Source organism: Castor canadensis, chromosome 17 (assembly GCF_047511655.1).
Source record: "Castor canadensis chromosome 17, mCasCan1.hap1v2, whole genome shotgun sequence".
NCBI lineage: Eukaryota > Metazoa > Chordata > Mammalia > Rodentia > Castoridae > Castor > Castor canadensis.
In genome coordinates this window covers 46417822-46655587 of record NC_133402.1, presented here as the reverse complement: position 1 = coordinate 46655587, position 237766 = coordinate 46417822, and the positions used below count along the sequence as shown (strand labels likewise).

Genomic DNA, 237766 nt, shown 5'->3' with positions numbered 1-237766 from the left:
CCCCTGCCCACTGATCTTTGCCCCCATTCGCATGACCCCAGCTCTATCCCATGGTAAGGAACTTCTAATTTGCCAGCATGGTGAAGTGGTGGAGAAAGACCATAGGGTCTAAAACAATGATTAATCAATAGGTGGCTGGCTGGCAGGGCAGCAAAGAGCCTGGCCCCAGGCACAGGGCCATGTTCTGGCCATTCCTGCACACCAGATTGAAGTCAGACTGGGTGGTCCAGCCACAGACCCCTCACCCGATGTGTGGGAATGACCAAAGGCTCCATCCCTCAAGTGCCCTGTGCCTCAAAGAACATCATCCAGCACCCACCGTACCCTCTTCCTCCTTCTACCTCCCCGCAATTTTCTTGTGATTGCCTCTTTAATCAGTCACATTTTCCATAGCTCATCCTCCCTCAAGGGCAAGGGGCTGTGTCTCATTCATCTTCATCACCCCCCACCTTCCACACCCCATAGCATGGAGCAACGTGCTAGACACAAGAGGACTCAAAATGTACTGAGTCAGTGAAGACGCTGGACAGTCTCAATGCCTTGGGACAGCTAAAAGTCATCTGCAGTCCCATTAGCCACCAACTCTGCCAGGGACAGAAGCTTCTGAAGCCCTCTAGGGCAGAAAAGGGCAAAAGGCAGCCTACAGGAGGGGATAGGAGGACAGCAGATGTGTCTGGTCACTTGGTCCTCTTATGTTGAAGATGCCTTCAAATCAGTCCTCTAACCATTTGTTAATGGAGTGAAGTAATGGAAAGTTCGTTGACCTAAATGTCGAAAGCAACATGTCAGGATTTCTTTGCTAATGTAACAGTGCCTCCAGAGGCTTGGTGGCCACAGGGTAGAGGCTGGAATGAGAACCAGCCGAGACCCACACACGTATGCATGCTGCATCTGGGGCTGGCATCTGGGAACCGCCAAGTCAGAACCTTCCATTCCGCCTCACCCCACCTGCTAAAACCACTGAGGAACAAGCTGGCCAGTCTCTGCTGGAGGGTTTCCAAACCCACATCCAAGAAGCTTGAATCCCAGTGATCCTAGCTCAGTTCAGGGTCTGAGATGCCTCAGCATACAAAGGTGCCCCGCCTGTCCCAGCCACAGCCACCCAGATGGTGCTAGAGACTCCCTGGGTGACTCAGAAGGCTCTCGCTGCAAGGTGAGCCCTTTCAGTTTGGAAATGCATGGGAAAAATCTCTCACCACCCACATACACTCATCTGAAAAGCAAATAGATGAAACTTGTCACCTGATGAGAAAACGGACTTTTTTTTTTTTTTTTTGAGGTAGCAGTTGAAGCTAAAGCCATCAAAACCCAAGGGGATATCATAGTTATTATGAAAGATGTGCAAAGTGGGTTAGGGTTGAAAGAAAGGGCAGCCTTTGACTTTCCCTTCACCCGCCAGCTTCTGACGAAGGATGGTAAAGCCAGCAGAAGTGTGATCACCACCCCTGGCCTTTGATGTGGCCCCTCTGCATCCCCATACCACAGACTCTGTGGGAGAGCAGACAGTGTGGTGTCCTCACAACCTTCTGGCACGTCTGCACTGTGGTTATCTCAGAGCAAGCGTGATGCCTGGAGTAAACGAAGTCTTCTTAGCTAAAAAGTGTATAAACCAGACAGGCCTTGCAAAGACACATGTGTCCTCACTAAGAAGGCCCCATTTCTAGACTACTTTGGCTTCAGTCTGCAGGTCCACAGAATCAGAGATGATTTTGTGAGGGTCTCTCCAGCTCTCTGTCCCCAGATGGACTCTAGCTGAGTCACAAAGAGAGAAGGAAACCATTTCCTGGAGGCCCATCTCTAGGTCAGTGGAGCAGGTGCTGTCTTCTTCCTGACCTGAAGAAAGGATAGCTGGCGAGAAATGTGGGGGGCATAAACCAAACAGAGAGGAAAAAAGGGATGAGAACAGAGGAATTTACAGGAGGGGCCTTCCCCGGCTGCACTCCAGGCTAGGTTAGTAGACTCCATCTTTGTCATGGAGGAAAGGAATAGTGGGGAAATAGTGTCAATGTGGCTGAAGCCAACCACCACATATGGGCAGGCAACATTTTACTGTTAGCAAGATCTGGATCATGGCCTCATCAGATACCAAGACAGTGACTGCAGACAGTCCAGTGTGTTTCACTGCCTCTGAAGCCTGCTTCAAGGCCTCATCTGACCCAAAGGGCAGCAATTTCAGTCCCTCAGGAGCCTGTGCACAGAGATGGGGTCCAAGTGTGGGCCCTGACATCATCACAAAGGCATCTATCTACACCAGCAAAAAAAAAAAAAAAAGAGGATCACACACTGTATCCTGGAAGTAACACTGGAAGAGGCACAGGGAAGCCAGAATCAATCCTGAATGTGGCTTCCAGCCTCCGTGATTATCAGAAGTTCCGTGATCAAACCATGGGAAAGGCCCACCATTTCCCAGGGCTCCAGTGTAGTCCAGATTCCACTGTTTGTTATATTAAGTGTCACTGCATATAAATAAAGCAATCAGCACAAGGGTCTGACACAAGGGTTCTCTTGCTTTGGTTACCTAGTGGCCTATAAAGTGCAGCTTTGCAGGCACCACCCATGCCAACCCTGGTTCTCCAGATCTGGTCACTTACGAGTCTTCAAGCAGATTTGGTTAGAATGTGAAGAAAGGGGTACAATGAACTAACTGGTCTGTCTCCTAATTGAACTCTACCAGTGATCTCCAAGATTAGAACCAGACTTTTTCCTTGATCCTTTGGCCCATCACTTGGATGCAGTGATGGAAACTTTATTCTTGGAAGGGTGATGTTCTTAAATGAATTCTCTAGTATGAAACTATTTTACAGATGAAATAATTTTTTACAACCACAATTCTATGGCCTATCTTTTGATGCAAGGGTCTGTTGCTCGCCAGCAGATCATGTGTAAATGGAGAAACACCTCTTTCCCCAAATCCAAAGTTGTCCCATCCACATCCAGATTTTAACAATTCAGAGAGAGACATCTGAGTTTGGTGCCAGTGGCGATGGTCCAGGGAGGTCAGGTTAAGCAGGAGTTCCTAAACTGTCCACACACTAATTTTAGAAGGTCTATGAGCTTGGTGGGAGAAAAATGGCATCTTTTCCCTAACCTCTAGCTAAAACTTAGGTCTTCCTTGAGTTATGAATATGTATAACACACTACACTGCTGTGTAGACCTGTGACTTTGTCACCAGTGGACAGAGTAATATGAATCCAGATATTTTCATATTACATAGCAGTTGTTAAAAGTCTCAAATATTATTTATGCTCATCCCCACTCCAAAACAAAACTTATTACATTTGCTGATTTTATGTAAATCGTTAATAAAAAGGCACATGTATTATGTGATTGTAAACTTGATTGGATTGAGAAACACGTAGCAAAGCACAGCTCTGGGTTGTGTCTGTGAGGATATTTCCAGAGATAATTAACCAAGAGGGGGAGACGCGGCCTGAATGTGGGCAGCACCATCCCATATTCTGAGGACCCAGATAAAAATGGGGCATATTCATTCTCTCTCTCTCTCTCTCTCTCTCTCTCTCTCTCTCTCTCTCTCTCTCTCCCTCTCCTTCCTGATTCAAGGTGCTCTGTTCCACCACTCCCTGATACCATGAACAAAATAATTCCTCCCTTAAAGTTGCTTTACTCAGATATTTGTTACAGTGACAAAAATCTGACTAACACATATTACTGTTTCATGCATTTGTTTTACTGTTTGCAAATTTGCATTTCAACATAATTTGTTTCCTCTGTAATCCTATATATTTTATTATATGATTTTTAAAACATTCTGAGATCAGATTGTCAAAAGGTGCATGGAGAAGGAATGTGAGAGGAGGGAGGGAGAAAGGAAGATAAGTTTAAGAACCATTGAGTTCTGACAGTTCTTCATAAAAATGAAGAGAAGGATCAGCCCATTGCAGCACTGGTTTGTGAATGATACCAGTAGTAGTCTATATAATTCAACAGACTCTTGCCGTAGGTTTGCTAGCTTTTAGAGAGGAAGGAACCAAGACTCAGGTTGTTGGTAAATGTGAGTCATTTACAGAACATGTGTTGCTCTTGCTACACCATGCTGAGACAGCCAGGAGGAGGGGTTTTCTCTGAACCAGTCTCATTTCACTTAAACCTTGAGTATTTGATGATTTTTTAAAAAACCTCTTCCATCAACCAAGGTTTGCTATGGCAGTCCTTGACCCTCAGACTCTTATTGTATATGATTTTATTGTCAGAATAATGCTGCATAAGAAATCTCAAAAACCTGTGGCTTAACATGCTAAGCATCTATTTAGTTCATGACTGCAGGTTGAGTGTGCCCACCCCTTCTGGTTCACTCATGCTGGGCTCATGGCCCTGCACTTTGTCAGCTGTGAGTCCTCTAGGCTATACTCTTTCCCATGTGTCTGAGACTTGGCTGACCTTGGCTTTGCTCACTCCTCCATCAGTAAGCAGTTGGTCTCATGGTCTAGGATAGCCTCAGCCAGACACCTTGTCGCTCTGTTCTTCATAGTCTCCCATTTCCCAACAGGAGAGCCAGGCTTGTTCACATGGCCACTGGGCAGGTTTCCAAGAGAGTCAGTCCAATTGCACAAGTTTCTTGAGACTTGGTCACAGAACCAGCACATAACTGACCACAGCAAGTCACAGGTCAGCCAGATTTAAGGTTGGGGAAAAGATTCCTCTTGATGACCTCTCAGAGGTCACTGTACAAAAGGTACAGAGCCTTTTGTACTGGAGAATTGGATTTTGCAGTTATTCTACCAAAGAGTCAAATAATCATCTCTTCTTAAACATGCTTCCATGAGAGTTTTCATCCTTCAGGAAAACACGTGCATCTTCGTTTAGGTACACTCAGATGTGTGCACAAAGATACACACAGTCTTCACGACCACACTGAGAGGAAATAAAAACAGGAAAGAATTTGGTAAAGGGGATGACTGAAGAGGTATATGACTGCCCATTAGAAGACTACACAATGGAACAATACACATGCACTTGTGATGCTTCTAGACAGGGCACCAGAGCGACGTGGCTGACTCTGGAGTCCGTCAGGACGTTGGCAATGGCAACATGGCAGGGTACTTTTACTTTTTATTTCCTTCAGTGCCATTTGAATTGTTTTTTTTAGATGCTAGCTTAACTTTCAAAACTTGAAAACTGACTTCTAAAATGAAATTCACAATAATTTATGGCTATGTCAATTTTCCAATAAATAACCAAATGGCCAACTGCCATATACTCCAGCCATACCTAACACAGCTTATTTTATTTTTAATTGGCACGTAATAATTGTACATATTTACAGGATATAGTGTGGTGTTCCTATATACAAACACAACATGTAATGATAAAATAATCAGCATGTCCATCTCCTCAAGCATTTATCCTTTCTTTTTTTCTTACTATTTTGAAATGCACAATATATTGTTGTTATCTATAGTCACCCTGTTATGCAGTGGAACACTAGGATTTCCTCCCCCATCTAACCGTAACTTTGTACCTGTGGCTAACTTCCCTCCCTCCCCTCCCCTGATTCCCTTCCGGCCTCTGGGAACCATGCTACTCTCCACCTCTGTAAGATTGACTTTTTTAGATTCCACACATAAGTGACACGAGGCAGTATTTATCTTTCTTTGCTGGGCTTATTTCACTTAACATAGTGTCCTCCAAGCTCATCCAAATGATAGGATTTCATTCTGTTCATGGCTGAATAGTATTCCATTGTGTAACTATGCCACATTTTCTTTATCCATTGATGCACGCTTAGATTAATTCCGTGTCTTGACTACTGTGAATAATGCTGCCATAAACATGGAAGTGCAGATGCCTCTTCCACCTACTGATTTCAATTCCTTTGGATATACACCCAGTTGGAACTAATAAATGAATTTAGTGACTGTTCCAGGATACAAAATCAGCATACAAAATCAATAGTGTTTCTGTAGACTACTGAACTATCTAAAAAAGGTAATCAGGAAAACAGTCTCATTTATTTGTAATAGTTACCCAAGAAAAAGAAGCTAGGCATAAATTTAACTGAACACATGAAAGATCTCACAATGAAAACTATAAAACGTTGATGAAAGAAACTGAAGAGGGCACAAATGAATGAAAAGGCATCACACACTCACAGAGCAGAAGAATTGCTACTGTTGAAATGTCTGTATACCTACAAATAACCTACAGCTTCAGTGCAATCCCTCTCCAAATACCAATGACGTTCTTCATAGAAATAGAGAAAAAATCCCAAAATTTATATGAAACTATAAGACTCCAAATATCCACAGCAATTGGGAGAGAACAAACAACGCTAGAGACACCACTCTTCCTGACTTCAGAATACACTACAAGCAGAGTGAGTGGTGTGTGCTTGTATGTAGTCTCAGCTACTTGGGAGACTGAAGTAGGAGGATCACTTGAGCCCAGGAGTTTGGGGTCAGTCTGGGCAACAAAATGAGACCCCATGTCACACACACACACACACACACACACACACACACACCAACAACCCTGTGAAGCAACAGTAACTAAAACAGCACGGTCCTGGCATTAAAAACACAACAGAACAGAACAGAGAATCCAGAAGTAAATTAATGCATTTATAGCCAACTGATTTTCAACAAAGACACCAAGCATACACTTTGGGAAAAGGCAGTCTCTTCAATGAATGGTACTAGGAAAGCTGGATATCCAGGCATATGGTGAAATTTATCTATCACCATATGCAAAAATTAACTCCAAATGGAGTAAAGACTCAAGTGTATAACACAGTTGTTAGTATCCTTGTTAATGTCTTCCTACGTTCACCAAGGGGTCACCTACTTAGCAACATGAAGCCACTGAGGAAGGACCTGAGAGGAAGCCACAATCTGGCCTCTGCTCCCTACCTATGGAGTGGCCACATAGGGTCACTCTTCTCCGAACTCAGAGCCTGTGTGACAAGCCCATTGGAACTAAGTGTTTGAACGCCACGTGAGGAAAAAGTGTAACTGAGCATCCAGAAGACCCAGTTCTGGAATCAGAAAGATATGAATTTGACTCCTGGTGCCACTACCTACTTACTGTGGCTTGGGGCAAGTGACTTGGCTACTCTGCCTCAAATGTGTGACAGTCATTATTATTAAGGTGTCTACACCTTGTCCAATTTCCTCTCCTCTCTCCTTGGCTCTTTTGCTTCTCCTTGGGTTGTCGTCAGATAGGCAGTTGGGGACCCAAGTGATTGGGGTCAGTGAAAGACAAGTTAGCTTACAAAGTAACAGCCTGTGGTGGTTTAAAAACATAGTCACAACGTTTTTGATCCTCTTTCCAAAAGAGGTGCCTTCCTTTGACCTGGGCTGACTTGTAAGTGGTCTGACCACTGAAAAAGAGCAGAAGTGATACTCAGTGGCTTCTGGAACCATTTCAGAAAAAAAAAAACATGCAGCAACCCCCTGGTTCTCTTGGGGCCCTTACTCCAGGGACTCAGCTGCCATGTGAGAAATGTGAATCTTCTAAGGACACCATGCTGAAGAGACCAAGTGCCAGGCCCTGCCTGGCAGCTAGCTTCAATGGCCAGCCATGGGCCTGACCCTTCCAGTCAAGCCTTCAGGAGACCTAGGCCCCAGCCAACATCTGACTGCAGCCCCATGAGAGAACCCAAGCTAGATGTGACCAGCTAAGTCCTTTCCAAATTCCCAACCCATAAAGGTATGGGCAGAATAAATCAATTATTACTTTATGCCACTAAGCTTTATGGCATCATTAATTGGGACACCGTTGAATTGAGTGTAAGCCAGTTCATAGAGTCAGGATTTTCTCCATTTAATTATGAATGAAAGAAAGTCAAAAGGAACATTATTTTGAAAAGCTTGCATTTTGTTTCATTTTATTGTTTACTCCTTTGTACTTCATCATAGCAAACTTAACACAAATTTCGTCTACACCTTCTTTCCATACCTTCACTTCCCAACTGGTTTGTACCTTAACCAGCTACAGCCTGCCTTGAATTTCAGAATTTTCTAGCAAGGTCATCACCAGCTTCCACCGTCTCCTGATCTCAGCACCTCCCATGAGCGTGACCACCCTCTCTGCATGGAGTTGCTCACTCACATTTGCAACCTGGCCAGGACCTGCCTAAGAGGCCTAGCATGCCAGGATGTCCCTTTGGAGCTGACCAGGTGCAGGTGGACAGCAGTGGATAGTGTCTTCTTGCCCCTCTGCACACCATGGATCTAACCTAGAGCTACAAGCTGCATCCTAAATGGGGACAAGGAAAGTTATAAGTGGCCATGACTCATATTTGTGAGAGAGGAGCTAGGGAAGGTGAAGGTGGGGGACAGGGTGGGAAAACAAGGAAAGCCAGCATCAGGAATCCCACAGTGCAGAAGGGTGCCTCGACCTGTGTGCAGTATCCTTGGGCCTGCATGCACACACACACACACACACACACACACACCCTCCAGCCTTGACTGCCACATGTCATAGTTTAGAGCTGTGTGAAGTGGTACATGGAGAAGGCTGGTCAAGCCCTTGCCTGCCTGTCTGTCTGTTCAGCCTCTGGTCCTCAGCACAAAGTCAGGATTGGCAAATGTTGGCAAACCCTTCAAAGAGGGCTTGGTTTGTCCTTTTGGGAAGGGATGGTGTTGGGACTGAAGACAACTGTCTATAGTGAAGTCAGACTCTTAACTGTGGATAACGTGGCAAATTTAAAGGTGGGCGGTTCATGATGCTGTTCCAGTCCTCCTCCCGAGGAGTCCCGTCTAGGTAGCTGGGAACGACCTATGAAATAAGTTTGGCCAGAGGAGAGAGAAAACTGTTCAGCCAAGATGGTTTGAAGGTGTGTGGAGAGTTTATGTTCCTACCCAGTCTCTTCCTCTTCATCTCATTGTTTGTCTATTGGATCCTTAATTGCAGACACTTAAAATATTGAGATGGGGTAAAGCAAGTGGCAAGTAATTACTATTTTAAATGTATATTAAAAAGCACTTTTCCAACATGTAGAATGTTTTCAAATGTGATAAATTTGCCAAATAGTTCAAAGAAAGACACAAATCAAAAGTGAAGTATATTACATATTTTTTCAGTCTAATCTCTAAAGTTGCAAGCATTTGAATGGTTGGTGTTATAGAGTGAGAAAAGGAGAAGCCTGGAGGCAGACAGCCTCCATTAGACCCAGAAGGAAGAGGGCCGTCGAGCCAATCCAATTTTCAGGGGGATCAGCAACAAGTGCCACTCCATTGAGAAAGCCCATAACAGAGCAAGTGCTGGTTCCTCGCAGCCTACTCAGGCTGTGAGGACTACTTCCGTGACACCAGTGAACAAACTGGATACTTGCCCGGGTCAAACCTGTGGCCAGCAGGCCAGGAAACGAGTTGGCAGCCCACAGGTTCCCGGTGATTGGCTGGTGTGGTCAGGTGTCCAGGGGCTCACTGATCAGTCCTCCAGATCATTTCAAAACAGGAATAAGGACCCCCCCCCAGTGACCCAGAAAAGACCAGACAGTGTCTGAGAACATTTGGAAGTACTCTAGGTCAAGAATCTGTAAGACTTGACTTGGGTAGAGCCCCAAACCAGATCTTTTATGGACTGTGGCCATTACCAATGCCTCTGTGTCCCCTTTGGGAAGGGACAGCATCAGAGCTGAGGCCAGGGCAACTCACAGAGTCCTGAGAGAATTCTGTGCCAAAGTCAGGTGGTCCTCACCACTTGTTCATTAATCCTCCTCTGAAAAGTTGTAATTATTGCAGCCAAGAGCCAGTGTTCTTCTGGGAGAGTCAATTTTGAAAACTCTGGTTTGGCAAATTCTTTTCATCCCTTCCTAAGTTTTTGTTTCCTTTTTCTCATTTCCTTTTGATTCCTTGGTTTCTCTGGTCCCATCGGTGGAGAACTGTATCTATATATTGTATGTTGTTTCCAGAAGGACCATCTACCTCAGAGAGCAGGTCCCTCAGAGAGAGAGAGCTCCAGAAGTTGTCTCTAGCAACATAGATGACAACTTCAAGCTCCCTTCTCTCCTTGTGAAAGAAACCCACTGGGCCTGGCTGATGCAGCCCAAGTTCTTCAGGGTTTTCACAAGATCCCGGCGGAATCTCTCACCCACAAAAACGTAGAGAACCGGGTTCAGGCAACTGTGGAAAAAGGCAATGGTCTGAGTAACCTGGAAGCAGATATCAATGTTGGTGGATATGGCACAGTTGGAAATGAACATGGTATAAGCATCTATGGTCTGCACTAACAGAATGCAGTTGTAGGGAAACTGAGACAAGACAAAGACAGTGAGGACAGTGATGGTCACCTTCAGGGCCTTGTGCTTGGAAGACCTCTTGGCCTGATTTAGGGTATGAATGATGATGGTGTAACAGCTAGCCATGACTACAAAGGGAAGGAAGAACCCCAGGATGACCTTCAGAGTCAAGACAGCTGACTTGAGTTTGGTACTTTCATCGCTAGGGTAAACCATGGTACAGACAGTGATGCTAGCTTGCTCCTTGACTTGGCTGTACAGGAGTTCTGGGATGCAGAGCACAGCCGCCATCACCCAGATGGCAACACAAACCATCTTGCTGTAGAGAAGTCTCTTCCACCGCCAGGTCTGCGCTTTCATGGCCTGCGCAATGGCAATGTACCTATCCACGCTGATGCACATGATCAATAACACACAGCTGTAGAAATTCATCTTGTACATGCCGTTGACTACTTTGCACATGAAGGTCTGGAAAGTCCATTGGTCAGCAGCGGCAATGGCCCAGAAGGGAAGAGTGACGAGAAACAGAAGGTCAGCAATCGCCAAATTCAAAAGGAACATGTCAGTCATGGTCTTCACTCTTGTGCAGTACCAGTAGACAAGGACGACCAGACTGTTGCCCAGCGTTCCTACAATGAACACGAGCCAATACAGGGGGGGCAGGAAATGGCTTGCAAACTTCCTGACATTATTTTTCTTACAGAAGACGTCAGTGAAGTTGAAGTTCACATAGTCATCCATGGAGGATGTGGAGTCGTAGCTGTAGTCATCAGACATATCAGGAACAAGGTTCTGCAAGGGGACACAAGATGATTTTAGGTTAAAGGCAATCTTTTGAAGGTCCTGTGTGATGGCAAAGACATGGACCACTTGGTCTTTCCTACCCCAAAAATCTGTGGGAAAGCAAAGAGTGTGGATGTGTAGAGTGGGGATTGCTACAGTGTGATATGGCTTGACCATGTCCCCCAAAGATACAAATGCTGGAATATCGGTCTGCAGGGTGGAGGCGTGGAGGTGGTAGGACCTTTATGAGTTGGGATCTAGTGGAAGCACATTATCCTCGAAAGGCATTAATGTACTGCTCTTGATCCCACTTAGTTCCTGTGACAGTGGGTTATTATAAACAGTAAGCCTGGCCGCTGAATCCCTCTTGCTTCCTGTCTTGCCTGTGACTGCTCATCCCCTCGTCCACATGCTCCCACCATGGTACCATCTGCCATGTTGTGATGTAGCCAGATGGGGTCACCTGATCTTAGACTTTCAACCTCTAATCCATGAGCTAAATAAACTTCTTCTCCTTATACATAATCTAGCATGAGGCATTTTGTTATAGCATTAGAAAATGAACCAATACAACAGATGTTTATTTATTTATTCAGCAGATGTTTATTGGGCATGTCCTGTAGGTTGGTTACTATCCTAAGTGCTAAAGATACCATGGTAGATAAGTCAGACGTGGTTCTCATTCTCATGGGATTTACCTTATTCAGGAAGGATACAGACAAGCAAGTGAACAGATGCTCTGATGGGGTTTGAAAAGTCTGCTTCAGGACCACTGATGGGCACTTTTATCAAACTGTGTGAATGATTGACATCGTGTAATGGTTTCTTCTCCCGACTATTCTACACCTCTCCAACAAGGTCAACAGGGGCTCTTAAACTCATATGGTCTCAATTTGCTTGAGACTTGGAGCCCTCAGTCAACATTCCCTGCCTTAGTTTCCTCATCGGTAAACTGGGCTCTGCCCTTCCTATGGAGCTGAAGGCAAGGGGACACACGGGTAGCAACTGCCACAGGATGTTCCCAGAAGGAGGGACCCAGGATGTCATGGCTACTTGCCACCCAGAATGAGAGCCAAAGCCACAGAGGTCCCTTTGAAGCTACAGGTTCCCTTGACACTAGACTCCTCTGACCATGTTAGGTCAAGGTTGGAGGGTATTTTTCTTCTTATCTGGGACTACCTTGTAGAGTTAGGCTATTTTCCTAGATTCTAAACCAAGTGACTGACAGTCTCAGAAGTAGCCCTTCTCTGCTGCCTCAACAACGCTCTGTTCTCAACTTTGGGGCCCAAGAGGTGAATTCTCATGTCAGAGAAAATCAGGGGTTCAATTCTTATCGGCTAAATAGACTCACTTCCTTACATCACTAGGACCAAACTAATGACCTTTTCTGTTGTTATGGATGGATGTGCAGCTACATAACTATACATATGTAATGCGAAAGAATCCTAGCATATCACAAAGCATGAAGTTAACAAACTGTTTCAACCACCATCTGTCGCCATGGACCCTACAATGTCCTTGAAAGGACAATGTGTGAGCCCTGCTAAAAAGACTCGACTTTAATTATCTACATAGGAAATTCAGATTTTCCCTTTGAGAAAAGCAAAATTAAAGCCCTAGATATTTTTATAAGGCACATATAATTTGATTTCTAATTAATTAGTTCTACACTTAATTCCATTTGGCTGTAAAAGAAAGAATGTTTTCTAGATAATGATTTGACTTAATATATTTTGTTCGACTCTTTTCCTTTTTCTTTTTTTTTTTTTTTGAAGTACTGGGGTTTTTTTGACTCAAGGCCTACACCTTGAACCACTCCAGCCCTTTTGTGTGTGTGTTGGGCATTTGTTGAGATAGGGTCTTGCAAACTAGTTGCCCAGGCTGGCTTTGAACTGTGGTTGTCCTGATCTCTGCCTCCTGAGTAGCTAGGATTACAGGCATGAGCCACTGGTGCCCGGCTCAACTCTTATTCTTTTATATACTTTGTTATGCTTTTGAAAGGAATGCACTAATGTACCCACCCCTCTGTGGAGCTTTGAAAAACAGGTTCTCCCTTACCCTCTTTTGTCTTAGTCTCAGACACATGGAACTAAGCCCATTCTAGTTAAAAGTCATTAAAAACCTAACTACTAATAAAACCTAAAATCAAAATTTCCTCTGTCTTCACAACATCCACCCCAAAGCCAACTCTATTTTGGGCAACCCACCCAATGAGGGCATTGGGAAATTCATCCCTCAAAGTAGATTCCTCCTCATTTCCCCCAAGCAGGAAATACCAGAGGATGAGAATGTGTTTTGGGTGCATGGGTTTTTTGGAGTGCATGGCTGTACTCACCATGAGTTCTGTGGGTGTCATGGTGGGTCAGGTGCTAGCCTGCTTCTAGAAAGAGAAAGCAAACATCAAAGAGAGGACTGACTTGCAAATGTACAATAGTAACCAAACACCAAGAGATGAATATTAAACATCAAACCTGTTTCTGCTTATGAAAAAAAAAATGCAAACAAGAGTTCATGTTAGGTGTGGTGGTTCATTCCTATAATCCCAGCCCTTGGGAGGCCGAGGCAGGAGACTCTCCAGTTCAAGAGCAGCCTTGGCTGCTTAGCGAGACCCTGTCTCAAAAAAGATAGAATTCATGTTATGCTGATGTCAGTCAGGTAATCCAGATTTCAGAACCACCTTGATTATTAACACAGAAAAGAAAGAAACTTCTCTTTTGAAGTTATCGTTTACTTCGACTCTGATAGTCATCCGATTCTAGTATGTTTCCTTTTTACTTAGGCAATAATTAGTGTGTCTTGCACCCATGGATGAGGAACCACAAAGGATGTCTTAAATTTTTTCCAGCTTGTCATTTTTACATTAGCTCATTTTCTTCTGATCTAGCTTCTCTGTTAAGCCCTGCTTCTCAATGGCTCTCAATGGCTCTCCCTCCTCCCCGCACTCACCTAATTCTGTCAGCTAAGGGATTCGCTAAAGGTCCATGGTTGCTCTAAGGCTGGTCTTCCCTGGGGAAGGGTGTCTGGGTACCCAGGTAGTGAGGAGACCGAACCTTAAATAACCAGAGAAACAACAGCTGGACTTCCTTCAAGCAAGGTCTGCACCTAAGTGGATACTGCCTTTCCCACCCTGAGCAAGTACACTTCAAAGAAACTTTTGAGTGCTACACCCAAGGTTCTAGAAAAAAACACATCCAATTCAATCTGCTGGCTTCTCTTCTCTAAACTTGTGACCCACGCTGCTAGTGTAAGTAGTGTGTTTCAATACACAAAAAGTATGGTACAACTGAGAGAGAGAGGGAGGGAGGGAGGGGGGAGGAAGAAGGAAGGAAGGAAGGAAGGAGGGAAGGAAGGAAGAAAGGAAGCTTGGAGCAGGACTGAACCTGAAATAAATCTGGGCAGCCTCAGCCTCTGCTCATGGCCTCATACCAGCGACCTGGACATAAGCTGAATTTTACCATGGCCCCCTGGGTGCCAGGAATATTCTGGCATTTAGCTTTAAAAAATACTATGTTTTGTTTTGTGGCTTTTTTAATTTAAAAGCAACATGCTATAATATGCAAAAGTTGAAAAGAGAAGAAAAATCAAAATTACCTGTAATCTCACCACTTCCAAATAAATGCACTTAATTTTTGTCATTTCCACCTCTCTGCCACCCCCACCCCAGCCTGTTTCTATGCATGTATACACTTCATAGTTTGCTCTTTTTTTTCACCTATCAGATCATAAGTGTTTCCTCCATCGTTAAGTACCTTCCACACCTGAACACTGGCCACATAGCATTCCGACAGGGGCTGACCCATAATTCACTTAAACATTCCCCTCTGTGACACATTCAGCTCACTTCCAACCTCCTTTCAGAATTGTTTGGAAATAGTTCCAGGAGAATGGGAAGTGGATTTTCTTCATAAAAACTGTACCTTCCTTTTCCTCCTCAGCTCAAGAACTACTCACTCTCCCCCAAGTAGTGTTCCTGTATTATTATTATTCTGGGGTCCTTGGTTCTTTGGAGTGAGAGGTTTCTGCTCAGTATCACTCCAGATACCCTCAAGAAATCCCATCAGCTGGGTGCCAATGTCTCACACCTGTAATCCTAGCTACTCAGAGGCAGAGATCAGGAGGATCAAGGTTCAAAACCAGCCCTGGGTAAATAGTTCATGAGACCCTATCTTGAAAATACCCATCACAAAAAAGAACTGGTAGAGTGGCTCAAAAGTAGAGCACTGGCCTAGAAAGCACATGGCCCTAAGTTCAAACCCCAGTACCACAAAAAAAAAAAAAAGTTCCATCAGTCTTTGTTTTGAGATAGGAAATTCAACAAGCAAGAAGAAAAGCAGTCACTTAGAAGCTGAGCATTACTTTTTTTCTCCCAGATGAAAAACGCCCAGTTGAGTCTGGAAGGCCACAACCCAACAAATTCAATTTCACGACAACTTGGGGAGTGGGGAGACTAAGTAAGAAAACACTTTCTAGAGCACATGGTTTATGTCACTTCCTTTTTCCTTGCACAAAGAGCATGTGTATTGATCGGATGACATCTGAGAAAAATTCTCAAAGAAAGAAACCACTAAGTGAAGAACAGCTTTGCTCATGGTTCCTTAGGGCAAGTTTTAAGTTGAAATTAGCAACATATATTAATGGTGTTGGCGCAGGTGTGGACAAAAGGCCCCCGAACTGCTGTGGAAAGGGTAAACTACTTTGAAGGGTTAAACCATACATGTCAAAATTTACAAAGCAGGATGTCTCTGACTCGACAGATAATGGGCTGAGAATTTTCCCTGGTCTCACAAAATAACATAAAGATATAGGTACACTGTTGTAGGTTGGAGCATCTTCTTACAGATGAAAACCCTGGAATTAACCTAAATATCCTATAGTTAGTAATAGGATGATACGTCCAGGCCATAAACCACTCGTTGCCAATAAAAACAAAAAGAACCACCTGAAGCTGATAGAAAAGAGACCACCAAAACTATTAGAAAAAAAGGCAAGATGTAGAAGATGGTGTTGAATGATCTTTTAAAATTATTTCTTTTTTCCTTTTTGGCAATATTTGGGTTTGAATTCAGCACCTCGAGCTTGCTAGGCGGGCGATCTACTACTTGAGCTGCACCCCTGATCTTTTTTTTTTTTTTCAGAAAAATACATAAAAGATAAGACACTTCCCTGCTGATCAGCACAAAGGCTTTTCTGGAAAGAACCTGAACCATGATGACTAGCAAAAACCGAGACTTTCGTTTTTTCCTGTAGATTTGACAGACCATTTAAATATTTTACCAAGGATGTGAATTTTAAGAGCAGTTGTAAAAATAACTTGTCAGCTTTTGCTCTTCCGTTCAGCACACCTGTTTACAAAATCGCAAAAGAAGGAACTTGGAGCCTGCCTGAGCTACCATGGAAAGGAACTTGCCCTGAAAGTGCCAAGCTACTTTTTTCAACTCTGAAATCCTAACTTCTGTTTTTAAATAAAGCTTTATTTATCTTCCCTCCATTATAAATATGCTTCTGGCTCATAGAAAATTTGGAGCGAGCCAAAGAATAAAACCAAAACATCCTCCTCCCTAAACCGCCTTCTAAAGACACACGGACAGCCGTGGCAAACTACCAAATCTATTTCTGTTTAATTTTGCCAGAAAACCTTTCAAATGTTTTATTCCACTAGCTGCAAAGTCTCAGAGCTTGCTTCCTGCTCCTAAGAAGGAGGAAAAACCTACACATGACCTCTCACAGTGCACATTGAGAGCGAGGAGCATCTCGACAGTCTCCATCCGTGGTATCAATTATAAATGCCACAGAAGCTGCAGGAATGAAGAGGAAAGGGTCACAAATTCAGCGCTGGTGAACATTCAGGAAGGCTTCACTGAGAAGGTAACATTTTTTACTGACCCTTAAAGGCTGAGAGCATGAGTACGTGCAATGAGGGAAGGGACATTGCTTCAGGCAGGAAAACAGATCATCAAAGGCATGGAAGCCAAAAGTGTGGAGGAGGTGAAGGGATCTGGAAGGGAGAGGAAGGCGAGAGAATGAGAACGCTTGTTAATCTGCAAAAGGAGAAAGTGCCTGTTAGGAGAGCCAGCTGGGGAGCATTTTAGCCAGCCATTAATTTTGTGTTCTCTGCTGTCCTGATGTACCTGACGTGAACATCTCACAGAGTTGCTCTGCACGGCCCCTGCCCAGGTCCAAAGCTACTGATACAGTAGGCCTGCAGATCCATGCTAACAGCAGTCGGGAATGCAGGCCCCTGCTTTGAACTTTGGCTGAATCATCATCTCTTGTAGCTTTTTAGTTCTTCCTTTTTGTCCCCCTACATGGGTGCAGGAGCTCTCATCACCCAACCAGCAGGTGCTACCCTGGGGCCAGGGGCTCCCAGCACTGCCCGGTGAGAAGGGTACCGGCCAGGGGCTTCAGACCAAGTAGACAGATATTGAAAGAAAAGGACTCTGAAACTCCAGGTGCTGAAATGGCAAATGATCTTGGGTTGGTTCAGCAAAGGGAGTGAGAGAACAGAATCCCTGGGACAGGGGCCCTGTGCATTTCCAGTTTGGCCTGAGCAGCAGCTGTCTGGCCCACTGGCTGGCTGTGGAGAAGGTCAATTGTAAAAACCGAAGAGGGCAGGCAGGTGTGTGGTAAAGGACAAACTCATCCATGGTGAGTCATTCTAATAACTTCTTGCTTTTTCTGATCTTAAGGGAACATTTTCACAGAAAAAAAAGATCCCAAAAATGCCAACATATATCGTGAAGTACCCCTCCAGTACTTTTTTCCTGGTTTAGCAATTGTTGACTTTCTGACACACATCCTATCAGACCTTTTCTCGTAACACAACCTCATGCACACACAGCGCAAAGGTGATCAGACTAAGCATCCAAGTTTCTGTCTGGTTTTCCAAGTAACCTTCCTGGACTACTCTCTGTGCCAGTTCAACCCAGAGCTGTGCCACTGGACTGGATGGATATTGACCACTGGGTTGGATCTGCCATAGTCCGTTCAACCTTGTGGTGCCAAGTTTGTTTCCAATTTTTCACTGCTACCAGGAATCCTTTCCATAGGGCAATCTGAGACCCAAGGACCTCACATAGGCTTCATTTTCCCGCCCCTGGCCACCCTCTTGTCACCTGTCCCCAGCACCTGCTTCTTCCCTTGAGACACAAATCACCAACTGCCTGAGTCAAGAGGGAGTGTCAATACTCACCTGACAAGAAGTCTGGGCCAGGCTACACGGATTCACCTTTACCTCCCTGGAAGTTTCTAGAAAAGTGCATGGCGCTCATGACCACTGAACAAATGAGTGCAAGCCTGGGCTCTAGAAGCCATCCTGGCAGTGCAGGCACAGGTGACAGGGACAAAGGAGGAGGAAGAAGGGTGCTACTCACCACGAGGGGAAGTGCAGAGGCTCCAGGGGAAGACAATGCTACCAGCTCTGGCTGTCTGGGGAAAGGGCTGGGCTGCTGTCTGCCTGGGATGGGGGCAGGCCTTCTGTGGGTTCTGAGCAGGCAACTATCCGGTGAGAACATCAGAAAGGAAGCCAAGCCCCTCACTGCCTGTGTTGTCACTGGTAGGTAGCTCAGGATGGCGGGGAGTCACCTGCTTTAGCTTCCAGCAATCAGCAGAGTCAACCTTCTACAGCCAGAAATGCAGAGCTGAGCCGCTGGGTGAAGGGTAAACCATCTTTAGTCTGAGACTCTGAGAGCAGACCGTACGGGAGAGGGAACACAGGGTCCCAGAGAGACAGCAGGCTTGCCAGAGGTGCACATTTATAAGATTTCTTTGTGTATTGTCACCTGAACAAGCCCATGTGAGATGCCACCACAGCAAGGTCCATCAAAATGCACCCTTTCTGGCCTTGACAGAGAACTGTGCTATCTAATTCCATGACTAGTGACCACGCCCACCCACTGAAATTGAAATTAATTACAATGGCGACTAGTTCCTCAGTGACACTAGCCACATGTGGCCGATGGCTGCCACAATGGACAGTGCAGGTGATCGCTGAGCACTCTGCCGGGTGGCACTGCTTTAAAATGCTGTGTGATAATGGCTTGGAACACAAGCGTCTTGAACCGGGGGTAAATGCAAGAAGGTGTCGCACAGCATAACATGAACACAGATGATGCCTTTATTAATCGCGGGTGGCTTGATGTCATTTTGAAAAAGGCTAAGCATAAATATATTATATTTCTGCTGAAGCTTGCAGGGTAAGCGGGGCTTTCAACCCTGATGTGACTGGAAATTCTCATCATTACGATTGTCGTTCTGGGGAAAATCACAGCTACATTCTAGTGGAGACTAATTTGCTCTCTCTGTCATCCTGATTGGATGCTCTCCAACACACAGTGGTCCTCCCAGACCCATAGCCCATTAATCACCACCCATGTGTATAGAACTGTGATGGATTTATTTATGAACGAAAAAGGACTGAGAAGTAGTCCAAAGGAAGGGCAGAGAGCTGAGCAGTAAGAATGAAAGAAGTGATTGATTCATCAGCTAGCGGGAGGGATGGTATGAGTGAGATGTGAAATTCCCTTCTCTTGCCTCACATTCGTGGGGCATAAATAGTGTCTAAAATGGTCCAAAACTAAGAATCAGCCAAGTGCTCTTCTAGCACTACTGACAGAGAAGAAAGGGGCGAAAACTGTCCCTGATCTGACTTTCTGGCTGCTTTGGGCAGGAGTCATTGCAGTGAATTTGCTTCTCCCCGTGTCTGGTCACATGCTTGGATGGCCTCCAAGAAGAGCACTATTGCACGGGCCTTGGGCATTCTACCTTTTCTGTCCTTCACCAGGTAAGAGCTTCTTCCTGAGCCATTGCTTGCCCGCCAGACAGGTGGGAGAGGCTCGTGCGAGGAAGGAAGAGGAAAATTAAAGACACCATGTAGCTAGACTCCCTCCTCCGCGTGGCCCCCGTGCTCCAGGAGAGGTGGGATGGCTTCTGTGGCATTGAAGTCTGGAAGAGATACTACTGTCACTGTCAAGGCTCTCTCCCAGGATGCAGAGAGGAGGTGTAACACCAGGGAGGCAGGAAGGTGCAAGGACACCCTAGAGAGAATTCTGCTTTCCCAAGGGAGCTCAGGGCAGATGTGATACCTTTGGTTGTCACCACATCAGGGTCATTCCTTGGAGGGAAAGCCCTCTCCCTTTGCTGTCTTTACTGGGTTTCTCTCTTGTCAGCTAGAATTCAGAACTGGGTGACTTTAAGAGGTTGTTGAGGTGGATTCTGGAGGGCAGGACAGTGTGAGCTTCCCCTCTGGGTCCTGGGCCAGTTACTGTGACTGCCATTTGAGGGCATCTAAGGAAGAATTGTGGGGTAGAAGCTGTACCCCACAATCTGTGTTGTCTGTGAGAGAGAAAAGACCCGAGTGCACTTTCTTTTGGAGGCCAGTGGATTACCAAGTCTGAGTCCCCTCTTGTTCATTCCCGTAAACCAAGTGTCTAACACAGTCTCTGGCAGAGGAGAAATTAATTTTGTTGTTTTTCTATTTTTTACTTAACTGAACTGCATTTGAGGGCTGGCAGAGTGACTCAAGTGGCAGAGTGCCTGCCTAGCAAGTGTGAGGCTCTGAGTTCTGCCACCAAAAAAACAATACAAAAACCTGCATTTGTAATCTGATTGTCCTTCCTGCATGTTCTGTACATATTGGAAAGTGATCTTCCTTCCTTCCTTTCTTTGGTGGTACTGGGTGTTGAACTCAGAGCTCCACACTTGCTAGGTGCTCTACCATTTGAGCCACTCCACCAGCCCTTTTTGCATTGGTTTTTGTTTTAGATAGGGTCTCATTTTGTGCCCAGGCCAGGCAGGACCACAGTCCTCCTGTTTGTGCTTCCCCATATAGCTGGGGATGACAGGCACTCACCACCACACCCAGCCATTGGTTGAGATGCAGTCTCTCAAATTTTCTACCCCATCTGGTCTCAAACCACCGTCCTCCCAGTCTCCACCTCCTGAATTCCTAGGACTACAGGCTTAAGCACTGTACCCAACCGGAAAGTCATATTTCAAAAGTACATTGGAGGTCTTTGAAGGATGACGCCATCCTTCCACTTTTCATTGACTCAGGCCTTTGCCTGACTTGGAAAGCCAAAACATCTTGAAGCAGTTGGGGTACTTTGGTCAATGGAAGGTCTGGTCAATGGAAACTCAAAGTTCTAAGGAGTGGAATCTGCAAGGACTCTTCTTTTCCCACTAATCCATGAGGACAGGGACCAAGTGACCTTGGCCATGGTGGTAGCCCAGTAGCACATTCTGGAGTCTATTAAACATCTCTTGGATAAATTTGTGAAAAAAATGAACCTGATATGAGCCCTGGGAATCTAGATTAGAATTTCTACAATGGTGGAAATGTGTACCTGTACTGTCTATTGTATGGCCATGTATAGCTAAGCCACATTTAATTCAGTTAGTGTGACTGAAAAACCATCTTTTAAAAAATGCAATTGGTTTAAACTTAAAAACCATCTTTTAAAAAATTGCAATTGGTTTAAACTTAAATTTAATGACCAGTATGGCTGGTCTAAGCAGACCCTATTCAGCCACTAATGTCTCCACCCGAGGGACAACTTTGATGGCGCCTTAATGACACAAGCCTGGGGCCAACAAACTGCTCTCTTGTGGGTAGAGGGGCTGAAGGTAGCTCCTCCCTCCCCAGGAAGAGTCAAGCCACGGCCAGCTCTAGCTACACTGGTTTTTCTAGAATACATGTAGATTCTTCAAATTTCTCATGTTTGTGGTTAGCAGTGAAAATCATAAAAGGGCAAGAAAGAGGAGAAAATAGTCCTTTTGCTAAGCCCAGAATATTGAGGGCTGGTTGAATACTGAAGGCTGGGTTGAATACTGAAGGTTGGGATGCCAGTTAGGAGACAATCGATAGTCAGAGAGGAGAGGCTGTGTCCACACATGCAGCAACAGTAGGGACGGAAGTGACCAGAGACATGTGGCCAAGTGATCCCAGGAGGTGGCAAGTAATGGATGCTGCCGGAGGGGACACAAGGTCATTTGGAGGCTCTGGAAAGATGTGGGTACCTTTAATACAGAGAGCACATGAGAGGAAAATAAACAGACAGCCCTGGGCTTAGCATTGGGTGTGGGTGAGGTGTCAAAGTCAAGGTATCTTACTTTGAGAGAGAGAGGTTAAGAGTTCAATGGTGTAGCTGCCACCCTGCTGCAAAACCAAGCTGTTGATGAAGGAAATAAGTGTCACTCTCACCTCGTGAAGGTTTGTGCTTGTAACACATGACTTGTGAGACCACTTGCAGGTGGGGTGACTGTATTTGCTTCCTCTGTTAAGAATAAGCAAGGCCACTTCTGTTCTTACACACTTTATCCCCCTGGGAGATCTCACTTGTATCCATCATCCAATAGCCCTGTTCTAAGAGGCAGGATGTAGCAGGCAATAAGAGATAATACTGAATAGTGGACAGTTAGTTCTCTGAAGAGAATTAAACCAAAGATGGACAGGTGTGTGTGTGTGAGTGTATGTGTGCGTGTGTGTGTGTGTGTGTGTGGTGGTGGTGGTGTGTGGGGGGTTCCTTCACACTGGGTGGTCAGGAAAGGGCTCACTAAGTTGGTGACATTGAAGTCCTGGATTACAAGAAGTTCCCACAAATGTGGACTAGCCATTCTTAGCACAGGGAAGAGTTTGACATGTCCTGGATGAGGAACACCAATGTGGGGGTGCATCATGGATGACGTGTCTAAAAAGTCATTTCCAAATGGAAGATCATCTAGATTTTTCTCCTATCTTATCTTCTAGGAGTGTTATAGTTTACACTTAGATTTGTGATCTATTTTGAGTTAATTTTTGCAATAAGTGTAAGGTCTGTGTCTAGATTCATTTTTGCATAGGGATAGCCAGTTGTTCCCACATCATTTGGGTTTTTTGGAGGGGACTTGAACTCAGGGCCTCACGCTTGCTAAGCAGGTGCTCTCCCACTTGAGCCACTCTACAGCCCTTCAGTACCATTTATTGAAAAGAATACTCAGATCCACTGTATTGCAGCTCCTCTTTTTGTCAAAGTTTATTCACTGTATGTGTTTGGTCTATGTCTGGAATCTTTATTGTATTCTGTTGACTTATCTTTCTATTATTTCACCAATATTATAATGTCTTAATTACTAACAGGCTTTTTTTTTTTTAACTTGGGGGCTTTCTGTGACTCTGAGAATCATATCATTAAGTCTTTAACCCTTTTTCTGTCTTATAGGAAATGCTCATTTAAAATGGACCCCGCCCTATATCCTCACCCCACCTTCTTTTTCCATGGTGCTGACCCTTGAGTTTGAGGTACACTGATACATAATCATTTTCTCAAAAGCTGAAGTTCAATGGCTTGTGTTTTTAAAAAGTCAGAAAATTTCCACAGCATCAGAATAGCTGTGTCAAAATGTCCTCAGTTTCAAAATGGCCACATCAAAGCAACCACATCAAAAGGCCAGGTCCCTACAAGGGAGGACGAGCAGAGCTTCTTGTTTAGGGAGGCGGGTCAGCTGACCAGAGCCCTTGAGGCAATGCTTCCTCCTTGTCACACAGCTGCTTGGGCCCACAGTGCTAAGAGAGCTTCTTGCTGGCCCCACGATAGAAGGGGTCGTTAAGACCCCCTTCTGTTTTTGTGACATACTGCACAGCATGGTGGCCATAGTTAATGATAATGTTTCTTATATTTCAAAATTGCTAGAAGAGTAGATTTGAAATGTTCTCACAGTAAAAACTGAGAAGTAGGTGAGGTCATGGATATATAAGAGTTAATATGTAGAATTGATCTTTGTATGTGTCCAATGTACACACATTTTAAAGTATCACATTGTACTTTATACATGCATACAATTATTATTTGTTGGTTTAAAATAACAAATAAAAGAAATTATGCTTTAAAAAAGAAAGACTGCATCATGGGCTTCAGCACATTCATGGGGTTCCACCTTAGAAATAGCCCGGTTTTCAAGCCAGGCATAGTGGCTCATGCCTATAATCCCAACTACTTGGAAGGCAAAGATCAGAATGGTCACAGTTTGAGGACAGCCCAGCCAAAAAACATTAGTAAGATCCCATCTCAAAGAACAAGTCAGGCATGGTGGTGCACACTGAGATTTAGCCCAGGTCTCTTTCTGTTTTGTGGTCCCACCATCTCCCCAAGTTCTTGAGCTTCTCCCCGCCCCACCCTTAGGAATGGCCAAGTAAAACAGAGCCAGGACACTGAGCTTTGCTGTCAACATTGCCCCTTCCTCTGTGACCCTGGGGGTGACTTTCTTTATCTGTAAAATGTGTATAGCACTGCCCGTTCCAAGTTGCTGTGAGGGACAAGAATAAAGTGCTAACACAGCAAAGGCCCAGGCTGTGTCTATCACGTGACGCATGCTCACAGGAGGGCCTTCCAGCAGAAGCATGTCATCACCGTGTTAGGGTGTGGGGCCCCCTCAGTTGTATGCTTACAGAGTGGCCCTGGTCTCAGAGCCTCAGTTTCTTCTTTTGTAAAATAGGGGGCACTAGTGTCCGTCCCCGGGGGTTGCTGTCAAGGTTGCTGCCTGAGAATCTGACACTCACGAGATGCTAGAGCAACAGTACTGGTCCTTTTATCTTCAAAGATTTTGTTTCTAAACACTACAGAGAAATCCAGTAAATGACCAATGCAGGAATGTCATTCAAATTCAACCAAATTAAAGGCTCCTTTTTCCTCACTGTGGTGCAATAGTTTGGATCTGAACTGCTCCTCAAAGGCCGTGTCTTGAAGCCTGGGTCCTCAGTCTGTGCCATCAGAAGGTAATGAATTGGAACTCAGCCTCTTCCTCTCTCTCTCTCTCTCTCTCTCTCTCTCAGCTTCCTGTCCACCATGAGGTATGTGTTAGTTAACTTTCCATAACTGTGACCAAAAATACCTGAGGGAAAAACTTAAAGAGGGATTATTTATTTTGTATTCAAAGGTTTCAGTCCACAGTCCTTGGTTCCATTAATTCTGGGTCCATGGTGAGGCAAAACATGGAGGTGGCAGGAACATGTGGCAGAGGCTTCTCACCTTGTGGCAGGAAGCAGAGCAGGACATGGTAGTCAGGACAAGATACAGCCTCCAAGGCCATCCTCTCGGTGACATACTTCTGCCCCCTAAAGTTTCCAGAACCTTCCAAAATAGTATTACCAACTGGGGATTAAGCCTTCAACACATGAGTCTTTTCAGGAGATGCTTGATATCCACATCATAACGATGGAGAGACCTCCTCGGCCACGAGCTGTCGCCATGATGTACTGCGCTGCCACAGGCCCAAAGCAACAGGGCCAAGCAACCGTGGGCTGAAACCTGGGAAGCTGTGAGCCACAACAAGCCTCTCCTCGTGGAAGTTGATCGTCCCAGGCATTTGTCATAGTGACAGAAAGCTGACTGGCACACCTGGGTGTCCCTTTCAACAAGCCTTATCTGAAGTACCTGAGCCTCCAAGGGCTTTTCCATCCCTCAGCATGAAGTGCTCAAGCTTCCCTTCTCCCAGGAAAGGAAATAAGCAAATGTCCTGAGCCCCTGGCACGTTCCTCAGCTTACTTCAACCCCAGGGCAAGTCTCTAAGATGAGGAAGGCAAGGCTCTGTGTGGCTCACTGGATTTCCTAAGCTCACACAGGAGTGGGAACCGGGGTTCAAATCTAACTATGACTAATTTCAAAAACCTAATCTTTTTCCTTCCCCTTCCTGCCTGTAGTTCATATCCTCCAAGGAAACAAATTTAAAAATTTATATTAAGGCCTTTCTTCACTCAAGTAACTAAAAAGTAGAAGAATAAAAATGCTTTTTTCTCTGAGTTGAGCTAAAAACAGCAACAATGGTACAATATTTCACAATTTGGAGAATAATTTTCACACGTGCTTAATCTTCACAACAACCAAAGGAGATCGATGTTATTTTTGTATTCTGTGTTTTAAAGACAGTGAAATTGAAGCTCAGTGATTTAGAATTTGTCCAAGTTCACAAGGCCAGCAAGTGGTGAACTCAGATTCAGATCCGATCCAAATTTCTGCTCCTTTCCTACTCCTCAGTTGTTAGAGCACCACCCCCATACACAGCAACACATTTGCAAGTGGTACCTTCATTCAGTCATTCAAATTGATTTGGTACCTACTATGGAGCGACACTATTCTAAATTGTGAGAACACAGTTATGAAGAAAACAGACAAGGGCATACACTAATAAAGGTCACAATGAAAGAGGAAGAGACAGAGAGGGAGGGGGAAATAGAGAGAGAGGGAGACAGAGAGAGAATAAACCAGATAGTGCTGGATGAGGCACTAAAGGAAGAAAGTAGGGTATGTCAGTAAACTTTACTTCATAACAAACTACACACAATATAATGACTTAAAACAACATTCATTTCTCTCATAATTCTATAAATTGTGATTTAAGCTGGACTCAACTGATAGTTCTTCTAGTCTAGCTTAGCAGACCAAGTGTATGGTCAGCTAAAAAGTTGACTAAGGGCCAGCTATCCAGATGGCCTTAGCTCTGGTCCCCATGTCTCCCACTCTCCAGTTGGCTAGCCTGGGTTTGTACCCATGGTGATGATTTGGTTCTGGAGAGTGTAGAAATTCACACAGAATCTCAAACTCTGGGTTCAAAACTGGCATGTCATCTCTTCTGTCACTTATTAGAGGTCAAAGCAAGTCACAAGGTCAGTCCAAATTCAAGGAGCAGGACTCTCCCTGTCAGTGGGAAGACAAATAGCAAAGTCCGTCTCCAGGGTATGGGTAGAAGGAGACCATTAACTGGAAACATTGATGAATTAATGCACCACACAGTGTGATGTGACAGAGGGAGGCTGGGTGGTAGAAGGAGAGGGGACAGAGCTGCTTCAGATGGGAGACAGGAAAAGCCTCTCAGAGGAGGTGATATGGGTGCTCAGAGCTGAAATATGAGAAGGAAGAGCGACTCCAAGACACAGGAAAGAGCATCTCCTAGGAGAAGCTATTATAAAAGATACACTTTCCATAGCAAATGTCCACATCCTACACACAGACCTGCAGGATAGGCGTATGTTAAGAAAAGGGCTTCGTAGCAGGCACACAGGAGAGCAACCACACATAATGTGCACAGCTTACACTCAGCATCCAACCCCAAAGAGTTATTGAAGACAGGAAGCTTTTTCCAGTGGCTCTCCTTTCCATGAAATAGATTTGGACTGTTCTAGAAGCATGCCTCCTAAAAGAGGAGGAAGTAAAGGAGCAAAGAGAATATAAATGAAAGATGAAGATAGAAGACAGTAATAACACAAAAGTAGGAGGAGATGGAGAGATAAGCACAGAAAATTCTGGAACATGGTTAACCCTTGAGATACTTGTAGAATCAGTGAAAGGTCAAGGTCACTCACTGCCTGTATGTGCCATGTGCACTTGTGTGTGCTGTACACACATCTGCAATGAAGGAACAAGGGAGATAGGGGAAGTAGAGGGAGACATCTCTACCAATGGGGTAAGGAAGCTAAAGAGCTTCAGAAGGTTGTGGTATGACCCGAGCCTTGAGTGATGCTTCAACAGGCTGCACCTAAGTCTGTGAGGAGATCATGAGCGCAGAGATGATATCTTATGAGGCATGAACAGTTTGAGGAGTGCCCAGGGGCAGGAGGTGGTTTGTTTGTTTCTGTTTGTTTGTTTGAATTTGGGGAAAAAGTGAAAGGAGTTGAGAGGGGAAGGTCTTCCAGATAAAATAAGAATTCTGTTAATGATCAGTTTTGGGGGGAAAGGGGAAAACAGTATTTTTTTATGAACAAGACATTATATGAAGAAAAGAAAGACAATTAGAAACTCCAAGAAAAACAAACGGCTGTAGAAGAAATGAATTGTAATAATTGTCCACTACTTGGTTCTTCTGTGAACAATTTTACAGTCACTATCACACTGTTTATTAATATTGACAAAATACTAAATAAAGCTATATTGTAAAGATGGGAAGGCAAGTGAGGCTGGTGTAGGAAAGAAATTCTCATCTACTCTTTGCAGGAAGGAAATAAATAATGTCTAAAATTGAGCCAAGCATGGTGGCACAATGCATGTAGTCTCAGCTACTGGAGAACCTGAGGCCAGGAGTTCAAGACCATCTTGGGCAACACAGCAAGACTCCACCCACCTCAAACAAAATGTAAAATTGGTTACCAAAATACACAACTGAAAGATTTAAAACCTTCCAATACCAAAGCATGACCCATAGGCCGACACAGTATCACTTGAGAGCTTGTGAGAAATGCAGACTTTTAGTTCCTGCCTCAGACCCACTGAGTCAACTTTGCATTTAATAAACCCTCAGGAGACCAGGTACTCAGTAAACTCTGACAAAACTAGAAAGCTGCCTTGGGGACCAGGATCAGGGCTGGGTGTGGCAACCGAGAAACAAGGAAGAGTTTCTTGTCTTCAGGCCTCAGCCTACCATTTGACCATTGTCAGCCATGTGTGAGCATGGCTTCTTCTTCTGCAAGTTTCTAATGGCTTAAAATAAACGCATGAGTGGATGGTGGTCCCTTTTTCACGAATTAATATGAATTCTCCATCTCACCCTGCCCCTGGCCCCCAGCATACATCAGACGATCTTTCTCCAGCATCACCACCCTGCCTCAGCCTCACTTGCCTTTCCAAGCTTTCTAGCAGACATTGTTCTTCATCCCCTCCAGGTGCACACCTGGACTCTCTGAATCCCCACTCCCAGCAGCCTCGGAGGAGAGAGCACCACCATAAACAAACGAAGTTCCCATCACCTGTTTTCTCCCCAAATTAAAAGTTATGTAGCCCAGTGTTTCTCAGAGCCTCTTTCCCAGACCAGAAGCAGCAGAGCTGTGTGGTGCTCAGATCTATGAAATCAGAGACCAGGGTCAGACCCATCTTCCATTCCATTGCTGGGTTAGCGTGTTGAAATCTTGCCTGGACTCACAAAATAGCTTCTCCTTGGCGGTAGTCTCAGCTCACAAGTCACTCTCACACAAGATGGAAACATAACCTATCCCAAGGCTGTTTTCTGAAACTGACTGGAGCCTCTCCCTAGACAATATCTGGGTTTCTGTTTTGGTTTTCTTGTGGTGATGGGGATGAAACCCAGGGCCTGTGCACGCTGGGCTAGCAGAGTACCACTGGGCTTCACCCCAGCCCCTGCCAATGTTTTTAAATGATATTTTTAAAGGAGTTTAAAGAGATTGTGTCGCATACGTCCAGCTCTTACCAGCTTTATCCCACTATTGGACTCAGAACCATCTCCAGAGAGCAGCTGGGTCTCCTACCCCCTTCCTCCTTGCCCCTCTATACTCCACAAGTACCCCATTCTCTCAAGCCCCCCAGCTTTCAGCTTTGCCCTGGGAGATGCACTGCCGAGATAAGTTGTTCTGTGGTTGGGGGGTGACTCAGAGCCTGGGCCCTCCACTCCCCCTGTCAGTACCAGTGTGCGATGAGCCCCTCAGATAACCCTGGGCAAGGGCCACAGGCTTACATGACTTCCTTAGATGAGTGAGGTTAAGCGCTAGCCCAAATCCCAAACTCCTGCCATGAGAAAGATTTCTACAGGAGAGAGGCGGCCCTGGGTTCATAAACCAAGTCTTTTACAGAGGCTGGAAGCCAGATTTCAGCTGTTGGTTGAAAATGGCTCTTCTTGTTATGAAGCTGTGGTAGGGCCTACCCTACTTGTCTTTTGTCTTTCATCTTTGCCGCTGCTGTCTTTGGGGTCTTCACTCCATTGGCTGAAGGTGTGTGGGTGTTAAAATCATGCTATGGAAAAAAACACACAGCACACCACAGCTCTTTTCTTCTCGTTCCTATACAAGCAGGTGCTTTGTGACTTTCTGAAATAAACATTTCTGGTACTGTATGCTATTGTTTTTTGTTTTGTTTTGTTTTTGTTTTTTACAGTTTCTCTTAGAAAAGAAACTCAAACCAAAAAGAAAAAGAATACTCCAATTTTTGGGGGGGGGGTGACACTAGGATTTGAACTCAGGGCCTCACACTTGCTAAGTAGGCACTCTTACTGCTTGAGCCACTCCACCAGTCCAAGAATACTCAAATTTTATAATGTACTGAGGTACGAAGAGGCAGATCCTGGAGAAGGAAGAAAGACATCTGCAAAGCAGCGTCAGGGAAACACACTCAACAAGGATAATCCCTCCCCTTCACGTAGTGAAGGTTACAAGTTTGGTATCTAGCACTGGGGTGGAGAATCAGATACTCTTGTCCGTTCCTGAGTGCATGAAAATTGGGGCTACCACATTGGAAAGGGACGATGGTAAAATCACCTGCAAACCCGGTTCATAGCATTTTATTCCGGCAGCCCCTCTGGGCAAACAAGTTTGGATGTATCCAAGGAGACATCGCACTCAGACCATAGCAGCCTTGCTCATGTTGGTGAAGATAGAAAAGCACTTCCACGTCCATCAAGAATACAAGGATTACTAAAGAAGGGCATGTACATTCTGTGGAATATTATGCAGCAGTTAAAATGAGTGAAGTGGATCTACCTGGGAAGTAAGAAGGAAAGATGATCTCCAGGGTATGTTTCTGAACGAACAGAGCAACCCGTGTATGAAATGTTCAATAAAATGACATTTCTGATAGCAACAAAACACCAAAAGGATATTATCAATTTGTCTAGAAACACATACTTGTATATAATTGTACACAAAAGCCTTTGGAAGTTTCCAGACCCAAATGGCTACCGTGCTCACCTCCAGGAAGAAGTGCAGGATGACCAAGTAATCTGAATACTTCCCTATAAGAGCATTATTTGAGCGTAAACTGAGCCAGGCACAGTGACTCGCACCTGTAAGTCTAGCTACTTGGAGGAAGAGATCAGGAGGATCGCAGTTCATTGCCAGCCTGGGCAAAAAAGTTCTCAAGACCCCATCTCAACCAATGAAAGGTTGGGTGTGGTGGCGTGTGCCTGTTATCTCTGCTACATCTCTGCTACGTGGGAAAGCCTAAATAGTAGAATTATGGTCCAGACTGGCCTGGGCATAAATGCAAGGCCCTATCCCCAAAATAACTAAAGCAAAAAAGCCTGGCCATAGCTAGAGTGGTAGAGCACCTGCCTTGCAAGTGTTCAGTTTCTAGTACTGCCCCCCAAAAGAGACACGCGTAAATGACATAACTAGTTGTGCCCATATCCAGACAAGGGTGTCAACATAATAGCACTCAACATTTTAGGATTTTTTTGTTTGTTTGTTTGTTCATTTGTTTGCAGTATTAGGGTTTGAACTCAGGGCCTACACCTTGAGCTACTCCACCAGCCCTTTTTTAGTGATAGATTTTTTTTGAGATTGGGTCTCATGAACGATTTGCCTGGGCTGGCTTTGAACTGTGATCCTCCTGATCTCTGCCTCCCGAGTAGCTAGGATTACAGACGTGAGCCGCTGGCGCCCAGCTTAACATTTTAGGATTCTCCTAAGTGTTTCTAGCTGTTGAGTAATCTCACAAAATCTGCACCTCGTCTGGAATGTTAAGTAGCCTTTGTACAAATGTGTATTACTTCTCTTTAGAAATTTCTTATAACGCCATCTCACTTGGCAAACTCCTTTCTCATCCTGGTGGTAAAGAACAAAGAAAGGCTGTCTGTGTTCAGTCACTCACACACGCACACACACACGCACACACACGCGCACACACACGCGCGCGCGCGCACACACACACACACACGCACGCTCCGTAACTATCCTGGGGTTAGCAGTTTCCACCCCGTGCCTCACGACACGACCTTCCAGGATGTCTAAACCACATCCAAGCAGGTCTTTCTGATTTGCTGATAACTTCGCTTCCAAGCTTCTGTGCCATCTGACTGTCACCTCATAATTTCAGGGCTGCTGAAACCAAGAGACACCTGACTTGGTGGTGGTACATGGGCCTGTGGGTGTAGCCCGACAGCCAGGCACCTGGTTTCCTGACCCCAAACCACACAGCTTCCCGTGTGGCCTTGTGAGCATCCTTGTGACACGCTGCTCTTTCCCCACTGGCAGCCCGAGCTTCAGAGTAGGCACTGGGGATGCGGTAGGCCACCGGGAAGGCTGCTGGTGTGCCTGAAGCCATCTTAAGGAGCATCTTTATTATAAGTTTCTAACTTACACCCCTCATTTAATAATGAGTCTGTCTGGTATAGTGGAAAGACATGGTGATTTGGAGGAAAATGCAAACAAAGATAGCATCATGAGGATTGGAGTATTTTTGTCATAATCTCTCTCTCTCTCTCTCTCTCTCTCTCTCTCTCTCTCTCTCTGTCTCTGTCTCTCTCTTCCAGCAGACCCATGGAGAAGCCAAGTTACAATCTGGAAGGAAATGGTTTCAGCCAGATGTTCTCGGGTGATGTAAATGTCAGCTTGGGTTCTCCCAGACTTTGGGTGACCTCCTCTCTCTGGAACACACACACCTGATCTCCTTTGTATTTCAGTAAGATGTAGGTGTCTTGTTAAAATACAGTTCTGAGTTGGCCCACTGATCAGCATCCAAACGGTGCCCAGGATGCTGAGCCAGGACCACAGTGAGTGGCAAGGCATCTGGGGACAGTCTTATTTCTATGTTTGGAAGATGAGGGGACAAAGCCACCCTCGTGGCAGTCTTCTGAACAGAGGTCTGTGAGGCCTCACGAGACAACGACCAGGGACTGTGCAAACTGCGATGTGCAGGGAAGACGCGGGCTCTTGGTGCTAGTCTATGTCACGCACACAAATTAGTTGTTAGTTCGTATAAATTATGTTCTGTGGAATCGGGGGAACAGGCTTTATCCCTCTCACCACTCACTAACTGGGGTGCGGGTGAGTCGCTCAGTTTCGTTAAACCTCAGTCCCCTCAGCTGTAACACAGTGGGCTGCCATCAGGTAAGCTGTATTCAGAAATACTCTGACCTGACTGTATCGTTGCACGTTCCTCTTTCTGCTCGTGAATTTTAACGAACAACCGTTGCATGTGTGTTGTGTGCACATGTGTGTGGTTGTGCTGTGGGGGGGGGGGGTTGTGTGTGTGCGGGTGCAGGTTGTGTGTGCTGTGTGTGAGGGGTGGGTGTGTTATGTGTGCATGGGTGTGCACGTGTGTGTGTGTGCACGTGTGTGTGTGTGTAGCTCATGAAATGTTTCTGCTGAGACCCTGGAGCCAGAACGTGGCTAAAAATTCACACTGAAACTGTTTAACCAACAGCTCTGTTAAGAGCCGTCTGGTTCTCTCGGCCTGTCAGCCCTTCTTAGGGAGCCAGAGTGATTTATGGTTTGCCACCACAACTCTGCAAAGCTAGTGGTTTCAACCAAGTGTCACTTGTGTGGCCCTGAAGTTGAGCAGAAAGCTGGGGAAAATCCACTTGAAAGAAAACTTTTTGAAAGAAAGTGCCATCAGGGCCAGGGCATCGGGACTGGCGTTTATCTTTGCCTGAGATGAGTTTTCTAAAGCACTGCTAGAAAGTGACAAACACAAACTTCAGACCGTATTTCCTTCCCACCCACCCCAGAGATTCCTCAAGCAAGGTCCCAAGGAAAAACTTGGGTGGAACGCATTAGAGGGGCCTTGCACGATTCTGGCACAGGAACGGCCTGTACGTGCCCCTCATTCCAAGTTCACTCTGCCTGTTTTCCACCGTCTCCTTTCATCCCAACAGCCACCTTGAGAGGCAACACTGTTATTGCTACCAATTTACAGAAGAAGAAACTGAGATACAGAGAAATTAATTGGCAAATGAACTTAAAGATGAAAATATTAACGATCTTATTTTTGTCCTACTTAATTGGAGGCATTAATTGTTTTGGCCCCACAAGTCTTCTGTGTATATGCAAAGATTTATACACAAAGCTGGGTGTCACAGCACTATTGAGAATATAGGAAAATCTGTAAACAGCCCAAGTCTAAAATCAATCACGATACATCCAGACAGTAAGGTGGCATGAAGTCTTCAACATGTTCGTGTTCAAAGAATTTTCAGTGACAAGCTATGAGATGAGCTTATTTATCTAAACTTAGCTATCCCCCATTTATTTAAATTCTGATTTGTCAGTATGGTGCGAGAAGCACAGCTGACAGATTCACCCTGGTAGACATTACAATCGGGTGAAATTGAAATTTTCTTGGAAGAATAAGCTCCAAAATGTTAACAGTTATCTTTCCAAGGGAGTAATGGTTTTATTTTGATTTTTATTCATTCTCACATTATTTTAACATTTTCTAGGGTTGGGATGTAGCTCAGTGGTACAGCACTTGCCTAGCATGCGTGAGGCCCTGGGTTCAATCCCAGCACCAAAAAAGAAAAGACAAAAAAAAAATTTTCTATATGAAACATTCATTACTTTGTAAAGAAGATTCACGGTATAGTTAGCACCCAATAAACTAAACTATTTAAAATGTACAGTTTGATACATTTTGCTATAAAAGGCACCAAAGAAACTGTCACCCACAAGGTAGTGATGAGTGTTTTCGTCAGCCCCGGGTCCTTAAGCCCTCTCATTACCCCTCCTCCCATGTCCCATTCAACCACCAATCTGCTTCCTGTCACTATAGATAGGTTTGCATTTCTAGAATTTTCTATAAGTTGAAATATTTACTGTGTGCTCTTTTTTGGTCTGGTTCCTTTCATGCAGAATCATTATGTTTATAATTATTCAAGCCATTGTGTATCAATACTTGTTTCTTATAGCTGAATAGTATTCAGTTATAAGATTTCATATCACACTTTCTCATTCATTCCCTGTTTGGTAGGCATTTGGTTGCTTCTGGTTTTTGTTTATTGCAGAGAATGCGACCTTAACGCTCAGGTTCAGGCCTTAGTATGACATAGATTTCCATCTGCCTTGGAGGAACACCTAGCTTGGAATACTGGGTCATATAGTAACCCTGTTTTAACGTTTAGAGGAATTGCTGGGCTGCTTTCAAATGACGGTACTATTTTTATATTTCTATCAGGAGTGAAATATAAAAATAGTTCCTTCTTTTAAAAAGAAAATTGAAAAAACTCAGAATTGTATAGGGTCAGAAAAATATAAGTTCCCTTTTATTCCATCCCCTTTCTAGTTCCTCATATTTATTATTAGAACTTAGGTTCGTGTTCTTTTCTTTGCATGCATGTGTGTGTGTTTGCATGTGCAAATGTGCACATGTGTAAGTTAGGGTTCTATGAATTTTGTTGCTCTAATTCTTGCTTCTCTCACTGAACAATGAGGCGTGGAGTTTTTCCCTGGTAGGCGCATATAGCTCTACCTCAACTTTTGACTTCTTGCTGACTATCTTACTTCAATCATCAGAGAGGAAAAGCATTTTTTAAGGAGGGTGGAATTTTATCTGCTCACTCTGTGAAAGAGAGCTAACGTGGTAGCTGGTGAAAGCATCCCTTTCACCCCTGGGGAAGGCTTGTGTCCCTCTTGGTTGGTCCAGGTCTCTTGAGCGCCACAGTCTTCCCTAGCCTCCAGGACAGGGAGGGAGAATGGTCCATGAAAGTTGAGCAAGTGACCATTGTGCTGCCTGCACCATGTTTGGTTTGCGCCTGTCTCGGGTTCACCTGAGCAGAACTGGCCTCCCAAGCCTATGGTTTGATCTTGCCCTGGGTGATGAGGTAGCTTGCTGAAATTTAGTCATCCTGAAAAGGGCAAAAGGGCTTCAACTCTTCAACTTTCAGCTTTGGTGATGAGTAAAGTTAAGAGTTTCTTATCATCAGGTCAGAAATTTTACCACATCTGCCGATGTGGTGAGAGAATCTACCATGTTCTGTAAAACAGACAAGAAAGTCATCCGAGCTCGGTCAGCTCAACAGCCCTGTACCCTCCCCCCATCTGCTCTTTTATCTGTCTTACTTATTCTTAATAAACAGTGTTCCTAGGACCGCATCAAATGGCAGCTCTGCGACCCTCAGCCATCACTTGGGGGCTGAGTTATTTACACGTACATAAAAGTGGGGTTGTATGGTCACATACATGTATGTCCTGCACTGAGTATTGCATCATAAACATGTTTTCGTGTTATTAAATATTAACACAAATGAGAAACCCAAATTTTTATTATCATTTTATTGTTGTACTGGGGGTACGTTGTGACATTTACAAAAGTTCTTACAATATATCATAGTTGAATTCACCGCTCCATCATTCTCCTTTATCCCCCCTCCTACCATTCCTGGAATAGTTTCAACAGGTCTCATTTCTCCATTTACATACATGAGTAAACCCAAATTTTATTTGTTAATGACTTCATAATATTTCAGACACAGGCACATCATAATTTATCTAACTGTTCCCTCATGGTTGGTAGATTTTTACTAGTAGATAAAGATTTTTCAGTAGCACTAAGCAAAGTTCTTTTAAAAATTCATTATAAGTGGAAACTAGGTTCTAATGGCAATATGGAACTGAGGTCATGATCACATCCTAGTATTTTTACTTATGAGACGGTCTGCCCCACATTTTTGAACTCAATACTCTGTGTTATTATTCTCTTCTCTTCACTCTCAGACTTTGATCATTGAAAATGTACAAAATTTGTTCTCAGTATTTAATAGCAGTTTATAAATACACATTCCAGCTATGCTGTGACATGTGTGCTTAGTTAAACATCTACTTATGTACAGTCTATCCTCAGGGGGAGCCGGACACCATAGTCCATTTAACACATCATGTCCAGCTGTGTCACGTGTGAGAAATAAGTTAGCGACATTGTGACATTACCCCCCAAGTACTTCAAAATGCATTTCTTGAAAAACTTCATTATTTAGCAAAAAATAACACTATCATACCTAAAATTAATAATCATGTTTAAGCATCCTCTAATAGCCAGAATGTTCTTCAGATTCACCAGACGTTCCCCCAAAGGTCCCTTCTAGCTTCTTTTTCCAAACCAAGAGTCAACCCCTGACCATGCACTGGCTGCCATGTTCCCTCTTTTTTATTTGTTTTTCTTTTTGCCAGTCCTGGGGTCTGATGCCTCATACTTGCTAGGCAGGTCCTCTATCACTTGAGTCACTTCCTCCAGCTCTTTTTGCTTTAGTTATTTTTCATATAGGGTCTTGTGCTTTTTGCCCAGGTGGATCTCAGAACTCAATCTTCCCATGGATGCCTCCCAAGTAGCTGAGATTATAAGCATGAGCCACTGTACCCAGCCTACCCTGTCTGTCTTTTAATATAGCCTCTAGTGTGTCTTTTCACAGATATCTTCCTATTGCAGCCACTGGGCCAGGAGCCATAGAGGCCGGCCTTGCTTGCTGGTTGTGTCGTTTGGCTGTTTTCTCTATCCCCTGTGGTTCCTGGGTGTAACTCCCACAGGTTGCTCAGCCCCCAGTTAAGCATCTCAATGATACTTGACCTCAGAACAGCTGACCCCAGGAGACATGTCTCTGGCTGTGCCCCACCATTCCCCATTCTAGTGGACCAACTACTAGATTAGAGTGTGGCAGTCATCTCCATCTGTGTTCCTCCGGGTGACCATGACCCTGTCATTGTAACATAACTTTGGCACCATTTGAGTACCCTGATCCCATCAAACATGTGCCTGATGTCTCTAACACAAGTTTGTGCCTGAATCTACCTTCTCAGAGGAGCTTCAAGGTCGTGACTTTCTAACTCTTATCTTTAACTGGCATACTGTAAAATAGAGCTTTATCTTGTCCACTGGAGCTTTTTGGTTGAAATCTAGTTCCTACTTGAAAGGTATTAAACATACTTTCACTTAAATTACATAGTGTCAAAGGACTGATACTAGTTGCCTTGCCTCAAATGAGTTTCTTCTGGTTTTCTCCTTCTCTGAGTATCATTGGAAGTGTGAATTTTCATACATTCAGTGGGTGTTTTATTGAATTATTCTTGGATCCCATAGTAATGCTGTTCTCACCAGAAGCCAGTGCAAACCCAAATTAAGTTTAATTGAAAACAAAGTTTCAAAACAAGAATGGTTCCAAATATAACATTCAGGCATTCCAGAAAGAGGAAGCACTACTTTCTAAGAGAACAAAGACAAGATAATCTAGTGAGCTGTCATTATTTTTCACATCTGTTCTCTCTCTCTGTGTCTTTAAGATAGGAAGAAATTCCACAGACACATCTGAAGGCGGGCTACAAGCCCCCATGGCCCTAGCTATCCTCCCCGACTGTTGGTTGTATACTAATGTAGTATGGAGAGACACACCCAAGGTCAAAGTTACATTAAGATGTTTCTAAGCCACAAAAACCATTAATTTTTTTTTTTGGTAACTTTCAGCAAGACCCATTCTTGCTTTTTCTTTTTCTTTTTTTTTTTTCTTTCCTATCTCAAAGATAGTAGAAATCAGAGGAGCAGAGGCCATTTCAAATGGCCCCCCAGTAAAACAATGTTTTCCCACCACGGTTTGTGGGAGAAACACTGTTGTTAAAATAACGGAATCCTGTCCCGTCCACGCCCTGTGGGTTATGTTTTGACTTTGTTCTGTGTCACTCCTGCTTTCTTTCCTGGAGAGCAGATCCATTAGAAAGGAGGTCACCACATCCCAGAGCCTCACCTTGCCGTGGGGGCTGAAGCATTCATTCTTCCAGGCTGGTCCACATGCTTCTGGTTCTTATAGGGGGAGGATGTAGAGGCTAAAAACAATTTGTAAGTTTCTTCAAAGGAGCACAAAAGTGTATAGAACCACTTACCTCGCGAGATCACAGGTGATGTCCATCTCGTCATGTGACACCAGAACCTCAGACGGTGCCTGTACACATTTGATGAACAAGGAAATGACCTTGACCACCAAAAGTCCATAGGTAGCCATATGTAATTTTTATTTTCTTAGACAGGAAAATGAACTCCACAACAGTGATAATGACTGATAGTAACTACTGGATAGGGAAGAAAGTACTTTGGACAGTGGGTTGGTACCTTAGGCTTTTTTTGGGCCTTGGTTTTAATAGAACAGGTTTGTGATAAGTGATATATTTCCTTCACAGCTTTCAGCTTCTATAAGCAGGTTTCTTTTTTTAGGTAAGGGGTGAGTACATTCTTTCAGTTGGTTACACTGAGAGATGAAATTCATGAAGGCTAAGAAAGTTGTAGACCTCAAATCAGTTGCAGCTTTTAACCTCTAATAAAAGCCCAAATACCTGCAAATAAGCAAATGTGAAAATGCACACACCTTTGCAAACATATTGCACTCCTACATAGACTCAGGCAAAGTCAACCTACTCACTGGACCTTTTTTTAAAAAAAATCTGTCTCTCGCCTCTCCTCTGCACACATTAAAGCCTTTGAAGTAATGATTTTTATTGTAGTTTGGCAACTAGAAAACCTTTTAGGAATAAGGCAGATATATTTGGCTGACTTCTGCTTCAGAAAACACAAACATGCAGCAAACCAAACAGCACTTCGGGGCTTCCTGAGCTTTTGTATCTGAACCATTGCTCTTGATTTTACTCACAACCTGTTCTATCTTTTAACATTAAATATAAATCCTTTCTTGAACTTTTGCCCTCTGAAATTTTGAACTCTGGTGGGGTTTTTCCCTTTCATTTTGCTCCTTTGCATTCTTTCGAAATAACTAAAGTAGCCACAAGCACTCTCTGTACCGATATGATGCAAGCTTGGAATAAGGGCCACTCTCCAGCCATGTTTGGTTATCAGGAAGCCATCCTTGCCTTCTGCTCCTGAGCACATCGTACAAGGCCAGGGTACTGGACCCTATGCTGAACAGGGGCGCGTTCCCCCATATCTTCTCTCTAAAAATAACCCCCAATAAACGATCCAGAAGAAATATGCCCAAAGGACAGTCAGGCAGAAGCACGTTGTCAATGGACTGCACCGGAAGTCGGTTGAGAGTTAGCTGAAAGTCTCCTAGCAGAAGGCATAGGGTCCCATGCAGTAAATAGTTCAACCACGTGGTATTTTCTGCATAGACCCAGTGAGCTAAGCCCCCTGCATGTGTGAGTCCTGTGCAAGCCCAGGTGACGTGGCCTCTCCCTCACTCCAAAGCTCTGGAGTGAGACAAAGCTTTTTCTCTCTTTAAAAGAGCAGTGGCTAGGGGACAGGGGTGGCTCAGGGTAGAGCATGTCTTTGGCACACACATGGCTCCGAGTTCAATCCCCAGCACTTCCTACAAAAAACAAAATGAAGTGACACAATGTGATCATTACTGTAACTATCAGAGCAATATTTTATGATTAATATATTAAAGAATGCCATTCCACTTCAAATTTCCAAAATTCTTATTTTCAAGAATGAAATGAATCTTATTTCAGCTCTTTAAGTATTCCACGTGATTCTCCTTTTGTTACCTTTTGTCACTGATGTTATCAAGTGAACAAAACAAAGCTCCATGTAAAAAAGTTTTATTTGGAGAATAACAATTGGATTAAAAGAGGGACACACATGTACAGGCTGGGTGACCTCTGGTATATCTGAGAAACAAAGGTGAGTTTGGGGAAAGAAAAATCTTCTTAAGGTGTTTGAAACACTCATTGGCACTGGTGTTAGGCATCCAGCTCTGGCTGGCGAGTGGCTGCAGTCACAAGGCAAATCCAGTCTCAGCATTATAGCTGTGTGTTCCATGGGCTGGCTTGCATGCCTGTGTCAGGAAAGCATTCTAGCAAAGCTCTTAGCTGTCCTGTGCTGCTTGCCGTCCTGTGAGTCCTCTGTTATCAGGCAAATAATGCTGACAGCCCTCCTTTCACAGCCTTCCCTGACTCCATTTGTCAGGATTTAACACTGGGGGCTCCATTTTGAATTGACAACTTTCAACTTTCATAATTTTACTTATGAAAGATAAAAGCACCAGTATAAACAGGAGGCCTGGGGAGAAACAGACCTCCCTTTCAGGAAATATGGATGGAGTAGAAAAATTTGACCAGATTTTTCGGTGTAACATGAAAAAAAAAATCTGTGCATAACAAATTTTTAAAAACCAGGAAGAGACTAGTTCCCATTTCTGCCTCACAAGTTGTGTCATCAACAAGTTCTGTCCAAGAGAAGCAAGAGTCTGCATCTTGTTTTTTAAATTCAACTATGTTTAGTGCCATTTTTACTTTCCCCTATAAAATACTTTTTACAAAGAGCAATAACCTCACCTGTGTCTTTCCTTCTTGGAGGGCTTGGACATAGTGCGTTCACAGTCGGTGGTTTAATCACAAGGTTGGCGAATTAAATCAACCTCCTCTGCAAACCACAATTTACCACTAGAAGTGAACAAACACCGATTTCTGTGGTAAACATAATAAACAGAGCAACCTCAAGGTTCAAGTCAACAATTCTTAGAATTATTTTTTTAATGATGACATTACAGGAAAATTCTGCTCTCTTTTTGTAAAGCTAGACTTAACATTGTGGTGATGAGGTACAACGGGAGGCCATAGTTAAGAAAGGTTGCTATTTCTTTTGGATCTAACCAAAGTCAGTTCCAAAACCATTGTGTCTACAGCTTCTCATTCTCTCAAGATTTCCATTTTTTAAAAACTGAGGGCACTCATTTTTAGATTTTGTTTTAATAGTCTATGTAGCATATGGATGCAGTTTATAAAATAAGGCATCTGATTCTAACTTTAACAAAGGATAAAAAAGATATTAGGGTATTGATAAATTATGTACATAGTACTAGGTAAAAATGTAAGCAAGTGTGCCATTTAGTTCCATACTTGTAATTTTGAATGCTTCTCTGTGACCATGTCCACCCCAGCAGTCCTATACCTTGAAGTCCCCCAAGTCTTCCCTTGATCCTGGTGATCATGTTGAATGACTTCCCATTTTGGATAAAGTACTTGCAAAGTATAAATCTTACAGAATTTTCCAAAATAAATAAGAGCAACAAGTCATTTTGTTGTGAAATACAGCTGTTTTTTTCTGACAGTATGCTAAGGAACAAATATGGGGCAGTTATTTTTACCCTACTATTCGTATACTTGTTTACTGTTCTTGGAAATGGATTCCAACTAGCAGATATTTTGTTTCTGAAACCTGAATGTGTAAAGGAATGAGATCTCTGAGAAGGCTTTTCTATGGTACATTCAGAAATGTACCATAGAAAATTGAAAAATTAGCAGACATTAAAACTAGCACTTGTTTTTATAAAATTATCATTAGGATTAAACAGTTTGAAAAATCACAAAACACTTTTTTTTCCTTTATACATCATAAATGAAAAGAGAAGGATGAATTTGATCATTTACCCTGAATTTTACATTATATGCAAGTATAGAAATATCACAATGAAATCTCTTTGTACAATTAATTAACACTAGTAGAAATTTTAAATAATGTAATAAAAAAATGAAAAGTGAAAACAAACAGCTAATGTAAACTATGGTCTTTGGGTGATAATGATGTGTTAATCTAAATTCCTCATTTGTGCTGAATACACCACTTTGGTGGGGGTTGCTGATAGTGGGTGAGACTGTGCATGTGTCTGAGCAGTTATGAGCCTGAAAGTCCTCTAAAAAATGAAATACATTTTTTGCAAATGGTCTTTCAAGCTGGGTGCAGTGCCAGGTGCCTGTAGTCCCAGCCACTCAGGAGACTGAGGTAGGAAGATTCCCTTGAGCCCAGGAATCTGAGACCAGCCTGGAGAACATAGTGAGATTTTGTCACACAAAAAAAGAAAAGGGTCTTTCAGCTTATTTACTCAATAACATCTACTGCAGCCTTTTTGTTTTTAGTTTTTATTTCAAATAATTAAAAATGAGTTTTAGTCTATCTCCCGATATTGTCAGTGTGACTGATTTCTGGCTGGTGGACTAGTCCACAAAGTCATCTGTGAAAGAACTATTCCTTGATTTTTCCAAGATGCAATTTAATTTTTATTTGTGAGCTTTCATCTCATGGGTTAGGTGGGGGAATGACCATCAGTTGTACACCACCTGTGCACCTTTTTCCATGAAGCTAGTCTAAGTTCTAGTAAGGAACTTACATAGTACTGGTAGTACTATAGTGTCTAGTTCAAAGGAATGAGACCAGGAAAGTAGCTTTTAAAATGAAGAAGGGCAGTGATGAATTTGAGTTATTTCAAGAGATATAATGCCAGGATGTGCTGGAAGCAGCAGGAGAGGAACTCATAGATGACTCCACTCATCTCAGTAGTGGATGGCAATACCATGGTCAGTGGTGGAATAAGACTAAAGCCCTGGTGAGTCAGGAGTTTTCTTTGGTGGTGTTGAATCTAGGTAGGTTTTGAGACAGACAGGTGGGGAAACCTGCCAGGTCCTGCAAATACAAATGGAGTGTGCATGTGAGAAGCAGGGGCTGGAGGTGAAGGTTTGATGGTTGTCCTCAGATGCTACAGAAAACACCCTGGGAATATGCAAAATCCCACTGATCCTTAGGAAGAACTCTTGTCTGCGGTAGACTGTGATTTCTAGTTCTCATCGTGTTCCTTCTATCTCTGCTAGGACCCAACTCCACCAATTATCCTTTAAGATTTTTTGGTTCCTATATCTTCATTCTCTTCCTCTAGTTTGATCTTTCTTTAATGTCATGCTCAAGTCTCCTCTCATTATGAAAGAAACAAAACAATGACAAACACATACATGGTAAGGCAAAGCATTTGAGAGGAATCCTCCAGAGGACACTGGCTTTTAGGGGTGAGCAACAGAGGACAGCAAAAAATAACAGAAAGGAGAAAACAGAGTAGCAAAAGCAGGAATGTGTAAAAAAAAAAAAGAGGTGAACCATAGTGTGAAATGCTACAAAACCAACTAAGACAAGGGATTAGATTTAGCAACAGGGAGATGGATGGTGTGATGGATGCTGGGAAGTCTGTGTCAGCAGGATGGAGAAGATGGCCAGAATGCAGAGTGAAGGACAGGTGTAGACTGCAAACAGCAGAGGTTACTCCCTCATGGAGTTTGGCAAAGAGGAACAAGTCAGAGAAGCTGATTGTAGGAATGACTGGGACAAAGGAATGGTTGATTGGAGTTTTATGTTTGTCATTGTTTTGTTTCTTTCATAATGAGAGGAGACTTGAGCATGACATTAAAGAAAGATCAAACTAGAGGAAGAGAATGAAGATATGGGAGCCAAAAAATCTTAAAGGATAATTGATGGAGTTGGGTCCTAGCAGAGATAGAAGGAACACGATGAGTACTAGAAATCACAGTCCACCGCAGACAAGAGTTCTTCCTAAGGATCAGTGGGGCAAGAAGAGAAGGAGGTGGAGGGTATTTCAGAGGACAAGCTAAGATCTTAGACTCTCTTTGGAGCCTTGTGATATTTACTCTGTATTTAGTAATTTTGCCTTCTATATTTAGGAAAAGAGTGAATAACAAGCCATGTTGATAATCATTATCCTCAAAGTCACACAGAAACTTACATTACCTTTCCCCAAAACATAGTTTCATGGTGCAGCAAAGAAAAGGAATTCTTATAACGTTCCTGCATCATGTATCTTTCTGTCCCTGTGGGAAAATGGAGGTTTCCTGTCTAATTTTGCCATTAATTATCTGATGGGATCTGCCCAGTGAACCTAATTCAAATCAGACAAAGCAATATGACAGGACCTCACCAAAGTCAAGCCTTTCTGCTCAAACAGAAGTCATGAAAGGGACTATGAAGCAGTTAATCAGCCACGAGTCAAGCCCCTCAGTCAGGCCACCCACCCCATCCTCCAATGTGGAAGGCTGGGCCTGCTCAGCCATCTGGAGAAAGAAGGGAGGAAAAACCTTAAAAAAAAAAAAAAACCCAGTGAGCTGCTACCAACGTGAAAAATCTCTAAATATTGGTAATAGCATTTGGAGTGAAGAGGAAAGGACATGTTCTTTGAATGGCCCCCATGTAGGTTTCTTGGTGGCCTAAATTTCTTCTTAATTTCTGATGTTAGGAAACAGAAATGAGCCTGGGTCTTAAGAAAAAACCACTTTGATTGCCATGAACACAAGAAACAATAGCGAGAATAAGAAAGAGTGTGTTATAATAGCTTTAACTTTATTTTCTCTTTATGCCATTAAATTGTAAAAGTAATGGCTACTTAATAAAGAAATTCAAGTGACAGACATGCATAAAGATCTATTGCCCCTCTATTACCCCTTTCCATATTTTAATGTAAAGAATTTATTATTCTACCTTTCTGAATTTATATGTACATTTATAAAAGTGAGATCTCACTATGATTACAAGCTTCTAAATATTTTTTCATTTCATAATATATAATGGATACATTTCTAGGTCACTGCACATGAATTCTTACTCATTCTTTTGAGCAGCTGCAGAAAATGACACTTATGTCACATAATAACTTATTTTGTCATTTGTAAGAGGAACATTTAGTTGACCACATCAAGAAATCTTCAGTAAACATCTGTGCATGCATCTTTGCACTCTTGTTTTTCTTGAATTCTTAGAAGTGAAGGCAAATTGATGGTCAAAGGGTGTGTACATTTTCAGTTTTGATAGCAATTTCTATATTGCCCTCCAAAAAAGCAATACTATCTCATCTTCCTACCACGGTTTTCAAAAGTGCCTTTTCCCTCATGTTCTGGCCAATATTAAGTGCTAATGACCCTTAAATACTTCTTCATTTATAAAGGAATTTGCTTTAAGCAGATGGTCAGAGACACAATGGAGCTTACCCTTCTAGAACAGTAATAGGAGAATTGCATTGGGGTTGAAGTGAAGGGAGGAGGTAGAGGCTTGAGGACTAGGAAATCTTTCAGAGATGGGTGAAGTGGAACAGGGCTGACCCCCGATGTCTAAATAACTGCAATGCCCACAGGAAACTGGAAAACAAAAGTCACAAAAGGTTTTATAAAGCCACTACAGCAAGGTGAATTTTCTGTGCTGGGAACAACAACAACAACAACAAAAAACGGATAACTGGAAGAATTTAAGGTTGGAATCAATTGAGATGGAAACATAACAGGACCATCTGGTGAGAAATAGAAACTTCCAATGATCAAATGATTGCATGAAGTTCCTGACTTGAGGCCAAGAGAAGTGAGTCAAGGAGATGTGGACCAAAAGAAAATACAACATTCAGAAACCACAGCTAAGCCACAATCAAGTCAAAAGCGAGGCTTAAAGAGAATAAGCCATGTCCAGAGAGTTGGGAATGACCAAAGAAGAGCATTTCTGAATCCAAGACTTCAGCAAGGCCAGGGAGCAGCTCCTGGCTATGATGGGGTGTGGGGAGCAGAGTGGGTCTTGAGGTGTAGTGGAGCTAAAAGTTGGTGGAGAACAGCAAGTAGAATCATAACGAAGAGTCTGTATGATCTTCCCCCAGGCATAGCAAGACAGGGTGGCACCAGGCCCACTGAGGAAGTCCACAAGGCCTGGATGAGTGTAGCTGGATGATTGAATGACTTGGATATTAAATACTGAAGGAGAACAGACAACATAGAGTAAGAAACAAGCTTCACTGGAGGGTTTGAGAGAAGGTTAGTTCAGGGTCAGTAAAGGACTGCAAAGGAGGCACAGAACACCATCTCTCATGGATATGTGTGTGAGAGGAGGTGGAGGAGAGAAAGCAGCTTCTTCTCTGGGTGGGGATGTTTAAGGACAAAGATGAGGATCTCAGGATATCAAGTATAGAATGCAAATTCCACCAGGCACAGAGGAAGCTAGAGAGGAAAGTGTTCATTATGATTTCTATCAAGCAGTTTTTAGACACTGAGTGATCAAATGTGGATCAAAAGGTTTGGAAATCAGGGTATCAGAGAATGGCCAGAAGGCTAGAACTTCCAGTTTACTGCTGTGCTGCTGAGACGTGTGGGGTTAGATGAGTCAGTCTGTCCATGATGCAGGACTGGGGAGACTGTGCATACTCGCTCATGTCCAGCTGTTCAATCAACCATCTACAGAACCTTGCAAAAGCTGGCTCCAGTTGGGGAAGTGGCTCAAGTGGTGAGGCCCCGAGTTTAAACCTCAATAGTGCAACAACAACAACAACAAAAAAGCTGGCTTCACTCACCAAGCTTCTGTGTTCTCACTCCAAAAGTAAGATTGATCATAGTAGGTCTCATTAGGTTTATGAGGTTAAACATGGCATGTTAAAATAAAGTATGAGTTACTAGAACATAGCAAGCATGCAGTAATAATGACAGTTATAGCTATCCACATTGTACATTTTAAATCATTTTGAAGAAGAAAGTCTTCCCATTACTGTAAATTCTAAGTAAAAAAAAAATATAACAGGCACATGGACCATCTCTCAATACACACATAGAACTTCTTACGTGGAAACAAGCAGAAATTCTAGCTTTTGGAGGGGGTATTAAACATTTTATTTAAAGATTTTCAACATAAAAAGTACATATATACTTATTACATTATAGTGACCAAGGCAGTATTCTATATGACAAAAATCAAAACAAAAAATTTATAAAATAAGTGTACCAGCACTGAATAGGCTATAATACTTAATATCCAATCCAGGCTGCAGATGCATAAAATGACCTGATCACATGCTTATGTAAAATAAACTATGTCTTAGATTAGAAATAAAATACCAACTATTCCGACTGTCCACTACCTTATTCCCCTGATAAGTATTTTGAGAGAACTTCTATATCATATTAAAAAAAAAAAAGAACTGGCATGGCACTTAAAGATTGCAAGCAATAGAACAGAATTGAGAACATATTTGTTGTTCAATTCTGTATAAAATACACACAGTAAATCCTATGAGTTTGAAAAAGGATTTAAAAACAAAAGACTAGCATTAATAATGGTTAAAATTCCATCACAGAAAATGTTCATGATTTATACATTATCGGTGGAAAACTAATAGGTTTTGGTGGGGGGTGGGCAGGGAAGATAACTAACTCAAAGTCATTTATTTAAAATTCGTTTAAAGATGTGGGTAAGATTATAACTTGCTGCCTAAACCTTCTTAACACACATATTGAAACTTTTTACATGGATACAAGCAGAAATCCTAGTTTTTTTTTAAAAAGAAAAAACTAGTTCTATAGTTTCAATGGTTTCTCAAATCAAATATAGAAATTTATACTTCCAGTCTCTGAAAATACAAAATTGATTCTATCTTACACATGCAGATATTAATGTTATCTTCTGAATTACATCCAGGTCTCATCATTTTTAAGTTAGACCAAATTGTATCAGATAAGAGCAATGGGGGAACCACTTAACTTCAATTTTATATGCTGAAAATATTGATTGTCTGCATGATAGTTGTTCAAAGTTTTCCTACACTGTCATGTTTGCAGACGATATAATAAAGATATCCCTATCGCATTTTTGCATCATCTGTATTTGACCATGGAAATCAGATAAATTTCCTCCACTCCTAGAAAGATATCTGCCTCTCAGCTTCACGCCAGTGCCTTCGATGGGTGTCTTAGTCTTCATGGTAGCAGTAAACTAGATACATACTCTTTATATCACCTTGGCTTTTAGTGTATTGGGTTTATTTTTTCTCCTCTTGGGGTAATTTGTTTTTTCACTCATGATTTATTCACCAATATTTTTAGCAAAGCAATAACAATTTGGCAACATTAATCATTAAAGGTAGCGCTAACCTAATACTTAAGTTCTTGTTAGGAACAGACATGGAAGACTGATTCAAGTGTCAACGCCGTGTTTTGCCATGCTCTCTCTGCCCTTTCTTCCTTGTTTTCCCAGGCTAACTTTTGGTACTCCCTCAAGATCCAATTCAGGAATCTTCCTCAGAGCTTCTCCTGAAGCTCTACATTGAGCTAAGTTCCACTTGTCTGGTTTTCCAAAGAAGACCTCATTATGTTGACATGACCTTCTAATAGGTCTGTCTCTCCTGCTAGGCAGTCAGGAACTCTGGGAGCAGGGACCTTGTTTCAACTATCTTTGTTCTCCCAACATCCAACACATGCTTTAACACAAGGCCTCTCAGTGTTTGAGATTTCAAATATGTCTTGGGCTCAAAACATGAAAAGAAAACCCCAAAAAATATAAATTAGCAATTGGATTATGGGACAACCAATTTGTACTTACATAAAAACATAAAGGTTAAAGAACTAAGTAATTTCTCTGAAACACTCATAATTATAAGTCATATAAATCATCTCAAAATTGCATTTAACATGGGACATGGGGCTAACTGAATGTATTTAATAGCACAGGATACACTTTCTAAGAGAGGGCATGCCCGAGAACAAAAACAACTCCCAAACATAGTGTCTGGACCCAGCAGGAACTCACAAAATTTTGTTGAGATGTTCCTGCTTATTTTCAATTCTGCAAGCATGGCCCAGAGCTGATTCTGACCCAGCCCTTGCTGGGAGGCTCAGGGTAGTCATATAATAGAGACGCCTCCCTTGGAGATGCCCCAACATGGGGAAAACAAACACATGCCACCTGGCTAAGAACATTCCTCTTGCCTTCACTCCATTTTCAGGTGCTCTTTACCTGAATAGCAGGGCTATTCAGATCTTCTAAATGAACTGCACAGTTCCATTTTGTAGACAAACCCCTTTTGCACATTTAAGTCTTTTGCTTATTTTCTAAAACAGGATGCAATTGGTGAGCTCGTTTTACATGGCCAGTAACCCAGGCAAGCATTTAGGGTAGATCACAGACCTAAGAAGGCGACGTTCCTGCATGAGACACTGTTACAGGTGCTCCATCGCACGTACTGATGCATCTTTTTTTATCATTCGTCTGGCACTTCTACTGCAGCTCCTGATGAAAATTCAGGACACCCCTCTCTCCCACAACCATCACACTCTCTCACAACTTTTCTGCATGCCTTTTGAGACTTTGCCTGAATTCTACTGCTTTTCTGAATCTCTCCTCTCCATGCTCGATAGAGGTGACCATTCACTTCCTCCTCTGAACTCCCTTGTCACCTAGTATCTACTTTGACATTGTTTTGCAAGCTCAAATTTCCCCTTGACTTGATTATAATGCCACTTTTGAAAGGGACCAGGACTGATCCATCTTACTAATGTTCCCTTCCCCACATGTATCTAGCTTTTCAGGAACAGTTGCTGAATACAAGGACTGAGCTTGTGGGTGTAACCTGCGTAGAAGGGGGTGTTGAACAGGACCTGTTGACTGTCATCATCTTTGCAATTAATTTATCTAGGTACTCCTCACAACCAGTCCTTTAGTTTTTGAAGTTGGCTTTACTTTTTTATAGTGTTGTGTTTATTTTATTTGGGATGCTGTTCATGTATGGAGATTTATCAGTGAAACTAATCTATGATTTTGGCTACGTAATTGGCACCACCCTCACAATCTTAAAGGGAGTTGTATTTTATGGCCAACCACTTCCTTGCTTGACCTCCTTTAATGCATGTGATAGTGATTCCAGCAGCTAATTGGTCAGCACCCTACCGTATTCTGTCACTCGCAAGTTTTAAAATCAACTGAAAATAGTCTACTGCCAACTGGAGAACTACTCAAATGCCATAAATCCTATGGAGCCTTTTGATCCTGGACCTTTCCCCCTTTTTAAAGTCTTGGTTTCTTCAACTGCACAAGCTGGGGGAGGTTAGAGGGGTTTCTGGTAGAATTACAAGCAAGAATCCATTCTCCAAAGATTCTGCCTTCTTCAAGATAACTCACCACAGGTTCTCTCCTCACCACATTCCACCTGCTGCTAGCTCAGTGTTTCTCAAACTTTCTTCCTTCCTGCATAAGGTTCAAGAGTTTGGCTTTTTACTCTGTATCTCCTGTATTTTTTTACTTAGTCATTTCCTTTATTACTTCTTTTTACTTAAGTAAAGCCCAACCTTAACCTCCCTAACTGCCCCAAAGATCTATAGAGTAGAGACAGCTGGGGCTTCCAGAGTTCCTCCACTTCTTCCCTCAGATTCACTGTCATGACCACAGAACCCTGCGCACACAGGGTTTAGTAAGTAGGGGCAGAACGAGAGAATCTGTCAACATGCCTAAGACCACCATGACCACCTTCCCATTCGTTCTTTGGTCAAGTCTAGGTGGCAAATACCCTGAAACTGGTGCTTTTAGTATTGTGTCTGGTAACATATGAATTTGTGAGTCTTACTTAATAATCAAAGAGAACTGATCTTCATTTTATTTATGTGAAACTATGCTAAAAGGTATATACTGACCCATGTGCCTTACTTCTAATCTCTCCAAATTTACACACAAACACACTCTAAAAATTGTCACGGCACTTAAAAAAAATGGAGTGAGTCTAGGAAGTTCATTATTAAAGTAGGGTGGAGCTGTTCTCCCTCACAGCTCGCACTGTCTGCTTTGCTGAGCACCCAAGCTAGTGAGCAATGCAAAGTACAAGGTCAGCCTTTTCATGAGCCAAATTCACCAATTGAAGACTGGAAATACATGTTCATCTCTGCTGACACTATTTACACAGCTTTTGTAACAACATTCAACCCTGCTGGGTAGATTGGCTAACAGTGATATTATAACCTCCTTAGTACAGATTTTTAGATTAAAATAGAACTTTAAATTAAAATAACTAGCTGATGCTGTTTTGCAGAACCACTTTAAAAAATCCCCAAGCCACAAACATCTTCACAAATGAAACATTTGCATTATATGTTCACTCCTTTGGTTCCCCGCACAAATAATGCTTAGCCTACACAGAACTTTGCCTGTGGGAAAACACATTTAAGTTTCCTCAGCAATGCACAGTGTTGAACAACTTTACTTACATGTCATGAAAGTTTTCATGAAATTCCTTCTTTGCTATTATATTATTTTTTCAGTGGCGGGGATCAAATGCAGGGCCTTTTTGCACTTACTAGGCGAGCACTCTACCTCTGACCTGCAACCCCAGCACAGAGTCCTTCTGTATCTTGCGTCCAAAACACCTAGTGAAATGGCCTCAGTGTGTGACCACAATGAATGTCTGCTGACGTAAGAAATAATCAAATAATGCAAGGATTCACTATTGCGGTGGAAGTTGTCTGCTAGATCACTAAATAATGGTAACCACTGTTATTAAATTCGACAAAAAGTTACTTAACAGAAATGTGCAAATTCATCTGAGCTTGAGGGGTGTCATGGCGGGGGGGCTGAGAGACACTGCCTCTATGGATCTTGCAGGAAGACAGAGATTCTGCCCAGGTGCGGTTGATGGGCTTAAGACAGGGTGCCTGGTCAAAGGTGAAGCTGGGCATAGCCAAGCCAAGGTGTCCAGACCATCCTCCGAGACCCAGGGGTGTTTGGTGACACACGGGAGAATCCCGGCCAGTGTCCTTGTCCCTGAGGCATGGTCTCCTTCTGTGGGAGCTGCTGCCCATCATCTCTGGATGATCAGGGTGAAGGATCCCTAACAATGCCATGAGACAGTGCTAAGCCCCGTTCAAACTCGGAAACTCTCCCTCTACTTTTCAACACCTGTGGGATGCTTATAACCTCTGCCAAACAGAGGGTAGAGCCTTCACCCCAGAGGGGTAATGGTTAAGTGTCAACGAGAAAGCCCTGTCACCTGCACTTGGGTGGTCAATCAATGACTGAGTGGTCAAGAAACCCTTCGCTGATAGTCATGTGATTTAGCGTCTAGATCTGCTCTGCTGCTTCTAATCCTAGGCAAGATGTTTGGCTTCTCTGAACTGCATTTCCTCATCTGAAAACAGTTTCCTTCTACCTTTTACTTTATCGCAATTGAAAACTGTCCGTTTTAATTATTTCTACTGTATTAACCACTGAAGTAGTCAACATGCTTTCATTGTTGTACTTCCTTTTCTAAAGATATGCCTTTATAAGTCAACTTTATTCGAAACAATTTATCAGCTCCCACTTTGTTCTAGCAACAAGTTTCCAGATTATTTATAAAAGGTATTAAGATTGGTTCCTGGGACAACCAGGAACCAATTGTACACAATTTGGTGTCATTTAGGTAGAGGAAAATGACTGGCAAGCAAAGAAAAGAAAAATGAAATTCTTGAAATCTTTTACACCTTCTATGTTAGAATAGTTCACACCTACTTTCTGGTTTTGTTCTAGTAAACATACCTGGACTGGCTTCATCACAGATGCAAGCTTAGCCCTCTGAGACATGTGAAGTGACTCTCAATCCTGCTTCCATAACTAGGTAGAACCAGGTCCCTTAAATTCCTTTCCAGATCTAAAAAGCACCCAACTATGATCCACTTTAAAATGTACTTCGTAGGGGCCCAAATCAACACAAACCCAAGTGCATTTTTGAGATTAACTTTTCTGGTCATGATTCAGAACTGATCTCTCCTGTCTCCAAGATTCTCAAAGGCTGGTAGTACACCACTCTGTGCTGCTTATTTCAGCCTACGAAATGGGGCTTACCTCTTGGTTACCCATTGCCTCCTCTGCCTCTGGTTCATGCTTATTTTCTGAGCCTGCTTAGCCCACTCAATGATCTAAGTTCACTCACTGGGGTTCCTGGAATTTGCAATCACCTAGCTCTTTCTACACCTTTGTTTTCATTGTGACATTTCCATGTATGCTTACAATGTAATGTGGTTAGGTTCGTTCCCACCATCATTCTCCCTCATTCTTTCCCCCACTCCCAATTAAAGCGATTTCAATGCTCTATTTTCATACAAGTATGTAAAGAATATCAAACATCCTATTTTACCCTATCCTTCACCTGCCCCCTCTCCCAGTACTACTCACTCCCTAACAGGACCTACTTTACAGCCTTCATTTTCTTAAAGTGTACATTCATTGTTCAAAGGGAATTTGCCATGATATTTCACCCTTGGATATATTATTCTTTAATCAGATTAACTCCCTCTATTACTCCCCATTCCCCTTTCCCCCAGTCCCTATTATTCAAGAGTTTTCAGTGCATTTTGTTATGTCTTCTTCCTACACAGATGCAATGTATTTCGGTACTATTCACTATTATTCTATTAATCTCTTTTCCTCCCCCCGCCCCAGTCCTCTCAAATGGGACAGTGTTTCTCAAGGAATGGTGTGTGATCACTCCTGGAACGGTGGTGAAATCTGCGGATTCTAAGGGCTCAGCTACATCTCCGGAATAAGAATTCCCAAGGGGTAACGCTAGGCAGTTACCTGTCAACAAGCTTCTCTGGTTGATTCTAGGCATGAATTATTTTGACATTCTCTTTGAGCAAACTGCGTTTTTCAGGGTTTTTTTGTTTTCGTTTTTGTTTTAAGAACGAGTTACTAAATTAGAGACTTTTACTAGTAGTACGAGAATATAGTAACATCCACAGAGGAGGGGCAAGGGGTTGTTGGAAGATATCTGGAACTGGCTTCAGCTTGTCTCACACACCTTGATGCTCAAGTAGGAATTCCCGCAGAGAAAAGTAAGTCTGCGCCGCCCTCCCCTGTGCCCCAAGAGAGGGTAGAAGACTCTGGAATTCGAACTCAAGACCAGGACAGAAGGTGGCGCCAAGGCCGCAAGTGCTGTACAAACCTCCCCAAGTAAGCCAGAACACCAAGCCCCTAAAGCATGCAAAGGTGGCCCCGCCCCTCCCGTTACCATTGGCCACGGCGGAAGGTTCGCAAAGTCAGCGTGGCACGAAAGGCGGGACTTCCTTTGTGGAAGCCAATGCGCATGCGGAGGTCAGCCCGTCACATGGCATTTGTTGTCGCGAGATCTTGAGGACCAATGAAAGTGCGTAACTGCAGGCCCACGTGGCTACGTTGCCATTAGCAACCGGAGGCTTCTAAACAACCTATTTTCCCTCCCATCTTCGGTGGCCCAACCACCCGCGGTGAGCCTAACGGTTGGCAAATCTCTGCCTGCTGTCTCTCGCTCGGTTAGCCTACTGACTCCCGTCCGTCACCATGGTGAGTAGCCGGCCTTCTGGTGCCAGGGAGTGGGCAGCGGCCGGACCTAGAGATGCTGAGCGGGAGAGTCTGGATCATGGCGTGACCTGAGCGGGTCTGAGTGCCCCTCCTGGGCCTCTCTAAGGAAGGCAGCCTGCGCTAGGCTTGGAGGCTCTCTGCAAACCTCGGCTCGAGCCCCTCTCTGGTAATCCTTGGCGAAGCTGTCGCGTAGCAGCCTCACCCCCGCCTTGCGGGGACCGGGCCAAGTCACAGCTCGCAGGAGGCGCAAGGGAGGCTCTCACCACACACAGACCTCTCCCTCCATCGTTCCCTCCCTTCCGTCCTTTCTTCCTCCTCCCCCCTCCCTCCTTCCTTCCCTTCTTCCTCAGTCCCCTCCCTCCCCCTCTTTCCCCTCCCCCTCTCCTTTATCAGCAAAACAATGAAGGGTTAATTGAACTGAGGAAAGAGAATAATTCCAGCTTTTTTGTTTAATAGTTGGTTGAATCCAACATTCGGATGCAGAATCTTTTCGTCTTTAAGAATCCAGGAATCTCATTTGTGACATTTGTTTTGTTCTAAAAAAGAACATTGAGCTGGGAGTGTAGTTCAATGGTAGAACTCTAGCTTAACATGAGCAAGATCCTAGGTTCAGTCCCTGTCGCCAAAAAATGAAAACCACTAATTCTTCCAGCAGAGATATCCTGACAATCTAAATAGCAATCATACATAGAAGAGTACATGGTATTGAAGTTGAAGTGAAATAAAACCAGATTTGAGAGTACTGCTTAAATGGGCTACTGAAATATCTGAACAATAATTCCTAACTTCCCCCCACTCTATTCCAAGCACTCTACTGGATGTGAGCCAAACAAGCCCTTACCATTCTTTAGCACAGAACCTGTCCCACTTCTCTTGATTTCTCAAAAATATAATGAAAATGAGTTGAGAAAATGGTGATGTTGATGTCACCAAAAAATTGATACTTGTTCCCTATTCTGCCTTGTGTTTGTTCTATCAGTTCGATTAAAAACTGAGGCTCTGGAATCAGGCCTAGGTCCTTCATTAGTAATCTGCAGGGTTGTTAAAATGATAAGTGAGATAATGCATATAAAATAAGTAACACAGAACCTGCTAAAATATTAATCAACATTTTACCTGCTCGCATAATCTTGAGGACCAATGAAAGTGTGTAACTGCAGGCCCACATGCCAACTTCTCTTAAATATCTGTTAAGCTCTCATCTTGTTTAAAATAATGGTTAGCTAGTGGCTACTTCCAAAGCAAATATACTTTTTAAAACTGTATTTGATGGAATAAGGTTAAGTTGCTCTGAGACCCCAAAAAATAGTTGGTTAAAGAATACAGAAGTTTCTTTCTCACTTAACTATCTCATTACTTATTTCAGTTAGATGAGTGAGTCATTGCTGCTCCATGAGGTAAGGACATGGGTCCTTTTCGACTTGGTGTCACAGCCCCTGGGCACTAGTATGATCTGCCTGGCTCACCACCTGTGCCACGCTTCAAAGAAACAGGGTGCTGCAAAGATGTACCCCATATTTTAAGCTCCAAGGTTTGGAAATAGCGCACACCTCTTCCCTTCCTGAGAAGTAGTCACTTGGCTGCATCTGACTGCAAGGGGGAAGCATCACCTAACAGGGCAATCCTGTAGTCAGGAAGAAGGGAAGAACAAAATCGAATGGGCATCTGACCGGCTCTACTACAGACACCCTGTATATTCTCATTGGGTTCGTTTGTCAAATCTTCAGGATTAACAGATTGCTGCCCTCTTTTTCAGGCAGAGTTGGGCCTAAATGAGCACCATCAAAATGAGGTTATTAATTACATGCGTTTTGCTCGATCAAAGAGAGGCTTGAGACTCAAAACCGTAGACTCCTGCTTCCAAGACCTCAAGGAGAGCAGGTATGAGGGGACTCCTTGGAAATCAAATAAGAAGGTGTATGCTTTACAGTAGCCATGAGAAGCTGCACTAAGCCTCGAGGATATATAAGATCAAGAAATTGGATTGTGGTGGCAGCAATGAACCTATAATCAGATATACACATCATCATAATTTTACAAGGGTGAAGTTTCAGATAGGTAGTCAGGAAGTTGTGAAGGGCTTGTGGATTAATGATTCCATAACTCTTAATTTCTTGAGTTATACATTAAAATTTAAGTACCATAAGGTGGCAATTTAACAAGAAAACACCTGTGCCATTCATTATTGAAGAATCAGGAGAGGGAAAAACAGTAAGGAAATCATGAAAACTCATGGACTATAGTACCAAAATTGTTAGTTGATTTGGGGCCAAAGATGATGATAAGTTTCATTGGACCCATAATGCAAGGTAGTTAAATGTCAAGTTCAGACATAAGTGAACAAGACCTCCAGGTGATCTACAACTGTCACAAAGCCATGAACTTTCTCAGTAGTAGAGCTCATCAGCCTTAGGCTAGTGTCTGTTCAATTCTTTAATCTGGTAATCTAGCTTCCAAACCCCCAGCAGATGAAAACAACAAATGGCAAGAATATGGAGTGTTCTATTAAAGAACATAGATAAATAAAATTTTCATTTTTAAGAGCACCTAAATTCTGCTTAGATGAAATGCTGAAGAATTAGAAACCAGGTATAATACAACTTTGCTAATACTTAACAACTGGCCCTTGCTTGATTTTGTCTGTTGGAAGAGAGGAAGAAGGCAATGCTAAAGCGGGGACAGCTGCTGCTGTCTCACTGAAAGTGTGAGGGAAAGGAACTTTGAGGAGGGATTGCATTGCTCCGAGAGCAGGAGGTACATGCAGAAACCTTGTCAAGGACCCAGCTGTTGCGCACATGGCTGAGATTTTGGAAAATGGTTGTGCGGCTTAGTCACCCCTGGTGGAGGTGGCACATCTCCTCCACCCTCTTGAGCCTCATTTTTCTACCCGTAGTTAGGATATTGAAGAACTTGGCTCTCAAGGTCCCTTCCAACGCAAACGTCTCTGAGGGAGGGTGTATATATTTTTAAGACAGGGTCTCAGTGTGTAGCCCAGGCTGGTCTCCAACTCTCAGTCCTCCTGCCTCAGCCTCCCAAATGCTGAGATTATAGGCCGGTGCCACCACAGCCAGGTAGGTGGGAGTAGTTTTTAATGCTGTTGCCAATCACTGTACATTTTTGTGGTGTGGTAGTAGACTTTTTTTCTCAAGAATGCTAAGAAGAGCGATAGATGATTACCACTTATTTCTCTCACGCATTTACTATGTATGAATAGTTCATGCAATTACTGAAGTGTTAGAAAAATAATAGAAAAAAGGGAGAAACTATATATTCCAGGTAACTTTGTAAAGTTACTAGACATGGTAAGACTAATTTTTAGTGAAGGTAAAAATAATTAATACTGAAAAATTAGGCCAGGCACAGCGGCCCAAGACTTATCCTAGCTACTTGGGAGATAGAGGTCAGGAGGATCACAGTTCTAGGCCAGACTAGGAAAAAAATGTTTACAAGACCCCCATCTCAACCAATAAAAGCTGGGTATGATGGCACATGCCTGTCATTCCATCTATGGCAGAAAGCATAAAAGCAAGACCCTATCTCTAAAAATAACTAAAACAAAAAAGGGCTGGAGGTATGGTTTAAGTGGTAGAGCACCTGCCTAGCAAGAATGAGGCTCAGTGTGTTCAAACCCCAATACTACAAAGGAAAAAAAACTAAAGAAAAGGTGATGGGTTGGGGGAATGTTTCTCAGTATGTACTTACATTAAAAGATAAGCACATGTGAAGAATTAGCCACAATTTAATTTTTAATAAATATAAAATTGATTGAGTTTAAATTCCAACCTGTTCTATTAATTAAAAGAAGATAATTCCCAGAGATATTTTCACCTTTATTCTTTAGCTGACATGAATGCAGGATTCTTAATTCTGCTGTATTTTGTAAACCGCTTTTGTTGCTTATCTAGACGTTTTATCACGATGGTTTTCCAGGCTGGTAGAGGAGACCTTCACCATGGATGAAGTTGCAGAGGTCCTAAATGGGCTGCAGGCCGTGGTTCACAGTGAGGTGGAGTCTGAGCTCATCAACACAGCCTATACCAATGTGTTACTTCTGCGGCAGCTGTTCACACAAGCTGAGAAGTGGTACCTTAAGCTACAGACAGACATCTCTGAACTAGAAAACAGGTCAGACACACAGTAGAGGCCCAAGCATCACCTTAAGTTAGTGAATGACTTTGCTACCACTTTTGGGGGGACTAGGGGTGAGAAAACTTGGGCAGGATAGCACAAGGCATATAGTCACTGGGTGATCCCTTGGGTAGCACCAATGTCCTTTTAAAAATTCTGTTTTGACCCTCCCTAGATATCAGAAGGGCCTCTAAGATTATATGAAATTGCTTTTCAAGCTGCCATTAATTTTTCCTATTAGAAAATTAGCTAGATCAACTAAGAAATAGATTATGAAATAGTTGAAAAACTAATTCAAATATAATTGCCATCAGTCTAGACAAGCAGCATTGCAAGTTTATTTCTGAAATGCAATTGCATTTAAAATCACGCAGTTACCATTAAGATGAGAAATATAAACTATTAGAAAGTATGTGAGCTTAACAGTATTGAAGAGCACATTCCTTTCAAAAGCTAGGGTAAAGGCAGGGACACTGAACCTCATTCTAAGGAAAGACAATCCAGAAACAAGGAAGAACTGGTGACCCCGCCCTGCAAAGTGCTCTCACAGCAGAGTACATCATGTCAGGCCCAGGTGGGATGTTGAACAATGCCAAGGATGGCCTACAGGCAAGGAAGGAAAATCATTTACCTTCTGCAGCTATCAGGAGGTGACTGGGGAGGAAACTGGTTGTTAATTTATGAAGACACTTAGAGAGTGGCATGCAAGCGTGTGTCTAGGAAGCTCTCCTTTATCTTTGCAGGAATATGTGATGCTTGTTTTCAGGAGATTCTGTGGGAATTTTCATTTTCTGAGGCTGCACAAAAAATCAGAATTGTTCTTAGCTAACAATGTATAACATGTAATAGAGAAATCTCGGCACCTCACAACTATAGACACCAAACAAAAAAAAGAAATATAGACACCAAGAAATACAAATCTCACTGTGTTAATATTGCAGCTTATCTCTGGCAATAGTTAACTGTGTGTCTAGCAGACATCCAGTGCTGGGTGCTGTGAGTGATCCACATTTGAGTTCACATCCAGTGAGTCTATTAGATTCTCATCCATTTGTAATTAAATACCGTTTTGGACGATGTGAAGATTTGTCCAATCTCTAGCATGTGATAGGTTGGTGCAAGTGCTTGTGTCCTTCTTTTGTGTGATATAAATATATCATAAATAAATATTCTTTTGTATTTGCTTTTATTCTCAAGAGAATTATTAGAACAAGTTGCAGAATTTGAAAAAGCAGAATTTACATCTTCAAATAAAAAGGTAATTTTTGGTCCTTCTAAGTTCACGTTTCTAAATAGCCAGTATTTAAAATCCTCAAGGCACTCAGAGCATGTGGAGGTTTAAGTGAGAACTTTCTAAGAAAAGTATTCAAGTTAGAATAGAATTAGTTTAGACTAGAATTCAAAAATTTCCTGGCAGATTTTCAGGCAAAAGAAGAAGAGTTTTAAAAGTAACTGTGAAAAACTATTTTTTGGCTTTTATAATCTACACACACACACACACACACACACACACACACACACACACACACACACACACTATCCCTGCATTCCACTCTGAATCCCAGCCAAGTAAACTCTTCACTCAGCTGATGCTCTAGGGTGAGCCAGACCTGAGTTATACCTTGGCTCAGTCCCTCCCTAGCTCTGTAACCTTGAGCAGGTTACCTGAGGTGGCTGAGCATCGTCTGTCACGCGAAGACAATACTAGTAGTTACTTACCTTTCTAAATTTCCTCATTCTGTGCAATGATCTCTTGTCACTCCGTTGTATGGATAACCATAAATATCCCGTTTTCATATGGCTAAATATTGCTGAGCTAAATCCACACAGACACTGAGAAAACATTTCCCAGTGATTCCTTTGTAACATATTCCTGGCTAAGAAATTTCTAAGTCTGAGGGCAGGGGTTCTTGTTTTTAATGCATATGGTGAAACTGCCAGGCCATTTATCAAGCTGCTGTGTATCTGTAGTGTAGTTTCAGTGTTACAGGCTTCACAGTCTGAGGTTCATGCAGAAATGTTTCAGCTCCCACAGATGGAAATCTCAGCTCCTAGACGCCAGGAGCTTTACCAGGTCTGGCTTTGAACTCCTTCCCTCTCTCTTTCTCTGTTTTGCTTTCCTCCTTTCCCTTCTGTTTATACTTTTGTAAAGGGTATAGGGAGGATGGATTTCATTTTTATCTCTTACCATATGTTGGGCACTGTGGACTGGGCACATCCTAGGCACGGACATATCAGAATGAAACCAGAAAAATCCCTAAGCCACAGAGCTGACGTCCTGGTTAATCTGATGACATACAGTCTTCTCTGCTTAGAGTGCAAGTGCTTGCTGATTGTACATGCTTTATTACCTGGTGACTTCAGTGTGGTTTCTTTATTTTGTTTCAGCCCATCATAGATATCACAAAGCCAAAACTTGTTCCACTTAATGAAGGTGGAACAACAGAACTCCTAAACAAGGTAATGTCATCATCATTTTGAGAAACAGAAAACCTCTAATTCTGTCCTCCCACTGCCTGAACAATTCTAGGGTAGAGAAACAGGTGAAAAGGCTGATTCAGGCTTTGGTCTACAGAGTGTTACTTAACAGAGCCCAGTGGGCAGGAAGAGGGCATCCTTGCTTTCTGCAGAGAGTGACACAGCTCCTTGATCACACCTCTTCGTGAGCAAGTGAAGGGTATGGGATTTTGGATGGTGTTTATTGATTGGTGTTTGAAGTCTGTAATATATGATAATATTGTAGGGTTTTTTAAAGAAAATTTTATAAAATGCTCAGTATACAGATACATATTTTTCATGATTCCTGCATTGTCAACATAGTGTAATTCCTGGTCCCTCACTTTCAAAAATGTTACAGTTTCATTGGAAAGGTAGAGCTAATATTCCAGAAGCCAAGATAAGAGAATCCTCCCGCACATGCTGTGATGTCACAGAGTAGCAGAGGATATGCAGTCTGTGGTGATGAGAGTGAGCAAGAACAGGCACTTGGGTACGGTGACCTCTGAACTTGGCTTTGAAGATGAAGACAGATGAAATTGTCAGAGGGAAGAAAAGAGGGCCTGTGGGCAGGGGACCAGAATAATCACTGGTCAGAGGCAGACAGAAGGCTGGCATGACTTGGAACAGTGCAGTGCCCTCTGACTGGCCACGCGGTGAGAAATACGACAGGTGGCTCTTGTGTCTGAGCTGCATAAGAGCAAAGGCATTTGGCCTTTGGTGGGTCAGAACATTCGGGGGCTTGAGCACATTGTGCTAAAGTGATAGTGACAGTGTTTTCAAGTATGTGGCAGCAATGTGCAATATAGGCCCAGGACAGACTCGAGCTGCAGGATTGGCTAAGGGAGAGATGACAGGAGAGGGCATTCTAAAAAACGGCTGAGAGCAGAGGACTGGAGGAGGAGAGGTTGTGTCTGAGAGACAAGGAGCTGGCAGTCTGAGAGCCAAAGCTAACAACAGGTATTAAAACTGGGATGGAGTGGGGAAAGAGAGAAATTAGGATATTACCACTAACCAAGGCATATGGATTTTTGAGCTGTTAATTTAATTTCAATTAACTTTTTAAGTGAACAAGCAATAATTTCAAGTATTAAACATATTTTGATTAAAACAATAAAACTTGAATTTATTCACAAAGGAAATTTTAAGACTTCAAGAAGAGAATGAGAAATTGAAGTCAAGGCTGAAGACCATTGAAATGCAGGTGACTGAGACATCCTTTAACAAAATTACTGAGTCACTTAGATATTAAGTTCTGAGTGTGTTATATTTCAACTTGATTCTAGGCTACAAATGCTTTGGATGAAAAGTCAAAACTAGAAAGAGCACTTCAAGATTTACAACTCAATCAAGGAAATCAACAGGTGAAACAGTTTATCTATTCTTTTCACATTTTCTAAATAGAATAAAGTTATAACTTACTATTAACTCTCAATCACTGTTCATTTTTACCCCATACCCTGCCACTCCCCAAGATGAATACTACTGTTGTCCTGCATTGGACGCCCTGGCCCAGGAGAGGCCAGGTAAGGATCAGTGCCCTGCCCTTGTCTGTCCCCAGGGCAGGCACACAGCACATACGCCTAACATGTGCCTTAGAGTTTACTGGCATGCAAGATAATCTTACATTTGAAGTTTTTCTCCTTTTACTTTCACACCCAATTGCAATGGGAACAAAGGAAGTGAAGAAAGGAAAGGGTTTTAGTTAACTGAATCTGTATTTGGGTTTTGTTATATTGAACATGGCTTAAGTTTGCCATGGTTGCGTGTGACAAAACAGAATGAAAATGAACTCTAAGGTATGGTTCACAGCCTGTCCAACATAGTGACTGAGTGTTGCTCCACCTGCTGGACTGTGAAGGACACGGTCTGTCTGCTGTGGCCTTTCCATGTATGTGGATGCTGTAATACGATTTGGTGTGAGCGGGGCCGCTCGGGTGAATTTTCAGTGCAGCATTGGCTTTTCTAGGGATACAGTTGTTGTAAATGTCTGCTTAACAGTACCCAACTTTTTTTTTTTTTTTGTGGCTGTACTGGGGATTAAACCCAGGTTCCTGATACACGCTCTACCACTTGAGCGACACCCACAACCCTAGGTTTTTGTGAAATTTTTTCCTATGAAAAATGTCAGACACATACATAAGTACAGAGATTGTGTGATGGACCCCCTGGCCAGCCCTCAGCTTCACCTATCAGCACACTGGGCCTGGGTTTTATTTCTACCTCTACTTTCTTCTTCCTCCCTTTTTAAAGCAAGTCTCAGACATTGTACTGTTTCATCTCTGGATATTGTTTTAAATAGGAGGACAGTTTTAAAGAGTTGTTTTTTCTATGTGTCTTTTAAGTAAATGTATATGACTTTCCACCATTTTATTGCCAAGAACCACATTTATAAAACAGCTGAATCTCCCAGGAGAGCTTTGTAATTTCTCAAAAATTAAAACAGTTGCAAATATTTTTGAATGATGAATTTGTTTAAAAGCCATTTGGGTCTTCACATCAAGATTTTTGAGACAAAAGCAGAATGAGCACAGGGCTTTCCTAGTTGCAATGAAATAAAATCTTTTTTAAAGACTAGATTTCAAAAATGAAGAAGGATTTTTTTGTTTTGTTGAAAAGACTGCTTCATCTATGTATTTAGCAAGTATAGACTTTTGTTCCATATCAGTACAAATCTTTTTTCTGTCATGAATTTTATCCAGTCAAAAATCCAGATAGAAGATCCATCCTGCAGTTCTAAAATTATGCAAAAGTGTACATTACTCACTACTATAAGAAACTGATTTTGTAAATAATGACTAAAACACATACTCCTAAAGTTTCCATATAACTCTTATTACTGTTATTGGTTTTTTTCTACCTATACCATTTTGAGGAATTCAAAATATTTACCAGGATTTCTTTTAGTTTGGTTTTTCAAAATGGTATCTATTTGCCATCACAACTCAGACACACATGATGTTGTCAAATTAAGATGTCACCTCTTCCCCATTCCTCTTGGACTGGAATGCCAGCAGTTCATAATCATATTTCATATGTTTAGAACTCAGTGACTACCGAGTGTTTGCTGTCTGTGAGACATCACGCCCTGGGGCCTGGGATGGCCTAGGCCTGCGGCAGCCCTGAAAGGACTGGCGCTTCCCCAGGTGAAGGAGGCTGCACACACACACAGCACACAACATTTTTCCTTTTGCCTTCTGGGATGTTGGGTCAGCATTCTAAAACAGTTTTCATTTAAGATGTCAACATGAAATTATGTTCCTGTATTTCTTTTTCATAGGACTTTATAAAGGCACAAGACTTGAGTGACTTAGAAAACACAGTTGCAGCTTTAAAGAGTGAGTTTCAGAAGACAATTAATGACAAGACAGAAAACCAGAAGTCCCTGGAAGAGAACCTAGTGACAGCCAAGCACGACCTCCTCAGGGTTCAGGAGCAGCTGAGCATGGCTGAGAAGGTCAGAAGACTGTGTTGAAGGGACTGGTCTGTTCACATCCGATTAGTAGAGAGGAGCAAGTGTGCCTGAGATAAACACTGGACAGCTGCAAATGCAGATTACTTTTTCAAGGTGTTAGTCAGTATATGTTCTAACGAGCTATCACTCTGGGCCTTGCATTCTTCCATCTTTGGTGAAACGAGGGGCTGCTCCATGCAGCAGCCTCCACCCTGCACCCCAGCACTGCTCTTCTGCTTCTTCCTCCTCCAGCCAGCAGGGGATGGGTGCCTTTTCTTTTTTAAAGATTTCTGGACCTTTTTCATAATTTATGTGACATCTATAGAGCTAAATTCTTCACTTTAGGAATTAGCCTCATAAGAATATCGGAGCAAAAGTCTAATCCAATTAGACTTTTAAGGAAATTAGAAGACAAGCAAAATATCCATAAACTTAGAGCAAAAAAAAAACCCATATTTTTATCACATTTGTTACTCTTTCCTTTACTGTTTCTTCATAATGGGATAACATTTTTCACTCTGCAGGAATTAGAGAAGAAATTTCAACAAACGGCAGCTTATCGGAACATGAAAGAGATTCTCACCAAGAAGAATGACCAAATCAAAGACCTGAGGAAAAGACTGGCCAAGTAAGCCGGCTGAGCCCGCCTCCGGCTTTTTCTCCCTGCTGGGTTGTTTGCTCACTGTTAAATCTACACTTGTGTCCAGAGGGGTCAGGCCCATGGGGAGTTGCTCAGTCCATGTGAGGGAAGCAGAGGGGCCTCAGGCTGGCCTTGCCCACTGTTCCCTCAGGACACAGCTAGACTATCCCACTCACCTCGTGACACTTAGCTTCTCTTAACAGTGGATTCACTTAGCAGGATGTGGCACAGAAACAGTGGCTACAAGGCAGCACTAGGTATTTCTCCTCCATGGTCTCCTCCTTGTCCAATGTCATCTGCCAGTGGGGCCATTTTGTTGTCAACAGTTTTGGCTAGAGACTCAGTTGGCATTTTGCCTTTAATGGAGTTCCCAGGGAAGAAAGCTAGAAAGTGAATTTAAGATCAAATTTGCCCCAAGTTCACCCTTAACTCAGCCATATTAGCTGTTCATATCGATCTGAGGATCGAGATCATTATTCTAAGCTATCATGAGTCTAAATGCCAGCTTTGGAGACCTGGAGTCTGAAGGTAAGTTCAGGTATCTGTTGTGGAAATCCCCAAGCCAGCGTTACAGCACCTTGAACACAGTGGTTCAGTAACACGGCGTTATTGGGTTAGTCACTGCAGATGATCCGTGTAAACTCATTGGGTATGACAGCAACGGCAACAAGGATAGAAAGTGTGGTGACATTATGCTCTTAATTTACACCTCTAGATATGAATCTGAAGATTGAGAACAGAAGATTTCCTCTAGATGCTGCCACATGAACAAACAGCTGCCTCTTGCCCCAGCATGCATTTTGAAGTTCTTTGTTAGTCCCTCCCCTTATTTTTCTAATATTTAGACTTCCTTCAGATACTTAGAACTAGACTTCCTATTTTCAGTTGTCTAATTGAGAAGAAAAAAATGTAATGATTCCTTTTGATTGTCCTGAACTCCTCTGCACAGTGCTCCTGTCCTTAGCGTGAATGCAGTGAGAATTGTTCACAGTGAGGAAGAAGAGTGGGAAGAAGAGTCTCATCCTTTGGCGTTAGTATGAAGAGTACAGCTTTTTAATAAATGCTAAGGAAGCTAGCAGTAGCTATTCTTGTGCATTCCCCAAAGGTAAAAATAAATAATATGAGTCATTAAAAATAGCTATTACAAATAAACCTTATTTCTACTTTTAAAAATGAAATCCTTTTGTTTGTTGGTGGGACTGTGGTTTGAACCAGGGCTTCGCACTTGCAAAGCAGGTGCTATACCACTTGAGCCACACCTCCAGTCCATTTTGCGCTGCTTATTTTTGAGATGGGGTCTTGTGAATTATTTGCCTGATCTGGCTTTGAAACGTGATCCTCCCTATCTCAGCCTCCCAAGTAGCTAGGATGACAGGCATGAGCCACCAGTACCCAGCTAAAAAATGAAATCTTAATTCATTTACTTTATTGGATCATCAAAAGAATACTTGAATTCATGGAAAATGTGAGTACTGTCTATTGTAGGCAGACAATGACACCAATATCTACCAATGACAAAGAAAGTTAACAGCAGTGAACACGAGGTTCAGTTACTTCTTTGCTCTCTCTGTTGTAAGTTCAGTTTATCAGAGGAGGTACAGACACTGGCAGTCTGATTACCATGTGAGTCTCTGTCACTGATGGAGAGGTCAGATCTGTCCTGCTCAGAGTAACCTTCACACTTGTTTCCAGAATGTTCTTTTAAGTTACATGCTAAATAAGAACTCTTGAAAAACTTATACTCAACATAAAGTCAGTGACCAGACCTCAGGTTGGACTTTAGGTTAAAGTTTATGTTCACGATGATAGCTGTTTCATTTAGCCATTTTCCATTGGTCCTGCTTTTTCTCAGGGGATTTTGGATAAGTCATTAAAAACTGGACACCATTCATGTCGTTTTGTAATGCAATGCACGTTTTGTTTCTGAGGATAAATACTGAATAGTCAAATCTCTTACATTTTATAAAGTGTTATTTCCTCTGTTTTACACCTGTAGCATGCCCTTTAACTATTACACATTAAAAAACCGTTAGACCAAGAAAAATAAAACTTTGAAAACTTCTAACTTTTAAACTAGCAGTGGGCCTACTTTTAAATCAACTAGCAGCTCATGAAATGTCTTTTAATAAGCACTTGGGAAGCAGTCATGACCACCAGGAGCCACTGCGGGTCTGTCTGGCTAGCAAGAAACCATAGCAGGCTAAACTCAGGCACTTTTACAAAACATGAGAATTTCAGCAAAGAGCTTGACAGAACAGCCCGTGTAAAAAGGTCCTAGTTGGATTCTCCAAAATGTAGACTCTTGGATAAGGATTTTAGTGCAGGTAAGTCATCTGGGGATTGATTCCTGTGAGACGCAGGAATCAAGACAGATTGAGTTAACCTCTGTGAGCAACTGAGACACAGTCTTGCCGAGGACCCTCTGAGAAATGGTATCTCTGAATTCTTCCACTGAGGGGCTTGAGCTCATTACCCACCATTTTCCATCCCTCTGGGGTAAAAGGTCAAACCTGAGGTGTTAATTGCTTGCCATATCCAGTCTGCCCTGCACAGGGACCAAGTCTCCTCACAACCACAGCGTGCACTCAGGCAAAGACCGGAAGCCGAGCCTCCCTGTGAGAACTGTGTCTATCTTAGGCAAACCCAAGAGTTTGCTCAACAGGAATGACCACTGGGTTTCTTTTAGAAATACTCTGGAGTTAGATGGCAGTGATGGTTGTACAACTATGAATATCATAAAAACCACTGAATTGTATACTTTCAAGGGTGAATTTTATATGTAAAAAATATCCCAACTAAATAAAGGAAAACCATGGGGGCAAATGGAGGAGGGGATATGTTGAAGCAATTGCCAGCATCACCCCCTGTTCCACTTGCATCAGCTTATGTCCTGTGTGAAGTCCACTAGCTTAAGGATAGTGGCTGATCACAATCTTTTTTAAAACAATAATAAAAGGAAAACGTCAACACAAAGATTACTGAGACAAGCTATTTCCTCATCATTGCAAACTGGTTCTGAAGCCATAGTTAGCATTTGTCGTCCCCCTCTTCTACTCACTCTAGATGTCCCCTCACCCTCACCCAGCACTTGTGCTGGTCAGCATTGCTTGCCTAGCAGGATGGTCCAGACCTTCCTCTCTCAGGGATCTGGGGCCCTGTCATGCTGTAGTTGTGAAACGTCCTATTTATTGTCCTCAGATATCACCAAGCACCTCTTTGGATCTTCCTTGCCCTTAAACATACTTCCAGTCCTAGCTCAGGCTGTTAACCCTCTGCCACTGTGCTGACTCCCTGACCAGTTGGTGTGCTGAGTCAAGGAGCCCAAAATGAGCTGGCCGCAGCCATGGCTTTGGGTTAAGTGGAATCTCCCAGGGTCTGTTGATGGGACTTGGGACCACCCTTATTGGTCTGGAAGTAATGAGGGGAAGTGGGGAAAATGTTGGGGAGCACCAAAATTACCTTACTAATCTTCTTCCAAGACAGGCCTTTGAATGGTATCCATGTGAAAGAAGGCTGCTGTCTTCTCACAAGGGGCCTGAGCTACTTCTGGGAGACCCAGTGGCTCAGGAATGCAGGGCGTCAAGGTCATTAGGGGTATCTACCCAAATGTGCCCATCTTAGAATTTCCTTCCCTTAAAGGAGATTTTCCAGGCATGTGCATTTGGTCCCCTTTGTAATTAAACCACCCTCATAATCAAACCTTGGTCCCAATCCTGTGTTTATTTTGGCTTCTACACATAGGAGGGCTCTCTAATGCTACCTCAAGGCCTTCAAGTTGTCAGAGCATCTCCCAAGGGATAATTGCCAATCAGAGCCTGTCTTTCTCTTCCTTCATCCCAATCCATGCCTTGTGAAAATTTGATGCAGCAGTATGACCACATTTACTACCACCATGCTTACTATCAGGGAAGTGGTATCCTGTGGCGTCCAGATAGCATGCAAGGGCAGTTCTTCATGAGGGGCTCTTTCTAGGGCCACTTCTTGACCAGCTGTGTTTGTGGGGTTTCCCTAAATCCTCAGGATTTGCTTTCTTGGGAGGTGACCTCAGGAAGGATGGTTAGGACATGGCCAGGGAGACAGGAGGAAGGTTACCACTGGGGACCACCATGTTCAATACCACTGAGAGTGAGGAAGCTAAGAGCAGACCCTTCCAAGCCTCATTTATCAGAATGAGGGATGCCTCTCAGATGCTAAGCCCCAGCACTAGTTGAGAGTCCAGGTGAAGAGTTAGAGAACCTTCTGCAGGTCACCCCTCAGGCTAGGATAAGAGAGTGTGGGTGGTCCCACAAGGAATAGAGGAGACAGAATAGCAAGTGCAATGTATAGTTACACATTTTCAATACCCACTCATCAAAGGGCCAATTCAAATGAAATCTCAAACCCTGCTCAGCATTGTCAGCCCCATATGCTTACATGGCCTAGACACAGATGCCTTTAAATAGTAACAGCTCTGAAATAGCAACCCTGGACTGAGTACCTGGACCAGAACCTGCCTTTGTGAGTCAAGTATCAGGTCCTTTGCACATACTCTAAACATTTATGAAATTGACCTTCTACTTCCTGCCCCAAATACTGCTTAAGCCATAAAAACCCTTGGGTAGGTTGTAAAATAATCAGATGTTACCTATAAACTATTTCCTAATGCTGAATTTCTCCATATGAATGACCAAAACTTATTTAAAATCAGCCATTAAAACAATCCCTGAAACAGAATGTCATTTTATTTTCTCTGGAACAATGAGTAATAATTTTATCTTTTTCTGATGGCTCAGTCTCCTTATGACAAGGTGTCAATGATTACTCTACATTGCAATGTTCTCAGGAGGTGCTGAGTGGGGAGAGTCGTTTGCCCCTTTAATATATGTTGGCAAGGACACAAACAGTTTGTTTGAACCGGTGTACTTGGTTTTCATGGGTTACCCATGTCCTATCCTTGGCTGGCAACTATGCCATCCCTGTTGGCATTTCTAATGTAGAAAACAAATAGACAAGCTTATTCCAGTTATCTGTAGCCTAAGGATGAGGACTTAAGGGACTCTTCTATGAGCAGGGTACACAGGCTTTGTGGCATCTTGGCTATCCCAGGACTTCCTGGATTGCTTTAGGAGAAAATGTTAATCTCCCAGGTTATCTGCTTTGTTTCAGATACTTGAGGGTCCCGGTAAATGATTCTGGATAAATGAGATCCAGATCTTTTATTTCTTTCTCTTGCCATATTGCACTGGCTAGGATTTCTAGTTCAGTGTTACATCCTTATCTCATTCCCAATCTCAGGGGGAATACTTTGAATATTTCACCAATAAAGATGATGCACTTTGCTATTTTGTATCACATTAAGGAAGTTCTTTTTTATTCCTTCTTTGCTAAAAGCTTTTATAAAAATTTTGAGTGGGTGTTGAATTTTGCCAAATGCCTTTTCTACATCTATTGAGATGTTGGTTGTGATTTTTTATTGTTGTTGTTAAGGTGAGATATGGTAACTACTTTTTTTTCATAATTTTTGATATTACACTAGTCTCTGAGTCCTGAGTGTGCTTCTCTTGGTCACTGTGATGGATGCTGTAGAGAATGGTTACACCCTGGCACGCAGTCCCATTCAGGCAGAGTTGACCAAAACTAATCTACCTGTTGGCGTGATGTCTTCTGGTTCTCCTGAAACATGAGAGGATGGAAGGCTTCTGATGAGGGTCCAAGGACCTCAGGATGGACCTGCAGAATACAAACCTGCTTGGTTGTGGTCCAGACGTGGCTCTTCAGCAGCAGGGTTATTCCACAGCTCATGGTACCATCATCCTGCCTGTTTCGATTAGCTGATGTCCCTTTTGGTGTGTGGGACAAGGACCTGGAGAGCTGGCATCTTTCACTTACTCTCTTTCTTCTTTGTGTAAATAATAAATTACCTGAATCTAAAAACAGCTCATCCTATCTTTACCATTGGACTCAGTCTGACCTTGGCCTCGCCCTGGTCGCTGCTGTGTACCTGGCAATATCCATCCAGATATAAAGGACTGTGACCCCAGCTTCTGGCATTCAGGCCTCTGATTAGAAAATACCTCACCCAAGTTCATTCTCTGTTCAAGGCTGCTGCACCCAACAGCAGTCGACCAGAAGTATAAACGGGTGTGGCTCTCTTGTGCCAAGCGTGTGTCATCTTCGGAACTCCCAAAGGGGCCAAGAGCCACTCTGTTGGGCCTGACAACCCTGCTACCTTTAAAACTCCTGTTGTCCCAAGGCTGCCATCCAACTGATGTTGACTCAAAATCTCTGCCTCCAAGTTGACCTCCCAAGGGTCCTGAGCTGAGACGGTTATGATGGGATCTCCTTTTCTATCTTGTCAGTTCCTGTCCATTGATACATGACTGAAGGTTTTTGCATCAATATCCACAATAGAGACTGGTCTGGAATTTTTCCTTTCTTGTAAAACCATCTTTATTTGAAAACTACCCACAGTGTTTCTGAACACATAAATGATTAACTTTTTAAAAAATGTTTGGTCCCTGATCATATTCAAAGAAAACTTTGAATACTTAATCCAGTGTTTGCCTTATAAGTAAAAGCAATCTTAAAGGAAAAGGCAGGGAGGAGCAAGAGTGAGGTGGCGGCAACAATGAACAACTAACAGCATCTCTCAGGACCACTGCCTGTCAGCCCCTGGAAGGTCTTGTGTGGCCGGATTTGTGCTCTGGGGGCTGAGGCAGCACAGGAGATGATACCATGTGATCTACAGTGTGGACTCGGTTATCAGTGTCTCCTGTGGGTGTGTCCTTGGTAAAGTTCCCTGTGACCAACAATTGCCTGTTTTCTGTCATGTGGGTTTGTGTCTTCTGTTTCCTTGTACTGGATATTCTTGCCACATATTTCTGCATTTAAAAGAACATCTCAGACTGGCTTCAGGGTCCACGGTGGGTATTTATTTTAGGTAATTATCACATTATTCTAAATAAATCCATTACCTTATTTTATCACCACCTTGAGGTGTAATTAAACACAATAGCATGCACTCATTTTAAGGGTACAGTTTGATGAGTATTGGCAAATGCACATGGAACTACCACCACGGCTAAGATACAAGACATTTTCATCACCTGAGAAAGTTCCTTCATGGTCCTCTGCCATCAGTTTCCCTGGTCCCTGAGCCACCATGGATCTCTCTCTCTCTCTCTCTCTCTCTCTCCCACACACACACACACCCACACACACACCCTTTACCTCTCTTTCTTTCATGCTAAGGGTTGACCTAAGGACTTCTCACGTGATCTACCACTTAGGCCACTCTTCCAGTCATTTTCATGTTGGTTATTTTTTAGAAGTGAAAAAAAACAGTTTTATTATTGTGTAAGTGTTATGATTGCTATTTTTTTTAAATCATTTACTGTGTACACTGAACTAGACCATGGAATTTTGGGTAAGATGCAGTTGATTTAATAATTGGTGTATTGAAAGTTCACCACATGAATATTTATTACAAACGGGTTAGTTCACGGGACCTTCAGGAGGTGGGGCCTAGTGGGAGGAAGTTAGGCCCAGGGGACTGTTGCCTTCAAGTAAATATTGGGACTCCAATCTCTCCTCTCTTTTTGCCTCCTAGCTACCATGAGGTGAGCAGCTTCCTCTGCCCAGTGCTCTCACTGTGGTGTTCTGCCTCACCACACCCCAAAAGCAACAGAGCCAGTGACCATGGACTGGAACCTCTGAAACTGTGACCAAAACAAATATTCCCTCCTTTAATTTGTTTATCCGAAATATTTTGTCACAGCAATGGAAATCTGATTATGTGTTGGTTATTTTTAGATAGGGTCTCACCTTATGCTCATTAGGCCTACCTGGACCACAGTCCTATTTATGCTTCCCTGGGTAGCTGAGATGACAGGCATGCCACCGTACCCAGCCATTGGTCAAGATGGGGTCTCACAAACTGTTAGCACAGGCTGGCCTCCCAATCTCTGCCTCCCTAGTAGCTAGGATTACAGGCTTGAGCCACCTCCTCCAGCCTTGCTTTCTCTCTTAGTAGCTTAGATTTGTCTTTTCTAGAATTCAAATGACAGACTCAGTCATATAGGAAATCTTTAAGTCTGGCTGCTTCTCTTGGTCAACAAAGTGTAGCTAAGATTCATCCATATTAGTGTGTCATTCATTCTTTCTTTCTTTTTTTAGTGCTGGAGGTAGAACCCAGGGCCTTGAGCATACAAGATGAGTACTCTGCCACTGAGTCACATCCCAGCCCCAGGAGCTCATTCCTTTTCTGTTAGGAGTCCTGCATATGAACACATCACAATTTGCTTATTAAAACAAATCTTAGAATACTTTAGCCAATATTTACTAAACTCCATGAATAAAATGATTATTGTTTTAGGCTGATGTGCATATTATATGTCAGACACTGGGATTTGAAATTCGTCGTGAACAAAATGACAATTTGTGCCTCTGGAGCTTCCAGTAAGACAATATAGAAAACAATAAACAGTAATATGTTATACAGCATATGCATTCATTTCCTAGGACTCCTGTGGCTTAAAACAACACAGTTTATTCTCTCACAGCTACAGAGGCCCAAAGTCGTAAGTCAAGGTGTGGTAGAGTTGATCCCCCAGAGGCACTGAGAGGAGCCACACCACGTCTGACTTGTAGCTTCTTGTAATTGCTGGCGAGCCTTCCATTCCCTGGCTTCTGAATACATTGCCTCAGTCTCGGCCTCTGTCTTCACGTCTGTGAGTCTTCTCTTCCTTTTTGTTATTTTTTTATTTTTTGGTGGTACTGGGGTTTGAACTCAGGTTCTTGCTAAGTAGGTGCTCTACCACTTAGAGCCATGGACCCAGACCTTTTTGCTTTAGTTATTTTTCAAATAGGGTCTGAGTTTCTCCCCAGGCCAGCCTCAGACGACAATCCTCTTTTTATGCCTCTTATTCAGCTGCGATGACAGGCACACACTACTTCATCCAGGCATTTGTTTTGATGGCTGGATGAACTTTTTGCCCCAACTGACTTTGAACCACCACCTTCCCAATCTCTGTCTCCCAGTTGCTTCTTCTCTTCTCTGCTCTGGACACGTGTTAATTGGATTGAGTTCCAGCTCAATGCGGGATGATCTCAAGACCTGGAGGGGGTGCTGTTTTCTTGCTCCCTCCCTTGTTAGAGATTTTTCTCTCTTGCTCCTGATTATTACTGGACCTAACTGGGCTTAACTGGGGGCGACTGGAGATTCAGGAAAGACACAGGATAGACAGACTGAAAGTGGGGTCAGGTGTGTTGGGTGCTCAGGTGGAAACACCAACCCTAATTGTTTTTTCTCTATCTTTATCTTTAAGGCCTTACTCCTGGCAGTTCTTTAAAACCTTGCTTCTAAAGTCTTCTTTTAAAACCTTGCTTAAAAGCTCTTTCCTGAGACTGGCACTGTCCCATGTTTTCTCTTAGCTTACCTTTAGCCTATCGCTCTTAAAGTCTTTTGCCCCAGGCTTGCTGCTTTTCTTTAGCATTCTCTCTTTAGCTTTCTTAAAGCCTTGGTGCTCAGACTTGCAAAGTCTCCGTCCTCTATCTTGCACTGGCCCATGTTCTCTGGCTTTTCTTTAGCTTCTAAGGCCTATGTTAAAGTTCTTGGTGCAGACTTTCTATCAACCCCTCTTTAAGCCATACTTTTCCTTTCAGCAATTTCCCTTCAGTAATTCTTTTCCCTTCCAAAGGCTTCCCACACCAAAAAGCCCAAAGCAAAAGAACCAAGCCAAAGCCCAAAGTAAAAGCCAAAGGCAAAAAGCAAAAGCCCCCAACCCTCCTTCAGCAGGCCTTTTATAAACAGCGGCAAACAGGGTGGAACAGACGCAACTGTTCTGCTTTTTCTGTTTGTGGCCGGGGCTGTGCCTATCTCGGCCTACAGATGAAAGCAATTAAGCCACATCTCACCTTGCTTATGTCTAGTTCTCATAGGCTTATCATAATCTGCTCTCCACAAAGACCCTTAGCTTAATTACATCTGGAAAACCCTTTTGCAGAATGAGGTTACAATCACAGGTTCTGGGTGGACAAGGTTTGAGGGGGTGGTGACCACTGAGACACCTCCAGCATGTCAGGGAAGGTGCTGTGCTGACAACCCCACAGAATGAAGAGCAGAATAAAGAGACAGGGCTTCTGGAGGGATGCTGGATGCAACGTCAGTAGTGTGGTCAGGACGAACCTCACTGGGGGACGTTGAACAGAGGCAGTGAGGGGTCAAGCCAGGAAACAAGCACTCCCCAAACCACAGGCACAGCAAGGGAGGGGCCCTGCATGGGAGCCAGCCTGGCATGTTGAAAAGCAGTAAGGGGTCACATGCTAGAGCCTATGTGGGGCTACTGTGAGAATGTGGGATTTTCCACTGAAGGAAATGAGCCACTGTAGGGTTTTGAGCCTCAGAATGATAAAAACCTGGCTTCATTCAAAAACACCATTCTGGCTGAGTGCCAGTGGCTCACACCTGTAATCCTAGCTACTCAAAAGGCTGAAACTGGGTAGCTCATAGTTCAAAGCCAGCCTGGGCAAATAGTTCACGAGGCCCTTTCTCCAAAATGGATTGGAGGGGTGGCTGAAGTGGTAGAGCACCTGCTTTGCAAGCACAAAGCCCTGAATCCAAACCCCAGTCCCACCAAAAAAAAAAAAGAGAGAGAGAGAGAGAGAGTCCATTGTGTAACCATCTTTGGAGAAAATTGGGAGTAGAGTGATTTAAGAGTCATCTAGGCGAGAAGGGGTGGTGCCTTAGATCAGGTAGGAGTGGGGTGGTGTTAATGGTGTTTGAAGGTTCTCTTTTAAATTTTTTTCCAGTGTAAGCAAAGCTTAAATCCATCAAAATGCACAAAACATAAGCATATAGCTCAAAGAATTTTCCCAAAGCACACACTGTTTAGCTGCCAAATGATAAAAGTCACCCAATCTCTTCACCCACAGGAGCTTCAGGGCCTCCAGGCCTCCCGCCTAGTGTCCAGCAACTTCTGGAAGCATCCGCTCTCCCAACTCCTGGCACCTTCAGTTCATCTGGCCTGCTCTTTAATCACACACATGGCCTCATGCAGCTTGCACTCCGCTGTGTCCTGCTCCTTCCGACTCTGTGCTTATAAGAGTTACCCAGGCTATTTCAGGAAGGGGTTGTTCACTCATTCTCATTGCTGTATAGTATTCCCTTGTAGAAATAGTCACTCATTAATCCTCTATTAAACTGTTGCTGGACATTTGTGGTCTAGTATGAAGAGGGGCTGAGGGTGGTGGACATGCGTGTCTAAGGCTCTGAAGCGTGGTCTCCAGTAGACGCATCTTTGGGGATTATCAGTGGAGAGAAATTTCCAGCCATGACAGAGACAGATCCACCAAGGAATGAGGAAGGGGAGAGGCCCTGTGGTGCTCCAGCACCCTGAGATCCGGTAACAGAGGAAAAAATCAGCAGAGGCTGAAAAGCAGCAGCCAATGTGACAGAAGGAAAACCAAGAGTGACGTTGGCTCTGAAAAGAGCATCAGGAAGGCAGAGTGGCAGCCTGGGACAGACCAAGTATGTGGGGGGGGGGTCACCTTGACCTTGACCTTGATGGTTTTCCTTAAACTGGGGAGAGTCGGCCTGTGTAGATGACTAAAGGAAGTAATGAGAGGAGAGAAACTCAGACTCTGTAAGAAACATAGCCATCTCCTGAGAAGTTTTGCTGCAAAACAACAAAAGGGATAGGGGACCAAGAAGGCAGAAGCTGAGGGAAATGTGAGATGAAGAGAAGGGATTTTTTTCATACAGTGGAAGAAGAAGCAGTATGGTCTTTGTCCCCCCCAGGACGCCTGCTGCACCCCCAGGTTCCTGCACAGGACCTGAACCAGCAATTGGCCATTCAACAATGCTCTCTTATGTAAATAAATGAATCCAGTTTAATAAATAAGAAACTCATAATGTCCCAAACAGTAATGTGCCAGAGCTATCACAAGGAACGACGGAGGGTATAAACACTGGGGTGACAATTGACATCTTAGACAGGGCTGTCACTCAGGTGTTGAGGAGGAGGAGACTTCTGAGCATCTGAAACTTCTGGTGGAAGGGAGAGAGGCCATTATGGGGATCTGGGGGACAAGGATTGCAGGCAGAGGACACAGCTATGAAGGGTGATATGCTGAAAAAGCAGCAGAGAGCAGACTGTGCCAGATGGTGTGAGCAGGGAGAGCGGTGGGAGAGGAAGTCACAAAGACACCGAGAGCCAGGTCTTATGTAGCTGTGGGTCACAGGACTTTGTCTTTTTGGGCTAAGATGCAGAAGTCACTCAAGGGCTTTGAGCAGAGGAGTGACCTGATTTGGCTTAGATTTGATAAAACCCCACATCAACAATGAAGGATGACATGCCAAAGGCTTACCCTTTCATCTTCAGAACACAGCAAGGTCTCTTGCAGTCCCCAAAGTGCCAGAGGTGCAAACCCAGGCAGGAGACCAGAAAACAAAACTGCCCATATTCACAGACTGCATAAATAGAAAACAGCAATCCATAGGTAAATCACACAAATGAAACGAGAATTAAATTAAACACAGCTGGGGGTAGCACTCCATATGGTGAGCATTTTAATCCTCAGGGAAGATAGAAAAAATTCAACAATTTAAATTTGACTGTCCCTATTAGCTTCAGATTCTATAAAGTAAAAACTGACACAAATCAAAGGAAGTAAACAGCGTGGCAGGGGGTGGCTCAGTGGTAGAGCACTTGCCTGGTGTGCCCAAGGTCATGGGTTCAATCCCCACTACGGCACCACACACACACACACACACACACACACACACACACACACGTTTCCAATTTTGTAAAAGGAAACAGAGTCATACTGGAAGGTACTGACACACTTCTCTCGGTGGATAGACCAAGAGTGTCGGAGTGGCTCAATTGGTAGAGCTCCTGCCTCGAAAGTGTGAGGCCCTGAGTTCAAACCCTAGTACAACCACCAAAAAAAAAAAAAAAATCATTAAGGATATAAAAGATAGAAACAGTACAGTAGCAAAAGCAAATTCGACCTGATAAGTGACACACTGCCCATCCCCCCAACTGCAGCATCCTCTTTCTTTCTAAGCACAGGGTGTCTGTGAAAATCAATCCCATGGTACACACAGTCTCACCAATGTCCAAAAAGACTTGCCACAATCTGTTATATCTATCATAAAACTCCCCATCCGAAGCAATGAGAACGCACAAGTGACAGCTCCATAGGACCTGGATGTGTTCCACAAACAGGAGGTTAAACAAAAGAAGTAAAACACGCAAAAGACAGACATGGTTTCATTTATATAAAAACCAAAGCCAGGCAAAACCAAGGCTATGCCTTCTCTCAGGGTGTGTGGACAGGTGGTAGAATCAGAAAGAATAGCTAACAAATTATAAACATCTAAAAATTATAGCAGTTAAGACTAGATGACCTCTGGGGAGGGACAGGAGAGCTGGAGGACAGGAACTGTGAGTTTGTCACCTGCAGGGTTTGTGTGTGAGCACTTGCTTCGTTACGCACTGACCCACAGGTATGTGACGTGTTATAACACAAAAAGTACTTTGTAAATGAAAATAAATCATGGCAGAAAATGATAAACACTTACTCTGGGGTAGGTTATATATTAAGAAATGAAAACCAAGGCAAGAGAGAAGTTGTAGAAATATAAAATCTCCCATAATCCACAGGGAGTGGTTCTAGCAAAACTATGCCCAGACAACTCGATATATTTCCAGACAACATGGTACCTTGGATGATGGAAAAGTTGGGGCTCACGAGAAAGTCTGAGTTCATGAGAAGAAATCTGTGTTGCTTACACGCACGTCCTTAAGATATTTTCCTATTGACTCTGACTCTAAATGTATTGTACCATAGCGTGTACTGGGGTTTGAACTCAGGGCCTTGCATCTGCTAGGCAGGCGCTCTGTCACTTGAGCCACACCTCTGGCCTTTTTTGCTTGTAGGTGATTTTTCAGATAGGGTCTTTTGTGTTTTTGTTGTTGCTGGCTTTATTGTTTTGGTTTTTTTTGTTGTTTTTTGCCAGGGCCAGCCTCGGACTTTGACCCTCCTACTTAGGGCCTCACCTGTACCTCAGATTATAGGCAAGCACCACCAAACCCAGTTTATTTGTTGAGATGGGATCTCAATAACTTTTTTGCCCAGGCAGGCTTTGAACCACCATCCTCCTGATTTCCACTTCCCAAATTACTGGGATTATAGGTATGCACCACCTTGCCTGGCCTTCTGCATGTATTTTAGAGAAGAAATTTTAAAAGTGGGAAAAAGCAGGCAGAAGTGGACCAAAGAGGACAGAAGACAATGGAAGATGGAGGAGGATCAGCAGGGAAAAGATTAGAGATCTATAAAGGTAAATAAAATGAGTGGCAAGGCAGTGGTCATAGGACTCGATCTCCTGATCACCACCAGTCTCTGTGACAATTCCTACAACCTAAACACTCCAGGACCAGCTCTGCCAGGTACATTTTTGCTTGAGACTTGAGCACATGTGGATTTTATTTTTTAGATGGTGTCTCGCTGTGTAACCCAGGCTGGCCTGGAACTTACAATCCTCCTGCCTCAACCTCCTGAGTGCTAGGATTACAGGTAAACGCTACCATGCCCTGCTTGCATCTGCTTCTCAAAAGCTCCCAAGTAGATCCTGATGTGAAGTCAGGTTTAAAACCCTGTGTGTGCTGAGATAGATGTCACCAGGCCTACAAAGCCCTTGGTGGCAGGGTCTTTTTAAAATCCAGTCTGCAAGTCCGAATTTCTCACAAGCTCCCCAGTGACGTGGAGGCTGCTCAGCCACAGACCACGCGTGGAGGATCTCGAGGTGAAAGAAATGAAATACACTTTGAACCTTGAGCTTGTGAAACAAAACGTGTGTGTTTCCTGGCAGAGTGGAATTCCTAGGGCTTCTCCTGCTGTGAAATGAGGGCAAGAACAAAACACCCCGGCAGGACAGAGCCAAACTCCTCAGGGTCACTGATGGAGACGCTGGGGCCCCAGGCGCACCCTGACCCCTTGAAAATATTTTCACAGGTCTCCATCTGTTTTCCTCCCCACTAGATTATTGCCTTCTAGCTGCTCTTGACTCGTGTTCCCAGCAAAAATATTTGAGGCGAAGGAATAAATTTAGCCAAGACCAACAAAAAGTCCGAAGCTTCGGGGCTGCTGCTCTCTGGCCTGCTGTTCCCACAGCACAAGGGTGAGTTTCCAAGTAAGCACATTCCCCCATCTGTTCTCCCTGACCTGAAAAACGTGTTTGTTCCTTCCACTTAGGCCTTTCTGAACAAGGCCTACTCTGTTTCATTCTCTTAATAATTACAGGCAAATAACGCCCAGTCGCTGTCACTGCACCCAAGTCACTTACTCACCCTCCATTGGAGGTGGGCATCTGGGCAAAAGGACACCGTGTGCTCAATTGATTTTCTCTTACTTCGAGTCTCAGGAGGCCCTGAGATGTTCCCAGTCTGTGTTGGTCAAATCAAAATTCAAGCATTTATTTTAACATTTCCTACATTATTTTAGGGTAAAGCTTCTTTGCTTTCAAGCCTTTGACATCCTTACTCAGAGCTTGTCTGTGTCCTGTTAGTTTTTGTCATCTCCCACAGGACAAGCAGGGCTGGAAATAGCCACAGTTTTAGAAGCTGTCAACCCAGTCCCAGTTCCATGGCAGCCACTTTTGTCTTCAGTCTTCAGCAAGCCCTCACCATCCTGGGGGCACAGAGAGCCTCTTGTTAGACCTGCCAGATATTCTAAATCGCTTGGAAGTGTTCAGTGAAGGGTCAGCCCTGTGTCCCATTTGGCAAACACAAAAATGTAAGCTCAGGAAGGTTATTCACTCAACAAGTACACGCTTCTTTTCAAAATTCCATTAATAAAAACTACAGTCAATTGTGTAAATGGGTGTGATGCTATTCTATGTGTGTGTGTCTAAGATGGACATATTCTCTGCAAGTTACAGAGGAAAAAAGAAAAAGAAAAACGCCAGTGTCAAATCACCCACAACAAAACAATCAGGTGAGTGTCGGACATTCTGCAATTCAAACAGTTAGCCTGGTCACTTCAGAAAGGCAGTGTCACAAAAATGAGAGGCAGGGAAGCCACCTAAAAATAAGCCTCTCTCTCTGCTCCTAACAACCAAATGCAACGATGAACTCAATTAGATCCTGAACAGCTGTAAAAGCCATTTTCACAAAGTCTGAAACTGTCCCCCTCATTAGGACATTTTGACTCTTAGCAGTCTTCTAAATTCTATGTGATTCTACCTGAGCAAGAGTTTTCAAAATGTCACAAACTCTCCTGCAGCACCTTTGTCAAAGGCCTTACCATGACGTTCTGGAGTGACAGTGGACTTCCCGGATCTGGGGTGGGAAATGCTGAGTTCTTAGTACCTCAGATGTTACTGCACCCACTGTCCCCTCTTCTCAGAATCATAGGTGCACGTGCCAGACTTCATTATCCCACACAGCCTATTCACACACTTTATCTTTTTCATAGATCCTGTTCTTCAGCTCTGTGCAGTTCGATAGGTAATTTTTTTTCTAATGTAGCTTTGAGTTCATCAAATCTGTTTAGCTTTATCTTTTTTTAATTTTATTTTATCATTTTTACATTTACTCACATGTGTATACATTATTTAGGCCACCCCTCCCCACCACCACCTCCGGGCAGAACCTGTTCCATCCTCTTGTTCTCCAATTTTGTTGAAGAGAAAACATAAGAGATAATAAGAAAGACATAGCCTTTTTGCTAGTTTGAGATAAAGATAGCTATAGAGATTCCTAGCATTGCTTTCATGCACTTCTGTATTACAACCCACACTGGCTCATCTCTATCAGACCGGCTCATCTCTATCAGACCTCTTCACTACTTCCTAGTCCCCTTCCCATAGCAGCCTCTGCCAGTTTAAGATTACTTTATTCACTCCTCTACAGTGAGCACATCAACCACATTCAAGTTTTAGATTTCCTTCCCTTTCCCTATTCCTCCATGCGTGTTCTCCCCTTTGTGTGTGACCCATGTCCAATAATATTACTGCATTTGTTTTGGGTCTATAATCCGCATATGAGGGAGAACATATGATTTTTGGCCTTCTGAGCCTGGCTAACTTCACGTCAAGATGATGTTCTCCAGTTCCATCAATCTACCTGCGAATGACAAAATTTCACTCTTCTTTGTTGCTGAGTAAAATACCATTGTGTATAAATGCCACATTGTTTAGCTTTATCTTATCTAATCCACTTTTTTTTTTTTTTTTGGCAGTACTGGGGTTTGAACCTAGGGCTTTGCACTTGCTAGGCAGGTGCTGTACCACTCGAGCCCTGCACCCAACCCTTTTTTGCTTGTTATTTGTTTTTCAAGTAGGGTCTTGAGTTTTTGCTCGGACCAGCCTGGACCATGATTCCTATGCACGCCTCCCACATAGCTGGAATGATAGGTGCACACCACCACACCCAGCTTATTGGTTGCAACGGGATCTCACTAACTTTTTCCTAGGCTGTCCTTGAACCATGATCCTCCCAATCTCTGCTTCCTGAATAGCTGGGATTACAGGTGTGGGCCACATCACGCAGGGTGTCTGATCCACTTTTAAACACATCCTCTGAGTGACTGCATTCTTCATTTCTAGAAATTCTTTTGGTTTTTATTCTGATAATTGCATCAGTTTTTGTTCCCAGTTCTTTTTATTTTCTGCTTTATCCATCACCAATGAGAGAGAAGTGCAAAAATCGCCATCGTGGTGATAGACATGCCTTTACTCCTCACAGTCCACCATTTTTTATTTATTTATTTATTTATTTGGCAATACTGGGGTTTGAACTCAGGGCCTCACGTTTGCTAGGCAGGTGCTCTGCCACTTAAGTTATTCCTCTAGCCCTCTTTTGTGTTGGGTATTTTCAACTATTTTGTCCTGGCTGACCTTGAGCCATGATCCTCCTGATCTTTGCCTCCCATGTAGCTAGGATTACAGGTGCAAGCCACCTGAGTCTGGCCATTTTTTATTCTTGTTTTTTGTTTTTTGTTTTTTTTTTTTTTGGTGGTACTGGTGTTTGAACTCAGGGCCTCATGCTTGCTAGGTAGGTGCTCTTACCACTTGAGCCACTCAGCCAGCCCCCCTTACTCTTGTTTTTGAAGCTGTTTTATTGTGTTGATTTTGAAAATATACCTTTCTGATGATAGATGTCCTTTCTATCATTAATGATAGCTTTTGTTTCAAAGTCTATTTTGTTTGAGTAATACAGCTCTTCCTAGCTTTATTTTGCATAGCATTTTCCAGTGTATCCTTGCCATTATTTTTCTTTAAAATTTTCTGTGATCTTATGTTTGGTACATTTCTTATAACTACCATGTTAATGTATGTATTTTTTTATTCCAGTCATCATGGTCTCTATCTTTCATATAGTCTATTTAATCCATTTATATTTATTATAATTGCCAGTTCAGATTTATCTTATCTTACTTTTTGATTTTTATTTGTGTTGAATTTTTAATATCTTTTTTCCTCCTTTTTTTTTTCTTCCCTTAGACTATGAAAGAATAAAAGCAAGTAGAACCCTCAGGCTGTTGTAAAGATGCTGGCACATAAACACATATGTTTTATATACCTGAGATCATATATTCTTTCAAAGCTGGAAATATGTACTAGGTCTGAGCCCTCCCACCCATGAAGATGCTTGCACATGTGCATCAGGGCACATGTGACAGAATGTTCCTTGCAGCACTCTTCCAATAGCAAAACCCATGAACAATCCAGATGTCTATCAATACTAAAATGTACATTGGCTTTGCTTTTTTTTTTTTTTTTTTTGTGGGACTGGGGTTTGAACTCAGGACTTTGTGCTTACAAAGCAGACACTCACCACTTGAGCCCTGCCTCCAGTCCATTTTGCTCTGGTTATTTTGGAGATGGGGGGCTTGCAAACTATTTGCCTGGGCTGTCCTCAAACCTCAGTCTTTCTGATTTCAGCCTCCCAAATAGCTATCATTACAGGTATGAGCCACTGATCCCGGCTAAAATGTACTATAATCATATAGGTAAGAGGCTGACAAACAAAAAACAGATACAATACCAATGAGAAAATAACGTGAGGCAAAGGAGGGCAGACCTTAAACAATTGCCACTGTATTTTCACAGACTATAGTTTGAGCACAGATAAAACTTATGTCTAGTCTTCAGGGGTTCATGTTCCAGTTAAAAAAAAAAAAAAGAAACAAAACAAAACCTCGCAGGAAAGCAGGGAACAGTGGTGGTCAGCAGAGTGGTCACTTTGCAAGAAGAAGGCCAGCATCTGAAAGGTGTGAGGCAGGAAGGTGGAGGGGGCTGGTGACCCATTTCTTGATCCAAGAGAAATTGTTCTTTGAAGGCAGTAGATTTTTTTTTTTCCTGTGTAGTTTTCTGTAGGTGTATTCTATTTCATTGTGAAAAGTAAAAAAAGAAAAGTGGAATGCAGTTACTATGTATTAATATGTTAGCATCCTTTTCCAAATCCCATTCACCACCAATATTCACATCCTTAGGCTAAATCGTCCAGCATTTATATGGTGAAGCTATAGGTGCAGGTTACTGCACCTGCACTCCTGGCCTGGGAGGGGGCTTACCCCTCCATCATCACAGAAGGAAAAGGAAACAGCGGGTCCTGTTTCTGGGTATATTTGACAGATGGATTCACTGTCATTCAGATCCAGGTGCCACTTTACCACTTTGTAAGAGTACGATGAGGAACTGAGGCAAGGAATGTAGGCCACACATTCATTCAGATAAAGATTGGTGGTAAGCAGACCTAGAAGGTTTTAAAACATGCTGTGGCCAGGTACCAGTGGCTCACACCTGTAATCCGAGCTGCTCAGGAGGCAGAGATCAGGAGGATCAAAGTTTGAAGCCAGCCTGGGCAAATTGTTCAAGAGACCCTATCTCAAAAAAACCCTTCGCAAAAAAGGGCTGGTGGAGTGACTCAAGGTATAGGCCCTGAGTTCAAACTCCAGTACTGGCAAAAACAAAACAAAACAGTAGAATCTGAGCAGAGGAAGAGACAGGAAGAAAAGGGGAGGGGATGAGACAGGAGGGAGAGAATGGGACGAGCAATGCCAGGACAGAGGGACACCTGGTGGGAGGGCTGCTGAAGGCTGGGAAGAGGGTGAGAACCGATGCTCAGAACGATTTGGAGGGACAGCGAATGCCACATAGGGGCCCAGAGACGAGGGTGCTTCCCTTCAGCTATCTGTGGGGTTCTCGGGACCTTTGTTAAGTCACGAGGGGATGAGGGGTACAAGAAGAAAGTTCTGGAACCCTGGCCCAGAGACAGCTCACAAAGGAGCACGAGCAGCCCCAAGCCCTCTGAGACCTCACACCTGTTTACCACAGCTTCCGGAGACTCCTACAGAACCCTGCAGCCCAAAGAGCTCAGGAGTCCTGGAGCTTGGATGGCACCAGGATGAGAAACAGAGAAAGGAAAGAGGGCAAAGGTCGGTGGGAGGGACATATGTGAAAGTGACCAACCGCAGGGCAGAGAGGGAGACACTGGGAAAACAGGAAGGGCCAGAGTCAAGGGCAGGGAGAAGGGGGGCACAGTGGGCAGAGAGCAGATTCCCGAGCCCAGGAGACAGGAAGGCAGGAAGAGCAGGAAGCTGGGACCCAGAAGACAGCACTGGAGGTTCCCATCCTGCAGCAGGAGTGGCCTCAGGGGTGGAGTCACTTTCAGCCCATGCGGCCTCCCTGCTAGAGGATGAGGAGCTGGAGCCCTGGGGAAGCCCTGGGTGCCCTGCCACCAGCCTGGGAGGCAGAGGGGAGAGAACAGGGGAAAGTCTCATCTTTCCTCTACTGGGGACAAACAGCATGCCGCATGCTGCCTTATCTCATCCACTGTCCACAGTCCAGACCCAGAGAGGGAGCTCTGTGGCCAGAGTCTCACTGGACCCTTCCTGGTCCCCACAAGGCAGGGCTGTCCAGTGGAACTTTGGCAGTGATGGAGGTCCTGTGTCTGCCCTATCCCCTCACACAGCAACTGTTAGCCACATGTGCCTTTCATGGTCTTGTGACTAATGTGACTGATGATCCAAACCTGAGATTTTATTTCATCTTAATTAATTTGAAGTTCAGTATCTATGTGTGGCAATGGCTGTCACAATGGACACAAACTCAGGTCCTCTCCTCTACTTCAGAGGAATGGGCTCAGCCAGGAGTTTCTGGTATTGGGAGGCATTAACTCTTTGCAAGTAAAATTCTATACAGGAGCACAGTAATGGAGTAACGGGCTCACATCAACCTGTCCAAGGCCGGGCACAATCCCTCACACCCATCCTGGGAATTCAAGGGCTCTGTGGGCACAGTTTGTAGACAAAGTCTATGGTGCCAGTGTGAGACACCTGCCCCTAGAGGACAGTGGCTGATTTAAGGTGGCACCAGAGAGACATTTAAAAATTTTTAATATTTGTGAAATTATCTTAAGTACATTAGAAAAACATTAGTTTTACATATATGATAGTGAAACAGAACTTCATTTTTAAATGTATTTAAGTGACCGTGAATGTGATTTAAAAAAATGATAAATAACAGCACATTGGTTCACAAATATGTCAAAACCAGTGGATCACAAAAATGGCACACACGGCAGGAATGAAAGGAGGATTGTGGATCTGCCTTGGGATTAGGGCCTAGGGCCCCAGCAGTAGCAACATCCCAGGGGCTTGTGGGAAATGCAGGAGCTCCTCAGCCAGGAGCTGCACTTGAACAAGAGCCCCAGGGAATTGGTAGGCACCAGATGCTGGGGAAGTTCAGCTGCTCCCAGGGGCCAGCAGCTCTGGCATTCCAGGGCTGAGTCCCAAAACTCCACCTGCAACCAAGAGTCCCAGGCCTCAGAGAAAAGTGATAGGCACTCCCAGCTCCATCCACAGCACACACCCACACACACATTTGCACATACCTCAACATGCATGCGTACATACACATGCACATATGCACTCACGCACCTGTTCGCACATGCACACATGCAACCCTGAGGCATGGCTTGCCCCAGCTCTTGGGAGGAACCTCCTTCTCCCACTACCCGAGCTGGGCCAGTCCCCACGCGACTCAGCATTTCCTCTGCACAATCACCTGCTGGCTTCTTCACTCCTATTTGCACTGTGTGTCCCTGTGTTCCCCGAGGGAAAGTGAGCAGGTACCTTGGGCAGAAAGGGCTAGGAAAGATGGTCCTGTCCCAAGGATTCCTTTAAGTCTCTGAGCCTAGCAGTTTCCTGGCACATAGTACTTGTGCAATAAAGATTCAGGTGAGTCAAAGAAACATTCTGAAATGCAGACATCTCAGTGTGCTTAAAGTGGAACAAGCATGAACCAGGCTAGTGCTCAGAGTGCACTATACGTCTTCAACTTATCAACTAACTGTTGTTGAGATTCAACCAGATCCTGACACAAGGGAGAAAAGGACAAACAGGACATGCTACCAGCCATAGCCCAGAGGGGACAGATATGATGTACTCTTCAGAAACTCTTAGAAACTAGGTGGAGAACAACACAAAGGATTTTCCTAAGTTGAGAAAGAAGAAGGTGCTCTTGGCAGAGGGACAGCCCAGAAAATATACAAAGACACAGCACTTTCCTGAAGGTGAAAAGTCTAGCTTCTGGAACCCAGGTATGAAGGGGTCAAATTCCCCTAAGTGCTATTTAAAAAAAAAAAATCCTCAATGCCTTACAAACAAAGCTAAGGAGTTTGGACTTTATCTTGTGGGGAACTGGGAGCCCCAGATGGTGGTTAAGTAAGAATAGGATCGCCAGCATGAGCAAATGATTGAAAGCTGCATGACCTCCGGGTTAGTGGGGTAAGAACCTGGAACCCTGGCACAGGCTTAGTGGCCCACACCCAGGCAACTCATTCAGGGCAGGGCACCATGGTTCTCTGCCTCTTCCAGAAATCAGAAAACTCAAGCATGCTGACCTTCTGTCCTGGAAAGAATTGTGTCCTGATTGACACAGGCACAGAGAAGTTCCAGCCCACAGGAAGGGTTCTTCAGAAGGCCATGGCACGCCCCTTGAGGATCAGCTAGGTTGAAACCCCTGTTTCTGGGGCTCCAGACACCCCAAGAGCTGAACTCCCTACCCTGCCTCAAGCCCCCTGTGCAGTGCCAATGCTTCTCCTAAAGGCTCTTGAGAACCACCTAGGAGAGATTCAGGAATTGTGCCAGATGGTGGTTAAACACAGCCATTGTGAAGAACTGTATAAACTACTGATTGCACAAATCATTTAAAACAGAGGTAGCAAATACTCAAAGGAGTATCATTCAGTGGTAATAAAACCCTTTTCCTAATTACTTACCATACTATTAGCTTTGAACTCCTGAGGTATTATATTGCCTTGTTTTCATTATATTGCGCTTTTACCATGCATTGCTGTGTTCATAGATCATGCATGATGGGAAATGAATATAAAGATGTGACGCACGTCTGCCTTACCTCCACACTCAGTGACCTCACACTGGTAACTTGAATGGGCCACAGTGGGCATATTTACACCACAGAAATTGGCAACCTACAAATCAAGGATTTTTTTTCCCCCTGCAGAGTGGGTGGTTAAACACTTGGCAGTCCGCCATCCATCTCCACCCTCTGCACTGCCATCTCCCTATGGAGGCCCCCACCCCCACCCTTCCTTTCCATTCTGTCAGCTCCAGCAGTGCAATTGGCCTTGTCAGATTACAGCCATCAAATGGATTTCAGGATAGCACGGTGACCTGAGTGACTATCCCATTTGTGTTTACTTGGTCCTGTGATGGGGTTATCGGGGTGACTCCTTGTGCTGCCCAAGCCACACCACACACCACACCCAGCCTCACACACTGGATGGGCTCCAGAGTGTGTGAATGGAGGAAGATGCTGGCCTGACACCTCGGGCAGGAAATTAAAGAGAGGCCTACCTTCATCAAGCCTACGAATTCCAAGTCACTTCGGGTTCCATGTGACCAGCAATGGTGCTGAGCATCTTTCTGTGGTTCCTAGTTCCTGTGTGTCACTGCCGAGCCAGGAACCCTCCAGGAAAACTCATTTATAAAATGACAACAAGAACTTATAAGCAGTTACCTGGAGGCTGCAGATGCCTTCTGTCAAAAGGATTCAAGGTTAGGAAGGCAGCTGTATTGATTTGAAGCTCAGAGACCCCATGCAAGAAAATACCTGTGCTCTGGTTACTGCTGTTGTGTGGGGAAACAAATCCTCTGTCCAGGGGAGGGGATAGCCCTGTCTGCGGATTACTGAGACTTACTTCCCATGGGTTTAACTTCTTGGGACTATCTTCATGACCTTGGAGTTGATAAGGGAGGAATTTCTCAAGCAGGACATAAGAAATAAATCAAAACCTGGGGCCTGTGGCTCACATCTGTAATTCCAGCTACTCAGGAAGCAGAGATCAGGAGGATCACAGTTTGAAGCAAAGCTGAAAATAGTTTGCAAGGCCCTATTTCAGAAAAAAACCCACCACAAAAAAGGACTAGTGGAGTGGCGCAATGTATAGGCCCTGAATTCAAATCCCAGTACTGAAAAAAAAGTGGAAGGAAGGAAGGAAGAAAACACAAAGAACACTAAAAGACAAGACTGATGAATTGGACTTTGTAGAAGTTAGGCCTCTTTCTTCATTAGAAGACACCACTGATAGACTAGCAAGGCAACCCACAGACTGAGACAAAATTGTAATACAGAAAATGGGCATATGGCCCATACACAGAATATAGAAAGAAATGCAACTCAGTTAAAAAAAAAAAAAAAGAACCCAGTAACAAGTGATCAAACACTTACACAGCGACTTCACAGAAGAGGCCCAATGAGCATATGGAAAAATATGCAGCCTGGATAGTCACCAGGGAAATTAAAAGGCACAATGAACTGTCACCACACCCCCACAACAGTGGGGAAAACTCTAAGAAGAGAATGACAAGTGTAGGTGAGGATGCACAGCAGCCGAAACTAATGGGAGTGTGAACTGGTACTGCCACTGTGGAAAGTAGTTGGGCAAGATCTCAAAAAGCTGAGCGCACACCTACCCATGGCCCAGGAGTTCCCAGCACTGAGCGCAGCCATCCACCAAAGGGACGTGCTAGAATGTTCATCTCAGTACATGATGCCCCCAAAGTGGAACAACACAAACATCTCACAGTTGACTGGAGCGTATTTTTACACCATGGACGCTATAGCACTAGACATGAATGACTCTCGTGACAACAGCAAGCAAATGCAGCCAGACAGAAAAGAGTACAAGCCACATGATTCTGTCTTTGTGAAGGTCAAGGTGGGCAAGACCACGATAGTGTACTCTTTGAAGGAGGAGGCAAGGGGTGGGAAAAAACATGATCTAGAATCTGAGATTTAAATATCAAAATAGTTTCTCCTGCTGCATTGTGGGCTTTAATTCTTCTTTGCTTTTGAGATAGAAGATTCCAGGTCAGGCAGTTTGTCTGAGGACACCTCTACCTCCCTGTAGACCCCCTTTTCCTCTGCTACCAGCAGGCACGAACTGCAGGGACAGCCCAACTAGGAGTTGTCCCTTATATTGATTTTATTTTGGCTTCAAGTAAAAGTTCCACTAGCAGCTCTGCTTTCTTGTGTTTTAATTTTATTTCACATTTTCTTATCTCTTGCCAGGTACCAGGCACTGTTTATTGTATATTATTTATATTATGTTTATTGTATATTATTTATTGTAATACTAACTGTTCATTGTATATTATTAATACTAACTTATTTACAGTGTTACTCATTCATTAAGCCTTCTGGGCACTTATAATAATAATGGCCTCCTTACTGAGCTCTTCTTAAATGTCAGGTAGTAAATTCTCAGTTAATCCTCACAGGAGCCTTTCCTTAGGGGGGGTGGAGAGAATAGAGAATAGGTTTGTTCCCTTCCCTTTACAGGTTCAGCGACATTAAGTTACTTGCCCAAAGCTACACACACAGCTAAGTCTGTGACAGTTTGGATACAAACCCAGACTCTGCTTTACTACAAAGCACCAGGTATTGTGACATCAGGGGACCACCTTCAAGTAAATCACCTTGCAGGACTGGTAGAAATAGGTTTCTTGGGTCTCCCCTTGGCCTAATGAATGGAAATCCATGACCCCTACTCTGGCCCAGTATTCCACACAAGTGGTTCAAAACCCAATTCTGGTGCACACATAGGCACAGAGACCCCCTGAGTGGATGGAGTGACATTGGGGTCCACATGGCCCTTCCTCCCCCCTGGAGACAGGGGAGACATCCCTTACTTTGGCAGTGCTTGGGATAGAACCTAGGACCTCATGCATGCTAGACAGCAAGCCTCCCACTAGGCTACACCCCTAGTCCCCCTTACTTCCTTCTGGTCTCTGGACAAATGTCATGTCTGGGAAACCCACCTCTCTGACTGCTGGTCCCTTTGTTTTGCCTAAGTTGTCTCTTGTGTCTTGGAATTATATACGGACTAGGTTGAACTATATGAAGTTGTCCCCGTGTAGGTCAAAGCCTGGTTGAAGATATCCTGTGACATTTAAGCGTTTCCCTCCATCAGAATGTCCCTTACAGCGTGTGAACGACAATGCCTGGGCACTGGGTAAGCGATGGGTAGGGGGTTGAAGGAAGTTGATCCCTCCAAGGCGCTCAGCAACCGATGCAAAGAGGGGTGTGGGAACGAGGAGGGGTGCGGCCCTGCGCCCCGCGATCTCCACCGGACGTCTTCCCAGCCCTGCGGCCAGGCGGGGTGGGGCTCGCCGTCATCCATTTACCAGCCTCGCCCCTCCGACGGGCGCGCCGTTAATGAGATTAGCAATTAAAAGGCGGGCGATCGGTGGCGGACGGGGCCACCCACAGGCCGAGCCGGGCGGGAAGGCGCCACAGACACAGCCGGGCCGCTCGGACGCGGGGTGCGGGCCATGGAGAAAGCGCGGCCGCAGTGGGGCAACCCGCTGCAGTTCGTGTTCGCCTGCATCTCCTACGCCGTGGGCCTGGGCAACGTGTGGCGCTTCCCCTACCTGTGCCAGATGTACGGCGGAGGTGAGTGCCCGCGCTCCGCGTCCCCGACGCTCGCTCTCTGCGTCGGGTCCCGCGCGCCCTGCAGTGCGCGCGCCTGGGGTGCGCGCGGGGATGGACACAGCAGCCTGCAAGACCCCGAGGATCCGGGTGCCAGCGTCGCTCCCGGACACCCCTCCTGCCCCAGCTCGAGCTGCAGCTCCGGGGCGGCCAAGTCAGGCCAGAGCTGTGGAGGCGCGGGTCGCTGCTCTCCTCTCCAAGGGAGGGGGACAGGTGGCGTTGGCTTGACTTCTTAGGGAGTAAAATGAAGTAGGAAATTGTCTCCTTCAACAGAAACCCGTCATACAGCTTCCCGATCTGAAATTTAAGTCCCAAGGCAACAGGTTGAAACTCAGGTTACGAGGATCTGGAGCAATTCTTCAATTTCGTTTTAAGGAGAAGATTAGTTTGAAAGAAATTGGTTTGAGTTGGGTCTCACAGAAGGCAAGGAAAACAAATGATTCCACATCTGGAGTTTTTTTTTGTTTGCTTTTTTTTTTTAAAGTTTTCTCTGAACCCTGGCTGCAGTTGTGGGTAGAGAGATGCCACACACTCAAGGGCTCTCTCCCTTAGCGGTGCACAGCTGGGAACTCCTCCCGGGCACACCAAAGACCCTCAGAAAGGCCACGTCCTTTCAGGAGGGCAGTGTGGCAAGAGGGAGCTAAGTTTTGGCGTTAAGTTTTTTCTCCCTTGTTTCATTTTTTAGCGTAATCAGCATTCTAACAGAAGGTAGACTTCAGAAGGAAGACCTTCTTTTACAAGACCAGAGCGCTGGAAGCCTCCTCAACTCTGCACTAGACGGGACCCAGTCAGTAAGGGGCATCCACGCAGTGGGGCTCTTGTCAGCCGTTAAGGCAGAGTTTTCATAAAATTTCATCTGAGTATTTTCTTATATATTAAACGGAGGGAGAAGAAGTTGGATTCAAAGCTGTATAAAATGGATGTAAAATTCTAAACAGTTGTGTTTAAAATATGCAGAGAAAAGAGAATGAGGGCAATACCAAAGTGTTAACAATAACAAAGTGTTTTATTTTTTATCTTGTGCTCTGTGAGTGTGTGTGTCTTCAAATCAGCACGGTTTTTTTCTCCATACACAGGACAGTGTAAGATGTTAGATCAAGTAATTACACAATTTAATCCAATAAGACCATCAAGACCTAAACATTGATCCCTCCTCCTGTCACCCCCACCAGCTCAAAATCAACTAAACAAAAGATTAATCCATGGAGTTTGAAAACCAGCACATTCTTAACACTCTGTTTCCTTCTTTAAATGGAAGTGTACAAATGCACCATTGCTGTGATGTGCTCTCAGCTTCAGAGCTGGCCTTGGGAGGGATTATTTGTCAGAAGGAGATTTTCACATCCTTTTCTGCTCAGTGCACCATCAGGATACTTTATTCTGTGTATACAATTCCCAGCTGCCACGCCAGGTGAACCTCACTGCCACATGACAGCTTACCTCCTTGTTTATAAGGACACCATCGCCAGAACAGTCTGCAGGTGGGCACGGGTGGAGCTGACTGGTTCTGAAGTCAAATATGTATCTAAGAGTTGCTAGGGAACCTTCCAGACCGTCAGGACTCAGGAAGAAGAAACAAGGAGAGATCCTGCTCTGGTATGGAAGACACGTGGTCTGTTTGGGTGACAGACAAATGACTGGGGGCTGGATAGAGAATGGTGGCCAGGTGGATGCATGGGTGATGGGCAGATGAATGGGGATGCCTGTAGGTCAGGTAAATGGTGAGTGTCTCCAGAATAAAGACCAAACAACTTGTCTGGTACACCTACCTGATATTTCTCCCTCATTCCCCATCACTCATCTTCAACCCTCCCCCCAGCCCCCAAGCCCTCTGAGCAGCCTTCTGTCCCCAACACGTACTTCCCTGCCTTCCTTTCCCGCAGGCACATTCTCCACCGGGCTCTGCTCTCAGCCTGGAGAACTCCTATGCTACCCTCTCCTCTGCCCTTTCTGATGTCCCCACTACCTGCACTTGTAGCTCTCAAGTTTTCCTGCCTCCCTGCCCACCTTGTAGTCTCTATAATGGGTGGGGCCAGAGGAGGCACCCAATGAACACTTGTAGAATGAATGAGCAAGGTCTGCTATGCAAAGCAGTAGAATAAATGAGTCACCTGCCCAAACCCCAGTGTTTACACCACCCCTCTCCTCCACGTGAGGGACACACCAGCCACATCAGGGCAGACTCCAAAGGGTGTATAACCTGCTCAAAGCTGCAAATGCCTGGCCAACAAAGAGCTTGTTTATAAACTGTGAGCCTGGCTGTGCCAAATACTTTCCAGAATCAAGTGGATTAGAGTCTGTGCCGCTTTCCTCAGCCCGTTCCCTTCCTCTCCCTGGGCCAAGCCCCAGAGAGAGAATGTTAATTCTGTGCAGCTGTGGCCACCAGCACACACACACACACACACACACACACACACACACACACGGCAAAGAGAACTTCAAATCATGTTTTGTTTTTTGTTTAAAGTCAGCCTGTCAAAGTTCACAAAGAAGCCAGGGACATAGATGCTCTGAACACCAGTGTGTGAAAACAAAACACGGGCATGGACAAAGTGTGGAGAAGTGACAGCAGTTGTGGGACTGGGGCAAATATGGATGTTTTTCTCTTAAATTTTCTCTGCGTGATATTTGAATGGGGGGTGGATCAGAGGATGCCCAGTGAGGGAAAGGAACAGTGACACTCAGAGTTGATTCTCTATTTCCTCTCAACCCCCCTACTCCAATGGAAGGGGTATACCCATAGTGGGGATATACTGAGAAACCCCTTTGAATGTCAACTCAAATATTAATGAAAATAGCTACAGTGGGGAGGGGTACTAGTGGGAGGGGGCGGAGTGAATGAGGGAGATGAAGGTGAGGGTATATGGTTGATGGACTTCATATACCTATATGAAATAGAACCAAAAAAACCTCTTACAATTGTTTTAAGTGGGGCGGGGAGGAAGTTGAGGGGGCAGGTGATGGGGGTGATATAACTAATGTACAATATAAGCCTAATTGGAATTGTCACTACGAATCCCCTCCTGTATAATGAATATATCCTTTAAAAACATTTTTTTAAAGCCCCTATCCTCTCTGAGGCCAGAAGCCAGATCTTCCAACCCTTCCTTTAACTCTGCTCACCCCAAATTGCTTCAAGTACTACATCTCGAATGAGAGGAGAGCAGGATTTAGCATTTCTAAAAGCTCCTTGTGTGGCCCTTGCTGCTGGTCCATGGACCACACCTTACAGGAGGGTCACAGGTGCTCATGGGCCCCCACTCTACCAGCTGCTGGGGAGCTGTCGGGGTGAGGGGACTTGGTGGAGAGAGCAGGACCTAACTGATAGCAGTTGCTATTTATGGTGGGGTAAATCCTCCCACCATGGCAGATTACAGATTGCCACCATATTGTCCCAGAATGTGGGGATGGGAAGAGTTGGGGACCGTTGGTGCTGTGAGCTGGTCTGTGCCAGCCCTTGCATGCAACTGCAGCCATGCTCAGGTCAGCACCTAGCCTGGGGCTGATCCCCACTAGATTGTCCAGGGAGGATGGAGAACTGCAGTGGTGCTCACTTACAGTGTGTGTGTGTGTGTGTGTGCGCGCGCGTGTGTGTGTGCACACACGTGGGTGCATGTTCAGGTTCGGATGTGTTGTTTCTGCAGTTCTCCTGGGTGGGACAGAGTTTTGGAGGCCATAAAGCATTAAGTACGTACCATTTCCAAAGTGAACTGCAGATGACAGGTCCCTCAGTTATGGCTAGGGCCTCAGAGAGGCCACACCAGCTGCTCCTCCTGGTGTCTCCAGTGTCAGTCCTAGTGACAAGCCCTCCACTGGGCTCCTGGCACATGCCAAGCATGCTGGAGATCATCTTCCGCAGAAATCCAGTCCCACCTTCTCAGCACTCCCATGGTGGGTCCTGTCAGCCACAGACAGGAAACATATGCAGAAAAGAAAAGGGTAGCCATCTCTGTGTTCAAGAGGGGCTCTCTCCTCAGCACCCCACAGCTTGTGTTTAATAACAGCTGGATAGGAGTGGCTGCATCACAGGTCCAGGCCTTCTCTCAGGAACCCCTTGTGAGGGTACCTTCCTCCCATAGTCTGTGACCCTTGGCCATGGCTTCACCTGGACATTGTGGGGGGCCTGGCCAAGAGCTGTGTATCCCCTATTTCCTCCTGTGTGGATCCCTTGTCTCTTCTGGTCCAGCCTCCTTTCCACCTGTTCCCCTCTCTGAGTGCACCCCCACAATGTCCAGTGTCCTCCCTCTCTGTCTGGCACCCTCTGCTCCTCACTTTTCTCAGGCAACCTCCTCCTTTCAAAATCAAAAGCCATCTCCTACGTGCAGGCCTCCTTGGGTGCCCAGGCTAAGCCATCCCTCCCTTGCAGTGCACTGTGGGGTCTGACATGTTCCACCCTGCTGAGGGGAGGCAAAGCGACCAGTCAGAACACAGTGTCCACCCACTGGTGGAGAAGCCTCTATCTGCCTGCATGTTAGAGTTACCAGGAACTGTGAAAATGCAGACACCTGTGTCCTGCCCCCAGAAGTCCTGACCGGGTTATCTTTAGGTGTGGCCTGTCTTCAGGAGTTTTAAAAGATCCACACAGGATTCTGCTGTGCAGTTTCACATCCTTTAATAAACAGGAAGAGGCACGGAACAATTAAAAAACAAACAATAGAAATCTTCCAGGCACTTAAGAAATATTCCTTGAATATCAGCCACAAGCCAGGACAGTGTAGAAGGGGAGGTGGCAAAGATGGCCATTACTCTGGGGTGGGAAGGGAGCAAATGTGGAAACACCCCATCAGCACACAGTGGGCGGAGCTTTCCTAGAGGGCTATGTAGAGAGTTTGCTGAAATAACTCGAGAACTCATTGTCCAAAGATTCCATCGTCCAATCCAGGCAGTGACAGAGTAGGAGCTCATCAGGGAGGAGGAACAGTTTGAAAAGGGCACAGAGAGCATGTGTTTGAAGGGAATGGCTGGAGACTCCAGGTGGCTGGGATCCATGGGCTGCGACCAGGGCAATGGCAGGAGAGGCAGTAGGATGGAGAAGAAAGTCAGTTTGTCCTCAAGGCCCTTGAATCACAGGCTGAGATGGAGGAATTTGACGCCAAGGGCAAAGCCAGGGTTTAAGCAGGGGAGTGGTGGGGTCAGAGCTGCTGTTTGGACACTGCAGGATGAAGGCCTGGGATGCCTGGGTAGCAGGTGAAGTGAAGAAGCTGCCAGAACTGATGGACACAAGGAAGAGGGAAGAGATAGGAGAATTCTAGAAGTCTTAGACCAAAAAGGTCAGGGATATGATTTTTCCTCATATGTGCTTTTGTTTTTTGTTTTCAAAATGTTGACTGGATTTGACTCTGAATGGGAAACTTTAGGGAAAATAAAGACAGAAGACAATGAATGAGGACAAGGAAGGACTGGGGTGGAGTGTCACATTGAGTAGAGCAGTGGTTGTCTAACTAGTTCCTGGACCAGCACCACCTGGGGTGTCCTCCTTAAATTAACATTGGCATGCATGTGTACACATGTCCCAAGAATTAAAAATCAGGATAAAGAATCCCTGTTGGGGTTTTTTTGTGGAGCACAAAAGTATGTAAGTGGAGGAGACAAAGAGTTTGAAGTCTGAGTTGACTTTTCCCTGAAAATAGTGGACCCTGGCTTTTCTGTCTCTGTGTGCATCAAAGGAGACACAGCATGAGGGGAGGGCCTGCAGGGATAAATGGCACACGGAAGGAACTCTCCTCCAGTGAGATTCTTGGGTTTAACAGATAAGGTGTTGCTATAGTAATTAGGAAAGTAAGCAATTGCATGATCTAGAATAACCTATTCTGTTGTTATAAATATAATACATGTTCTTGGCAGAAATGTGCAAAGAATAAAATACAAAATTCCCTGAAATTCCCCCACTTAGAGGTAAATAACTACTAACATTTTTATTTGGCAAATTAGAACCACATTTTATACGTCATTTGATAGTTTGCTCTTAAAATTAACCTATTGTAATCATGCTGTATTCTCTGAAAATATAAATTTAAATAGCTCTGTAGAATTCCAGTTACAGAGGTAACAATGTATTTAACCATTCTCCAAATGTGGAACTTTAAGTGGCATAAAGTTTTACACTGTTATGATTTAGTGGTCACCATCTTTTAGTAAAGGGCTTTGACTTATTTATATTTATTATCAGCTTATGTTTGCTGTTATTTTTTCATCAAGTTTTCTCTCTCTTACTGTTTGCTTTTTGTTGTATTTTTTTATCTTTTACAATATAAAGTGTATTTTCATTTTTTTCTCAAGTGACTTAGAAGTTCTTTTATTCCAGTAGTAGTTGATTTAATTTTTAAAAGATGTATTTATTTCCCATAATTATATCAAGATTAATTATTATTTTTGCTATCTTGTGAAAGCTGAAAGCTTTAGCCTACTGTCTTGTTCCATTTTCTGTTGGTATAACTGAATACCACAGACCAAGTAACTTATAAGGAAAAGATGGAAATCTGGCTCATGGTTTTGGAGGGTGGCAAGTCCAAGAGCATGGTGCGTCGTCTGCTTATCATCTGGTGAGGCTTTGTGCTGTGTTATAACAGGGTCAAGGACCTTGTGAATCAAGGGAGGACAAGTATACCAGAGAAAGCTTGCTTTTATAACAAAGCCACTCCCTCAATAACTCACTAATTCATGAATTCATGAATCCAGAGCCCTAACAAGCCAGTCACTGCCCAAAGGACCTTCCTCCACATTTCATTAACAAATGAGCTTGGGACTTAGGTTTCCAACTCATGAAATTTGGGGGACATAGTCAAACCATAGCATGCTTTGACTTCTTACTCTCTTCCTCACCCCATCCCACTATGCAATTTTTGTTGACATAATCTGGGATTTCACATACATGACAACAATGACTTTTCTATTAATATTACATTTCTTCCCATTCAGGAATTCCTTTTTACTTTGACATTATCACAATGAATCAGTAGTTATCCTTTTCAGACTTGATTCTGCCTTGCTTGTTTGTTCACCATTATCTAGTTCTTTTCTAACACAACTCCAAAATTGAATTCTCCCCTTTGCTCTAACACTGCAGTTCATCTGCAAATATTTTTTTCAAGAAATGAGCAGATGGCTTTCTGATCATTTCTGAGACTATCATTCTTTTGTAACCCCATGAAGGGGTTACAATCTTTTTTACTCAAAAATCTATATAATAGACACCTTTCTTCAGTTCTGTAAGGGCAAACTCTGCAGCCAATTTTATTTTAATTAGTTCTTAGGGATCCTGGATACCTAAAATACCAAATAAATTTATGTGCTCTCAACTCACACACAGGAAAACGGCTTGTAGGATGGGTTCTCATGTGTGCCCTGCCTGTTGTGTCTGTAGTGCTTTCTCCCTGAGATAGAGTGGGAGCTTGGCCTTGTTGGCTCCATCTCTTCTCTGTTTCTAAGATGTCCATCTCTTTCTTTTCCTCTGGCTTGCAGGATGACTTCTTAACATTATGGTTTGACTTCTTACCTCTGTTGGGTCTTAAATTCAGCCGTGATACTTTTTCATCTCTGTAATACCCTTTTGCTTCTGCCTTGCTTGTCTCTGTCATTGACTAATGCTGTTCTATAAACACAACACCCTCTTCACTTTCTTCTGTTTCTCACACCAAATGGATTTTAGAGGAAGATGTGCTCTGGTACCCTTTTAATTTGATCCACTGTGTCTTGTCACCTTCTCTGAGGACGGTGTAAATTACTTCCTCTCTGTTTCCAATACAGATGCAAAGGAAAGGCAGAGGTTAAAGACGTTCTAGATGAAATTTTTTTAAAACACTTTTTTTAAGAAACCTGATGAATTTTACCAGACCTTTCCATCATTGCTCCCCCATAATAGCCTCATGCCCTTCACCCAAGCAAAACCACTACTGTAGAACAAGTACCATCAGGCAGTCACTTGACAATATTTATTAAGCACCTACTCTGTGCCAGGCCCTTTGTCAGGTGCTAAAGCTGAGCGGTGAACCAGGCAGGCCCCATCCCTGTCCTTGGTGAGCTTCTTGGGGGACTGGGAGTGGGCAGAGCAGAAGACACTCAAGGTGAGGACAAGCAGCTGGTGAGGCCAGAGATAGGACCCAAGCTTGGTTTTGGGTGATCTGGAGAAGCTGATGGAAGAAGTTATATGCATGGAAGTTTCATGAATCCTGAGGTCTTCCTTCCTGCATTTAGCAAGCATCCCCTGGGCTCCAGTGCTCTGCCCAGACACCAGGGAGAGGAGACGTTCACAGCATTTCCACAGAGGTAACTTGCAGAAAGCAAGTCCAGAAAGCAGGGGATCGGGGCTGTTTAGTGAGGACAGACAGGGAAGCCACTAAGGAAGTCAAGCAGAGACTTCTTTGGGCAGAGAACCCAAAGAAGGGAGAAAGCATCCAGGCCAGGGACAGCCCAGTTGAATGCAGAGGCCACCTAACAGGAGGGAATGCAGGGAACAGGAGGCCTCAGAAGCCCAAGGAGAGGGCATGGATTTTATCCTAGATGGAAGGAGGAGCCAGAGAGTTCAAACAGGTGAGAGATGGAGGGATGGGAGCCAGAGGGCCATGGTCACAGAAGAACCCAGGGAGACAACTGTAAGGTGGGAGCCAGAAGACCAGCATGGAGGTGGTGCATGGATGTGGTGGGGGCAGGTAACCAGGAGATGAGAGGAGCAGGAATTAACCACATCCCTGCATGCAATCCCCAGTACTGCTTAAAAAGAAAAGAAAAGAAAAAAAAAAAAAACAGAATTAACCACATGACATTCTATCAACTGTCCTGTGGCTGTGAGTGTCCCACTCCCCCAGGCTAATGGAGAGTTAACACAGGGCCCCAGTGGTTCCCTGCATGGTGAACCACTAGGAAACACTAGGACATGGAAGAGATGATGGAATTAGGAAGTTCATATCCAGCAAGAATCATTAGTCCGGCCTGGTGCGGTGGCTCACACCTATAATCCTAGCCACTCAGGAGGCAGAGATTAGGAGGATCACAATTCAAGGTCAGCCTAGGCATAAAGTTTGCAAGACCCCATCTCAACCAATGGCTGGGTGTGGTAGCCCATGTCTCTCATCCTAGCTTTGCAGGGAATGATTGTAGTCTAGTCACCAGGCATAAAGAGAGACCCTACCTCAAAAAATAACCAACAGGAAAAAGGGTTGGGGCTTGGCTCAAGTGGTAGAGCACCTACCTAGTAAGCTGGAGATTATAAATTCAATTCCCAGAACTGGAAAAAAAAAATCATGATGACACGTCAAACTACAAGGCAAAAGTCTGAGAAATCAGATTGCTAACTGGTCTCAAAATTTCTCCTACAAGGAACTTTCTAGTTTCTAAGAGGAAAATAGTAATTTCAGCAGAGAAAGCCATCAGACACCACCTTAACAATATGAGGAAAGTCAATATCGCCAAGAAGGGGACAGGGGACACCGTGCTTCTGAGCAAAGACACCAGGTCACTTTAGTGCTTCTGCCAAAACACTCAAAGGAGAGACATTCCACAAACTAACTGACTGGTCAACTTCTCCAGTGTCAAGGTCACTACAGGCAAAGGAAGCCTAAAGAACTTTACAACAGGCCGTGTGTGATTGGCACCTGGATCCTACACCAAGAAATCGGTAAAATGTCAATCAAGTCTATATAGTCAGTTCCCTGATTTTGCTAACTGCATGGGATGAGGTAAGAGAACCTGGTTTATACGGAATTCACGTGAAAAGTACTGAGAGGCAGGAAAAGGAAGAAAGCAGTGGCTGTGGGTTGCCAGCATGGCTCCCGCCACTGAAGGTCCCTTACACTGTGGCACTTGGTGCAATATGGCTGGGGACCTACTGTCCTCCTGCAGGTGGTCCCTCATCCTCAGGAGCCTAGATGCCTTCAAGACATAGCACTCTCAAGGCTATGAAGTCCATGAAGGAGACATGGACTCTGGGACACACATAGCTGCCTTTCCACCACATTCTATGTGCAGAGTATGTGCCGAGGGCAGCCAGGATTCACGGGTGGGGACACAGACCCCACCTCTTCATGAGAGGAGCACTGAAGACTGGGAGGCCATATTAAATCCACCCAGTACGTCCCCTCAGGACGCATGGGAACAAATGCCCCCTTCCTAGACCCTGTCTCACACTAAGGTCTCTTTGTACATCAGATTTTTTTTTGAGGTACCGGGATTTGAACTCAGGGTCTTCACCTTGAGCCACTCCACCAGCCCTTTTTTGTGATGGGTTTTTTCAAGATAGGGTCTCAAAAACTATTTGCCCAGGCTGGCTTCAAACCACGATCCTCCTGATCTTTGCCTCCTGAGTAGCTAGGATTACAGGCGTGACCACTGGTGCCCGGCAAACATAAGAATTTTTGTATCTAAGGAGCATGAGAGTGGTTGGTCAGAAGAGAATTGCAGGTTTTCAAACTGATGTGAAACAAATTCTTCTCTTCTTGAAACAGTTTTACCTGCAGCAAATTCTCCTTATCTTTAATGCCAGTTCCGAGTTTGACAAATGAATTCAGTAGTGTTTCCATCATGTGCCTGTGGCCAGTCCCTCCCCATTCCTTTGCCTCTGGCCACCACAGACCTATTTTCTTTTCTTACAGCTTTTCCTTTTCCAAAATGTCAAGTAAATTGAATCATTTTGCATCTGTCATCTTTTATGTAGCATAGTGCTTTTGCAACTCATTTATGTTTGAGGAATATCAGTCTTTTGTTCCTTTTTATTGGCTATGTAGTATTCCATGGCATGGATATACAGAATCTGTTTGTTCATTCACCCACTAAAGGACATTAGGTTGGTTCCAGTTTGGGCAATAATGAATATGCTATAAATATGTGTTTTAAGTGAACATTAGTAAATACCTAGGACCATTTACTGGGTTTTATGATAAGTAGTATGGGCTTAACTTCATAAGAAAACATCAAATTGCTACCTGAAAGGATTGCCCTGTATTAAGGTCCCCCCAGCAACGTGTGAGACTTTCTCCAAATCTTCACCAGCACTTGATATTGTCAGTATTTTAAAATATTAGCCATACGAATAAGTGTGTGGCATCTCCTTGTGGCTTAAATGTGCATCTTCCCAAGGCTCTCTAGTGTGGAGCACTAGTGCTATGGTTTGAATGAGCCTCCAAAAGTTCATGGGTTGGAACATAATCCCCAGTGCAGCGTTGAGAGGTGGGACATTTACGGGGTGATTAGGTCATGAGGACTCTGCCATCACGGGTAGATTAATGTCATTATCTCCGAGTGGGTTTGTCATAAAATTAGGTCCAGCCACCTCTGGCTCTCTTGCCCTGTTATCTTGCGGTGTGGGCTAAGGCAGCAGGGAGAGGAGCCCCCCTGATGCCAGCACCGTGCTCTTCAGCTTCTCCTCCTCCAGAACAATGAGCCGTGAATCGATCCTCTTTGTGAATTGCCCAATCTCACGGATTCGCTGTATTTTCAGTTGGGCATTTTTGTGCCTTGTTTGAATGGGTACTTTGTTTTTTTTCACGGAATTTTGGGAATCCTTTGTATATACTTGCTACAGAGTTTCCTCAGACACTGTGGTTTGTCCCTTCGTGTTCTAAGTGTCTTTCACAGAGCAGTGAATCCTCAATTTAGCAACATGATTTTCCATAGATGGTGCTTCTGCTGAGATCATAAAGGGTTTTTTCCCTATTCTTCTATAGTTTCATAGTTTTTGGTTGTACGTACAGGACTGTGATCCATTTTCAGATCTTTTCGGCATAAATTGTGTCATATGGATCGAGGACCACTATGTGCACATGAATGTTGATTGTTGTGGCGTCATTGTTGACAAAGCATTACAGGACACGTTGCTCTGAATTGTGGGTTTTCTGAGGGTTGGGGGAGTGATGAAATCATGAGAGGGCAGGGCTAATGGCCCCCACCCTGGTACCAGGCTTTGGATTTCCACCTGACCCTGGGCAGTGGGCAGAGAGGCAGGTCCTGCCAGAGAGAAGCTGACTGTGGGCCTTACCAGGCCTGTTGTGGTTACTGTTTGACACTTTGAGTGAAAAGTAGATTATCTTATAACTTCTGAGGACTGGACAGTTGCTCTGCACAGGTGTGGGAACATAGCCTTTATTCTTAGGTATTTCCTGGATGACAGCCACTGACCGCCTCACACTCCTTTGGCATAGAGAAGAACCTGGTGAATGACAGAAACAGTCTCTGCAGGCCCGGAAGGGACTGGGCCTGGAGAATTCTTACAGCACAGACCTGAAGGGAGAGGGAGGGTTGTTCAGGCCCCACCTGCACACAAGGAATGCTAGGTAGGCCAGCCTGGTGGTGTGGGCACTCACTTTCCTTCACCCATAGCTCCTGCTGTTCCCCTCACTGGTGTGGCCACAGGGCTCCACTTCTGTCCCAGCCATTCTACTTCTGGGATATGTGGGCCCATGAAGAACCAAGCGAGGTGAGCCCCTTGCCTCCCACAGCTTTGTTGAAGAAGGTAGGAAACTGGACATGGCCTGAGTGTCCCACGATGCCTGGATGCTTAGTTTCAGAGCAGAGCGCTCTGCAGCTGCTTGGGTGCTCAGATCTCCCTGTGCAGTAGGGAGAGTAAGTGAACTCCCGCGGGTGAGAGACGTGGGTGCAGGCCAGAGCACGTGTACCAGAGAGGCATCTCGTGTAACTGTCAGGTGTTTAAGCAGCAACATGAATTTCCTTGTTCACCCTAACACCTGAGCAGCCAGTTCCCTCTGCGGTAAGGCCTTACTCTGTCAGCTGTAGTGTTGTCACAAATCAGTTGGCATGGGGTCCTTCAGCTCCACCCAGATAGAAATCGTGGGTAGGCGAGGAGAAGCTCCTCCAGTTATTCTGGGTCCTTGGCGGGTGTTTGCAAGCTATGAGAGTTGGTGACAGCTGGCAGTGGCAGTTGGCTGGAGGCCTCTGACAGCTAGGGTAGTGGCATGGGAGTCTTGAGAGTCAGACCTCAGACAGAAGTGTTACAGCTCTTTTGCGCCTTGGGCTGGGACCTGCAGGGGGAGGTGTCTTTCCACTGATCCCAACGGATGGCAGTTTCACTTTCAGGGCAGCCATATCTGTCACTGCTGCTGCCGCCTGCATTATCACGAGCCCAATGGTGTCAGTGGGCCCAAGGCCACTCCCAGTGACAGTCCCCACTGCTGTGGGATCTGTCTGCTGCTGTTGCTGGGGCTTCAGACACCCTATAGCTGTCTTCCAATACCAAGGGCCTGATGGCCCCCATTGCCCAAGGATGCGTGCTCTTTCTGACACCCACTGCTACCTCCACTCTTCCCCTGCTTTTTCCCCATAGCTCTGGCTACCCTACAGCTGTCTTCTGTTCCTGTGTGCCTGAATGGTGGTGATTGGCTGAGCTCACTGATGTTCCCACTCCCACTCAGGTCCATGGCTCCCATTACCCCAAGAACCACTTGTCCTGCCTAATGCTTTTCTTTGTGTTACCAGCTTAGCTGCTGTACCAATGTCAAGAATCAAAAATGGGCAAAGGAGGGTGTCTCCTGGCTGCTCAGAAAGGGAGCTGAGCAGCCTGTACATAGTCAGAACGGGTTGTGACAAGGATGCCTGCACCAATCACAGCAGTCCCCTCATGCAAATGCAGGATTATATTTGCACCAATCATGGCACAGTGCTTGTCACCAGCCATAGCAGTACCTTATGCAAATGAAGGACTATATTTACACCAGTCATAGGTCTTCTGCTGGGCCACCAGGAATTGTTTCCTCCTCTGGCCTGGGTGGAAATGGCTATTGGGTCATCTGGAGTTTGCCAAGGTTTGTATGGCAAAACATCCAGTGTAAACTGTTTGCAGGGGCAGTGCCTTCTGGAGCCAGAGTGGTTGTGCTTTGGGTGCTGGCGTGAGGTGGTCCTGCTGCCTGGTTGGTAATCCTTTGCTCAAGGCAGCCAGTGTCCTGGCAATTAAGAAGATAAATCTCCCCAAACCCCAAATCTTAGTACACTTAAAGGAAAAATAAACTTTCGAAAGCACTTTCTACAAAGGCTCATCCGTTATAGTCTTTATCAGTATTTAACAGTGCTCTAACAAGGTTTAACTCCTACTCCAGTGTCCCAGGGAGAGGTGGGTCCCTATCATCTGTTTCAGTGTCAGGATTCTGCTTGAATCCAATGCTCTTCTCCCCCTGGACTTTTCTCAAATCCCCTGCCAAGTACCCAGGCGCTGGGCAGGGATGGCTGAGGAGCTACTGGGGTGAGGTTGGGATTGACACAGAAGAACTGTGGGCCAGCCCACTGTGGGGCAGAAGTGGGTATCCCTGTACAGCGCACCTGCCTCTCTGCATGTGTCTGACAATGGGAGTCCACAGCTCTGTTCACACACCTGGCTCCCCACCACCCCCAAGGGGAATTGTCTGCAGCTGGTTCCTTAAGAATTGATGGGTTTGAAGTTTTTCTGAATCCTAGCACCCTTCACAAAATGAAATTTTAGGTTGAAGATCTCTGTAATAAAACAGATATGAGTTAGGCATGGTGGCACATATCCTAGCACTCAGGAAAAGGAGGCAGGAGGATTCCCAAGTTAAAGGCCAGCCCGGGTGAGAAAAGGAAGGAAGGAAGGAAAGAAGGAAGGAAGGAAGGGAGGGAAGGAGGGAGGGAGGGAGGGAGGAAGGAGAGAAAGAAGGGAAGGGAAGGAAAGGAAGGAAGGGAAATCAATATAAAACAGATATACACAGAGGTACTCTGTAAAAGGAGGGTGTGGCCTGGAGCTCTGTATTGGGGCACTCTCACCTCCACACACTTACTCCAAATGTAAGTATGATGGCCTCTAAAGCCATCTCTGAAGATATCAGGCCTGCAGCAACATTCTGTGGCCCTGGACAACTCCAAGGCAACTAAAATCTCCCTCTTTGCACCCGGAGGGGGGTCTCTCTCCAGGACAGGGAGCAAGCTGCTAATCTCCCATACCAATCCCAGCTCAGAATGGAGCCAGGGAAAGTGATAGTTCAGATATCAGCTCCTGGGGGCACCATCAGAGCCAGGCACAGACCCTAGGGAAGTGGAGAGAAGAGAAGCTGGATGGACAGACTCAGAGAAGTGTTCAAAATATACAACTCAGTGATCCAGGATCTGAAATAGAAGATGGAATATGGGATTTGGCAGAAAGGCTGGACCAGCAGAGGCCTTTGAGGGGACACTCAATAAGCTGGGAACACCAGAAATTTGCCTCCCATAGAACAAGTATTCAAAAATTTCAACAACTGACATGACTCTGTGTCGTGGGATGAATGGATGGATGGTTGGATCAATGGATGGATGAATAGATGGATGGGAGGGTGGAAGGATGGATGGATGGACAAGTAGATGAGAGAGAGATGGGTGAGAGGAATGACAGGAATGAACTATTGAAAGTGGAAGACACTTAGGCTGAGGAGTGGAAAGATTCCAGGGCAGATGGGTGGGAGGTAGGACACATGGACAATCAGAAAGGCAGAATGATGGAAGGGTGATTGCACAGAGGTGGTGAGTGGCCGAGTAAGGCCATCAGTGGTGCTGGCCTGGCCCTCAGCTCTGGATGTCCACAGGCAGTTTCCTGGTCCCCTATCTCGTCATGCTCATCGTGGAGGGAATGCCACTCTTGTACCTGGAGCTGGCCGTGGGGCAACGCATGAGGCAGGGCAGCATCGGAGCCTGGAGGGCCATTAGCCCCTACCTCGGTGGTGTAGGTAAGTGGGGGTTCTCTCCAGTCCCCTCCTACCCAGAGACCCCATAGTGTTCCCTGAGCATGTGAGGAATTCACCCTCACAGAAGTCGCTGGGGACCTCACAACACAGTTCTTCTCCTCTCTGGATCCAGTGTGGGGGTCTGTGAAAGGGAAATGGCTGGCCAGCACAGGAGCTCTAACTCAGTCCCAGGCAGCAACCATTCTGGGGACGCACACACCTGCTCCCTGCTCATTAGCAGCTCTCCCCTTTGCTGAGCACCTACTGTGTGCCAGGTGCTGTCGACAGAGTGTAAGTGCATGAGCACATTTAATGCCCATCACGCTCCCGAGAGGTTATGGGGTGCTGCTAAAGCCTCCAGTGTGCAGAAGTGGAGGAGCACATGGGTAGCAGGGGGCGCTGTGTCCCACCATGCATCTCCCCAGTTCCCTCCAGCCCATCCTCTGGCACCTTTAGGGCAACCAATGGCCACAGTCTGTTCTTTCCACCCAGAAAAGAGGAGAGTCCCACAGGTGTGTCCTGGGAGCAGGCACGAGGCGGGGTCACCCTCATCTGGTCTTAAGCATGCCCACTTCTTCCTCACAGGTGTTGCTAGTGTGGTGGTCTCCTTCTTCCTCTCCATGTACTACAATGTCATCAATGCCTGGGGCTTCTGGTACCTCTTCCACTCCTTCCAGGTGAGCCACAGCCCTGGCCAGAACAGGAACAAGAAGGAAGGAGGATGCAGGGCCGCCCACCTGGGGAGCTGGGGGGAGGGTAAGGATGCCAGCCTCCAGGGGAATGAGCAAGTGGAGGAAGGACTGGGAGAAGCAGACACAGAAAACTAAGGAAAGGGTGTGCCAGGTCCAGATCCACAGCCTCTCAAATTGCAGACCAGATTGTGCAGGCGGACAGGTGCTTGTGCGCATGTGCACTTTGCTAGGGAACAGGTCTGTAGCTTTCACTGGTGTCTCTCTGAAGGATGTGCCCCCAAAATACTAAGAACCATTTCATAGTGGCCCTGGGAGAAAATATGGTGAGGACTGATGGGAAGTGACTTCGCCATCCCAGCAAGACCGCAGTGGTGGGGCCTTATCCTCTTCTGTCCCCTCTTCCCCCTTCTTGCCAGGGACATGGTCCTTCCAGATTTCTGGCTCCACAGTGAGCCTTCCTTTTCCTTGCACACTCAAAAGTTCCCTGTTGTCACCTTATTGTGATGTAGGCTCTTCTCAAAGACACAGATTTTAAACCAGGCATTTGATTATCCCCATAGCTGATGCTCATTGCAGAAAATGGAAGGGGTTGGAATTGAAGAAAAGAGAGAAGCCAAATTCCACACTGAGGGCCAGACTTTGTACCCAAGACCAGAGGAGTTTTCCTCTCCCCACTCATGTTCCCTTCTTTTCCTGGTCTTCAGACTTTTCAGTCTCAGGTACACCTCTCCTTGTAGCACCCACTCACCTTTCCATAGCTGCCTTTATGTCAGCCACTTCCCAGATGACAAAAGAGGAAGAGGAATGGATAACCAGTTGAGTCAGTGCACTAGACATCAAAGGGCCCTTCCCAGTGGAGGCACCCACCTGAGCAGATGCAGGACCCCATGTCCTCACCTGCTGACACATATGAGGGGGAATGAGGACTGCAAATTGCTCAGCTGAACCAGATCATACATGCCCTGTAGCTTCTTCCCAGTGGCTGCACACTGGGCACTTCTTTCCTTCCTGGAGTCTTCTCTGTCCATGTGACTTTACCATTTAGGAGTCTCACCCGAGTGTCTTCACAGAATGGACGGTTTCCAAGGGGGCAAAAGGGCAGCTACAAGACATGAGGGCCTAACCCAGCTCTTCCCCACTGTACTGTGTCAGTCAAAACCAGCCCTGGAAGAGCCCCCATTCATGGGCCCGGATGAAGAGTGGCATGGTATTTGGATGCCATCTTAGGAACCTGACTCTCACATTCCAACAGACTGGGGCCCCGTGAGGCTGTGGCTCACCAACACAGAGCTTCAATACTGTCCAGGGTGTCAACTTGGCTCCCACTGTCACTGGAGAGTGGCCATGGCCCATCAGGCAATGCCCTGGCCTTTGTGCGTACAGTACAGTGAAATAGGGGACTGAAGCCAAGGAGGCAGTCCGACTTGCTTCTGTTACTAGAACATTTTTGTCTAGTGACTTTGAGCTTCTGGAACCCAGATCCCTGAAAAACCTGATAAACAAGGAACTGATTTTTGCAGAGCAGGGTCATGATTTCCTACCACCCCCCAAATCTGGTCAGAATAATTTTTCTTTCCTCGATTCATACAGTAAATCTATTGTCCTCTTGGCCATGGATCGTGCTCACTGCACAAGCATCATTTAGGCCCTTTCGCTCATAAATACCACAGAACCCTGTTCTAAGTAGTAAAGCAGAGGAAGATCTCACTGGCTCCACACCACAAAGTCCAGGAGTCTAACTGCCTAGAGCCCAGCTGACTCCAGCCCTAAGGAGGTCACTGGTCCCAGGTTCTCTGACTCAAGGGGCATGATGGCTTCAGGGTGCTGAAGCTCATCTCCTCTAATTTCCAAACCCAACATTCATGGAAGAAATAACTGTCTCCACCAGCAGAGATGTCCTGATGAGCTGTTGGTTGAGGAAGCTGGAGGAGGGCCAAGTAGAAGAGAGGCATACTATGGTGAGGGGAGTGTATTTGGCTTTCTCTCCTTGGTCTTGAGTTGACAAAAACTAGAAGCCATTGACCAGGTCCTGACCATTCTGGCTGATGGCACAGAGCTTGTGGTTTGAGCTCTTGGCCTGGCCCCTGCAGAGGTGGTGGATCAGAGTTCTGCTGCCATAGCTCACCTGGCCTTTGTCCTCATCCTAAGGAAACACGTGCAGAATCACAATGAGATTAGAGCCCTGTATTAGTCAGCTTTGCATTGCTGCATTGCAATGCCTATGGCAGCTAACTTACAGACAGCAAAGGTGTATTTACCTCACATGGTTAAAGACCAAAGCCAAATGGGCATGGCTGGTTTGGCCTCTCATGAAGGTGGCACTTGGCCGTGCATCATGGTCAGAGTAAATGCAGGAGCAAATGGTTACATCATGAACAGGAGCAGAGAGAAAGAGGTAGATGGGACCCCACCCCAAGTGACCTAATGACTTCCACTCTGCCACCTCTTAAAGGTCCACAGCAACTCCCAATACCATCACCCAGGGGGGTCCAGCCTTTATATATGGACCTTGTGGATCATTCAACATCCCAAACTACACAAGGCTCCTTCTAACCCTTGACAAACTCTTTGACTTCCTTTCTGTCTCAGGAGCTGCCTGTCCTTTGGGTCCAGCCTTCTTTTCTAAGTGCCCTCCTATCAGGGCCACCTCCCATCATCCCACCAGACCACTGCCTCACTCTCACCTCTCTGTTGATGCTCATTTGATCAAAGGATCCCCTGCCATGGTCTGTCTGCCCATTGAATGGAAACCACACAGGCTATGATGAGGAGTGCGAGAAGGCTTCATCAACACAGTACTTCTGGTACAGGAAAACGCTCAACATCTCACCATCCATCCAGGAGAATGGAAGCGTGCAGTGGGAGCCGGCGCTGTGCCTCACCCTGGCTTGGTTGATGGTGTACCTGTGCATCCTGCGGGGTACCGAATCTACTGGCAAGGTGGGCAGGGAGCATGAAGGACCCCGTGCCTGGGCAGGTGGGCATGTGGGGGGCCATGCCTCTGTCAGGCAATGCCAGGGCTTGAAGCATGCTGGGGCAGAGTGCATGGATGTTGTTGCATGCAAAATTCATTTACTAGGTGACAGTAAAGATGACCAGAGGGATTGAGGTTTCAACCTTGAACCTTCAAAGGAGGATGCTCTCAATACGTATCAGGATGAACATTTCTGTGCCATCCAGCCCCAGTCCATATATGCAAGCATTTAAACAAGGAGGGTCCCTTCTTTAAAACTTGGAATCACTGCACACATCCCTGAGACATCCTGCCCCTGCCTCTCCAACTCAGCTGCCTGATGGCGTTTCATGGAGAGCTGATTCCTCCGTTCTACTGTAACTGACAGTCTTGGCCACAGGTTTAACTCCAGGGGTTCTACACATCTGTTAGGTCTGGCCACTTGCCAAAACACACCAAATAAAAAGATGAGCAGTGGTGAAGAGCAGAGAAAGGAGATATAAAACATGGCACAGGCACGCCATGGTAAGAGGCACAGTCAGCACTTCAGCTGTCTTTGGGGTACAAACATGAGGTTTAGGTCTAAATAGAGGAAGGATTGTAGGGGGAGAGAGGTAGGCATAATTGAACAGTCCAGGCAACTGTGGTCTGATTCATCATGATTTCAGATCTGGTTCTGCAAGGGTTTCTGGACACATTGTTACCGCTGTCATCTCTTGAGGGGGTCATGATAAGAAAGTCATTGTTGTCGGCGGGGGGGCAGTTTCACCTCGTATCACAAGATGTTCATTCATCAGTCCTGTCCTTCCTGGATTCCAAGATGATTGCTTGGGAGAGAGACTGAAAGTAAAGGAGACAGGTACAAAATGGAGGCAGAGATGTCAGGCTTTTCTCCTGCTTTTAGTTATCCTTTAGACATTTGCAGACCCAAGTGAGGAATCAGTGTTTTTAGCAAAAGCAGTTTCTAAATACCTGCTAAAATTCATTCCTAGTGTTTGAGCATTTGTTAATCTTGAGGGAATTAGTTATAGCTAATCTGGCTTTGTAGGTTTTCTGACTGTACACAAGAAGGGAACAGATTGTAATAGCTGAAGTCTATAAATCAAAAGAGCCCATTGTTAAAGACTAAAACTAGACATGCCATCATAACACGAGTATAGGAGAAGACATCCTTTAAATAAATTGTGGAAGGGATATCATTTTTTAAGTCACTCCCTGAGTATGGACCAAAAAATGTATATTAAGAGTCAACAGAAATGGTCATTTTTGTCTCTACTTAAATAGAAGCCACAGGTATGAGTTCACCTTTTGTCAGAGATATCTTCAAGGGCTTTACTGTCACACAGCCACATCTAAGAATCCTTTGTCCGTAACCTCTCAGCTTTAGTTACCTTTGGAAGGGTTGGCCTAAGTGACTCCATTCTTTTTTTCATTTTTTTTGTCATTGGTGTTTTTTGAGTCAATCTTATTATGTTGTGTAGACTGGCCCTGACCTCATGATCCTCCAGCTTTAGTGTCTAAGGACTGAGATTATAGACATGCACCACCACACTCAGCATGACTCCATTTGCATTCTGTCAACTTTTCCCCGGTCTCTAAATAGTTTTCTCCGAAGATATCACTTTATTAACTACTCTGTGGTTAATTGTCCCTTGTTGCCAAGGAGAGATTAGTCCCAGACAGTCTGCTGTGATTCCATGTCAGAGGGGAAAGTGAAAGGAAGCTTAGGAGTCAGTGCCAATAAGACCCTTTTGGTCAAATCTGAGCAAGAAAAAGACTTAGAAGACAGGGCCCTTAGAGTAGTCTTACCTGGAATCCATTCTTAAGATTAATTCAGTTCTGCAGGTGGTACGTTAGCACCCAAAAACATTGCATAAGTGTCTTTGTTAGAAATTGTACTTCTGCAGAATGCCAACAGACAGTAGCACAAAGGTTTACAAGGAAAATACAAAACAAAACTGATAAAATCAACCAAATAGTTTAAACAATTAATTTGTTTGAAAAATAAGTACTTGTTAGAGTCATTTAAAGAAGGAGCAAAACTGCAATGACAAAAAAACGTAGACTAACCATAGTTAGATTTTTGAAAAAAAAAAAAAAGCTTATCAATTGACAAAAGAATTTTAGGATAATAATTGTGATTGACAGGGTTATGTCAGGACCATCAAGCTCTCTTTATTATCTTCTCAAAGATAAATTGAAATTTTTGCTGTAAAGAATAATGTAATTTATAAGCCAGGTGCCAGTAACTCACCTGTGTAATCCTAGTTACTCAGGAGGCAGAAATCAGGAGGATCACAGTTCGAGGCCAGCTTGGGCAAATAGTTCATAAGACCTTATCCTGAAAATACCCAGCACCAAAAAGAGCTGGAGGAGTGGCTCAAGTGGCAGAGTGCCTGTCTAGCAAGGGTTGAGGCCCTGAGTTCAAACCCCAGTACCACCAAAAACAAGAATGACATAATTTAATTTATATACATATACACATATGAAATAAGTTATATAATATAGATATAGTCCCATTTAATTTTGTCTTTTAAATAAAGTAGACTGCTAGTACACATGTGCTCTAGGTGACCAGTGCCCAATCATTTGAATTATTAGAGTAGCACAACTTGCAGTGCACATCTGATTATCTTTGCTTATAGAAGACAATCCTGTAAAAGGCTAGCACCACTAACAATTTCAACTTGGAGAACCAGTTTGGTAACGTGATCTCCTAAGCTTTCCATTCTAGTAGGTTTATATATCTGGGGAACATAAATACATTTAGTATATAAAGGCACCAGCAACAATTAGCATCTGAGTTACATGCAAGTCCTTTATATTTCAAGTTAGTTTCCACTTTTAGGGTGAAATTTAGAATCTTTGGCTTGGTAGGCTGTTAAGAGCATGCATTGACAAAAATTAAAGCTTTAGAACTTTCACAGGTTTAGGGGATGGTGTTACTAGCCACAAATAGACTTATTTTCAGATGTACAAATGTATCTCATATGTACAATAACAAAAATGCTTATTTAGTCAAAGAAGATAGGTGTAGACCAGGATTTACATGGCACAGATGCTCAAATGACAGTCACTTCTCCCCGCCTGAATGGCTTTGATGATGAAGGCCAGAAATGTCAAAAGCCTCATTGACATTTTATTATTTATTTATTTATTTTATTCATATCACATTTTCTTTTTTTAATTTTTTTATTATTCATTTATTCACATATGCATACATTGTTTGGGTCATTTCTCCCTGCTGCCCCCTCCCTCATCCTCTCCCCCTCCTCCCCGCTCCCTTCTCATTGACATTTTATATGTTGAGTGCCCAGCTGCAAAGCAAATTGTATAAAAGAGGGCACTTGTTGTCAGTTTGCACACCACACACTTTTAACTCTGAAAATGTTTGCACAATGCTTCGGTACATTTCAGATGCACAGCTCTACACATTTCTTGTCAAAGATATCTAGGGTGCTGAATGCATTAGAATCACTTAAAATAATAGTCTTTGTGTTATCCATAGTTCACAAATGGTCATTCAAAAGAGTATTACATAAACAGATATTTAAATGAAGACTCACTTTCCCAAATAGTCTAAAACCTGGCAAAATCCATAGAAAACCCAATAAATTGTCTTGATAGAACACAAAATCTTTGTCTTTTAAGCCAGTTTTTCTGTAAATGTTACTAAAAGCCAAAAATATTTTTAATATTTGCTTTAGACACCGAGAATTAGGTTCTAGTTTTAATCAGTACATTTAAATTTGATCTTAGAAAATTTTTAGGTCACTCTTAAATTATAGCCGATCTAATTATACACTTAAACTTTTAATAACTCCATCTTTTACATACATTTAAAGATTTACTTATACACTTTGCAACTTTCTTGAACATTCTGGGCTTTTGTCCTTATTCATTTCTCTGCCTAACCAAATGATGGTAAAAGGCAGCCAAAGTCAGTGAAAGTGGAAATATAAGAAAAAGTTCCTGGAATAAAAGCAAGTCTCTGTCTCGGGTTGACTTAGTACAAGTGCCCACAGGATGTATTTTTCTCTTGGCTATGGCTAGCCAAGGTTTTAACTGGGACTTCTAAGCCACAACCCTAATTCTAGGGATCCACGTGACTGTCAGGTCAGCCAGTCGCCCCAGTACACCAAATGAAGACATGAGTAGTAGCAAAGGGCAGAGAAAGGCGGTGTATTACCTGGCACAGGCAGGTAAGAAAGAGGCTCAGTAAGCACTTCAGCCTTCTTTGGGATACAAACATAAGCTTTAGGTTTAAATAGAGCAAGAATTGGGGCGGGGAAGAAAGGTATGCATAACTAAACTGTCCCAGGAAAACTGTGGCCTGGTGGTCATTATTTCAGTTCTGTTGGCCTCTTCTCTGCCGAATGGGAGATTTTCTGGTGAGAGACATGGACCGTCCTGCTTCTCCAGCTCACATTCACCTTGGGTCCAACTGAGATGCCAATGCCTCTTCTAGCTGTGAGCAGGGTGTACCCCGAATATGCAAGATGTGGTATTTTTAGTCTCCCTGCTCTCCACTCCTCAACTGGAAACTGACTCTGCCCTCTGGTGCTCACAGGTGGTCTACTTCACTGCATCGCTGCCCTACTGTGTGCTTATCATCTATCTGATCAGAGGCCTTACACTCCACGGAGCCACCAATGGCCTGGTGTACATGTTCACCCCCAAGGTACAGTTGGAGGAGAGAGGGCTCTGAGGATACCCATAACTCATGCTGCCACCTCTGAGATGGCTGGAAGGAGGGGAAGATGGAGGCCAAAGTGAGCCCCAAAGCTGGCACAGGAGGTGAATCCCTGGGGGCCTGGACCACCTCCTAGGACAGGTGGTCCCTCATCCTATGCATTCTGGTGCAGTAAGTCTTCCTTCTAGCTCCTCCTATTGTCCCCAGTGCTTCCAGAAGACTGACGCTCAGCCTCTCTTTGGTCCTCATGCATAAGATTTACCCAAAGCCCTGTCTAGAATCTCCTCTGAGCACTTACCACAGACAGCACTTCAGTCATCTCCCTCACTGTTCCCACCTATCCTCATCCCCTTTCCCTCTAGGTTCCCAATCCATACTCCCCAGGTACCCCACAGTCAGTGCTCCTCACTGGGGGCCATGAGCACTTCCTCATTTAGTACATGGAGTACATAGAAACAAATGACTATAGAATCCCCCAAAATGTACTCCCTCATTTCAAATGCCCCTGATGTCAGTGTGGAGTCAGTGTAGATCTGGCCTCCTCATCCAGACCATACCACCTGAATCTCTGCAGGTCCAGACCTCTGGAGGGCTAGGCGATGAATCTGAGGCTCCAGTTATTTTTCTTTATTTGACCACAGAATATTCTATTATATACCTCCCAGGGGTAAGGTGGCATGGAGGATATGCCAGGAGGATTGCCAAGAAGATCATCTGCTAGGGACACACAGGGCCCAGACCAGGGTTGGCAGAGCTGGGTTCCAATCCCAGTTGAGTGTCCTGAATGCCTGTATTAGAGGAAAGTTCCTCCCCTTTCTGGGCCTCCTCTCTCATGGCTGTGAGTCTGGAACTGGAGCCCAGGGTTCCTCAGTCCTACCCCTGTTGACCTTCCAGATTGAGCAGCTGGCCAACCCCAAGGCCTGGATCAATGCAGCCACACAGATCTTCTTCTCGCTGGGCCTGGGGTTCGGAAGCCTCATCGCCTTCGCCAGCTACAATGAGCCTTCCAACAACTGCCAGAAACATGCCATCATTGTGTCCCTTGTCAACAGCTCCACCTCCATCTTTGCCAGCATCGTGACCTTCTCTATCTATGGCTTCAAGGCCACCTTCAACTATGAAAACTGCTTAAACAAGTGAGTCTGGCTGTCTCGTGGAAATCTGGACCTCAAGTGGGGAGCAACTTTCCAAAGCTCTGAGCTGAAGGGGTGACTGGGTAGCTGGATGCACAGAAGACAAGGCCACCAGCAATGGGGTCCTCAGGCTGGGTTCCATTTCAGGCTCCCGCCACCAGCACTACAACCCAAGGCCCTTTGGGCTAGGTCTGCCTCCCGGGATGAGGTGTTGAACATATTTAGTAAAACAGGGCACCCAACAAACAACTACCTCAGTGTAACCAGCAACCTCTCTGGCCAAGCCATGGAAGTTACAGAATTTACAGGCTGTGTCTCCCTCCCAAAATACAGGAACATCTTCCAGAGGGAAATGTGTCCAGTATGGTAGTCAGTAGCCACTAGCAACTATTTCTACAATAGGGTTTAAATTAATGGGCTTAATTTGATTGAAATATTTTAAGTTGCACATTAACTTAAGTAATTGCAGATTTACTATTAGTTCCTCAGTGGCACTAGCCACCTTCAAGTCCTCATGGGTACCAACTTGGGCGCCAAGTCAGACAGCCAATATGGACACTTCCACCATTGCACAAAGTTCCATCAGGCCTTACCGGTCCATGCCTCACTGTGGGGGTTGGTCCTGTTGTCATCCCTGTTCCTATCTGAGGCGTCTTCAAAGCCATTCCCAGCTGTCCTGTCCTCTGGAGGGTCAGCAACCCCCAAATTCCCTTCCTCACCTAGGCAGGAAGGAAGGGGCTGGCAGGAGGGCAGCCTGGCACCCACATTTCTGAGGCTTTGGGGACAGTGAACATCAAGCTGATGGTCTGCTCTGCAGGGTGATTCTGCTGCTGACCAACTCTTTTGACCTTGAAGATGGCTTTCTGACAGCCAGCAACCTGGAGGAGGTGAAGGGCTACCTAGCGTCCACCTACCCGGGCAAATACGGCGAGGTGCTCCCACACATTAAAAACTGCAGCTTGGAATCCGAGCTGGACACGGTAAGGTGCGGGGGAGGTCGGCAGCCCCTCCACATGCTTCCCAGGGACCTTGGAGAGCTGCCTGCAGGCCAGGAAACCAGAGAACAGAGATTCACCCACACTTTCCCCAGGGGCGGTGGGGGAGGATCGTGTCAGGAATCCTACTCACTGTAAACGCTGCTGTGTGGCTGTGACCTTCCTCTGTTTCCTTTTCTAAGTTTTAATAATACATAAAGTACAGCGGATAATATAATAAACACACATATAGCCACCCCTCAGAATGAACACATGTAAACTTTTTGTCTTTTGGGATTCAGAAATTCCCTTTTCTTTTTAAAATTCTGTTAACATATGAATTGTACAAAGGGTTTTCATTGTGATAGTTCCTTACATGGATATAATGTACTTGGATCAAAATCATCCCTTTGTAATTTTCTTACTCCACCTCCATATCCATTACCCCTTACTGCACTACTGACTTTCCTTCTGCCATTTCATAGTACATAGAATAAGCTGGGCATCGGTGACTCATGCCTATAATCCTAGCTACTCAGGAGGCAGAAATCAGGAGGATCGCAGTTCGAAGCCAGCCCAGACAAATAATTCATAAGATCCTATCTCAAAAAACACTATCACAAGGGAGCGGGGGGAAGGAAGAATGACCCAAACATTGTATGCACATATGAATAAAAGAAATAAAATTTCAAAAAAAGTACTATCACAAAAACTTAGGCTGGTGGAGTGGCTCAAGGTTAAGGCCCTGAGTTCAAGCCCCAGTACTACAATAATAGTAATAATAATAATAATACATATAATGTATTTTAATCGCATTCACCCACCATCACTCTCTCCTTAACCCTTCACCCCTCAATCTGGTTCTTCCTCTAACAGTCCTCCTTGAACATTTATTATTATTATGGTCTAAATTCCCCATATGAGGGAAAATATGCAATAGTTATCTTCTTTCTGAGCTTGGCTTAATCTTATACAAAATGCTGATCTCCACTTCCATTTATTTTCCTCCAAAGACAAAATTTCATTCTTCTTTATGGCTGTGCACTTATGTTTTGGACATCTTGGCTGATTCCACAGCTGGGCTATTGTGAGTAGATATTTGTTCAGGATTGCTATACTGCTATAGTATATCATATGTAGTTCTATTTTTAGTTTTTTGAGGAATCTCCATATTCATTTCCAGAATGATTGCACTGGTTCACATTCTCACCAACACTGTATATGGGTTCCTTTTCTCCTGTATCCTTGCCAGCATTTGTTTGTTTTCTTGATGACACCCATTCTGACTGGGGTGAGATGGACTCTGTCATTTTGATTTGCATTTTTTATAACTAATGATGTATGTCTGTATGGGTCATTTGCATGTCTTCATTTGAAAACTGCCTGTTTAACTCATTTGACCTTTTATTAATTGGAATATTTGTGCTTTTGGTGTTTAATTGTTTGAGCTCTTTATCTATTCTGCCTATTTAATCCTTTATCCAGTGAATATCTTGCAAAGATTTTCTCACATTGTGAGTTGTCTCTTCATTCCGGTGACTGTTTCCTTTTTAATTTGAGGCAGTCCCATTTGTCAATTCTTGCTCTATTTCCTGAGCAATTGGAGTCCTGTCCAGAAAATTGTTGTGTATGTGACTGTCTTCAAGTGCCTCCCCTATGTTTTTCTACAGCAGTTTCAAAGTCTTGGGTCTTGCACAAAGATCTTTGATCCATTATGAATTAATTTTTGTGCAGGGTGAGAGATAGGGATCTAGGCTCAGTATTCTACATGTAGATATCCAGTTTTCCCAACGCCATTTGTTGAAGAGGCTATCTATTCTCCAAGGTATGTCTTTGACACCCTCATCAAAAAATCCGATGACTGTCGTTGTGTGGACTTATCTATTGATCTTCTGTTCTAGTCCACTGACCTGCATGTCTGTTTGTGCCAGTGCCATGTAGTTTTTATTCCTGTAGCTCTGCCTTACTAAGTGAGGTATTTTGAGATCTCTAGTATTGCTCTTTTTGCTCAGGATTGCTTTGGTTATTAAAGGTCTTTTGTGTTTCCATGTGAATTTTAGAACTTTCTATTTTCATAAAAAAGGACATTGGAATTTTTTGGAGATTGCATTGAGTCTGTATATTACTTTAGGCAGTATAGCCATTTTCACATGTTCATTCTGCCAATCCATGAACATGGGAGGTCTTTCCATCTTCTAGTTTTGGTCTCAAGGTTGCATTGGTTTCCTAGAATTAGTTTTGTAGTTTTCTTCCATTTCTCTTTTATGGAATAGTTTGAGGAGCATTGTTGTTACTTCTTCCTCAAAGGTCTGGTAAAATTCAGCAGTGAAACCATCTAATCTTTGGCTTTTCTTAGTTGGGAGACTTTATTACTGCTTCAATCTTGCTGCATTATAAATCTGTTTAAGTGGTTTATTTCCTCTTGGTTCAATTTAGGTATGTCATATGTGTTTAGAAATTTACCCATTTCTTCTAGAATTTCTAGTTTTTTAGAATGTAAGTTTTCAAATTCCTCAGAATTTCACTGACATTTATTGTTTCCCCTTTTTCATTTCTAATTTTATTGATTTGGGTCTTCTCTTTCTTTTGGTTAATTTGGCTAAGAGTTAGTCAATCTTGTTTATTTTATCAAAGAACCAACTCTTTGTTTCATTGAATCTTTGTAATTTTTTACTCTCCATTTCATTTATTTCTATCCTGATAATTATTATTTCTTTTCATCTGCCAATTTTGGTTTTGGCTTGTTCTTATTTTTTGAACACCTTGAGTTGCATCAATATTTGAGATCTCTGATTTTGTAATGTAGGTGCTCATAGCTATAAACTTTGCTTCTAGCACTGCCTTTGTTGTGTCCTAAAGATTCTGGTAAGTTGTGTTTTCCTTTTCATTTTATTCTAGGAATTTTGGTGGTGTGGGTGCTAGGGTTTGAACTCAGAGCCCTGCGCTTGCTTGGCAGGCTCTCTCCCACTTCAGCCATGCCTAACACCCTTTGTTGCTTTAGGTATTTTTCAGGTAGGGTCTTGGATTTTTGCCCCAAGCCAGCCTTAAGCTACAATCCTCCTACCTACAGCCTCCCATATAGCTAGGATCACAGGCACACACCACCATACCTGGCTTATTGATTGAAATTAGGTCTCGCTAACTTTATGTCCAGGATAGCCTCAAATCAGGATCCTCCTGATCTCTGCCTTCCAGGTATCTGGGATTACACATGTGTACAACTGCACCAGACTTGATTCTAAAATTTTTTTTATTTCTTCCCTGTTTCTTCAATGATCATTCAACAGTGTTTTCCAGTCTCCACAGTCTGAACATTTTCTGTAGTTTCTTTTGCCTTTGATTTCTAGCTTTATTCCACTGTGGTCTGATAAAAACAGGAAGTTATTTCAATTTTGTCATATTTTGTTATGACTTGATTTATGTCCTAAAATAGGATCTATTTTGCAGGAAGTTTCATAGATTGCTGAGAAGAATGTGTATTCAGTAGCCCAAGGATGGAATATTCTATAGATGTCTGAATTCCAATCTACCTATTGATGAGAGTAAGGTGTTGATATATTTGTTTGAGGTCTATCTCTGCTTTTATGTCCAGTCATGCTGGTTTCATGAAATTGGGTGTGCCAACATTCTGTGCATGTATTTACAATGACCATGTCCTCTTGACAGGTTGTTCTCTTTATCATTATGAAGTGACCTTCTTTTTCTCTTCTGACTAGCTTTGGTTTGAAGTCTGCTTTGTCATATATGAGTACAGCTTCTCCTGCTTGCTTTTGGGTTCCATTTGCTTGGAATAACTTTTTCCATCCTTTCACTTTAAGACAGTGTTTTGTCAGAGACTTGAATTTCTTATAGTCAAGAAATGGTTGGATTTTCTTTTTTAGTCCACTCTGCCAATCTGTGTCTTGGTTTATAAACAAGAAACCATTAACATTCACAGTTATTATTGAAATGTATACAGTAATTCCTGTTATTTTTTTGTAATGTTTGACCCTTTCTAATCCTTATTTATCTACTTACCTAGTGGATTTATTCTTTCCCATAGTTTCACGCTTTTTATCTTCCTCTTCTGTGTGTAAGATTCCTGTAAGTATATTCTGTAGTGCTGGTTCAATGCTCATTATTTCCTTTAGTTTTTGTTTATCTTGAAAGATTTTTTATTTCCCCTTCAATTATGAAGGATGGCTTTGCTGGATACAGTAATCCAGGCTGGCAGTTTTACTCTTTCAGAGCTTCAAATACATTACCCCATGTCATCCTTGCTTTTAAAGTTTCTCTCAACAAATTTGCTGTTATTTTGATGAATTTACATTTCTAGGTGACTTGGCACTTCTCTCTTGCAGCTTTCAATATTCTTTCCTTGATTTGACTGCTTAATATTTTAATTATAATATGTCATGGAGAGATTCTTTTCTGGTCTTGCCTATTAGGCATCCTAAAAGCCTCCTGTACCTGGATGTCTTCAACATGATCCAGTCTATTGGTGAGGGTTTCACCTGAGGTTTTTAATTTGACTTATTGAGCTTTTCATTTTCAAAATTTCAATTTTATTGTTTTCAGAATTTCTATAACTTTACTGAATTCCTCCTTCATGTCCTACATTGTCTTCTTTATTTCATTCAACTCTTTGTGTTCTCTTAGAATTCATTCATTTGTGTCCTTTTTCATTGATCATTCTTACAATCATTTCTTAGTTCCTTATCTGTGATTCCATCCACTTCACTGTTGTGTTGGAACAACAACAAAATTTGGAGGAGTTGTGTTGCTTTATTTTTTCATATTTCTTATGTTGTGCATTGGGATTTACACATCTAAGGCCAAGTCTCATTTTAGTTGCCTGTGGTCTTTCAGCTGAAGGATTCTCAGTGTTCAAACAGGGTTGCAATGCAATTTGTCACCATTGGACTGGATGTATAGCTCAGTAACAAAGAATTTTCCCATGTGCTCAGAGCACCAGCACCATCCCCATCTCGATGTGGACTGTATGTATTACTATACATGGATTGAGGGTGGAGTGGCTCAATGGTCAGTCATCCACTTTTGTGCTTCTTCCCTTCTTTGTGTACTTGGAGGCATTACTGGTCACCAAGAGCATTGCAGCTGTGAAACAGATAGGTTCTCAGTTTGTATGCCCAGGGATGGCAAGTATTCAAGCCTAGAGGTGTCCCTTGCATGTGTCAAAGAGTGGGATAACAAGCAGGACTGTGTTCTCCTGTGGTGATGGAAAAGTAAGTGATTCAGGTGCTCTGTCTGTCAGTCTTCATGTTGTCAGACCCTGTCCAGCAGTCCCCCACCTTCAGGGTGGGAGGAGGCTGAGGAGAAATCACATGGTCACTGTGTCCTAGGGTCAGAGCTCTCAGCCCCACCCAGCAGCAAACACTTACCAACAGGCAGGCAGTTCCTGGATGTTGTCTCACTGTTTTCTGACCCTACCCTGTGGATTGAAGGGGGTTGGATAAAATCATGTGATTCCCAAATCCTGGGTTTAGGACTCTCTGCATCAAACCCCTGCAGGCAGCAGGCAGCTCTTGGAAGCTGAACTCTCTTCCAGGCAAGGTTTGTGGCTATGTTTCTGCAGTGATCTCCAGGCAATGGAGCTTGCTTTTGCCAGGGAAGGTGGGGCCACCTACTGCTATGCCTTTTGATGCCCATGTTCCCTATGCTTTAACTTCTCAGTGGGTCTGTATCAGAACTTCCCTGTCTTCACAACCACCTCTCGTGGCCATCTCTCTCCCAGACACAGTGGTGGGGGTGTCCCAAGTCTCCTCGAGCTGTAATTTTTCCTGATTTTCAAGTCCCCAGCATAGCTCAGTCCCCAATACAGGCCTCCTCTGAAGATGGCACCTGAGCTCTCTGAAGTATGAGGAGCAAAAGAAAATTTGTCTTTCTTGTCTGATATTAGTCTGTCACACAGGGGAAGTCACTAAGGCACTCAGTTTGTCACTGGGTTTAAGACTTGTGGGAAGTATGGGCTTGCTCTGTGTTGAGGTCTGCTAGTCTGTTGACAAGGATGCCTAGCTTATCTTGTGATGGTGACTTCAGCTCTTCCACACTGCCCTAGGGATCCAGGGATGGAGCTACAGACTGTTTCCTTCTTTACTGTTGCCTTTCTGTTTCTCCACCCTTTTCAACTGTGTACTCCCTGATGCCCTTCCTCTCTTTCTGTCTTCTGAATATAGACTTTCCTTTGTTAGCCTGACTCTTGTCATTTCTGGAATCAAATGGAAAAAGCTCCTACTACACCATTGGGTTCAGATGTTTTCATATAAAACAAAGAATGTTTCAGGGACACATTTAAAGCCTCATTTGTTACTGGTCCCAAGTTTTCCCTTCTCACTAGTGAGAATAACCTTCATTTTTACTTTTTTTTTTTTTTTTTGTAGTACTGGGGGTTGAACCCAAGGCCTTGTGCTTACTAACTAGGCAGGTACTCTGCCACTTGAGACACTCTTCCAACTCTTTTTATGTTTGTTATTTTTTAAATAGGGTCTCACTTTATGCCCAGACTGACTTGGACTAGTAATCCTCCTATTTCTGCTACCCAAAAAAAGTAGGATGACAGGAGCTCACAACCATGCCCACCCATTGGTTGAGATGAGGTCTTGCAAACTTTTGCTCAAGCTGGCCTCAAGCCAGAATCATCCTGATCTCAACCTCCTGCATAGGTAGTATTGCAGGCTTAGGCCATGGCACCCACACTCATGTTTATTTTTTTAGACCCATATATTCTTTTAAAAACATATTTCATTACCAGATGCGATGGCTTATGCCTATAATCCCAGCTACTCAGGAGGCAGAGATCAGGAGAAATACAGTTCCAGGGGGCCAGCCTGGGGAAAAAAATAGTGAAACATGAATAAGTTAAGCAAGATAGCCTGTGCCTGCCTCCCAGCTCTACCAGAGGCATAAATTGGAGGACCAGAGGCAAGTCCTGGCAAAACCACAAAACCCTATCTCAAAAATAACTAGAGCAAAAAGGGCTCAAGTGTAGAGTACCTGCCTAGCAAGTGCAAGGCTCTGAGTTCAAACACCAGTAACACCAAATAGTATGACACACAATATTTATGCAGTTATAAGATATAGCATGGCAATTTGATACTGATATACAATATAATGAACATATCAGGCTATTAAGCATTTCCACCTCTTCAGACATTCATCATTTCTTTGTGCTGGGAAACTGTGAGCTCCTCTAGCTATCTTAAAATGTCATAGGTTGTTGTAGATTAGGGTCACCATTGGTGCCATGGGCTTACAAATCTAATTCTTTCCCTCTGGCTGTATTTGGGTGTTTCTCCTGTAACCTCTTCCATCCTCCCGCCCCGCAATCCTTCCTAGCCTCTAGGGGCCACTGTTATACTCATGTCTTCAAGATTGATGTTTCAACTTCCCCAAATGGTGAGAAAATGCAGTATTTGTCTTCTTGTATCTGGCTTATTTCACGTAGCATGATGTCTTGCGTGGCATAGTGACTCAGGCTCAGGGCTCCAAGGTCCCCAAGGCGCTTAGCATTAACATGTCTAAAGAGGCTGTGGGTCCCTGGGGTGTGTGACTAGTATCCTTTCCCAATGGACAGGCTGTCCAGGGCACGGGCCTGGCCTTCATTGTCTACACTGAGGCCATTAAAAACATGGAGGTGTCCCAGCTGTGGTCGGTGCTCTACTTCTTCATGCTGCTGCTGCTGGGGATGGGGAGCATGCTGGGGAACACGGCAGCCATCCTCACCCCTCTGACTGACAGCAAGGTCATTTCCAGCCACCTGCCCAAGGAGGCCATCTCAGGTCAGTGGGAGAGCCAGTAGAGGAGCTTGGTTTGGGGAGGGCTGGGATATGAGGGGTGAGCAAAGGCCAAGTGTCCTCAGGGTTACCATCCTTCTCCAGAGGGCAGAAGCAACCTCGCCACAGTCCTGCCACAGTATGTTCCTTGCAATCTGAGATGATGGTAATGTGATCTGTTCTGTGCATTTCTTTCTCAACTTCCAGGAGAGGGCAGGGGCCACTGAAACAAATAATGTCAACCCTCCTCAGTGTGACAATGGCCTAGTTTAGCTTCTGTTTGTTTTCATTGAAGTATAACAGTTAAGAGGTATACCTTCTTATGGTTACTGTGATGAATGTAAACACTTGTATCCTCCCAAGTCAACACCACTAAGGTCAAGAACATTCTCAATACCCCAGAGAGTTCCTTCACACCCTTTCCAGGCAATAAGCACTCTACATTCACCCCTTTTCTGACATTTACTACTTTTTTGTCTGCTCTGTTTTTGAACTCCATATCAATGAAATCATACAAGACATACTCTGGGTTTATTGTGTTCACTTATAATTTATCTGTGAGCTGTACCATGCTGTTGTAAGCAGCCATAGTCAATGCCTTTTCTCTGCCTTTATAAATGTCCATTGAAAAAGCATGTATCACATTTCTTCAGCTATTTTGCTTGTCCTCTGGTTGTTAGTGAAGGAAACAGCTTGCCCATAACATCTTTTCTGGTTTCACTGCACATCAGGCAGGGTCGTGGGGACCTTGTAGGCAGTAACCTTTGCCTCTAATGGCACCATGTCTCCACAAGCAGGATGGATCAAATACAACTGCCCTCCATTTTTTTTTTTTTTGAGTTCTGACCACCCAGTGGGAGCTGCCTCCTTTCTTCAGAGCCATTAGCACCTAGCAGCCTTCCTGGGACCTTCTCACAGGAAGTAACCACTGGTTTGTGCAAGCAGCTTCTTGGCCAGCACTTAACCACTCCTTCCTGGCATGTTCTCCTCAGGCTGACACTGGGGATCAGTGGTGTGGCAGTGGAAAGGGCAGGTGGGACCTTAGGATTTAACCATTTCATAAGGTGCCCAAGGAAGACAGAGGAAGACTCAGATGCTATGGGGATTACTTGACACTCTGAGCCCTAGCTTCCCATTGTGAAAGGGACAGCTGGTGCTGTCTTGGAGGCTAAAGGATGCCATACCTGGCCAAGGCTGAGCATATCCTTGTAGGACCCGGGGAAACAGTAGACTCCCCTCCCCCACACCCTCTGGAAGGATGGAGACCTCTGTAGGTTTTGCTCCTGCTGCCAATAGAAAGCGGGACCAGTGGGCTGAGTGATTCCGGCAGCTGAGCGGTGGTCTTGTGCCCAGGTCTGGTGTGCCTCATCAACTGCACCATCGGCATGGTGTTCACCTTGGAGGCCGGGAGCTACTGGTTTGATGTATTCAACGACTACGCAGCCACGCTGTCCCTGCTGTTCATCGTCCTGGTGGAGGCAATTGCCGTGTGTTACGTGTATGGGCTGAAGAGGTAAGGAGGCCTCTGCCCCTGCCCCCTGTATGGAGAAAATGCAGCTGCCAGCCACACTCCACAAGATAATCACCCCCTCAATGTGCATTCTGAGTCTTGAATTTGGCATTAACAAATTTGTTCCTTGCCCTCAGATCTCAGCTAATTGCCTCCAAGTGCCACTGCCTCAGTTTACCTTCAACCAATAGCTCCTTTCTCTATTTCCTGTGTTTTCCCTTTGCATCATAGGATGCTTCCTGTTAACCCTACTGGACCCCACAGATTAGTGGACAGGGACTCATGCCTCCAGGTATTAAATGCTCTGATCATCAGTCCATATCAGTATTTTTCAAGAATCATGATCAAACTCCAGTTGAGAAATTTTGCCCTAGAAAATGTGGGAAATTGAAAATGCGGTCAGTTCTCAATGTGGTGCACAGGGCAGCACTGGGACGCTGTCATTCTCTCCAGAGAGTAGAATTTGAGCTGGGCCAGAACCATTGTCTAGAGCAGCATTCAAGTTTAAGTGAACATCATACCACGTGGAGGTTGATGTAATGGGGACCACCAGCTTTCTCCCATGTGAGAGGTGTGATTAAGGAGGTCTAGGGAGAAGGGCTAGGATTCACATTTCTAGAAGGTCCCCGGTAGTCTAGGGATCACACTTGGAGAGATACTGGTCCATACTTTGTACCTCCCCTGAGGTCCCCAGGCAACAGTGGCCTTAGCATTGCCACCTAGAACTAAGGAGTCTGAAGAACCGCCTCAGCTCAGCTCAATCAGGTCACGCCAGGTAACATGCCAGGGGGTTCTGAGGCACACTGATTGCTGTACTGCTGCTTTGGGGTGGGGAGAGGGATCAGTTCTGACACTCTAGCAGGCAACCAGTCCCTTGGAAGCATTTCTGTCTCTAAAAGGGACAAGGTCATGCCATAGTGAGGGATCTCCAATGCTCAGTTTATTTTAGGATGTAAGTTGGAGTCTAGTGGGTATCCTTCTTCTAGGACTCAGAGCCTGAAAGTGCTTGTGAACCTCTCAAAGGGGGCTGTAACTCACAGCATTCCCTAACCCTATTTGGGGTTTTATCCTCCTCTCTTCTGCCTCTCCTTTACAGCTAATAACATTTTGAAGACCCTAGTATCATGGTGACCAGCTTACCCAAGGGACTTTCCTGGATATGGGCTAGAACAAGAAGCTGCCAGTAACAAAAACAAATTGGTCACCTAAGAAATACAGTTCAGTGGGAGAAAGTTCTGGTACCCTTAGAGGAAGTTTCAGAGTAAAGGAGAAAGCTGGAGTCCATTCAGTGATACTGGGGAGCAGCATGGAAGAAAGTAATGGGAGACAAAGAACCAAAAGGAGCCCTGGAGGTTCTGGAAGCAGCTTGTGTCAGGGAGTGGCAGGAAAGGGAGGACAGCACCATCTAGTGCCCAGGAGTGACAGCGTCAGTTGTGGGTGTGGTGCTGACGGGGTGGCCCCAACACATTCCTACCTGTGTCACATGGGCAGTCAAGGTGTTCAACTGCACGCAAGAGCTACGTGGCCGGAGTCTACAGCCTGGCTCAGTCAGCATTAGCAATGGGTAGGTGATGATCTGCACAGCCACACAGGACACAGGTGACCATTGCTGTAACTGTTTGCAGTGAAACCTTGCCCTATTCCAGCCCCTCCCGCCAAGGTTCCTACTTCTGTGAGAACGTTAAAAGCCCTGGTCTGAGGGCAGGTGGCCAATCCAGGCTCTGGATTGCTCTGCCACAACACAAGTGGCCACAGCAAGACCCATCGCAACCCCAGGTCTCATTGCCTCCCCTGGGAAATGCGGAGGTTGCCTGGGTCAGCCTAACCCCCAGGTATCAGAGCAGTATACGATTAGCCTAGCAAGCCCATGGATGCTACTGTACTGTTGCTAAGTTTGGGGAAGAGAGTGAAACAAAAGGAAACGGAGCCAGTAGTGTACAGTGGGGCAAGGAGAGGGTATGTGCAGGCGTTGGGTCTGGAATCCCTGTTCTGACTCCTCTTGACTTGCTCCTCTAGGCCAGGGCTCAGGTGCTTTAAGGCCAAGGTGGGTTCTTTCTCTGCCCAGAAGACCTGCTGTTTCCAGATACAAACGGCTCTGGGGCATTTCTAACTGGCAGTAAAGTCACATCAGTGATGGAGAGGTCGCAGGAGGAAGGCAAAGCCACCTGAAGTGCCCCTGTCTGTGAGGACTAAGTGGACAGCTGTCCCCCTATGTGCTCTGTTCTTACTGTCCCTGGGAGCTGATCTGAGGTCCACACCAGCAGCCTTCTCAAAGGCCAGCAACAAGATGTCCCCTTATTGGTGGTGGTAACTTTGTCACCCTCTTGGGCAGTCTCAGCCCTTCTCTCCCTACCCTAACAAAGCCACCTAAGAAGGGATCAGAGAGGGCTTCAGGGTGGTGTTCAGGCATTAGTGGTGCCCAGAACAGAATTTCCTAAGTTAAGAAGGTATGCAAAACTGGACCCCCCCTTGCCTCCAGAAACATGAATAATCCTGACTTTCTCCTGCCATGGTCCAAATAGATTTGAAGGTGACCTTCAGGCCATGACTGGCCGCACCCTCAACTGGTACTGGAAGGCCATGTGGGCCTGCGTGAGTCCACTGCTTATCATCGGCCTCTTTGTCTTCTATCTGAGCGACTACATCGTCACGGGAACCCTGCAGTACCAAGCATGGGATGCCTCCCAGGTATCTGACGTTTCCAGACTCACTCAGAGCGTGGGCTTGAGTCCTCTGACACAAGGGACTGTTGCTGTGGTGTGGGGAAATGCTCAGCCAGGCCAGCCATGCTGGGATATGAGGTTTTAAACACGGCAGTGACGGGACAGGAAGCATCCCCTCCAGGGCCTCAGGTGACCTGTCCCTGGACACTGCACAGCATCCCTCTAGAGGCACTAGTTCCTGTCCCCTGTGCAAAGCCCCTCTTCAGCCCCAGGTGTCTGGAGTACCATACTGGACAGACTAACATATAGCATTTCTACTACCACAGAAAGTTCTGGTCTGGGCAAAGGGTGGCCCTGCACTTAGGTGTCTCAGGGTGAAGCACTGGGTTGCTTCATGGGTAGCTCCGGACATGAGCTCCACACATGGCTGAAATAGGCACTAAGGTCCCTATTTATGTGATAAAGAGAAGGTGGCCCTGCTGTGAATCACAGGGCTGCAGGTTGGAGTGCCAGCCCCATGGGCTACTTCCCACCACTCATAGCCTCTCCACCTCATTGGGGGCTGAGACCTTGACAGGGCTTTCAAAAGGATCAGTGGGATGGCTCTATATCCTGACACTCTGTCTCTCCCTTTAGGGACAGCTGGTGACCAAGGATTACCCCACGTATGCACTAGCTGTCATTGGGCTGCTTGTGGCCTCCTCTACCATGTGCATCCCCCTGGTGGCCTTGGGGACTTTCATCATTCACCGATTCAGGAGGGGAGGCTCAGCCTCCGTGGCCTGAGAAGTGGACTTCCCAGAAACTAGAGTCAGCTATTCACTGTGTCACACTACTGCCTCCAGGTGGCAGCTCCTTGGCCTGAGGTTTTTAAAATACTTAGGCCATAGTTCTCAGCCTGCCAGGCTCCTGCATCTATAAAGAAGGATGAGGAAGGTGTGGAGGAAGAAGACTCCCTCCAGAGAGAACCACCCTCAGGAAGCCACCCTCTGCCCTTTGCCAGCCAAAAGCCATGCCGGCAGTTTCTATGCTATCAAGGGATAAGGACAGTCTTGAAGATAGTTGTTTCCTTGGTTCTAGAAAGTTCTAGAGTTAAGGTCCAATGTGAGCTGAAATTTCACTATAATTCTTACCATGCAAAACTTAAGCAATTTGGGGGTTTGCTGAAGAAACACCAAAACAGTAGGGGGCAATTGCTTTTAGGTCAGTGTCAAGAGTTTTGAAGTGCCTAAGGTGACAAATTTGAATTTAGCTGGTGTCAAATTAATGCTTTTTTTCTAGTCATGGTGAGTGTGCAATATCTGTGTTCCCTGTCCACCCTCTGCATACTAACAGGATTGACAGGCCACAATGGGCCAGGACCAATCCTCTCTACAAAAATTGCCTGATATAGTTTGCAACCCTAAACCTCAGGAGGAGTCATACAGATCCCCCTGTCCCTGGGGTCTTAGTGCCTTGGAAAAGGTGCCGGAAGCATCTACGATGAGGGAAGGAGAGAATGAAACTTTCTCCATGACATCATGCTGTATTCGGACGTCATGGCCAGCCTCATAAAGACCACAAGCACCACTTACAACTCACTTTACATTATTTATCTGTGCTTAAGAAAGTTCCTAAAGTGTATATAAATCAAACAGAGCAACTTGTAACCGAAGACACACCATATTTATGATTATAGCATTAGCCCACCACGAGAAGGTCTTTTTTTTCTTTTTACTACAATAAATCAGGTCAAGGTTACCCTACCCTGACAGGGCCCCTTCCTGCTCTACCATTCTTGTTTCATTGAGATCATGGAATTCCGGAGAGTTTCTATGGATATGTTTGTACATTCAGAGACACTTAAAAGCTTACTTGGAACATTAATCAGACATGTCCTTCTGTCTTTTTTTTCCACTTCTTTTTTTTTATTGTTTTATTATTCATATGTACATACAAGGCTTGGGTCATTTCACCCCCCTGCCCCCACCCCCTCCCTTACCACCCACTCCACCCCCTCCCTCTCCCCCCACCCCCTCAATACCCAGCAGAAACTATTTTGCCCTTATCTCTAATTTTGTTGTAGAGAGAGTATAAGCAATAATAGGAAGGAACAAGGGTTTTTGCTGGTTGAGATAAGGATAGCTATACAGGGCATTGACTCACATTGATTTCCTGTGCGTGGGTGTTACCTTCTAGGTTAATTCTTTTTGATCTAACCTTTTCTCTAGTTCCTGGTCCCCTTTTCCTATTGGCCTCAGTTGCTTTTAAGGTATCTGCTTTAGTTTCTCTGCGTTAAGGGCAACAAATGCTAGCTAATTTTTTAGGTGTCTTACCTATCCTCACCCCTCCCTTGTGTGCTCTCGCTTTTATCATGTGCTCATAGTCCAATCCCCTTGTTGTGTTTGCCCTTGATCTAATGTCCGCATATGGGGGAGAACATACGATTTTTGGTCTTTTGGGCCAGGCTAACCTCACTCAGAATGATGTTCTCCAATTCCATCCATTTACCAGCGAATGATAACATTTCGTTCTTCTTCATGGCTGCATAAAATTCCATTGTGTATAGATACCACATTTCCTTGATCCTTTCATCAGAAGTGGGGCATCTTGGCTGTTTCCATAACTTGGCTATTGTGAATAGTGCTGCAATAAACATGGGTGTGCAGGTGCCTCTGGAGTAACCTGTGTCACAGTCTTTTGGGTATATCCCCAAGAGTGGTATTGCTGGATCAAATGGTAGATCAATGTTTAGCTTTTTAAGTAGCCTCCAAATTTTTTTCCAGAGTGGTTGTACTAGTTTACATTCCCAGCAGCAGTGTAAGAGGGTTCCTTTTTCCCCCACATCCTCACCAACACCTGTTGTTGGTGGTGTTGCTGATGATGGCTATTCTGACAGGGGTGAGGTGGAATCTTAGTGTGGTTTTAATTTGCATTTCCTTTATTGCTAGAGATGGTGTGCATTTTTTCATGTGTTTTTTGGCCATTTGAATTTCTTCTTTTGAGAAAGTTCTGTTTAGTTCACTTGCCCATTTCTTTATTGGTTCATTAGTTTGGGGGAATTTAGTTTTTTAAGTTCCCTATATTTTCTGATTATTAGTCCTTTGTCTGATGTGTAGCTGGCAAATATTTTCTCCCACTCCATGGGTGTTCTCTTCAGTTTAGAGACCATTTCTTTTGATGAGCAGAAGCTTTTTAGTTTTATGAAGTCCCATTTATCTATGCTGTCTCTTAGTTGCTGTGCTGCTGGGGTTTCGTTGAGAAAGTTCTTGCCTATACCTATTAATTCCAGAGTATTTCCTACTCTTTCCTATATCAACTTTAGAGTTTGTGGTCTGATATTAAGATCCTTGATCCATTTTGAGTTCATATTGGTATAGGGTGATAAACATGGATCTAGTTTCAGTTTCTTGCAGACTGCTTAACCAGTTTTCCCAGCAGTTTTTGTTGAAGAGGCTGCTATTTCTCCATCGTATATTTTTAGCTCCTTTGTCAAAGACAAGTTGGTTATAGTTGTGTGGCTTCATATCTGGGTCCTCTATTCTGTTCCACTGGTCTTCATGTCTGTTTTTGTGCCAGTACCATGCTGTTTTTATTGCTATTGCTTTGTAATATAGTTTGAAGTCAGGTATTGTGATACCTCCAGCATTGTTCTTTTGACTATTGCCTTGGCTATTCGTGGCCTCTTGTGTTTCCATATAAATTTAACAGTAGATTTTTCAATCTCTTTAATGAATGTCATTGGAATTTTGATGGGAATTGCATTAAACATGTAGATTACTTTTGGGAGTATCGACATTTTTACTATGTTGATTCTACCAATCCATGAGCATGGGAGATCTCTCCACTTTCTATAGTCTTCCTCAATCTCTTTCTTCAGAAGTGTATAGTTTTCCTTGTAGAGGTCATTCACATCTTTTGTTAGGTTTACACCTAGGTATTTGATTTTTTTTGAGGCTATTGTAAATGGAATTGTTTTCATATATTCTTTCTCAGTTTGTTCATTATTAGTATATAGAAATGCTAATGATTTTTCTATGTTGATTTTATATCCTCCACTTCTTTTTCAAGCTATAAACTTCTCAATAACAAAAATAGGCATTAAAAGGGACTTTTGCTATCTTGATAGCCATCTATTAGTACTTCCAGCTTACCCTTTTATCTGTTGTGGGAAGAATGTGGGACCAGCGAGAACAAGATTCAAACCCAGGTGGTTGGAGGAAAGGAAGATTTATTACGCTAGTGAGCCAGCACCCTGGATCTCTCCAAAAATGGCACTGGCCCTGAGCTCAGGGCTGCGGGGTTTTTATGCCTCAGACTGCGGAAGCAAGCAAGTGGGGAGGACAAAAGCAAACGTGGCAGTTATCCTCTCGCTGGGAGGTTACAGCATATCATAGTAGCACAAGGTTACAACTTATCACACTAGAACAAGGTTACAGCATACCACACTAACTCATCTGTGAAACTGGACCTGGCTGGGGGAGGGAGCTTGCCTTCAGATCTCTCCTCTGGGTTTGTTCATCATACCTAATTACAAAAAGATCACTGTCCTTTCAAATGTATGACCAGCATTTATGGACCCCAAATATTCTGTCTTCTGATGTCTCATCTGGAGGTTCTTTAGGCATAAAGAGTGGGCCCAACCCATGGCAAGCACACAGCAGTCTGTTCCGAAGGACTTAGGGATCTGTTCCCTCCTCTCAACTCCCAGATGTGGCCACTGTCCTACAACACAGTGTCACCACCCCTCCTGTGGTCATTAAGCCCTTAATTCCAGCTACCCTTTGAGGTGAGAAGAGGAAGTCTATCCCGAATCACTGTTTATTTGTCACTGTTTCAGTGTACCCCATCTCAACCCTGTTCCAACCTCCTGGGAGCATGACACCTCAGGATGTCCAGGCCACACCCCAGGACCATCCATCAGAAAATCTGGTGCTGGGACCCAGGCCTCTGTAATTTTTATACTCCTGAGGGGTTTCCAGTGTGCTGACAAAACTGAAAGCCAGACCCATTTAAGAAAGAAAGAAAAGGGTGGTATATTTAGGAGTACTTGCATCAATAATGACTTATAAAAATTTGACAGTATTATTGAGCATTTCCAATTTCTATGGAAAATGTTTTACTTTTGGAAATCATACAGCTGACATATGATTACAGAATATAGGTGCTCCTCCACTCACAATCAGTTACATCCCAATAAACCCATTACAAATTGAAAGGAATTATAGATAGTGAATGCATTTATCACACCTAACTTGTTGAACATCAGAGGTCAGCAGCTCTGTCCACCGTATAGTGCAGATGCTTACTTGATGATCACATGGCGGGCTGAGGGCTGCCACAGCCCCAGAAAGTACTCCATAGAATATCACTAGCCTGAAAAAGGTCAAAATTCACATTACACTTTCCTCTGAACTCATATTACTTTCAAATCATTGTAAAGTCAAAAAACTTCTAACTTGAATCACCATTCAAAGAACTGTCTGTAATGTACTGCAGATGAAAACATCTCACTTTGACTTAAATTTTATTCTGGTTTCTGCAAACTTTGTGAGGACCAGGACATTTCTCAATAATCCTCTTGAGCCAATAATAAGTCATTCTCAAAAAAGAAACCTTTGTCACTTCTGGGACTGCAAATAGAGGTCATTGTGGCATTTGTTCACCCACTCTCCACAGGCTGGCAAGAAAAGTGACATTTCATCCCATACACTTGACAATAACAATGGCAGTATGGCCAATGGTGGACTCTGGAAAGTTTCTATTTATACTGGAAATATATACACCTGTGGCTCAGCTCTAAGACATCAGGTGAGGAAATGTGTGGTTCGTATCAACTGTCACTGTAAATAAAACCCTAAGTAAGCACATCTACAGTGGTGGTGTTCCTCGATTTCTGATTCCAGGCTTGGGACTCCTGACACAGACTTTCCCTCATTACAATGAGTACACAAGCTAATTTTGAAAAATGAAAACATAAAGAGGGGGAGAATCCACCCAATCTTTTTGCCTGTTGCCCTTTTCCACGTTTACTTTCTCATACAGCCAGTGAAACCGTAGCAACACAGGGCATGAAGTCTTTCACGTGAGGAGATGAGGCTCAGGCTACAGAAGAAGAGTCAGGGAGTCCATCTCTCAAGTGCTGGATTTAGAACACAACAAGCTCCTCTCAATTGCTGTGGATTCATTGCCACCCTCTTGAGTGTGTACCGGGCAAGCTGCCCATGGCTGGGCACCTCTCTCTAGCCTGAGTGGGCAAAATCACAGCAGGGCTGAATGTGACCTTGGAACCTCACTGGGGATGGGGTGAGTTATTTTACATGGAAAAATTAACCTGTGCTGCCTGAATTTCTTAGACAGAAATGATTTTCCTCCCTTCTTCTGTTAAGGGAAGGAAATAACAGATTTATGCATTCCTTTGCAAGGAAAAAAAATGCATCTGTAAGTAGGGAATTGTTAACCAGAATTTTCTGACCTACCTTTTTATAAGAGAGTCTCCCTAATTACTGTACACCCACCTGCAGAGTGTCAGCTGCTGTTTTTGATATCACCCAACTAGTACATTGCAATCCAGTCCTTAAGTAGGTGCTGGAGACAGTGGGGTATATGACATAGTCACTGCTGTTCAAGGTCCTTACATTTTGGAAAGGGAGAGACAGTGACAGACAACCAGTGAGTGAGATGACTATAGTCAGTGATCATTTCTAGGAGGAAATAAATTGGCCAATATGGTGGCTAGACAGGACAGTACTCTACTCAGGAGCTTTGCTAACTGAAATGTGAAAAAGAAAGTAGCCATCGAAATTCCTAGAAGGTCCTACTGAGGCATAGAATCAGAATGCTAAGATTTTACATCCCTGGGTTAAAATTTCCTCAGAGCAATTTCTACAAATCTTAGAATGCTTTTCTCATAACAGACTTGAGACTATCTCTGAATCTGCTTTATAACAAAATGTAAATAAAGAGTGCTAGAAACTAAAGAGGAGTATCAGGTAAGGGTACAGCCTTGTAACACTGAAGAGCAAACTGATGGACCTGAAAGGTAGACAGAATCAACATACTTGAGAAAGAAAGCAGGGTGAGGGGGAAAGAGAAAGAGAGAGAGAGGAAAAAAAGAAAGAAAGAAAGTATGTATGGATATATTTACAAAGGAAGGTAATACACAAACATAACCACTTGGTAGGCTTAAATATAAGTTTCAATTTAAAAAAAATTCTCTCTTGTTAAGTATTGTTAAGTATGCAATATAATTCTTCAGGCTGGAACAGTCACCATTTTGGAACATAGTTAAGCTTCATGAAGTTGGAGAGTGTTTACCTCCCTCTTAAAACTTTCAGTCTTTGCCTATAACAACTTCACTCTTCCTGAGGAAAGACAGCCCATGCTAATCTCTTGCACTCAAACTCCTTTTTCCCCCAAAACATAGCAAATGTCAAGAAATAAAGCACTCACACAAATCTGTTCTCCTGGATTTAACATATTATGCCTTCCCAGCAGGGCCTCCCTCTTATGCTTTATTTGGGTATACAAAGGACAGAGGCTGGTAGCATCTGGACATGTCTTCTCTGGGTTGCTGAGTGGAGTCACATATCCCTAGGAAGACATGTGCAGAGCTGTCCACTTGGCCTGGGGATTTAGCTCTGGTCCCTTGTTCCCCATTATTCATCCACTGTGACTTTCCATTATAATAACAAAGTAGCAGAGTTACCTAATTTATAAAGAAAAAGGCTCATTTGGGTTCACAGTTCTGGAGATTCCAGCCCATGATCCCGTGACCCCATATCTCTGGGAGTGTATTGAGGCACCACATCATGGTGGGAGCACATGGTAAGTGGTGAGCAAAGCCAGTCACCACCTCAGCAAGGAAGCAAAGAGAGGAAAAGGAATGGCTCAGGGCTCCAGAGTCTCCTTAGGGGCATATGCCCCCAGTACCCTAAGGACCTCCCATGAGGCCTTACCTCCTAAAGGTTTCATCACTTCCAGTAGGACTACCATGGAAACTAAGCCTTTAACACATGAACCTGTGTAGGAGACTTATGTAAACCACAGGATTATAACTGTGGCCCTTAAAGGCTCATGTCCATCTCACATTGCAAAATGCATTCATTCCATCACCAAGAGTTCCCAAAGTCTTAGCTATTCCAGCATGGCTTACAAGTCCAAGTCTAAAGTCTCCTCTGAGTCTTAAGAAAAATTCTTAGCTGGGAGCCCTTATTTTAAAAAATCATATACTTCCAAGATATAAGAGTGGTACATAGGATAACATTCCTAGTCCAAAAGGGGGGAATAGGAAAATCATAGGTAGGTATTGACCCAAAGCAAAACCAAAACTCAGCAGAGCAAACATTCAGTCCTAAAGCTCCATGTCTAGTATCCAGGGTGCCCTGAGGCAGAAGGTAGGCTTACATGGTCTTGAGCAGCCCCACTCCTGACATCCTTGCTGGCCGCAGCCCATGTGGTCACTCTGTTAGAATGGCCCTTGAAGAGTGATGTATATCGCTAGCTAGACCTTCCTGGGATCTCCATTTCAGCTCATTTCACTTGCACAGATCTACCCATTTCCCAGTAGGGGGCACTGAAAGTATTCCAGCCACACCTCATACTGTCTGAACTCTCAGGCTTTTCTTTGAAGTCTCAGTAGAAGGTACCATGACCCCATAATTCTTACATCCACCAAGGCCCATTCTCGTCCTCTTAGAGAAAGAAAACAAAGCATTTTACTTAAGGCATTCATAAGAGATGACAGACAGTAAAATAGTCTTCATCAACTCTCTGAGAGGGTAGATCTGATCATATGTAAGGTATAAACAAAGTTAAAATAGAACTATCTACTCAAATCACTGGTGATTAAGCAGTCCTAATGTAATTAAAGCTTGGACTATGACAAGGAAGCAGATTTTAGTGAGGCCCTACCTGGGTCTTGGGTCTGGCAGCCTCTCCCTACCTCTGACCTCACTTCTGGCCACTCTGATGTTCCATTGCAAGCACAGAGGATTTACTCAACTCAGCCGATGAATCAATTCTGTCCACTGTCTGTATAAAGCACCCACTGAGCCACACTTCCTTCCTTCCCACACTAAAGGCCACAGAGACTCAATCCACAGGCATGCCCTGGGAACTATGGCTCTCAGACACAGTTTGTGGGCAAAGTCCATGCTGCTATGCTGCCCAGTTGGGAGTCCATGTGGTCCACTGGGAGTACTGGAAGGTGTTTACATAGCGGCAAAGAGAGTCTCTAAAAATTTAAATATTTGCTTCATGTTGTAAATAACAGCTTTACCTGTGTGCTAGGGATATACAATTTCACTTTAAAATATACTTAAGGGGGAAAGTGAATTAATTTGCAGGAAAATGACAAATATAAAATAGTTCCCCCCTTTTCTGGGGATGCTACATTCCAAGACCTCCCATCGATGCCTTGAAACCATGGATAATAAGAAACTTTATATATACATATTACACTCCATTTTTCCTACGCATACATACAATAAACTTTATCAGTTAGGCACAGTTAAAGATTATCAACAATAATTAATAATAAAATAGAATATGACCACACACTATAATAAAAATTATATGAATCTTTCTCTACAAGGAAAACCAAGCAGTACATACACCATTAGCCTTACAAGAAAAGCTGAAGACAGTCCTATTTTTAGAATTGAAAGGAGATAATAGCCAGCATGAAAGTATAACACTCATTGGGTAAAGTAGATACACAAATGAGAAAGAGAGAGGACTCAAACCTTATCACTACAAACCACAAAGATTGATATTTGAGAAGATAAGAAGGAACAAAGAAGGAAGGAAGGAGAAAAAGGAAAAAAGGATGTACAAAATCACAAAACAGTTAACAAAGTGAAAGGAGTAAGTTGTTACCAATAATGACCATGAATATAAAGTGATGGAATTCTCTAATAAAAAGAATATAGCTTGGCTGAATGGGATTTTATTTATTTATTTATTTATTTTGGTGGGAGTAGGGTTTGAACTCAGGGCACTGGCTAGTCAGGCACTCTACCACTTAAGCCATGTCCCAAGTCCTTTTAACGTTAGTTATTATTTAGATAGGTTCTCATGATTTTTGCCTAGACCAACCTGGATCGTGATACTCCTGTTTATGTCTCCTTTGTAGCTCAGATCACAGGCATGAACCACCATGACCAGCTTTTTTGTGGAGGTGCTGTATCACTAACTTTTTCCCTAGTCTGGCCTCAAACTAGTCTGGTTGGTGAAACTCCCAACCTCTGCTTCTGGAGTAGCTGGCATTAAAGGTGTGGGCCACCACCCTCTGACTCTGAATGAATATTTTTTTAAGATACAACTATAGGCTGCCTGTGAGAAACTCTCTTAACCAGCAAAAACACACATAGACTGAAAGTGAAAGAATGAGAAAAGGACACCCCACACAAACAAGAACCAAAGGAAGCAGGAAGAGCTACACTTATGTCAGAGAACACAGACTTTACATCAAAAGTTTAAAAAGTATAAAAAAAAGACAGAGACATTATCATATAATGATAAAAGGGTCAATTATCATTTCAAAAAAGATCACTTACAGACATGTACAGAATATTTCATCCAACAGTTGCAGAACACACATTCTTCTCATCGGCACATGGAATTCTCCAGTACAGACCATATGAGAGGCTACAAAACAAGTATCAACAAATTTAACAATTTTGAAATCATACTGGTTCCAGGGCACTAGGTCCAGGGCCAGAAGGCTTGGTCTTATCAGAGAAAGTACACAGGATGATCACAAAGAAAACTTAGCAGAAATAGTTTTATTAATTGGAACTCTCAAGATGGGAGAGCAGGCAGGCTCAAGAATGAAAGCAAACTGGGTGTTAGTGACTCACACCAGTCATCCTAGCAACATAGGAGGCTGAGATCAAAAGGATCATGGTTACAAGTCAGCTCAGTCAAAAAACTTTGCAGGTCACCATTTCGATGGAAAAAGCTTGGCGTGGCGGTGTATACCTGTCATCCCAGCAACAGCAGGAAGCATAAAATAGGAGAATTGTGGTCCAGGCCAGCCTGGGCAAAAAGTGATACCCCGTCTTCAAAATAATCAGGGCAAAAAGGACTGGAAGCATGGCACAAGTGCTAAAGCACCTGCATAGTAATTGCGAAGCCCTGGGCTCAAACACTAGTACTGCCAAAAACCAACCAAATAAACAACAACAAAAAGAATGAGCAGCTCTTCCAAGGGTTTCAGATTTTGAAGTTTTATTAGAGTTCTTGGACATGATGGAGGTGACAATTCCTGGAGAAAAGGGAAGGATTTTTGTGCATCATTAACTCCTCCTACATATTGAGTGAGGAGTTGTGGGCCTGAGGCTTATCATTCTCTGTGGCCCATAACGACTGCAGGTCAGGACACACCTGCATGTCACAGGTTGTTCCACTGACATCACTGGGCAAAGATGTTTGTTTTTTTTCAATCAACATCCAAGCCATTGTTCTCAGTCACCGCATCCTAACTCCCTGCCTAACCCCTATGCCAAAACTTCGTATTGCATGTGACCACAATGGGATAAAATTAGAAATCAAAAATAAATAAGAGCCAGGTATGGTGACACATGCTTATAATCTCAACTACTTGAAAGACTAAAGCAAGAGCATCACAAGGTGGAAGCCAGCCTAAACAACTTAGCAAGTCCCCATCTCAAAACAAAGCAAAAAAACAATGTCAATGAAAGGAACAGATACATGGAAATTAAACAGCATGCTTCTGAAACATGAAGATTAAAAGAGAAATTGAAAAAAAATATTGGTACAAATGAAATGGAAATGCAGCATACCAAAATCTAGGGACTACACCAAAAGCAGTGCTACAAGAGGTGTTTGTAGGAATAAATACCCAAATCAAAAATTAGAGGGCTTCCCCCATGCAACTCAGTGAATGAGGAGAGCCAGGGGAACAGAAGGCAGATGGTAATCCAAAGGAAGAAAGAGAGGAAGTGAATCAAGAACCAAGAAAGAGGTGACAAGACAACCAAAAAGCATAGAGAAACAGAAAAGCTAAGCAGAGAAAAGTAGAAAATAATCTGCAGCTCCAACACTGACTCCCCTGGGGGAAAGGGAACCTGAAGTCACAACCACCAAGGTAAGCCAGGCAGCCCTGATGACAACAGACTGGCAGCCCTAGCCACAGAGAAACCCATATTTTTCAAGCCTTAAATGCAGTGCATGGGTTTGGTGTGACTGACTGCCCTTGTGTGGCAGGCCAGCACTGGTGAAGAAATCCATTGCATCACTCTCCATATCTCAGAGTGCTAGGACCAGACAAATTCTTGAGAGGGGGTCATTGTTTGAGACTGAACTACTCTGGGGACCTAAAAACAAGAAACAATCACAACTCAGGGAGCCTTGGGACACCTCTGCCACAAGGTCTGAGTGGGAGATGTCACAAGAGACAGTCATGGAAAAGGGAAAGCCTCAGACACAGATCCACTGAGAATTTTAAGCAACAGGGAGTTTGGGCTTAGAGGGCGGGGTGGATGGCGACTCCACCATCTATGGCAGGGAACGAGTCCCATCACCTGTGGAATACTGTGGAGAGTGACAGCTCTGAGTCAGGTCTAGCAGACTGACCAATTTCCACAGCTTCCTCCTCCCACAGGGTGGTAAACTGTTGGGCAGACTGGTGCTGAAACTGGAAGGCAGAGTACCAGCTTCCCTCAGTTTCCCTTTGAGTGCAGATCTTGGTGCTCTATTTGTGTTCTCCACTCTCCAACACACTTGGGAGACAATTCTAGGCTTGGACATTTGCCACCCCAGGGAACACAAACTGGGGGCCTCTAGAACAAGTAGGAACCTACATAGCCCATGGGCTACAAAGCTCTTAGAGCCAGCAGTGGCTTCTGATATGCAAAGAAGGGGAGCTCCTAAAATGAATGAAGCTGTGAAGCTGACAGCTCACCTTGACCTGCTCAGCACTCAGCACTCACACAGCACCAGCCTGGACAGGAGGAGCTGTAATGGAGTCCACCTATGATTCACCACCACTCACCTGGCAGATCCCAGTATTAGAGGACCCCAGAAAGAAGATTCTCCAATGCTGTGTCTTTTTTTGGAAAAAACTACATTTAAAAAAATGTTGGTAGAATCAACATAGTAAAAATGTCGATACGCCCCAAAGTAATCTACATGTTTAATGCAATTCCCATCAAAATTCCAATGACATTCATTAAAGAGATTGAAAAATCTACTGTGAAATTTATATGGAAACACAAGAGGCCACGAATAGCCAAGGCAATACTCAGTCAAAAGAACAATGCAGGAAGTATCACAATACCTGACTTCAAACTATATTACAAAGCAATAACAATAAAAACAGCATGGTACTGGCACAAAAACAGACATGAAGACCAGTGGAACAGAATAGAAGATCCAGATATGAAGCCACACAACTATGAGCAACTTATCTTTGACAAAGGAGCTAAAAATATACGATGGAGAAATAGCAGCCTCTTCAACAAAAACTGCTGGGAAAACTGGTTAGCAGTCTGCAAAAACCTGAAACTAGATCCATATATATCACCCTATACCAATATTAACTCAAAATGGATCAAGGATCTTAATATCAGACCCCAAACTCTTAAGTTGATACAGGAAAGAGTAGGAAATACTCTGGAGTTAGTAGGTATAGGTAAGAACTTTCTCAATGAAACCCCAGCAGCACAGCAACTAAGAGATAGCATAGATAAATGGGACCTCATAAAACTAAAAAGCTTCTGCTCATCAAAAGAAATGGTCTCTAAACTGAAAAGAACACCCACAGAGTGGGAGAAAATATTTGCCAATTATACATCAGACAAAGGACTGATAACCAGAATATACAGGGAACTTAAAAAACTAAATTCTCCCAAAACTAATGAACCAATAAAGAAATGGGCATGTGAACTAAACAGAACTTTCTCAAAAGAAGAAATTCAAATGGCCAGAAAACACATGAAAAAAATGCTCACCATCTCTAGCAATAAAGGAAATGCAAATTAAAACCACACTAAGATCCCACCTCACCCCTGTTAGAATAGCCATCATCAGCAACACCACCAACAACAGGTGTTGGCGAGGATGTGGGGAAAAAGGAACCCTCTTACACTGTTGGTGGGAATGTAGACTAGTACAACCACTCTGGAAAAAAATTTGGAGGCTACTTAAAAAGCTGGACATCGATCTACCATTTGATCCAGCAATACCACTCTTGGGGATATACCCAAAAGACTGTTACTCCAGAGGCACCTGCACATCCATGTTTATTGCGGCACTATTCACAATAGCCAAGTTATGGAAACAGCCAAGATGCCCCACTACTGACGAATGGATTAAGAAAATGTGGTATCTATACACAATGGAATTTTATGCAGCCATGAAGAAGAACGAAATGTTATCATTCGCTGGTAAATGGATGGAATTGGAGAACATCATTCTGAGTGAGGTTAGCCTGGCTCAAAAAACCAAAAATCATATGTTCTCCCTCATATGTGGACATTAGATCAAGGGCAAACACAACATGGGGATTGGACTATGAGCACATGATAAAAGCGAGAGCACACAAGGAAGGGGTGAGGATAGGTAAGACACCTAAAAAACTAGCTAGCATTTGTTGCCCTTAACGCAGTGAAACTAAAGCAGATACCTTAAAGCAACTGAGGCCAATAGGAAAAGGGGAACAGGTACTAGAGAAAAGGTTAGATCAAAAAGAATTAACCTAGAAGGTAACACCCACGCACAGGAAATCAATGTGAGTCAATGCCCTGTATATCTATCCCTATCTCAACCAGCAAAACCCCTTGTTCCTTCCTATTATTGCTTATACTCTCTCTACAACAAAATTAGAGATAAGGGCAAAATAGTTTCTGCTGGGTATTGAGGGGGTGGGGGGAGAGGGAGGGGGTGGAGTGGGTGGTAAGGGAGAGGGTGGGGGCAGGGGGGAGAAATGACCCAAGCCTTGTATGCACATATGAATAATAAAACAAAAATGAGAAAAAAAATAAAATAAAAATTCCAATTGATACATAAAAAAAAAAAAAGAAGAATTAACCTAGAAGGTAATACACACGCACAGGAAATCAATGTGAGTCAATGCCCTGTATAGCTATCCTTATCTCAACCAGCAAAAACCCTTGTTCCTTCCTATTATTGCTTATACTCTCTCTACAACAAAATTAGAGATAAGGGCAAAATAGTTTCTGCTGTGTATTGGGGGGGGAGAGAAAGGGGGCGGACTGGGTGGTAAGGGAGGGGGTGGGGGCAGGGGGGAGAAATGAACCAAGCCTTGTATGCACATATGAATAATAAAAGAAAAAGGAAAAAAAAAAGAGTGATAGAGGGGGTGAATTTGATCAAGTACATTATATGCATGTATGGAAATACTGCAATGAAACCCTTTGTACGACTAATATTTGCTAATAAAGCATATAAATAAATCATTGAACGTATAAAAAAGACAATACCACCCAAAGTGATCTACAATTTAATACAATTCCTATCAAAATACCAATGAGATCTCCACAAATATTAAAAATGCCTAAAAGTCAAATGGGACCACCAAAGACCACAAATAACTAAAACAATCTTGAGATAGGAGAAAAGAGCTCAAGGGATCATATTATCTGACTTCACAACATTCCCCAAACCCATGGTAACCAAAACATCAGACTGCTGACATTAAAATAGACCCAAAGACCAATACAACAGAACAGAGAACCCAGGAATAAACCCATGTATTTACAGTCACTGAGTTTTGACAAAGTCACCATGAACAAACATTGAAAAACGGACAATTTCTACAATAAATGGTGTTGGTAAAACTGAATATTCTCATGCAGGACAATGAAATTTTCTCTCCCATATCTCTGATCTTCTAAAAACAAAAAACTCATTACCTAAAGGTAAGACCTGACACTATGGAAGCACTAGTAGAAAACATAGAAAAAAATGCTTCAGGACATTGATCTGGGCAAACACTTCTTGGATATGACCCCAAGAGCATAAGCAACAGAAGCAAAAATTGACAAATAGGATAACATCAAACTAAAAAGCTCATTCAAAGCAAAGGAAATTATCAACAGAATTAAGAGAGTGTCTACAGAATGGGAGAAAGTATTTGCAAGCTATTCATCCAACAAGGAATTAGGGTCCAGAATACATAAGGAACTCAAATGACTCAACTGCAAAAACTGAACAATCCAATTAAAAAATAGGGCAAATGATCTGAACAGACAATTTTCAAAGGAGGATATACACATGACAACAGGATTTTGAAAAAATGCTCAATATCACTAATCACCAAGGAAATGCAAATCAAAACTACTGTGATATCATCTCGCCCCTGTTGGAAAGGCTATTATCAAAAAGACAAAGGTAGCACATGCTGGTGAGGTTACAGAAAAAGGGGATTCTCATCCACAGATGGAAATGTAGATTGGTACAGTCATAAGGGGAAACAGAATGGATATCTTTATGGTTTGGATATTAAATGTCCCAAAGTCCCATTTCAACAGATTTTGTTGAGGGCCTGTGGCACTATGGGAGGTGGTGGAACCTTTAGGAGGTGCAGACTAGTGGAAGGAAGTCAGGTCATTGGGGACCTGTCCTTGAAGAAGCTATTGGGACCACAGCCCCTCCTCTTTCTCTCTTTTTGCTTCCAGGCTGCCAGGAGATAAGCAGCCACCCCTGCCATACCTGTGCGTCTTGATGTTCTGCCTTGCCACAGGCCAAAAGCTACAGACAGCTGACTATGGACTGAAGCCTCTGAAACCATGAGCCAAAACAAAACAAAACAAAAACCCCTTTTCCTCCCTTTAAGTTGATTATCTTGGGTATTTTGACACAACTATGGAATACTGACTAACACAAATGTTCCTCAAAAAATTAGAACTATAACCACCATGTGATCCAGCAATTCTACTATTAAGTAGAGGGAAGATCCATTTGTCAAAGAGTGTCACAACTGTTGTACCGCCATTCATAATAATAAGTCAGGGAATCAATCTAGGTGCCCATAATGGATAAGTGGATAATGATATGTGGCATATATACACCAGGGAATATTTTACTGTCATTAAAAAGAATGGAATCCTGTCACGTGCAGTAAAACAGATAGACTTGAGGACATTATATTAAGTCAAACAGCCAGGCACAGAAAGACAAATACAGCATATTCTCATTTACATGTGGAGCTAAAGATAATGGTCTATCTATCAGAAGTGGTGACTGAAATAGTGGTTAGATGACGGTTAGTTTAAATAGGGGTAAAACTGGAGAGGAGACATAATTTCTAACATTCCACAGCACTGTAGGACAAGCTATTGCTGGCAACCTTTAAGTGTACATTTAAAATAGCAAGTAGAGAAGATTTTGAACGCTTCCAACACAAAGAAATAATTACATCTGAGGTGGTGGAGATGCCGATTACCTGATCTGCTCATTACACATTGTATACACCTATTGAAATGTCACAGTGTAACCATAAGTCATTCACAATGATTTTGTGTCAATTGAAACTTTTAAAATAGCTTTTAAAAAGAAACAACCTAGAAACTAAAAAGCAGAGAACATTTTAAGAAATCCTCAAGGCCTTGAAAACATAGCCATGGAGTATGGACTTTATCTTGCGGGGAACTGGAAGTCCCAATGGTGATGTATTAACAATGGGATCACCAGCATGAGCAAATGATTAAAAGATGTGTGACCTCCACATTGCTGAGGTAAGAACCTGGACCCTTGGCATAGACTTAGTGGCCCACACCCAGGCCAACTCAATCAGAGTTGTGCTCCCGCTCTCTTCCTTTTCAGAAATCAGATAACGCAGGCGTGTTGACCTTCTGTCCTGCAGGGAGTTGTGTCCAGATTGACATGGGCACAGTGCAGGTCCAGGCCACAGGAAGGGTTCTTCTGTAGGCTAATGCAGGCTCCCTGGAGCAGTCAGGTGGGGCTCATCTAGGCTGAAACCCTTGCTGCTGGGGTTCCAGACATTTCAGAGAGTGGAACTCACTCCCTCAACCCACGTCTCCCCAACCCCACAGGGCTAGAGTGGCTCCTACAGGCTCCAAGAGCCAACCAGGAACCGTTTGGGAATTTTCCAGCTGTTGTTAAACATAGCCGTTACTAAGGAATGAGCTATATGAACTAGTGATTGCATCCATTATTTTAAACATGGGTAACAGCTACCCTGAATCACCATTTCTTAACAATTTCCTCCTGGCTGTGCTCTTGTAGCTACGTTCAATACACATTCATGGTGGGAAAGCACCCCAAAACCATTGGCTACTACTGCCCATGAACCTCAACCCCACGCTCAGTGACCTGATGTTGGAAGCTTGAAATAGGCCATAATGGGAGTATTTACACCACAGAAATTGGCAAACAGGCAAATCATGTTTTTTGCTGCAGTGAGTGCTTAAACACTTGGTCTCCTACTACTAATATCTACCAATTGCAATCATAGCATTGTGAAATTTTTTCAGAAGCCTCTACCAGCAGCCCAAGGAGCCCAGAAATCTGGATGGCACAGGGCTGAGAAACAGACAAAGCAACAGGGACAAAGGTGGGTGGGAGGGACATATGTGAAACTGGCCAGCTGTGAAGTCCAGGACAGAGAGGCAGACACTGGGAAAATGGGAAGGGCCAGAATGAGACTGGCCAGGGGAGGGGGTCGGGGGGGGGGGGGAGGGAGGCACAGTGGGCAGAGAGCAGATTCCCGAGCCCAGGAGACAGGAAGGCAGGAAGAGCAGGGAGCTGGGACCCAGAAGACAGCACTGGAGGTTCCCATCCTGCAGCAGGAGTGGCCTCAGGGGTGGAGTCACCTACAAGCCCATGCGGCCTCCCTGCTAGAGGATGAGGAGCTGGAGCCCTGGGGAAACCCTGGATGCCCTGTCACCAGCCTGCGAGGCTGAGGGGCACAGAGTGCACTGAGTGTGGGGCCATGGAGAAAGCTCGGCCACAGTGGGGCAACTCATTGCAGTTCTTGCTCGCCTGCATCTCCTACGCCGTGAGCCTGGGTAACATGTGGCGCTTCCCCTACCTGTGCCAGATGTACGGCGGAGGTGAGTGTGGAAACCATGAACTTGCAGTGAGGCTTGGCTCCATTGTCACCAGCCCACAGCTGAGAGCGTCGCACCTTTAAACTTTAGTCTACTGGATCTCGATAAGCTAGACTGCTGGACCGCACCTCCAGAGGACTGATCCAGAAGCCGGTGGGGAAGGCAGGTTTCTGCCTTTTCTTCCAGAGATGGTGCCTTTGCTGTGGTATTTCCAGGTCATAAAATGTTCTCCTGTTCTTCTCTAGGTTTTACCCAGCTTCAGGGTCAGGTTTTGTTTTAGGTAGCTACTTATCTCCCGCTGGACTTTTCTCAGGTCCTCAGCCAAGGAGCCAAGATCTGGGGAGAGATGGCTGAGGCATGTGGACAACACAGGACAGCCATGAGCCAGCCCTCCGCAGGCAGATGTGGGTGGCCATGCACAGTCCACCTTCCTCCATACACGTGGCTGGTAGTAGGGAGGGCATCCACAGCTCTATTGACACACCTGGTTCCCCACCACGCCCATGGGGATTGGTCTGCTGCTGGCTCTTTGGGAATTGGTAGGTTTGAAGTTTCTCTGAGTCTTATTACCCTTCACTGAAATGAAATTTTAGCCAGAAAGTTCCTATTTAAGACAGATACACACAAAGGTGCTCTGTAAAAGGAAGGTGTGGCCTGGAGCTCTATGTATTAGGGACCCTCCTGACTCCCCTCTCCCTACTCCCCAAACCCTGAACTATCTCTGAAGATATCAGGCCTAGACTAAGATTCTGTGGCCCAGGCAACTGTGAGGCAGCTGAAATCCTGGGGATGGGGTAGTGGGGTCTCTCAGGACAGGAACCAGGCCACTCTTCTCCTACCCCACCCCCAGCTCACAACAAGCTGGGATAAGTGCTGAGTAAAAATTGTTTCTGCCTTCTGTGGGCACCATCAAGGCCATGTGCAAACCCAAGGGAAGTGTGGAGAGGGGGAGTTGGTGGATAGACTTACCTGTATTAACAGGTAACTTGAAGTCTCTCACTCCCAGGTAGGCTGTAACACTGAACCATGCTTTTAACCTTGCACTAATAATTTGCCTGGAGCTCTAGCTAAGTAAATAACTGAAGAAAAACATTGGTAAAGCTCATCCTTGCACTAAAAAGAGACTTGTTAAAGCAAAATAAATATCTCCTAAAGATGGACTTTTCTGTCTTAAATAAATATTTTCTTAAGGAAAGACACCTAGCTTAAAAGGAGCATCTAATGACACCCATCCTTTGTTTAAAAGGATGCTCATGGATAACACATTTATGTCATAAGGATCCTGATTTACTAAACTGACCAGACTTGAAATCTCTTGGCCCAATTGATATTGTCAAAACAGTGTAACAGCAAGAATGACTGAATGTACAAAATGTCCAGAACAAAGAGGAGTACATATCCTAAGGTGTTTGGAAGATTCTCAAACATATATCATCTATATCAGTTAAGCAGACGTGGTCTCTGGGAATCCTGAACTTACCAATTTTAAAAACAAAAGATGCAATTAGAGAAGGGTTGTCACAGCAAATGATTACCCTCCAGGTAGCTGAAATGAAAGAGCACGCACAGAGGTATGGGCCTGCAGACCCCTAGACTGATAGAGCTTTATGAACATGCCTTCCACAAAGGACTTGGCACACTTCTCATGTGTTCACATCTCCAGCCTGTTGGGATGTGCTTTGTATCCTGCTTTTCTGCTTTGCTAAATAAAACTTCTATAAACTGTTCACCTCACTAGACTCATCCTTAAATTCCTTTTCTGTGCTGATGTCATGAACTTGGTTGGCATCGGGGCCATGAATGTGCTCAGCCACCTGGGTTGAGGTTCATGCACTCTGGAAACGGGTCCTGGTTCTAGAGACACAAGTATTCAAAGATTTCAACGATGACATGTCTACATGACATCCATGGACAGATGGACAGATGGCAGATAGATGGATGACAGGAATGATGGAGAGGTGGCTGTGTGGATGGGGAAAGACAAACGGTAAGAGAAAGGGAGGCTGTGTGGAAAGATTCCAGGGCAGATGGGTGGGAGGTAGGACACATGGACAATCAGAAAGGCAGAATGATGGAAGGGTGATTGCACAGAGGTGGTGAGTGGCCGAGTAAGGCCATCAGTGGTGCTGGCCTGGCCCTCAGCTCTGGATGTCCACAGGCAGTTTCCTGGTTCTCTACTTCATCATGCTCATCGTGGAGGGAATGCCACTCTTGTACCTGGAGCTGGCCGTGGGGCAACGCATGAGGCAGGGCAGCATCGGAGCCTGGAGGGCCATTAGCCCCTACCTCGGTGGTGTAGGTAAGTGGGGGTTCTCTCCAGTCCCCTCCTACCCAGAGACCCCATAGTGTTCCCTGGGCATGTGAGGAATTCACCCTCACAGAAGTCGCTGGGGACCTCACAACACAGTTCTTCTCCTCTCTGGATCCAGTGTGGGGGTCTGTGAAAGGGAAATGGCTGGCCAGCACAGGAGCTCTAACTCAGTCCCAGGCAGCAACCATTCTGGGGACGCACACACCTGCTCCCTGCTCATTAGCAGCTCTCCCCTTTGCTGAGCACCTACTGTGTGCCAGGTGCTGTCGACAGAGTGTAAGTGCATGAGCACATTTAATGCCCATCACGCTCCCGAGAGGTTATGGGGTGCTGCTAAAGCCTCCAGTGTGCAGAAGTGGAGGAGCACATGGGTAGCAGGGGGCGCTGTGTCCCACCGTGCATCTCCCCAGTTCCCTCCAGCCCATCCTCTGGCACCTTCATGACATTATTCACCTGCCCAGCACAACCCCTCGATTCAGGGACACCAATATCCACCATCTCTTCTGTCTAGCCTTCCCACCTGAGAAAAGGTACAGGCAGGGAAAGAGCGACATTTCCAGAGCAAGGAGGGGTCAGTTTGATGTGACCTGGCCTCAGGAGTCAACTCCAAAGCCAAACCACCTAACAATTAGCAGAAAGCCAGCAGCTGCTATCACCCAGGGGCACAGGCACCTGCTTATCAGCCAGCATTCCCAGTACCAGGTTGGAGGCCTGCTCTGAAGCGATGCTGACTCCATGGTGTAAACACTCCCACCATGGCCAAGGTCACCCTACTTATAGTTGCCCCTGTATGTTGGATGGGAACAGCTGGGGACAGGGCCCTGGGGGGACAGTGCAGGCAGCTCCAGAGCACCCTGTTGGCCCAGCCTCCCTTTACCCACAGCCCCACCCTGAGCTCCGCATAGGTCTGACCAGGTCAGGGAAGCCTGTTCTCTACAACTCAATCCCTCTCACAGCCTGACACTGTTGCTCCCTGACACTACGGGGCAGGATTTGGCCACAGTGACTCAACCTCCAGAGGGAACAACTGTCATATCGGGAATTTGGATGGTTTTGCAGTGATAAATTGCTTCTCACACTAGGTTTGAATCCTAGTTCAGCAGTTTATTAGCTGGGTGATCTTGGGCAAGTTCTGTGCATCTGCTTTATCCTCTGTGAAATGGGCACAACACTTTTGTGGGCACCAAAGGCACATGAAGTGCTTAGCACAGTAACTGGTGCTTAGATCTCAAAAAATGTCATCAGAGCTATGCATGGTGGTAAATGCCAGTAATCCCTGCACTCAGAAAGTTAGAGCAGGGGGAAGTTTAAGGGAAGCCTGGTCTACATCATGAGGACCTCTCTCAAAACAAAACAAAATAAAACAAATAATGTCATAAGCTTCACATCCCAGAAAATGAGAAAGACTCTGGGGGAAAGAAAGAACCCTCATGAAGAGGTCACAGGTATATTACATAGCATGTATGAAAATGGAAAAATGAGACTTGTTGAAACTACTCAAGGAATGGTAGGAGGGGGAATAAAGGAGAATGATGGAGGGAGTGATATATTGTAAGAACCTTTGTAAATGTCATAATGTACCCCTGTACAACAATAAAATGATAATTTAAAGAAAGAGGTCACAGGTACATGGTCACAATGAATAGTTGCAAAGCTGGGGGGGTTTGCTGCCGTGGGTGAGAGCTGCCCTGGGAATGGGCACTGGATGGAGCCACCCTTACCTGGTCCTCAGCACAGCCCTCTTCTTCCTCACAGGTATTGCTAGCATGATGGTCTCCTTCTTCCTCTCCATCTACTACAATGTCATCAATGCCTGGGGCTTCTGGTACCTCTTCCACTCCTTCCAGGTGAGCCACAGCCCTAGAGTAGAAACAAAAAGGAAAGAGGATGTAGGGCCACCTACCTGGGGATCCAGATGTGAGGATGATAGCCTCAGGGGAAGCCAGCATGCAGCAGGAGGTGATGGAGGAAGCTGAGAGTTCCAAATCAAGGGAAGGGCACTTGACCCAGTTCCACAGCCCCTTGAATTGCAGGCAGACTATGCAGGTGGACTAGTGTTTGTGTGCATGTACACCTTTCTGGGGAGCAGGTCCGTGGCTTTCATTGGAATCTTCCTGAAGGATGTGCACCCCTCCCCCTCAAAAAATACTAAGAGCCATTTTATAGTGGCCCCAGGAGAAAATACGGTAGAGACTGATGGGGAGCAACTTCACCACCCCAGCAAGACTGCAGTGGTGGGGCCTCCTCTTCTCCTGTCCCCTCTTACACGTTCAAGCCAGGGACATGGTCCTTCCAGATTTCTGGCTCCAGGCTGAGTCTTCCTTTTCTTTGCACACTCAAAAGTTCCCTGTTGTCACCTTACTGTGATGTAGGCTCTTCTCAAAGACACAGATTTTTTTTTATTGTTTTATTATTCATATGTGCATACAAGGCTTGGGTCATTTCTCCCCCCTGCCCCCACCCCCTCCCTTACCACCCAGTCCGCCCCCTCCCTCTTCCCCCCACCCCCTCAATACCCAGCAGAAACTATTTTGCCCTTATTTCTAATTTTGTTGTAGAGAGAGTATAAGCAATAATAGGAAGGAACAAGGGTTTTTGCTGGTTGAGATAAGGATAGCTATACAGGGAGTTGACTCACATTAATTTCCCGTGCATGTGTGTTACCTTCTAGGTTAATTCTTTTTGATCTAACCTTTTCTCTAGTTCCTGGTCTCCTTTTCCTATTGGCCTCAGTTGCTTTAAGGTATCTGCTTTAGTTTCTCTGCGTTAAGGGCAACAAATGCTAGCTAGTTTTTTAGGTGTCTTACCTATCCTCACCCCTCCCTTGTGTGCTCTCGCTTTTATCATGTGCTCAAAGTCCAATCCCCTTGTGTTTGCCCTTGATCTAACGTCCACATATGAGGGAGAACATACGATTTTTGGTCTTTTGGGCCAGGCTAACCTCACTCAGAATGATGTTCTCCAATTCCATCCATTTACCAGCGAATGATAACATTTCATTCTTCTTCATGGTTGCATAAAATTCCATTGTGTATAGATACCACATTTTCTTAATCCATTCGTAAGACACAGATTTTTAAACCAGGCATTTGATTATCCCCGTAGCTGACGCTCATTGCAGAAAATGTGGAAGGGGCTGGAACTGAAGAAAAGAGAGAAGCCAAATTCCACATTGAGGGCCAGACTTTGTACCTAAGTTTTCCTTCCCACAGTCACCTCCATCTCAGTCTCTTCCCTGATGAGAAAAGAGGAGAAACAGCAAGGAAGACCACTTTGATTCTGTCCATCAAAGGTCCATGGACAGTCCTTCTGCTTCGGAGCCCCTTCCAAGGTCACATGATAAGGACAGTAACAGCAGCAGCAGGCATTACTTGCATGAGGCCTGGGCCAGGCAGTGTCCAGCACTTAGAATTTTTTATTCATGCAGTCACCACAATTTGAGAGCCTGAGAGCGATCAGCCACCTACCTCCCCAGGGACTTGACACACTCAGCCACAGGGGCCCTTCTCAGTGAGCAGATGCAAGACCCCAAGTCCTTACCTGCTGACACAGATGAGGGGGAGGAAGGGACTGCAAATTGCTCAGCTGGACCAGCTCATACTGCTCTGCAGCTTCTTCACAAAGGCTATATACTGGGCACTTCTCTCCTTCCTCGAGGTTTCTCTGTCCATGTGACCTCACCATTCAGGAGTCTAACACCAGTGTCTTCACAGGTCAGTTGGTTATTAAGAGGGCAAAAGGACAGCTACAAGGACCTGAAGGCCTATGCCAGGGAGCCACTCAGTTCCCCTCACTGCATCCTATCAGTGAAGGCAAGCCCTCACACAGGCAGGGCAACACTCTCAGCGCAGGGAGAGGACTGGAAGTGACAGTAGTCAGTCATCTTAGGAGCCATCGGGGTCAAAGCTAGAAACTGGTCTTCATATTCAACACATGCAGGGGCATGCGGGGGGCAGGAAGAGTGGTGAACCCTGGAGCTCAGGTCTCACAGGAGCACAGAGCCTGAGTACTGTCCAGGGTGTCAACTTGGCTCCCACTGTCACTGGAGAGTGGCCATGGCCCATCAGGCAATGCCCTGGCCTTTGTGCATACAGTACAGTGAAATAGGGGACTGAAGCCAAGGAGGCAGTCCGACTTGCTTCTGTTACTGGAACATTTTTGTCTAGTGACTTTGAGCTTCTGGAACCCAGATCCCTGAAAAACCTGATAAACAAGGAACTGATTTTTGCAGAGCAGGGTCATGATTTCCTACCAAATCTGGTCAGAATAATTTTTCTTTCCTCGACTCATACAGTAAATCTTTTGTCCTCTTGGCCATGGATCGTGCTCACTGCACAAGCATCATTTAGGCCCTTTCGCTCATAAGTACCACAGAACCCCGTTCTAAGTAGTAAAGCTGAGGAAGATCTCACTGGCTCCACACCACAAAGTCCAGGAGTCTAACTGCCTAGAGCCCAGCTGACTCCAGCCCTAAGGAGGTCACTGGTCCCAGGTTCTCTGACTCAAGGGGCATGATGGCTTCAGGGTGCTGAAGCTCATCTCCTCTAATTTCCAAACCCAACATTCATGGAAGAAATAACTGTCTCCACCAGCAGAGATGTCCTGATGAGCTGTTGGTTGAGGAAGCTGGAGGAGGGCCAAGTAGAAGAGAGGCATACTATGGTGAGGGGAGTGTATTTGGCTTTCTCTCCTTGGTCTTGAGTTGACAAAAACTAGAAGCCATTGACCAGGTCCTGACCATTCTGGCTGATGGCACAGAGCTTGTGGTTTGAGCTCTTGGCCTGGCCCCTGCAGAGGTGGTGGATCAGAGTTCTGCTGCCATAGCTCACCTGGCCTTTGTCCATTTGATATCCAGTCTTTTAGATCCACGGCAGAGCTCAGTCATCCTGAGGAAACACCTGCAGAATCGCAGTGAAATTACAGCCCTATTTTAGGCAGCTTTGCATTACCGCATTTCAATGTCTGTGGCAGCTAACTTACAGACAGCAAAGGTGTATTTAACTCATGTGTGAACAGTTCAAACACCCAGATTAGATGACTCCAATAGTTTGGCATCTCACGAGGATGGTTGTAGTGCATGTGGGAACATCTACAAGAGTAGAGAGAGAAAGAAACAGGAAGTTCCTCAAGCCCCTTTGAGAGTATCACCTCAATGACCTAATGACCTCTCACTAGGTCCCACCTCTTAAAGATCCACCGCAGCCTCCAATACCACCCTCGTGGGAATTGAGTCTTGACATAAGGGCGTTGGGGAACACTCAACATAGAAACCACACCACCTCCCTTGAGCCCCTGACAAACTCCCTGATTCCCTGTCTGCCTCAGATACTCCAGCTGCCTGTCCTTTGGGTCCAGCCTTCTTTTCTAAGTGCCCTCCTATCAGGGCCACCTCCCATCATCCCACCAGACCACTGCCTCACTCTCACTTCTCTGTTGATGCTCATTTGATCAAAGGATCCCCTGCCATGGTCTGTCTGCCCATTGAATGGAAACCACACAGGCTATGATGAGGAGTGCGAGAAGGCTTCATCAACACAGTACTTCTGGTACAGGAAAACGCTCAACATCTCACCATCCATCCAGGAGAATGGAAGCGTGCAGTGGGAGCCGGCGCTGTGCCTCACCCTGGCTTGGTTGATGGTGTACCTGTGCATCCTGCGGGGTACCGAATCTACTGGCAAGGTGGGCAGGGAGCATGAAGGACCCCGTGCCTGGGCAGGTGGGCATGTGGGGGGCCATGCCTCTGTCAGGCAATGCCAGGGCTTGAAGCATGCTGGGGCAGAGTGCATGGATGTTGTTGCATGCAAAATTCATCTGTTAGGCAAAGTAAAGATGGTCAGAGGTAGTCGAGGTTGCAAACCTGAGTCTGCAAAGGATGCTTTCAGCACCAAAACGATGAGCATTTGTGTATCATCTAGCTCCAGTCCATACCCCTGAAGCACTGAGACAAGGAGGGTTCTTTCTTTAAAACTTTGAACCACTGCACACATCCCCAAGACACCTTTGCCCAAGGCTCTTAAATTCAGCTGCACGATGGAATTGTATGGAGAGCTTTAAACACCTCGTGCATCAGTTCTCCCTCCAGAGTGCTGCAGTCATCAGTGTGGGAGAGACCTGAGCATAGATGTGCAAGCCCTGGGTGATTCTAGTGCGCAGCTGGCCGTGGCGCCCCATCCTCTACATGCTGTGTGACATCTGAACCTTTTCTCCTTGCTTCTTCCCATGTTCACATTTGTCTTGGGGCTCATATGGATGCCGTGTTTCCATTACCTGTGCCTGTCTCAAGGCCAGCACATACTCCATATCCCACTTATTTGTCCTGCCTCATACCTAGTCACTCCTCATAGCAAACCCACCATGGCTGAGCACCCACACTGTCTCATTCTTGCAACAGCCCTTCATGGTAGATGCATGGTGCTGCTCCGCTGAGGCTTCAGGAGTTAAAGTGACCTTCTGAGGGTCCAAGTAGAGAAGGCAGAGGCAGGACAGAGCCCAGCTTTACCCCAGAGCTTCCTATCATCTTGGTTCAGTGACCTACCCCCAAATGCTCTCTGCCTATCTTTAATGACTTAACCACTTCCAACTTTCCCCTCTGAGAGTCCTCAGAGTCCACCTTTCCTTCCCTCCTGACCACCTGAGGCGTCTCCTACAACACTGACATATTTTTCACAAGGCAGATAGTCCAAAAGAATCCACAAGTATCCAGGTACAGTATCCTTCTGCCTGATAGGATGTTTATGTTGGTTCCAAGCCCCCATGATGACCAGCCTCGTAGCTCCAAAGCACCTCATGCCAGGGCCAAGCTGAGGGACCGGGGAAACCAGGCTCTATTTCCTAGGTGAGCTCAGACCCTGCAGTACCCACTCTGCCCCACCCAGCTCTTGCACATCTAGATCTGAGGGCAACACCTGCACATTGACAGATTTAATGGGACCTTCCCTCCCCAGTTCAACAGAAGTACCTAACAGCTCCATTGATAGGGCCATGTTAGTCTTCCCAAAGATTGTCATTCCCTGGCCTCCTGTGTTCCAGTCTCCTGCTTTTCCTCTGAATTCTCTGCATTGGTCAGAAATGTCTTCTCCTGATAGGTTATGATGGGTCACATGCCCACCCATCTGCCAACTTGAAGGGAGATAGGGAGCTACCTTAGTGAGGACTCCAGAGAGCCTCTGGGAAACTTGGTCCCTGGGGGAGGGGTAGGAAGGAAATTTCAGGATTTTTCCTGAGAGTTCTCTAAGTGTCCAGTCCTATGGAGTAGCTCAGTTTTCCCCTGTAGTACCTTGGGGTTCCTACAGACACTGGTCATAGGACTTGACTTCCTCATTATTCATCTGCATCTCATACCTGCTCTGATGGTTTATGATTCTGGGTGGGTTTATTACTCTTCTCAAATTATAACGATCTCAGCTAAGAAGCAATGATAACATTCTATCTGTTGTCCCCTGGGTGAGAGGACACAGAGTCACTCTGGTGGTCATGGAAATTCAAGGGAAGGTGGCATTACCACTCAGAAGAAATGGGGACTAGGTGTTATTTAAGCCCCTCGGGACATGGAAAACCCCAGTCCTGAAAATCCCCAGTCCTGGGAAACCTGTCCTGCTCCAAGCCCCTGAATTCCTTTTCTTTTTAGACACAATACAGATCTTGTGATTTTGTTTCCTACTTTGCTTGGGCCTTTAGGAAGCTCAGAGCCAAATCTGGTTGCCTTTCACTCTGGCCTCATTACTGGATTACCTACATTTTCTTTCCACAGTGGCGTCTTTATTTAGCACTTTGCAAATGTCAATACTAATTTTTGTGCCTCTAATCCTATCTGGAATACGGTTGGGTTGAAGGGAGGGTAGAGGACAGAAGCTCTGATACCTGTTTATGTCTCCTCTACTGAACAAAAGGAGACTCAGGCAACTACATCCCACCCACCCATTTCTCCAGACCAAATTCCTACCTTTTGTTCAACTAAGATGCCAATGCCTCTTCCAGCTGTGAGCAGGGTATAGCCTGAATATATATGATGTGGTATTTCAGGGACATGGGTCTACCCTGCTGGGGTCACCTCCCCAGGAGGCTGATTCTGCCCTCTGGCACTCACAGGTGGTCTATTTCACTGCATCGCTGCCCTCTTGCGTGCTGGTCATCTACCTTGTCAGGGGCCTCATGCTCCATGGAGCCATCAATGGCGTGGTGTACATGTTCACACCCAAGGTATGGACTGGAGTGGGGAGGGCCCTGAGGATGTCCCTCACTCATCCTGCCACCTTCTAGAATGGCTAGAAGTAGGGGAAGATGGAGGTGGGTTGGGCCCCATGGTGGGGAGGAGTGGATCCCCCTGGGACCTGGACTACTTCTTATGACATGTAGTCCTCAGCCCTATGCATTCTGAGCAGTAAGTCTTCCTTCCAGTCCCTCCAACTGCACTCACTGCGCCAGTGGACTGATGCCTAGCCTCTTTCTGGCAAGTCTCACTCGAAGCCCCATTCAGATTCTCCTCTGAGCTGCTTACAACAGGTAGCACTTCAGTCATCTCCCTTGTTGTTCCCACTTGTCCTCATGCCTTTTCCCTCCAGGTTCCCAATCCACACTCTCCAGGGACACAATAGCCAGTTCTCAGTGGAGGCCATGTTGCTTTTGGGTCAGAGTCCATGCAGCCAATTTAGTGCCTGGAAACAAATACTTATAGCATTCCCCAAATGTGTCCCCTCATTCCAAATGTCTCTGCCAGTGCATCCAGACGTCAACTGCATCTCTGCAGGTCCAGACCCCTACAGGGCTGCCTGGTGAACCTGAGGCTCCATGTGTTTTGGGTTATTTGACCTTATAATATCCAACTGCACACATACTGAAGTTAGGTGGCATGGAGGATATGCCAGGAGGATTGCCAAGGAGATCATCTGCTAGGGACACACAGGGCCCAGACCAGGGTTGGGAGAGCTGGGTTCCAATCCCAGTTGAGTGTCCTGAATGCCTGTATTAGAGGAAAGTTCCTCCCCTTTCTGGGCCTCCTCTCTCATGGCTGTGAGTCTGGAACTGGAGCCCAGGGTTCCTCAGTCCTACCCCTGTTGACCTTCCAGATTGAGCAGCTGGCCAACCCCAAGGCCTGGATCAATGCAGCCACACAGGTCTTTTTTGCACTGGGCCTGGGGTTTGGAAGCCTCATCGCCTTCGCCAGCTACAATGAGCCCTCCAACAACTGCCAGAAGCATGCCATCATTGTGTCCCTTGTCAACAGCTCCACCTCCATCTTTGCCAGCATCGTGACCTTCTCTATCTATGGCTTCAAGGCCACCTTCAACTATGAAAACTGCTTAAACAAGTGAGTCTGGCTGTCTCGTGGAAATCTGGACCTCAAGTGGGGAGCAACTTTCCAAAGCTCTGAGCTGAAGGGGTGACTGGGTAGCTGGATGCACAGAAGACAAGGCCACCGGCAATGGGGTCCTCAAGGCTGGGTTCCATTTCAGGCTCCCGCCACCAGCACTACAACCCAAGGCCCTTTGGGCTAGGTCTGCCTCCTGGGATGAGGTGTTGAACATATTTAGTAAAACAGGGCACCCAACAAACAACTACCTCAGTGTAACCAGCAACCTCTCTGGCCAAGCCATGGAAGTTACAGAATTTACAGGCTGTGTCTCCCTCCCAAAATACAGGAACATCTTCCAGATGGAAATGTGTCCAGTATGGTAGTCAGTAGCCACTAGCAACTATTTCTACAATAGGGTTTAAATTAATGGGCTTAATTTGATTGAAATATTTTAAGTTGCACATTAACTTAAGTAATTGCAGATTTACTATTAGTTCCTCAGTGGCACTAGCCACCTTCAAGTCCTCATGGGTACCAACTTGGGCGCCAAGTCAGACAGCCAATATGGACACTTCCACCATTGCACAAAGTTCCATCAGGCCTTACCGGTCCATGCCTCACTGTAGGGGTTGGTCCTGTCGTCATCCCTGTTCCTATCTGAGGCGTCTTCAAAGCCATTCCCAGCTGTCCTGTCCTCTGGAGGGTCAGCAACCCCCAAATTCCCTTCCTCACCTAGGCAGGAAGGAAGGGGCTGGCAGGAGGGCAGCCTGGCACCCACATTTCTGAGGCTTTGGGGACAGTGAACATCAAGCTGATGGTCTGCTCTGCAGGGTGATTCTGCTGCTGACCAACTCTTTTGACCTTGAAGATGGCTTTCTGACAGCCAGCAACCTGGAGGAGGTGAAGGGCTACCTAGCGTCCACCTACCCGGGCAAATACGGCGAGGTGCTCCCACACATTAAAAACTGCAGCTTGGAATCTGAGCTGGACACGGTAAGGTGCGGGGGAGGTCGGCAGCCCCTCCACATGCTTCCCAGGGACCTTGGAGAGCTGCCTGCAGGCCAGGAAACCAGAGAACAGAGATTCACCCACACTTTCCCCAGGGGCGGTGGGGGAGGATCGTGTCAGGAATCCTACTCACTGTAAACGCTGCTGTGTGGCTGTGACCTTCCTCTGTTTCCTTTTCTAAGTTTTAATAATACATAAAGTACAGCGGATAATATAATAAACACACATATAGCCACCCCTCAGAATGAACACGTGTAAACTTTTTGTCTTTTCAGATTTTTTGTATTTTTATATTACTGGACTAATTTTCTTTAAGAATATATTGGCATACCCTTTGTTATTTTTGTGTTACCTTACTGCTATATTGCTACCATTGTGTCTTTCCCCCTATTTCTATCATTTTTGTTTCAAAAGAAACCTAAAAGCTTTTATATTTTGACCTTGATGAACTCTCTTATGAATTTGTCTACAGCCTTGCTTCTGTTTTCTGTGTAAACTATCATACCACCTGCAGGTACAATTTTGTGTTTTTTTTTCAGTATTCGTACCTCATTCCTTTTTTTTTCTTTCTTTCTTTTTGGCAGTCCTGGGATTTGTTGGGGGTGGGGGGCTTGGTGCTGGTGCTTGAACTCAGGGCCTACATCTTGAGCCACTCCATCAGTCCTTTTTTTGAGGTAGGGTCTTGTAAACTATTTGCCTGGGACTGGCTTCAAACCTCCATCCTCCTGATCTCTGCCTCCTCAGTAGCTAGGATTACAGGTGTGAGTCACTGGCTCCCAGTAGTCCTGGGATTTGAACTCAGGACCATACACTTGCTATGCAAGTGCTTTACCACCTGAGCCAGGCCTCCATCTATCCCCTTTCATTTATTTTTCAGATAGAGTCTCATATTGCTTGGGGCTAGTCTTGACTGAGATCCTCCTACTTCTGCCCAAAGAGTTATCTGGGATTACAGGCATGTACCACACAATAGGCAGTTTATAATTTGAGATACTCTCACTTTTTTACTGCTATCCTCCCATATACCCGGGATTACAGGATTCTAACACCACACTTGGCCCTCATTCTATTATTTTGTTATTGTATTTACTGGGACTTTGAACACAATAGAAGTGGAAGTGTTAGTGTGCTTATTTTCTACTTCTTATTTTTAATGTCAAAACTTCTACAGAATGTTGTAGTGAAATCTTTTCAAGAATAGTGGAGAGGGAGAGTCCACGTCCAAGCTTCAAGGCCTGGATCCCTTCAGGAACCCATGAGACCCTGTAGGATACTTACTTAGCATTCTCACTTCCAATTTCCCTTGTGGTTTTGGCCACTTGGGTGTGTTTCTTCACTTTAGTTTTGAACTCTGTCTCCAGGAATTATATGGTTATTGATTTATTTAGAATTATTCCCCTGTTCTGTTTGTTCTTTTTTCTTTCCTCATTCCTTTATTCTCTATTGTCTGCATACTTGGCAAGGTCCTGGGTTCACTCTCCAGCCCCAAGTGGATATGTGTGTATATATAAAATATATAACCATAAATTGGACACTATTTTTTTTTGCAATTGTTGATGCTGGATATCAAAATCAGGGACTTATGTGTGCTAGAAAGCACTCTATCACTGAGCTTCATCACCAACCTTGATTTTTTTTTTAATTTTTCTTTTATTATTCATATGTGCATACAAGGCTTGGGTCATTTCTCCCCCCTGCCCCCACCCCCTCCCTTACCACCCACTCCACCCCCTCCCGCTCCCCCACCTCAATACCCAGCAGAAACTATTTTGCCCTTATTTCTAATTTTGTTGTAGAGAGAGTATAAGCAATAATAGGAAGGAACAAGGGTTTTTGCTGGTTGAGATAAGGATAGCTATACAGGGCATTGACTCACATTGATTTCCTGTGCGTGGGTGTTACCTTCTAGGTTAATTCTTTTTGATCTAACCTTTTCTCTAGTTCCTGGTCCCCTTTTCCTATTGGCCTCAGTTGCTTTAAGGTATCTGCTTTAGTTTCTCTGCATTAAGGGCAACAAATGCTAGCTAGTTTTTTAGGTGTCTTACCTATCCTCACCCCTCCCTTGTGTGCTCTCGCTTTTATCATGTGCTCATAGTCCAATCCCCTTGTTGTGTTTGCCCTTGATCTAATGTCCACATATGAGGGAGAACATACGATTTTTGGTATTTTGAGCCAGGCTAACCTCACTCAGAATGATGTTCTCCAATTCCATCCATTTACCAGCGAATGATAACATTTCGTTCTTCTTCATGGCTGCATAAAATTCCATTGTGTATAGATACCACATTTTCTTAATCCATTCGTCAGTGCTGGGGCATCTTGGCTGTTTCCATAACTTGGCTATTGTGAATAGTGCCGCAATAAACATGGATGTGCAGGTGCCTCTGGAGTAACAGTCTTTTGGGTATATCCCCAAGAGTGGTATCGCTGGATGAAATGGTAGATCGATGTCTAGCTTTTTAAGTGGCCTCCAAATTTTTTTCCAGAGTGACCAACCTGGATTTTTTGAGACAGGGTCTCTACGTGCTCAGGTTGGCCTGGAGCTCCAATCCTCCTGACTTTACGTCCAGAGTGCTGGAATTACAAGCATGCACCACTACTCTTGACTGACACTATATTTTATACAGAGTGTTTGTATTTACCTACATGTTTGCTGTTTTGTGTGTTCATCATTCCTTCTTGCATTCCATTTGTCTTGGTTGGGGGGGAGTTCCCTGAAAACAACTTCGTTTAGAGCAGGTTTCAAGAATGGTAAATTTTCTTAGGTTTTGCTTATATATAATCTCTTTTAGAGATTTGTTCCCCCAGCATAGAAACTTACAGGTTAGCAGTTATTGTCTCTCAACTCTTTGAAGCTATTTGCCTTGTGGTTCTGGTTTGCAGTGTTGTTGCTGAAATTGTCTTATTCTTTGTAAGCAAACAGTTTCCTCTTTGGTTTCTCCCATAAGTCAGACATGTCTTTGGCATCTGTGAAACAGGCATGGATACTTACTCATCTGATCTAGGCTTGGGAGACACCGAGATTCTCCCAAACTATGGATTCATGTTTCTTATCAGTTATGGCAAACACATCCCTATCATGTCTTAACATAAGATACATGTCTCCTAGAATTTCACTTACATCTGTTAGTCCTTCTCCTACTATCCTACAGTCTCTATTTTTTCCAATCTCCTTATCTATTTTTTGAGGCTTCATTATAGGTTGTTAAGAGAGAAAAATCATAACAAATTAGTCTTATAGATCTTGACTGGCTTGATCCTAGAATCAGGCAGCAGGCTAGATAAAACAGCTTCAGAATGCTCTGGCTCAGCCGGGTGCCAGTGGTTCACGCCTATAATCCTAGCTACTGAGGAGGCAGGGATCAGGAGGATCACGGTTCGAAGCCAGCCCCAGGCAATTAATTCCGCAAGACTCTATCTTGAAAATACCTAACATAAAAAAGAGCTGGTGGAGTGGCTCAAGGTGTAGGCCCTGAGTGCAAGCCCCTGTACCACAAAAAAAAAAAAAAGAATGCTCTGGCTCACCACATGTGCAAGTTTTATTCATAGTCAGAGAAAAGAAAGTGACATACAGAAGGCAGAAGTGAACTGCAGTGAAAGATCAATTGGTTAGAGTTGGTGCTTGCCTTATTTGAACCTGGTTTGAGCAGCTGGCTGCCTGTGGTTACTGCAGCTGGGCTGTTGTTTACTGACACTGTAGTCTGTTAACACATCAAGTTAGATTAGAGTTAGAGTTACAGGCCAAATTGAAATTATGGGTGAGGTAGCTTTAGGCTAAATTGAGCTCAACTTAGCAGGATTGACTGAGATGTTTCCCAGTTCACCAAATCTCTCTTCACCCCTGTCTAATCTGGTATTTAACAATAAATTGAACTATTAATTCAATAATTACATTTTTTATTTTTTACACAATATTTTATTGGAAATATTCTTTCCAATGCTTATCACATGGCTACTTTTGTAATTTTATTTTTGATGTCACTTCATACATAGCTTTTCCAGTGACAATCACTAGCAGGAGAATGAGATCAAATAACCTTAGTGGAGAGAGTATTTTAACACTGACACTATTTAAAGTTGTTGGTTCATAATAAAAAGCAAATAAATGTTTATTAAGTTTTAGGATTATTTAAAAATTCTTCGTGATCACACTGTCTGTATCCAAGGCTGGATATTCCCACTGTGCCTTAATGTTATGCCCTTGAGATGACCTATGGATTCCTGTATCAACTCAGACTGCCACAAGATATTGTAGAACAGGTAGGTTAAAAAACGGGAATTTATGACTCACAGTTCTTTAGGTTGGTTTTGAGCAGGGTTAGGTTTCCAGTGAAGGTCTGCTTCCTGGTTCAGACACAGATGTCTTCTCAGTGTCCTCAAATAGTGGCAAGTGCTTGCTCTCTCTTCTTCTCTTTCCCTCTTCCTAGAGGGCTACAGTACTACTGGATTAGAACCCACCTTTATAACTTCATTTAATCTTAATGATCTCCTGAAGTTCCTATATTCACGTGTAGTCACACTGGGGAGTCAAGGCTTCAACACGAGAATTTGGGTGGAGACGAAATTCAGTCATAGCAATGTTAAATGTTACAATACCGATCTGCCAGTCTTGGGCAGTGTGTTCTAAAGCTTCCTTTCAGTCCCTGTTGACTCTACTTGTGCTGACTTGTCTTCCTGTCGGTTTGTAAAATACTCTTTGTGAGCTCATGGCTTAATCTTAATCTCTGTGAGTCCTGTGGGATGAAACTGGGGAGCTCTTCCTCACAGGGTTTACTTTTGATGCTTCTTATGCTGGAAGTCAGAGAGAACCCCAATCTATAATCCCTTTTGACTCCTCACAGCAATCACAGGGGATTGTGTGTGCGTGTGTGTGGTGGCCTTACGCATGCTAGGCAAGCACTCTACCATTTGAGCTTCACCCCTAACCCAGTATTTGTCTCTAAGCAAGAGCTGCAGGCAGTTCCATAGCTAGTATCTCCACAACAGGGTCAACAGCACAGGAATGTAGCCACCAGCAATCCTGCCAGGCTGGCTCCCCAGCACTTTGGCCCCACCTTACCTCCTGAGTTCCCAGTACTGAGGTCTCAGGATACCTAATCAGTTCCACACTGGAAGCACTAAGTATCCAGACAGTGCTTTATTATATTTTATCCGGAATGCAGTAAGCCGGGGGTGTGAGAGGGGAATGTAGTGTTCTAGACTGATGGAAAGACCTACACATACTTTCCAATATGAAGTCGGTATGGCTCCATTTCTGGTCCATCCAGCTGGGACTGAGGGCCTGGATAGTACATGGAAGACCAGGCTCAGTGGCTGCTCACGGCCAGTTCCAAGGTTCCCCAAGAACTATGTGTCAGTCCCTGGGGTGTGTGACCAGTATCCTCTCCCAATGGACAGGCCGTCCAGGGCACGGGAGGCCATTAAAAACATGGAGGTGTCCCAGCTGTGGTCGGTGCTCTACTTCTTCATGCTGCTGCTGCTGGGGATGGGGAGCATGCTGGGGAACACGGCAGCCATCCTCACCCCTCTGACTGACAGCAAGGTCATTTCCAGCCACCTGCCCAAGGAGGCCATCTCAGGTCAGTGGGAGAGCCAGTAGAGGAGCTTGGTTTGGGGAGGGCTGGGATGTGAGGGGCGAGCAAAGGCCAAGTGTCCTCACGGGCACCCTGCCCTTCTCAGGGTGGCTCCAGAAGGCAGAAGCAACCTCACTGCAGTCCTGCCACAGTGCTGCTTGCAATCAGATGATGGTCATGTGATTTGTCCTCTGCATTTCTTCTCAACATCTAGGAAGGGCAGGAGCCACTGAAACATAATGTCAACCATCCTCAATGTGACATTTAATGATGTAAAGGCTAGGAAATAGCCTAGTTTAGTTCTGGTTAATTGAAGTATAAGAATTGCAAAGTACGTTCTTTTTTTTTTTTTTTGGCGGTACTGGGATTTGAACTCTGGGTCCTGCACTTACAAGGCAACTGTCTGCCACTTGAGCTATCCTTTTTGCTTTAGTTTGTCTTTTAGGTAGGGACTCACCATTTTAACTAGAGCTGGCCTCAGACTGCAATATTCCTACTGCTGCCTCCCCCTATGTGAGATTGCAGGTGTTTGCCAGTAGGCCTGACTTATTGGTTGAGATGGAATCTCCCTAATTTTTTGCCAGGGGCTAGTTGCAAGTCACTTATCTCTGCCTCCCAAGTAGCTGGAATTACAGGCATGATCCACTTGCCAGACCTTAAAGTATACATTCTCCAGGATACTGCAATGAATTTTACATTTGTATCCTCCTAAATCAGTTCCACCTAGATTAAGACCATTCTCCACACTCCAGAGAGCTCCTTTACACCCTTTCCAGGTAATAAACACTCTAAGGCCATCACTTTTCTGACTCCTAATGCTTTATTTTTTTTTGCACTGTTCTTGAGCTTCGTATCAATGAAATTTTACAAGACACATTCTGGGTTTGTTTTCTTCACTAATATCTGTCTGTAAGCTCCAACATGCTCTTGCAAGCAACAGAAAGAACCAGAGAACTTTATGGAAGTCTGATGTGACCCCCCATTTCACATTCAAGCCACTCCCCTAATCACATCCCATGATCTCTGGGGCAAGGTGCTAGGATTAAGAGCATCCCCAGACCAACTGTTTGGGTGAGATTCCACAATGAGCTCATGTTTACTTCCTCCTTTGAACCTAACGTTACCCCACCCCCAGGGCAGCTCTTCCAACCCATATGGATGAACCAGTTGGCCAAAGTCCCACTAGGAGCTTTTGCTCCTGCTGCCAATAGAAAGTGGGACCAGTGGGCTGAGTGATTCAGGCAGCTGAGCGGTGGTCTTGTGCCCAGGTCTGGTGTGCCTCATCAACTGCACCATCGGCATGGTGTTCACCTTGGAGGCCGGGAGCTACTGGTTTGATGTATTCAACGACTACGCAGCCACGCTGTCCCTGCTGTTCATCGTCCTGGTGGAGGCAATTGCCGTGTGTTACGTGTATGGGCTGAAGAGGTAAGGAGGCCTCTGCCCCTGCCCCCTGTATGGAGAAAATGCAGCTGCCAGCCACACTCCACAAGATAATCACCCCCTCAATGTGCATTCTGAGTCTTTTCTTTTTTTGGAGGTACTGGTGTTTGAACTCAGGGTCTCATGCTTGCTAGGCAGGAGCTCTACTACTTGAGCCAAATCCCCACCCAACATTCCACAACATGAACTTGTTTGAGGAATTTGTTCCTTGCCCTCAGGTCTCAGCTAATTATCTCCCACTGCCTCAGTTTGCCTTCAACCAATAGCTCCTTTGTCTATTTCTCAGGTTTTCCCTTTGCATCATGGGATGCTTCCTGTTAACCCTACTAGACCCCACAGATTAGTGGACAGGGACTCATGCCTCCAGGTATTAAATGCTCTGATCATCAGTCAACATCAGTATTTTTCAAGAATCACGATCAAACTCCAGTTGAGAAATTTTGCCCTAGAAAATGTGGGAAATTGAAAATGCGGTCAGTTCTCAATGTGGTGCACAGGGCAGCACTGGGATGCTGTCATTCTCTCTTGGGGGTAGAATGTGAGTTGGGCCAGAACCATCATCCAGAGAAGCATTCAAGTTTAAGCATGCATCATACTCCATGGAGATTGGTGTAATGGGGATCACAGTCCCACTCCCCATCAGAGGTATGATTAAGGAGGTCTGGGCAGAGAGCTGTCCAGAAATGATTCACATTTCTAGAAGGTTCTCAGGTAGTTTGGGGACCACACTTGGAACATCAGTGATCTATGCCTTTTCTTTCACTGAGGTCTCTTGGGACTTCTGGCCACTTAGTCCTGCTCAATCAGGTCACGCCAGGTAACATGACAGGGGGTTCTGAGGCACACTGATTGCTGTACTGCTGCTTTGGGGTGGGGAGAGGGATCAGTTCTGACACTCTAGCAGGCAACCAGTCCCTTGGAAGCATTTCTGTCTCTAAAAGGGACAAGGTCATGCCATAGTGAGGGATCTCCAATGCTCAGTTTATTTTAGGATGTAAGTTGGAGTCTAGTGGGTATCCTTCTTCTAGGACTCAGAGCCTGAAAGTGCTTGTGAACCTCTCAAAGGGGGCTGTAACTCACAGCATTCCCTAACCCTATTTGGGGTTTTATCCTCCCCTCTTCTACCTTTCTTTCCACAGCTTAAAGACCCTAGTGTTAGGGTGACCAACTTCCCCAATTACCCCATGCCAAGGGACTTTCCTAAGTGTTTGTTTTCCTGAAACCAGAAGTCTCTAGTAAGAGAAACAAACTGGTCACCTAACAAATATAGTTCAATGAGAGAAAGTGCTGATGCTCTGAGAAGGTTGGGCCCACTCGACTTCACTGGAGAGGGGCATGGTGGGAAGTGACGGGAGACAGAAACAAAAGGACCCATAAAGGTTCTGGAAGCAGCTTGTGTCAGGGAGTGGCCAGAAGAGGGTCCTTCTGCTCACTCAGGGGACAACACTATCTAGTGCCCGAGTGACATCATCAGCAGCCTCTTACTGCAGCCAACTCTGCCCACCTTTCTCTGTCCAGGAATGGGTGGGCCTGGTGTTGACAGGAACAAGAGGACCCCAACACATTCTGACCTGTGTCACCTGGACAGTAAAGGTGTACACATTGCACACAGGAGTCTATGTGGCCTGAGGTCTTGAATCTGGCTTGGTCAGCATTAGCAAGGAGCAGCTGATGCTCTGCACAGCCACACAGGACATGTATGACTCGTGCTGCAGCTGCTAGCAGTTGACACCTTGCCCAATCCAAATGCCTCCTGCCAAGGCTCCTACTCCTACTGTGAAAACAATGTTAAAGGCCCTGGCCTGAGGGCAAGCAGCTCTAGAGCAAGACCCATCACAACCCAGGCCTCATCACCTCCCCTGGGAAATGGGGAGGTTGCCTGGGTCAGCCTAACCCCAGGTACCAACCCAGGAGGAAATGGATGCTATTGTGCTGTTGCTAAGTTTAGGGAAGAGAGTCAGTCAAAGAAAACAAGGAAAAGGGCCAGTACGCAATGGCTCTCTAGGGCAGGAGTCTGAAAGCCTTGCTCTGGTTCCTCGAGGCCAGGGTCCGAGACCTTTAAGGTCAGGTTGGGCTCCCCCTCTGCCAAGACCTGCTGTTTCTAGACACAAAGGGAGTGGGCTCTGGGGGCATTTCTAACAGGCAGTAAAGTCACTGATGGACAGGAAGCAGGGAGGGAGAAAATCCACCGGAAGAGCCCCGTCTGGAGAACTGAATGAACAGCTGTCCCTCTACATGGTCTGTTCTTACTGTCCCTAGGAGCTGACCTAAGGTCCACACCAGCAGCCTTCTTCTTAAGGACAGTACCAGGAAGATGTCTCTGTAACCCCTTCTTGGCAGGGTGGGTTGACACTCTTCTTGGGGAACCTCAGCCCTTCCCCTCCCTATTCTACCCTAACAAACCCACCCACGAAGGGATCAGAGAGGGCTTCAGGGTGGTGTTCAGGCATCAGTGGTGCCCAAAACAGAATTTCCTAAGTTAAGAAGGTATGCAAAACTGGACCCCCCCTTGCCTCCAGAAACATGAATAATCCTGACTTTCTCCTGCCATGGTCCAAATAGATTTGAAGGTGACCTTCAGGCCATGACTGGCCGCACCCTCAACTGGTACTGGAAGGCCATGTGGGCCTGTGTGAGTCCACTGCTTATCATCGGCCTCTTTGTCTTCTACCTGAGCAACTACATCGTCACGGGAACCCTGCAGTACCAAGCATGGGATGCCTCCCAGGTATCTGACGTTTCCAGACTCACTCAGAGCGTGGGCTTGAGTCCTCTGACACAAGGGACTGTTGCTGTGGTGTGGGGAAATGCTCAGCCAGGCCAGCCATGCTGGGAAGTGAGGTTTTAAACATGGCAGTGACAGGACTGGGGCCAGGCATAGTGGCTCACTTCTATAGTCCCAGCTATTCCAAAGGTGGAGACTGGGACAATTGCAGTTTGAGGCCAGCTAGGGCAAAAAGTTCATGAGACCCCATCTGAACCACTAGGTGGTTATGGTGGCACACATGTGTCATCCCAGTTATGTGATAAGCATAAACTGAAGAATCATTGTCTAGGCCAGTTGGGGCATAAATGTGAGACCCTATCCCCAAAATAACTGAAGCAAAAAAGGCTGGGGATATGGCTCAAGTGATAGAGTGCCTGCCTTGCAAGTGTAAGGCTCTGAATTCAAACCCTAGTACAGCAAAAACAAACAAACCCCAAAACAAACAAGAAAGCTGAGTCAGGACAGTAGCACTAGGCTGTGAGGTTTTAAACATGTCACAGTAACAAGACAGGAAGAGTCCCCTCCAGAGTTTTCCAGTGAACTTATCCCTGGACACTGAGCAGTACTGGTTCCCTGCAGGAGCACTGGTTCTTGTTCCCTGGGCAAGACCCCTCTTCAGCCACAGGTTTGTGGAGTACCACATGGGACAGCCTGATACAGAACATTTCCACTACCACAGAAAGTTCTGGTATGGACAAAGGATGGCCCTGCACTCAGATGCCTCAGACTGAAGGGCTGAGTCCTAGGCAGTGCTTTCAAAAGAATCAGTGGGATAGTTTTATCTCCTGATGCTGTTTCTCTCTGTAGGGACAGCTGGTGACCAAGGATTACCCCACATATGCACTAGCTGTCATTGGATTGCTCCCGGCCTCCTCTACCATGTGCATCCCCCTCGTGGCCCTGGGGACTTTCATCATGCACCGCCTCAAGAAGTGAGTCAAGCTGTCTTTGAGATGTAAGAAGTGGATCTCCTAGAAACCAAAGTCACCCATTCCCTGTTTCACAACTACTGCCTACAGATGGAAGCTTCTCAGATGCTTTTGAAAGCCAGAAGTACTTTGCCTGTCAGCTTCCCAAATCTATAAAGAAAACTTAGTTAAAATAAACTATTTAAGCTGATAAAATCTTACCTTTGGCCACAAATACTTTAGCCTTTTACTATCCTTACTCCATAATTTAATTTTCTTGCTACAATTTACATTGTTTTCTAGCACCTACTCCTTCAACTCACAGTGATGTAATACCACAGATGAAAACATCTCACTATGACTTAAGTTTTATTCTGATTTCTGCAAACTTCATGAGGAGCAAGACATTTCTCAATAATCCTCGAGCCAATAATAAGTCCTTCTAGGACTTATTATTGTGCTAGGGGCTGCACAATAGTGGTCATTGTGGCATTTGTCCACCAAACCTCCATAGGCTGGCAAGAAAAGAGACATTTCATCCCATACACTTCACAGTAACCATGGCAGTATGGCCAATGGTGGACTCTGTAAAGTTTCTATTTATGCTGGAAACATATACACCTGTGACTCAGCTCTAAGACACCAGGTGAAGAAATGTGTGGTTCGTATCAACTGTCACTGTAAATAAAACCCTAAGTAAGCACACTTACTGTGGGGATGTTCCTGGCTTCCTGGTTCCAGGCTCCGGACTGTCGACACAGACTTTCCCTGGTTACAATGAGCACACAAGCTAATCTTGAAAACATAAAGAGGGGGAGAATCCATCCAGACTTTTTGTCTGTTGCCCTTTTCCACATTTACCCTCATGCAGCCAGTGCATGAAGTCTTCCACTGAGGGTCAAGTTCTAAAGAGGGAGGGAAGGAGGAAGGGAGGGAAGGGAAGGGAGGAGGGCAGGAAGGGAAGGAGGGAGGGAGAGAAAGAGGGAGGGAAAGATAAACTATTTCTGGTATGCTGGATTTTGAACACAATAGGAACTGTTCTGGTTTGCTGCAGATTGCTTGCCACCTGCTTGTGTGCATCCCGGGCAATCTCTCATCTCTGGGCGCTTCTCTTCTGCTTGAGTGGGACAAAATCACAGCAGAGCTGAATGTGACCTTGGAACCTGAGGGGAGAGGTGAGTTATTTTAAATGGAAAAATTAACCGATAGCTGTCCCCATTTCATAAATAGAAATGATTTTTCTTTCTACCTCTGTCAGGTGAAGGAAATGAGATTTCCATATCCCTTTGCAAGGCAAAAAAATGCATCTGCAAATAGGTCTTTTGGTGGGGGGAACATGGGGGTACCAGAGTTTGAACTCAGAATCTCACAGGTGTGAGAGAGTGTGTAGAGTGCTAGACAGACACTCTACCACTTAAGCCATACCTCCAGCCCTTTTTTGCTTTGCTTTTCAGATAGGGTCGAGTTTTCAACCACGACCCTTCTACCTATTGCCTTGAGTGTAGGTGGGATCACAGGTGTGAGCCATCTGCCCAGCCCCCAGTAGGGAATTATTAACCAGAATTTCCTGACCTTTTTTATGTGAGTCACATTTTTTAAATCACTAAACTCGCATATTGCAGTCTGTTCCTTGGGCGGGGGGTAAGGGACAGTGGTAAACATGACACAGTCGCTGGTGTTTACTGCACTTACATTCTGGGAGTTTACTGCACTTACATTCTGGGAGGCGGTGACAGATTAACAAGTGACTGTATAGGCAGCAATGTTTTGTTTTGCTTTTGGATTTGTGAGATAGGCTCTTGCTATGTAGCCCAGGATGGCCAGAACCTCACAATCCTCCTTCCTCAGCCTTCAGCGTGCTGGAATTCTCAAGCTGGGCTTGACAACGTCCACATCTAAGGAGGAACTAAATGGACCAATGTGGTGACCTCCTAGAACAGTGCTCTAATCAAGAGGTCAAGGAAGAGCTTCGCAAACTGAAATGTGAAGCATGAACTAGCCAGTGGAAATCCTAAAAGATCCATCTAGGCAGCAACAACAGCACATGCAAAGACCTGATGCAGAAAAGTTTAGGAAAGAGGCCTGTGACTGGAATGGGAAAGAACAAAGGGAGGAAAGCATGCAGGAGTGGGCAGAAGCCAGATCACATAAGGCCTGTGAGCCACAGCTAGGAGCCTGGGATTTTTTTGTTGTTGTTGTTGGAACAAGGGTTTGAATTCAGGGTCTTGCACTTACTTAGCCAGCAGTCTATTGCTTGAGCCTTGACCTTGTGTGCCTGGACCATTTTCAAAGAGCCACGGAAGTCTCCTAAGCGTTCAGGGTGGGGTCCTGGAACCACCTGATTTGACACTAAACGATGACTACTGCTGAAGATGGACTGAGAAGGAAAACGTAAAAATCACTCCACGGGCTATTGTAGTAAATCCACAGAGGTTAATAGTCCATGGATTTTAAAATGAACATGGAAAGAAATAGGCAGGTCTGTAATATTTTGTCAAGACTTAAAGATGGGTTGGATGCCTGGTTGTGGAGAGGAAAGACATGCTCGAATCACTGGGTGGATGCTGTTGGTATTTTCTGAGATGGGGAAAACAGGATAGAACTACGCTGCAGAGTTAAGTCAAGAGCTCTGTTTTAACAGGTTATGTTTGAGACATCTGGGAATCAGAGGAAACATCTGGTAGGCTGTTGAACAAAATAACTGAACTCTGGGAGTCGCCAGCATAGATGTTATTTAAAACCACTGGTCCAAGAGAGATCATCCAGGGTAGTGTGTATGTGAAGAAAAGAGGGCTCTGGACCAAAGCCTTTAAAATATTCCAAAATATTTTCAGGCATCGCTTCAGTCTTTTCCACTCCTCCCCTAGAGAGATGGGGTCTGAGTTCCCTCCCCCTGAATCCAGGTGGGCTTAGAACTACTTCAACAAAAAGAATATGATGGGAAGGACAACATCTGACATCCAAAGCGTGATCATAAAATGCCAGGCAGCTTCCACATGGGTTGATGGAAGTGTGTGTTTGGGGAGTCCTGAGCTGTCATATATGAAGTCCCACTACCATGCTGCAGAGGTCATGTGCATAGGTGCTCCAGCTCACAGGACCAGCTATGCCCATCTTCCAGTCATCCTTGGTAGGGTACCTGACCAGTGTGGACCAGAAACAGCAATTCTACCTGCCAGCTGAATACATTGAGTGACCTCCATCAGTGCCACTTGAAACACAATAATTGCCCAGCCAAGCTAAGTCCAAATTACTGACTCACAACATTGTGGGATTGTGTTCTAGAAACAGATAAGAGGGATGAGTAGAAAGGAGAAATCAAAAGGTATAGATTAATGAATAAAGGTGGACAAAACCTAGAATATGTGGTTCTAGATCATGTGTATGGTTTTGGTTAAGTGTGCCCCAAAGGTTCACAGGTAAAGGCTTGGTACCAAGGTGATGGTATTGGGACTTTTAAAAGGTAGGCCTCGTGGGAGATCTTTAGGTCACTGGGGGTGTGCCCTCAAAGGATATTGGGGGATCCTGGTCTCTTGCTGCCTCTTTCTGCTTCCTGGCCTGAAATGGGACCTGTTCTCCAATATTGTTGTGGCATTCCACAACATTGCCATCGGCTGCCTCTTCAGAACCAAGACAATGCAGATGCCATGCCTTTGAGCCTCCAAAACCGTGAGCTACATAAACCTTTTCTCACAGTTCTCCTAAATATGCCTCACTAACTGAACTTTCTACTTTTCCTAAGATCAGAGCCTATATTTAACCCCACCTCTACCATGACATAAAATGTAACACAATACTTTAATGGATGGCATTTTAAGCTTTGTACAAGTAGAATAATAAAGGAGCAATAGGCACACATTAGTGAAAATGGTGAACAGAGAAAGATGAACAAACACCTGGATCTTTGGCTAAAACAAGCCAAATGAAAAACAAATTCATGGTCAGAATAATCTATAAAGGGAAAAGTTCAGAACAAACATTATCTAACTCATTCATCTGCGACCAGGGCATTCATTGTAAGTTAAACATGTCACAGAACATTAATCGTTGGTCCTCCCAGTGAAACCACCATGGAGCCAAATGTCTAGCCTGGCTAGGGGCAGGGAAGGATGAGAGCTGGACATTAAGGAAGACTAGCTGGGATTCTTCAGCATGAGTTGAGCGCACGTGTCTGTGTACACACGGCAAGTTCAACTGTCAACTGAGGTTCAACTAGATTACAGCACAGGTTTCTCACTCACCCCTGGCAGCCCTGCCTAAAATGAATCCCACAGAATATGGGTCTTATGCACTGCTCTATGAATAAAGATTTCCACAGGCTAAAAAGTTTGATGCTGCTGCACAGCACAGAACTCCTCTAGAGTCATTTTTCAAGCTCTGAGAGTTCTACAGCTTAGACAACACTTTAACTTTGTTTAATCCAGTGTTTCCAAACAGTTCTCACCACAGATTCCTGAACTGTAAGAACATATAAGAGAATTGACACTACCCCAAAACACACTTAGGAAAATGCATTCCGTCAAGGTGTTTGCCTAACAGACAAAGGAGCTAGATGGTGCAGAGCTCATGGCAGGATGAGATTTCTACAAGATGAGACTGCATGAGGAACAGCTCTTGGCAGTGAAATCACACAGCCCAATAGAACACAACAGAAAGCCCAAAACACCCTCAAATAAACCAAAACTTGGAAGGAAGGGATCAACATTTTTAGTAACAAGTAGCCTTATGGAGACAAAGAACACTGGCTCATACACTGATCATATTATCTCATACTGCTCCTCTCTAAGGCAGCAGTACGTTCCCTAGACCCAGGAACATCTAATTTGGCCATGTGACTGGCTTTAACCAATGAAATGTAAACAGAAGACTGCTACTTTTGAGTGACAATCAGGATGCTAACACTAATATCAATGCTGAGTCAGGACAACTGAAAATGTCCCAAAGAGAAGCTGTTCCATCACTCTGGGACCCAAAATGTAGCAATGGAGCAGAGCTACAGTCATCTCTTCAGATACACAGCAGGAAGGAAAAACAAACCTTTAACAAAAGGAGGAAGGGAGAGGGGGGTTGGCGGAGTGGCTCAAGCAGTAGAGCGCTCATCAAGCAAGCATGAGACCTTGAATTTAAACCGCCCCCCCCCCCAAATTCATTGAGATCTGGGGATCACTTGATATCATAGTAGTGTGGCCAATCTTGACTGATACACACCCGTTTCCTTACTCCACAGCTGAAGTCAACTGCGGATAGAATAAAAGACCTAAAAGTGAGAACTGAAAAGTTTTCCTTTCAGGGAGAGCAACATGGTCTTATACGGGCACAAAATGTGCTTTGATAACCATGCAGTTGATGCATTCATCAAGTCACCCACAAGCAAATGAGGCAAACTACAAACAGGGAGATGTTGTGGTACAAACAGTCAAAAAATACTCTCCAGAATACAAAGAACTTTAACAAACTGGCAAGAATAATCTAACGAAAACAGGCAAGACCTCAACAGGCCCATAATATGAAACAGAGAAAATCAAAAACAAAACTATGAAAAGATCATTCTGATCTCATTAGTGATAAGAGAAATGCCAGAGTGGCATACTGTTTCATACCTGCTGGATTAAAAAATAGGAGTCTGATGATGTAGAGTCTATGACAATGTGGTACTATGTGATAACACGGAACTGGTAGGAATATACATGACACAAACAATTTGTAAAATAATTTCATGTTATCTGGTGTAGTACTGCTGGGCATATACCATGGAGAAACACCTTCCCACTGAGCCAGGAGATGGGCATAATGTCCACAGCAGTACTGAGTGAGAGCACAAACCACCAGAAACAATTAAAATGTCCACCTACATTACACTAGACAAAAAGTTAATTGTGACAGTAATCAGTAAATCCCACTGAATATACACATTGTAACATTCATTCCATGCAAACAAGAGTTAACAGGAATGGACAACAGGGGTAACCATCAACACTGATGAGCCTTAGAAACAAAGCTGAGTGCAAAGGTAAGCTGTAGGAAAATAAATACAGAATATAATTTTTATAAACTTCAAAAATGAAGTACTTAAAAAACAAGTGAAACTAAACAATACACTTACCTAGGGAAACTTACTATGTACTAAACTAGGAAAAAATGCAGGTGAAAGGGAAGAAAATGAAAGCTACTGGGACTCTCTCTGGGGAAGACAGCCAGGAGTAAGGGCAACAGCAGCATGGCGCGCCAGCTGTGTGTCCCACCTCTCTCCTCTAACCCTCACTCCTCTTGCTCTCCCTTTTGGGCTGATCTGTTACAAAGCATTAGATAATCAGTGTAAACCCCAGCTCTTCCACCTGATTCCCTCCAATACTAGCTCTGTACCTCATCTTGCAATTCTTCTCTCCTTACTGATGCTGGTAGGCAGACTTCCATAATGTCCTCTAATGATCTCCATCTTCTATTACTCATGCCTTCATGTACTCTCCTCCCCTTGAGTAAGCTGGATCCAGTAGAGCACAGAATACAGTTCAAGTGATGGAAGGACACTTCCAAAGTTAAGTTATAAGACTGTGACTTCCATCTTGCTTGCAGATTCTTGTTGGCTTGGAAGAACCACATTGCTCTGTGTTGGAGAAGACCAGGTGGCAGTGAACTGAGGGTGGTTTCTAGCTAAGAGCCAGCAAGGCAGATTAGTTCAGCCTGTGAGGAACTGACATGAGGAACTTGCCAACAGAGTGATCTTGAAAGTGAATCCTGCTCTAGTTGAATCTTGAGGGCCCTGTGGGAGAACCTGAAGCAGGAAAGAGAGCTAAAGCACATCTGTATTCCTGATGTACAGTGTCAGAGAGGTAATAAATAGAAACAAATACGGGTACTTTGTTATAGTGATGGGTAACTAACACCCTGTGGCCATTCAGAGCTGGCACATCTTCTCTTGCAGCCCTGTAGTCCCTGATTAGAAAAGCACAGTGAACTCACAAGGCACTCAAATTAACCACATCTGCTGAAATTATTCCACTACAAAATGGAAAAACAAATTAAGAGGATGGTTATAGTGAATTTTTCTGAAGATAAAAAAATCACTGAAACATGCTTATAGTACACACATGTGTGTGTGTGCGTGTTTGTGAGTGAGATGCCATTTTTAAGGAATTTCATCTCATTTCCCACATGAGTGAGGATCCCCTAAAGCATCAAGATTTACTTCAGTATTTCCCTCATGCTCATTGATACTTTCCTGTGACCTGAAGAGAATATTTTCTAGTAAGTAGTATTTCCCCACTTTTATCATTTTAAATGAGGCATATCATTTTGAAACAAATTATAATTTGAAAGTAGTTTTTTTTTTTATGGACATTATACTTTACTAAATATTTCCCCAGTCTGTTAAAAAGTAACAATAAATATATAAAAATTTCTTAAGTGATTATAACTGGAAGACAGGATTTCAGAAGCTACTGCTTTTCTTATTTACTTATATTGTATGATTTTCCTATAGTTATCATACACTGTTTTATGATAAAAAAGAAAAAACATGACCTTTCAAAAAAAAGAAAGTATAGGAATGACACCAACAGTAATTAGAAAAGAATATTACATTTTATTTTCACTTATGGACTTACAGTACATGAATTAAGAAATAAAATCATTGCAGGGTTCTGAAATATTGATAGCTTACGACCCAACATACCAATATCATTAATCCATTCTCCCTGAAAGCAGCCACACTAGCGGTTCAGATTTGGTCTTTGTTGTAGTTGTTGACATTAAGTTCTTACTATGAAATGCTCAGAAGCATTTGAATAATATATTACAGTAGGCATGAGCTAAGTCTCAATATTCCATCTTTGGAACAAATTACACCAATTTATATATTAAGAATAGGCGGCACTATTAATTTACCCTACTGTGAGTTTTTAATGACTGATTTTAAACAACACAGGGTTACCCCCAGCTATTATTTCCTTTAGAATTTCTAAAAGCAACAACTCTTGTTAGTATTTATAAAAGATAATGTTGAAAAAAGGTAATGTTAAAATAAAGGCGCTTTTGAAATATTTAAGGACAACATAAGGTACTGCCATTGGAAAAAAAACTGTACATATTTTCAAGCAAAACACTGAAATACTGTAGCAGTGTTTAACCGAATTACTTTAAAATAATGGTAATTGTACTACCTTACATACTGCTCTAATATCTAAACCTCATAATTACAATTTGCATATACAATCTGACAGTTAAAATTACGAACAGCCTGTGAAACACTATTTTTCAGGTTTGTTTTTGCACATAAAGTTGAAGTTGGTCCTTGATTTGGAGAACTATAACTACCTGGAAGCATTAAATTTCAGACACACTTATTGGTAGCCAACAAAAACCTCGACAGAGTGAAAAGCAATAGTACCATGCATGAAAAAGCAGCTGTTGTCCCAAGTGCAGTATCAAATTTAGCATAAATCCTCTCAGAGTGCTGTATGACCCAAAGAGTAGTCCCCAAAGAAACCAAAAGGAAGCAGCTGGCCAGCCCACAGCATTTCCACAATGGAGCAGTCCTTAAAAAGAGAAGGCTTTGGACCTTTAGCATAAGAGACAGACTTTACATTCTTTGATTTCATTTACACCTTTTTAAAAAAGATAAAGTATACCTGAACTCTTTCATCACACTTAAACTACTGGCGCACCGCAGCAGTTCAAGTTGACTGAGGTCAAGAGGCAGCCACCAGAAACTTGAAAGAAGCCCAGACCCCATTCTCCTCTTCCCTCCCATGAAGTCACAGACCATCTCTTCAAACTACTTGATGTCTGTAGGAGACTTACATTTTATAAACATTGTAGAGTTAGCTTATCACTAAATTTTTAAGAAAAGTCCCAAGATGTGTGGAAAAGTATGCTTGCTAACAGTGACTGCTACAATGACAATAATGAAACAGAGCCAGAAAAATAATTTTACTATTTTAAATAATGAAAGAGGCTGAACTTTTAAAATATATTAATTATCTGTTAATAGCTGATTAGCTTGACAGTGAACATATCCTTTTGTTCTGTGAGCTGAATTCAGGTTACATTTCAATTATAGTAGAGCTGCAAATTATAAATACAACCATCTCAATAGTAAAGAGATCATCAAGGCAGTAATATCAGATCAATTCTAAGACTCCACCCAGCACAGAGCACATGAGGTGCTTTGTGATAAAGGCTAAAAAGACCCGGGCTGATGTGGAAAGCAGATCAGTAAAGACTCCAGTTCTGCATCATGGACTCTTCCAAGCCAAGCCGCTTTCCACAAACACAAATTCAGTCTATCTTTTCTTTTTGGACCAATCTAGGAGCATCAACAAAATCTTTCCCATTGTAAAGAATAATAAAAAATGTTCCAATGCTTGCTACTCCCCAGAAGAGCACATAGGCCAGTGTTTCTGTCCAAGTGTCACCTGCAAAGAGTTGATAAATAAATGTCATTTGTTGATTCCAGATCCAGTTGTCAGCTGCATAGCACATCTTTACATTAAAGTTTACTAGCATATCCACAGGAAAAATTTAAGAACCTCCTTATTAAGGCTTAAATCAGTCTCCAACCCTGCATGACTTTATAAAGCATCAACTACTGAACCCAAAGAATCTGTCCTTCTAGCAAGTTCCCAGATAGTGCTGATGCCTGATCCAGAGGCCACATTTTGAGAACCACTCAACTAAACTCTTTTACATTATATCATACAAATAATAATTATCACTTAAGATTACAAGCTTAATATTAGAAGAAACAATTGCCAATAGTTTAATTCATAGTTCTACCTAGAACAGATAAAAGCTATCAAAAAACTAACACAAAAACATACTTTGAAAATATACATGTTTCAGTAAAGTTGGCTAATAAAACAAAACTCAGAAATATATTTTAATAACATTTAGCACAACTCTGCTGACTTGAGTTCATGAAGGTTAGCAGCAGACAGAGAGCAAAGACCTATTTTGTTATGTCTTGAACAGTCAAGCCTATCGTCACTTCTCTCCTACCTACTGGCCTACCTGCAGACAGAGAAAATGTATGTAATGGCCAACAACCAGTGAGTGAGCACAAGAGAAGCCAGGCTCTCCTATGTTGGTGTGGTGCACACCTATAATTCCAGCCACTTGAGAACTGAAGGCAGAAAGATTGCAAGTATGAGGCCAGCCCAGGCAAAGTTAGCAAGACCCTATCTCAAAAACAAAATATGAACAAGAAAAGAGGGGTGGGAATTATGATTCAGTGGAAGAGTACCCGCCTAGCATGTGCAAGGTCCTGGGTTCAAACTCCGGTAATAAACAAACAAACAAGCAAACAAATGGGGGAGAGAGAGAGAGAGCAAGAGGGAAAGACAGACAGCAACCTGACTCTTCCTATCCAAACAAGTTGTCAGAGGTCATGCTACATTTCTTTTTTATCTCCTTGAAAGCCACACCTGGAACTAGAAATCAGATGCCACTGTACCCAAAAGTTCATTATCTTAACTGACATGTCACCATCCACAGTACCCAACCTCTTTTTATTCAATATCCCCCAAATTTGCATAATTAGTAATTTTCACAGCTCTGAGTTTTAAAATTTGTCTTCAATAAAAAAAGTCTGTTTTCCTTTTTATTTTTCTCCCTACTAGGAACTGAACTCAATGTGTTACACATACTAGGCAAGTGCTCTGCCACTGTGCTACTTCCCTAGCCCAAGAAAGGGTCACTGAATACTCTCCAAAGGAATCCTCCATTTCATTCAGACTGAACTTTTTTTTGGTGGTGCTGGGTTTGAACACAGAGCTTTGTACTTAGCCAGACTCTTAGTATTAACTTTTCTGCCCTTCTAGAGGGCAGAGATTAAGTAAATGTGGGTACAGAAAAACAAAATAAATAAAATTTAACAGTGGAGTGGCTTCAAGAAAATGGCATCCACTGGGCAGTGTTTTTAAGATTTAAGTCAGAAGATCTAGGGCATGAGGAAAACCAGCTGCTGGCCTGTGAGTAATCAGCAGATACTGGCTGACTCTGTCCTCTTCCTTCCTGACACAGAACTCACAGTCACACCACAGGCAATTCCTGTGGCTTCAACCTATTTTTACTATAAGTTAAGAAGGGTCACACAGAGTGGGAGAAAATATTTGCCAATTATACATCAGACAAAGGACTGAAAACCAGAATATACAGGGAACTTAAAAAACTAAATTCTCCCAAAACTAATGAACCAATAAAGAAATGGGCATGTGAACTAAACAGAACTTTCTCAAAAGAAGAAATTCAAATGGCCAGAAAACACATGAAAAAATGCTCACCATCTCTAGCAATAAAGGAAATGCAAATTAAAACCACACTAAGATTCCACCTCACCCCTGTTAGAATAGCCATCATCAGCAACACCACCAACAACAGGTGTTGGCGAGGATGCGGGGAAAAAGGAACCCTCTTACACTGTTGGTGGGAATGTAGACTAGTACAACCACTCTGGAAAAAAATTTGGAGGCTACTTAAAAAGCTGGACATCGATCTACCATTTGATCCAGCAATACCACTCTTGGGGATATACCCAAAAGACTGTTACTCCAGAGGCACCTGCACATCCATGTTTATTGCGGCACTATTCACAATAGCCAAGTTATGGAAACAGCCAAGATGCCCCAGCACTGACGAATGGATTAAGAAAATGTGGTCTCTATACACAATGGAATTTTATGCAGCCATGAAGAAGAACGAAATGTTATCATTCGCTGGTAAATGGATGGAATTGGAGAACATCATTCTGAGTGAGGTTAGCCTGGCCCAAAAGACCAAAAATCGTATGTTCTCCCTCATATGTGGACATTAGATCAAGGGCAAACACAACAAGGGGATTGGACTATGAGCACATGATAAAAGCTAGAGCACACAAGGGAGGGGTGAGGATAGGTAAGACACCTAAAAAACTAGCTAGCATTTGTTGCCCTTAATGCAGAGAAACTAAAGCAGATACCTTAAAGCAACTGAGGCCAATAGGAAAAGGGGACCAGGAACTAGAGAAAAGGTTAGATCAAAAAGAATTAACCTAGAAGGTAACACCCACGCACAGGAAATCAATGTGAGTCAATGCCCTGTATAGCTATCCTTATCTCAACCAGCAAAACCCCTTGTTCCTTCCTATTATAGCTTATACTCTCTCTACAACAAAATTAGAGATAAGGGCAAAATAGTTTCTGCTGGGTATTGAGGGGGGGAGAGGGAGGGGGTGGAGTGGGTGGTAAGGGAGGGGGTGGGGGCAGGGGGGAGAAATGAACCAAGCCTTGTATGCACATATGAATAATAAAAGAAAAATGAAAAAAAAGAAAAAAAAGTTAAGAAGGGTCAAAGAACATACAATTGAGACCACATGCAATCCATAAATACAAAAATATTTTATATATATGGTTCTTTCACAAAAAATCTGCTAACTAGAATAATAAACAGGATGGTTCCATCCCGTCACTCAACACATCAGCACTTATTAAAACAATGTGGTGATTGTCTACAGTGCTGAACACTGAAGAGAACAGAGGTGAACAGGCAGTGAACCTCTCCCTCAAGAAGCTGACGTCTTGTCATGAGGCTGGTGGTGGTGGTGGAATGAGAGCCCCTAATTTAGCAAACATTTGAGGGCTTACTATATCCCAGTCACAGGAGACAAAACAACTAATAAGACACAGTCTTAGCCTCAAAAAGCTGCTGATTTGCGCACAAGCAAGTATGCAAATCATTACTACAGATAGAAACAAACCCCTGGGTATTCACAAGCTCAAAAAGGAAAGTGATAGAAGAGAGGTAGAGTTCTGTGGAAATCCAGAGAGGGGAAAATGGCTTCTATGTGGAGGAACAAAGGGACACTTTTTCAGAGGGAGAATCTGAATGGTGCCCTGAGGATGGTGGAATTCAGAGAGGCAGACAAAATTTAGCCTCTTTCCCAAGGGATAAAGGATGAAGACTGGGGGAAAGGAAGGGGGGGAGGGGAGAGGGGGGGGGAAATGGCCCAAACAATGTATGCACATATGAATAAATGAATAAAGAAAAAAAAAAGAAAGGATGAAGACTGGAAGGTGCCTCTTTCCCTAGTGTGCTTAAGATTAAACCTCACAGGTACAATACAACCTAGTCAGGCTCAAACCCCCCAAAACACAGAACATTTTACAATAGAGACAGTATTCCTCTCACTTTAAGCTTAAATGATTATTAATATAGGAAAAATAATAAGAACCTCGTCAGGTTCTTAGGCAAATTTATTCTTACCTTTTCTTAATCTTTTAAAATTTCATAATAAGCTATGTCTTTAATCCATAAATAAGTTATGTGCCCAATGATTAGTGGTTGGTTAAACATAAAGTGTGGCTTTTAAACATAAGGAATAGCTGGTTATGGTGGTGTATGCCTGTAATCCCACCAACTCTGGAGGGTGAGACAGGAGGATTTTGAGTTCAAGGCCAGAATTAGGGAAATCCAATCTCAAAAAACAAAATGCAAAAATAAAAAAGCTGGGGGCATGGCTCAAGTGGTACACTGCTTGCCTAGTATGTGCAAGTCCCTGCACTCAATCTGCATTACCACATAAAAAAAAGGTAAAGAACATGAGAAAAATATTCATACTACTCAGTGGAAAAAAAACCAAAACAGATTACAAAAATGTATAACATTCCACAAACTGATAAAGAATGAAACATCAAAATATTAAGAATGGTTGGCTCATCTCTGGAAGGCGGGATGACAGTATTTTCTTTTTTTTGTCTAACTGTATTTTCTATAATTATTATGCATTACTTTGGTAATAAGAAAAAAATGTAATCAAAATCATAAGTAAAAAAACAGTATGGAGGTGTGACTTAGTGGGAGAGCTCCTGCCTTAAATGCACAGTACCCTGGGTTTGATCCCTAGCAACACAAAAACAAACAAAATCAATTATCAAACTACTAGGCGTATTTTCTTTTTCATAAAACATCAAAATAACTAATCTCACCTACTCTATCCTCCTTAAATTTCATAGGTAAACATATGAAATAAGAGCAGACTTACCAGCCATAAGCAAACAGATAATGCACATTGAAAAGGCAACAACCATGATAATAGGCAACTGGAAAAGAAACAAAAAGAGACACCAGTTTAAGAACGATAGTCAGTGGTTGCAAAATCGGTCCTACATGCTTTGCTTGGGAAAAGAATAAAACTCTTCACAAAACTAATACATACAATATCTTATTTCGACAAGGAACATTATTCGGGGGATCAATCATAACTACCCAGGTCTTTCAGAATGGTTAAGTTATGAGACCTGACGAAGTGTGCCTCTGCTCTAAATCAAGGAAGTGCTAGGAGGAAGGAGGTCACCCAAATGAGAATCCAGGAGCCCAGGCATCCCTTTCATTCCAGGGTACTTTGCAAATAAGCATGAGACCCTAGAGACTCTTTGCAAAGTCTGGTGAACAGTGTAGACAATAAGAAGAGATGTTATCAAAAACACACTTTGCCTCCCATGTTACATATTTGTCTCCACCAATTCCCTTAGCATAACAGGACTGATGTTCCTGAAATGAGGAATCTTTCATATCCCCTTGTTTATTGTTCTCACACAAAAAGGATGTGCAAGAGTATCAGGAAACAATGCTCAAAGTTACTTTCCTCTGTGCACTGATCTCTTTGGAGAAACCTAAGTGTGTATACTCCATCTAGAACAGCATATAATGTTGTCAGTCAAGGGGAGATGATAACATCTGCTCCTTTGGACACAATACTTTTAACATTTTGAGAAATATAATGGTTTCTTACAGCCAGGAATTTCCAGTCCCTTGGAACACTTAAAGGACTATGTGACTCTAATTCATCCACTGAATAGTTCCCGAGAAATAAGTCTATGGAATCCTGGAACAGAAAGAAGGAAATTAACTCCCAAACTTCTAGATTACATTATTGAGGAACAACTCAATGACACAACCATTCAACAACCAAAGTACATCAAATACAAACTTACTTGTCTAAATCCATCAGAAAAGTTGTTCTTGTAATACCGTATTAGTGAGTTCAAGCCATCCATTATTAGTCCCAACTGAGTTCTCTTTCCAGTTCTGGTTAAAAGAGGATTGGTCTTAAATTCTAAACTTGCATCCTAAATTCTCACACTGTTTTATGGACAATAAAGTGTATGCTACAGACATAAGTGAATTATAAAGATGTTAAAAATTATCCCTGAAAATATAGAGACAATCACAAGGAAGTCACTAGTAGGTCTAAGAAATACGTACAGCTGTCACTCAGTATTCACGGGGGAGCCCTTCAAACCAAAGTTCATAGATGCTCAAGTCCCTTATAGAAAGTAGTACAGTATTCTATACAACCTACCTACAGCCTCTTGTATACTTTAACCAATCTCTAAATTATATATAATACCTGATACAATGTACATATTAGGCAAATAGTTGTTATATCATTTAGGGAATAATGACAAGGAAAAAGTTCATACAGTGTATCATAAAAGACCCAAATGAATTTGTAACAGATTCAAAATGTTCTAACTCCTTAGTATCCAGTGTGGTCCTTGACAGTACCACCAGCATTACCTGACAGCTTTTTAGAAGTCAGTTCTCAGGCTGTGCCCCAGGTCTGCAGAATCCAGACTGGTGTCAGGTGCACAGTAATATTTGATAAGCACTACAGAGCATCAGAATCCCCAAGGAAGGCAGCCATCTGTGCCTGACCCTCATCTCTCAGCACTCCTGACTTGACGAGCCCCAAGTGAGACCCCAGTGCTATTGTAGTTGCTGCTCCCTGAAAGCTGCCCACAGGACCCTAAAAGACACTGGGACTATAAACCACTGTGGAATATTACTTTAAAAGCGTGGCTTACCTGGTAAAGTCAGTCTTCAAGGCACCAGTTCCTGCATATTGTTTGGCACAAGCATTTGCATTGTCAGCCCAGGCTGTTAAAAACAAAAAAAAATCAAAAACAGTGATAACGATTAAAATGACACCCCAATAATCAATTTCAAATTTTGAGTGACTTTGTCTTCATAAAAGAAATTACCTACCATTTTTGTAAATCTTCTCAAATTCATCTTGTTCTTCAAGCTTCTGTCCCACATGCAAAACTCCTAGTCTCTAGAATAAGAACCACACCCATACTTATAGATTTCAGCAGACATGCTTTAGGAAGAAAAGGCAGACAAGCCCTGAAATTCTATTGCATGGTTCCCTGGCTGCTGGATGCACAGCAGAGGCGTGCCCCAGCTCCCCGGAGCCCTTTAGCATCCAGGGTAGACTGCGATGACTTTCCGGGGGATACTGTGCCCCACACTCCCTTGACCCCCAGGAACACAGGAACAGTAGCAGACTGTACTTAGGAGAACGAAAACTGTACCCACCTCTAACCTTACTCTTTCTGCCTTCCTCACTGTTCGCCATCTCAGGCTTCCTCATCCCACAACCTTACTCTCTACACCAGTACTTCTGAGACTCTGATGGGTGCTGCACACACACATAGACAGACATTTGTTTATAATCTCAAGGGGCTGCTGGGTTCCCCAATCCTCTCTATGGACTCGGGTCCACAGACCACAGATCAGGAAACCCCGCCTTGACCTTTGACTCAGGCCATTAACTCTCTCAGAACCACCATCTTCTTTGCTCACCTTAGACAGCACACCTCACTTTGTCTTCTTCAGGATGGGTCACTCCACCCTCAGACAATACAGAAACTACCCTCGGTGGCTTTTAGCTGGGTAAAAACTCTGCTCTTACTGGAGGGGGAAAAGCACCCTAGCTGGCAATAGTACTAGAGAGGCTTCTACTATATTTAATATGTGAAAGAATACAGAATGGTTAATCAATCATGGAACCAAACCATTTCTATTGAAAAATGTACTTGGAAAGATCCTTAACAGATGGATAAAGAGTAACAATACAAACCAGAGACTGTTCAAACAGAGAAATCACTCCTTTGGCACCTGTTATTTTAGGATTCAAGAATAATCCATTCTAAAGGAGGTAACTTATTTTCTAATTTCCTCCTGGATAACATGAAATTGTTAGAAGTAAAATTTAATGTTTATCAATTATCTAAGCAGGAAAACATCTGTTTCACAACAAATGCCAATGTCATTTAGAAATCTGGACTCTAGTTTTAATTGCAAATATAGACAGGAGACATTTATATCTATTCTTCTCACTTATCTCAAAGGTAAAGCAAAGTTATGCCAGAAACTTGGAACATGGAAGTTATTATCCCCAGCTAGAAATAAAAGAGATGCAAATTAAAACAATCTTTAAGTACTACTTAACAAAAAAGCAGGCGTGGTGGTGCAAACTTGTCATCCCACCTACACAGGAGGCATAAGTAGGAGGGCTACAGTCCAGGTTAGCCCAGGCAAAAAACCAGAGACCCTATGTGAAAAAAAAAAAAATAACTAAAAGCAAAAAGGACTAGGGGTATGGCTCAATGGCAGAGCACCTGCCTAGCAAATCTAATAAGATCCTGAATTCAAACTCCAGTACCAACAAAACAAACCCAGATGTTTTAAGTACAAGCATCTAACACAGCAATCATTCAATGAAATGAATTCACTGCTAATATCGACAAATATTGTTACGACCCTCTTAGAACATGATCCATTTATTGTCCTTAAATCAGTAATTAAACTTCTAGGAATAAACCCAAAGGAAATAATTTCAATAAAAACAGATACTGAGTTCAAATCCCAGTACCACACACACACACACACACAAATCCAAGAATGGAGCAACTTAAGTGGCATAGTAAACTATAGCTCAATACAGTCATTAAAAACTTTGATTACATAAACGTTGAAGGAAAATGGCAAAACTAAAAATTGTACGCATGTAAACTAACCATGGTTATGGAAGATGGTGGCAAGACACAAAAACAGGTTAGGTGGAGGTGATGTGAATAAATTTTGTTATTGGCTTTCAAAGGTGAAGGACCCTTATTTTTTTTGCTATATTGTTTTTCAATTAAAAAAAAAAAGAATTCGTACCTGAAGCTGGGCCTGAAGTGAACGTCGAGCTAACAAACTCTGGATCACGTTGGTCCTATCTAGACAATCCATACAATTACTGCGGAAGACACCTTCCTGGTTTGTCACCACTTTGCCAGAAGAGTCTACTAGAAAATAACTAAAACATATTTGTATAAACACTCTCATATCAAAAGAGCTCAAACCTACTAGTGACACACCTCTGTGAACATGGGCCTTATTTCAGTGACCTTATTAAAATCTGTAAGTTAAAAGGTCACACAGGAATGTCTGGTTAGGTATAGTTCATTATCCTAGATTCAACAGAAGTCTGAATGGCCGAGACAAAAAAGCCCCTATCCAAAAACGTTTTGCAAAACTAGAGGTCATTACATCCATGAGAAGTAGAAAAGTGGAGCTGACAGTGCTTTAAAGGACACCAGTCATGTTTCCCAAGTTACGAGAGATGGCTTTAGCAGAATTACTCCAACATGTCCCTGTATGTCAGGGTCTTATGGTCCGGGTACATCTGTAATCAGAATCTGGAGGTGCTTGTTAAAAACGAAGATTCTTCGCCTTGGGATAACTGAATTAGAATTTCTAAAGCAAGGGTTGGATACTGGTGCATTAAAAACATTTTTTTCTTCTTTTTAAATGAGTAATACATGCAAGTAGTACAAAATATGAAAAGTATAACTGAGTATTATTGAAAACCCAGTTTACTGTTCTCCCTTTAGCCACTTAAATATCTGTACTGCAACTAACCATGGTTACCAGTTTCTGTGTTTTTTGTATTTTTAATAAGCTCCTCAGATAATTATATGAATCAAAAATTTGATCGCACATTGGCAGCAATCTGTTTGCTAGCCTTAGCACCTTAGGCAACTTCTTAGGTGAATTAATTTTAAATGTGTTTTTTCATTCACAAAGTGGAGGTGTGAATACCATCACAAGGCTGCTCTAAGATCTGAATGAAATAATGTATAATGCACAAAAAAAGTACTTCACAGAGTATAGCATGGACACTCGATAATAGTAATATATTGAAATTATTCCCCAAAATCCTAAAGGAGGGAGAATATGCAATAGATTCATCAAGGGCTAAACAGAAGTCATGATCTTAATGGGAAGGGCATAGAGGGTGTTTAGATGAAAACTCTGTATGATGTTCATGAAGAACAAGGTGAGGATGATTTAGAGTTGGCATACATATACGTGTGTGACTATGTGTGTGCGTGTTTTGTGTGTGTGATGGCACCCTGGTAGTAGCTACATAATGAATACTTCTGTACATATTATTTCTTAAATTACACCTTAAGTCCATTAGATAAGTATAATTATCTCTACCTTGCAAATAGAGAACCCAAAGCATAAAGATAACCTGGGTCCTGGGTCACATGGTTGGTAAGAGAACTGAGATTTAAACTGAGACGTGTTAAGACTTGAAACCTCATTCTCTTTCCCTAACCTTAAAATCCTCTGGAAAAACCTTTGTGTTGAGATAATCTAAAAGTCTCCAGTAAATGCTCTACAGTTCCTGTGAAGCACAGTGAGTGGCAGTGGCACAGATTCTGGTGTCACCACTCCTCTTTTCTCACATTTTTGTATGACAGCCATTAATGGTGAACCAAGGAACCATCTCCTCTGACACCATGCCAGCCCCAGCCAGGATTTTCCCCAGTAGTTCAACAATACAGGTCAATGGCCTTTTACCAGCTATGTTTGCAGCAAAAAATCTTACAGAAGCAAAAAAGAGAAGGAAGGAGGAAGAAGAAAGAGAGAAAGAGGAAGAAGAAGAAGAAGAGGAGGAAGAGGAAGAGGAGGAGGAGGAGAAGGAGGAGGAGGAGGAGGAGGAGGAGGAGCAGGACGAGGAGGAGGAGGAAGAACTATAGTTGTTTGCTATGTATAAAAACATTTTTTAAAAACTGAACAAATATCTATCAGGGAGGTATGACAATATGACTGTGCAACTAGAAGAGTACATTTGGGTGGCAGGTTTAGATCTACCATGTAGAGGCAGAAGGCAATGACAGATGGCTTACAGAGTCCTCCTGGCTATAAAGTAAGTGAACCTAGGAGCCTGGGAAGCAGTGTGGCAAACAACACAGTGAACACAGAGAGAGCCTCAAAGGCATTTATAGCTTTTGCTCCATTAATCCTACTCCAAAGAATTGTTTTTAGAAAAATTTTTAACAAAAGAAAAAATAAATACATATGTCTACCTGAGTGATTCACTCTTTTCAATAAAAAATTTAAATAATAAAACTGCATACAAAAGTACTGACAACCCAGTGAACTATCTCTGTAAGTCATTAGATAATATATAACAAACAAGACTGGAATATATACATCCCTTCCCTTTACCTCCATAAGGAAATAACACAGCTTACCTTAGTTCATCTTGCATTTCTGCTACCTGGTCCAATAAAATACTTAGTCGATCCCATCTCATATTTCTACATTCTTTATGGAAGTCAAAGGCAATGTACCTATCCCAAAAAAAGATATTCAGTAATTGATAAGGGAGCATTCATTCTCCTATTAACAATACCCTCATATGCTGATTTTTCCCTGTATTAGAGAAGCATACATACATAAATATACATATATGAATACAAATGCATACATTTACTTTCAAAAGTCCTTCTAGGGGCCCTCAAACAGGAGTAGAGAAGTATTGCAAATGTTAGTGGGGGGAGAGAGGGGAGAAGACGGAGGAGGAGGGGAAGAACGAGGAGGAGGAGGAGGAAAAAAGAGAAGAGAACCTGAGCCCCATGAACATATGAAGTGTCTCGTACATTCTACTTCTGCCCAACTTCCTGCTAAGGGATCAAGACAAGCCATGAGGAGGTAGGACATTATCTTCATCTTCACATGAAGCATCTACTCTCATGTGACTCCCTTGCCTCCAAAAGACTTAAGGGACATCAATAGAATGTGGTTGATGTCTACAACCTCAATGGTGATCTCAAGTGAGAATAGTACCCTTAGAAATTAGTACAAATAATACAGGCTAGCCAATGACAGAGTGGGGAAAGCATTTTCAAAGGCAACACTAAAAAAGTGGCAGTATGATACTTATTTTTAGTGCCCTGGCCAGAAATATTAGTGCTAGTCTTATTTAAAGAAAATAAGCACAAAGTTTCAGTTGAGTAAAATGAACGTTCTAGAGATCTACTGAATAATATTGTACCTATAGCCAATAATACTGTACTGTACACTTTAGATCTCAGCTAGAGGCACAGCTGTAGTGGCCCTGGCTTCAATCCCCAGTATTAAGAAAAAAATAAATAGGGAGATTACATGTTAAAGTGTTCCTACTACAATAAAATTAAGGGGGTGGAGAGGAAAAAAAATACCAAACCAAACAAAAAGAATCTACATACTTCACTGGAATCTAAAAATATTTGGCTACTTAAGCTTATATCCTTATTCTAAATTACACTTATGTCTTCTTTCTTTTTTCTTCTTCTTTTCTTTTACTTCTGAACCCAATAGTTCAGCAACTCTACTTCTCTACAAGTTTTATGAAGGAACCCTTATGGACACATCATCTCACACACCTTTTTTTTTCTCTCCCAGTTTCCATATGATGTGTGACCATATGACTTTTCTCTTTCTGGCCATTCACCAATTTCATTACCTTAATTCACTCAGAATAATAACTGGCTAAGAAACTAAAGAGTTAATCAATGTAATAGTCTTAAAGACAACAGCGGATCTAACATTTGATTCGTTTTAACCCAACTCACTGATTCTGTTAACCCTCCCAAAATACATATTTATTAAGTAAAAAAAAAAAAAATTAAGCACACTTTGGCTCCTCTGTCTGGTGGTCTTCAGAGCGCACAGAAAGAAAGTAAATTAGCTTTGGGTACTCATTCTTTAGCAATAGGTGTCTTCCACATTCCCCAAAGGTCATAACTTTAGACTCTAATTCACACCTCAAGTTAGGAAGTCAGCTTCTGAGAAAAACTCCAAATTCCTTGAGACAACTCTGGGGGCCAAGAATGTCTATGGGAACCCTCTGGGACAGAGAAGGTCTTAACCAGCAGTGTATATGGAACCAAACTTTTCGTATACACATGCTGGACCCCAAACCCAGAGATTCAGAATTTTCAGGCCTGGTGGTAAAGGCTAAATCAAGTCCCTGCAAATATTCTCAGACACACCTTGATGAGGAGTTCCTTCTCTGAGTCTCCCAAAGTGTGTCTGGGCAGGTTCTACTGTGTAAAGGTAAAAGAGTGGATCAAGTGAGGCTCAGATAAATTTGCTAGAGCTTTTGAACTGGATGAGAAAGAAATAAATTTTTCCCCAAGATTCATTATATTATTCATCTTTGTGTATGTTTAAATTTTTCCAGAGGTTAAGACAATTTCTCCCTAAATAGCCCAATATCATTTTGGGAATAAAGTTTTCCCCAAATGCCTATGACCACTTCTTGTGATATATCCCCGTTCCCACTGTGCCTCACTTTCCCGCTGCAGAAAGCTCCAAATGGGCTGACTTATTTCTTTCTACAGCATAGCTCATGTTTCAGGATTCCCATCTTTCCACAAGGATACATAGTGCTTTCAACTCTTGCCTGGTGAAATACAGTATAGACAAAGGTGCTATTCCAGGGGAGGTCACCATGCAAGACCTAAACTGCTCCAGCCTATGTGGTCAGGATCACAGAGACCACATCAGATAATCATTAAGAACCGAAACTCATGAGCTAATGGCAGGTTGCCCAACAAAGCCTCACAAGAAGGTACCTGATCATTCCACTTCCCAAGGAAGACACCATTGTTGCAAATGCCTGTTCAAGTGGCTTCTCTGAGCCCTTCTGGTTTACCTGTAAAAAAAATGTAAAGCACCTTATTTTTCAGTTTATGACAGAGAGGGTATTATCAAGAAAATAGCAAGGAAGCTCTCAGCTCTCATTCTGGCAAAGAAACAATGAGAAAAAATAAAATAGTAGAACCAACTTTGTAGAAGCTGTAGAAAAATAATCAAAGGTTTACAACAACCAACTAAATGCTCAGTCAAGAAAAGGCCACCTGTCAAACTGTAGGAAATCTCTGTGGCATTTTTTTTGTAGTAAAAATAACAGTAAAGTTTATTAGGAAAGAAATTTAGTGTAACAGGATAAAATGGGGAGAAATGGAAAAAAAAGAGAAACATTTTCTGCCCCCTTGCAGGAAATGGGATAGAAGACTCCTCTGTGGCATTTTTATTCTGTGGCTTCCCCCACTGTCTCCCCAGAAGGTGACAAACTTAGTTTTAAACTGCAGTGACTTTGTTCTCAGTTCCCTTCATCAAACAAGGAAAGACCACCACCCCGATTTGCAAATAACTATATACATCTATTTTAGCCCACAAGACCAACTCACTCATCTGTGTTGCATAACTCTGAACACAGATGGGGGAACATCAGACAATGTTTTAAAAGCTACAATAGGACTACAAAACAAATATCCGGAACAAGAGATTCTGGATGGAGACGCACAATGGCTGCCTAAAGCCTGCAGGAAAAGCTGGGAAACGGGGACAATGGAGAAAGCTACCCACATGTTCAAGTAAGAAGCATGCACAGAAAAATCCTAAGACTTTAAACCTTCCCTTAAAACTATTCCTTAGCCTCAGAATGGGCTGGTCTGCAAAGAATGGGAAGCAGGGATATTCTCATTTTTAAGTGTTTTGTTAGGTTTTTTTTTTTAAATTCCAATCTGTCAAAACATTAGCTAATCACAGCAAAAAGAAGAGACTTCAAACTAGCATACATGACAAGGAACAATCTTTCCCAAAGTAGCTTGGAACAGTCTCACAATAAATGGATTACTACAGTCTTTAACAATTAAAAAACAAAACAACTAAAAAAAACCTCTGGGGAAGGTTTCTAAACCTTCTAGACTTACCATATGGTAATAATCAAACATGCAATTAAAAGGGAAAAAAAATCACAAGCAGAGAAACAGAAAAACATGGCTTACCCCAAGGACAAAAAATGGGCCAAGCATGGTGGTACACACCTGTAATCCCAGCTACATGGGAGGTGGATATGGGAGGATTGAGACTTAAGGCCAACCCTGACAAAACTGCAAGAACCCTATCTGAAAAATAACTAAAGTAAAAAGGGATTCCACCACTCAAGTGGCAGAATGCCTGCTAAGCAAGTATAACTACCTGGGTTCAAACCCTAGTACCACCAAAAAAGAAAAAAAAACAAAACAAAAAATTGGTCCTATGGAAGCAAGGACAGCAAGGACATCAGTCTTACTATGGAAAGACTTTAAAACAACTGTCTGTTTTAAATATGCTCAATGGAAAACATAAGGAACTAAATGAAATCAGGAAGGCGGTAGATGAACAAAATTAAGATATTCACAAAGAAATTATTAAAAGCCACCAAACAATAAGTCTGGAGCTAAAAAGTACAGTAACTGAAATTAAAAAAAAATTAGTAGAGGAGTTCAACATCACACTTGAAGCAGCAGATAAAATAATCAGTGAACATGAAGATAGGAAACTTAAAATAACCAAATATGAGGAAACGAAAAAAGAATGAGGGTTAGGGGTACAGCTCAATGGTAGAGAATTTGTCTAACAAAAGCTGCAGGCCTAGATTCTATCCCTAGCACTACATGATCAAGCAGACAATACATACATTATAAGAGGCCCAGAAGAAAAAGAGAAAATGGGATGGAGAGATTATCTGAATTAAACAATGATCCAAAACTCTCCAAATGTGATGAAAGACAGAATCTTCAAATTCAAGAAGTGCACTGAACTCTAGGAGGATAAACTGAGACTCACACTGAAAACATAATCACATGGCTGAAAGACAGAGAAACTTTTGAAAGTAATGAGTGAGACAGAGAACTCATCACACACAGAAATCTTAAGGAGGCCAGAAAGTAGTGAATGGTACATATTCCAAAGCTTAAACAGTGCTAAAAAGGAAATTCATTATAAAAACTCAAGGGCTGGAGAGCCATGGCTCAAGTGGTACAATGTTGTCTAGCAAGTGAACTCAGAGCCCTGAGTTCAAACTGCAGTACCAACATAAAAGAAAAGAAAGACTTCAAATCAATAACTTACCCTTACATCCTAATGAACTAGAAAAAAGAGTAAACTAAGCCCATGGCTAGCAGAGGAAGGAAGTGATAAAGATTAGAGCAGAGATGAATAAAACAAACAACAGAAAACCAATAGAGGATGTCAACATAACAAAGAGATGATGCTTTTGAAAGATCAATAAAGGTGGCAAACCTAGCTAGAATGACCAAGAAAAAAAGACTGAAGTTATTAACACCAAGAAAGACAATGACATTACTAATGACTTTTGATAAATACAAAGAATTATGAGAGAATATTGCACACCAATAAAACTATATAACTTAGATATGAACAAATTCCTAGATACACACAATCTACCAACACTGATTAATAAGCAAATAGAAAACTGAGTAGACAAAACACTAAGAAGGAGATTGAACCAGTGTTGAAAAACTTCTAAACAAAGCAAAGTCCTAGGTCAGATGTCTTTACTAGTGAATTAGAATGGCTATTATTAAACAAAACAAAACAACAGAAAATAACCCTGATACACGGCTGGTAGGAATATAAAATGGTAAAAATGGTACAGTCACTGTGGAAAACTCAAAACTGTAATTCCTCAAAACATCAAACATAAAATTCCCAAGTGATCGAGTAGATCACTATATCACATGTGGATATAAACCTAAAAGAATTCAAAGCAGAAACTGAAACAGATACTTGCATACCAATGTTTATAGAAGCATTATTCACAATAACCAAAAGGCAGAAAAAACCCCAATGTTCACCACCAAATGAATAAATACACAAAATGTACTGTACATCTACAATAGAACACTATTCAGTCTTAAAAGGAGATGAAATTCTGATAAATATGGATGAAACTTTAAAATACTATACTAAGAGAAAAAAGTAAAACACAAAAGGACAAATATTGTATGAGTCCATTTCTATGGGAAACATAAAAAAGGCAAGTTCAGAGACACATGAGTAAAATAAAATCACTAGACTGGGGAAAGAAGGAATAGGAAGTTACCAGCATAATGGGTACAGAGTTTCTATTTGGGACGATGCAAAGCTATAGTAATGGATAGTGGTGGTGGCTGAACAACATTGTGAAAAATTTAGTGTCACTGAAGTTTTTATTTTATTCCCCCCCCCCCAAAAAATACAAGAAACCTACCAGATTGATTATGACTTGTTTTCCATAAATAATTACTTGTGAATCAAAATGCCTTTGGAAACCATCCATCTAAAGGGGGGAAAGGTATATACTTAACCAAATTACATTTTAAAAATATTTATAACATTTTAAAAAGTTCTTCCTTATTATGACTTGTTTTCCATAAATAATTAGTGTGACTCAAAATGCCTTTGGAAACCATCCATCTAAAAGGGAAAAGGTATATATACTTAACCAAATTACATTTTAAAAATATTTACAGCATTTTAAAAAGTTCTTCCTTAACCTACTTCTACATGCAAGTGAATGATGTCAGTCTGGGAACCATGAATCACTGCATCTAGATATTCTAAATACCATGTCACAAATAGTAGCTATAAGCCATTTTACTCTGAGCTACAATACTATTTTAATTCTGAGTACAACCTCAATAGGACCCACTAAGTACTCTAAACCATACAAAGTTGTAAATCTTACTGTGCACTCTTGAGTCTACATTTGCCACCCACTCTATCACGGGGCCCCCACCACCATTTCTAACATGGCATGCATGGAGCATTTAGTTTTAGAGGTTCACTGTGCTGGAATCAAGGAGGATGACCTTGATGTTGAACTCTGACTTTTGGAGAACAAATACATACTCTGTATGCAAATTATAATGCCACTAAGGTTCTATTTTTGGCCAATGGGTAAAAGCACACTGAAGATACATACATGATTTGCTACTTTATTGATCTGTGGCAGTGGTTTGTACTTGAGATTTGGTCTTTGGGACCAAAAAACAGGTATTGATCCTCGAGTCTAAAAGAAAAGAGAGAAATGTGAAAAGAAACACACACAAAAACTTATTTTTTTGCAACTTATTGCTAGCAGGATAAACATTAATGACTTTGCAAAGAAAAAAATAATATAACCTACTAGCTATGAAAGAACTGTAAAAGTTCGTATTTTATGGGAATATGCTCAGAAAGAACTCTATATACATAGTACTTCTATAGTAGACAGTTCTTATTTCCCTTAAATTCTAAAATAAATCAATTTATCCACAAGTAAAAATTAAAAAGTTATGTGTATTATATAATTTGGCAGTATGAAAAATTAAAAACCTGCTTTACTCATTCTCACAGGAGTATGTTCATGAACATATGAACATGTTTGGCTACTAATACTCAAGAGCAGAAAGTGATCCACAACAGATGAGAAGAATGTCACAGTGACATATGACATCAGCTTGTCCTAGCATCATCACCCTGGGTAGGTCTGAAATGTTAAAGCAGATGTATGGCTGCCTAGATTTCTGTAACTCTTACACCTCCTTCTCTACCCCTCTCCTTTAGAGATTTAAAGTAAGGAAATGTCAGTAGGACAAAGTCAGATTAAAGAACAGCCCTTTGATCAGGTGAACTTTTCCATACTGTAGACAAAGACATTATCTAAGAAAGAAGGGGAAGGGCAGGGAGGAAAATTTCAACACGATAAGGAAACTACGATAAGGAAGAAAAGGGCACCTAGCCACAGCCACGTGAACTTGCCTGTACAAACGAAGCCCTGCTCCCACTGTAGTGCACAATTTGCTCTGTTTCTACAAAGTTAGCAGCATGGCCTTCAGAATCAATTCCTACATTGAAAAAATAAGAATTAATTACATTTACTACCTAAGAAGTATACTAGAAACTCATTAATTCAGATAACTTAGAATTAACTCAGTTCAAATTAATGGAAAAGTACTTACAAAATAAAATTCTAACTTATGTATAGTACATGATTAGAAAACTCTCATCTAAGTAGGTGCTAACAGAGGTAATAAAGATTTATTAATAAACAGATGAAACTGGTTGCTGTTTTATACATATACAAACTTCCTCTAAAAAAGTCCTCATGCTTGAGACATCTTTTAAAGAAAAAACATTCTCAAGTATATATAACATATATTTTCTATTATTTGGGGGGGGGGGCAATATTGAGGTTAGAACTCAGGGCCTCGTGTTTGCCAGGCAGGTGCTCTACCATTTGAGCCATGCCACCAGCCCAACAGATCTTATTTTGAACAATACTAACTTGAGAGTTAAACTATCAATTCAAATGATCATACTTAATAATAACAACATAATATTAAATGCAAACCTGGCCCTTACATTAGTAGTATTTAGTTGTAATGACGCAAATAGTCTCTGAAAGATGCTTATGTTAATTTTAATTACCAAACTAAAAATGCAAAAACTGTTTAATTTGAAGCTTCTGTAACTCCATGAATATACCCAGGAAACTTAGTTTGAAAAGCACTACTTCAAAGTGCTTGCAAACACTTTATGCCAGTTGGTCCTTTTCAATATCTGAAGTGTTCCCTTACCAACTTGTTTACATGATCTATTTTTACCAAAAAAGGCTTGCAAGCAAATCCAACTTTCAAGCTAGTCCCAAATTCTGAGAAGGAATTCATGGATTTTTAACTCCCAAATATTTCTTAATATCCTTTCTATCCATTATAGTTCTCAAATACAGCATTTTGGCTTTGTGTGGTTTTATAAAAATAAGACAGTGTATTACCAGAAGGGGACAAAATTTTTGAACCAAATCAGTAATGATATAACTGCTCAATACTTTCTGAAGCATGGACCATGTTTATAACTGTAACTAGAAAGAGTGTGTGAAGCCAGGTGCTGGTGGCTCATGCCTGTAATCCCAGCTACTTGGGAGGCTGAGAAGGGGACAGACTGTGGTTCAAGGCTGGCCCAGGCAAACAGTTCCCAAGACCTCATCTCCAAAATAACCAGAGGAACATGGACTGGAGATGTGGCTCAAGTGGTAGGGCACCCGTTTTGCAAGTGTGAAACCCTAGGCCCACACACCAAAAAAAAAAGAAAAGAAAAGAAAAAAGGAAAAAAAAAAAACAGTGAGAAGAGAGAAAAGAAAGGGAGTCGGTAAGGGTGAGGAGAAGAGATATCTTTATGAAAAGATTTCCAAGATATGTTAAATTTTTTTAAAAAGAAAGGTACAGGAAAGCGTTCACAAAATATAACTACTGTCTACAAAAGGAGGAAAACAGTAACACATACTAGCTGTATTAACAAAAATTATCCAGAAGGAAAACAAGAAATTAACATCTGATTAGCTGGCAGAGGGGTAAGAACTGAGCAGATGAAGTCAGAAATAGAAAATTTTTATCATTTTTTAAAATACTTTTTGGTATTTAAAGTATGTAAATGTACGGCCTATTCAAAAATTTCACATAGAAACTGTTTCTATCAAAAAAAAAATCTAGTTACATGGAATTTGCTAACCCTAATTCTGGTTCTGTGAGCTTAGCCAGGTCATTCACTCAGGGTCTTTCTTCCTCTGCTATAACAACATCTGTAGTGAGATTAACCAAGTAATCTAACTTTCTGACCCCAAACTTGGATGATTTATTGAAAAGTTGGAGAAATCCCATTTTATGATGACAGTACCTTTTTTCTGATCCCAAACTTGGATGATTTATTGAAAAGTTGGAGAAATTCCATTTTATGATGACAGTACCTTTTGTGGGTGGTACTCAGGAGGCTCTCGGTGGCAGGTGCTCTACCACTTGAGTCACGCCTTCAGCCCCTAACAGCAACTTTTTTAATACACATTTCAAAAGCCTGGTTTTGGTAAATTAGTTATGTTGCTAGTATAAAAGTTTACAGAATATTCCAAATGTAAATATTTTATAAAAACTGAAGACATGAAGTAAAACATCTAGCTTTATACATGTGAAGAAACCAAGAACAATAAAAGAAAAAAAATTTATTTGAGACAGGGCTTTGAACTCTTCTACCTCCCAAGTGCTGGGAATACAAGTGTGTACCACCATTCCCAGCAGAAATTACTTTCTGATAAGAGTTTCAGGTACTGAAAATTATACTAGGTTGGCAACACTTTCAGAATCCAGAAAACACACTGGTTCCTCTTAGAACAGTTAAGAAGCACTCTACACTACGACATTAACATTTGAAAGATAATTACAGTAGCTAGAATAAAGCACAGAAGACCTATCTAATTATTATAATGAGGCAGGACATAAATATGTAGAGAGGCTATCAAATAATAATGAATACAACATGCAAAAGGTTGCAGTCATGTCACTGTAAGACAAGCTTTAATTAGTGATAGATATGACCTATTACTAAATCAGTCTCACCTCTTACATAATAGCGCACGCCAGCTCTGAAACAGCTCCTCCTGGAGATAAGAATCCAATCGAAGTATTTCCCATTAACAGAACATGAGTGCATAGTAATAACTTATCTATGTTAAGAAAAATACAACATGTAGAAATATATATATATTCTCTCTAGATTTGATTTGAATCTATTCAGCCTGAGAAGAATGAATTGTCTTTAAAGAGAATAAAAGATACAAATCTTTCTGGTTCTTCATGATTAGTCAAGGCTTTAGTACTAATTCTCAATTGTGAAGTTTTGTCAAGTCAGTCTCTCCAGAATGAGGTCTGCACAGAAAGCTAAAGCACGGTGCTGTAGCAGTGTCTCTATTTAAGTGTTTTCCTTTCTCTATCTTACATATGTTAAGATTTTCTCAAAGTAAAGAATTAAGTATTAACTGTATCACAAAAATCCTACTCTGAATGAAAAACAAAAGATTATTCTTCAAATAAAAATGGAAAATAGAGAAAATAGGCTATTGAAGTTAAAGAGAAAACCTCGCAATATATCACGTGTGGATGTACCTGGAGATTAGCTGTAACAGATGGCTAGCATATGAAGACTTTACAGATCAAACTATAAAATAAAACAATCTAGAAACAGAATTTTAACTCTTTTTCCCTGAAATAAGAAAAGTGAACCTAAATATGAAAAGAATTAAATGTAAAAAAAAAAAAAATCTCTCTCCCTAAGCTTCTCTTCTCTAAGTCTTTCCCTGACTACTGCTAAGAGCACAGTCTATGTCATAAGACAGACGGTACCTCCAGGAGTAAAGAGCCACATAGATGAAAATGCTAAGGGCCAGTCTCCCCATTTCACTGAGGGTAAAGGACTGCAAAAGCCTCCAGAAGGGGCATACTTCTTACATTAAATACTGTCCTATGAAATACAATAGACAGAAAAGAAAATACAATGCAAAGAATAGATTTACCAAAGCCCCATGTATGATGAGTTACTGCTTAAATAGGGGTAGAATTTCAGATTGGAAACATTTTGAAAATAGTGATGTAGACTAGTTACATTCACAACATAGTGAATGTAACTAATGTCATTCATTGAATTGTACACTTAAAAATGGTTTAAAAATGACAACTTTCATGTTAAGTCTATATACACACACACAAACACACTTATTGCTAAAGCACCATGAACTCTCTCCATCTGGCTCTATACTGCCACTCACTGCAGCATTCCTTTGCTTTTCTAGTTTTGCCACTATTGTTTAGTCGAAAGTTTCTGAGGTATTTACATGAAGTGAGTTATACTGTAGGTGTTTGTTTTCCTTTTCATTTTTTTTTAATTTACTACCTGTGTTCTTTTGGCTTTCTTCATTTGTTCAACATGTTCAGGAGGTATCTGTATAAATATAAGACAGTTCATGACTGTATCATAATACTCTCTATGAATATACTACCGGTTTTGGGGTTTGTGTGTATGTGTTTGTGACAGGTCTTACTATGTAGCCCCAGGCTGGCCTTGAACTCTCCATCCTCTGGTGATCCTCCTGCTTCAGTCTCTGAAGTGCTGGGATTACAGACATGTACTACCATGCCTGGCTGTTTGCCAGTTTATTCATTCTACTATGTGTGAACATGTATTTTGTCTCCAGCTTTTGCTACGATAACAGTGTTGCAACAAACGTCTCTATACATGAATATGTGGAAATAAAGAAGTGGTACTGCTGGATCACAGTACATTCACCATCTGATCTTATTAGGAAATACCAAATGGTTTTGAGAATTACTTTGGTGTCTCATCTTTACCAATACTTGATATCGTCAGCTTTCTCACTTGTGTGACTGGTGGGGCATAGAAAAGAACAACAGGTTTGTTTTATTGTTTCTATGTCTACACCCTTTCCCCACACCTCATTTTTGAGGGGTTTGCCCTATGGATATATTCTGTATGTAACATTTTTTCTTAGTATCATTTGATTCATCCATTACAAAACATAAAGCATAGTAAGTATGTGTTAGACTACTATCCAACTTCAGAACAATACCAAAACTATCTGTTCCTTCCCCATGCCAGCCACCTACCTTTCTGTCTGAAACACTGTTCTCACATTTGAAGACACCATTCTCCTATGGTTAGTTTCAACACCTGCAACCATGGCTTTAAAACACACAGCTTACTTTTCAATTTTATGAAAATGGTACCACACTAAACTTCTAAACCTTGTTTTTTTTTCCTCCAAATTCCCTGCATTCATCCTTGTATTGCATGAAATAGTTCATTCCTCAGTGCTATACACAATCTACAAGGACCATACCACAAAGACATAATTCTTCTGCTGATAGAACTTGTGGTCATTGCTTTCCTCTAACATGTCACTGAGGACATTCTTGTAAATACTTCCTGGTAAGAAGGTATGGGAGCCAGGCACAATGGTACCCATCGATAATACCAGCTACCCAGCACATGGAGGCAGGGGGATTACTTTGAGGCCAGCCTGGGCAAAGGTAGTATGAGACCATGTCTCAAAAAAATAAAGGTCTAGCACCAGTGGCTCAGGCCTGTAATCTAGCTATTTGGGAGGCAGAGATCAGGAGGTAACAGTTCCAGGCCAGCCTGGGCAAGAAGTGAGACCCTATCTCAAAAATACCCAACACAGAAAGAGGCTAGTGGTGTGGTTCAAATGGAAGAACAACCACCTAGCAAGCATGAAGCCCTGAGTTCAAATACCAGTACTACCAAAAAATAAATAAATAAAAATGAAAGGAAGGGAGGGAGGGAGGGAAGGAGAGAGGAAACGAGGGAGGAAAGACAAAAGGAAAGTACGGGAAATTCAGGGAAGTGCTGGCATGAGAATGCCAAGTAATTTTCAACACGCAGTACTAAATGACACCAGCAACATGTACTGTTAATGACTCATTCCTCTCTACTCCCTGGAACAATCAGACTTACTAATGGCTGCTGTTGAGCTCCCAATTAACTCTTCTTTAAAGCCCATGGCACCAGAAGATTCCAAGGCAGGATTTATTCATTCACTCACCAGATGAGTAAAACACAAGCCTGCTCTTAGAGCTAAATCTAGCAGAAAGTATAACTACTTTATGAGTCATTGCCTCTGATTACAACACAAATACGTGTGTGCACACACACTTTGGAGAATCCAGAAAAGCAGGGAAGGAACAAGAGAAAAGTACAAATGGTAATTATCAAAGATGAGTGAATTCACTTATACTCTGTGTGCCCGAGATGACCCACTCCCCGTCTCCAAGGTATTTCACACATACCTTGACCTCCACTACTCCTCTCATCCCACTCACAGCCGATGGCACTGCTTCCTACTTCATTATGAAAAGAAAAGTCTTCCACATGCTCCTACCACATTTACACAACCACCTGCATCCACCACCTTCCCTTCTGTGATGGTGGATAAGCTTGTCATGGTAGCGGCCATGACAGGCCTCTACCTGTGCACAGATCACACCTCCTCCTCAACACTCAGGGCCTCACCCCAAATGTATCTTCATCAGTTTTCCCCTTTTCCAAAATCTTTCTTAGCAAAATTTGGTAATTTCCTCATCTGGGGAGGAAGTAAGGGGAGGGGCAGGAACATGACCTCCTGCCTTAATAGTCATCGCATTTAACCAACCACCAGTGAATCAGCTGCTTCCACCCACTTTCTCAAAGCACTATCTTCACTCACTTCTGGGACACTATCTCACTTGGTTTTCCTTTTTCTCACTGGCCTGTGCTGCTATCTCCATTTCTGCAACTCTAGAAGCTTGGAGCAACTCTATGGCCTGTCCTTTTGATCACTTACTTTGGTTCCTCCACTTAAGAAGTTGTCATCCTTACTAATGCCTAATAGGTCACAGCTCTTAACATTTTCACACTATCTAGTACTGCCCTTGGGCCACCCTCTCTCTTCTCCAGACCATTTCTCTTCTCTATGTACACTTCTTCCTTTAATGGTTTCATCCAGTTTTATGGCTTGAAATGTCATCTATATGTTGACCACTCTTAAATTTATGCCTCCACATGGGCACCTTCCCTGAACTCCAGCTCCACTGATACAACTCCTTCCTTCATTTTTATTTGAGTATCTATAGAAATCTCAAGCTTCACATGTCCAAATGGAACTCTGATACTCTTCTGCCTCCTTCCCACCTCCAGACTCTTCCCCAGTGGATGACTTCCTCCCACTTACTCTAGCCAAAAATCTTACAGTTCTACTAATCTCTTCTCTTTCATATACCATGCACAATCTGTCAGAAAAATCCTGTTAGCTCTATCTTCAAAGGTTATTTAAAATGAGACCATTTCCTCCACCATCTTTGCTACCACCCTGGAGCTAGCCTATCACCTCTGACCTGGATGACAACAACTCCTCCAAATTGTTCCTTGTGTCCACCTTTGCTTACCTTTGGCCTCATCTCTGTATCAGTCAGAGACCCTATCCTACCATGCCAATTTTCTACTCAAATGCCCCCAACAGTTTCTCACTGCATTTTAAAGTAAAAGCTACAGTCCTTCCCATGATCCATAAAGCTGAGTAATCTGGGTCCAGCTACTTCCTGAACACAACTGGCATCACTCCCTGTCCACACACTGCCCGTCACGCTCTTACCTTGGGGCATTTGTACTTGCTGATCTTTCTGTATGTATGTGACACACACAACTATATTTCTAGCCAACAAACTAATCGAAAGCTCACGTAAAGCTTTTAAATTTAAAACTAAATGGATAAGCTTTTTCTAAAACAGCCTAGAAAAAATAAGGTCATTTGATATTATTTGTCCATTCACATTCTCATTTTGAAAATGAAACAAAACAGAAATAGTTGGCTCAAATTCTGAAAGCACTATGTAAACACATGTGTTCTTATTTCATCCTCAGGGGGTGGGGGGTTCAAAATAAACAAAGAGCTTTTATCCTGAGACGGTCTGATTTTTATCCTCCATTACTTTTCTGCTTCTAAGAAGCATAATGATTTAATAAAATATTAACATAATCAATAAATCAGTCACACAGTTGTATCAACAAGCTTCTGGAGGGTATTTGATAAAAAGATGTCACTACAGTTTTTACAGGGCACAGTCCTGATAACAGGCACTCATCAGCATATACTGTACCTATCCTTCAAGAGCTAGCTATTTTACTTCTATATTTTTATTACGATCTCTTTGATAAGAATGTTTTTTAAATGAACTTACAATTAGATAATTACTCATTTTCCATTTGCACTATGATTTTCATCAAAAATTATTTTTGAACCCTATTTTCTATCACTATTTCAAATAGCAAATAATATTCTTAATTTCTCCTCTCCAAGCTAAAGACCACCTTAATTCCTACATCAAACATTTTTAATACTAAAGAAAGGTTTCATTTAAACAGTCAGGTTTCACCACTCTTATGTAACTCACTGCCATAAACACAATGTTAAAAAGAGGTAAAATGCAGTACACAAAAGCCCTTTTTTTAAAACCACCAGCCCTGAAACTCTTAAACACAAGCAATAATTTAGTGTGAAGAGTTCATATTTTTAAAAAAGTGGTTATAGCTAGGTGCCACTGGCTCACACCTATAATCCTTGCTACTTGAGAGGCTAAGATTGGGAGGGGATCATGGTTCCAGGTCAGCATGGGCAAACAGTTGATGAGACTCCATCTCCAAAATTACCACAGCAAAATGGACTGGAGGTCAGGCTCAGGTGTTAGAGCTCCTGCTTTGCAAGCATGAAGCCTTAAGTTCAAACCTCAGTCCCACACACACCAAAAAACAGTGGTTGTTTATAATCAGTATGCTAATATTTTACATTACTAAATTTAAATTTCTTCATAATAATTTCTACAAGTCCTGAAATGCTCTTCCTTAATAGATTTGAGACCGTCTCTGAATCTGCCTCATAACAAAATATACATAAAGACTACTAGAAACTAAACAGTACTATCAGAGAAGGATACAGCCATGTAACACTGGAAGAGCAAACCGATGGACCTGAAAGGAAGATAAACAATGTAGTTAGAAATCAACATACCTTTAAAAAAAAAAAAAGTAAATAAAGTTGTATGTATTTGTAATTTTAAAGAAATGTAATTGCATAGTCTTGAACAGTCACCAGTTTTTAAATACTAATTAAGCTACATAAAGTTACAGAATATTTACCTCCCTCCTAAAATTTTCAGACTTTGCCTATAACGCTACTCCTTCTGAGAAAAGATAGTCTGTGCAACCCAAGCTACTTTTTCCAAAAAGCATAGTGAATGACAAGTAATACAGCACTTACACAAATCTATTCCCCTGGAATATTATGCCTTCTCAGCAGGGCCTCCCTCTTCTAGGTCATTTGTAAAAACAAAGGACAGAGGCTGTGGCATCTGGACATGTCTCCCCTGGGTTGCTGAGTGGAGTCACACATCCCTTGGGAAACAGCTTCAGAGCTTTCCACTTGGCCTCGGGACTTAGCCTTGGCCCCTCATTTCTACGTTATTCACCAACCAAGACCCATTTCAGCTCTGAGAGAAAGTGTTTGGGGACAGGGAGGTATGACTCCAGTGGCAGAAGCACCTGCCTAAAAAATGCAAGGCCCTGAATTCAAACCCTAGTACAGTGGAAAAAAAAAAAAAAAAAAAGCGGGGTTGGGGGTGGGAGACTTTGTTTTGTTTTATAACATAAGGTTTCCATAATTGTTACAGTTTGGATCTTAAATGTTCCCCCAAAGGCTTGGTCACTAGCACGTGCAGCTCTTGGGAGGTGATGGGGTCTTTAGGAAGTGCAGCCTAGTAGAAATAAGTTAGGTCATTAGGGGCTAACCCTTGAAGGGGATGTTGGCCCTTACTGGATACTGGCCATCCCTCTTGCTCTTTGTTTCCAGGCTACCATAAGGTAAGCAGTTTGCTCCACTATGTGCTCCCAACATGATGTTCTGCCTCATGGAACAGGCCCAAAAGCAAGGGAGCCTACAAACAATGGACTGAAGCCGGTGAAACTATGAGCCAAAATAAACTTCTCCTCCTTATAAGTTGTTTATCTCAGGTGCTTTGTCACAGAGACAAAGCTGACTAACACAAATAATTAGGCTTCTTCAACCTAGAGCAATATGAGAGGGTAGATATGATTGAAGTGTAGGTGTTACAGTTCAATTAGAATTATTTGCTCAAACCCTGGTGATTAGGTAGTCATTACAATGTGCAGTCAAACCATGGACTGTGACAAGAAAGCAGAGTTAAGTTAGTGTATATTACCTCTGGCTGAGCAGACAGTTCTCTGAGAAGATGCCCATTCCATACAAACCGCTGATCTGCCTGAGAGAAATTTTAAAACTTAACAAAAATTCCTGCTACACTGAATGTCTACAGAAAGAAAACTATACCCAACAATGCCTGCATCCAGTGGCTGGAAGCACTTTTCCTTGACGTGCCACCAACAGAATACATTTTGCCCCCTCAATCTGCTCCTCTCCCACCATTCCTGTGTCTACCTCATGCCACTCAGAAACATGGGAGTCCTCCAAGGTCACTGCCCACTGTCTGCGTAAAGCATCCACTGAGCCACACTGCATTCCTAGCCACATTAGTGGTCACAGGGAATAGCCCCCGCACTTGGCCACAGCCAGGTGAATATTACTTCTTGAGATTTGAGTGTACATTCCCCATTATGCCAGTCCACTTGTTCTTCACCAATACACAATGATGTGATGACACAATTTAACTGAAAGTTGCACACATCAATGAAAGGTAACTAAAACAAACTGCTATTTCTATAAAGTTGAAAAATCTGGAATATAACTTGACAGGAGGCAAGTCGTTAAAACTGTTATGGAAAGGAGTCAAAGTGGCAACTAAAACAGTTTAGAGGAACTTAGCAAAACTGAAGGATTCTGTACACAGGGTGCTCTGTAATATCAAAGTCTTTAAAAGATTCAATTTGAGCCGGAAGCCAGTGGCTCATACCTGCAATCCTACTCAGTTGTCAGAGATCAGGAGGATCATGGTTTGAAGCCAGCCCCAGGCAAATAGTTCATGAGACCCTATCTCAAAAACACCCATCACACAAAAAAAGGACTGGTGGAGTGGCTCAAGTGGTAGAGCACCTACCTAGCAAGCATGAGGCCCTGAGTTCAAACCCTAGTGCTGTTAAATAAATTAATAAATAAAAAAAGACTCAAACTGGAAAGCTTCATGGATGAGTTTGACACAGGAAAGATATAACTGGAATTAAGGCACTAAAAACAAAGAAAAACCTGTTTTTACATAAAAACACTGATTAGTCAACATAAAATTTTATTTCAAGATAAAATGTTTATGATATATGTTTCACTTATCACCTTTTTGATTTCTCTGTAACGGACTTCTTTGATTAGTTGACAAAAAAAACCCCATCTCATTCCAACAGATGAGATGGCTTCTTCAGCTCAGTCTACTATTCCCACTGCCTTTGCCTAGAAACTTCCCTCTCACATTATCACCTCACCAACAAGCTCTCAGCTAAAGTGTCACCTTACTTTGTACAATTATCCCTGGCACTCCAGGCAGTGTTATACCCTCCTTTCTGTATGATCCCACCACACTTTTGACACCTATCTCTAGTATAGCAATTGTCTCTTGTTTGACTACTTGGACCACTATCTCTCTAAGGGCAAGAGCCACAGCTGTTCTTTCTGGGTCCCCACTAGCTAGAATGGTGCCTGGTACATAGTGGGCATCAGAGAGAAGTTTGATAAACAAATGGAGAACATAACAATTTCTTTTAAAAGTATCACTCTCTTGTTTAAAAGCAAAATTTCTTGATTACTTAGCTTGTATCTAAATTAACATCTGAGTTCATAACCAATTTTATTTGATTGGAGTATAAAATCTCACCCAAGAGTCAACTAAAATACTAATGCAGGTTAAACTATGACATTATCAATTTTACTGGTCAAAAATGGTCAATTATTGGCAATTTCATACGATCCAATCTAACAGGTAACAGACAGTCTAAATCTAGTCTGTTTTAAATCTAAACACATATACAGTTTGTTAATAAAAATAAAATTTTTTTAAAAAGGCAATTATCCAAGCCCATGAATAGCAGAAACTTTCAAATGAGATCATCTAAGGTTTAGGGTTTTTTTGGTTGTACTGGGGTTTAAACTCAGGGCCTCACACTTGCTAGTCAGGTGCTCGACCACTTGAGTCACTCTGACAGTCCTTTTTTGTGTTGAGTTTTTCAAGATAGGGTCTATGAACTATTTGCCTGGGCTGGCTTCAAACCGTGATCCTGCCTCCCGAGTAGCTAGGATTATGGGCATGAGTCACCAGTACCCAGCTTGAGATCACCTACTTTTAAGAAGAAAAATAAGTAACATTAACAAAAAAGTTTAAAAAGATATTTCCAAGTTCTTTTCTTGTCTTTTTTTTTTTTCATTTTTTTTAGACAGGTCTTGCTGATAGCTCAGGCTAGTCTGAACTCAAGATCCTCCTCCCTTAGCTTCCTGAATACTAGGATTATAGGCATGCACCACAACACCCTGCTCAAGTTCTTAAATAAATACATTGCTACTTTTCTAATTAAAAGAAAATACAAGTAACATCACTGACAACAGAGCATCAACTTCTAGGACACTGACTTCTACAAGCCTAATTATGTAAAGAAATGACAAATGAATGCAAGGCTAGCTTGAGATTTGACATCTGAGAGTTTGTACTTGATGGCCTGGCAATACTTGTGCAAAAATATAAATTCTGAAAGGTTTTCCTCTAATTATTTATATGTATGTTTCTTTTTTTTCCCCTTCTTTCTTTGAGTCTCACTATGTAGCTCAGTCTTACCTCAAATTTGAGCTCCTCCCGCCTCAGCCTCTTGAATGCTAAGCTTACAGGCGTGTGCCACCACATCCGTATGTATTTCAACTAGATTTCTCAATATTTATAGCAATAATGCTCAATCGTGACATACACAGATTCCTGGGCCCTTAATTTGGGATTGTGATAGACATTAGAAACATGCTAAATTTTCAAAACCCTCATATGATCCTAATACAGACAAGAGCAAGAAAAATCTAAATCAGTCCTGGGGTGGAGCTCAGTGGTACAGCACTTGCTTTGCACTTATGAAGTCCTGGGTTCAATCCCTAGCACCCAAATTAAGAAAGAAAGAAAAATCAACACAAATTTTTATGAGTGGAAGAGGTAATGCCGTTTTTTAAAAAAACTAAACAGAAATAAAAATAACTGATAGTCAAGCTTACCCTTTCCAAGAGACTCATTTCCTGAAATTCTGGACTTGTGTTGGACAACCGCTGCAAAGTATGCGTCAAATCATACGTTGTTGAAAAGTAGAATCCATCCATACTCAAGACATGGTTTAGCATTGCTAGGAAAGTTTTATTATCCTGTAACTGTAAACAAAGGGTAAAAAAATCAGTATATCCCATGGTTGAAAAGGAAATCTGTCAGCATGAGAAAAGAGCAAAACTAAAAACACCTGAGTATAGTCCTGTTAAATACCACTGGTCTAAGGACTGGGCCAGAGAGGGGGATGCTCGTTATTTCCCCAGGACCAGCATAGCTACTAACACAGAAGATGCTCCACAAATATTCTGGGGTGGTATTATCTGACTTGACTACATACGACTTCTGCTCTTGTGGTATCCTTCACAATTTTTATTCTAAAAAGCAGAAGAGTGGTTTTAACAAAACATCATCACCTTAGGTTGTGGCCTACTATGTACCAGACACTGCACAGATTCTTTCATCTCTGCAACTCTGCTTGAGTAGCATAATTATCCCCTTTGGTAAATGAAACATAAATTCATGAGGGCCCAGTGGCACAGAGAGTAAATAACAAGAGATCAGCATTAACTTCATTCTCAAGAAACTTGGACAGGTAGTAAAATGGCATTATTTTTCTTTAAAACAAAGATTAAAAAGTCTAGTAAAAGCAGTATTTACCTCTATTTTTGGATAATCATTTTAACTTGGTTTCCCAATGAGCAACAAGACAGACATTTATTTTTACCTTTGTTTTAAAAAATAATTGTCCTTGTGTACACATGTATGTAAAAGGAAAAATGAGACCTGTTGAAACTATTCCAGGAATGGGGGTAGGGAGGATAAAGGAAAATGGTGGAGTGGGTGAATTCAACTATGATATATTTGATATATTGTAAGAACTTTTGTAAAGATCACAATGTACCTCCAACACAACACTTAAAAAAAAAGAAGAAAAAAACTGTCAATGGTTGGTAATACTTAATGATTAACATATTAATCTGTATTTTGCTAATATAAATACTAATTTTTAAATTGTAGTCAGACTTTTTTTAAACCAAAGGCAAAGAATATGAAGTGAGCAATGCTAAATTAGCTATATTGCCTGACAACAAAGTATAGCAGCCAAAAACAACAATTAAAAAAATAATTATTGGGCTGGATGTGGTGGGGCACACCTATAGTCCCAGCACTCAAAGGTGGGGAGGAGAGGAGGAACAGTCCAAGTAAATATTCCTGAGCTATTAAATGAGTACAACCATTTTTATTTCTTTAAAATATCATGCCTCAAGGAGAATGAATATATTGATACATACCACTTGATATGTGTGTAGGAGAAAAGAAATTCTAGAGTATAAAAGCATGTCAGGATTCTTTTTTTGGTGGTGATGGTAGTGGTACTGGGGTTTAAACTCAAGGCACTCTACCACTTGAGTCACTCTCTCAGCCCAGGATTTTATTTCTAAGATGTTTATCAAAAGTAAGGTATATGTTTTAGAAAAATACATTCTCTTTTAGAAACAAACATTTCTGTAATCTTAAATACAACTTAAAATTTTAAAAAAGCAAACACTGTAAATAAAATTACTTTGGGAAACAATCATGTTAAATGCGTGTAAATCTCTACACATAACACTGAGAGCTGGGAACTGCATTCATGCAAGTCGCGCACACATGTCAAGCAGAGACAGATGCTGTCTGAGCATGCACACAGCGGTATGTAGGCAGGCAGTACCGAACTGCAAAGATGACCATGCTACTTAACCCTTACCATTAAGCTATCTTAATAATCATTAAGTAGTACACTGTAATTTAAGGCATTAGAAACACGACACTTAAAAAAAATTTTTTTTTGGTAGGACTGAGATTTGCGCTCGGGGCTTTAAGTTTACAAAAGAGGCACTACTACTGCTTATTACCACCAGCCCTTATTTTACTTCTTTGTTAAAAAATTTATCAAGAGAAAGTTGAACAGTGCTTGTCCTCTGCTCCTTGTCATATAACTTATGATAGAATATCTACTCTATCCTTAGGGAATAGTTAGACACCTTTCTAAGTCTGAACCAGTTTGTGACATTCTGTCCTTTCCCTTTCAATGTCATGAAATATTTTCAGGGATCCCTTAAAGTGAAATTTCCTGAAATATCACTTTCCCCTCCTCTTCATCCTTCTTGTCATAGCAACTGCAACATTAATGTGGGAAGTTCAGTTTCACTAGGACCTCTGGCTATGTATCCACAGTCTCTTTAACGTGACAACGTTAGAAGTCCAGTCAGCTACTTCTGTGCTCCATTTATGTCCAATTTCAATTTCCCTTTCGGAGTTATTTTTGTTTGTTTGCACTTTCCTTTTTGCCAGGTTTGTAAATCTTCAGTTAATATACTGTGGTAACTAGAATTTAAACTGTGTTGTTGAGGGATTTCTGTTAACTAAACCAGGTAACTAAAATATGTGCATACAGAAATTGGACAAGGAGAGGACTGCCTGGAAATATATGTACATATTTGAGGTACACACACACTCACATGTGACTACATGCAAAAAAGAAAACTTTTTTCTACAGAAAAAAAGAAATGAAATGAGTAGGACCTCAAAAGTATCTAATTTGGGGGGGAGGGGCTGGAGAGGTTTGCTGGGGCTCAAACCCAGGGCCTTGTGCATGCTAGGCAAGAGTGCTACCAATGAGCTATCTCCCCAGCCTTTATTTCTCTACAGAGAATATGAAATTAAAATCTGGGTGTTGAATGCATGTACTATTTTGTTTGTCCTTTCATCTCCATGAGAAATTTACAATTCCAGAATTTCATCATTTTAAAAAACAAAGACCAATAAAATACATGAGTATTTTAAAAAATAGTTTTTATGGCTAAGTAGAAGGTAGAATAACCTTGTTTTATAGATTGCTTAATTATTAGGCTTAAAAGAAATCTAATAAGCATTCATTGTATTCTGAACCCTCCTTTAGATTCTGCAATTAATTACTGCTTCCAGTTCTTACCTGAATATCAGTCAAGTGCAACATTGTCTTCTTATAAGAAAGGACATCAAAATCAGTTGCTTTCCAGATTACATGATTGAAAAATTCACCTATTTTCGTCTTTTTGGTAATGACAATAAGATAATTACCTGCAAAAGCATAGCCAAACACACAAATATAAAAAAATGCAAAAATGTGGCTAGGTATATAGCCCAGTAGTACAGCCTGTACTTAGCATGTACCCTGGGTTCAAACTCTAACACCACAAAAAATACCAAAACTATACTGTATTACTCAAATTAAAGGCCCTTGTGTGTATGTGTTTGTGTGTGTGAGTGTGTGTCTGGTACTAGGGTTTGAACTCAAGGCCTCACACTTGCTAGGTAGGCACTCTACCACTTGAGCCATTCCGTCAGCCCAAAGGGCCCATCTTGTAAAGCAATCTTATAATCTGTGAATACAAAGACTAGCATACTATTTAGAAAAACACCTACTGAAAAGTCAAATATTTTTCTCAAAAAGATAAAAGCAAGACCTTTTGGTAACCAAATGTGCAACCTTAGCAGGTAAGAAAGCAAAAACAGAAAATACTTCTCTCTCCTGTGACCCCCAAGCTACACAGGCCACCACATGCAACTTGAAGCATCATAAGTGGGGTAACGCCCTTTCATACCACTCTGTGCTTTACTGCACTCTGAATGGTAGACAGATGTACTGGGGCAATGTAACTGTGTGCACTGTTACAAGGATTAGTGCTCAGGAATTAACAAGGCATCACAACCCCATGCACAATACAGCACCCCTGACCCTGGCCACCTCCTCCCCACACCATGTTAACAACAGAACCTAGAACTTCGCACATGCTAGGCAAGCACTCTACCAATGAACTACTTCCCCCCCACCCCCATTTCATTCTTAAGGTTTAAAGTCGTAGAGTGTTTGCCTAGCCAGTGGGAGTCCCTGAGTTCAACCCCCAGTACTCCCAAGTAAAATAGAATTTCAGGGTGAAAAATTTAATCAATTGGGGAATATTATTGTTAGAAACTAATGACAAATACCTAACTTTGAGATTTATTATCTAAAGCATGATATGAATTATAGTTTTCTCATACCAAACGTATGAGAACTTTTCTCATATTAAATGATGCCAATTTAATAACCTTCTTTGTCCATTTTGGTTTATTTTCTCTTACCTGCCACCAGATGGATTGTACCCAATATACCAAATATTGGTCTTGTGACAGCTGAAGGAGGAACATCTTTCTTGACTTTAAAATAAGAAAAAGAAATAAAGAAGTAAAAATCACATAGAAAAAGCTGAAAACTTAGTATGATTTCAGGTTACTTCAACTAAATCAGTTTGCATGATGTGACTTATGAAAGCAACATTGCTTCATTAATGTCAGACCTCCATTTTGGCAGAATATAAATAAAGATGTCAAGAGGCATACACAGTAAAAAAAGGCCTCTTCCTATCTAGTGTATGGTCATCAAGTCAACTGTGGGTTATTTCTACTGCTACTTTTCAACCTCAACGGAAAGTAAGTACTTAAGTAAAAGTAAGTAATGGTTTGAGAAAAAATTTTAATCCTGACATGCAACTAACAGAATGCAAAAAAAGGATCTGCCAACCCACATCTAAGAATGTGGGAAGTGGAGGCAAAGACCCTTGGGATGAAGACGACGGTGTGCATCCTGTGTCTAGCAGCAATTTACACAGATGAGCAAGGAGGCATCATCTTTAACCTGGATTTTATCAATGATGTCCTTATTAATAAAATAGTGTCTTACGGAATTCATTTCACAGTTCTTAAACTTTCAACCCATGTATTTCACAAAACATACTTTGTAAAACTCTAATTTAAAAAATAATGCCTCGGCAGGGGAGAAGAGTCCCCAGTCAAATAAGCTTATTTTGCTTCATCTAAAGTCACCCCATTCCCTCTCCTCCTTCTCAGAGGCTCTCAGAAGAATACAGTGAGAGAAATCCATTCAACTGTTTAATCCAAGGTTTCCCACACATATGTGGCTAGGAAATTTTTCTTTCAGTTATAGCTTGTTATCATCATGAAGCCCGTTTTAGAAACACTGCTATAAAACCAAGACCTGCTTCTCAAAGGCAGTCACAGAAGTTATTCTGTTATTCTCAATAACTAATTCTGAAAAAGATCTAAAATTTGCTTGTGTCATTGTCAATTTACTTAGCAATGCTAAACCAATTAACTAACGTGAAAAACAGGACTGAGCTGGATGTGGTGATGCAGACCTGTAACCCCAGCATTCAAGGGGTAAAGGCAGGAGGATCTTGAGTTCAAGGCCAGAATGGACCCCTTGCCTAGCAAGTGTGAGGCCCTGAGTGCAATCCAGTACCAACACAAAAGTTGAGTTTGGGATACACAGCAAGACCCTTTTAAAAAAAGATCTTTAAAAAACAAAGAAAGAATGCCTGAGCAGTGGACAGTTAAGAGAAAATTCTAAATATACCGAGATTATTTGAAAAACTCAAATGTACCACTGACAGAATAATAAATTTTATTAACTGGAGTGTAATACAAAACTGCAGTAATTCCTAGACTGTATGTTAGTTTTTTTATGGAAGAAAAAATCATCCTTCTGTGGCCACAGTCTGCATTCCTAATGGAGAAAAGAAACTGGCTAAGAAGCTGTCAGTAAGTCTGACCCTCATCATCACTGACTTTGGCCACAGCACTTCACCATGTGTCTGCTGCGGACCGCGCGGTACCATCACCTTTATAGCTAAATACTCTTTGATCTTTAGCTTTTTCATCTACTCAAATGGGTCTGAGATCTCCACTTCCAAATGAAATGTCACTGAATGGTCAAAAACAACTGAAAATACATCCATACTAAAGCTCTTATAAAACCTTTGCTTGCATTGGTGTGGTATAAAGAAGTAGTAATGTAAAGCAGTAGTGCAATGAAACCTTAGCAGAAGTATACTAACATTGCTTAAAACCAACCTGCTATCTTGAGACAACAGCTACCAAGTCACAGACAATAGGAAATGTCATATTATCAAACTAAACCAAGCTCTAATTCCAGTTGATCAAAGGAACACTGTATGGTACTTACCAAAATAACCAAACAAAAAAAAATGTAGTTTTTCTTATACTTTATTAACTCACTGAAAATATTTTTATATTTTCCTTTTTCCATTCAAAGAGCACTTACTAAATGACTACTCTATGGTTTTTCAAATATTTTATTAAGAAAAAAACAGTTGAGGCCATGGCTCAGGTGATAGAGCGCCACTCTAGCAAGTGCAACTGCAAGGCTCTGAGTTCAAACACCAGTATCATCCAAAAAAAAAAACCAAAAAAACAATTTAGAACTCTTGTCTGGAGGTGAATTAGAATTTTTATACTAGCGAACTGTGAAATTCCAATGTAATATCAAATGGTACATTAATTTGTCAACAAAATGACTTCATATTAACCTATTCAGAAATCAGAGTGCTTCATATAATTGATGAAAAAATTATTTTTTCACTCCCAGAGAAGCAAAACCAAAACACAACTAAATAGGTACATAAAGTTTTAGGAACATCATTTGCTTAGAATGCTTACAAATTTTAGTCAGTGAAATACATTTTATTTTTCATTTATGAAATTATTCTCATAGTCATAAAACTTTTGGGAAGTTGTTGTTATTTTTTAGCTTTTGTTTTTTGAGACAAGGTCTCACTATGTAGCCCAGGCTGGCCTCAAACTCATGATTCTATTGCCTCAGCCTCCCAAATATTGGGATTACAGGCATGCACCACCTCAACTGGTCATAAAACTTTTTAAAACAAAAACAAAAGCACCTGTTAAAGGTCTTTACACTTAAAGTCCAAACAATGTTTTCACACTCAAACACCTCAAATCTTAGATCAAAAAAGGAGCTTAGATAGTTAAACCAAACCTGTGAGAATCAGGAAATAAATAAATAATTGTTTTAAAATCCTTACTGCTAGTATAATAATACCTAGATTTTTCAAGGTAACTTCTCCTTTTCATAAAAAGAATGTAGCGTAAAATTAATGCATAAAAATTAAATGAGGTGGCTCAAGTGGTAAAGCACCCGCCTAGCAAGTGTGAGGCCCTGAGTTCAAATCCAAGGACCACCAAAAATAAAGAAAGAAAGAAGTAAGGTAGGCCCAGTGGTGTACACCTGTAATCCCAACACTCAGAAGGCAGGAGGGATCATGAGTTTGTGACTACATGGCAAAATCCTGTTTCAAAAAATAAAATTAAATGAGGTCGAAAAAAGTAAAATTCTAGTAAGAAGGCACTCATAGATCTACATACTGACATACCCTTCAAGTAATTTGATTATTGTAATCACATATAAAATCTTCCTCAGATACTTCTCAATCTGGCATTACGATACCTGCGAGTGTAACCTCTGTGGATACACGGTCAATGGTAAGTACATCATCTGCTCCATCATCACAAGCTTCCACATAAAATTTTTCAGGTGTAATATGCCTAGAAAAGAAATTGAAAGGCATAAATTAACCAGATGAAGACTTTTAAAAAATAAACTATCATAACAATTACAGCAAGGTTATAATGTGACATCATTTTCCTAGCTTCTAATAGATGAACCTGGTAAGTCTGCTATCCTTTTCACTTGTATAATTAATGCTGGTAAGTTTTAATTTGCTATAAAACCATCACTTTGGCAAGTTCCATTTCAAAGCAGCACTGAACCTGCTGAATAGAAACTATGAGCAAAACTCACCCTCCCAAACTAAAGAAATTTAAGGACAAAAAGCTATCACTGAAATTAAATGGTGGCAGACATGCCCAAAGAATATTGTGGGGACCTGATCCCTTTATGAACCTTGCAATAGGTGAATGTGTAGAGAGGGCAGCTAGTGGGCAACCCAACAATACTGGAATGGTGGTGATGTGAGGAAATGCTATCAGCATGTTGAAAGCCTTGGAAGAGAGTTTAAGTAATGGTTGTTTAGCAAAGAAATCTATGTCCCCTCTCCAAACAGCCTGTTTTACTATAAAGTAAAATTGGGTCACATATATTTTTATATTAATTTTTTTATTAAATAAACTTTTGTAGTAGTATTAAAAAACACATCAGTTTGACTTGAAAAAGAAACTCTTCAGTCTGGGGATGTAACTCAGTGTAGAACACTTGTCTAGCATGCACAAAGCTCTGGGTTTGATCCTCAGCAACACACACACACACACACACACACACACATACACACACAAGGAAGTTGATTTTTTTAGCCAGACGTACTGGTATGTACCTGTAATTCCACTACTTGGGAGGCAGAGGCAGGAGGGCTGATTGTCACAGGCCAGCCTGGACTACAAAGCGAAGAAGGAGGGGGGAAAGGAGAAAGGAGGAAAGGAGGAAAGGAAGAAAGGGAGGAGGAAGGAAGGAAATAATAATCAAACCTAACTTAGTATATTCAACATCATGCAGAAAGCAACACAGCATAGCAACACCACAGTATAAAGAACTAAACCACCTATGTTGTACAACCTTAGACCAGTCACTCATCCTTTTCTGTTCCTCCCTAGTCCCTTAAAAGAATAATAGCAGATTCATCACAAAGTACTATTGTACCAATTAAATGAACTAGGGTTTGGTAAGCACTTAGTACTTAGTAAGCAAGAGATTAGGGGCTGGGAAGGGGCAAAAATACTAAGAAATGCATTTTTAATAAAACATTTCCAAGAAATTATTTAAAATAAATTAACATTCAAAAATTTTTAGTTAGAAAGCCTCACATACATGCTCTTGGAAAAAACCTCATATGTAAAAAATACAATGCAATAAAATGAAATAAAGTGGATAAAATGGGATTGCAATACACTAGTCAAAACTTAGTCAGCTTTGTAACCAGACTCTAATAAAAATGAAGTTGGTTCCCAAAGAGATAACTTGGACAGTTCCAGCAAGCAACTCAGTTAAGGACTGACTCAAGATGTGGGGAAAATGAACAGCAACGTTAAAGTAAAAACGCAGCCTTGCGGGCACTAAGCAATCCAGATGCAGCAGAACTCTAAGCCATTGACTGAGACTGCTGTTACTCTGGGCTCATCCCACCAACTTACTTTCTCCTAAACCTAATCATTATTGCTCATAAACCAGATCTGAAAGAACCTGCACCTGTGCAGCAGCCAACGTGAGCACTTTTTCCTTTCTGCTGAATTGTGCTCCCACTGTTCTGACTCATGTAGTCCATGGAAAATCTTACACAAAACCCACACAACCATCACTGATATCATTTCCTATTTACCAATAGTAAGTTACTTGGTGTTGTAGAACTGTGTCCTATAGCGGAACACACTGTACTTGCACTGTACTGTTTGATTATGCTAAGAAAAGTCATTTTCAAGCAAAATACTGTTCAACAAAGAAGGAAAATTTGCTTCAAGCATGGCAGTCTTCAATTTAACCTAAATGTAATGATCCATTCCCTTTTATTGTTAAATATATTCCATTATACAATATGCCACAATTTGTTCACTCATTTGTTGATGGCTACTTGGGTTGTTTCTGGTTTGGCGTTATAATGAATGAAAGTGCTATGAACATTCCTGTAAATCTAAAGGCAAACAATGCATTTCTTTCTCTTGGGTAACTACCCATAAGTAGAATGCTTAGATCAAACCAGTACAGTATATATATGTTCCAACTTGTGCAGAGAAAAAGGAGGGATTGTGGGCACAAGAAATCTTTTCAGGGTAATAAATGTTTCTTCTATCTTAACACTGGAAATAATTTCATGGGTGCAAAAAAATGTGCCAAAATTTATAAAACTGTGCATTTTAAATGTGTGCAGTTGGTTGTATGTCAACTAAATGTCAATAAAGCTATAAAAAGAAAACAAAGTGAGAAATCCTGAAACAAAAAATAACTTTCAGGGCTGGAGGTGTGGCTCAAATGATAGAGCACCTGCCTAGCAAGCGTGAGGCCCTGAGTTCAAACCCCAGTACCACAAAACAAACAAACAAAAACTTTCAGACTATTTTTCATTACAGAGTAGTTAGCTCTAGTCTTAAATCATTTAAAAATTTTGTTTCGGCCTACATCTGCAGAAGACACTCCATGCACACATAAGCAACACTTTCCGTGTAACAAGTAGTGATGAACACCAATTGAAAAGGTGCTGTGTGCTAAGTATTACACAAGCACCAGCAACCAAAGGCAGATGATGAATAAAACATTAAATACCAAACATAATCTTTAAATAAAAAGCAGACCTAAAAACAAGATTCTCTTATATAGCCTTTTGAAAAAAGTGTTGTCTAAGAGGCATTTTGAGAAGTTTCACCATTGAGTCTGTCTGTCTGTCCATGCCCCCCATACCCCTTGGTCTTTGAAATGCACGTGTCAGTGCAGCAGATGCCCCAGTGTATTCTCTGGGGCTTGACAGAGCTACATGAAATGCTTTTTCACACAAGGCCAGTGATGTCACAGAACATCTGTCTCACCTCAAGTGTCCTATGAAACTCCATGACCTTGTTTTAGAAGGTTCAAATGAATTAACAAAGAACCTCTCCTCACCTGACATTTAAACTGACTATAACATTAACAAAAACCAGACCATTACCAATGCTGCTTTAGTATTAAGCCAACAATGACTTATTCTAGTCTAGTAAGGCCGAAGCAACCATCCAGAATCAGCCAGTCAGAACACTTGCAGCCCCTATTTACATGGGAAATCAAAACTCACAAAACTGATCATGCTTCTAATTAAAACACTACTTCAACAAATTATAAGAGCAGTGGATTAGAAGAGTTATACTGAAAAGGTCTGGACATTTGCAATTAAAAAAAGTACAGGAATTCTAATCTTGACCATGCTAATTATGCAATGCTAGCCAAGTTATGAATATCTACCCAACGGAAGGTCTGTTCTAGGTACTAGTGCTACAAAGTCCCTGGATCATAGAGCTTACACTCTAATGGAAGGGACAATCACTACACAAGGAAGCGATTCAGTAATTTCAAACAGGGAAAAACACCATGAAGAAAATGAAGGTAGAGGGGGTGGAAGACAACCAATCATTTAAAGGACTAAATGAAACAACATGTAAAAGGTCCTGCACAAAGAGAACACATCTCTGTTCATAATGATACCTGAACCTGGCAATGCATTCCCTACCTACCTAGCAGAACAATGAGATCAAATGAGTATTATGACGAGACTTTGCAAAACATAAAAGGCTGACATAGAAGTATGCAACCCTAAGTTTAAACATCCTCTAACAGAGGAGAGGGAAAAGTTGGAAACTTTCATGGCAGGACTCCGAACACTGAACCAAAAAGGTTATTCAATTAAAAAAAATAACACAGCAGACATTTTCTTTGCAACATAAACAATATCTAAGCTATTTAATTTTGATAGAATAATACTAGAATCAAATTATATCCCAATTCAAACATATTGTTTGGACATTTAACTGGGACATATGAATAACAACAACATACTAGCTACATAGCTATGCTTTCATTTGTATCTATTTCCAATTGAATTATTTTATTTTATATGTGTAATTAGATAGTTATTCTAATAATAATTTTTTTTGTGGTACTAGGGTTTGAACTCAGGGCTTCACACTTGCTAGGCAGGCACTCTACCACTTGAGCCCTAATCATGATATTCTAAAAAGTAAAGATACCTAGACTTCACATTTTGGCTCCAAAATTAGTGAAAGATCTGTCGTTATCTTAATACCAAGTTTCTTAATATTTAAAAGGGTCAAAATAATTAATTATAATCTGTATAATTACAACAAACATATTCTTCAAATCAGAATGTAACAAAACTCTGGGGAAAAGCTACATTTCAAAATAAGAAACCAGAGTTGTTTCTTAGGGATAAACACTAACCCAAACTATCAAGGCTATATAAAATAGATCTGACTTACCAAGGATAAATGTTCTGGACTAATAATACAAAAATCTGCTAAAAATTATGAATGGCTTTCTTGATTTATTTGTAAAAAATATGATCTATAAAAAGAAAAAGGCCTTTAGTACAAAAAACAATGTTAGCATAGGATCAGCTTTAAAAAAGACAACATGAGATACGGTTTGCACTCTGCTACTTTTCTGGCAGTCATTTTTATTTGGCATACCTAGAAGTTCAAACAAACTGCAGATAGGATGTGCAGAAAAAAAATCAAGTTTTAGAAGAAGTGATTTGTTACAGAAGTGACTATAGGTTGGCAGAGTGGCTCAACTGGTGGAGTGCCAGTGTAGCAAGGTGAGGCCTTGAGTTCAAACCCCAGTACAGTACTGCCAAGAAAAAAAAAACCAGAATAACTGTAGTAGTACTAAGCAAATGTACTACTGTAGTACTACTGTACTACTGTAGTAGTACTAAGCAAATGTTCCTCCAAGATCCTATCTTGATTACTAAATCTAGGTACTGCCCTGCAGACAGAATTAAGGTTACTAATCAACTGGCCTTAAAACAGGGAATGGTTAGTGTAGGTGCAATGTGATCACATGAGCCCTTAAAAGCAGAAGACAACAGAATCAGAGATGTGACAGAAGGGTAAAGGAGAGAGTTCAGCCCCGAGAACAGTTTAAGGTGTCTGACAAGCTACTGATGGTTCCTGAGATATAGGAACAATGTGTGAGGACAGGAGAGAGGCTTCTAGAAGCTAAGGGTGCTCTAAGCTGATAGCCAGCAATGAAACAGCAACCTTGCCCCTCCACCACCACATGGAACTAGATTCACAAACAACCTGAATGAGCTTGGGAGTGGATTCTTCCCCCAGCCACCAGCCCAGATCACAGCCCTACTTGACACCTTGATTTTTGCCCAGTGAAACTCGTATAGGACTTCTGACCTACAGAAACCATGTGACTGTATGTCTATATTGCTTTAAGCCCCTAAATTTTTGGTAATTTTGGTTAGTTTTCAATAGAAAACTAACATAGTGACAAAATCTCCTACAGAGTGAAGTAATTAATACTCACCTTAACCCTTGGCCAGAACACACCACAAACAGAATATGCTCTACCTGGTTGTAAGCAAAGAGATCTTTCCCTCAACTGAACTTTTAGTGAAAGGCAAAAGATTTATATGACCTACTGAAGAGAAACCAGAGTGTCAACTGAATTTTTAGGTACTTAATGATTGGACTTTTAAAAGACAAAACATTTCAAAAATAATTTTTAATGAATAATCTTTTAACTTTTATTAAGCCAAGGCCTTTCCTGATTTTTCTAAGTAGAAGTACCGACATTTTCCTGACTGGTCAGGGTCTATTTTGAACACAACAATATCTTTGGCAGGCTCCCAGAGGGCACTGTCTTCAAATTCTAGTACTATAGTACGGCAAAAAAATGACAAGTTTTAGAGCCTTACACACCTGGTTTGATACCAGCCCCATGCCAACCACTGGTGAGTCTCTGAACAAAGCATTGAGCTTCCTGGCTCAGCCTTTTCTCGTCACTGACAGGTGAGAGCAACTGAGAGAACACATGAGACACGAAACAGGGGTAGTTTTACTTTTCTAAATGACCTAAACCTCACTAGGTTTAATGTTTTTCACTTGTCTACTGTCTTTAGTCTCCTGACAAAGCCACTACCACTGCTTCTATTTGGCTGCTTCAGTGAGATATCTAAAACAAAGTTAATAGTAAACAGGCTTCAGAGAAGGTCTGTCTCACCCTGTCCCCATCTCACACTCCCCATACTACTTAAAAGTCCATGGGTGGTTGTATCACAGCCATCTTGTTCGTGCTGGTTAGAGACCTAACCTAAGTTAACAACTGTATTCTGAAAGACAAAAGAGCTACCACAATTTATTTCTCCAGATAAACGGTACAGTACTTCTTCAATAACTAATGTTATGAGTAATATAAAAAGACTACTCAACATACAATCTTAGAAATCAAATTACAGATTAAGGTAAAGAGTTCTAGCCAAGGGTCCTGGGGACTTTGCTTGATCTTACCTCTCAGAGGAGTGCTGCTAGAATCTAAGTTGTGGGTGCTACTGTCCTGCTATTCTCATGTCACTGAAATGCTATTTCTAGGCCTAAGAATTCAAGCAATGAAAACCGGAACAATGACTGTCAACTAATCAACATTTCTAGGGACAATAATTGTAAGTAATGATTGAGAATCCTACTAATCACAACAGCATGTGTCATCCCAACTCACAGACACCTACGCGTGCCCTTGCTGTCTTCTTTTCCCTCTTTTCGCACTTGATAACTGGCCTTCATATTGACCTGAGGTGCATGTGTCTTACGTAGTAAACTGTATTCTGTAAGCTTTACACTCCCCAGACTTCATTTCAAAGCTAATGAGATCAACTTTTAACTATCACTTATAGTCAAAAACAAATGAGTGAACATTTAGTGACAAAATTTTTGCTGGAATGTTATAGTTTTGTTGCTATTTTTTGTTTTTGAATCTTCACCAGTGGCCTGACCCTGCAAAGAAAAGTTCTAAGTGTAATCCATTCCCCTTAGCATTTCTCATGCAAAAAGAAAGCAGTTGCTCAATTTTCTTTGAAAATATAGTAGGTTTAGTCAGTGAACACCTACACTGCTTTTTCACATAAGCTCCTTAACTAAAGTTTTCAATGGCACAATGACAATCAGAATTTCAAACAATGTTTTCCTTTCTCTTACATAAGAAAAGACCTTGACAAGTGAAGCTTTAAAGTAGATTTGAAGCTGGGTGCCAGTGTCTCATGCCTATAATCCTAGCTACTTGGGAGGCCAAGATCGGGAGGATCATGATTCAAGACTAGCCTGGGCAGAGTTTGAGAGATTCCCATCACCAAAATAACCAGAGCAAAATGGACTGGAGATGTGGCTCAAATGGTCATGTTCTGCCAGGATTTTCTTCAAAATTACTCAGCGCCAAGAGGTTACCCTTGCATTCTCAATTAACAAATACACAGAACTGATGGACTTCATGAAAACCAAGAGACTCACTAGTAATCAAAACTCTAGGAAAATTTCTCTCGCTATTGCAATAAAAAGGGCGCTCAATCATTGTGATGCTCCTCTTTTCCATAAAACTCTATCACATACTTGGGAGGAAGAGATAGGAAGATCATGGTTCGAGGCCTGTCAGGGCAAAAAAAGTTAGCTAGATTCTCTCTCAAAGAACAAGTCAACTGTGGTAGTATATGCCTTATAATCCCAGCTATGCAGGAGGTACAGGTTGGAGGATCAAGGTCTGCCTGGGCAAAAAGTGAGAGGTCCTATCTAAAAAATAAAGCAAACAAGACTGGAGGCATGGTTCAAGTAGCACCAGGCCCTGAATTCAAATCTCAGTACCACCACTGGGGGTGGGACCTCTATCACATTACTATATGAAATAGTTCTGTTCTGGGGTTTTTTGGTGGTACTGGGTTTGAACTCAGATCCTCAATTTACCACTTGAGCTACTTACCCAAGCCCATGAAATAGGTATTAGAAGACAAGAAGAATCCATCCAAGATCATTTGGTCATTAATTATGCTGCTGATACAGATCTCTAAAGTTCAAAGTAATATTTTAAAAAGGGACCTTCTCCTATATCAACTATCTGTAAGATGATCAAAATCCAATTAACTATTAACTCTGAACAAGATACTACCACATTCAAGACAAGGAGATTCAACATTAGAGTTCTGGTTTCTGTTGAAGTTGACATATATTATGGAACCTTGTTTGTTTATTTGTTTTTTGTTATTTTGAGATAAGAGAGATCTCACTAGGGTAGCCCAAGCCTTTAGGGTCCAGATCCTGCCTCAGTATGAGTGTGAGGAATATAGGTATGTACCACCACACCTGACTCAAGAAGGAAATTCTGACATGCTACAACATGGCTGAACTTCAAAGATATGCTAGATGAAATAAACCAGTCACAAAAGGAAAAATGCTGTATGATCCCACTTAAATGAGACACTCAGAATAGTAAAATTCATAGGAACAGAAAGTAGAATGGCAGACACTGGGGCCAGAAGGATAAAGAAATAGGGAGTTGTTTAATGGGTACAGTTTTAGTTTTGTGAGATGATGGACGATAGTGATGGTTGTACAACAGTGTGAAAGTACTTAATGCCACTGAAGTGTATGCCTAAAAATGGTTAAGAAGGTAAATTCTATAGCTTTATCACAGTTAAAAATTACCCAGTGCCACCAAGCAAAACAAAACTCATCACCAACATCATGGGCTGGGGCATGGCTCAAGTGGTAAAGCTCCTGGTTAGCAAGCACAAAACCAAGTTCAAAACCCAGTACGGCAAAATAATCATTAAATTACTATTTGCACAGGAACATGGTGACTGGCATGTTGGAAAATTGTACCAAGAACATATTTCCTCAAAATCTTTAAATTTTAAAAAAATGTTTTAAAATTTAATCTAGCTCTGGTACAATATATGTCTGTTTTATATATGAAAAGACAGAACATTTTACCAATTAGACCTAAAGAAGGGTCCTGTGAGCCACTAGACCCATATGCAGAAGGTGCTCACACCACCCCTCACTCAGCCTCTCTTTGAGTTCCAGCAGTATCCCCCTCACTTAGCCTGTTTGAGTACCTCTCCTATAGCCCAGGTTCATCAGGGGCCCAATCCAACTCCAAAACTGGCTACTGTCTCTAGGAAGCCAATTCATTTCATACCCCTCTTCTTCAAAACTCCCAGCCCCTACCTACTTCCGATTTTCTCTATATCCTAAAACCCATTCTCTCTAACAATCAGACTCCTCTAAGGATCAGATCTAAACTCCACCTAATCTGAAGTTCTAATCTACAACACAGTCTTCCAGAGCCCCATGGCTCTCTAAAGAAGGCTCCTTCTTCCAGCACCTTTTGCTCCTCACTCACTTGTGCCCAGCTCTAACATAATTTTTGGAGTGTGTAAGAACTACCAGGACATGGGAGGAAGAGATCAGGAGGACTAGGTTCAAGGCCAGTCCAGGCAAAAAACGTTAGACAAGACCCCATCTCAATCAATAAGCCAGGTGTGGTGGTATGTGTCTGTGACCATAGCTACTGTAGGAAGGAAGATAATGGTCCCAGCCCAGTCCCAGCCAAACAAAGTGAGACTCTACCTGAAAAATAAGTGAAAGCAAAAAAGGGCTGGGAGTGTGGCTAAAGTGGTAGAGCACCTGCCTACCAAGTGTAAAGCTCTGAGTGGGAAAAAAAAAAATCTACAGATTAAATTTGCAGATTTCCAGGCCCCACCCCCTGAGAAAGGCTCACATCAGGCCTGATGTGGGGCTCTGGGATAAGCACGTACAACAGTTAGTGATCTGACACAGCCTAGCATTAATCTAGGCTCTCCAGTCTGATCCCCACCCAACACATGCCTTGCTTAAACACAACCTCTTGTCATCAGTGCCCAATTTTGGGGAGATAATCTTAGCTGCCACACACACACCCCCATAAGAAGCTGTGTGAATGTGAATGTTCACTGTACTGGACAGATTATGTACATCTTCATTACAATGGAGCTTAGATTAAATCTGTTCTCTGGGTACAGCACATCTACAGCCTGACTGGCCTCACGACTATGAAAATCATAAGAAAAGCAACTGCCTAACAATAGTTCTTCAGAAGAAAGGTGCCTGATTCTGTATCTAAAGGATTCCCTGCCTTACACCTAGTTTTGGCTGACCTTTAAAAAAAAGAGGTGCCGAAAAAAAAAAAAAAAAATAATAATAATAATAAAAGGAGTGGGGGGGAAGGGAAGAGCTTTAAATGTATCCAATAATGCACTTGTCTTGCAATTTCAAATCTATCAGTATTTGATACCGATGATTACACAAATGATCTAAAAGTAAAAACGAGCCACAATGTAGGATGTTTAGAATGGTCTGGGAGTTTAAAAATTATGAATTTTAAGCCTGATGTGGTGGCAGTTACCAGCATTCAGGAGGCTGAAACAGGAGGATTTAGAGTTCAAGGCCAGCCTGGATACATGGTAAGACCCTATCTCCAAAAAGGAAAAAATATATACATATATAAGATTTTTTTTGTTGGGGGCTAGGGTTTGAACTCAGGGCTTTGAGCTTGCAAAGTCAGCCACACCTCCAGTCCATTTTTCTCTGGGTATTTTAGAAGATGGGGTCTTGAGAATTATTTGCTGGGGAGGGCTTTAAAACATGATCCTCCCCATCTCAGCCTCCCTAGTAGCTAGGATTACAGGCGTAAGCCACTGATGCCCAGCAATATATAGATGAGTCTTAAATTCTGGACAATATTCTGTTTTTCCATATTAAAAATTCATGTGGACATGTCAGCTATTTTTGATTACAAATGAATCATTTTTATACTTGGCATGTCTGTAGACTAAGGAGAGAGCAATCTGATAAGAGAAAAAAAGGTAATTTGAATAATGCAATGTAATGGAAAGAAAGATCACTGGACTCTGGGTCAGCTGTGTTCCAAGGTCACTGCTGCCATGGTTTTGGCTGTGTAACCTGACTGTGTGAGCAAGGGCAACTACATGACTATCTTTAGCAACGACAGACATTATATATCAACCTATGACTTCACAGAGGCATTGGAAAGACAGCCCCCAGACTGTGTCCTTTCTGAGGTGTCTGTACTGCAAAGTTTGTTTACTCGGGATTCACTGGGGAGTTGCTCTGCACAAACCTTTATGCTACATGCTCGAGAGCATTAGAGAAGTGAACTAGAAGGTGCTTCTGTCACATTCTAGATGCTTATAAAACTGGTTGGAGAAATGAAGTGTATATAACCATCTTACTGTTTTAGGTGGTATTTTAGAGTGATTCAAACAGTACTATGGAATGATCATTCTAACTTTCAGACCTCTTGTCCGTGAGAAAGTAGATGCACCGTAAATCAATCCCAATGTGGAAATCATATGGACATTTGGTGTCTAATCCCTGTGACAGTAACTTCTCCCTTTTAGCTTCAAAGCCTCTTATGGGAGTTCACTGAAAGGAAAGATGCTCTCAGAGAAGGTATCCATGAGGTACTCTGGTGCTTCACCCAATGCTTCAAACCATACAATAACCCTACGATGTACTAACATCCATATTCTCAAGATTAAAAAAAATAGTAACCATTTAGAGAGGTTGAATACCATGCTCAGGCCTCAAAGCATGCAACAAGTTTAAGGTTTTAACCCAAGTCTGTTCTAACCAAATAACCAGCGATCTATCATGGATGTGATCAGCATATAAAGGAGGTATCAAGAAAACATCTGGGTACAGGGTTCAAAATAAAGCCAAGTTTGAAGCAAAAAGAGGATGAGCCAAGACTGGCAGAAATGGGGGAGAGGGCATGGGGCAGGAGCATTGGTTACTTATGGGAAATAAAGTTAGGGCACAGATCATGAAAAGGTTAAAATACAGATGATTAAGAAATGTGGGCCTGGTCCTACAGGTCAATAAAATGGAAGCAGAAATTGAAAGCTGGGAAGTGGGGATGAAACAAGGACAGATGAAAGGTGAACTTTAGGCAGAGATGGACTAGAGGAAAAGCATGGCATAATGAAGGAAAAAATTATTTAGTAATCCGAGCATGTCAACATGTAAGTCCTGTGGCAATACATCTTTCAAAAATAATCAAACTGTCTCTTCTGTATGATCTTTCTAGGCATGTTTTAAAAATGACTACTGTGTCTCCTACCCTTTTGTTTTTTTGGAGGGAGTAGGGTTTGAACTCAGGGCTTCATGCTTGCTGGGCAAGTGCTCTACCACTTGAGCCATTGTGCCAGGCCTTTTCTGTGTTAGGTGTTCTTGAGATAGGGTCTCACAGACTATTTGCTGGCCTTGAACCACAATCCCTCTTCTGATCTCTGCCTCCAGAGTAAATAGCTAGATTGTAGGCATGAGCCACCAACTTTCTCCTATCAATTCTTATGTAGATCAGCAACCAACGACACCACAAATGCATCCAAAAAAGAATACTCCTTGGTCAAAGGCCACAATTTAAAAACTTGAACAGGAGGGCCAAAAAGAAAGAATAAAAACAGAGATTCCAACTAATAAACCCCTTGCTAAAGAAAAACAAATTTGCAAAAGAGGTGTATCTTCACATTTTATGGAAATATTCAAAACTTACAGACTGATAATGAAAGAATAACTTTCACATAACCCTACACTTATTTTTTCACTTAAATTTATACTTTCCATTTCTCACAAAAAAAAAATACAAAAGCATAATTTTCACCATTTAAGGCCCAAATTTCCTCTCACTTTTATAGATCTACAAGATGTTTTGTTTGCTTTGAGTCTGCAATGGTGAGATTTAGTGCCTTGGCAGCTCAAAAACAATCCTCAGAATTCTCAGGTTCTCCCTCTTATTCAATATTTGCCATAAAAAAATTCAACCACATCCTGTAACGTAATGCTGAGCTGCACCAAGCCAAGGCTCCGTGTTGCTCAAACACACTTGAGACTTGGGATAGGATCACAGTAAAGCTTTCAGGTGCCTATCAGATACACAATAACCTAATTCGCCAGCCAAGTAAACGTGATCCTGACCCAGCCAATAAGCTAGCCAAAGTCATTCTGTTTGACTCATTCCCAACAAGGTGAATGATCACCTTGCAAAGGAAAAATGAGAGAATAAGCTGGAGAAGAAAATGTGGAGGACAGTTTGCAGCTGACATTTTCAAAGAAAATTACAATAAACAGGAAATGGCAAAAAGGGTTGAACTATTAAAAAAAAAAAAGTAAGCATTTTTGTTCCGAAATACAGGAGGGGGAAAGTGAAGATGTTCTCCCTAATTTTGCACCCCTAACTTTACAGTGAACCTTTCAGAAGCTTATTAGTGATTCTGGGGATCTGAGGAGTGCTAAGTGCTCAAACCACATTTTTATGTCCTCGTATTTCCCTGCAAAGAAAATGAGAAACCTAGGCTTAAATATTTCAACTTAAATAGGGATAGATGAGCATCTCAAAAAAAATAATTTGCTCCTGCTGTCAAAAACGTTCCCCAGGATCTGACCACCGACTTTCAAACTTCTGTAAAGCATTCCAGTGGCAAAACATAGTTATCCACAGCCAAGAAAAGTGTAGCTGCTGAGAGTAAAACCAAGAAATCTAAGTGCATGTGGTGACTTCTTCAGGGAGAACCAAAGCTTTTCATCAACACCTAGTTTATAACTCTGTAACAACCAGAGCCCATCTCTCAAAGCCTCAAGACGGCTTGACCAAAAAGTCAACCTGCAGTTCCAAAAAGAACCTGCTTTAGGCTGGAGCTGTAGAAAATTTAAACCAAAATAAATTCTTGGGGCCCGTAACAGCATTGCTTGTCAATTTCTTCTGCATCCTCGAGACCTGGCCAAGCAGCTTTCCGTGCCCAGAAACACTGCACAGCCCCAAAGGTCTGTTTTGTGTGCGCACACTAAAGTGCTTCTATAGGCCCATTATATGCAAGAAAAATATTTTTTTTTCCTCCCTGTGCAAAGTCCTGGGTAAATTTAGCCACCACCTCAAAAAAAAAAAAAAAAAAAAGGAGGGGAGGAGCGTGAGAAGGGTCTGCACCGTAACACTGACCCCAGCTCGGCAGCTCGCGGTCCCGCGTGGACGCGGAGACCCGGCGGGCCGGGCAAGGCCGGAGACATCGCAGCTACGGCGGCCGCGCCCCGCGGGAAAACTTGGGGTTGCTAGCGGCTCCCACAGCCAACCCGCCGCCCCCGGACTCAGGAACCGTCCACCAGGCCGGCGGCCCGCGCCCCGCCGCCCCTCACACTCTTCCCGTCCACGCCCCGCGATACTCACAGCTTCAGCCGCTCGTAGGCCGTCGCCGCCATCCTGCACCACCACCTCCTTCCTCTTCGCTCTTCCCGCTTCGCCCCGCGCCGCCACTTCGGCTACGGAACCACCGGTAACCCAGACACTGCAGCCACAGCGGCCCGGCCTCGTCCCACCCCCTCCTCTCCCCGCCCCGCCCCGCCGGAAAGAACGGAAACTAACGGAAGGTGGCAGTGGTCAAACTAGTGCGCAAGCTAGAGAACGCGAAAGATGCGGAGTCCGACGCAGCGAATTGATTGGGGAGTGCTGAAGGACGCCGTGACGTAGCCGCTGCGGATTGGTGGAGCGCGTTTGCTGGGGAAAGGCGGAGCCTGGGGAGCCGTAGTGCGCCGCAGCCGCGACACCCCGCGTAGGGGCAGGAATACCGAGTTAGTGTCAGGAAGCCTGTTGAAACTGCGTAAGAGGTGATCAGCCATCGCCGTGCATAGTGCAGTAACTCAGGGCCAGTGGCGCAATGGATAACGCGTCTGACTACGGATCAGAAGATTCTAGGTTCGACTCCTGGCTGGCTCGGAGAGTGCTCCTTTTGTTTTCCTCTTTGCCACGTTCGGGTTTGGTGTTTCCGGGCCTCTTTGCAAGGGCTAGAATGTGAAGATCAAATAACTTAAATTTTATGCTGTTTTACTCGAAGTACTATCCTTGAAGCCGTGTTTGGATCCTGGAGTTGTGTGAGTTGGTTTGCAAATTGCAAGGCGCCCTTTTCATAATGATGCCCATGAGGTGTCTGTATATGGGGTACGTTTAGGAAAACACACCCGAAGTGGGATTTTGGAGTGCAGGGGGTGCGGCGGCCGGAGGCTGCCTCTCCGATGACGCAGAAGCTCTTTAAGGTATACCTTTCCTCCCTCACCCCCCCATGTTGTCGTGAGAAGGGGCGCTGCGCAGTCCCCAAGACTGGGTGGCTGCAGGTCTGTCCGCCCCCGGGAGGAAGCGCAGCAGTGCGCCTGCGGGTTGTACGGGGGCCACTCGGACCCCCGAGCCTGCAGCCCTGGCCTCGGCGGGCCCGGCTCCAGAGCCAGCCTGGCCCCAAATCCCATCGGGAACCCTTGAGATGTGGTGATGTTACAGTAAGAAGACCCCACCCAGATAATGGGGTGTATCACCCCCTCGTCTTACAGGATCCGAGACCGGAGAAAGCCAAAAACGTCTGCGGCAGAAAGGAGACTCGAACCCTGGTGGTGTCTGAGTCATGAGACCGTCATTAACCACTCGGATCAATTAATTTTTCCAACATGTTTTTCTCCCCACCCCCCACCCCCTTCTCAGGAAAGTATTTAAAACTTGTAAAATACAGGCAATTATGGGAGTAAAAGTAAAGCTGAGGCTGGAGGTGTAGCTCAGGGGTGGAGTGCCTTCTTAGCATGCGCGGGGCACTGGGTTCAATCCCCAGCACCAAAAAATAAAAAACCATACGAATCCCCTTCCCACCATCATCACTACCGACATTTACCTCCCCACTTTAATGTGGACATACCTACACATAGTTTTCCAAACGTTTATGGTCTCTCTATTTTTTGTCTCCTGAGATTTAAGGTCATCAATATTCTTTGGAGATACTCCATCAGGCTGCTCTATTTTAAGCATAATTTTTAAATTGGGGATGTGGGTTGTTGCCAATTTAACACTTTTGAGAACTGATACTGTGTTGAATTATTTTTATGTCTTACAAATTTTCTAGAAATGAAACTCCCAAGTGGATATTTTTGAAGCCCATTTCATGAACATTTTTATATTTTGGATAATTTCAAAATATGAAAGCCAGTATAGCCTTCTATCAACAGCATTCTGTTTATACACATGATAACCAATATTGGATGTATATATTATAAATTAATATATAATTAATAAACATACATTAAGTTACACATATACATTAACATTATAGAACATTGGATATGTGTATATTATACTAGTTCTATATGTATATATATATTTGATATCCAAGTTAGGTGTGCTGGCAACCCCCTGTAATCTGAGGCAGGGCAGCATTTCCTCTCCTTTGAATAAAGTGCAGGTTTAACTGCAGCCCGTCTCCAAGGCTTTAGAAGAGCACTTCCAGCTGGACAGCCTCTGCCCTACAGAGAGCTCCTGCCTGGGCTCTCTGACTGTGTCAGCCTGAAGAAGGAGCTAAGGCACTCAAAGTCTGGCCTTTCTTCACCAGTTGGGGACTGTACACTAAGGCTTTGTGAACATTCAGTGAGACGGAAAGATGGAAAGTAACCCAGACACAAATAGGCATTCTTCTGAGCTTTTTAAAGGCAAACAAGCTAAAGTCATACATTAAGGAAAGCAGTAATAGAACTTGACATCTTGTTTTTCTCTTTTTTTTTTCTTTTTTTGGTGGTGGCACTGGAGTTTGAACTCAGGGCCTTGCACTTTCTGGACAGGATCTCTACATTTGAGTCACACCCCAAACTCTTTTTTGCCCAGAGCCAACCTTGGACCATAGTCCTTTTACCTGTGCCTCCCAAATACCTGGGATTACAGATGTGTATCACCATACCCAACTACATTTGACATCTTTAGCTGAACTTATCCTATAGTGAAATTTTGTTATTGATGTTAATACAAATCCATTAAAAAGAAAAAATCTGCCACAGCTTTCCCAGCTCAAGCTGTAGACTTTTTTTTTTTTTTCTTTTTTGGCAGCACTGAGGTTTAAACTGGCTTCATACTTGCTAGGCAGGCACCCATACCACTTGCGCCACTCCACCAGCCCTTTATTTTCATGATGGGTTTTTTTGAGATAGGGTTTCAAGAACTATTTGCCTGGGGCTGGTTTCGAACCTTGATCCTCCTAATCTTTGCTTCCAATCTCCTAATCTTTGCTTCCCT

General features: G+C 43.0%; 5 protein-coding genes, 1 non-coding gene and 1 pseudogene across 9 annotated transcripts; 5 read left to right on the top strand and 2 right to left on the bottom strand.

Annotated features, from left to right (window-relative positions):
* Nucleotides 1–7414: 7414 nt before the first annotated feature.
* Nucleotides 7415–18598, bottom strand: Ccr9 (C-C motif chemokine receptor 9). The gene is made up of 3 exons (XM_020178071.2): nucleotides 18356–18598; nucleotides 13321–13365; nucleotides 7415–10994 (listed from the first exon to the last, which is right to left on the bottom strand). Exons 2-3 carry the CDS (start codon nucleotides 13339–13341, stop codon nucleotides 9906–9908), a joined length of 1110 nt encoding a protein of 369 aa, XP_020033660.2. The 5' UTR covers nucleotides 13342–13365; nucleotides 18356–18598; the 3' UTR covers nucleotides 7415–9905.
* Nucleotides 18599–54353: 35755 nt separating this feature from the next.
* Nucleotides 54354–66384, top strand: Lztfl1 (leucine zipper transcription factor like 1). Of its 2 annotated transcripts, XM_020153110.2 has the most exons (10): nucleotides 54354–54511; nucleotides 56286–56410; nucleotides 58460–58654; nucleotides 59855–59915; nucleotides 61046–61117; nucleotides 62292–62357; nucleotides 62440–62517; nucleotides 64434–64610; nucleotides 65132–65235; nucleotides 65963–66384. In XM_020153110.2, the coding sequence occupies exons 1-10, from the start codon at nucleotides 54509–54511 to the stop codon at nucleotides 65979–65981; spliced, it is 900 nt and encodes a 299-aa protein (XP_020008699.1). In that variant the 5' UTR covers nucleotides 54354–54508; the 3' UTR covers nucleotides 65982–66384. The 2 variants fall into 2 exon arrangements, with proteins under 2 accessions (XP_020008699.1, XP_020008700.1); XM_020153111.2 differs by lacking the exon at nucleotides 56286–56410.
* A 25602-nt stretch (nucleotides 66385–91986) lies between these two features.
* LOC109676896 (sodium- and chloride-dependent transporter XTRP3A) lies at nucleotides 91987–136143 on the top strand. 2 transcript variants are annotated; one of them, XM_074060299.1, is made up of 11 exons: nucleotides 91987–92218; nucleotides 107767–107907; nucleotides 108490–108581; nucleotides 111309–111536; nucleotides 116120–116230; nucleotides 117137–117378; nucleotides 118193–118355; nucleotides 125923–126127; nucleotides 127475–127634; nucleotides 130154–130319; nucleotides 135953–136143. In XM_074060299.1, exons 1-11 carry the CDS (start codon nucleotides 92098–92100, stop codon nucleotides 136124–136126), a joined length of 1803 nt encoding a protein of 600 aa, XP_073916400.1. In that variant the 5' UTR covers nucleotides 91987–92097; the 3' UTR covers nucleotides 136127–136143. The 2 variants fall into 2 exon arrangements, with proteins under 2 accessions (XP_073916400.1, XP_073916401.1); XM_074060300.1 differs by lacking the exon at nucleotides 135953–136143 and adding an exon at nucleotides 130931–132160 and having other exon boundaries at nucleotides 91990–92218.
* A 12860-nt stretch (nucleotides 136144–149003) lies between these two features.
* On the top strand, nucleotides 149004–179640 carry LOC109676897 (sodium- and chloride-dependent transporter XTRP3A-like). The gene is given in 14 exon segments (XM_074059209.1): nucleotides 149004–149334; nucleotides 151490–151630; nucleotides 153398–153489; nucleotides 157097–157324; nucleotides 159734–159844; nucleotides 160711–160952; nucleotides 161768–161930; nucleotides 167343–167359; nucleotides 167361–167524; nucleotides 168787–168946; nucleotides 171524–171689; nucleotides 172536–172660; nucleotides 173691–173811; nucleotides 174485–179640. Coding segments are annotated over 13 exon segments (1881 nt in total). The 5' UTR covers nucleotides 149004–149156; the 3' UTR covers nucleotides 173785–173811; nucleotides 174485–179640.
* A 558-nt stretch (nucleotides 179641–180198) lies between these two features.
* Sacm1l (SAC1 like phosphatidylinositide phosphatase) lies at nucleotides 180199–235056 on the bottom strand. 2 transcript variants are annotated; one of them, XM_074059207.1, is made up of 22 exons: nucleotides 234899–235056; nucleotides 220580–220677; nucleotides 217381–217455; nucleotides 216209–216336; nucleotides 213189–213338; nucleotides 210202–210261; nucleotides 208921–208954; nucleotides 202981–203082; nucleotides 200354–200439; nucleotides 199536–199622; nucleotides 198822–198890; nucleotides 195355–195434; nucleotides 194770–194823; nucleotides 192988–193086; nucleotides 190619–190757; nucleotides 189906–190007; nucleotides 188657–188726; nucleotides 188476–188548; nucleotides 187603–187696; nucleotides 187401–187493; nucleotides 186651–186708; nucleotides 180199–182049 (listed from the first exon to the last, which is right to left on the bottom strand). In XM_074059207.1, the coding sequence occupies exons 1-22, from the start codon at nucleotides 234928–234930 to the stop codon at nucleotides 181913–181915; spliced, it is 1920 nt and encodes a 639-aa protein (XP_073915308.1). In that variant the 5' UTR covers nucleotides 234931–235056; the 3' UTR covers nucleotides 180199–181912. The 2 variants fall into 2 exon arrangements, with proteins under 2 accessions (XP_073915308.1, XP_073915309.1); XM_074059208.1 differs by lacking the exons at nucleotides 189906–190007; nucleotides 194770–194823.
* Nucleotides 220919–221107, top strand: LOC109676893 (small nuclear ribonucleoprotein G pseudogene; annotated as a pseudogene).
* Nucleotides 235057–235371: 315 nt separating the features above from the next.
* On the top strand, nucleotides 235372–235444 carry Trnar-acg (transfer RNA arginine (anticodon ACG)). Its single transcript has one exon. It is a non-coding gene; the product is annotated as a tRNA-Arg (tRNA).
* Nucleotides 235445–237766: the final 2322 nt, after the last annotated feature.

Excerpts from the sequence above, each read along its gene's own strand:
- Ccr9 (XM_020178071.2), bottom strand. The coding sequence starts at position 13,341 with ATGACACCCACAGAACTCATG. Across the intron at positions 10,995-13,320 it reads TGACACCCACAGAACTCATG|AACCTTGTTCCTGATATGTC; the intron begins GTGAGTACAGCC and ends GTCCCCTTGCAG.
- Lztfl1 (XM_020153110.2), top strand. Across the intron at positions 56,411-58,459 it reads CAAGACCTCAAGGAGAGCAG|GCTGGTAGAGGAGACCTTCA; the intron begins GTATGAGGGGAC and ends ATGGTTTTCCAG. Across the intron at positions 61,118-62,291 it reads CAACAGAACTCCTAAACAAG|GAAATTTTAAGACTTCAAGA; the intron begins GTAATGTCATCA and ends TTATTCACAAAG.
- LOC109676896 (XM_074060299.1), top strand. The coding sequence starts at position 92,098 with ATGGAGAAAGCGCGGCCGCAGTGGGGCAACCCGCTGCAGTTCGTGTTC. Across the intron at positions 107,908-108,489 it reads CCCCTACCTCGGTGGTGTAG|GTGTTGCTAGTGTGGTGGTC; the intron begins GTAAGTGGGGGT and ends TCTTCCTCACAG. Across the intron at positions 116,231-117,136 it reads TGTACATGTTCACCCCCAAG|ATTGAGCAGCTGGCCAACCC; the intron begins GTACAGTTGGAG and ends TTGACCTTCCAG.
- Sacm1l (XM_074059207.1), bottom strand. The coding sequence starts at position 234,930 with ATGGCGGCGACGGCCTACGAGCGGCTGAAGCT. Across the intron at positions 200,440-202,980 it reads CGTGCGCTATTATGTAAGAG|GAATTGATTCTGAAGGCCAT; the intron begins GTGAGACTGATT and ends TTTTCAATGTAG. Across the intron at positions 182,050-186,650 it reads TATCTGTTTGCTTATGGCTG|GTGACACTTGGACAGAAACA; the intron begins GTAAGTCTGCTC and ends AACTCTTTGCAG.